This window comes from Phodopus roborovskii, unplaced genomic scaffold, assembly GCF_943737965.1.
Source record: "Phodopus roborovskii unplaced genomic scaffold, PHOROB, whole genome shotgun sequence".
In the NCBI taxonomy this organism is placed as follows: Eukaryota; Metazoa; Chordata; class Mammalia; order Rodentia; family Cricetidae; genus Phodopus; species Phodopus roborovskii.
Window position 1 is genome coordinate 9210566 of NW_026126424.1, and position 288358 is coordinate 9498923.

The window sequence follows — 288358 nt, forward strand, 5'->3', positions numbered from 1 at the left end:
TGTCCATTATTTCATCATTATTACCTCACGTATTAGGGATAGTTTTCTTGGTCTGAGAGCAAGCATCATAATCGTCATACTTAAACTGTAGCTTCATACTCTGAAGCAGCTCCAATCCCTATATCCAATTATCTGTCTGTTACAGAACTATGAGGTTCTGTATAATAGCTTATATATTTGGACTACTGGGAAGAATGGTCTATGAGGGAGTTATATGATTTCTTTCCTCTCTCTGCTTCCAAATGTACACCATATAGACTTATACCATAAGAACTAAATTTTGTCTATATTTAGAGATACACACGAGATTATATTTCAAAATAAAGGAGATGTCTTCCTAATTTTTAAAGTGTAGAAACAGTTACAATAGGGCAAAACTTAACTGATAGACACAGATAAAAAAGATATTTAAAATTCACAAACTGAATTCTCATGATGTCAATCAGCTAAAAGAGTCAACTCGTTTTATGAGTGATTTTAGAGACATAATCACTATGGACAGAGAGTAGAAAATTATTCAATATGTTACATATCCTGTCTCATAAGATTAAACAGTAGTCTTTGTGGTGATATCTTGCTTGAACAAATAAGTGGTCTGAAGATCAGAGGATGGAGCTTGCCACTAGCTAACTATAGAGGTCTGGACGTCTGTACACACAGACAAGAAGTAAGATGGCTGGGCAGAAACAGGAAAGAAATGGCTGGGCACAGACAGGAAATGAGATGGATAGGAAGAGAAAGGATGTGAGAAGAAACAGGAACTTGCTCTCTTGTCCGCTGAGATGCCAAGGAGGTAAAAGGTGGCTCAGCTTCTTACATCATGTCTGTAACTATGTGCTGTTCATGTCTCCAGGTCTGCTGCTGACTTCTATTTTTATTTGATAGTAGCTGAGCAAAAATATTGTGTCTGATTTCAGTCTACTTAATGAGACAGCCTTGTGCAGTAATGCATGACGTATCTTACAGAACAGTCTGTGTGGACTTGAGAAGCATGTGCACTCAGCTGTTATGTGCAGACTTCCCCATCATTATGTTGGCTCCTTCCCTGTAGCATGGGTCCAGATCCAGTTTTTTCCCCTCTTGCTTTTCTGACTAAGTTTCTACTCAGTAAAAGTTGAATATCAGAGTTCTAGGAAGTTTCTTCCCTCTTCAGTTCTGTTGTTTAATACTCACTTTCCTTTAGCATTTATTGTGTAAAGTTCTGTTTTTCAGAATTCTGAGAAAGTTACCTAGGATTTTCTGCTTATATTCCAATGTTTTCTGGGGACCTTGCAACGCCATTTCACCATTTTGGAAATGGCACCTAGGGTGACTTTCTGACATTTGGCTAGAGCAGGAGGCATAAACCTGCTCACATATCCTAGGCTAGCCTCTGACTTGTTCTGTAGCCAAGGATGACACTTGAATTTATAATCTTCCTGCCTCCACCTCCTAAGAGCTGGGACTACAAGTCTGTCCCTACACCTGACTTTATGCAATGTTTAAGGACTCTCTTCAATAGCTTCCTGTCTAGATTGTTTCTTTTGGAGGTGGGGGTCATCACAGAAGCCTTCAGTGTGTCTCATTGTCAATTATTAGTCTGCAGTCATCAATGTCACTGAAAAAGAAGCTTCCTTGCCCATAACAGTTAGCAGTAGCAAGGATCATGAACTTCCACATTGTTTCCAGCTACAGCACAGCCCAGGGACATCCTCAATGGCCCCAGAAACAGCATAGGTCACAAACATCAATATGGTTTCCAGCAGCAACAGGGCCCACAGACATTAACACGGTCTCTGGCGGCAGTCCAAACCACAGACACAAACATAGCTCCTGGCTGCAGCATATACCATGGACATGGCCTCTGGAGGCAGCAAGGATCACATGGAGATCCACATGGTCTCCAGCCGGGTGTAACATAGACCATGGAATTCTTTCAAGGAGGCCCATCGAGAGCATGAACATTCTCCATTTCAGACATCCTGCCCTTGCTCAGAGCTAGGGCAATCATGTGGCTGGGCAGCACCCTACATGAGCTCTAGGCTACTGCACCCCACCCTGTCTGCCCTATTTAGCAATGCCATGCGTCCCCACTCGCCACTGGCTCCCATGCCTGTTGCCACTGCCCTTCGCCTCTCCTTTCACCTCTGTCCCGCAAGGGCACATTCTGCCACTTTCTCACCTCACCATTGCACATTTCTGCATCAAAGTGACATTGCCAACTGCTGTATGGCTCACAGTATATACTTTTCTTGCCCAAACAACTCAGCATGCAAATCCGTACTGCAAGGAGTCATTTGTCTCGTTGTTGAGGGGTATTTGATCACACTGTGTGAGGATGTCTCTGTTTTACCTCATCCTACTAAGGACCCTTCTGATTAGTTTAATAAAGAGCCGAATGGCTCATAGCTAGGAAGGGGAGGACAGGTGGGACGTTCAGGCAGAAAGAAGAACTCTGGGGAGAATCTGAGGCACATAGGATTCATCGGTAAGAGAAATGGCTTGTACAATATTGATAGGTAATGAGCCACATGACGAATATAAATGGGTTGATTTAGGCTTTAAGAGCTAGTTGAGAACAAACCTAAGCTAAGTCTGTTTTCATAATTGTTAAAAAGTACCCATGTCAATATTCACGAGCTGGCCATCCAAAGAATGACCCACTACATCTGCTTCAAGGTTTCTGATATCTGAAGCACCACCGTGGGCTATAGCTGAGGATATCCTGTTGCTGCCCAGAGTCACGGGTGATCTTGTGGTGATCTTGTGACCGGGCAGGGTGTCCTGGGGCAGGATGCTTGAGAACTCGGGGCCATTACGTACCTCTCGGCTAACTTGTACGACCATCTTGGGCGTCTCCACTGCGCAAGCCAGGCAAAGAGCACAAGCTGCAGGAGCACCAGCTCCCTGCTGCAGGCCAGGGCAGCTGGGCCAAGCTTCCTGGCAAACCAGAGACTTCCCTGAGCTCAGCAAAGACATGTGCCTTGTCCCTCTGTCTAGACATACTGAGTGCTCTGCAGACTCTTCCTCTGCCCTTCATCGCCATCTGTGTCTCTCAGGCTCCTTAGAGCTGCCCTGTGGTCCCGAGGGTGCTGGCAGCACCCACTGTCTTGAAGGTTTATCAAGATTTACATAGCTTTCAACACCCTTCCCTGTTCAGGAATCCATTCATGCTGATCTTTATGTCCTAATGGAATTCCTTAAAGTCTTTAAAGGTGCAGTTTTCAGATACTGAAATGATTAGAGAGAGGGAGAAAGCATGGGAATCAGGACCTTCTCCTCCCACACCCATGCTGAAATGTAGATCTCCTGACATTGTTAAAACATGAAACCAGGAGGCTGAGGCCATGGATGGACCTCAGGAGGGCATCTACGTGTTTGGAGATCTGATTGAAGAAGCTCAGATGCTGCTGCACTTAACACCTGTGCCAATTCAAAAAAAAAAAAAAAAGCCTCTCTTTTACTGTCTGAAAGAGCTAGTTAGTGGACCAGAAGAGTTTAAGTACTCTTGGCCTGGATTAAGAAGGGGCTAGTAAACCTTGACCTGAGTACACAGAATGGAGTTAAGAGTGTATAGACTGCTATGTTTCCGGGAGGGTTTCATGAGAAGAAAGTATTCATAGGTAACTAAAGCAGCAGGGTCGCTGTGGTTCGAGGCAAGCTAGTGAATTCTAGACTAGTGTAAGTCACAAAGTGAGACCTTGTCTCCACTGCCTTTAACCATCTGAAAGTTTAGAGTCGTCTTAGAAGTCAGAAGAACAACAACGCACTTCCTTCTTATACTGTGTTCATGTAAGGTGGAGCATTGCAGTTGTTTTTAAGGCTCTGTTTTTAGCAGAGTCATAAATTGTTTCAGCAGCCTTTAGCTTTTCTGTGGTTTACCGTTACCATGTAAACGGCAGTTGTCCTAACAACTTTCTTTTCAGAAGTTACTCTTCCCTCCGAATGAAGGGTCCTCCCTAGAAGACTCAGAGTCCTAATTAGGTTCACTTGCTGTGATGAAGACCATGACCAAACAAACACAATTTGGACAGGGAAAATTTTGTCTTTCATATCCTGGGCCATGCAGTCCATCGAGAGAAGCCAAGACAGGAGCCTAGAGGCAGAAAGTAAAGAATCGGTTTACTGGCTGGCACCTACAGTGAGATGGGCCTTCCCACATCAGTCATCCATCAAGAAATGTCTCCATAGACATATACTGGGCTTGTGCATGTTGTCATAACCATGACAGCTGCTCTGTTGTGTCAGGAGAACATAGTTCCCCTGTATTCATTCACTACCCCCGACTCTCCTAGACTCCCCTCCCCTCCTCATCAGTGATCCTTTGGGAAGAGAGGGTGCAGCACAGCGTAGATATTTCATTAGGGCGGAGCATCCCTCGGTGCAGAGAACAGCCCCTTGTTCTCTGCACCGAGGCCAGTTTGTCGGTCTCTATCTACTGTAAATTTTTCTGGAGAGGGTTGCATTAATTTGTGTCTCCTGCCATGTGGGCAGTAGAGCTGCATGTTTTTGAGACACGGTTATAGAGGTGAAATGGGCTGAACCTAGAGGCTGTGCATCCCCAGCAAGAAGCACAGCTTTTCTGTGTCAACACTCCCCCTCTTTCCTCTGGCTGCTGAGGGTCAATGGTGGGTGACAGCACAACACATTCTAGCTTGCAAAATGATGGGAAATAAGATTTCAGAGCAGAGAAGGGCGTGTGGAAGGGAGGGATGATACCCATGCCCCACCAAAGATACCAAAGAGGAACCTAAGTAGATGCTATGTGAACAATAATCTAAAAGAAGTAAGGGAATGAGCTAGTCTCAGTCTGCTCTGTATGACGTCAGTCAGTGAGTTCTGGTAGTAAGAGGAGTCATGGGCTCATGACAATTTTGAAACTATCCTCATGTTACACTGAGTGAGGTTCTAGGTTCTATAAAATGAATATCTCGACTAATACTGTCTATGAAGGGTGACAGATGTGGGTGTATGTAATAGAACGAGTTTATAAAATGAACACATAGCTTCATTTATTTTCTTTTGTGAATTTTGTTTTATGTGATAGGTCAGAACAAATCCCAGCCTGGAGAGGGAAGTGAGTATTGAGTACCATCTGTAGCCAAGGAGCTAAGGGCAATTGACAGATCCTGGAAGGAGGTAAGTCACTTTTCTTTAAGACTGTTACCACTACTATGTCAACCACACTCTAGTGGAAGGCCACATATCCGAGAATGTGTGAACAACACAAATTGGACTCTGTGTGTTCTTTTGTTTTGTTTTTAAGAGGACACGAAGTTGGGTAGGTACGGAAGAGGGGTTGGTTCTGGGAGAAGTTGGGTAGGGGTTAAATATGGTCAAAAGTAATTGTACAAAAATTTCAAAATATTAAATAAATTTTTTTAAAAAAAGAATTTTCAATCCACAAGGGGGAAAATCTAATACAATCAAAGAGGTAAAAAATTCTAGATTCAATGGGGCTGATGCACACATGACTGTGGCATGGCATGCATAAGACCTCATAGGTTCAAGTCAGAGGGTTCCCAACACTGAGAAGACCTGACATTGGATCTTACCCATAACCAAGACCACAATTTATACCCACTGGCAAAGGGAAATCAGCTTTCTCCAATGGAGTCTTAGTGCTTATAACAAACACACACCAAAGCAGACCTCATGTCCAGAAGTAGTTGGTCAACACAAAATAAACTCCATGGACTTTTTTTTTGGGGGGGGGGATATTTTGTTTTCATATTTTTAAGACACATTTTTATTGGTTTTTGTTTGTTTGTTTGCTTGCTTGTTTTGGCTTTTGGTTCTGTGGTTTTGCAGGGATGAGAGGGTGTTTGGTTTTTTTTTGTTTTTTGTTTTTTGTTTTGAAAGAGAAAGTTGGGTGGGTAGGAGGATCTGGGAGTAGTTGAGAGAGTATAAAAACATGATCAAAATATATTGTGTGAAAAATTAACTAAACAGATAAGCAGAACAAAAGAGGTGAAAGCTATGCTCCAGAGCAAACAGGACAAACACTCATCTGGACTGGAGCGTGGGGGCTGTGCTCTCTCATTCCTTCTGCTCAAATCATCTGATAGAGAGGAAAAGTGCTGTGTCACACTTATGCCCTTGGACCTCCTTGGTCAAAACACTCATTACATTATTGAGACGGGAAGCAAAGGAATGAGGTCAGTCATGTGCTCATTTACATAACCAATTGGTTTCCTAATTCCAAGAAGAGGTCTGCTCTTTAACCCTCAGGGAATTAGCATGCAAGAGGTTTCACATGTGGGCAAGCACACCCTTGTTTATGTATGTGTTTGTATGTGTGTCTGTGTGAATGTGTGTGTTTATGTGTGAGTCTGTGTGCCTGTGTATGTGTCTATGCGTATGTGAGTCTGTGTGTGTATATCCAAGTGTGTGACTGTGTGTGTGTTTGTGTCTCTGTGGTGTGTATGTGTGTGTGTGCGTGCGTGCGTGCGTGCGTGCGTGCATGGTAGAATTATTTGGAAAGAAGACTGGGGAATATGTCTTTGAAATGGGGTTTAGACTCAGGAGAACTCAGGCCTCTCCCTGTAACAGAGGGGGTACCAACCAGCTCCCAAATTCTTATTAGTTATGAATGTTTGGCTATATTTCATCTCTTACTTTAAATCTGTTTCTCTTTATGTACATTTTGCCTCGGGGCTTTTTACCTTTCTTTCCTTTGGTCTCCATTTCTGTCTGTCTGTCTGGCTTCTGGCATGTCCCTCTCTTTCTCCTTCATTCTCTTTGTTCTTCTCTCCCTTTCCTCCAGCCAAGATTTCTCCTCCTACTTATTCTCCCTGCCCGCTAGCCCTACGTATTCCTCTCCTGTGTTGATATTGGCCATTCAGCTTTTTATTAGACCAATCAGGTGCCTTAGGCAGGCAAGGTAAAACAAATGCATCATATCTTTACATAATTAAACAAGTGTAACACCACATCCTTACATCATTAAACAAATGTAGCATAAAGATGAATGTAACACACTCTCACATAGTTAAAGTAATGCTCCACGGCATAAACAAATGGCATAAACAAATGTAACACATATTTACATAGTTGAAACAATATTCCAAAACATTTCCCTTCTGATTTCTACTAATCTTCCACCTTCTCACAGTCCTAAACCCGAACTACCAGATTGAAACGTGAAGTTCTGTCTTTGTTCTTGGTAATCTGGGTTATATACTGTGGGTCTTCTGCAACCCTGTGTTCTAATGGAATCCCAAGTGAGGACAGGTGAACTGAGAAACCCTCTGGAATAGTTCCTTACCATGACTACTGATTTGCTGCATGCCACCTGATATTCTCAGCTGCCATTACCATGCTTACTCTTCCCTTCCATTCAGTTCTTCAATAAAACCAATTGTGTAAGTAGCCTGAATGTTGGCTGCGGGGCTGCAGCAAAGTAGAAATAAATTACCCCATGTATTAGCAAACATGGTGTAATTACCCACTTTTCAAGATGGTAGTGGTATTTTAGGTAGCCTGAACAAAATTTTAATGGTGTTTCCATTTAGTAGATAAAAGCAGCTTTAGGAAGAAATAAAAATGAGTCTTTGTATTAGTTTTGTTTGTGTGGAATTTGGAACCACTTAAGCATTCAATTATCATTTTAAACTTTAGAACATGGTATGTCAGAAGTCTTCCCAGCCAATACCAAAACACAAATGGAAAGAGTCCATGTCCTTGCCCAGTAGATGGCACTGTTATACTCTAATGAAAGCAAGTATCTACTTAAGGTAAAGACCCATTACATAATTGGAGTATCCACCCTGCCTCCCATCCCCACAAAACCTCCTCTAGCTTCTATTCTCTATCGTGCAGCTACCTTACCTACACATTTAGGTCTTCAATGCCCCTGAATGTCGTGCTGGCATTGTCTAGTTGTTCATTTGAAGCTCCTAGGGACAGGACAGGCTAAGTAGATTGCAGGGCCTGTATTAACACAAAGGGACTGATGTCTGAGATGCTCATGGGGATAAAGTGCTTGCTGCACAAATGTGGGGACCTGAGTAATGACCCCTAAGACCTACATAGAACCTTGGCATAGTGGTGTACCTCTCTAACCACAATGCAGAGAGGGCAGTAGGTACAGGAGGGTCCCCCATCACTTGTGGATGAGCTCCAGGTTCAGTTAGAGATCCTGTTCCCAAATATGGTAAAGAGCAATAGAGAAAGATATTCACTGTCAACTTCTGGCCTCCATACACACCCAGGCACACATGTATGCAAGCAGTCCCAGACATGAACACATGCATACATAAACATGAACACACACAGTAAAATAAAAAAAGGAAGAAAAAGACAAGGCCTCCATCCTTATTACTGAGAAACTTAAGACAATAAAAATACATCATAGAACAAATTTAGGGTCTTTCTGAGCCAAAAAGGGTTGTGAGCCCATGAAGGCAGCCATGTTTAACAATGTTGGTGATATTTATTTTTCTCTCCCCACTCCATGATCTTTGACACCCCAACACTCTCTATGTGGTGGCATATTCCTTAATGGTTGCTTAAGGAAGGGTAACTGATTGTTGTTCAGAATACATATATGAGTTAAATATCCAGTCCAATCACCTCATTTGAAAGATGCCTGAAGTACATCCCAAAGAGATGAAGTCGCTTTCTCAAGTTCACACTAGTTAGCCTAAGACTGGGCCAGAACTAAGAGTTCCCAATGGCCAGGATGAGGCTGGCTCACAGCCCCAGAGAGAGAGAACTGGAGAGATTCTTCATCTACTAAAAGAAAAGTTTCCCATCTGCATTTTGGTCCATTTTGTGTACAAGGAAAGGACCTATTTTTTGAGGATCAGCTTTGAGGGACAACCAAAAGTGTTTTATATGTGATATATCAATTCAAAAATATTACAATTCAGCACACACACACACACACACACACACACACACACACACACACACACACACACACTATTAAAAAAAACAGCCATTAAGCTGGGCAGTGGTGGTGCATGCCTTTAATCCCAGCACTTGGGAGGCAAGATAGGCAGGTCTCTGTAAGTTTGAGACCAGCCTGGTCTACAAGAATTAGTTCCAGGACAGCCTGCAAAGCTACACAGAAAACCCTTTCTCAATAAATAAATAAATAAATAAATAAATAAATAAATAAATAAAAAATACATGTGCTAAATAGTTTAAAAAAAAGAAAACACTACTTATAAAGCAATGTGAAAACAATATTTAATTTCCTTTTAAATACCAGTTCATGTATATCTTAAGGAACATAAAGTAAATGAAGTCCTAACTAGCTTTTATGTTTTGGGCTTTGACAAGACTGGAATATGCCAGTGTTCTTGAAAGGATGAACCTGCCTGGCATTAGCATGATGGAGAGAGGAGTCTGATAACAGCTTTAGCTCTTCAGGGTTGCTCTGGTCTTCAAGAAGCTTGCTCATTCTTTCTTAAAGATCCTCTTGGCTTCGACCCCTTCATATATGTAGGTCTGAAAGATATTGACAAACATAATAGAAAGTGTCATTAAGGGAAAATCCCAAATTAAGAAAAACAGTAATGTTAGAGGGTGTCCTATATTTTCTTATATTTGATAGAAGAACTTCATGAAAATATAGGATAGAACCATTAAAATTACATTTTTTGGGTTGTAGTTTTGTTTCTTGTTAAAATGAGAATTGATATATTATGGTGGATGACCTTTTTATGCTGTGAATATATGGGGTTTTTGTTTTGTTTTGTTTTTATTGGTTGATGAATAAAGCTGTTTTGGCCAGTGAGCAAACAGGATGTAGCCAGGCAAAGGTATAGGCAGAGCTATCAGACTAAGAGAATTCTGGGAAGAGGAAGGCAGACAGAAGCAGTGCTAGAGAGATGCCAGTAGCTGACAAGGAAGCTAGAGACCCAGTCATCATCAGTAAGCCAACACTATGTGTAGATATACAGATTAATAGAAATGGGTTAATAATTAAGAGAGAGCTAGCCAATAAGAAGCCTGAGCCATCAGCCAGTTTATAATAAATGTAAGCCTCTGTGTGTTTATTGGGGACTAAAGGGCTGTTGGACCAGGTAGGACAGAAACTCCTTCATCAGATGAATATATATATATATATGTAAATATATATATATATATATATGCAAATACTCCTCAATAAATAGATGTCATTCACACATATGAAATAATTAAGTTTACTTATTAAAGCTGTGTCTTAGGATTTAATTGCTGTAGAGAGATACCATGAACATGGCAAATCTTATAAAGGAAAACATTTAATTGGGGTTAGTTTCCAGTTTCAGAGTTTCCATTATCATCATGGTGGGACATGAAGGCATGCAGGCAGGCATGCTGCTGAAGAGGCAGCTGAGAGTTCTACATCTTGATCAGAGGCAACAGAAGTGAACTCAGTGTTACTTTTGGCATAGCTTGAGCAAAGGAGATCTCAAACCCACCCCCATGCGACACACTTTCTTCCACAAGACCACACCTACTTCAACAAAGCCACACCTCCTAATAGCACCAGTCCTTATGGCAGCCCTTTGCTTTCAAACCACCACAGGGAATAACCCACAGTGACAAAATTCTTGCTCATAATCATTTTTGTCTTTGGAATGTAGTTAGAGATATTTCTTACAACTTACCTGGATTAATTCACTACCAGAAATTTCACAGATATCAATCAGCTCCTTTCCATTGTCTACACGTTTGAATTTTGCAGTAAGTTTATTTCCTTCAAGGCTCCAGGTCCCCTGCATCACAATAATTAGGCAACATTTATTATAGTCTTACATGTCTCTAACAAAATTCCCAGTTCATAGACACACATTGTCACTCAGTGACCCTGTGGACTATGTGGAGTAATACATTGCCTCCATTTTACATGTATGGAGACTGTGCAATGACACAGCAACACCTCAGACATCAGAAAGAGGATTAGACGTGAGCAGTGGGAGTCAAGGCTGTGCTGGGAACACTAAGCACCACTCAGCTGACCACTGCTATATACTAAGTGCAGACGAGAAGTGATTATCATTAGTAATAAAACATGCAGTGGGTATACTGTCATTGCAGGGCTGACAAGATGTCTCAGCTGGTGAGAGATCTTGCAACAGACGCATGAAGAACTGAATGAAATCCCCAGAATCCATGTAAAAAGCCAGGTGTGTTCACGTATGCCTACATACTGTAGAGAGCAGAGATGGCTTTATGGCCACCAGCCTACCTCCAGGTTCAGTGAGATGCATGTGCACCCACCACACACACACACACACACACACACACACACACACACACACGCACGCACGCACGCACGCACGCACGCACGCATACGTACGTCACTGCAAACATACTTAACTAGAAAAAAAACGTTGAGGCAATGCCCCCCCTTTTTTTCCTTTTGGTTTTTCAAAACGGTGTTTCTTTGTGTAGCCCTGTCCATTCTGGAACTCACTATGTAGATCAGGCTGATCTCAAACTCAGAGATCCACCTGCCTCTGCCTCCCAAGTGCTGGGATTAAAGGTGTGTGCCACCAATAACCAGTGAAAGTGACATTCTTTTTTTTTGTTTCACCAAAGATTCCCCTCCCTCCTCTCCTCCCAGTGCACCCCACCCTTTGATGGGAGATGCCATCCTGTAAATATGTTTCTCTTATTAGTTAATGAATAAAGCACTGTTTGTTGGCCAATAGGAAAGCAAGATAGGCAGGACTAGGAGACAAGGAGAGAGGAAGTAGCAGGGAGGAGTCAGCATGTGGAGACTGGAGAGACCAGAACAGCAGCCCTACTCTCCAGTAAGATGAGACCATGTGCAAACACTTAGATGAATAGAAATGGGTTAATAATTAAGACAGAGCTAGCTGATAAGAAACAAGTAAATGGCCAACAGCATAATATCAAATACAGAGTCTCAGTGTATTATTTGGGGCTGGCATGGCAGTGGAGTCAGACCGGCGTGGGGAGGGGGAAACATACCCCTAAAAACCCTTCATCCACTCCTTCCATTGATATTGACCAAAGTTGGCATGTCAAGTTGCAGTAAGACTAGACACCTCTCCTATTATGTCTGGACAAGGCAACCCAGCACAAGAAGAGTTACAAGAGCAGGCAAGAGTCAGAGACAGTCCCTGCTCCCCCTGTTAGGAGTCCCACAAGAAGACTAAACTACACAACTGTCACATATATGCTGAGGGCCTAGAACCGTTCCTTGAAGGCTCCCTGATTGTTAGTTCAGTCTCTATGCGCTCTTATGAGCCTACGTTAATTGATTCTGTGGGTTTTCTTGTGTCCTTGACCCCTCTGGCTCCTACAATCCTTCCCCACATCTTCTTCCACCGAGTTCCCTGAGCTCTAAATAATGTTTGGTGAAAGGGACATTCTTAATGACCTACCATGATTTAGACCTTCACATTTGGCTACTCACCCACTCATTAGTTTTTTAATCATTTTTTTTTTTAATGAAAGCTCATGTAGCCCAAGCTAACTTCAAACTTACTCTAATTTATGATCATCCTGACTCCAGTTCCCAAGTCCTGGCATTACAGGTGTGTGACCATGCCCAGATTTTATACAGTGCTAGAAACACAACCCAGAGTTTTGTGCATACTACAGACTCCTGGTTCAGCTACATTCCTGCTTCTCAGTTTGTTGTCCAACTACATGTATAAACACTTATTGTGTTTGAATAGTATGAACACTAAAAGCTTGTTGTCTCCTAGCATGAAAAGTTGAAAATACTGAACATTACATTTCCTTGTCCTTAATTATCACTGTTCTTAATCCATCTAAGAGGATTATTATAAATCTTATTGTTCAGCATCATTTTCACAGATACATATCACAATAAAATGTTATATTTAGACAATTGCCAATGATGTGTGTAAAATTAAATACAAACAGACTTCATTGGCCTCTTCAATAAATGTAGAGGGGTTACATTAGTTGAACCATTCCATGAGATAAACTACTTTGTATTGGTAAAAATAATCAAGAATGCATTGCTATAAAAAATGTCTTACATTGAGTTCAGTTCCATCTGCTAGAGTATAGTTGAATTCAACACCAAGTTCAAACACAACATCAATGTTTCGAAACCTGCATGATTCTTTAATAGTGAATTTATTTCCTTCTTGTTTGATGGTCAGTTTCAAATTGTCATGAGCTGCAAGCTTCCTTTTCACCACATTAATGCCTGCAAAACAAGAGGTTGGAGGGAACAAGAAATGGAAATGCGACGGAGAGTGTTTCCCTTTCTAAACTCTGTCTTTGTTACTCATGCTTGTTTTGTGGGTGGAGAAGAAAGAGCAAATAGTGTTGTGTGCACAGCCTCACTGGGATGCTTTCAGAGAAAGGGGAAGCTCTGGCAGACCCAGAGAACTGCTTCAAGCAGCTTTTCCAAACTAAGAAAATGTAAATGAAGCAGCAAACTGTAGCACCTCAGCCCTGGACCATTTTAACAAGATTGACAAACTTTGCTTCAGAGTTCAATCACATTCCAGCAATGGCAAGTGGAATATTAAAAGGTATATTCATAGATTAAAGAAACACAAGTTCAATTCTGAATGTTTATTCATTTTCAACACTACTTTGCTTTCAAAATTGCATTTTTAAAATGCTGTTGTTGTTGAAACAGGGTCTTGATCTAAACCCAGGGAGGCTTCAAACTTGCCAGATAGCCTAGGCTAGCCTTTAATTCACAATCGTCTCACTCTCAAAGTGTTAAGATCACAGGCATATAGCACCGTGCTTTGCTTGCTTCATAGTTATATTTATATTTATGGCATTTCTGATTGGTTGCAAGCCAGAAAAATTAGAGATTTTATGATGAAAGTCATTATAACATGAATGTACAGATATCATAAACTTAAATTCAGAAACCCTAAATTATACACCATATTTATGCAGGTTTTATTTTGGGAAATGACACACAATTTGTACCCAGTTTTGTAGTGGGTTGCCAGAATATTAGTAGACATTTATAATACAGTCAAATTATACATCCACAAAGACTACACAGCTTTCTGTGGTTATTCCTGAAGTTACATAAGTCAGAAAAGAGAATTTCATAGAATTTATTCAAGCAGAGTTTTGATAAAACTCTTTTCTTACCGTTTTGAAAGATCCTTGCTTTTTTCCCCCAATAATCTAGTGATATTTTACCCTGGAAATTATCATAACTCACACACACACGTCAGTTTTTAATTACATAAGCACAGTTAATAGGCAAGGGAAGAAAACACAGGGGCTCTAACACTTGCCCTGGAGAGATAAGATGTTCTTCCTAAATCAGAGAGTGTGAATATGGATTTCCTGGCCCTGTACAATCCACACCTGGAGACTTATACATCACCAGATGTTCCCTAAGGAACAGACAGGAGAAAGCAAATAATGAGCCGCCCAGGTAGACAGTCTTACCCATTTTCTCCATGAACTTTTCATAGTTCTCATTCCGGTCTACTTTCCAAGTACCATCAAATGCCATGATCTCAGCTGTGTGTGCCTCTGGGAAAGCAGAGATTCGGTCCTATCCACAAGAGAGAATTTATTCTACTTCTTATCTTTGAACCAATTCATACTGTGATGTGGAGTTTAAAGTTCAAGAGATTACCTTATATGCCATGCCCCTTTAGCTTCTATTTCCATGCTTTCTTTGAATCTACATCTGAGATTCAATCGAATCAAAATGATATGCCTTGCAGCTTTCTTCTCATAGAGTGACTCTTACCTCAGGATGAAAGGTCCTCTCTAGAAGACTCACAGTCCTACTTAGGTTTTTATTGCTGTGATGAAGGCCATGACCAAAAGCGATTTGGACAGTGTCTAGGGTTTCTGTTGCTGTGAAGAGACACCATGATATGGCAGCTCATATAAATATTTGATTGGAGTGGCTCACTGAACAGTTTCATAGGTTCAATCAAGTATCATTATGATGGTGAGCATGGTGTCATGCAGGCAGACGTGGTGCTGGAGCTGAGTGTTCTACATCTTCCAGGTAACAAGAAGTCAACTGAGATGCTGGGTGGTATCCTGAGCATAGGAAACCTCAAAGCCTGCCCCACAATGACACACTTCCTCTAACAAGACCATGCCCACTCCAACAAAACCACACCTCCTATTGCCACTCCATATGAGATTATGGGGGCCAACCACCTCATTCCACTACTGGCTCACATATGCTTATAACAATATCATATTGAAAAATGCATTTAGTCCAACCTAAAAATAGTTTATAACAGTCTCAACATGTTTAAAAGTCCAAAGTTCTGTGGAAGCCCACAGATTTGATTCTGTTTCATCTTGACTTAAGGTCAGAGAGCTCAAAGCTGTTCTTGATCCTCAAGGTTAGATAACAGGATGTTGGATCTAAGTCATGGTTACTAGATGTTTTACTCCTTGAGGCCTAATGGCAGGATGTTTAGCAATGGTATGGTTACTGCATGCTTTGAGGATTAAGGAAGTAATTACAATTGCTTGTTCCTTTTATCATCCCTTGCCCTCCCCTTTTGCTTTGTATGTAAAAGTGCTGTGTAAAATAAATTTGAGGCATCTGCAGTATTTACTGAGAGCCCTCCCAACTCTATCTCCTACCTTTTGTCTCTTTCCTTTCTCAATCCTCACTCCCCCTTTCAGGCATGTTCAAACAGGTTGTCTGGTTTCCAACAAAGTTCTAAGTCTCTTCTGAGATTCATGCAATCTTCTAACTGTAAGGCCCTACAAAATAAAAATAAAAAACAGATCACATGCTTCCAACATAGAATAGTACAAGAAACATAATACCCTAGAAAACATAGGAAATGGCACATACTGAGGAAATATTGAACCAAAGCACGGCCGAAATCCAGGTGAGCAGACTCCAAACTCTGCATCTCCATGTCAGATCTCCAGCTCTGTCCAGATTTGTGGACTGCCACACACTTCTCTTGATCTGGTTCCACTCCCTGTTAGCAGCTCTTCTTAGCAGGCATCCCATGAGTCCAGACCTCTAACATCTTGGGGTCTCCAAGGAAATCCAGGCTTCAACTTCACAGCTTCATGCAATGGTCTCTCTACTAGGCCTTCACTCAGGGACATCTCTGACACATGCTTGGCCTCAATTGTTTACTTTAGTCATGGAGGAAAATTTCATAAACCTGTTTCTTCTATCCTTAGCTCTGAAACCAGAATCATGTGGCCAAGCTGGTGAGTTCTGCTGCTTTCTGGAGCTGGAGCATGGCCTCCTTAATAATTTACATTTTAGCGTGCTTTCTAGCCTTCACTGCCTAAGGCTATCTGACCAGAACTGGGTCAGTAGAGCAGGCTGGCCTCAAACTCAGAGACTGCCAGCCTCTGCCTTCCCAGTGCAGGGATTAAAGGCATGCACCTTTATTCCTGGATCTAAGCTTTTCTTTAATTCTTTGTCACAAATTGGAAATTTAGCTGGGTGGGATGTTGCCCTGAGGCCAGCACTACCTTTATTCTTTGTTGTTTGTTTGTTTGTTTGTTTGAGACAGGGTTTCTCTGTTTCTCTGTGTTGTTTTGGAGCCTGTCTTGGAACTAGCTCTGTAGACCAGGCTGGCCTCGAACTCAGAGATCCACCTGCCTCTGCCTCCTGAGTGCTGGGACTAAAGGCGTGTGCCACCAATGCCAAGCTTATTCCATTTCTTAATGTGTTTATTTATCTACTTGAACACAGGACATAGCTCCATTTTTCCTCACAGTGCTCCTTTTCTCCTCAATTTGTACATTTTGTATTTTTACTTGCTCAGCTTGTTCCCTTTCATTATAAATATTCATTATAGGTAACAATAATAACCACAAGACAGAATCCATACTAGGATAGTTTTCAATTTCCTCTACCAAGGAAATTAATCCAAAACTTCTTCCCTTTAGTTTCAGCCAGACTGTTCACAGAAGGCAAAAAGCAGTCACGTTCTTCAACAAAATATCACAAGAATGATCTCTAGGCAACATGCTAAAATTCTTCTCCTCCAAAACCACTGAGTCAGGCCCCCACAGTTCAAATCACCCTCAGCACCACTGCCCTCCATGTCTCTACTTTGTCCATTAAGCAGCACTTAAAGCCTTCCACTGCTTTCCTAACCCAAACTCCTAAAGTCTAAATCCCTCCAAACAAAAGCATGGGCAGGCCTATTGCATTCCTGGTACCAGCTTTTGCCTTAGGGTTTTATTGCTATGAAAAGACACCACGATCATGGCAATTCTCAGCTCCATTCTGGAAGTCTCACAACTTCTCTCTGCTCTCCTGGGCCTCTCTGTTGCCTCTCAGGTCCCACTTGGAGTTTATAGAAACTCCCTCCAGTGAAATCCATTGAGCAGTCCTTCTTCTCCTCCACAGACTTTGGTTTTATTAACGCCTCATGGTTAAAACAAAAATCAAAAGTGGTGTTTATGAAAGAAAAATATTTGTTTAGTAAGGTATTATTAAACTACACCTCCATGTACTTGTGAAAGAATGTACCTCATACAGGTATTCAAACTTTCTAATATAAGCGTCACCTAGGTGGTATTAGTTTTAAAAAGACATGAAGATTATGAAAAAAGACATGGGGAGAATATGGAGAGATACCATGCTTGGCCTAGACACAGGGTGTGTGTGGAGGGATGGAGAGCTGCCTTGGTCCTGCCTCAACAAGATGAGGAGACAGACTTAGTAGACTTTCTAGGGGAGGCCTTACCCACCCACCCCCCAAGAAGGAGATGGAGGGGAACTGGGATTGGAATGTAAAAAAATAGATTAATAATAATAGTAAGACATGGGGAGAAACTGAGGCCTGGCACTGTGTGGAAGTTCTGAAGCACCTACAGAGAGCCCAGGTGAAGCTATTGGAGAGCTTCAGTAAGTTCCAAGGGTCTAGGAAAACGTATTAATGTCTGAGGATGTGAGGGCTTAAGAAAGTTTTGAAGGTATAGGAAAGTGTTTTAAGGCATGTAAAATAAAAGTTCCAAACGTATAAAAAAGTGATTTAAGGTAATGTAAAACTGTTTCAGATTTATTTCCCATTCTATATTGTTGTTATGTTAAGATATCAAAGGTTATCCCAACAAATCAATAAAGATATTTTGCTGATTGAAAAAGATTTCAAAGGTTTAGGAGACCTATACTCAATGGTCTGGAAACTGTTCACCAGCAGGTTGCCAAAAGGAGAAACTTGTCCCTATAACACCTAAATGGACTTCTTTTTTTTTTTACAAATAACTTTTTATTTGTCACTATTAAAAATATGAATTTTAAACAGATTCTTCTTATTTTACATATCGATCCCAGTTCCCTCTTTCTCCCACTCTCTTTCCCATCCTCTCATGCCCCCCACCAGAACCCTCCCATCCCATTCCACCCCCACTCCACAGGGAGGGTGATGCCTTCCAGGAAGGATCAACAAGATCTGTCAAGTCATTTGGAGTAGGGACTAGGTCCTCCCTCCTGCCTCTAGGTAAGGGAGTATCCCTCCATGGGGAATGTGCTCCCATAGTCTTTTGTATATCAGGGAAACATCTGGGTTCCACTGTCAGAGGTTCTTTAGACTGTCCAGGCCTTCTAACAGAGACCCATTTTCAGGGGATCTGAGTCGGTCCAATGCTGGTTTCCCAGTTATCAGTCTGGAGGTTCATTAGCTCTCCCTTGTTCAGGTCAGCTGTCTCTGTGGGTTTCTTTGGCCTAGTCTATAGCCCCTCTGCATCTGGATTCCAGTTTGGCTCAGTGTTTAGCTGTGGTCAGCTTCTGTTTCCATCAGCTACTAGATGAGGGCTCTATGATGGTGGATAAGTTAGTCATCAATCTCATTATCAGGGAAGGGCATTTAAGGTAGCCTTTCCATTGTTGCTCAAATTGTTAGTTGGGGTCAGTCTTGTAGGTCTCTGGACATTTCTGTAAAGTAAGTTTTCTTTTGAAACCTATAATGGCTCCCTCTTTTACTCTCTCTCTCTCTCTCTCTCTCTCTCTCTCTCTCTCTCTCTCTCTCTCTCTCTCTCTCTCTCTCTTCTGTCCTCTATTCTTCCCCTGACTCAATCTTCCTAGTCCCACATGCTTTCCTCTCCTCCCCTTCTCTTTCTCCTAGCCCCCTCTCCACTCACTGCCCCCCCCCCACTCCCAATATGCTCAGGAGATCTTGTTCCTTTCTCCTGTGAGGGACCTTATATGAATCTCTTAGAATCCTCCTTGTATCCTAGATTCTCTGGCAGTGTGAATTATAGGCTGGTCTCTTTTTCTCAATGTCTAAAATCCATATATGAGTGAGTACATACCATGTTTCTCTTTTTGTGACTGGGTTACCTCATTCAGGATGGTTTCTTCAAGTTCCATCCATTTGCCTGCGAATTTCAAGATTCTATTGGTGTTTGTTTGTTTGTTTTTTTGTTTTTTTCCCCACAGAGTAGTATTCCATTGTGTAAATGTGCCACGTCTTCTTTATCCATTCTTCAGTTGAGGGGCTTCTAGGTTGCTTCCAGGTTCTTGCTATTACAAATAATGCTACTATGAACATAGTTGAATAGATGTCATTGTTGCATGGATGTGGATCATTTGGGTAATGATCCACATTACCCAATGATCCCACTCCTAAGAGTGGGAATTGCCGGGTCCTGTGGTAGACTGATTCCATTTTCCTGAGGAACTGTCATACTGATATTCAAAATGGCTCTACAAGTTTGCATTCCCACCAGCAGTGGAGGAGTGTTCTCCTTTCCCAGTATCCTCTCCAGCATAAGCTGTCATTGGTGTTTGTAATTTTAGCCATTCTGGCAGGAGTAACATGGTATCCCAGAATTGTTTTGATTTGCATTTCCCTGATAGCAAAGGATGTTAAGCACTTTCTTAAATGTCTTTCAGCCTTTTTGATTTCCTCTATTGAGAATTCTCTCTTCAGTTCTGTAACCCACCTTTTAATAGGGTTATTTGGTATTTTGGTGACTAGTTTCTTGAGTTCTTTGTATATTTTGGAGATCAACCCTCTGTTAGATGTAGGGTTGGTGAATATCTTTTCCCAGTCTGTGGGCTGCCATTTGGTCTTATTCTTTGCCTTACATAAGCTTCTAAGTTTGAGGAGGTCCCATTTATTAATTGTCGATCTTAGTGTCTGTGCTACTGGAGTTATGTTCAGGAAGCGGTCTCCTGTACCAATTTGTTCAAGGGTACCTCCCACTTTCTCTTTTAAGAGGTTCAGTGTGGCTGGATTTATGTTGAGGTCTTTGATCCATTTGAACTTGAGTTTTGTGTGTGGCAATAGACATGGGTCTGTGTGCAGTCTTCTACACACTATCATCCAGTTGTGCCAGCACCATTTGTTGAAGATGCTTTCCTCCTCCCATTGTATACTTTTAGATGTTTTGTCAAAAAAAACAAAAAACAAAAAACAAAAAAAACCAGGTGTTTGTAGGTGTGTGGGTTAATATCAGAACTTTTAATTTGATTCTATTGGTCTACCTGCCTGTTTTTAGGACTATAACTCTGTAGTAGAGCTTGAAGTGCTTGATGGTGATGCCTCCTGAAGTTTCTTTATTGTATAGGGTTGTTTTGGCTATCCTGGGCCTTTTGTTTTTCCATATCAAGTTGGCAGTGAAGAATTGTGCTGGGATTTTGATGGGGATAGCATTGAATCTATAGATTGCTTTTTGGCAAGATTGCCATTTTTACTATGTTTATCCTACCTATCCAAGAGCATCTTTCCATTTTCTGGTATCTTCTTTAATTTCTTTCTTTAAAGACACGAAGTCTTTCACCTATTTGGTAAGCATTATCCCAAGATACTTTATGTTGTTTGTGGTATTGTAAAGATTGATGTTTCTCTGATGTCTTTCTCAGTCCCTTTGTCATCTGCATATAGTAGGACTACTGATTTTTTTTTTTTTTTTTTAGTTTATCTTGTATCCTGCTAGTTTGCTGAAGGTATTTATCAGCTATAGGAGTTCCCTAATAGAGTTTTTCAGGTTTCTTCTGTAAACTATCATATCATCTGCAAATAATGACAGTTCGACTTTTGTAGTCCTATTGCTTTAGCTAGAACTTCAAGTACAATATTGAAGAGATATGGAAAGAGAGGGCAGCCTTGTCTTGTTCCTGATTTTAGAGGAATCACCTTAAGCTTCTCTCCATTCAGTTTGATGTTGGCTGTTGGTTTGATGTATATTGCTCTTACTATGTTTAGGTGTGTTCCTGTTATCCCTGGTCTCTCCAAGACCTTTATCATGAATGGGTGTTGAATTTTGTCAAGGCTTTTTCATCATCTAGGAAGATGATCATGTAGTTTTTCTTTTTCATTTTGTTTATATGGTGAATCACATTGATAGATTTTGTATGTTGAACCATCCCTGCAACCAGGGGTAAAGCCTACTTGGTAATGGTGGATGATTTCTCTGATGTGTCCTTGGATTCAATTTGCCAGTATTTTATTGAGTATTTTTGCATCAATGTTCATGAGTGATATTGTTCTGTAGTTTTCTTTCTTAGTTGTGTCTTTGTGTGGCTTGGGTACCAAGGTGATTGTGGCCTTGTAAAAAGAGTTTGGTAATGAACCTCCTGCTTCTATTGTGGAACAATTTGAGGAGTATTGGTATTAGCTCTTTTGGAATTTCTGATAGAATTTTGCACTGAAGCCATCTGGCCCTCTGGTTTTTTTTTTGGGGGGGGGGTTCAGTGAGGCTTTTGAATACTGCTTCTATTTCATCAGGGGTTATAAGTCTATTTAAATTGCTTATCTGTTCTTGATTTAAGTTTGGTAAGTGATAGTTATTCAGAAATTTGTTCATTTCCTTTGAATTTTCAATTTTGGTGGAATACAGATTTTCAAAGTATGTCCTGAAAATTGTCTGGATTTCCTCTGTGTCCGTTGTTATGTTCCCCTTTTCGTTTCTGATTTTGTTAATTTGCATGTTCTCTCCCTGCTTTTTTGTTAGTTTGGATAAAGGTTTGTCTATCTTGTTGATTTTCTCAAAAAACCAACTCTTTGTTGCACTGATTTTTTGTATTGTTTTCCTGGTTTCTATTTTGTTGATTTCTGCCCTCAAGTTGATTATTTCCTGGCGTCTACTCCTCCAGGGTGAGTTTGATTCTCTCTGTTCTAAGGCTTTCAGTTGTGCTGTTAATTCTCTAATGTGACTATCCTCTGTTTTCTTCATATGGGCACTTGGTGCAATGAACTTTCTTCGTAGCACTGCTTTCAAAGTGTCCAATAAGTTTGGGTATGTTGTGTCTTCATTCTTGTTGAATTCTAGGCAGTCTTTAATTTCTTTCTTTATTTCTTCTTTGACCAGGTATGGTGCAATTGCACATTGTTCAGTTCCCAAGAGTTTGTAGGGTTTCTGCAATTTGTGTTGTTGTTGAATTCCAACTTTAAAGCGTGGTGGTCTGATAAGATACAGGGAACTATTCCAATTCTCTTGTGTCTGTATGTGGTCGATTTTAGAGAAGGTTCCATGTAGCACTGAGAAGAAGGTATATTCTTTTGTGTTTGGATAGAATGTTCTATAGATGTCTGTTAAACCCAATTGAGACATAACTTCTGTTAGTTCTCTTGTTTCTTTGTTAAGTTTCTGGTGGTCCTATCTAGTGGTGAGAGTGGAGTGTTGAAGTCTCCCACTATGAGTGTGTGGGGTTTTGTGTGAGCTTTGAGTTTTAGTAGTGTTTCTTTTACGAATGTGGGTGCCTTTGTATTTGGGGCATAGGTGTTCAGAATTGAGATTTTGTGCTGATGGATTTCTCCTATAATGAATACATAATGACCTCCTTCATATCTTTTGATTGATTTTGGTTTGAAGTCTAACTTGTTAGATATTAGGGTAACTACACCTGCTTGCTTCTTGGGTCCATTTGATTGGAAGATATTTTCCCAGCCCTTTACCCTGAGGTAATGTCTGTCTTTGAAACTTAGATGTGTTTCTTATATGCAGCAGAAGAATGGATTCTGTCTTCATATCCATTCTGTTAGCCTGTGTCTTTTTATAGGCGAGTTAAGACCATTAATGTTGAGGGAAAGTAAGGACCATTGATTGTTAATTCCTGTTTGTTTTAGATTTGTTGTTGGTGGTATTGTGAATATATTTACCCTGCTTTATCGTTTGGATTCTGGTGTAGTGCCTATGTCTTTGTGAGCTTAGTTAACTTCTTTGGGTTGGAATTTTCCTTCCAGAACCTTCTGTAGGGCTGGATTTGTAGATACATATTGTGAAAATCTGGCTTTGTCATTAAATATCTTGTTTTCTTCTTCTATAATGATTGAGAATTTTGCTGGGTATAGTAGCCTGGGCTGGCATCTGTGGACTCTTAGTACTTGTAGAACATCTATCAAGACTTAATGGCCTTACAAGTTTCCATGAAGAAGTCTGGTGTAACTTTGGTAGGTTTGCCTTTATATGTTACCTGTCCATTTTCCTTCACTGCTCTTAATATTCTTTCTTTATTCTGTATGTTAGGTGTTTTGATTATTATGTATTGAGGGCTTTCCTTACTTTCTTTAAGAGATTTGTTCATTTCTTCCAATTTTTTTTTCTTCCATTTCTTTAAGGGATTTTCTCATATCGTCTTTGAGGGCCTCTATCATTTTTATGAAGCTATTTTTTAAATTCATTCTCTTCTTCTTCATCTGCTTTGGTGTGTTCAGGTCTAGTTGGTGTAGAGTCCCTAGATTCTGGTGGTGTCTTGCTTGTCTTTCTATTGTTAGGTGTTTTCTTGTGTTGACATCTTCCCATTGTTTCTTCCAGTGAGTGCAGGTGGAGTCTCTCTCTCTCTCTCTCTCTCTCTCTCTCTCTCTCTCTCTCTCTCTCTCTCTCTTTCTCTCTACTCTCATGGTGGGTGTAGGTGGGTCAGGAGTTCAATGTCTGTAACTCTGGATGGTTCAAGCTCTCTAGGAGGTCTCTCCTCTTTCAGGGACCTGGCGCCTGGCGATGGGGGTCAAATATCAGGCAAGTGGGGATTCAGGGTAGTCCCACATGAATAGGCAGGTCTAGTGTGCTCAGTGCAGATCCAGGAAATTCTTTGGAGGTGGAGGAATTGTAACCTCTGCATATCAGCTATTGGAAAACTCTTTGCACAGCCACTTTGAAGAATGCTGCTTGTGGGTCAAGCTCACAATTACCATTTATTGTATCACTTAGTGTCTTATTAGGCTCTCTCACTTTGCCACTCTTCAATTGCTGTAAGCCAAATATCAGTACAGTCTTTCATCTCATGCACATTTCTCTCTTCGGGATCACAGACTGCTTTATCTCCTTAGGATTACACGTTGTGAGCACACTGGATTCCTCAGTTGCAATAATACCTTATCCTACCCAGACCCTGTGCCCAAACATTTCACAATGCCTCAGTTCTCTGCCAAGTTTATTACTGCATACCTGCCAGGTGGTCTTGAACTTGTGCTCTCATGTTCTTTTTTCCAAACTAGGGGGTGGTACCTGGTGAAGGGCCCTGGACAATTCCCATCACAGGGTTTACAGCATGACAAATGAGCTGTTCAGGTCATACCCTCTCTAGCAGTCCTGGGTATGACCACTGACACCACCCACTGGAGCAGTGAGGCTGACTACTTCCCTAGCTGTTGGCTATCAGTTTTATTAAAGTTTATCCAGGATCTCCAAGGGGTGGCTCAGACCATCCTTAACATCTAGGACAAAATAGACTCACTGTCTGCTTTAGTGTTACAGCATCAGCAAGGATTAGATTTACTAATAACAAAGAGAGGTGGTCATTGTCTCTTCCTTCTTTGCTTCTAGGTCAATCTGTCAGGTATAGTAAAAGACAAGATCCAACAACTCCAGGTGGATCTCCAGAAATGCAAGAATCAGCTCAATGCATCTGGTCAGTGGATCATTCACGGTCCAATGTGGAATTGCATACCACTCTTCTTAACATCACCCTTCCTCCTCCGTTTCTTAATCCTACTAGTCACACTCTGCCTCATAAGCTTGTTGTCTAGAAATCAAAATATTTCTAACCAGACATTAATCAATTGCTATTACAGTATTTCTGGCCCCTAGCGACTTTACCCTGAAAATCCCTCTCCCCCAACACACAAGAAACTAAATAAACTCTGCCTTCTGATCAGTTCTCTGTTGTTTCTCACTCAAGCAGAGGCAGCCACCCTCCTGGGTTTTTTCTCTCCTACACAAATCTCTTGTATGAGGTTTGTTGTACAGTGTAACTTTGTGGCTCATAACTGCCAGGATACCTTTCCATCTGAGCAGTAATGCTTACACCTTAAAGATACAAATGACAAATGGACTGAGAAAGAAATCAGGAAGACAACACCCTTCACAGTAGCCACAAATAATATTAAATATCTTGGGTTAACTCTAACCAAGCAAGTGAAAGACCTGTGTGGTGTAAACTTCAAGTCTTTGAAAGAAATTAGGAAGATATCAGAAGATGGCAAGATCTCCTATGTTCACAGACAGATAGGATTAACATAGTAAAAATTGCTATCTTACCAAAAGCAATCTACATATTCAATGCAATTCCCATCAAAATTCCAACACAATTCTTTAAAAGATCTTCAAAGAGTAATACTCAATTTCATAGGGGGAAAAAACCCAAGATATCTAAAACAATTATACACAAAAAAAGAACTTCTGAATGTATCAGCATTCCTGATGTCAAGCTGTTCTACAGAGCTGTAGTAACAAAAACTGCATGGTATTGGCATAAAAACAGACACATTGCAAACACCTATGGATAACTGACTTTTGAAAAAGGAGCTAGAAATATATAAAGGAAAAAAAGGAGCATCTTCAACTAATAGTGCTGGTTAAACTGAATGTTGGTATGTAGAAAAATAGATTCCTATCTATCACCCTGCACAAAAGTCAAGTCCAAGTAGATCAAAGACCTCAGCATAAACCAGATACACTAAACCTGATAGAAAAGAAAGTAGGGAATAGCCTTAAACACATTGACACAGGAGACATACTTCCTGAACAGGATACCAGTAGCATTTTCACTAAGTGTTCCAGGCGACCCTGCTGGGACACCCCTTGGGGGAGGGGGTGAGAAGATGCAGCACCAGCAATTCAAGCACTGGGACTCAGTGAGTAGCAGAGCATGCTGCAGACTCATTTATTAAGGAAGCTGGGCCCGCCTTTATCCCCTCCCAAGGTCCCATTGGCTCAGTTGGCTGACTCTGGTGTGCTGCCCTTTCCTCAATGGTGTCTCTGGTCAGGTGTCACTTCATCAGCAGTTTCTGGGCATAGTGGCAGGCTTGGCTCCGGGAGGAAGTACCTACTGTGCAGGAGAAGATCATGCACGCTGGCCGGGGCAAGGCAAATGCAGCTTGGGTAGGCTAAGCAGTGGTTTCTCCTACAGCTAAGGTCAACAGGTAATAAATAGGACCTCATGAAATTAAAAAGCTTCTTAAGGCGAAGGATAGATATCATCAATTGGACAGACTGACAGCCTATATAATGGGAAAGTTGTTTTTTTTTTTTTTTTTTTTTTTTTTTTTTGGTTTTTTTTTTGTTTTGTTTTGTTTTGTTTTTTAACCAACTCCACATCTACCAGGGGACTAATATCCAAAATATATTTCAACATCCTTAGCCATCAGGGAAATGCAACTCAAAAGACTCTGAGATTTCATCTTAACAATTGTCAGAATGATGAAGATAAACACAAGTGACAGCTCATGCCTGGTGAGGATGAGGATGTGGAGCAAGGGGAACATTCCTCCACTGATGGTAGAGTGCAAACATATACAGTTACTATGGAAATCAATGTCCTTTTCTCAGAAAATTTGGACTTGATCTACCTCAAGACCTGGCTATTTACTCATAATAGCCAGAAACTAGAAACAACCTAGATGTCCCTCAACTGAAGAATGATAAAGAAAATGTGGTGTATTTAACAATGGAGTAATACTCAGCTATTAATGAGAATTGCATTATGAAATTTGCTGACAGGTGGATGGAACTTTAAAAAAAAACATCCTGAATGAAGTGGCCCACACACAGAAAGACAATCATGGTACATGCACCCACTTATAAGTGGATAGTAGTTGTAAATAAAAGATAATCATGCTCGGGACCACAAACTCAGAGAGGTTAGGTAACAAGAAGGCTTATGGGAGATGCAGGGATCTCCCTGGGAAGGAGAAATGAACAGATTTTTCAAGTGAACAGGAGGTGGGTGTATATTAGAATAGGAGGGATCAAGTGGGCAGAGAGGGAGGGAGAAAATATTGTGAGAAACGTCTGGAATTGGGAGGCATTTCAGGTGTTAGATGAAAACCTAGTCCAATGGAAATTTTGTGTAATGTAAGAGAGTAGTGCTAGCAAAGAGCCCCAGTAATGGAGGACGCAGAGCCTGAACCAACCATCTTCTGTAAACAAACAGGCAACCCAGCCACAAAGCCTTTGACCTGCCTGCACAGTGTTATGGGACCAGAGCCTAGCAGAATCTTCATCAAAGTGATCAGAGACTTCATCCAGCAATTGATGGGAGCAGATGTAGAGTCCCACAGCCAGACATTAGGCAGAGCTGGAGGAGTTCTGGGGAAGTCAGGGAGGAAGGGCTCAAGGAACCAGAGGGTTCAGAGACACCATGAGAACATGGTCTACAGAATCAACTGACCGGGCTCATGGGGGCTCCAGAGATCAAGGGGTCTATGGTTCTGACCTAGGTCCTCTGCATATGTGTTATGGCTGAGCGGCTTGCTGTTCATTTAGGTAACAGTGGGAGTGGGGGCTGTCTCTGACTCTTTTTTAATAAATCAATCCAATTTTTATTTATATTAAAAACAATCTTATTTTACATACTGATCTCAGTCCCCTCTCTCTCCATTCTCCTACTCCTCATCACCATCTCCCCTTCCTACCCCTCATCTACTCCTCAGAGAGGGTGAGGCCTCCCACGGGGGATCATCAATGTCTGCCACATCATTTGGGGCGTGACCAAGGCCATCCCCCCCATATCTAGGCTGAGAGAGTATCCCTCCATAGGGAATGGGCTCCAAAAAGCCAGTTCATGCACTAGGGATAAATACTGGTTCCACTGCCAGCAGCCCCATAGACTGCCCAAGCCTCCCAACTGACACCCACACTGAGGGATCCTATTTCTTTCTTACTCAGGTTTCCCAAGTTGTCAGTCTAGAGGCTTTAAGCTCCCACTTGCTCAGGTCAGCTGTTTCTATGGGTTTCCCCAACATTGTCTTGACCCCTTTGCTCATCACTCCTACCTCTCTACAACTGGATTCCAGGAGATTGGCTCAGTGTTTAGCTGTGAATATCTGATTCTGCTTCCATCAGCTACTGGACAAAGGCATTTAAGGTAGTTATCAATCTTATTATAGGGGGAAGACATTTAAGGTGGCCTCTCCACTATTGCTTAGATTCTTAGTTGGGGTCATCCTTATGGATTCCTGGGAATTTCCCTAGTGACAGATTTCTTGTCAACCCCATACTGGCTCCCTCTATCAGTGTATCACTTTTCTTGCTCTCCTTCTCTGTTCTTCCCCCAACTAGACTTTCCTGATCCCCCATGTTCTCCTCCCCCTCCCCTTCTCCTCTCCCCTTTCTCCTAGCTCTCTTCCTCCTCCCCACCCCCACTCCCAATTAACTCAGGAGATCTTTCCCTTTGCCCTTCTGTGGGGGACCATGTATGTCTCTCTTAGGGTCCTTCTTGTTTCCTAGCTTCTCTGGGGTTGTGGATTGTAGGCTGGTTATCCTTTGTTCTGTGTCTAATAACCACTTATTTCATTGCAAATTTCAAGATTTCATTGTTTTGTTTTCCCACTGAGTAGTACTCCACTGTATAAATGTACCACATTTTTTTTTTTTTTTTTTTTTTTTGCCATTCTTCAGTTGAGGGGCATCTAGGTTGCTTCCAGGTTCTGGCTATTAAAATAATACTGCTTTGAACATAGTGGAACAGATGTTCTTGTTGTATGAATGGGCATCCTTTGGGTATATGCCCAAGAGTGGAATTTCTGGGTCTTGAGGTAGATCAATACCCATTTTTCTGAGAAACAGCCATACTGACTTCCAAAGTAGCTGTACAAGTTTTCACTCCCACCAGCAATGGAGGAGTGTGCCCCTTACTCTACATCCTGTCCAGCATAAGCTTTCATTAGTGTTTTTGATTTTAGTCATTCCGACAGGTATAGGAGGAGGGTATCTCAGAGTTGTTTCGATTTGCATTTCCCTGATGACTAAGAATGTTGAGCATTTTCTCAAGTGTCTGTCAGCCATTTGAGATTCCTCTGTTGAGAATTCTCTACCCCTTTTTAAACTGGATTATTTGGTGTTTGGGTGTCTAGTTTCTTGAGTTCTTTGTATATTTTGAAGATCAGCCCCTCTGTCAGATGTAGGGTTGGTGAAGATCTTTTCCCATTCTGTAAGCTGTCATTTTGTCTTGTTGACTGTGTCCTTTACCTTAAAGAAGCGTCTCAGTTTCAGGAGGTCCCATTTCTTAATTGCCAATCTCAGTGTCTATGCTACTGGTGTTATGTTCAGGAAGCGGTCTCCTGTGCCACTATGTTCAAGGGTACTTCCCACTTTCTCTTTTAAGAGGTTCAGTGTGGCTAGATTTATGTGGAGATCTGTGATCCATTTGGACTTAAGTTTTGTGCATAGTGATAGATATGGATCTATCTGCAATCATCTACTTGTTAGCATCCAGTTATGCCAGCACCATTTGTTGAAGATGCTTTATTTTTTTTCCATTGTTTATTTTTTAGCTTCTTTGTCAAAAATGAGGTGTTCATAGGTGTGTGGATTAATATTAGGTTCTTCAATTTGATTCCTTTGGTCTGCCTGTCTGTCAATAACAAGCTGTTGTTGTTACTACAGCTCTATAGAAGAGATTGAAGTCAGAGGTGGCTCTGCCTTCAGATGTTCCTTTATTGTACAGGGTTGTTTTAGCTATCCTGGGTTTTTTGTTTGTTTGTTTGTTTTTGTTTTTGTTTTTCCATATGGAGTTGAGTATTGTTCTTTCCAGGTCTGTGAAGAATTGTGCTGGGATTTTGATGGGCATTGCATTGAATCTGTAGATTGCTTTTGGTAATATTGCCAGTTTTACTCTGTTGATCCTACCTATCCAAAAGCATGGGAGATCTTTCCATTTTCTGATATTTTCTTTAATTTCTTTCTTCCAAGACTTGAAGTTCTTGTCTCTTGTCATACAGGTCTTTCACTTGTTTGGTTAGAGTTACCCCAAGATATCTTATGTTGTTTATGTCTATTGTAAAGGATGATGTTTCTCTGATTTCTTTCTCAGCCAGTTTATCATCTATATATAGGAAGGCTATTGATTTTTTAAAATTAATATTGTAACCTGCCACTTTAATGAAGGTGTTTATCAACTGTAGGAGTTCCCTGATAGAAATTTTTGGGTCACTTATGTAAACTATCATATCAACTGCAAATAGTGAAAGTTTGATTTCTTCCTTTACAACGTGTATCCCCTGGATCTCATTTGGTTGTCTTATTGCTCTAGCTAGATATGGAAAGAGTGGGCAGCCTTTGTCTTGTTCCTGATTTTAGAGGAATCACATTGAGTTTCTCTCCATTTAGTATCATGTTGGCTATTGGCTTGCTGTATATTGCCTTTATTATATTTAGATTTTTTTCCTTTTATTCCTGATCTCTCCAAGACCTTTATCATGAAGGGGTGTTGTATTTTGTCTAAGCCTTTTCCAGCATATAATGACATGATCATGTTTTTGTTTGTTTATTTGTTTGTTTGTTTGGGGGGAGGTTTATTTTGTTTATTACATTGACAGATTTTCATATGTGGAACCTTCTCTGCATCTCTGGGAAGAAGTCTACTTGATCATGATGGATGATTTTTCTGATGTGTTTTTGGATTGGTTTGCCAATATATTGTTGAGTATTTTTTGCATCAATGTTCATGAGGGACATTGATCTATAATTCTCTTTCTTAGTTGTGTCTTTGTGTGGTTGGGTACCAAGGTAATTGTATTCTCATAAAAAGAGTTTGTCAATGACCCTTATGTTTCTATTGTGTGGAAAACTTTGAGGAGTATTGGTATTAGCTGGTCTTTGAATTTATGGGAGATTTCTGTACTGAAACCATCTGGCCTTGGTTTTCTCTTGGTTGGGAGACTTTTGATGACTGCCTCTATTTTATTAGTGGTTATAGGGCTATTTAAATTGTATAACTGTTCTTTATTTAATTTTGGTATGTGATATTTATCCTGAAAATTATCTATTTTCTTTAAAATTTCCAATTTTGTGGAGTACAATTTTTCAAAGTATGACCTGAGGATTTTCTGGATTTCCTCAATGTTCAGTGTCCTTTGTTATGACCCCCTTTTCATTTCTGATTTTGTTAATTTGGATATTCTCTCTGTGCCTTTTGGTTAGTTTGGATAAAGGTTTTCTATCTTCTTGATTTTCTTGGAGAACCAATTCTTTGTCTCATTAATTCCATGTATTGTTTTCTTTGTTTCCATTTTATTGATTTCAGCCCTCAATTTGATTATTTGCTGGTGTTTACTCATCCCGGGTGAGTTTGCTTCTTTTTGTTCTAGAGCTTTCAGGTGTGCTGCTAACTCACTATTGTGGGAATTCTCCAGTTTCTTTATGTAGGCACTTAGTACTATAAATTTACTCTTAGCACTTTTTTCAAACTGTCCCATAAGTTTGGGTATGTTGTGCATTCATTTTCATTCTTTAATTTTCTTTTTTTTTTATTTTTTCCATGACTCAGGGGTGATGCAATTGAGCATTGTTCAATTTCCATGAGTTTGTAGGTTCTATGCTGTTTGTGTAGTTATTGAATTCTAACTTTAAGCCATGGTGATCTGACAAGACATAGAGCATCACTCCAAATTTTTTCTTTTTATATCTGTTAAGGTTTGCTTTGTTGCCAAATCTGTGGTCAGTTTTAGAGAAGATTCCATGAGGTGCTGAGAAGAAGACATATTCTTTTGTGTTTTGATGGAATGTTCTATAGATATCTGTTACTTCTGATAATTCCTTTACTTCTCTGTTAAGTTTCTGACTGGTGGTCCTGTCCAATGGTAAGAATAGGGTGTTGAAATCTCCCACTCTTAGTGTGTGCAGTTTTATGAGTGATTTACATTTTAATGATGTTTCTTTTACAAATGTGGGTGCCTTTGTATTTGAGGCATAGATGTTCAGAAATGAGACTTCATTGATGGATTGTTTTCTGTGATGAATATGAAATGACCTTCTTCATCTCTTCTGATTAATTTTAGTTTTAAGTCTAATTTGTTAGTACTAGCATAGCTATACCAGCTTGTATCTTAGGTCCATTTTATTGGAAAATCTTTTCCCAGTTCTTTACTCTGAGGTAATATCTGTCTTTGAAATTGAGGTGTTTCTTGTATGAAATGGTTAACAGAATGGATATGAAGATAAGATCCATCCTTCTATTTCATACAAGAAATACTAAAAAGATATTAATGATCATTGATTGTTGATTCCTGTTATTTTTGGATTTGGTGGTGGTGGTGTTATTATGTGTGTTTTCCTATTTTGGGTTTTTGGTAATGTGGGATTATGTATTGCCTATGTTTTTGTGAGTATAGCTAACTTCCTTGGGTTGGAGTTTTCCTTCCAGTACTTCCTGCAGGGCTGGATTTGTGGATATGTATTGCTTAAATCTGGTTTTGTCATGTAATATCTTGCTTTCTCCATCTATTGTGACTGAAAGCTATGTAGTCTGGGCTGGCATCAGTGGTCTCTTAGTGTCTGTAGAACATCTATTCAAGACCTCTGGCTTTTAGAATTTCCATCAAGAAGTCAAATAATTCTGATAGGTCTGCCTTTAAATGTTATTTGGCCTTTTTTCTTTGCAACCTTAATATTCTTTCTTTATTCTGTATGTTTGGTGTTTTGGTTGTTATGTGGTGAGGGGACTATTTTTTTTTTTTTTTTTTTGGTCTAGTATACTTGATGTTCTGTAAGCTCATTCTGTTTTCATAGGCATGTCCTTCTGTAGGCTGGGAAAGTTTTCTTCTATGATTTTATTGAATATATTTTCTGTGCCTTTGAGCTGGACTTCTCCTTCTTTTATACCTGTTATTTCTAGGTTTGATCTTTTCATGGTATCCCAGATTTGCTGGATATTTTGTATTAAGAATTTATTGGATTTAACATTTTCTTTGGTTGATGAATCTATTTCCTCTCATATATCTTCAACACCTGAATTTTTCTCTTCTGTCTTTTGGTTATGCTAGCATCTGTAGTTCCTGGTTCTTTGCCCAGATTTTTCGTTTCCAGAATTGCTTCAATTTGTGTTTTCTTTACTGCCTCTATTTTCATTTCCAAGTCTTGAACTGTTTGAATTATTTCCTTCACCTGTTTGATTGTTTTCTTGGCTTTCCTTGCTTTCTTTAAGGGATTTGTTGATTTCTTGCATGGGGGGGGGTTCTTTTCCTCCATTTTAAAGGGAGTTTCTCATTTACTCTTTAAGAGCCTCTATCATCTTCAAAAAGTTATTTTTAAAGTCATTTTCTTCTGCTTCATCTGCATTGTGATGTTCAAATATTGCTGGTGTACAACCCCTAGGTGGGTGGTGTCACATTACTCTTTATGTTGTTGAGTGTGATTTTATAAGTCACCTGCCCATCTCTTCCTCCATTGGTTGAAATGGGACCTGTGGCTTAGGTGGTTGCTCTTCCTCTCCTGGTGGGGGCAGAGCCAAGGCTCCAATGGTGACAAATGAAGTGCTGGATGTTTTGGGGTGTGAAGAAGCTGCCACCAGTTCTCTGGGGCTTCTGAGGGCAGGAGTAGGGAGTGCAATATGCCCTGGGTAATTAGGGCCTAGGGCTTAGGGGTTTCCAGTGATGTTTGGGGGGTATTCACCTCTCCCAGTGGGGCAGGGCCAAGGCCTGCCTCTGACTCTTTTCTCTGCTTGTAGCACAGTTTTGCTGCTACTGGGTTGCCACATCCAGCCTTTTTATGATGGTCTATGCCTGGTCTTATTGTAGCATGTTGTGCCATATTTGACTGATGTCCCTGGTTGGATGATGGATGGGCCATGGGTCTTCAATAGAGAGGAGATGGTGAAGGGAGAGACTGGAGGAGGAGGGAGGAGGAACTGTGGTTGATATGTAGTATATGAGAGAAAAATAAATGAATAAATAAATAATTTTAGCTTATGTGGTAAGTCAGAACAAATCCCAGTATGGAGGGGAAGGTGAGCATGAAGATCCATTCATACCCAAGGAGCTATGAGCAATTGACAGCTCCTAGAAGGAGGTAAGTCAGGTTTTTTGTTTTTGTTTTTTGTTTGTTTCTTTTTAAAGACTGCTACTACTACTATGCCAAGCACACTCTGGTGGAAGGCCATACACCGAGAATACATGGAAAGTGAATATGTTCTTTTTGTTTTTGCTTTTAAGAGGACACAAAGTAGGGTAGATAGGGAAGAGGGATTGGATCTGGGAGAAGTTGGGTAGCGGTTGAATATGGTACAAAATTGTACAAAAATTTCAAAGAAGTAATAAAAGTAAAATAATTTTCAGGGCATACGTCAGCAAATAAAACTGAAGAAGTGAAAAAATTCTAGATGAAATGGACTGATGCACATATGAACATACAGAGTGGCATGCATAAGACCTCATAGGTTCAAGTCACAGGGTCCCAGTACCGAAAGGACCTGACATGGTTTCTATCCACAACAAAGAGGATAATTTATACCCACTGGCAAAGAGAAACCAGTTTTCTCCAAATGGGATCTTACTGCTTATATCAAGTGCACACCAAGAAGTATTTGGTCAACACAAAATGAAGTCTGTGTGTGTGTGAGAGAGAGAGAGAGAGAGAGAGAGAGAGAGAGAGAGAGAGAGAGAGAGAGAGAGAGAATTTTAGAATATTTGGAAGTAGACTTGAGGATGTGGCTTTGAAGCTGGGCTGAGACTCAGGAGAACTTGGGCCCCTCTCTTCTGCCAGAGTGAAATTTTACATTCTCCATTTGATTCTTGGTGATCTGGATTGTATACCAGGAGGGCTTCTGTAACCCTATTTAACTCTGTATTCTAATGGAACCCTCGGTGAGGACAGGTAAACTGAGACACCCTCGGGAATGTTTCTTTACCACGACTACTGATTTGCTCCATGCCCCCGTACTTAAGACCAGTCAGCTCCTAGGGACAGGACTAGATAAGTATCTTACTGTGTCTGTATAAATGCAAAGAGAGTTGAGACCTGAGATGTGGTGATATATTATTTATGATTTATTAAAGCTTGCCTGAAGATTCAGAAAGCAAAGTCAGCCACAAGCTATAGAGGTCAGTGGGTGGTGCATACACCTTTAATCCCAGGACTCATTCGAGGTATATAAAACAGGAGCAAGGCCTCAGAGAGGGAGCTCATTCTCAAGTCACATTGAAGTCAGTAGCAGGCATTCATTCTCCAGCCACACTGAGGATAGGAAGACATTCAGTCTCAGGATTCTCCAGCCACACCGAGGACAGGCAGCAGGAAGCAGGTGAGCCCATTCTGCCTGAGGTAGTGTGGTAAGAGCTAGTATCCTGCTACTTCACTCTTCTGTTGTTCAGCTTGACATTTGAACCCCAGTGTCAGATTTTGGGTCATTTATTTTTCATTTAACACTGAGATGGCTCGAGGTAAAGTGCTTGCTGCACAAATTTTGGGTCCTGAGTTATGTCCCCTAGCACCCACATAAAATCTTGAAATAGTGATGCCCCTCTGTAACCCCAAAGCTGAGAGGGCAGTAGATACAGGAGGGTCCCCCATCACTGATGGATGAGCTCCAGTTAGAGATCCTGTTCCCAAGATATGGTAAAGAGCAATAGAGAAAGATATTAACTGACAACTTCTGGCCTCCAGACACATGTGTTTAAGCAGCCCCAGACAGGAACACATGCATACATAAGCATGTACACACACTAAAAGAAAGAAAGGAATAAAAAGAAAATACAAGGCCTCCTTATTATTAAAAAATTTAAGACAATAATAATAAATCATTAAAACAAACTTAGGGTCTTTCTGAGTCAAAAAGGGTTGTGAGCCCATGAAGGCAGCCATGTTTAACAATGTTGGTGATATTTATTTTTCTCTCCCCACTCCATGATCTTTGACACCCCAGCATTCTCTCTGTGGTGGCAGATTCCCAAGTGGCTGCTTAAGGAAGGGAGAGTTCCTGATCGTTGTTCAGAATACATATATGAGTTAAATATCCAGTCCAATCACCTCATTTGAAAGATGCCTGAAGTACATCCCAAAGAGATGAAGTAGCTTTCTCAAGTTCACACTAGTTAGCCTAAGACTGGGCCAGAACTAAGAGTTCCCACTGGCCAGGATGAGGCTGGCTCACACACAGCCCCAGGGAGAAAGAACTCTTAGTTCTGGCCCAGTCTTAGGCTAACTAGTGTAGAATAAAAGTCCACACGATTTTGAGTCCAGGCTACATATGAAGAACCACTCATGTTTTATATGTAATTAATCAATTCAAAATATGGAGAAAAGCCAGGCAGTGGTGGCACATGCCTTTAATACCAGCACTCAGGAGGCAGAGGCAGGCAGATCTCTGTAAGTTCCAGGCCAGCCTGTTCTACAGAGTGAGTTCCAGGACAGTCAGAGCTACACAGAGAAAAATAAAAAGATATAGAGAAAAATTACAGTTCTGTACCCACACACAAATAAAATATTCTGAAAAGCAGTCATCAGTGCATAAGCCACATCACTTTATTTTAAATTTAAGGAAACCCTGCTTACAAAGCAATATGAGAACAATATTTATTTTCCTTTTAAATACCAGTTCATGTGTTCTTAAGGAACATAAAGCAAATGAAATCCTAACTAGCTTTTATGTTTTGGTCTTTGACAATACTGGAATATGCCAGTGTTCATGAAAGGATGGACCTGCCTGGCATTAGCATGATGGAGAGAGGAGTCTGATAACAGCTTTAGCTCTTCAGGGTTGCTCTGGGCTTCAAGAAGCTTGCTCATTCCTTCTTAAAGATACGCTTGGCTTCGACACCTTCATATTTGTAGGTCTGAAAGATGTTGACAAACATAAAGGTGTCATTAAGAGAAAATCCCAAATTAAGAAAAATAGTAATGTTAAAGGCTGTCCTATATTTTCTTATATTTTATAGAAGCACTTCATGAAGATATAGGATAGAACCATTAAAATTACATTTTTGTTTGTAGGTTTTATGTTTCTTGTTAAAATAGGAATTGGCATGTGTATATATGTAAACTTTCCTCAATAAATAGATGCCATATATATTTACAAGAAAGAAGTAACAGTTTACTTATTAAAGGTGCACACCAACAATGATAAAGTTCTTGTTCATAATAATTTTTGTCTTTAGAATATAGTTAGAAATATTTCTTACAACTTACCTGGATTAATTCACTACCAGAAATTTCTCGGATAGCAATCAGCTCCTTTCCATTGTCTACACGTTTGAATTGTCCAATAAGTTGATTTCCATCAAGGCTCCAGGTCCCCTGCATCACAATAATTAGGCAACATTTATTGTGGTCTTACATGTCTCTAACAAAATTCCCAGTTCACAGACACACATTGTCACTCAGTGACCCTGTGGACTATGTGGAGTAATATATTACCTCCATTTTACATGTATGGAGACCGTGCAATGACACAGCAACACCTCAGACATCAGAAAGAGGATTAGACATGAGCAGTGGGAGTCAAGGCTGTGCTGGGAACACTAAGCACCACTCAGCTGACCACTGCTATATACTGAGTGCAGACGAGAAGTGATTATCATTAGTGATAAAACATGCAGTGGGTATACTGTCATTGCAGGGCTGACAAGATGTCTCAGCTGGTGAGAGATCTTGCAACAGACGCATGAAGAACTGAATGAAATCCCCAGAATCTATGTAAAAAGCCAAGTGTGTTCACGTATGCCTACATGCTGTAGAGAGCAGAGATGGAGGATCCTGGGGCTTTATGGCCACCAGCCTACCTCCAGGTTCAGTGAGATGCTTTGTTTCAGGGGAATGAGACATGCAGCAGCGGACCAAGACACTTGATTTCCTCCTTTGAGCTCTCCATGTGCACCCACCACACACACACACACACACACACACACACACACTACAAATATACTTGACTAGAAAATCAATGAAACTAAAAATACTTTTTGAAAAATTATTTGAAAAGAGTGAGTTCCTAAAATTTTTTAATGCCCATTGAAAGAGACATTCTTAATGGCCTATAATGTATAGACCTTAACATTTGGCTACTCACCCACACATTAACTGTTTAATAAAGTTGTTATTTTTGAGATTAGATCTCACGTAGCCCAGGCTAACTTCAAACTTACCCTATGATCCTCCTGACTCCAGTTTCCAAGTCTGGGATTACAGGTATGTGTGACTATGCCCAGATTTTTTAGAGCGCTGGAAACACAAACCACGGTTTTCTACTTGCTACAGTCTACTGGTGCAGCAACATTTGTGGCTTCTCAGTTCACTGTCTAAGTACATTTATGAACACTTATTGTGTCTGAACATTATGAACATTAAGAGCTTACAGTCTCCCAGCAGGAAGAGTGGAAAACACAGAACTTTACATTTCCTTGTGTGGTGTTTTGAAAGAAAAAAGTCCCCATAGAGAGTGGCACCATTAGAAGGTGTGACTTTGTTGGAGTGGGTGTGGCCTTGTTGGAAGAAGTGTGTCAGGGTTAGGCTGGGCTTTGAGGTCTCCAGGCTCATACTATGCCCAGTAACACAGTTCATGTCCTGTCGCCTGCAGATCAAGATGCATTAATTCTCAGCTCCTTCTCCAGAGCCATGTCTGCCTGCATGCCACCATGTCTCACATGATGGTAATGGACTAAATGTCTGAATTGTAAACAACACAATTTTTACTTTATAAAAATTGCTGTGATCGTACTGTCTCTTCAGAGCAATAGAAACCATAACTAAGACACCTTGTGACTATTCCTATACTCAGTCCATCTAAGGGGATTATTTTAAATCTTATTGTTCAGTATAGTGTTTTTACAGATATCTATCACAATAAAATACTATATTTAAACATTTAATCAATGTGCATAATATAAAATATGGACACATTTTTTTTGGCCTCTTTAGTAAATGAATGACTTTAAATTAGCTGAACCATTCCATGAGATAAACCACTTTGTATTGGGGGGGAAAAATCAAGAATGTATTTTTTAAAAAATGTCTTACGTTGAGTTCTGTTCCATCTGCTAGACTATAGGTAAAGTTGACACCAAGTTCAAACACAATGTCAATGTTACGGAAGTTGCTTGATTCTTTGACTGTGAATTTATTTCCTTCTTGTTTGATGGTCAGTTTCAAATTGTCATGAGCTGCAAGCTTCCTTTTCACCACATTAATGCCTGCAAAACAAGAAATGGAAATGCAACGGAGAGCGTTTCCCTTTCTAAACTCTGTCTTAGTTACTCATGCTTGTTTTGTGGGTGGAGAAGAAAGAGCAAATAGTGTTGTGTGCACAGCCTCACTGGGATGCTTTCAGAGAAAGGGGAAGCTCTGGCAGACCCAGAGAACTGCTTCAAGCAGCTTTTCCAAACTAAGAAGATGTAAATGAAGCAGCAAACTGTAGCACCTCAGCCCTGGACCATTTTAACAAGATTGACAAACTTTGCTTCAGAGTTCAGTCACATTCCAGCAATGGCAAGTGGAATATTAAAAGGTATATTCATAGATTAAAGAAACACAAGTTCAATTCTGAATGTTTATTCATTTTCAACACTACTTTGCTTTCAAAATTGCATTTTTTAAATTCTGTTGTTGTTGTTGAAACAGGATCTTCATCTATAACCCAGGGAGGCTTCAAACTTGCCAGATAGCCTAGGCTAGCCTTTAATTCACAATCGTCCCATTTCACTCTCAAAGTGTTAAGATCACAGGCATATAGCACCGTGCTTTGCTTGCTTCATAGTTATATTTATATTTATGGCATTTCTGATTGGTTGCAAGCCAGAAAAATTAGAGATTTTATGATGAAAGTCATTATAACATGAATGTACAGATATTATAAACTTAAATTCAGAAACCCTAAATTATACGCCATATTTATGCAGGTTTTATTTTGGGAAATGACACACAATTTGTACCCAGTTTTGTAGTGGGTTGCCAGAATATTAGTAGACATTTATAATACAGTCAAATTATACATCCACAAAGACTACACAGCTTTCTGTGGTTATTCCTGAAGTTACATAAGTCAGAAAAGAGAATTTCATAGAATTTATTCAAGCAGAGTTTTGATAAAATTCTTTTCTTACCGTATTGAAAGATCCTTGCTTTTTTCCCCCAATAATCTAGTGATATTTTACCCTGGAAATTATCATAACTCACGCACACACAGGTCAGTTTTCAATTACATAAGCACAGTTAATAGGCAAGGGAAGAAAACACAGGGGCTCTAACACTTGCCCTGGAGAGATAAGATGTTCTTCCTAAATCAGAGAGTGTGAATATGGATTTCCTGGCCCTGTACAATCCACACCTGGAGACTTATACATCACCAGATGTTCCCTAAGGAACAGACAGGAGAAAGCAAACAATGAGTCTTACCCATTTTGTCCATGAACTTTTCATAGTTCTCATTCCGGTCTACTTTCCAAGTACCATCAAATGCCATGATCTCAGTTGTGTGTGCCTCTGGGAAAGCAGAGATTCGGTCCTATCCACAAGAGAGAATTTATTCTACTTCTTATCTTCAAACCAATTCATACTGTGATGTGGAAGTTTAAAGTTCAAGAGATTACCTAACTACTTTACATGCCATGCCCCTTTAGCTTCTCTTTCCATGCTTTCTTTGAATCTACATCTGTGATTCCTTTTGAAAAGTCAATTGCTCAGTTCTCCATCATGAATTTTATAAATGACACCATGTATTATTGTTGTAATGTCAAATTATAGCCTATGTGCTAAGGCCTACAAAGCAGCTTCCCAGGCAAAAAACTTACAGAGATTCATGAATTTAGAAGCCTATGGATGGTGGTGGCTGCTGAGGGAGAGTCACTGTCCTTTAAGGATGTGGCTAGTGGGTATCAATGCTCCAATAGATAGACCTACCTTCACGGGTATATGGGCAACCATTATTATAACAACTAAGGGAGGGTAATGGGATGGGGGCCATTAAGGGAGTGGGAGGGAGATGATGGTGGAATGTTATGATTGTATAAAAGTATGAAATTTACAAAGAATACATTTAAATGTTTTTAAAGAAGCCACAGGTTGGAGAGATTGCTCCATTGGTTATGAACACACGCTGTAGCTGGGTGGTAATGGTAACAACACCCCTTTAATCTCAGCACTCAGGAAGCAGAGGCAGATGGATCTGAATAATTTGAGGGCAATCTGATCTACAGTGAGTTCCCAGACAGCCAGGGCTGTGTAATGAGACTGTTGTCTCAAACAAACAAAGAAGCAATAGCAAAAAACCAACCAAACAAACAAACCAAAGACCACATACTACTCTTATTGAGGATGCATTTTGATTCCTAGCACCCACATAGGTTGACTCTCAACTGTGTGTCCAGTTCTAGGGCATCTTATGCCTTCTTCTGGATTCTGTGAGCCCCTTACTCATGCATACACAAACCCTCACACAGACACATAGACACACATAATTAAAAACACAATAAATATTTTTAAATAAATATCCTATCTTTATTACAAAAGTAAGGCCAATCTCTGGCCAGTGGACCAGAACTGTGTTATATCAAAAGAGAAGCCTGTGTTTTAGGAATGAACCAGCAAGTTTTAGTATTACAATCATAACACCCACTACCCTGTATGGTCTCAGATTATCCAACCTGCCTGAGGCTCAGTTTCCTCACATATGAAGACATAGTACCTCTCTATAGGGCATTTTTTTAAGCATTGTGCATAAGCACCCACTGGAACAACTGGTAGACATTAGGTACTTAATAAACCTAAGTTTCTGTCCTCATTGTCTGAGAAAGAAAGTTTCACACCAGTACCACTGTAGTAGGTGCACCTCAGGCCTTGATCCACTTTCTCATATTTTGGACGATGAGAAAGGTGGCTTTGTCTGTGGCCACCTTAAACTACTAAGAGGAGAAAAGGCTCAGTGGTAAAAGAGTACTGCTTGGATTCATTCACACACACTGTTCATAGAGGGCCATATTAAACTTGGTCTTCCATTTATCTACTTGAAAATCCCATTTTCACTGTATTGTAGCATCACTAAATGCCCACTCAATTTTACAACATTGTAGTTCTCTAGTTTTCCCTCCAGAAAGCTACTCAACTCTTATTATTTACTAGAGTCAATCTAGAAAATGAAAATTACACAAGACTGTGGGCAGCACAACCTTTACCTTAAAGATGTTTCCTCTTGGTAATAACTGAGTCGGCTAACTTAGTGTGGTCCTAGCCCGCTTAGCATCTTAGGATTTTGGGAAATGTGGAAATGCACCTGCAGATGCTGTGGGTACTATGGAATTCGGCTGTCCTTGCCTTGGCTCTGCAGTCCCCATCCCTCTGAGTGAGTGGTCTGGAAGAAGTGTCAGTTAGCAAAAGCTCCCGCTGATTCATACCCATGTGCCCAAAGGAAAGCAGAAAGCACATTTCCTCAGCACTGTTTATATCAACTGCTTATACAGCCCGTCTCCATTCCTCACTGCGTACTTCTCTACTGAGCCTACTCTGAACTGCCAAAGGTGAGTTTGATATCCCTCCTTGGTCGGGGGTGTAAAAGTCATAGTATAGTCCAAAAGACAAAGATTACATTTATGATAAAGGCCGAATATTATTATCGTGACATCCAGAGATGTCAGTAACAAGGGAAAGAGGACTGACCTTCAGCAGCTCACAGAAACCCCCTTCTCCCCATCAAATGATGGCAAAGAACATTTCTAGGTTATCCTTTTGAATATATCATAAAAGAGAAAGAGGGCATTGTAAGGCGTGGTATTTACCTCAGAATTTATGAATTCTGCTTTTTATCCTAAGCTGTTCAGCTTCTACATATCAAAGACTAACCAGATGTGAAAAAGGATTGGATTGGCATAAGAGTTTTAAGATTTCTATGTATCCCTAACAAGGAATGGGAACATCCTAAAGTTTGCCAGAAAACTACCAAATCCTGTGTTCATGAACTGTTAAGACTTGCCTGATTATGTTTCAGAGTTTGACATGATTGGTTGGCTTCCTTTTAGAGAGTATAGTTTTGACAGCATGCAGAGAGTGTGTAAATATAATGGAAAGTAAGCTTTCCTGGTTCTTAATAACAAAAGAGTGATGTGGAAGAGCTCATCATACTTGTTATTCACAAATTGTCAGCCCCCCCTTTTTTTCCTATTCTGTTTTTCTGAAACAGGGTTTTGCTTTGCAGCTCAAGCAGACCTTGTACTCCTTGAGATCCTCTTGCCTCCATCTCCCAAGGCATGGAATTCCAGGCATGTCCACCAAGTTGAATGATTATGCCTGAGGAAGCATGATTCCTCCATGGTGTGTGTGTGTGTGTGTGTGTGTGTGTGTGTGTGTGTGTGTGTGTGTGTGTGTGTAAACCTCTAATATCTTCCAGCCTGTCTCAGCATTGTTATCTACCATCTTGTCTCATCCATCCTGGCTATCTACCATCTAGCACTATCCAGAGTCATCAGCTATCTACCCCTATCTACTTTTATCTGCCTCCTATTACTGAAAACCCTGGTGTGCCATCGTCTTGAGTGACCTCAAAGTCCATATGGATAAGCCACATCTCTGTGGCCTTACCCTCCCTAAACTCCTGGCAATCACGATCCATCTTTACTTCATTGGTTTAAGTCCCAATGCTGTGTCCTGTGGTGTGTCATCACCCTGGCACACTTTTCAGACCACTACACCACAGCCACAGCTTCCGGTCCTCTCAGTTCCTTTGCTTTTCCCACAGTATCAGCTCTTGGTCTTTCAAGAGAAATTCTGTTTTGTTTTCTATTAAAGGTATTTTCATTTTCTCTATCAAAGGTAATTATATATATTTTTTCTAACAAAGGTAATGAGTCCAGACAGGACTCATATTTCCCGAGCCTTCCTCTTCCCCTGTGTAACCTACTGAGATGCATTGTGAAGTCAAGCTCTCTCCAGTGGGATGAAATGGAGTCATCGTCCAGATCAGGGATAAAATATGGCAATCATCTTAGCCCTTTGTGCTTGCCAGCCAGGTTTGGGCTCTGGCACACCATTTTTACAAACATAATTGCCCTGGCAAGTCACTTTCGCTTTGATTAATTTGTTCATGCGTTCCTTCCCGTGAAGGAGAAGTCAGTCAGCTGTTGTCCTTCAAGCTAGAGCCCCTTCTTGGTTTATCTTTATCTCTATCCTAAGCAGTATCCTCTTGCCAATAAAAACAAAGCAAAACAAAAACTCTCATGCTTTTTCTGATGGTGGGATGCTATTACACATTTATATTTCCCAGTCCCACCCACATCGTGTGCCTGCTTGGCAGACTTCTGTGTAGATTTCTGCATTTATAACAGGGTCTGTGCCGTTAGTCATTTTATAGCCTTACCCTTGTCCTCAGCAGATGGCCACAGGAGGAATAAACCACCTTGCAATTCCCCCTTAACTTTATGCCTTCTCAGTTTTAAAGCTACTCATTATTTGTCTTTCAATTCTTTCACCCATTTGTGTTCAAAACTGTATCCATTTCCATTCAGAGGGCAGAATTCCCATGTTTGATCATATAATGTGTTACCTCATCATGAACTATTATACACTGCCATCTTCTATATGACAAGGTCCTGTTTCCCCCACATAATATTCTGACTTCTCACCTGCCTTGCAGCTTAACTGAGGAGTTCCTATCTGCAGGATCACCCAAGAAATTTAATTGACGATAGATGACTCAGAAACTGTCTATATGACAGGATGCTACAAGGGCCTTTGGCTCCTTGTGAAGTGAGGTAGGGCTACATACTGAGTTCAGGCCAACAAGGACATAGTGAGACCTTATCTCAAAATAAAACAAGCAAAAAAATCACTATAACAACATTTTCTTGTCTTTAGAAATTCCTTTATTTGTGTGTGTATGGGTGTGTGTGGTGTGTGATTTGTTGCATATGTGTGATATATGTACATATTAGTGTTTATGTGCTTACAGAGGTTGTCGATGAATGACTTTGTTCAGTAAGTTTTTTCATCCTTTAATTTTTGGTCCAAGAACTCTCAATGAACTTAAAGCTCACTGGTTTGGCTAGATTGGATGCCAAGCAGTTTCTTGCTTAGCTTTTTATATAAGTTCTGGTGATCTGAACTAGGTTCCTATGCTTACATGGCTAGCAACTTACAGACTGAGCATCTACAGAACCTCCACTTTATTTATATTTTTAAATAATAAAATTACAGGCTAATGAGCAACCAATGCAGGTAATTTAGAAAATATAAAAATATTTGGGGAGCTCGCTGGGGTGTAAGCCAGTCAAACATTATTATAACCTTACTGGAAAATGAAGACTAAACATCGATGATAGAAATGAGACTGAATAAAGCTAAGCACAAGGGGCAGTGCCCTAGCTTGTTGTCCTGGGTACCAGTGGATGCTGCTTATGCCTGGAAACTATGGATCTCCTACAGCATCTGGGGTAAACTACTCCCTTGGTTTAACTTCTTATGCTCATGGCAGGTCAACCTTTGGATTAGTCGGTCAGAGATAGAAATTTGCTCCCACTATCTCTACCCTTTCTGTCAGTATTTGCCTCTTTAATCCTTTTTCTGCTAGGAGAGCAGATTTAAATGGACCTTATTTAAATGGAAAAAAAAAACTTTCCTTACTAATTTAAATTGTCCTTTCACTGTTTATTAACCCATCCCATAACTATAAGGTGGACAAACAAAATTTATAACAAAATTTATGAAGTTTAATTGGAATGCTAATCAATGTTTTCTTTACTCTTTCTTGTATTGTGTGTACACATATGTGTATTTCATGTGTACATGGGTGTGTGCACATTTGTGTATGTGTGAATGTAAACACAGGTGTGCCATAATACCTGTTTTGAAGTCAAAGGAAAACCTTAGGTAAGATCCTCACCTTTCAACTTGTTTAAGAGAGTCTCTTGCTCTGCAGCTGTATATCAGGCTAGATGACCATGAGCATCCCCGCGTTCCCCTGTCACCATCTTCCATTCTACCATAGGAGTGGTGGGATTCCACACGTATGCTACTGTGCTTGACTTTGTTTGGTTCTGGGGACTTGAACTCATCTCCTCATATTTACAAGGCAAGCTCTTTCTTTACACACTGAGCTATCTCCCCAGTGTCTAATTTTCTTCTTCGTCTTTCACTAAGAAGTTTTTGTTTTCAGTTAAAATGTTCAATCTAAATCAATCTTGTCCATACATTTTGTGTATGAAGGAGAAAAAAGACAATCAATCTTTAAATGATAGTGACTGATCTGTTTCATAGTTAAATAAGGATTAATAGTGAGCTAGAACTGAAACACTCAGGTAGGAAGCACTGAACACAAGCCCGTATGTAAGCTAAAGAGAGTGATGGTTTGTCAGAACACGGTCCAAGAAAGGAGCTGTGTGGGGAGAATTCTGAGAGCCTGTGAGAAAACTCCAAGTAAACAAGACAAAAGTCTTGTGACTTCTATTTCCCCATTACATGGGGTGTTCTTGGAATGTGCTTCCGTGCCCTTCCCAGGTGTAGTAAACAGGAATGGGTTTATTTAAGATTACCAGTCATCTACTATTATTACTTGGATGATGTTTTCAAGCATGGGTTGCCCTCATGACTCTATACATCATAAACTCATGCAACCTTGTCCTTCAGACTGCATACAGCCAAAACTCAACAAATACAATATACAAAAACCCATACCAATGTAAAATATTTGAGACTAGTACTTGCTTTTTTAGTTTAAAAGTAAATTCAATAATCTACCCTTTTATTTGATCAGTTCTGTATCCCCCCCATTTTTAGAACAAGATCCTAGAATCTTATCTCCTTTGTTCAATTTCCTCCCTGACCAAGAACAACTTGTAACCAATCTCCCTAAATGCCAATAAACATACATAACCCACCAAACGACCAGTAACCACTCACCCCAACTTTTAAAAAATTGGATGTCGTGTTCTTTTTTAAAAACTTATTTTATGTACATTGATATAAAAGTGTCAGATCCCTTAGATCTGGAGTTACAGACAGTTGTGAGTTCTGGGAATTGAACCAGGGTCCTCTGGAAGAGCAGTCAGCAATCTTAACCACTGAGCCATTGCTCCAGCCCTAGACATCATATTCTTAAAATTACTTCCTGTTGTCTGGAGTGTAGGCATTTTTAGGGGACCTGAGGAAATTGAGACAATGATCAAGTCCTGGGAGACCTAGCTGTTGTCCAATTTCAGTGTGGTAGAAATGTGCAGGGCTCATCTGAGGTCCTGGCTGGAATAGTCTATGAGGCTGGACCATCTTAGCTGACTACTGTGAAATTGTCCTGAGCAGTTTGTAGTTCAAAGCTGACCTTTGGGTGGTGTTTGTCATTTTAGGGTCAGTGACTTCAAAGATCACTGTTAGGAATAGTCACCATTCAGAGCAGAAAACTTAAACATTTTAAAGATCATATATAACAAATCTCAGAGAAGTTAAAGGACCACAATCTATTAAATAGGTCCGGGTACACAAGCTTAATTCCTAGTTACCTGCTTCCGACTCAAGCCCCAAATCACATACAGGGAGCTAAACGAAGCCTACTTCTAGAATTAGTTAGTACCCTATATATATACTATCAGTACTCCATTTGTCTATTAGTATTATGACAGAAAGTTTAAATATATATATAATAATCTTATAAAATAAGACATTTATACCTTAAGAAGAGTTTTAAAGAGTCAAAGTAAAACCAAAGGATTATGAGATTAGTGGCAATAGAAAAGTCCCTTAATTTTGCTTTTTCTTTTGTCCCATATCAGGTGGCTCTTCTAACATGAGACAGAGATTTCAGATTCTCCTTTAATAAGTATGTTTATTTAGGTTTAGGGAAGGAGAGAGCCATGCTCCAACTCCAAAGGTAGCTTTAATTTTTAACTGAATTGAGACTACAAAAAGACCAGCAGAAACAAACATTTGGGAAGATTTATGAAATTTTATCCTGTTGGAACAGTGCTATAACATTAAGCCAACTTACTCTTTTTCTTGAGGCATTTTCTCTGCACAATTTGTCCTCCTCTTCCATCTCCTTTTCCTCCTCTTCCCTCCTTCTTACCCTTCCTCCCTCCCTCCTCCTCCTGTCTCATGTATCCAGTGGTCTTAAAATTACTTAGTTGGATGCTTTTATCCTTCTGGAAAAACAAAACTCTTCCCCAAACCTAACTTTTGGAGTTTCCCTTTTTGGCAGGTGCTGTCTGATCAGATGAAAGGCATTTGCTAGTCTTATAAGTTAGTTTGGATTAAATGGCCATGCTGTTTGATGAACTATCACCTCTCCTAATCAAGAGATCTCTCCTGTTTGAATCTAATCTTTATCAATTTTGATATTATCCATAGCTTTTCTTCTTCCATGGAAACAAAAGCAAAAACTCTTCCCTAACATAGCACGTATCCTGGTTTCCATTGTGAAGTCAACACATCCTTAAAGTATACAGGCTGATTTAACTCAGCAGTTTTTTTCTACTACTCAATGTCTCTCCCCAGCTTCTGTCCCTTTCTCATTAGCATTTAAAAACCCAAAGTTAATAAAACATGTGTAATCTACTCTGGGGGTCTTTATTACCCCTTTCTGTTTATTAAGCGTATCTTTTAAAATTATATTAGATCTTTCTGTAATAACTGCTTGTCCTGCAGGATTGTGTGGTATACCTGTAATATGCTTTATGTTATAATATGCAAAGAAGATGTTTCATTTTATCAGAGACATATGCTGGAGCATTGTCAGTCTTAATTTGTTCAGGTACTCCCTTAATGGGTATACCTTCTAATAAATGTATAATTACAGAATCAGCCTTTAAGGAGCTGGAAGCAGTTGCCCACTGAAACACTGAATATGTATCTCTGGTATGGTGCACATTCTTTAATTTTCCAAACTTCAAAAGAAAACACATCAATTTATCAAATTTCATTCCTTTGAGTACCTTTTGGGATACTTCCTGCAGGGAAAGGAGTTTGGTTACACAAAGAACCAGTAGGACGGCTTCTTTTTTTTTTAATTTATTTTATATAAACAAGTCCATTTAAATGAAAACAAACATTTATAGACAATATTTGGGAATTTGGGCGTTGTTCTTTCCAAACTACTTCCTGCTGGTAAGAAGCGCTGTCATGGGGATTCTAAGAAGATGCAGAAATCCTGGCTGCAGTCTGTAAGGCTGCTTTGTCCAGCTGTTTTGAATGTAGGATCACCTGGTACTCTGTTTCAGGCTTCTTGCCAAGTGATAGAAAATTCTTTCTTCAACCTTTGTTATTAACATGGTGGGGGTTCTTTTATGAATTTCTGAGGCTTTCAGCACATTTCCTACCAATAGCAAATCAATATCATCATTACCTTGTGCTAGAGAGCCTGTTAGACCCATATGGGATCTGATATGTGTTATATACAAGGGATGGTTTTTACTTCTGATTATTTCTTGTAATTGAATAAATAAAGTTAATTCTGAATCATCTGGAATAAGTTCAGCAGTTTCAATATGTAAAACAACTCTTTCTGTATATTGAGAATCAGTAACTATATTAAGAGGTTTGGGAAGATCTAATAATACCATGAGAATAGTATATAATTTTGAATTTTAAATAAACTCATAAGAGCTTTGAGCCAGGTAAATTTTGTAACTTATAACCTGTCTTTCCTGATTTACTTACATCAGTATAGAATATAGGGCCTCCAGAAATTGATGTTCCCAATGAAATGTGAGGAAAAGTGCAATTAGTCCCTTTTATAAACGGAACTTTCTTATTTGGGGGACATTTGTTGCTAATCTCTCCCAAAAGATTACTACAAGCTCTTTGTCGATGTTCATTTTCTGCCCATAATGAGGCAATTATGGCAGTAGTAAAAGGTACAATTTCTGCTGGGTCTATTCCTGCTAATTGACAAAGTCTTAATTTTCTTTCAGAATCAATTTAGAAGCCTTTTCTACATATGTCTTTAACTTTGTATGGTTTGTATGACAAAAAAAATATCCATTCTAAAATATTATCTCCTCTCTGCATAAAAAAAAATTCTGTCGGAGAATGCATAGAAGGTAAAATAACCAATCAAACTCTGGATCCAAGTGGTCCACAAGTGCATTCTATAATTTCTTTTCTACCAAAATCACACACAAAAGTCTATGGTGTTCATTTTGTGTTAGCCCAACCACTCCTAGGCATGAGGTCTGCCTTGGTGTGTGTTTGAAATAAGCAGTAAGACTCCATTGGAGATTTCCCTTTGCCAGTGGGTATACATTGTCCTCTTGACTATGGGTAGGACCTCATGTCAGGTCCCCTCAGTGCTGGGAACCCTCTGACTTGAACCCTCACAGTCTGTAAGTTCATATGTTGCATCAGTCCCATTGAATCTAGATTTTTTTTAAACCTCTTTGATTAATTAGATGGGAATACACTAGGAGTCATCACTTTCATATACTTAAGATCCCTAAATGTTGTTCTCAGACTTTAGAGAGGGGAACCACAACTGTTTGCCTGTCTTACCTCTAGGATTATCTTGTTTATTGACCATCTGTCATGACCCCACGTAGGCTTCCCATCTGCTACTTCACATTGATGTTCATTCTAATGGCTAAGCACTGCTAATGGGCTTCTACTTGCTTCAGCACCATCTTATCCCCATTTCCACCAGGAAGATGGACTCTCTCCAGCATCTTCTGGGCCCTCATATTCAAGTGATCATCACCAGAGGACGTCTCAACCACACAAGTGTTCCTTTCACCCATTCTTTCTTATCACGTCGGTCTACACCCAGTAATACCATATCCTGATAATTTTCAGGATTTGGCTATGAATAGATCAGATAGCTCCAACCCAAGACCTAGGCCCTGTGATGCCTCTACCCCAACCATGGCTCTGACAATAACATAATAAACTTATCAAGACTGGGGATTTGTTGTCTCTGGGGCCCTTATGTCTTTATAAAGTGTTGGTCCCAACTCCTTAGGTTTTGTTTCCTCCTTGGCTCTTGTTTTGTCTTAGGGTTTTCCAGGAGGCCCTCTGTTGTTCACACTTCACCATATGTTGATGATTGCTCTCCTTCAGCATTTCACTGTCTTCCTTCAATATAGGAATAATGTGCAACAGTGGATTTGGGGATTTCTTGTTCTAGTTAACCTGACCTCATAAGCACTGAGATACTATCCCCACAACTTGACTTCCTTCTCTTTCTATTCCATCCATACCCACCACAAGAGTGTTACCAATTACAGTTCTCTCTAATGAAGCACATTTCATTGCCTTCTGGATGCCAAATCCCATTTTAGAGTCCGTGTTCTCAGACTTCTCAAATTATTTACAACTGGATTCTCTGTGACTCAGAACTGTATGACACTCTTTACTCGGGAGTTAGTGTAGCTTGAATATGTTTCTTCTTTCTAATTTCTGTTGCAATTTAATGCCCAATGTTGTGGTGTTGGATGGTATGGCCTTTAACAGACCATTAGGTTATATGCTGGCTAGTTTTTGTCAACTTGACACAGATTAGTTATCCTGGAAGTTGAGGAGACTTCTACTCAGGAACTGCTTCCATCCGACTAGCTTGTCTGCATGTCTTTAGGAAGGCAGTTCTCGACATTCCGGTCATGACCCCTTTGGGAGTCACATATTCCATACTTATGTTATGATTCATAACAGTAGAAAATTATAGTTATGAAGTAGCAATGAAATAATTTTATGGTTGGGAGTCACCACAACATGAGGAACTGTATTACAGGGTCACAGCATTAGGAAAGACTATGAGAGGCCTGCACATGTATACCAAGCTCCAGGTATTTCTTGAATCCTTTATCTTCACCAGAACCTCCTAGATCATTTGAGAGAACTTGTGAATTCAGATTTGAGTTTTTGCAAATTAAGGCTATTTATTTGCAATTGCTGAGGGATTGCTTTCCTGAGGTCAGCAGAGGCCATTGAGGAAAAACCACAAGGGCTTTTCACATGTAACAAGGCCTGTCTTTGCCAACAACATTGGTTGGGTCTATGCTCATACTGACCCAGCCATGGTGATTGTCCAGACTGAAAAATCATCCCTCATTTCTTTAAGTTTAATCTATTCCTACAATTGTAAAATATTTATATGTCCTTGACAAAGCTATGTTAAGACATTCTTTGAAGAGTATTTTTCCTTTGCCATATTCGTATAATTATTGTATTAATTTAGTTTTCCCTGTGAATTTTATTCCTCCTGTACTTTGAAGTAAGCCTATCACCCTTAAACCTTGTTTCTAAATTTAAAAAGATTTTCTCCTTATTTATATTTGTTAGGTTAATGAAATTCTGCCATATTTTATAATGCAATGGTTAAGAGACAAGATCTGGAAAAAAATCATAGTAAATTTTTTTCTAGTTAGTTTTATGACCCAGGGGCTCCAGTTTTAATATATTTAAGATGCACAGTATTGCACTGTCTTGTAGGATTCTTATGAAAATTCAAAGCTGTGTGAAATGCTAATTCATTAATATAGGTCTAGTAGTCTTGTTAGAATATAGAGCTTCATGGTATGGAATCAAATAAGAATTCTACTTCTCTCAGAAAATACCACTTTGAGAGGCTTGATGAGGCCCAGATAAACAGAAAAGTCCAGTTCTGAAATTCTTTTTGACAGAGAATCCTATAGATTCAGTCACCTGTTATAGAAGATCATGCTGCCAACCACAGTTGGCTAAAATAAACATTTCTTAATCTGTTTTGAGATAATCAACCTTCAGGAGACCATGAACAAGTAAATCAGCAGCATCAGTGACCAAAGTGTACAAGGAGAAAGGGCATCCTGTGCTGCAATCAATGAGTCATTCACACCCTCTCTTTAGAGGGCTCACAGAAGATGCCCACCATTAGGGCAGCACAGGCGCAATGAAGAGGGAAGTGAGATTACCGTGCACTTTACAAGCATGCTGCTCCCTGCCTCTCAGCCAGGTGAGCTGTGTGGATGTGCCCCACCCCTGAATGCACATGGAATCATTTCCAGAATATTTTTGTCCTGTCTCTCACCTCTCTTGATCACACAAACTCAGAAAAGCCAGAACACATAGAAAAGTAAAAGCAGCTAACCCAAATATCAAACTGTTTTTCTCTGTTGTGGGAGCCGTTTTAGCAACACCTTGTAGTACAATCACATCCTTTCTAAAAGAAAAAAGGCTTTAAAATCTATTTGTACTATGCTGCAATCTATACTTCCGTCTGTCAGTACGATTCCTTGGGGCCAGGTCGGGAGCTCAGTGGGTAAAGTGCTTGCAGAATGCTCTGACCACATGAGCTCAGCTCCCAAAGAGTCATATAAAGACTGGGAACAGCTTGTCCTCTGGCATCCACAGGCTCCACAGCACTTGAACACCCTCACACACAAACATGTGTATATAACTTTAATGTCTGCATGGTACTGCTTTGTAGAAATATCCTATAATGTAATTATTTCAGAGGGTGTATATGTGCTGTTTGAAACTTCCTTCTTCTTCTCCTCCTCCTCCTTTTTCTCTTTTCTTTCTTCCCTTTCTTTGTGTATGTGTGTGTGTGTGTGTGTCTGTGTCTGTGTTTTGGTTTTTTGAGACAGGGTTTCTCTGTGTAGCTTTGGAGGCTGTAGACCAGGCTGGCCTCTAACTCACAGAGATCCACCTGCCTCTGCCTCCCACCACTGCCCGGCTGAAACTTCCTTTCTTACAGTGTATGTTTTTGTTTCTGAGAATCCCTGAAGCAGACTTGGTGGAGAGCTAGCCCAGTCAAGTCAGCTCTCGTGTGCTCCTAAGGCTAGATCGGGCCAAAGCATAGCTGGTGGCCTGAAAGTGCTTCTTTCAGTTGTTGTCTCTGCCTTGGAAAACCATTTACTAAGGAACTCTGCTGTATAAGGCTGAGTTCTATCATGGAGCCTTCCTAAAGAAGCTCTTCAAAAGTGCAGTTGTAGCTGGCAAGCACTAAGTAAGATATTCTTTGATAGCTAAGTATATTGCTAGTGAGCAATGACACATATACTATCAGTGTATATATAGAGACATGTCAATCTATTTCTAAAAGGTGTTTGTTTCTACAAAGGGTTTGTTTGGCCACTTGAGAATAACAAACACAAACTCCAAAGAAACCTTCGGACAAATGAATGATTAACCTGGCTCAAATATGATTGATAATTATAAGCAGCCTATATCTCAAGCGTGCTCAGGGATATTAAGAACACAGAGACTTATGCTGAGACTAGCAGGCTCTAGCAAGCACCCTGATTATCTGAACAATAAAATGCTCACCTTAGCCCTTTCTTCCCTTGTAAGCAATAAGAGAAGTCCTTATGGTGGACTTCTGTTTAGCTGGGATGTGTGAGAATAACTTGGAATAAGGAGTTATGGATGCAGAAAGAGGAATGGATGCATAAAAACCAACCATGAGCAAACTCCCAGTTGGATGTCTGTGATGTCCAACTGTTTTTTAAAAAATTTAAATTTTATTTTTTTATTACGGGGTGTGTGTGTGTGTGTGTGTGTGTGTGTGTGTGTGTGTGTGTGTGTGTGTGTGTAGGTCAGAGGACAAATTTTGGGAGTTAGTTCTCTCCTCCCACCATGGGAACTACAGATTGAATATGGGTTGTTAGGCCCGTGTGGTAAACTCTGAGTTTACCCACAGAGTCATCTCACTGGCCCTCCAACTATTTTTTTTATAAGTGGCAGAAGATACATAACAATTCTCTTACATTTGTAAAATTAAGGCACACGTCTAAAGTCAAGAAAGACGGCATAGGGGTTGCCTGTACTGCAATTGCTATTTGTGGCTGCCAACTCATCAAGGACCTGCTTGATGCTCTCTTGGTCCGAGAGGCAAGGTGCTCAGCCCATTCTGCTGTGCTAGGACAGCGATGAGACGAGTGTGGACTTTGAGTCCCATTCACATCCTCCTCCTGCCTCTTTGAAGCTGTGTTGATTGTAATTAGTCACCTGATCTTGCCTATACTGCTTCTCTGTCTAAGAATGGAATCAAAAATCAATCAACCTAATGTGATTGTAGGGGACAGAAAGATTGGCACACATTGCTGCTCACCAATAATGCCTTCCTCCTCCTTCACCCTGTTCTCTATCTCTGCAAGGCAGAGAGCTGTCATGGTCTGGAAGGACCATGAGCCATATGTTGCCTGATGGTTGTGTTGAATACACAGGTTGAATGTAGTTCTTGGTGGCTAAGGTGCAGGTTCAGGGGGATAGGATACTTAGCTGCACTGGTGACATCATTGGTCACTAGGACTCTTGCTGGCCTGGGGAGCAGGGTTATCTTCCACAGACACTTGACAGCCTTGTTCTCATCTGGATTGACCCCAGACTTTACAGAGTCTGCAACTCAGGCAGCAAGGGAGGCCTATGGCTAAGTCAGGCACCAGCTCTGCCTTGCATTTTTTACTCTAATGAAAACACCACTGAATTTCCTTCCGTTTTAGGACCTGTTGGAAGTCACTACTCACTGGTAAGGAGCAAACTGCTTCCCCTGGGGAGGTTCTCTGTCCCCACACCTAACTTCCCCAGGACTTCTTTCCAATAACTATTGCTGTAAGTCTGACAGTGAACATCGAGCTTTAGACCCTCTGTAATAGTGGCTGCTGAGCATTCTAGAACACCCAAATTGCTCGTATATATGAACCTAGTGTATTTGTATAACCAGAGGTTTAGGGCAAAATGCCTGGGCTCCAGAAACCCCAACAGGCTATGTTCAATCACTTGTCCCAGTACACCAAGTAAAGAGGCAAGAAGTAATGAAAAGCAGAGAGAGATGATTTAATCAACCTACATTGGGAGGGATAGGTGTTCATCAACTTCATCTTCAAAGTACTGATAGGAGCTTCAGGTTTAAATTAAGAAAGTGCTGGGTTGAGAAGAACCCTGCACAATTAATCAGATCTGTTCTCAACACTCGTTCTGCAGGTGGGTCTTCTGTCAGCTTTAGGGGAAGGATCTGATCTCTGTAAGATGGTGACTTCTGTCCCAGAGCATAGCCTCCCCATCCCAGAGAGCTGCTCTCATCTTGGTTGTTATCTATCTTGCCTGCAAGATACTGGTACTCCTGGAATCCAAGGTAATGGCAGGTTTAGTAGGATGACTCTTTGTACCTCCAGCCTTGAAGGGAGATCGGTCTTGAAGGGGGATGAGCTCAGTTAGGTGTCACTGGGCTTTAGACAGATTGTTGGTCAAGGTTTTAGTGATTATCTTGCCTAATGTTGAGCCAAGGAGGAGAGTGACCCAAAGTGAAGGGAACAGGCCGAGGTGCTAGGTTTTCACCTAATTGATGTTAGCTGTGCGGGCTGAAATGACTTTGGGCAAGCAGCATCTGTGTGATGTTACATCAGGGCGTATCTAGGTGTAAGTCAGAAGAGCACTTTGCCCTCCACTCTCGGACAGTGGCAACAATTAGGTAGATCATCAGTAAGCAATCTCACATCAGATAAATGCCAGCTTCCCCTTTGCCCTTCCTGGCCCACACCACTTGGGACTTGTCCTTCTTCGTGACAGGCTTGCTCTCTTCACTCTGGTCTTTACAGTTAAGTGTTTTCCAAGACGTGAGTCAGGAGGAAGAGAACTGATAGCAGAGCTAATCTCTCAAGGTTCCACTTAAGCAATTGCAGATAATGCCCAAGGAGAGCCTCCAGAAGCAACAGCTGTAATGCAGTCTTCCCTACTTAAGTGGACCGCTTTTGCTGAGAATAAAAATCCAGAGAGAGGTCGAACCAAGTGTTCAATGACTTTGCAATTTAAATTTCTAGAAGCCTCTTTAATAAGAGATACCTTTAACCATTGGATCATACACAGCTACTGAATGGAAGTGTCCCTGTCTCTCTCACACACGCATTTTCTTCTCCTGCTCTTACTCTCTTCTGTGGATTATAACTAATTGGATAAAAAGGTCATATCTTACATCAGTGGTTTGAATGGTTAAGTGATTTAACATTGCCTCAGAGTGACCTTAGGTCTTGTTGCTGTGAACTGCTCTGTCTCCTCCTTGGTGGGTGAACACAAAAAGCAAACAATTTTCCACTGGTGGGACAGGAGAGATGGCTCAGTGGTTAAGAGCACTGGGTTCCCAGGACCCACCCACATGGTAGCTCACAGTCATCTGTAACTCCAGCTCCAGGTGATCTGACCCCTCCTTCTGCAGGCACTGTGCACACCTGGTACCCAGACAGGCATGCAGGCAAAGCGTCCATGCGCTCTGGCAGAAGTGAATGCAACCCCTTCATAAAGTCTACTTACGAGGACTGCACAGTATTTAAATTTTTCTTGCAGTCTTAGGCCAGGGGAGCCATAGGGCATGAAAGGATCCTGCCTATTCACACATCAGCTGTAATAATGGGGATAGGAAAATAAATTAGTAACAGAACAGTTTCATAGCCTGCATATTGGTACAAAAAAAGGTATTATATCAAATATCCTGTTGATGAAAACCACAGAGCTCTCACCTCAAAGGGAATAAGAGCCTATTCTGGAACCAAATTGAGTGGCCATAGCCAGGAAATGCCAGGTTACCCTATGTTCCAATGTGGAAACAGTTTCATGGAGTTTTTATAGTAACAGAACAAAGAAGGCTATAAATCTAGGCATTAAAAAATGTTCTGGTCTTTTTAGTACTGTAGCAGCACCCGGGAATACACCCGAGCTGCCCAGAGGCCATGCCTCTAGTGTCCTCCACTGTGGCAAAATGATGGCCTGGCTGCTAGTTGAATCCCACTAGATCAATGACATGGCCAACACCAACTCCTGTCAGCAGATCTGGAAGCTGCTTAAAGATGGGCTGCATCTGGAAGCCTGTGGCCATTCTTGGGCTAGATGCTGAGAAACACCTCAGCTCAATGGAAGGGCAGGCATATGGGCATACGGGAGCAGAAGGGTCCTGCCAGTGTTCCGATGCTGAGAAGGTGACTCTGTTGAGAAAATGCAGAGTCTGAGCTGGCTTCTCAGAAGACAACCAGGAATCTAGGGAGGCTGACTGCCACGTGTATCACACCTTCACAGGAGGTGAAGGGGATGTGATAGGACTTTGTTGTAACTTGCCTACTCAATTTACTTGTGAGATACATTTTTTTTCCATATCAAAGGTAGGTAGTCAGCAAAAGACCAATATTCCATAAATCTCCCTCATTTTGTAAAACTTTTATGTACATCTTTTAATCTCCCCTATCTTATATAATTTTTATGCAAAATTTAAACCTCTTCTATTTGGCAAAATTTTTGTTTAAGCAAAGCCTCCCTCTTATTCCCTGATCCATGACGACCTGGATGGGCTGAATTCCCTCCTTCCCTCTCCCTTCATTGCTTTTGCACAGATTCTCTTAAAACTAGCCAATCATGTAGAGTTGGGCCTCACACAATGGAGAAAAGACACAGTCACCACCTGCCTTAGAATAAAAAGGAGGTGAATTTCATGCCTCTACCTGCTTGCTTCTTAGCGGTTTGGGCTGAGCATCCTTTGAGGGGGGGATGCCTCGCTGCATGACTTGCCCTTTTTCTTTGTTTGGCACTGATAATATCTGTTCCCGATACACCTACCACTGCATCTGGAAAGTGTACTGATTTATAAGCTCCTTATTCTATGAAGGTAAAAGCTTCATAAATCAATACCATTTTAGAGTATGATAATTAGGAGTTTATGGATTATGGGAACCCATATTTGGCTTCAGAATAAACTATCTCTCATCCCCTTTGAGGTGAAAGCTATGCTTTTTCCATTGTCAGTTATGGTGCCTGACACCCACCCCACCCCTGACCCAGGACAGTCTACTTTTCACCAGAAGAGGCAGGTTGGATCTGGAAGCAACATGGACCCCTTGTGCTCAACCATCTGGCATCACTTGTGTGGGTGGATGTTGATGAGTTGGTTCTGAGGCTCAGACCTCTTTTGATTTGGTTGATGTTCAGTCAATTTATTCTGAACTTGTTATTTAGGATTGCTATTGGAGTTACCAAGAGTCAGAGCCTGGACCATGGCATTCCAAATTGATCCAGTTGGGCCATCCAGCTTTAATAAGCTATTGAAGCAAACAAACAAAAAACAAATAAGACAAGTTTATTCAATGTGCCCACATTTGAAAGAGGTACAAAGTAATTTATCAACACTTTAGTAAGTCAAAATCCATCTTTGGGGTCCAACACAGGCAAGGTTCAACTAAAAGGTGAGAGAGAAACATAATTAAGAAGGCAAGGTGTGGCCCTGCCCATTATTGCTTGGGCTTCACTCTCATCCTGCAATGTGGTCTTACAATTGCTAGAACTGTGTGAATCTCTTTTTAGGAAAAAAAAAAAAACAAAAACAAAAACAAAAAAAGAAAACTTTGGCCCCTGGTTTCTTCCACCATGACATTCCTGGGAGAAATTCTAATTCCTGTGTGGCCTTGTTTCAGCAGTCTGAGAATTAAATGGAAGGACTTCAGATGCCTCTTTAAAATACACTCCTTCCTACCAGGCTAGTCACACTTCCCCAGGCTTTGCTGAAACACGTCAGTGTTGAGCTGAAATGTGCCTGCCTTGGTTAGTTTTTTTATTGCCATAAGATACCACGACCAGTACAACCTATGGAAGACAGCTTGGTGGGAGTGGTCTGGGTTCAGAGGGTTAGTCTATGACCAGCATGGTGGGAAGCATGGTGGCAGGCACGGTGCTGGAGCAGTAATGGAGTTTTCTTTCTTGACCCCACAAGCCTGAGGCAGAGAGTTAACTGTCCCCATACCTCCTCCAACAAGGGGACACCTCCTAATCCTTCCTAAACAATTCTACAACTGGGACCAAGAACTCAAATACAAGAGTGTGGGGGCCGTTATCACTCAAACCACCACAACGACTATTTCTGAAGCACGTATAACAAACTGAATTCAGTCAGGTATGAATCAAAGTTAGATGACATTTGGCTAGTGTCAGGTAACTGTGCATAAGAACCATTTCTCCATAATTGCTTGGTTTTCAGTCACTCTTGGAAGGGCTCCCATAAGCAAACCCATCGTGTTGATTTGAGACAGGGTCCTACCATAAAGCCTATGCTAGAGTCTAACTTACAGTTCTCCTGCTTCAGCTTCCCAAGTGCTGGGATTACAAGTAAGTGGTACCATGCCCAATGTGACTTCATTTCAAATAATAATTCGCCCTTGTTTCTGAACAGTGTTCTCTAAAAATGTTGGTAATTAACCATCTGGCAGTCTGTTCTCTATTGTCCCTTGTCCCCAGGATAAAACTTGTCTGTGGTATTATTTGATCTCACATGGGTGTGGAGCTAATGTTAATAAAGTCTTTATGGCCAGTTTAAAGCAACTAAGATATAGGAGGAGTAACCTGTATGTTGTAGGTACTTTCTTACCATCTAGCTATTTGTTCAGGTTCCTTTGTCAGTGAGTATACACCTGTGAAATGTTAACAATGATTAATTGTAAGGCTTTATAAAAACAGAACTATGAAAAGCAGACACTTTTGCAGAATGTTAACTGACGGTAGTTACTAAGTTTTGTAAAATAAACCAACAAGGGTGAAATTAATTTGAAAACGAACTATTTCTAGGCTTATTGGTGTCTAAAACTACTTACTTATTAGGAGGCACTGATTTGGGCACACAGTTTTAGAGCCTGTCTAATTCTCTTTGCTAAAGAGAATAATCATAGTACAATTTGGAATACACAAACTTAAAACTTAGAGAACATTAGCATGATTATCAATTCTATTTTAGAGGACACCATCTTGGTAAAGTGTCTTCCTAAGCTTTACATTTTAAAGGCTTCAGTATAGAAAAGAACTAGCAATAATTAGCACTATTACATAGAAGAACCACACAAAAGTCTTACAAAATGAAAGTTTTACAAAATCAGGTAACTAATTGCCTTGTAATTTCTATTGTAATTGCCTTATAATTTCTATAATTTCAAAATTATACTCATATTGAGACGAGAACTCAAGATACACAACACTTCTAAACAACTCATCAGGGCAAAATAGTCAAAATGCTATGCTCGAAGTAGATAACATCAAGTTGGTTTTCATAAGAAACTTTTGTTTTTCTTTTAGCAAAACGTCTCATACATTTACAAACCATCATTTCTAGTTGCCAGAAGATATTTCTTCATATAAGACTGGGACAAAAAGGAAAAAATAGTGCACTATTCCTTTTTCAAAGGACAACTGATTTTTTTTACATCAAAATAAAAAATGGAGATAGTGAAGATAAAACTTATTTTTGATAGTCTTTAAAATATTGACTCATTGTTGTTGCCATTGGCTAGCTCCCAGAGGTTAAAGGTAAATCACTATTACCATGCACTTTGGACACAAGATATGGTGTACCTAAGTTTGATCTAACTTGAATCCTTCCTGCCTGAAGGCTAGCTTTCATAGTACCTTAAGTTTATACTCTTGTAGCCAAGGGAGGGAAATGACTAAGCCTTACTTAGCCATAACAGCTATGAATCACAGTGGCAACCCACACGGCACAGCAACCCTAAGGGGGCAATAGTAGCATTCATACACTGGTGGTGACCAACAGCTGTCTAGTTACATATGAGGCCCTCTCAACAGGAGGGGAGTCATGCTTGGTACTGGAAACCTAGAGTTAGTAGAGCATGGATCTTAGAGGAGAACTTTACTAAACCAACATAATTTCCAATTGCATCCTAAATACCCTTATAGCAACAGATAAGTATAGGTCTCTCCCCTCACCAAAGAAAGTTGTCTTTGCAATTCTTGGAGAACATTACAGAAAACCACTACTGGCCAAAATGTAGAGAATAAGTGACCATGGAGTGCCCAGCCAATACATCTACAATACAACTCCTGCATCTAAAACTCAGGGAACACCATGGAAGAGGGAAAAAATTGTAAGAGAATCAGGAAATATCCTGGGAGATTGTCTGCTAAAAATGATAGGGATGTTTTACCCATGATATCTCAATAACATGGCTGCCTAAATAAAACCCCAAAAGGTACACCACCAATCGATATGTTACCAGGGGAGGAGAAGTCACATGGGTCCTCACCCATTCACAGAGAACTACAGGCAACTGAGGACTGATGAATGGCAGTCTTCCCCAGGATGAGCCCTCCAATTGCTTATTCAATACCAAGTGGTCAGCTCTGAAACCATATACATATAAGTAATAGTAACAGACTGAGAAGGGTGTGTGTGTGTGTGTGTGTGTGTGTGTGTGTGTGTATGTATAATTGGCATGTATACATATATATCAGTTAAATAAGAAGAGGTTCAAGATTTTGAGAGTAAACATGGAAGAGACTGGAGGGAGGAAAGGGAATGGGAAAATGACCTAATTATATTTCAATTAAAATTAAAATATTATCATTTACCCTAGTTTATCTGTTGCTTTGATTCCATCCCCAACAGAAACAACTTGAAGGAGAGTGAGTCATCTTGGCTCCCAGTACAAAGATTCAGTCTATCATGATGGGGAAATCAAAGAGCTTGAAGAAGCTGTCTACACTGTATCCAAAGTCAGAAAGAAAAGAGAAGCCAATACTAGTGTTTGCCTAGATTTTGCCTATATTTAAAGTAAATTTACCACATCAAGTTTCCTCTTCTTCCTCCTCCTTCCTCGTCATCTGTCTCCCTACCCTCAATCAAGGTTATTTGTACTGTCCACATATTCTTGAACACATAACCTTCCACTAGAGTGTAGTCATCTTGCTAGGCTACATCCTTAAAATAAATTGATCTGATTTATTTTATTTCCCAGCACCAATGATTCCTAATAACTAACTCCTTGGTTGGGGTTGGAACTTTGTTCCCAACTCCCCGATTCGGGTGGGATTTGGTCTGCCTTGGGCCTGCACAGGTCTCGTACATGCTGTCACAACTTCTGTGATTTCTCATGTGCAACTGCTGTGCTGTGTGCAGAGGGCAGTTTCCTTGTGGTCTTCCTGCATCTCTGACTCTCACATTCTCCCTCCCTCCCTAATGGTCCCTAAGCCTTTGGAGGAGGGTCTTCAGTACACATGTTCCCTTCAGGGCTGAACATCCTCAGTTCCTTGTTCTTTGCACTGTGGCCAGTTGTGGGTTTCTTTGTTGCACATTATCTTCTGCAAGCAGATGCCTCTCAGCCCACGGTTGAGAGGTGCCTTAATGTATGGGTGTAACAATAAGCCATAGGCTTTGGTTTATTAGTATATCAATTTAGCAGAATAATGGAATGGATTTCCTTCCAGAGCCCATGACCGACCTGTTCTTGGTCCAATGAAGGTGCCAGGGATGGATTTCTTCTTGTGAAGTGGGCCTTAAATCCAATTTAAAAAATGGTTGATTATTCTCTTGATATTTGGGCAACTGTTGCACCAGTAGATAAGTCTTGCCAGGGCAGTCATTGTTGTAGCTTAGAGGCTTCACAGCTGGGTGTAACGACTACTTTTCTCTTTTTGTTGTAAGCTTAGAATTGACTCCCACTATGCAATCTAGCTAGTAGGGATGACATTTCCAGAGGAGGACCATGTTCTAGGACTCAAGTATGTGTGTCTTCAGCAATACTTAGGGAGTCTCATTATCAAGCTCTGGAGTGTTTTTGAAGTCTTTTAAGCCTCACTGGCTAACAACTCCAAAATATGTCCTGGAGGTAGGCATTTTATTTGTTAGTGTGTGTTCTCTAGGAAGGGCATTGTTGCTCCATTATTGAGCAACTACATTTTGACTTTATAAAGACAATTTTGATTTATTCTTCTCTCATACAAAACATTCCAACCACAGCTTCCCCTCCCTCCACTTATCTCAGGTCTCCCCCCACCCCCATTTCCCCTCTTCTGGTTGTGGTGTTGTATATTGGTAGGGGCAGGACTTGCTAAAGGAAGGAGGAAGGAGGATCATGAGTTCAAGGTCAACCTGGGCTATATACTTTAACTCTTTTTATGTATGTGTATAGATGTATTTTAGGAAGGCTCCTCAATAGTAGGTTTCCATATGACTTTTTTTTTTGAAAAGTAATGAGTAATTTTAGGTCAATATGTTCGATGAAGAGAAATACAAAGATTCTCAATAAAATGCTTGCAAAACAAATTTAAGAACACGTAAAAAATATCCACCATTATCAAGCCAGCTTCATCCTAGAACACAAAGATGGTTCAACCTCCATAAACAAACGTGTCATTCTGAGAATGGTGAACTCGCTCAAGGTTGATTTCACCCCCGCTTCCTGGACATGGCTACCAGCCAGAAGGGGAATAGTAAAATATTCATATTTCTTGAGATTTTTATTTAAACAAATGGCTTGTTAGTTTTTCTAACCTCCCCCAAACTTTAGCTGAATGTAGCATAAAACCAGAGAATAGTCTCTACAAGTGTTGTGTTCTTTGAAAAGAGAAAGCCATAGCATGACATTTCTATGTGTTAAACTAGAATTCCTGTTAGCGAGAAGACAAACAGCTAATCACAGAACTGCATTTCAAGAAGTTTCTAAATGTTTATTAGTACAGAAAGGGTTGGTGTCCCAGGAGTGGAATACCGGAATACCGTTTAAAAGAGAACACAAATGATCTTACTATGAAAATCTTGACAGCATGATCACTGGATTAAGGGCAATAAACAAAATTTTATATTTTCATAAAAATTAATAGAAAATGAATTTTTCATTACTTTTAGAAAGTCTCGCTTGGATTTTTTTTTTCATATTTAGTCACCAAAAATATTTGAAGAAGCAGTTTTTCATTATCCTTTGTGGCCAATTGGTACTTCTTTAAAGACAAGTGAAATTCTGGCGCCCTCTTATGGTCAGAATTTTTAACTTTCCTTTTACGTGTACTTACAGCACTATTCCTTCAGGTGAGATGGTTTTTTCTGACCAGTGAAGAGGACTTGCCTAGAGGCCCCAAACTAAACAAACAAACAAGAAAACACCAGTGGGTGTCAGGAATCCCTTGAGGCAACTACAGTAACCTTTATCAGGAGAACTAAATCAAGGAACAACATCCATAAAGCCAAAAACAAAGCAAGACATGTTGTTTATAATGCTTCTAGGTAGTATTTTGATCCAGTCAGCCTGGACTTAGGACTTTTAAAATTTTTTACATCACAAAAAATCCTTTCATGTCACAAAGGAGCAGGCCCTTTGTAGCATTAGAAGTGGCTGCAGAGCTACAGATACGGGCCTGACTTTGCATAAGAAGGAAACACTTAAGTTTTAGCTCCCAGTGTACACCAGGTTGGTAATAATGCCATCACCCTCCACAGTGCTGTTATGGTGGGAAAGGCCGCCCTCAAGTTGGTAACCTAAGACATTACCAATAAAATGACTATTATTGAAGAGTCTATTTAAGGACTAAATATTTATTAAACTTCAGTGTAAAACTCTCTCAAACTACTTGGACCTGCTCTCCCAGGGTGAAACCCAATTTTCCTATCATTTCCTTATTCTTAAACCTCAATACCCCCTAATGATTACACCACATCCAGTTCTTGTCCATTCATTTTATTTTTACAGCACTGCAAAATGATACAATTGACGTGTGACGACTTTGCACAATGGAAAACCACCTCGATCATGTCTACCTCTACAGGGACCGGGGTGGGTGGGCAAGCATTTCCGCTTCTGCACAGTGACCCACCCCTCACAGAAGGATGGTCGGAAATGGTTTTTGGCGTGGTGAGAGGAAAGAAAAGAAACCAGCATTTCAATCATTTTAAATGGCTTCACAACAAAACATAATTTACACAGTAACTCCTGTATGCTAGTATAAAAATAGTGCCAGAAACTATATATTTGTTCAGATATATTGAAAAGGCATTAAGAATACAAATAGATCTCAATAGTGGTGAGTGATTGTTCATTAGAATTCTTAAACTGTAATAGAAATTTACATTTTCAGCTATTTACATCACTTTCAACAACATTCAAGACAGGTCCACACAGGCTTTTTGATAAGAATGAAGCGGGGTGAGGTAAGCTCTAACACTTGCTTCTTTGCTCTTTGTGAGAGGGCAGAGGGGATTCACGAGAACTCTGACCCCTCACAGCCTGACTGGAATATGGAAACATGATCACGGAAGATGTGACTGCTCACACAGGTGTTCTTCAGGCTATCAGCAGGTTAAAAGATCCATGGTGACAGGAAGACAGGGTGTTCACAGACGGATAAGAAACTCTGGGGAAAGGTGCACAGTATGCATGGTGCAGATGAACAGGAAAGTGATGGAACAGCCTCTACTCCTGCTCGTGAAGTTGGTGAGGTGAGAAACAATGTTCTTAGTTATTTCCTTGATAGCCTGTGAGCTCCTTGGAGTTACTGCTCTGACTCAGCCCCGAGCACTGTACCTAACATACAGACAAGATTTAATAACATATGGAGAGCATTTAATAAAAGGTGGCCTGATGCATGGCTTATACCAAGTAAATACATTCTGCCACCTTATTTGAAACAGCTGTTTACAGGAGAGCAAGGGAACACTTTGTCTTCTGTCATCTTAAATCAGGCTAAAGTAAAGCATTGCTGCTTACCTGCTACGGTTTAGGAGTGCAATCTAGTGGAAACCCCAGGATATTTGGAAATGCAATAATAGGTGCCAAGCCTCACACTTCTGCGACACTCTGAGAGTAAAGGCACTTTACTGGTAGGCAAAAATTGTCTGGGATTCAAGTTCCTTCAAGAAACCAATATTTCTAGTACATTTCCATATCCATCCTTATCTCCATGCTGCTACTAACAGAAACTCTTCTTTGTAATTAATCAGCCAGTGACAAAGCAGCATCCTGGCTCTATGCTCCGAGCCAGGTCCATGTGGAGTGGATTAAATGTACTTGCTTTCCATCTGAAGAACTCAACATGAGAAATGACCTATGGGATGAGATCACTTCTCTACTCCAATACCCCATTTCCGACAGTGGTCTCAAAGGCCCGTAAGAAAGGCTTAGGAGCTAGCTGCCTCCTGTGACATTTTCTTTGATCACAGGCTTTGTCCAAACCTAACTACATTAGGAATACAGCTTCCTTAGGTGCAGAGGTTAATTGACTTACACACATTCACACAGCATCATGACCAGCAAAGGCAGATCTTCTAAACATATAAGATCAGAAAACCTTATAGACAAGTTACCAAAACACAGGGATTTTTCTGGCTAAAAATTAAAATTAAATGTTATATTATTTTTCTATAGCCAGTCAAGCAAGTAACCAAACAAACGGTCTAGGACAAGAACAATATCTTGTTCATTATGGGCAATATCAATACATGGCAGCATAAGGGAGAGATTATAATAATATAATAAATATATCCCAACTTGAGAGGCTACTAGAAAGGAAATATTCACATTCAGAACAAAAACTGTGATTTGTGTTCTTGTACCACAGACAGAAATCCACGTATGGAATGGTTTTCCTATAAAATAAAAATTATTTGAATAAAATAGTACTAAAATACCCAGCAATAACATAACATAGGCATGGCACTGCTCCTCCTATTTTAATGCTTATATTAGTAGGTAAAATAAACCATTACTAAAGCAAACCAAATAATTTCCACTCTGACTTCTTGCTTGTTAACATGGCAGACAAATCCTCCACATAGAATGTCATCCTTAAAAATGTTCTCAGTGACTTAAGCTACAAATACAACTGCATTTCAGCATAACTGCTCAGTCACAGCTTGTGGGGTTCGGTGCTGGGCTAAGAGAGTGTTCTCTAAGCACATATCTACACTCAGGAATTATGTATGCGTGCATGGATGTATACAGTATGCCGATATGACTATTGTTAGTGACAGCCTGTGTAATTTACACACCAGTGCATTAGAGGCAACCTTACAGATTTCATTTATACAATTGAAACACAAATAAAATAATATTCTGAAAATACAAGTATTACAACAATAATACAATCAGCATTGGTGACACCCCCCACCACCAATACAAAGCAGTAATGTATAACCTGCTTTGCCTTTCCTCATCTCAGTAAGAACAAAGCCACATTAAAATGTACATACACAGGATCTAAAGTGGACATGTTGAATTTAAGCAAAGAGAAAAGGAAAAAGAAACCATTTTGATCCAAGTTAACATTAGAAACCCAGGTCAGATACTTCGCCCACTTTGGGAGGAGGTGGGGAAGGGCGGGCGTTAATGAGTCAAATCCCTCTAATCCTCCTCAAATGCAAACATTTCTTCCCCTTTGGAACAGACACTCTTCCCTACCCCAGCTCCTGGATGTGGCTCACTATCTGCTCCCAATACCGAAGGCTGTTTTTATTCAGGCAGAAGATTTCACACTCTGTTCCTTTGAACTCATTGTCTGAGCTCCCTTTCAGAGACAAACCTCTGCTACTCATCTAATTATCTTCTTTTCCTGTAAATTTGAGAGAGGAATAAAGGCGAATTTTTGCACTTTCATACTGTAGACATGTCTGACTTCAGGCAAGTGCTCCCTGGACTTTTCCGTTGGAACTTGATTGTTGTGTTTAGGCGATGAAAAGTTAAAAAGAAATCGTTTTTTAAAGTTTTCAGTATTTAAAATGCAGATTGTCAGAAAGATCTTCGGGTGGAACATTCCTCTTGGCTGAGAGCTATTCCCAGCCCTCCTGTGTCTGGCACATACTCTCTCAAGGGAAGTTAGTGGGGGGGGGGGATCATCTGGCCCTGGGCTTTAGGTGGGGTTCTGAGACTACGTGCTGAATGAAGGGTTGCTACATAGATTGGCTGTAGAACTGTTTGCTCGGCCACATAGATGGGCTGTACTGCAAGTTTTCCCCATCCCAGAAAGAGCAGAGCAATTGGGTACCACATCTTGTTTCTCAACGCCTTACCTACGCTAAGACTTCAAGTTTCCCCTCATTTCTCCCTACAATCCACCCAGTCAACATTCATCTCATGATGTCCCAGAGCATAATCAATTTGCCTCCAACCTACTTTTGAGAAAGACTCCTAACGTGTTTGAAAGACCAGTGACTCAGAAACACAAAGGCAGTTATTTATAACCCCCACCCCGAGCAAAACCAAGCTGAGTGTGGGAAAGCCACTGACACCATTCTTATCAATGTGTTCAAAGTGAATGACTCCTCATTTCACTTTAGTGGATAGGCAGTAATCCCTAAAACAATTCATGCTATGCCCTCAAAAGCTGTGCAAAAACAAAATACAGCAGTGGCAGAGTGCACACAAATACGCATAGTGCATGGAGAAACCAGGCAGTTTGCGCAGGGGGATGCGCTGTCAGTCTCACTTGGTCTGGCTGCTTTCCCCATTAATAAGCGCCTTTTCCTGCTGCTCTGCGAGGGCCTGCCATCTCTGTCTGTTCTTCCTGCAGCCATCCAGCAAGGGCAAACAGTCCTCTGAAACATGGGTCAGGGCCTAAAAAGAGAAAGGAAACAATTAGAAAGAGGCCTCTGCCACAGGCTTGCCACCAAGCGCCACATTCACTGGAACACACACAGTGTTTTGCCAAAGATTCCCCTTGGGGACGAAGAGAGCACAAGCGCTTCCATGTCCCACTGAGGGGGCTTGATGGAGAGGCTGAGGGGAGTGACAGTGTAGCATGTGTTTTCTTGTTTAGGACCTGAGCTTGGTTCCCAGAATTCCTGTCAGGTGGCTCATAACTGTCTAGCGCTCCAGAGAGATCCATTGCCTCTGGCCTCTCGGAACACCTGTACTTGTGTGCACATACTCTCACACAAAGGCATACACATAATTAAAAATAACAATGAATCTTAAAGAATGTAAATGCTGAGCTGTGGGGGCTCATTTATGGGGCTGGAATCTTTGTCCGTATGAAAGCTGGCAGTCCCTGGGGGGCTGTGGGAACCCATGACTTTGCTTTCCCACAGAATGGTTTTATGCAATGCATTTTCAATGCAAGATTTTCATAAAGGTTATTATTACTACCAAATGCCATGCATTTAGCTACAAGAACATTTGCTGCAGCTTTGTTTGTCACATAGTGAGAAATGACAAATACCCAACAACAAGGCTTAGCGATATTTTGTAAGGATTTTATGGTCAGTATAAATGTCTCAGGCACACATCTGACAATGGAACTATGTATGCTATATCCTAGATTTCAAACATCAATTTTTATTAAAGGACATGGAAATACCTTACAGGGCACATACACACAGACACCAGTAGTTATCCCTAAATAGCCAGACTCTGAGAGATTTTCCTCTTCCTGCTTGTTTCCTGGGACAGTCTATTTGCTCTGAAGTTAGAATGTACTAGTTTTTTATAATAAAAGCAAAAACACCTTTTACGATGATGTTGAATTCCTAACAGCACAGAGAGTGCTAGCACCAACTATACAGCAAAGGGAAATCTAGAATGGCTCTTTTGATTACACCGGTCTTCCTGATTACAGCAATGGGAAAATCAAGTGCCATGGGTACCATCAACTGAGAAGCTCTTTATTCAACCAACAGGGGCAGTGTCTGGCATACAGAGGAGGGCGGAGGGTGCCTAAAACTCAGCCCCAAGCAGCTTCTGGGGAGGGACTTCTTCACAATGAAGGAAACCAGCCAAATGGACCCTGAGGAGGTGGGGAGACAGAGGTGACAGAGTAGCCTTTCCTATGATTCCTTCTGTGTCCCCTTTGTCTCACCAGCAGGGCTGTTTATTAACCCTTTTGATGCATGTGGTGATTTGAGTAAGAATTGTCCTCATAAGCTCCTAAATTTGAATGCTTAGTCACTAGGGGTGACACAATTTGAGAAGGCTTAGGAGGCGCGGTCTTGTTGGAAGAAGGTGTGTCACTGGGGATGGGCTTTGGGGTTTCAAAAGCTCAGGATCAGAACCAGGACAACCCCCACCCCTACCTCTCACCCACTGTGCATGTGGATCAGGATCTCAAGTACTTCTCCAGTACCAAGCTTGTCTGCGTCTGGCCAGGATGACTGCAGTGACATCTTGTTTAGACTCTAACAAATACAGCTTGCCTAAAGATCAGAGGACAGAGCTAGCCACTAGCTAACCATAGAGGTCTGGAGGTCTGTACAGACAGGAAGTGAGGTGGCTGGGCAGAGAGAGGAACATAGGTGGGAGGAGACAGGAGCTCAGTCTCTTCAGTCTGAATATTTCATAGAGGTAAGAGCTCTAGTGGCTGGCTACTAGGCTTAACTGATCTTTCAGCTTTCATCCTTCAATATGGATCTCTGGGCTTTTATTATTAAGACCTATTATAAGTCATGTTATAGATAGTAATGAGCTAAACCCCTGAAACTGTAAGCAAGCCCCCAATTAAATGCTTTCTTTAATAAGAATTGCCTTGGTCATGGTATCTCTTTACATCAATAGAATGAAGACAATTCTAGAACCCTGAGCTAAGAATGAAAACTGGAAGCTGGGTGTGGTGGTGCACGCCTTTAATCCCCGCATTTGGGAGGCAGAGATAGGCAGATCTCTGTGAGTTTGAGGCCAGCATGGTCTACAAAGTGAGTTCCAGGATAGCCAGGGATATACAAAGAAACCCTGTCTTGAAAAACAAAACAAAACAAAAACTAAGGCTATGGTTTGGTGGTCCCTAGCATATACAAGAACCTGAGTTTGAGCCCCAGCACTGATAAACAAACAAATAAATAAATAGAACTGGATTCTCAATTGTGCTTTCCACCAACTACATATTTGGGGCAAATACTCTTTTTCTGTGGAAGATGAACTTTGCAAATCCTATTACTGAACCGGAAAAGTCTGGATTGGAAACATTGTAGTTTTTGACTGATCTTAACCTTTCATGACAACTCCAGGACAAATTTCTCAAACAAATGAAACTTAAATCCATTTGAACTTTTAGAAACAAAGACAGCATCTCTTTTCTTTACTGGGTAATAAACATGTAAACTAGTGAACTGAATATTAGGTACGTCTTTTACCGGAACAACAAAAGCTAGCAAAAGCATACTAGTGAAACCAGTAGAAGGAAAATTAGAACCAGAATTCCTGCAACCTCCTCCTTTAAGCATTAAGAAAAAATTTCTTAACAACATCCAAGCTACAACATGACAGTGAAAAAAAGTTGGGTGATTATTTTTTGTACTTAGGCTAAAATTAAATTTTTAAAAAAATCATGCTAACACAGAGTATGCAGCAAACATCTGCCGGAGGGCAGCACCAGCTCCTGCCTCTTAGTGTCCCCTAAATTAATGTGTTGGTGTCCAGCACACCCTAGACACTCAGGAGATATTTATATGCCAAGTGAGTCAATGCCTTTGTGAAATAGGAAGTGTGAAATGTATCCCTTCTTCCGTACAGACATCACCTTCGTCAGCAGAAAGCAACAATACCAATGATAATTACATTTTTTGCCTTAGAAGCAAAAATATGTGTCTAGTGTTAATCTCTTCAATGCACTTCAGATTCAATTCATAACATAATCTAAGTTTAGCAATCCAGTATTTTCCCTGTAAATACCTCATACAGCTGCATGCAGATGGCATCTATGAACCCAACTTGCATACTTGGGATCTTATTTTTCTTCTCCCTGTTCATTAGATCCTGGAAATACACACAGACAGATCTACAGTTATTCCAAGCAAACATAGGAAAGGTCACTGTAAAAAGGTGGATCAGTGGTTTAAGGAGGTAAGATATTACAGACATGTATCCATCACCATACAAAGAAAGGGAAAAAAACTAAAACAAATGGATCTCACATTTGAGATCTGTACCTTTATATTAAATGGTCCCCTTCTGGGGACCCTCAAACACTACAGAGGAAGGGACAGCAATGCAGCTGTTTATCACTGTGCTGTTTGTGACAGTGAACTTGGCAAACATTACAGCAAAGGAAGTGAATTGAGTTGTGGTTGCACTCATTTTGTGCAATTACGATCCACATACACCAAAGATCATATTAGAATAAAAGTGGCTTATTACATTCAAGTGGAGAAAAAAAAAAAAAAAAACTACAAGAAAACTGTGCATGACTTGTAAGCAGTTGTTGTCTTCTTAGCTTGCTTTCGCTTTTGTAATCAACATGTTTAATTCTTCTAAAAAGAAAGTGTTAAAAAGTACAACGAGAAACCACATTCCCATGCAAAGGAATCACAGAAGTGTTAAGAGGCAGTATACACTTTAGCCAAGCTTGGTCACATGCTTGTTACTCCAGCACCAAGAGGCGGAGGAGGCAAACGGGATGTACCATTGAGACTAGCCTGACGTACTCAGGAAGAGCCTGTCTTTACCGTAAGTATATAACTTAAAAATGTGGTTGACTACTTCTTACCAACAAAGCCTCGTACTTACAGCAGGCTCGATGTTGAGTTCTTTTCTCTCTCTGTCTCCTTGATCGAAGAATTCAGCTGCCACGAGTTCTGCTATCTGAAACAGACAGCAGACTGAGTGTTGGGGGAAAGCCCGCCATTCTGCAAAACTGGGACTTTGAATAAAGATAATTAAATGCAGCAAATCGGTTGTTTCCACCACATCAGGAGCATTAGGACAAAACAGCAACAAGAAACAGAGATAACACTGCATTTGCTTTAACCATACAACTAACCACAATCATGTGATCTTCTATAACTGAGCAGAAGTGACATGTTCCATTCAGTTTGCCAATCAGTACCAAGACAGTGCCCATGTGTATGAAGCTATTTATTAAGCACCTGTTTCTTTAACTTTCTTGCTTTGTTTTGTTTTCAAGACAGGGTTTCTCTGTAACTTTGGAGCCTGTCCTAGAACTAGCTCTGTAGACCAGACTGGCCTCAAACTCACAGAGATCTGCCTGTCTCTGCTCCCCTCCCCCAGTGCTGAGATTAAAGGTGTGTGGCTTCTTTCTTTTTTTTTTTTAAAAACACAAATTTCTTGAGAATTTCATACAATGTGTTTTGATTATATTTACCCTCCATTCTCAACTCCTCCCTCCCTTCCTTGCTTTAAAATCCTAGTCTTTTTTCATTAATTGTTATTAACATGCATGTGTATAGATATAATTTCTAAACACATTAACTACCACCTGCTTGCTCAGTGTAATGTTACTTGTGTGCATGTTTTCAGGGATGACCATTTGGTATCGGATGTGCTCTCCCTGGCTGGGGAGACGGTCTCTCCTTCCTCTACCATTCTTTAGCTGTCTGTAGTTCTTTGTGAAGGGTTGAGGTCTTGTGAGCTTTCCCCCAACCATGTTATCCCATCTATTGGTGTCATCTGTGTTCAGCTCATGTTTGGGCAGTCATGTTGTTGAGACTTTATGGATGTGACCTCTGACATTCCTAGGAGACATGATGTCACAGCAGACTCCATGTTCTTAAGCACCTGTCTATAAAAGATGGGTAAAAAAGCAAACCAACAAACAAACAACACCCCTGCTTTACTGCAGCAGCTTGACTGGCTTTTAAGTTTGTTGTAATCCCTCTTGCAATCTTTTCTTGCCATTTCTATCGTTGATGCATACTCTGGTTTGCTTATCTTAGAGTTTCTCGGAGTCTGGATTCTGAAGGCCACATTCTCATAACGCCTCTTACTGTTTCTTAAAACTCGGCCAGATGGACATCTCATTTTCTCACCAGTCGGCTCCTTAGGCATGGTGCAGTAGTCACTAATTATATGGAGCCGGCCCCTTTTTGTGACCCTGGCAGTAATTACTGATGTTTTCTGGAGTCCGTTTATTAGGGTTTTCACAAGGGTGACAGTCAAAGCCAACATTTCTTAGGTTTGTCTTACCAGCTTTAAGTAGCAAGAAAGTTTCCCACATCAATTATTTGGATATGCTTCAGTGTAACTCACATTTAAGCAAACAGGCTTCTTGCCAGTGTACCTATTACAAACCCACTTGGTTCTCCAGCATCTACCAAAAGTGACAATAGAAGACTCCATTTGTTTCCAATACGTGTATTATTTGAACTCCTGGGTTTAAACATGTTATGTATCTCAGTCCCTTTGGGTACTCAACTTCCTCCATTTTGGCCACTGCAGGCTTCTTGGACTAGGTGTCTGTTCTCTGGACACACTCTATTGCTTTCCAGTAACTTCCTTGCTTTCAGTGTAGCAAGGCTTTCTACGTTCATCTTCTTGCTCTGTGGTTCAACTAGTCATGTCTTGATAGAGCCATGGATCCTCCAAACTGAGTCAACCAGAGGTCCCAGTCCAGAAGAAACACAATACCAGTGGCTGGTCGTTATGCAGAAACTCTTTGAGGGGGTGGAACTAGAACATAGCATAATTTCACAGAATATTTCCAATTCAAGTTCAGGACAATAGGACTTCTGTATAATGCCACCTGTCTTAGAGTTTCACCTTTCCATTCACAAAGAAAATCCTAGTTGTCAACACTGATAAAGCTTCTTTGTTTTTATCCCACACTGCCTACAATACTAATTGAATCTCAGTATAAAATTATCCACAATAACGATTATTTTAGACTTTATGTAGATTTATTTATTATCTGTGCGTGTGAGTATTTTTCTTGCATGTATAACTGTGGACCACATCCATGCCTGGTATCTGCAGAAGCCAAAGAGGGCATCAGAATCAGATGTCCTGAGACTGGAGTTACAGACAGATAGTTGTGAACCACTGCGTGGGTGCTGGGTATGGAATCCAGGTCCTCTGTAAGAGCAACAAGGGCTCTTTTTTTGTTTGTTTGTTGTTGGTATTGTTTTCCAAGACAGGGTTTCTCTGTGTAGTTTTTGCTGACCTGGAATTTGGTCCCTAGACCAGGCTGGCCTCTGCCTCCCGAGGACTGGGATTAAAGGTGTATGCCACCACTGCCCGGCTGTAACAAGTGCTCTTAACTACTGAGCCAACTTTCCAGTTAAATAATAATGGTTATTAAAGGTTATTTTAGTTTTATATTCTTTCATGACTCATTCGCTCATTACCTGAATTTCCTCATCACCTAGTACTTATTCTTTCTTGTTCTCCTTTCTATATTATAGTGTATCTACATGTACATTTGTTCACACCTATACATGTATATCTATATTTGTGTCTATATATTACAGGCTAGGATCCACATATGAGAGAGAACATACAGTTTTAGATTTTTCTTTCTTACACTGTGTGACCTTGCCTAACATTATACATTCTAAGTCCACCCATTTTTATGAAAACTTTATAATTTCCTTTTTCTTAGAGCTGATAGCATTCCAGTTTATATTTGTACCCTATTTCACTATTTGTTCATCTGTTGATAGACTAAGTCGACTCCAGTTATTGCTGCTGAATAAGGCAGCAATAAACATGAGTATGCAAACATCTCTGTGACTGAGTATGGAGTTCTATGAATATATGCCCAAGAGGTAAAGATGGGTCACGCAGGAGCTGTTTTTAAGGTTTGGAGGAACCTCCAAAGAACTTCCATATGTACCCCACCAGTGATAAACAATGGTTCCCTATCCTCCATATTGTCTCCAACATTTGTTGTCAAATTTGTTGATGAGAGCCATTCTGACTGGGATAATATGGTATCTCGAAATAGTTTTAATTTGCATCTCCCTGATGGCTAGGGATATTGAACACATTTTATAAAAGTCATTGGCCATCTGTGTTTCTTTTCTTGGGAATTGTCTATACCTTCATTAACCCATTTGTTGGCTGGCAGTTTTATTCCCCTGGCAAATTAATTTCTTAAAGCCTAGTTGGTACAGATTTTCTCTCACTCTGCGGGTTGTCTATCTGCTCTGTTGATGGGTTCCCTTTGCTCTGCAGAGAGCTTTTCATTCCTCATTGGCCCAGATAGTTGCTGCTGACACTTAGGGCCCGTCTCTCTCCTATAGCAGGTCTCTTCAGAAGTTCTGTCAACCACTGCCTTGAAGGACATCCCCTGTTCTCATCTAGCAGTCTTAGCGTTTCAGGTTTTAAATTAAAGTCTTTGATCTATTCTGAATGGACTTTTGACAAGTGTTAAAAGATAGGGCTCTTACTCCATTCTCTTGAAGGTAGACAGCGAGTTCTGTCAGCACCATCTGTTGACTAGGCTCCCCTCCCTCCCCCAATGTGTTTCTTACTCCTGTATGAAAAATCAAACAGGCATAGCTTTGTTGTTTTATTCCTGGGTCCTCTCATCTATTCCAATGGAATACCTGTCTATTTAAAATTTTTAAATTTATTTTATGTATATAGGTGTTTTACCTGCATGTATGTATGCATACCACACGCAGACCTAGTGCCTGCAGAGGTGTGAAGAGGGCATCGGATCCCTAGGGATTGGCGTTAGACCATTGTAAGCTGCCATGTGGGCACTCGAAACTGAACCTGGGTCCTCTGAAGTGGAGCAAGTGCTGACCACCTCTTCAGCCCTGTCCACTTTCATGACAGTGCCACATTGCCTTTATCACTATAGTTCTATAGTATAGTTTGAGGATAGATGTCGCGATACTTCTCAAAGTATTCTTACTCCTTAGAATTGCTTTGGCTTGGGCTGGAGAGATGGCTCAGCCATTAAAGGCTAGGCTCACAATCAAAAATAGAATTGTTTTGGCTGTTGCTGTTTTAGTTTTATCAAATCTGTCATTATTGATTTTTCATTTTGCCTTTTTTTGGGATAGAGGATAAATTCATAAATATAATTGATAGTGAAAGTATAAAATCTAGTGTGGAGCCCCACATTTTCAGAATAGCTCTCCTAATTGTGTAGATGTTCACTGCGATGCACAGTATATTAGTCAGGTTTATCTGTGACTCGCCTATTCACCTACCAAAGGCTGCAGCAATACCCCCATCTGCCACTGACACCTCAAGTACCTTAGGGTCTGCTGGATCACATGATCCAAGTGGTAGAGCAGCCTGCACAGCGGCCTGACCTGTTGCAGAGCCTTCTCCTATTCCATCCAAGTGAGGAACATGCTATCTCTAGAATCCAGATAGGCCCAGTAACGGCTGTACTTCTTTCTTGGTGGTGGGAGGGACCAGATGCCTTCACTTTAGAAGGAATATCTGCATGGAACACACCATCAGACTCCTAAGAATTCCACTGAGGTAGAGGCCCTTGAACTTTGTTTGGATTTATTCCCCATCCTCCAAAGTGGTTGCTGCCTCTGCTCACTTGGCCCAATCAACATAATGTCATCAATATAGTAGACCAGTCTGGTATTTTGTATAAGAGACAAAAATGATCAACATTTTTTTTAAATCACAAACAACTGTGTAAGCCTCCATATTAAATCTAAAATCTCCACTCAGTAGACTCATATCAATAAACTCAGCCTGATCTAGTTTTTTTCTTCCACCATCATCCCAAACCCTTAAAATCCACTCCCACATAGATCCATTCCCTGGACTTCTGCTTGAGTGAATTAGCAAACTCTCTATGGTATACTGCACCTCCTTGCACACTCCATTTTCTATCTCCACTCTAGGAGCCTGTTTAACCTTGGGGTCTGGTCACAGGTCTAGAGGAAACTATTGGTGGGTCCTGAGGGACATCAATATTGTCTTGCCTGGCATCTCCTTCAGGGGAAGTCACTGATGATTCAGTAACAAAGCAGGATTAATTCCCACAGGCTAAGGAAGCAGGGGTGGTATTGCCGGAAGTCAGGTAGGGATGCACCCTCTGCCAGGGTGGAAAGACTGCTTTTTCTGCTGAAATGAACTCTCCAGAACCTGAGGGTTCAAGTCAGCCTCAGGAGGGTTCCCCTACACATCTCCACCCCAAGTTACAGATTCCAATTCCTTGCCAATCAGTGCCCTTCCTTTAGCCGATGACACCTTCTGAGGCCAGGACTTGAGTTTTCATTGTAATTCAGCCAGTCTTATAGTGAGGGTTCCGTTTGATTTTGCACAACTTGAGCTCAGTGTCTGCTGGAGAGAAGACTGTCTTCCAGGGCACACTTAGACACCTTGAGACTGTTTATGCATGCCTGGAACATTGTACCAGAGTCCACTGTTTTTCTTTGTCACTGTATACTGAGATGCTAGACGTTGGTCAGTTTTATCAGGCAGCTCACTTTTTCCTTTTGTTAATATATGCAGAGGTGCTAGAAGCAACCAGTTGGCACTGTTATTTTCTCACAACTGTCAAAAGTTTTAAGCATAGAGTCACTAAATTCCATGCTCTTCCCAATAAGTCAATCGGGATAAGCAAATGTATTTATCTCAATGCATTCCTCAAATAGTTCACACCAGAGATTTTTAATGCTCTCCATGATTCCAGGAGGTCCTAGTAACTATGGGTGCCAGAAAGTCAGAAAGCCTGTTCTAGATCCTTATAATTCTTTGTTTGTAGAAGCACTCCTTGTACCACAGTATGTACTAGGTTTCCTTGGAGGAACAAAACTGATGAAAGAAATTAGAGTGGCCTACAGGCTGTGGGACAAGTAGTCTAACAATGGCTGTCTCCCAAGAATCCCATAGTTGTTCAGTCCACAAGGCTGGGTGCCTCAGCTGATCTTTGGTCTGTGTTGGAATCCCAAAGAAGTAGATTCTAATGCCAGCAAAGGAATGTCTCAGCAGCAGGAGGGATGAACTTGCCAGGCACAGTGAGGGCAAGCAGGCGAAAATCAAAAGCTTCCTTCTATGTCCTTTTATCTGGTGGCTGAGGTTTAGGGTATACCTTCTGATATCAAATGATTCAGATTTAGGGAAAGTCTTCCAATGATCAGATCAAGGAAAGCTTTTAAAGGTATGCCCAGCTGCTTAGGTTTTAGTTGACTGGATATTCACTCAAGTTGACAACCAAGATTAGGCATCACATATAGATATTTTGGGTCTGGCTAATCTCACTGTGTCATGTTTTTTTTTTTTTTATTTGAAAATCTTTTATAATAAAGTTTTAATTATAAATCTTTTTATATGATTTTGTTTTTAAATCCTCTATAGACATAGGGTAAATTACTGCTTCAAGGACTTGGGGAACAGTGTTTGCCTAACATATGCATGGCTCTGGCTTTCATTCCCAGAACCAAAAATTAATTATGGAGAAAAGGTAACATGGCACCATGTAGATTAATATAAACAGGTTAATTTAAGTTATAAGAGCTAGTTGGGAATAAGTGTAAGCTAAGGTCAAGCATCATAATTAATAATATGTCTCCTTGTCATTATTTGGGGGCTAGGGGTCCATAGAAAGTTCAGCGAGGAAAACCTGTTACATGTGGGTGCCTATGGAGGGTTTTGGAGCCTCTGGAACTGTAGATGTAACAATTGAGACTTGGCTGATGTAGATGCTGGAAGAGAAACCCAGCCTCTGAAAGAACTGCCAAGCTATCTCCTCACTCTAGAAATTACAGTTTTAAAGTTACCTAGAATGAATTAGTCTTTCTTAGGGTGTTCTTTTTTGTTTTTATAAATCTAAATCAGGTTTATCTATTTTTCTTCCATAGTCAATTTATTTTAAACTTTCCTCTTTTTACATTTATTTGTTTATTTACTCATGTGTGCTTGTATGTATGCACATGTGTATGACAAGTCATGTGTCTGGAGGTCAGAATACAACATCACAGATAAACCCTAGCTAGCACTGCAACAATGGGTGATTTTAATAATCTCACCGAGAGGCAGGTCATCCAGACAGAAGCTAAATAGAGAAACTTTTGAGCTTGATGACATCATAAATCAAATTGGACATTTACAGAACATTATTCCCAAACACAAAAGTGTACACTTTCTTCACAGTAGCCCACAGAACTGTCTCCAAAACTGACCACATATTAGGACACTAAGTGAGTCTCAATAAACATAGGGAAAGTTAAATGACAACCTTTATCCTGTCTGATCACAAAATAATAAAGCTAGATATCAACAACAGAAATGACAAAAAGTACAGATACTCATGGAAACTGTCATGGACTGACAATTGGGTCAAGAAGTCAAAGGAAATGCAAATTTCCTACATTAGAATGAAAATGAAAACATAACATACTGCAATCTATGGGAATCCAGGAATGCAGAACCAAGAAAGTTTACAACACCAAGTGCTTCCATAACAAGAATTAAAGAAATTTTATATTAATAACTTAGTTATACACCTGAAAGCTCCAGAAAAAAAATAACAGTCCAAAAGAGTAGGTGATAAGAAATAATCAAACCCAGAGGTGAAATTAATGAAATAAAAATTTAAAAAATAGATTACAAAGAATCAATGAAATGAAGAGCTGGTTCTTTGGGGAAACAAACAACACATTCAAACTCAATAAACCTTTAGTCAAATTAACCAAAGACAGAGAGATAGTTCCAAGAGATCTGGCACTTTCTTCTGACTCCATGGCACAAGCATGCATACGTATAGACAAAACACTCATATACATATACATAAAATAAACCAAATTTTAAAATAGAAAAAAGAGAGAGAGGGAGATGAAAAAGGAGGCATTACAACAGACACTGAGGAAATTCAGAGAATCATAAGCCCAGACCTTAAAATCTGTATTCTACCAAACAGGAAAACTTAAAAGAAATGGATGAATCTCTGGACACATATGACCTAACAATGTTAAGATGAAACAAATAATTTAAATAGGCTCATAACATCCAATAAGATAGAAATAGTAATTAAAAAAAAACCTCCCAACTAAAAAAAATCCCAGAGCCATATGGACTGAGAAAAGAATTCTACCATATATTCAAAGAATAGCCCTCAAATCATTCTATAAAATAAAAATGGAAGGATTGTTTTCACTTTTTAAAAAATAAAGGCAATATTACCTTGACACCAATACCAGACAAAGGCTTGACCACAGCAACAGATTATAGGCAAATACATATGATGAATATATATGTAAAAATTATCAATAAAATACTTACAAACCCAATTCAGGAGTAGTAGCCCTGTACATTTTTGTATTTGTCATAATGTACTTTGAACATCTATGTATTATGTATAATGCATTGTTGTTTAATCATTAAAATGGTGTTATGAAGTATGTGCCACCATCTTATGCAAAAAGAAATTAAGGTCTATGGCTGAAGTGACATGTATGGGCTAATGATATTAAGAAGCAACATGGTCCTTGGACACCATACTCCACATCCAGCAAAGTTTCTCCAGTTACTACATTATACCCTTCTCTGAGCATCATGGTCCATGTCCGGCACATTCTTTAATTATTGATTCTACCCATCCCTACGTCTATAAATCACTTCCTCGGGGCCTTTTCTTTTTAATTTTATTGTTTTCAATATTGAAAAGAGTTTAATTCAGAAGAAAGCAGCAAGGCAGCCTCCCTTTTATCTCCCCCCTTTATTCAGAAATGGGCACATGATTATATTTAAAATAGATCAGGAAGCTGCAAAGGCTGCCTTTCCAGACAGTGTTGTGGAAGTAACCCTGGGTCTTGTACATGGTAGTCAGGGTTTCTATACTGAACCATACCTTCAGTCCACAGGTGAGTTTGTTTCCTCCATATCTGTGTTTAGTAAGAAAAACCCACATTTGTTGTATTCATGATATATAGCCTAGAGTTTCATGTAAAAGCAGGCCAACAGTCTTTGTTTGTGTATTAGGATTTTGAATGCAATCCCTCCAAACAAAAATACAGTATGCATAACAATGCATACCCAGTCATTTTTGGTGTCTTTACTCCCTCTGTAAAAACAGTTGTGGCAGTCACTTCTGTTTCTGGCCTCTTGATCAGGTCCTTGTCAACATCTATTAATACTCTCTACATCTACTTGTTAATGTCTCCTTACAACAGAGGGACAGTCTAACAGGCTAAATCATAAGAAAATCTTGCTTCTAATTTTCAAGACTACCAAAGAGGGATGCTCCAAAATATTCCAAAGTGACCAAGAAGTAATTAACAGCAGAATTAAACCAGCAGCTAGTTTTATACCATCTTTTTCAATGTATCAAACAATGTATACCATCTTTTTCAATGTATCAAACAAATATTAAGTGTAAATGAATCTTTAAAAAAGAAATATTTTCATGTTCGATTGTCTGCTTTTAATATTGCTTACAATTAGGGAGAAATTTCCATAAATCTTTATTTCCAAAGCTAGCTTTAAGTGAAGAGACTTTTCTTGTTTTGACTTTTTAGTGCTGCTTTGGTCACCACTGAGCAACATGAGCAACATACCCGTTGTTGAATAGGCCAGGGCTTTGTAATTGCAGAGAGATCACAGGCAGTCATCAGCATTGCTCTGTTAGAGAAGAGAGAGACCCCACATCTTTTGAGTATTTAGCCCCAGTAAGAAGTTACCAATAAAAAGTTAAATCTGCTTAACAATGGAAGACCCACACTTTGAAGACCAAAGAACCAACAGATTGTATTTATTTGGGAACCCAGCTGTTGTTACTGTGCGGAAGCCTCACTGTTTGGTTTTCTGTCCTGTGTGATACTGGAGTTCATCCTTGGGATAAAAGCTTGCCTGATCATTGGTTTTTCCACATTGATAATGAGAAGAAATCATATTAATTAATCACAAGGATAACATCACACATCCTAATGAGAACAGTCCTGGTTTAGTGGACCACCATAACTCACTCAGCACCTGTGGGCCTTTCTATGTAGTAACTTTGCATGGTTGAATGGTACAGGAGTCTTTTCCTCTAGCAGAGAAAAGCAAGAGGGAGCTTAAGTAGTTAGCCCTTCTCTGGTTAGAGCAGTGGGAACCACCCTGTCCCCAGGCTATGTGCCTTGGAACAGAATGACACAGCTGTGAGAATTTTACTCTTTGGGGGACAGGCAGGATCTCATGTATTCCAAAATACCTTCAATTTTCTACTTAGCCAAGAAATGACCTTCAATTTCTGATCACTACCACAGTTATGGGATTACAGATGTGGGCTACCATATCTGTTTTATGCTAGGGATCAAACTGAAGCTTTGTGAACGTTATAAAAGAATTCTACCAGAGGAGCCACGTCCCTAAACCCAGCGTCTGACTTTAGCACTGTCTTTCCCTCAGTCACATTCAAATGTCTGACTGTAAGGATTCAGGCATTACGCTGGCTTACCCTTGTCACCTGGCAGAATGCACTCAGGCAGTACCCTGGTCAGCCCAGGGTTCACACTACTAATCTGCATGCAGGTGCAAAGGACCCCTTTAAAAGACAGACCCCCCCCCCGCCCACTTATGCTTCCCCCCCACCCTTTCCTGCTGGCAAATAGGCCTTTTCCTGTCTCTCTCCTCTCTCTCTCTCTCTCTCTCTCTCTCTCTCTCTCTCTCTCTCTCTCTCTGTTTACCTCTTTTCTCTCTCCTTCCCCCTCCTCTCCCCTTTCTAATAACACTTCTTACTTAAGCTCTGTCTGCCTGGCATGTTTGTCCCTCCATCTTGGTCACCCTAGCTTGCCATGGAATCTGCCAAGGTAACCCTCACTCTTATCCTAATACTGCCAACTTTACTTTGTTTAAGGAAATAGGCAAAAAGGCTATTCCTGAAAAACAAACAAAACAAACAAGCAAAGTGTCATTTGTCCCTCCAGAGATACTCAACTTAAGGCAAAGGCTCCCTAACCACCTGAGGCTAATGTTGCCATGTTCTCTCCTACACTGACTCTCCCACAGGAATGAGTGCATTGGAGATACTTTTAATCGCAGTTGGAACCCACTGTCCAACCATACTTGCCAGCACAACTGTGCCTGCCAAAGTTGACTAACCCTAAGTGCTTGTACAAACCTCTCTTTGTCATTACAGAGCACACAATAATCACAGGGGTAGCCCTGCCCATTTCTTAAGGCACTGTTCTGAAAGATAAGTTGACATTAAGAAGAGCGAGACTATACAGAACGGTCAGCTAGGTGTTTGTATATTGTTTCCTTTTAATGTGTGCATTTGTTTTGCAAGCTAAGCAGTCTCAATCTATTTAAAGAAACGTTGACATCAACATTGTATTAACACTATCTGTAATTCTGTAGTACCTTTAGTTATTATTGACTTTTGGTGCCCTTGTTTTGGTTTATTGTTTGATACAGGGCCTCAACATTTATAGTCCTGGGTGGCCTTGAACTTGTGGTAATTGTTTTCCTTCATCCTCCCACCTTCAGGGACTCTGGTGGCTTCCTGGTTCTGTTTTGCTGATACAAGTTATTGCGGTGGCAAAGACAGTGGCAAGTAGCAGCAGAGAGATTATCCACAGCTAGAAGAAGGGATTGGTGGACTGAGGATGAGAAGCAGTCATCTTGAAGTGTCCACTGGAGAGCACTGCTGTACTGTGGCCCAGGAGAAGTGGACACTTTGCAGCCAACCATTCAGTTCTCAGAAGCTATAGGATGTTAACTCTCGCTTTCCCATCCCAAAGGAAGAGAGAATGAAACAAAACGGTAACCTTATGGCCATAAATGGCCATCAGTCAGTCAGTCTACAACAAAGCAACAATCTATTCACTTCAGCTTGCCACCGTCCTTTGTACTACACTCTGGAGCAGTGAGCAGCCTCAAAAATCATTACACATAACAAATAATCCCAATTAACAACTGACCTGAGAAAATTAATTGGGTGGCCATGCTTGCATGGACAGTAAAGTCAACTTACAGAAATAATTCCTTTTGAAGAGGATCTTCAAAACTGAATTGATTTTTTCTTATAAGTTCAAAAAACTCTCCTCGTCTCCTTGAAAAATAAGAAACACGTGGTGATTATGGTGAGTCCTCAGGGTCTTCTCCCTTGGTCCACAAGACTCGTGGAGTATATACTTGAGGAAGATCTCTATTTTCCTCATCTCAGAACCAAAAACTGAGCTTCATCAGCTCTCGGTTCCCCCAACACCACTCAGTACCCCTCCACTCAGTACCCCCTCCACTCAGTACCCCTCCACTCAGCACCCCCTCCACTCAGCACCCCCTCCACTCAGCACCCCTCTACTCAGTACCCCTCCACTCAGCACTCCACCACTCAGTACCCCTCCACTCAGTACCCCTCCACTCAGCACCCCCTCCACTCAGCACCCCTCTACTCAGTACCCCACCACTCAGTACCCCTCCACTCAGTACCCCTCCACTCAGCACCCCTCCACTCAGCACCCCTCCACTCAGTACCCCATCACTCAGTAAGTACCCCATCACTCAGTACCCCTCTACTCAGTACCCCATCACTCAGGACCCCACCTTCACTTTCCCGGTCTACTTTCAATGACAAATAATGACAATTTTAACTCAGGAACATTTTTCATTAAAAAATAGAATAGTGTGAATTAAAATGTGATGGTAGGAATGATTTAAGATCTTCTATGTGCATGGGGTAAGGGGGTCTAAGGTCTCTAACTCATCCTCATTTTTGCTGCAGATTTTTTTTTTTTTTTTTAAAGCAATGAAGATGTCAAATGATTGGGAAGCAAAGAGCAAGTTTTAGATAGCATTTCTTGTCATACATAAACATAAAGTCATCTGTGTCTAGCAAATACCTCCTCTGTGCCCAACATCAACAAATGACTTGAGAAATGAGACCAAACAAACGATAAACTGACAAGGTAAAATGGAACATGTATTAATATATATATATATATATATAAGATATATATATATATATATATTTTAAATGCACATGGCATAAAACATGGGAAGCCTGTGCAGACCAAGCTATTTTTCAAGTTCTTTGTGACTTGATGATCAGTATTCTGAAATTACTTTTGAACAATCTGAAGTCTGATGCATTTTCTTCTGTTCTGATTAACCTTAAAAACCTTAAACTGACCCAAATTTCAATGAAAACAGATACACTCAAGTTTGTGGACACCACACAGAGGATGTGCAGTGTAACTTATGTGTGCCTGATGTAGTTGTTTAACTCCTCATGGGAAAGACTGATGCCATTGCTGTGAATCCTTGTGTCACGGGGGAGAGCCCGTGAGAGGAAGCCCAGAGTGGGTGATGCCACACAGACATTAGAGACCTCAATCTATAGCTTGGAAACTGTGACTATCCAAATGCCCACAAGCATTTTCTAGGTTTTAGGAGAAGCACAATAATCTTGCCAAGGGCAATCAGAAATAGCACTCAAATATCACTCACTGTCTTATGCCAGAACAACTTCACAGTTCTACATTTAACAATCTTCTGCCAAAGTCAAATGAGAAGAAAAAAAATGATTATTTTCGGTGTTCTTTGCCTGCCAACCTAGGCTTGGTTGGCAATAAAAAAAAAAAGAAAAAAAAAAAAAAAAAAAGAATCACCAGAGATTGGCAAGCGAGGAAAAGGAGGACAACAAGAAGCCTCTGGAATGGTTAGAATGGTTCTGCCATGACACCTCAAGGCAATTTCAGAGACACGGCGACAGAAGAGAACCATGAATAACCCTGAGCTACGATGTAGAGCAATAACTGTCCAAAAAATGTCCAATGGAGTAGATGTGTTTGAGAGCCTTTAAAAATGACCAGTTTGCTTCCTTTTAGAAGGGTTCCCCAGCGTGAATGTGAAAACACTTTAACACCTATTTTGGAGGGCATCTCCCCTGAAAACTTACTTAATGTACAGTGCTAGGTCTGTAGCTAAAATTGCTTGCTTGATTATTTTCAGAGTGGTCTTATATTCTTCAATGGAGAGGCCACTGAGAATCTGGTTGCCCTTTATATAAAAAGAAAAACATTGTTAGTATTCTTCCTGAAGGAGCTGCTGAAGATACAGTCACATGACTTAAACACAAGCCTAGTTCTGAGCCTGCTTTTTTGTTTTTTAAAAAAGTATATGCTATGAAGTAGTATTTTTTCCTTTTCATTCTCACCATGTACCACTTTGTTGTGTAAGATAAAAACAGCCACATGACACTATCCCTGCCTCTGTACATCTGTGTTTCCAGTTCATAATCTCCTTGAGACTGAGTTGAAATCTAAAAACTAGGTAAGTATGTCTTTTTCCTTTGGGCATATTAATTGCCATAATATAACAGGAAAAATTGAAACTGAAAATCACATTAACAAATATGAAGAATGGAGCTGTGAAATTTTTAGATAACTTATTATTAAAGAGACACTCCTCTGTGACTTCTGTAACAAACTTGGTAATATTGCTGGTTCATATTTATAGATCTTAGCCAATAGTAGGATTATATTTCATGTGTTCTTTAACATGACAATTTAGATAGTGAGCTGGTCTGAGCCTAAGGTGCTTACCAGTTGGTGACCTAAGAAAGCAATCCCTCAAAAGTCTGTTAAGGAACTTTATAAAAATAGAGAAATCCATATGCAAAAAAACTCTTCCCTGGGAAGAACACACCAATAGGTCATTCAATACCAAATGATCAGCCCAGAAAACCTACATACAAGGAACATCATACAGACTAAGCAGATTATACTTAAATATCTAGGAACACACACACACCAATAATTAATGAAAAATGTGGCCATAGATTGTACTTAAATATCTAGGAACACACACACACACACACACACACACACACACACACACACACACACACCAATAATTAATGAAAAATGTGGTCATGAATTTGAAAGAGAGCCAGGAGGGGTAGATGGGAAGGCTCGAAGGAAGGAAAAGAAAGAGGTAATGATGTAATTATATTACCCCCCCCCAAACGAATAATCAAAACACCATTCTAATTTTTTCCATGAACTATTTATGCAGGAATTTTTGTAGGACATATTTCCCATATTAGTAAAATAGTCTTATGAAAAAGCCCTGGGGGGGGGGATGGGGACTGGGGGATGTAATCCATGTATAACAACACTGAATGTTTTTGTTATAACATCTATTTTTCTGTCTGTAATTTAAAGCAGAGTGGCTCTTTTTGATCTTGAACTAAACAAAGCACAGAGTTCAGCCACTCCAAACATACTCGGAACATGTGTAAACCGAATCATATGGCTTTTCTAAGTCTCAGAGCCTTAGAAATGAGATCTGCAGTCGAAGAATGAAGTCAGGAAATGGCTGGTCTGCTCAGCTGGGGGAAAAAGACAGTGATTAGAGAGTAATGAGATTCATGAATTAAATTAATGACAGAATCTGTGATTACGGCCACAATCATTATTTTAAAATATTACATCATTTTAGATTTGGGCCAAATGAAACTATTCAGAAAACTTCTGATGCTTTTACTTATTTTTAAGATAAAACAATTGCCAGGAGAAATTGAAATATCTTTTGATACTGCAGCCTCAGTTTTCTCCAAAGAACACAATCTGTATTTTTTTTATTTAATTGTGCTTATAAAGATAAGTTATGTAGACAGCTCTTATGACTGAAGCTAGCTAAATGTACAGCCAGATTTATTGTATGTCATTCTAAGCAACAACACACTATATAACAATGATTTATATATCTAACAAAATAAGTATGATAGGGAATATTTAACACACCTTTTAAAAGGTTAGTAATTTCTTTGCTTTGGAACTGAACTTGAAATAAGACACCAACAGGACATTTTTGAGCAGGGTGTGGTAGTGGTAGTGCACTCTTGTAATCTCTGAACTTGGGAGGTAGAGGCAAGAGGATTAGGGGCTAAGACCAGCTTTGGGCTATTCAGTGAGAAAGAGACAGGTTGAGCTATATGAACCCATGTTTCTTCTTCTTCTGTTCTTTTTTTTTTTTTTTTTTTTTTTTTGCTTGTTTTATGTTAATCAACTCCCTGCCCCACCAAGAAATAAATGAAAAGCTTTAGCTACAGAGCAATTTCCCAAATAAAGTACAGATGTTTCTCTTTAACATGCCTATGTTTCTCCAGTCTCAATTTTGGAAAATTATACACTAAAAATAACATACTTTTTGGGAAAAGTAGTGTTGGGACAGGTCACTCAAAACCTATGCCACTCTGAAACCAGAGCACAAAGCCAAGCCAGGGAGGTTCTCTCTGGAGGTGAGTTGGTCCAGCAGACCTAGATGCTCCCTCTGAATTCGATGAGAGCACACAAGAGCAACAGAAGGAAGTGCTGGACCGTGGGGTGGGCGCGAGGCAGGGTGCATGGGATTTGATGGGGAAGCAAGACCAGTGTGGAGAGCCTCCCACAGCCTGGGGTGGAGGGCACAAGGCTCTGCTTCTCACTAAGTTCTTACTAAACGACAGAATCTAACAACTCCCATAATTCTTGCACAGGTCAACCCAGACACTACATGAGAAAATGATACCAATCATATAAAATCAACTAATTCACATTACATGTTACACCCCATTCATCCTCATATAAACTTCCTGAGGAAGCAGCCAAAACAGGTTGTATGTATGGACGTGCGTATGTATGTATGTATTTATGTATGTTTGTATGTCAGTGATGGGTGTCTAACCTAGTGCTGTTCACATGCAAAACACATTCTACCTCTGAGATGCATCCCAAGTTGCACACTCCCTAACTTCTTAGTTACACTAAGGTATTACAGAAGAGGTGAGAATTACATTTGCCTCAAGTGGGAGAGAGACCCTGTGTTTGTCTCCTATGTTCAGTGGGGGCTGTGGGACTAGAATGGGCCAAGAAATCTAAAACGCAAGAACAGATTGGCTGACCATTTTGTAGCTGTTGTGCTTTGCAGGGATGATAAAATTACCAATCCCTACCAGGTACAAACAGTGGCTGTTAGTAGTCAGGTATCTGGACTGGCCTGCCCTTGGGGTTCTGACAGGACACACCCTCAGCTGCAGCCACTAAGAGCACCACCTGTGCACATTCACTACTTTCCCTTTTTAAAGCCCCCCCCCACCTCCCATCTCTCCCTCTTTTTCTCTCTAGCCTCTCCTCTCCTCTTCTGCAGCTGGTCCTCAGAAGCTAGTCTCCCCTCTCCCTCCCCCCTTTTCCCATTCACTTTCCCCCCAATAACCCACTTTTTAAAATCACAACAGAGACACTCAACAACGTCAGTCTATTAGGAAAAGCCAGCCCCCTTTTATTGCCTACTCTACTTTCCAGATCTCTGGCTGAAGAAGCAGGAAACCACACAGAAGCTTGGGAGTAAGTAAGGAATTAGAAGAAATATATAGTAAGAAACAGAGAAGTTTGTGAGGGCAGTAAAGGAATAAATTGGCCTCACAATGTGAACTATTATCCTAGTGTGGCCATTTTGGTTTGTGGCATGAGAATGGTGTAGTATATGGTTAGACCTAATAATAGTGACCAGAATATAGCCCCCTAGTTCTCCTCTGACATTCAGGGGAAAAAAAAAAAAAACCAACTAGACCCAACCCCAGCAAACATGAAGACATTGTGATACAATTGTGTGGGGTTATATAGCATGTATTGTGACTATTTAAATGTAATAGTAAAAACTTCCTTTTTTTCCTTATAAAGTTAACACAAGTAGACAACAAATAATGTGAATAATGAATAATCCAATAAGAAAAAGAAAACCTGCCAACGGTTTTATTAGACAAACTCAGTTCAGCTAATGTTCATTCTGTTGATGTTGTACTCCTTAACATGTGTGCTCACTCAGCAAACTGTAGCACATGTTTTCTTACATTTACTAACGTTCACGTTCACGCACCCATGTGATCCAGGAGCTTTCTCATTCCTAGAAAGGACAGCTTGTGAGCAGGCAGAAACTCCCATAAGACAGAGGCTGGGAATACAGATTGAGGGGAACAGTTCCCATTTTGCAGGTACAGGGTCCTAGGTTTGACCATAGCACAGTCAAAAGGAAAAGAAGAAACAGATAGTGATCCCTATGCACCACTTCCCCTGTTTCAAAGGTCAAGCAGGAGCCATAAAGCGTCAGGTTTGTTTCTAGTTTGTAGCAATCAAAGACCAGTAATCAAATTCCCTTCGCGGGTAACACTGCATGGTTCTTACCGTTCAGGAGTGAGGCTGTGGACATGTCAAATGCTTGGGCTATTCCTTCCTTACCCAAAAAGGAATAGAGATTGCTCGAGAATTTATGATGCTGGGAACAAGTCCAAGGCCTAAAAATAAAACTGCATGTCCAAAGCTCTCTTTTAAGATTCACAACAATAAACGATGTACTTACTGGGCTATTTAGAATCATCAAGCACTGATCAAAGTGATGGTGCTCCATGATGGAGTGGCAGTAGAGCTGAGCCAGCGGGTGTTCGCTTCTGAGTGGCCGTGTGGAGGGAAGGCAGAGAGAGACAAGAAGTTCCAGACCATGTTACTTCACCAGTTCCTTAGTACTATTAACTGAAATTATCTCAAAACTAAGCACACTAATAACTTTCTCCCCTGCTGTCCTCAGAATCTCTCAGAAGTAAATACTGAGGCAAACCGTTTCCACTGGTTTGACTGTGGAAAACAACAGATGTGAGGAATGAGGGCAGGAGACGGCTAACCCACACAGCCATGTACCACTCCACAATACCTAAGTGTTTATCGTACTGGTGTTCAGTTTCAGCAGGCAATTGGCTTAAAATCTAGAACAAATCCATGTTGCCATTTCCTCTGACCAGTGCTCGGGCTGAAGGTTAGTTTGTCCCTGTGTGCCAACACATAAGGAAAGAAGCCATTGAGACGGGATTAACTGAGTGTGAGTGATGGAAAGCAAGACAAAGGGAGACAGTAAGTACACAGCCTTGGGAAGGAGGGGGGGGGGGGAGTCAAGGAAAGCTGGGAGGATGAGGAGGCTGAGTCACTAGGGTTGTTTGAGTGCAGGGCAGCTGGTAGGAAGACTTCCTGCTGGGCAAGTTGAGGGGGGAGGGTACTGCACTGTTTACTGTACGTGTGGGACAGTAGTCACAGAACAGCTTCTACAGCACGACAGGAAGAGTCTCCCAACTCATTTCTCATGACCCTTCACATGTGAAAAACCACACTTGTCACTAGTCCTTCTTAAAGAGAAAGCATTCTGTAATTCCTTGCGCTTCATACTTATAGGCATGGCAACCCCCCACAACAGTGCTAGAAAACCAAATGGTTTGCTGTGCGCTAGTATATCACTTTCCATTGTATTTGTCCGTTATTAAAAAAAAAAAAAAATCTACCCAGAGCTAATAATATGCAATGGAAAAAAAAAAAAAAAAAAAAAAAGGTTACAGTGAGAATCAGAAATAGATGCTGTGGGAAACACGACCTGCAGATAAAGGCAGGAGAATGTGTAAACCTTGCCTATTCCTATTGTTGAAACTGTCTCCTATCTTGCTGATTTGATGCCACTACTGGCATAACCTTTCCCAATCCTTAGCTACTTTTCTCCTTCAGGCCACCTCTATAAGATGGCCTGCCCTGTGGAACGGGAGCTGAGCTCCCCGGGAAAACGGACAGTAAACCGAGATGCCTGAAAGGATTGGTTGAAAGGAGTTTTGCTGTGATGTATGGACTACCCAGGGTCAGTTAGGGCACCCTGGGACACTCAGAGTGGCTCAAGAAAGGGTGCCTCAGTTAAAGTGGTGGCAGCCGGAAGGAAGTGGAGGGAGAGCTGTTCTGTAGGTGGATCACGTGGCAGCTGGCAGGGACATGGCCTGGGATGACACAGGTTATGATGAAGAGGGTCCATGACCTCTCCTTTGACTCTTTCCACAGACCGCCTTCTTCTCTACAGACCCCCCCTTCTCCTCCACAGACCCCCATTCTTTCTGTTCTTTCATATTAAAGTCAACTTTATTAGCATAACGATCACTTCCCTCATTAACTTCAGGTTTAATGAAAGACAAGGCTTTCAGCTGTCAGTTATTCTCACTCATAAAAGAATTAAGAGCATGAAGGCAGGGTGGTACACTAGGGAAACTGAGGCTGAGGATAGAAGATGGGTACCTGTCCTGGAACCCATCAGCCAATCAGCTAACCAGCCCATGTAAATGTAAAGCACAAAACTTAGAAGTTAGAGGACACATGGTTAGCTTCAGATCACATTCATTCAGCAGGTGCTGTCGTCTTTACATCTTTCACCCATCAGACAATTTGTCAAAAGCCTGTAACGTGGTGGGCACTGTACCACATGTTTATTATTACTGTATTTCGCTGTATAAGTAAGCACTGACTCAGAATCCTCACACCCACCTCCTATTTCAGCCACAGCTACTGTGTTTCATTCATCCTTTAACAGACTCCACACAGGTGCCAATCAGAAAGCTCTGTCTTGGCCCACCCTAGGTACCGCTCATCTGACCCACAGCTGGTGCCCACAGGAGTGAATTGCACACACGTTGAAGGGTGTAAACACACCCTTCAGTCGGTTGAGGCCTGGGGGGGGGCACTGCTGACTGGTGGGGTGAGGGGCCTTCTGCCTTAAAGCTGACTGGCTCTGGGTCTCCTCCCATAAGGTTCCTCCAAATCACCTTGGCAGGACTGAGTACCAGTTGCTCACATGTGAGTATACCCGGATAATATCCCTCCTTCCCTGGGATATTTGTATTCCCTGGGGTCCTATGCACTAGTAAGCTATGCATACACCAACTTTTATCTCCAATAAGGGCTTCAAAGAAACATAGGCCGAGTGCGATAAAACGGGCATTTCTGCATTTGTTCTATAGAGAACCAAATGTTCACATGGATAATCTCACTTGCTCAATGATGCCCTAAATGACAGACCTGGGGGCTCTCGTTGCCTCTCACTGTCTTGGTGCCACAGGGCCCTACACAGTGGCTACTCACTGACCTAGTTGGGAGCTGGTGCAGGAAATGCAGTGCAATGCAACTACATGGATATAATACTGACCAGTGAGAACTTCCAATCTACTTTACATTTCTAGGTGAGGCAGAAAGAACTGCTTCAGATTAGACGGGACTTTTGGCTTGTGAGACAGACAAATGCCAAAATGTGTTTGTCTTTACTTATATTCTAAAAATACAAATTCTTGAATCAAGCAATGGGTGCAAAATGAGGATTTCCTGTTTACAAAAAAAAAAAAAAAAAAAAAAAAAAAAAAAAAGAAGAAGAAGAAGAAAAAGAAAATAAAAGCATGGAAACCAATGTATTCATGCTGCCTCTATTCGAGGCCCACCAGAAGGACCTATTTAAACCATTACTGCTGTGGAATTGTATTCCCACGCTGATGTCAGCCTGCTTTAATGGACTGGCATACTTTCTCTGCTTTTACCTGACCTACTGTTATTGGTCTATCTTGGAAGGTAGTATTAGGAAATCTACTAGAAACAGAAAGCATTAGAAATGGTTTCAAAATAAATGTCCTGTAAGAAAACCAGTGCCCTCTCCCAGGCTTCTTCTTCACCACTACAAACAGGTTCTTGATTCTGCCTGTTAGCCACAAGGACCCTCCCTGGGTTGGAAACTCTGCCACTTTGTACCCATATCCCCACTCCTTCTCGCTCTTCACAACACCACTGTTCTAGTTCTAGAAGCCGTGGGCTTTTTCTCCTTCCTTCATGCACACATCCAGCATCCCTACATGAAGCTCACACTGTCACACTGTCCCTCTTCCCCCTTGACTCAGTGTGCTCGTCAGTTTACATCTGGCTTCTTGTTGCAGTTTTTCTAGTTGAGCTCTGTGGTTCTAATTTCAATCCATTTACCATGCCACGACTTTCTTCCTAAACAATGTTTTCATTGCCTACGGCAACAATTCCTTTTACAAATTCTATCAATTTTAGTATATACTGCTTAGTGTTGTTGCATCCCTCCCTTGAGGAGGTCTTGAGGCCCCTGCATGTCTATTTTGTTGCTGGTCTACCACTACTGTTCCATGGAATGCTCACTTCACAGCATCCCGGAATATCTTTGTCCTTTATCTGAAAATCCACCTACTTTCCAGCATCTAGCTTAAGTCTCATTTTCTCTATGAATAGTGGATGTGGACTACACTATACTTGGCCAATCTCCTCCTCTGGTAGACACTTGAAGTCCATTTCATTAGATGACTCGGGACTCACAGAATAATTTCTTTCACTGACTGTCATTTCAAGGGTTAGGAACTATAGGCAAGAACCACACTGTATATGTAATTAGCTTTCTTTCTGCCTAGCAAAGAACCAAAATTCTAGCAATTGTTCATTATGCACAAGCCTAACATATAGCATAACTTGGCCGAATCATTTTATAACTACTCGACTTGAAACTAAGCAGATAAGCACACATGCAAGTCCTATGCAGAAGCTTTCTCTATAATGCAAGTTTTATAACTAATTTTAAGTGAATGTTTGTACTTCAGCTACTGTGTCCTAACAACCTCTCATTTTGTTTTATTGTTTTGAGGTAGAGACTCGTGTAGCTTAGGCTAGCCTCGAACTTGCTATGTAGCTGAGGTTAATCTTGTGCTTCTGATCCCCCTGACTCTGCCACCTGAGGGCATCACCAAGTCTGGTTTACATGGTGCTGAGGGGCAACCCCAGGGCTTGATGCATACTTGGGCAAGCACTCCACCAACTGAGCTACAGGCAGTCTGTACCAGTGCCCGTGTTTGCAGTTCATCTGAGAGCATTCTCTCTCTGCTATACGAGAAGAGAAAGTGTGAGCAGGGTACTTAAGTATATCACAGGAAACCAGTGGGACCCCGGTGATGGCAGTCTTCTTGATGGTGGGAAGAGAAGGAGGGAAGAAAGGAGGGAGGGCCAACAGTGAGCCAAGGGATAGCCTGCTACTCAAGGAAAGCCTTATCTCAATGTAGTTTTCTCAAAGTCACTTAAGAGAAAGGAGGATTTCAGTTTCTGACTCTATTACCCTGAACACACCCTTCTGTTACCCATGAACACCTCCTTCCATTACTCATGGACACCTCCTTCCATTACCCACAAACACCTTCTTCCATTACCCATGAACACCTTCCACTACGCATGGACACCTCCTTTCATTACCCATGAACCTCTCCCATTACCCATGAACACCTTCTTCCATTGCCCATGAACACCTTCCATTACCCATGAACACCTCCTTCCATTACCCACAGACACCTCCTTCTTGCTGACTAATTGCTCTTATTTCTCTACCTTCTTTTTATTTGTTTTCCTGCTTTTTATTATGTGTCAGTCTGGACATGGCACAGGTCCTGAGTACTGTTTGCCCCTCTAGAAGACAGAATTTTATACAGAGAACTTACACCACTTTACTACCTCAAGTGCTCACTTGTGAAAAAAATCCTGCTTTAAGTACCAGCCATTACCAGTCAGAAAAGAAAAAGGCCTGTTTTCCTTTACTCACAGCACAGGAATGTGGGAAGAAGTAAAAGTCTCTGAACTGCTTTAGCTTTTTCAAGAGTTATGGCTTGGTTTACATCTACTTTGTGTGTGAGAAAGTAGATTCTACAATCCATTTGTTGTGTTTTGTTCCCTACCATCACCACCACCAACAACCCTATCCCCAGGATTTTTTCTTTTACCTAAAGAGAAGATGCCATCTCTCTAGAAGCTCTTCTGGGTCATAAAAATTTTGTTTGTTTATTTATTTGTTTTGTTTTTGTTTAATAGTATTTTTAAATAAAAGAAAAAGTTGCAATTTTTCTTCCTCATTTACATAGAGCAACATGATAGCAATTTCAACAATAATTAACAGTGTATATACTAACAACAGGATGCTTCTTTCTGAGCTAGGCAGAGAGCAGAGCCATGCTATATGGACTGATCACGCTGTGGAGCCTTTTCTGTTGCTGTTCCCTTTCGTTAATAATATTTTTGTGACACTGGGGATCACAAAACAAAGAACAGGGACAAGGACATGTCATCAAGTTACTTCTCCAAATCTCTAGGTTTTCAGGTGGAAAGAGCCAGTCTGTGACAGGGCAAGAATGTTCTCTCTTGTTTTGTGAAGGGCAGTGCAGACATGGCTATATACTTTTAGAATTCTTCCAGGAAGTCTTCTGTCTAGCACATAAAGGAACGGCGACTAGAGAGCTTTCTCATACACCCTGGAGACACCTGGAATCCCCACGAGACTGGCTCACTTACAGACAGGCTCAGTAGTGAGAGATTCTGCCATTACAGCATAGACGTTTCAACCAATTGCTATGTGAAGATGGGCCAGCAACAGGAGCTCGATAATTTGATGAAAAAGTATTATTAGTTTAAAATGCCACTTAAGTGTCGGTCCTCGAAGGTACCAAAAATTCTTGTCCCAGTGGTTAGAATCTCACCCTTAAGATCAGCCTGCAAGTGTGTCACACTTGACAGAACTCAAGTAACTATGGCTAGGATTTAACACAATATACGACAAACCTTCCACTTGGTGGTGATGTGTGTGGTCTCTGGAAACATACACCAACCTTGTGATATGGGAATGCCATTATCTCCGTTTTAAAGGAAATTGGGTATAGAGGAATCAGCTTCCTCATTCAAGGCTACACAGGAACTCTGGCAGAGCTACAGTCTGACAACAGAGCTCAGGTTCTCCAACACTGTGTGATGTACCCTCGACTAAAACTGAAAAGCTTAGTCTCTTGAACACCATAAGTAAGTAGGGCCAACCTAAGCACTTTTCCAAATCCTCTCTTTTCTACTCCAGGGTAAAAATTCTACCCCTTCTGGACTTTTCTTCATAGTCTTCTAAAGAAGCTCTTAAGCTGGGTGTAAGAAAACTAAAGCAAATCTCACAGTAGTAAGGTAATAAGATTCTCAACATAAACACTGTTTGAACTTCAGGCCTGAAATGTGATCAATATAGTATTATTGCACTTGCATTCACTTCCTATTCCCTTAAACATAGCTAGACTATGTAGTGAAACTTAACCAACTAGTATTTTGTATCTTTTTTTTTTTTTCTGTAGCTCTAACTTAAAATACAGTTCAGTGATTTAAAGGACACATCTTGTTTCATTGGGGAAACCATCTTACCGCTGTATGTATGAGTTGTTCACACCACGATGATCCAAATCATGACTTAAAGCGGCGATCAGCAACGCAAGTGTCTCCAGGTCCGTCAACTTGTTCTGTGTGAAAAGGTATTGAAGTAAAGAAAAGGAAGAGAAAACATGGGCAGGGCATTCTCCTGTGACTTTTCAGCATCCATTCCTGCCCGTCTGTGTGGTCACCGAGACTGCAGGTCTGTAGGCGACCATTTATACTGCCATCCACAGTGAGCTACTGAAAATGTCACTGGACAACATAAAAATTGAAATGCTTCAGAAATGAATAATCTAGGAGCAGCAAGCCGGCTCAGAGGCTGACAGTGTTTGCTATGCAAGGCCAGCCACATGAGTTCCGTTCTGGTAATGGACAGCAGCACGAGAGAACTGTGGCTCCCAAAAGTTGTCCTCTGACCTCCACACATGTACCATGCCCTATGTGCATACAAATACACACACATTACATAATGTTTTTTCAAGTGAAAAAAAAAAAAAAGAATAATCTTCCCACAACAGGTAATCATGAATCTTATTTTTATACATGTGGAATGATTGTAGCAAACTTTAACTACCTCTTTTGCTCTCTGTGATCAGCTGCTATATCCTTGAGGAACCCACACAATATGATTATTAAACAAAATAGTAGAAATGGGATACCTGGGGGGAAATTGGCTTTCAAAAGTTGTATACGTTTCCAAGCTACATATGAGTTATTTTTGGGTACTTGCCATTTATATTATTTACAGTACTATTCCCATCGTCATAAGGTAATGCAAGCTAAACTGCCATGCCACTGCATCCCACTGCAACTCCCAGCAGGTGTGAAAAACATCATCTCCTTCTTCATCATGAAAGCAAGGGTAGCTTTCGGTGGTGATAATCTTAGGACTCTTGCACGACCCAAAATAAGTTTATTCTGGTCTTACAAATGTTTCTATGGGAGTGAAATAGCACTGTGTTATTTTGTATGGCTTCATGGACAATGGGTCTTCTTTTATTTATTTTCTATATGCAGAGATGAAGTCCAGGATCACTTAAAATGTGTAACCCCTGAAAGTCAGATATTTGACAGAGAATAATATTTTTTTTTTAAATTTACTTTTTCAAGTTGGGAGACTCTAAATTTAAATTCTGCCATAGATGTCTGTAATCACTCAGAATAACTAGTCAGTTCCCACCGAAGATGCAATCTAAGGACAGAGATATACAAACTACCCTACGGTGCTAACCTTCAACCTACCACAAGTCACTATGTGGTGAATTCATCAATGACCAGAGCCATACACTCTAAAGGATTTGACGAGACATGCTGTAAACTGAGTACCTGAATCTTGCCTGCTTTTAGAGCAGCGAACATGCACTGTGCCGTGTTAAAGGCGTGCCTCCAATTGTGATAGGCAACGTTCTTCCGGTAATTCTTCTTAACACTTAAAATCCATCTGCAGAGAACCTTTAGGGAAATGAAGGACTATGAATGACAAGAACGGCCAAGTTAGTCATCGTTTTCTAAGTTCACCATGCTCAAGTGAGTATATGGGCACTACAAATTGGACTGCCCCCCCTTCTTTTCTTTGGAGAAGGTCACAAGGGGTGGAGGGGGGTGGGGGTGGGAGTGGGGTGGTAGGGACCTGGGAAGTCAGGCAAGCGAATGTGATCAGGAGCATTATGTGAAACTCCCAAACAAGCAACAAAAACAATGTCAGAAGAAAAAAATGAGTGAGTATTTTTACAAGAAAGAGAAAAAGAAAGACAAAAACTACACCCAAACAGGCAACCCTGTCAGTACTGGTTGTTCATAAGGGGTGGAGCCAGAATTCAAGTATTACCAGTTCAATCCAGACCCTACCTGGCTAACTTAGTTAAATCAGATGAAAAATGGATAATACCTCCAAGAAAGGTATTTTGTCATGGGTAGGACACCAACTACATTTATAAAAACACCCCCCCCCATGTCATCCTCCAGAGTCATATGCGTGACTGTTGGGGAATGGACTTCCATGCTCTCCTGTTGTACACTTGTGGGCCAGGATCTAAGGTGGGCTGGGGTCCTGGAATCTAGCTCAAGTCTCAGGACAAACTAGAACCGCAGGTCTTCATGCCCTCTCCATTAGATCTTTATTCCTTCAGTTCTGCCTAAGTGTTAGGCACATTTAATGCCTGCCTACCAAGACATCAACATTTGGAGATAATGTATACAATGGGAAACTCTTGGGACCCGTATGGAAATGATTATTTTAAAAGATGGGAAGGTGAATTGTTCAAGCAAGTCTCCCAAGTTGGGTTGAATTTAATTTCTAAGTGGAGAGAGAATTAAATAAGATCCTCAGGGACCCAGGGTCTAAGCATGGTGAGTCTGTCTGTGTTACCAGTCTGCCTCTCTTAAAATCTCAATGGGTTACTCTATGTTTAAAAAAAAAAAAAAAAAAAAAAAAAAAAAAAATATCGTTTTCTAAGTGCTGTCCTCAAGTGTGTCACTGGGAATGTTGCAAACACAAAGAGCATGGCCTCGGGACTGGAAACAAGTGTCCAGCCTTGTGATTGGCTCTGGGGGCTGAGCCGAGTCTCTTCACTGTTGGTAGAAACTGCTCAGTCGGAGGGCTTGGAATAACCATTCTTCTTTTTAGGACTTTCCCTCTAGTTCTGTTCCTAAGGAATTCTCCAACAAAGAACCTTGGGAATCTCTGAGCATGGGGCCCTGCGAGTTGCCCTTGTATAAGCAGGTTTGTGTGCCCACAGGGGATGTGCGCTCACTAAGAACAGATTTCCTAATTCTGAATATTTTTGAACACTCTGGTGGAAAGATGGCAGATCAGCTACTGTAGGGGTATTTCAAATGAAAGCCACAGTTTTCCTTTGGGACGTTTTGAGAGTATGCATTGGCATCGTGTAGAAAACCTCCTGTGATTAATTAAAGCAGCAAGAAAAATAGTAAGAAAAACTGGAAATTCAGTGTCAGAATAAATCCTTCACTGGTTCAAAACCTAAAGCTATCATTAAATGTGTATACATACTCTGTAATTGAACCATGGCTAAAGTAACTCTTGCTGGGAATCCAGTGAAACATATCAGCTTGGGGCCCTTTGAGGATGAACCGCTCTATCCAACAGACATTGGGCTCCACCTCCCAAGTCTCCCTGGGAGGGAAGAGCATTAGAATCTGAAAGAGGCTTCAGGTTAATTATCAATATAGAGGCTTGGCCAGTGGTTGAAACAACTTTGCGGAAGTCCAAAGACTGTCTGTGATAGGGAAAGGACAGTCTTAGGACTCCAAGAGGACAGCCAGGAGATGGGAAGAAAGATGAGGTCCCTAAGAGCCTGTTAAGAAGAGAGATTTGCACTCACACACCACAGAAGCCATTGCCACAGCTGCAGAACATCCACTCACTGCTAGGCCTGCAACGTTTCCTTTCTTCCTATCTCCTTCCAGACCAAATTGATCCCAACCCTAAACCTGCTTGCACTGACACACTAGGCATATTCCCCCCTCTGAAACCCCTCCATTCCTGAGCACTGCTCACAGACTTCCATTGCCAAGTAGGCTTCTTAACCTACTCATAAAGTTGCCTTCCCTCTTCCTTAGCTCCTGGCAGCTGCTGAGACCTACAACTTACCTTCCCTGCTATTTCTCTCAAACTCTGATAAAACGATCCCAAGTTTTCAGAGTCTGTTTTAAGATTCTTTTCCTACACTAAGAATCTACAACAAGGACCTACGTTCCCCAGTGACCCTGGCATAAAGTGAAGCATATACAGTTCAGGGGAGTATGGACGGAATGGAAAGACGTGGAAACACAATCAACACATGTTGTCCTAATAAAGCGGACTGTTTCAGAGACCAGTAAAATGCAATGGCTGCCACCAGCATAAATTAATGCCGACTGAAGGTTTATTATTCATTGTGAACCCTCTCCACCTAAAATTATACTGACAATAATCCCTGAGATAAAAAAAGAAGACTAGATAACTTGGGCAGAAAATCAAGCCACGATAATCCTAACAGCCAGATTGATGGTGCTTGGAATAAATGTAAAAAATGTTCGTTTTCTGCCTTTTTGTTTTTTTTCTTAATTAAAGTTAGTTCACAGAGTGCCAATATTCCATAAAATTTTCCTACCTTATAAAAGTTTTATGTAAAAGAATTAAAATCTTTAATCTCCTCACCTTGTAGAAGTTTTATGCAAATATTTTAATCTCTCCCACCTGGCTAAACTTTTGCTTATGCAAAGGGTTCCTTGTACTCCAGGAACTCTACTGTCTACACATCACCTTCCATTATTTTCTTTGCACTGAGTCTTTCAAAACTGGCCAATCTCAATGACTGTGAGGCCAGAACCCAGCCAATGGGAAAAATGCAATCACCATCTGTATTAGAATAAAAATGACATGAATTTCCTGCCCCGGTGTGCTGGCTAGCCCAGTCTGGGTCACGGTGTCCCATTTGTTGCAAAAAGAAACAGCTTTGACAAGCTACTTTTACTATGTTCATGTGTTTCTTTGTCTGGCACTGAAATTACCTATTGTTTGTTTTCTGACATTAAGATAGCAGTTATGTAAAAAGAAAAGTAGGTGATCTAGAGAAGAAAGTTCTTCCTATGAGTAGGAATCCGAGGAGACAGTACTAGGGAAACTGAGTGAAAATCTATCTGTATTTCCCAATCTTCAAATGCTACCTATAAGCCAAACAAAAAGTAAACCAGCAACAGGGGTTTTACAGAAAGAATCACATTCTTGCATTCTAGCCAAGCCCTTGGAAGAGACTCATTGTTAGTTACAGATGTGGACACTCCAGGAACACATGGATCTGATCACGGTATTAAGAAGGAAAACCATGACCCATACTTAGGACTTCTAACTCTAGATGTGAACTTAGCGCATTCACGGGGCTGACTTTTAAAGTGAGTCCTCGCTGCTACAGTGGAAAAATCTGATGGTGATTTAGCAGTCAAATCTGGTCTAAAGAGGGAATAATTGGCATGCTCTCTATATCTGTGGACTACACAGAATATTATAAGCACACACATATACAGGCATGTAATATACAGATGAACATGTAATTCATACAGATTCCCACAGAGCAGTCACATCATTTACTCCAAGAGGTGAGGAAACTTGAGGTGGGAAATAACCTGCTTAAGTGACTGTGATCACGGACAAATCTACGAGTGAAGTCCATGACATTTCTACTCCATGATGGCTTGGTTTCCTCATCTCTGAATGAGACGGATTCTTAAGAGCTTGTCGGAATAGTCAAATAATACTGCATTCCTTAACTAACACTCAGACAAGAGAGACCCATTATTAGCCTATTTGTATTGTTTGGTTTTCATTGAAGAAAAAATAATGAACTTTGGTTAAATTTGAGAAAGAATCAGATTGGGGTCTCCAGGATCATAAATGATAGGACCATAAATGGCACTCTATTAATAACCTTAATTACATTCACCCCCAGTTTTCTTTCAGTACTGAGGCCTTTGAGAGCAGGGTCAATGCATCATTGGAATCACAAAGAGCATGTGAGTAACTTTTCATTGTATGAATTAATGGAGGGCTAAGCACACTTATAAAAGCCTTGAAGACAGGAAGTTTTACATAGGAAATCTGTATTTGGAGACTGGGGCTCAAAGGGTCTCATTTCCACTCTACAGAGATGACCTCATTTGAGTAGTCTGGTCTCACAAGCATCCATGGCCCTGCTGCTGGTCCATCCTAAATTGTTATCCCAACCTTGGCAAAGATGTCAAGGTACTTCCAGTCTTCCAACTCCTCGTGAGCGGCCACTGTTGTCCGGAGAGCCAGTTCCCTTTGCCGGCTGCTCACCAGGCTGGCTGTTCTGCTCACCCTTCCAGCTGCTCCTCTGGCCACTTTCCCCTCCCCTGTGTTCTACCCAGTACCTCCTGTCACCTGCTTTTACACTTCTCTTATCACTTTAAGAAAAATCCTCCTGTATTCTTCAACCTGGTGCTTGACATATGCTGGGAGTCCAATACATGCGCTTTGGGGATGGGATTGGGAAATTTTGAGACTGGGTTTTTCTATGTGGCTCTGGCTGTCCTGGAACCTGCTCTGTAAGCAAGGCTGGCCTCAAACTCATAGAGATCTGCCTGCCTCTGTCTCGAAAAATACTAGAATTAAAGGTGTGCACCACTACCACCGAGCTTAAGGAATGCATTTTTAATGACTTCTGGTTTTTCTTAGGCAAGGGTATGTTAATCATTAAAACTGAAAACCCCTATTACATGCCATTAGTCAGATCCAATGTTCTATCTTACACACATGCACGTGAGCACACACACACACACACACACACACACACACACACACACACACACACACACGCACGCGCCCAAAGGCCATCACTGCCTTCCTACCTCGTGTTTCATCTGGAAGTTCTGCACAAGGTTGAGGTCAGTGAACATCCGAATTGTACACAGTGCTGTTTCCACATCAGACAGCTCAAAGTCACTGAAGCTGAAGTCAGTAATTTTAAGGGTCTGGGCAGATGGCACCACAGCAGCCTAATGAAGAGAAGAAAATGAAATAAAGCTGTGAACTAAGACAGCAGTCAGTCATATGGCTTTCTTACTTCTTGGTAGTAAACAGAACATGTTTATTTTATTTTTCCTTTCAGTATTGCTGTAGTTTGGGTCTGGAATGATCCCGCAAATGCCCTTATGTTGAAGGCTTGTTCTCCAGCCTAGTGCTGTTGGGATGTCTTAGTTAGGGTTTCTATCGCTGTGGTAAAACACCATGACCAAAAGCAACTTGTGGTGGAAGATGTTTATTCTTCATACAACTTGTAGTCCATCATCCAGGGAAGTCAGGGAAGGAACACAAAAGTAGGATCCTAGAGGCACGAACTGGTGCAGAGGCCGTGGGGGGTGGAGGGTGCTGCTTACTTGTTAGATCTTTATGGCTTGATTTGCCCACTTCCTTAGAGCAGCCAGGACCACCAGTCCAGGGGAGGCACTGCCCACAGTGAGCCGTGCCCAGCCACATCAAACATCAATTGAGAAAATGCACCAATGGCTTGCTCACATGCCAGTCTAGTGGGGGCATTTTCTCAATTGAGGTTCCTGCTTCCAAAATGGCCTGTGTCGAGCTTATTTGAGATTAGCCAGCACATGGGAGGTAGTAGGATATTTCGGAGGAGGAGTCCAGAGGGTGAAAACTACATTACTGGGAGTGTGCCCTAGAATGGGAGACTTCTTTACCTCTTACTGAAAGAACTTACTGGGTGCCATAGAATGAATAGCTTTCTCTACCAGGCTTCTCCCATAATGCACTGTGTCAATCCCAGACCCCAGAGCAGTAGAGGAAATTTGATCACATACTACAAACTCTGAAACCACAAGCCTTTTTCTTCCCCCCAGTGGGTTATCTCAGGTATGTTGTCAAGCAATGGCAAACTGCAACAGAGTAGAAATCTTTATCACAGGATCCCCCTAGACTTTTTAAACCTAGTCACATGGCGTTAACTCATATGATTCCAGAGAGGCTTGCCACCATGAGGCAGCACTTCAAACAGAAAGCAGTACAGAGGACCCCAATAATCTGGCTCTTTTATGCTTCTTACTCATTTGACAGATGCAACTATCTGGAACTAAAGCAGTAAGCAAGGTAAAGATAATGGCCCAAGCAATTTATATTTTATTCATACAAAACCATTACAGATGCTTTGCACCCATTTCTTTAGCTGCACAAAGTTAAGCACAAAGAGGTCAGGGAAGGAATGGAGCCGGTTTCCAAGGCAGCACGTTGCCTCGCTCAGACCTGACCTCACTGCTACTCTGTAGAGTCTACAGTGTAGACTAACGTGGGTTCTCATCCAGGCTTGAGCTGGTCAATCGTTGACCATGCTAACAAAGGCACTTGCTGGGAATGTGAATTTAGTTCATCACAGGTGGCCAAGGGAAGCTGATTTTGTTTGTCTTTTGGAAGGGATGACTCTGGTTTTTGAACTGAGATCCTTGGCTTTGATTTTTATGGTCACTTAACTGTAGCAAGCACCTGGAGTGTCTTCAGAGATGCCTTGCTCTTCTCGTCCATCTCTCCTCCTTTGTACTGTCTACTTCTGTGAGAGCCCGCTATAAATCCCTCTAGGACACAGCTATAACCTAAGTAGGATTAAGTGCCCCCTGGTGCTAGCCCCTCTCTGGGAACACCAGCTAAATGGCATTGATGACTATAACTTACTTTCATGTTTGCTACCCTTTCCGGTTTATTAGCATCAATACTTAAGAATAACTGGGAGGGAATTAAGTTCTTATCCTCTGTTTAATTTAAGATAACAACTTTCATTTTATTTAAAGAAGGGCCTCCTATGGAGATCGGGCTAGCCTGGGACCCATATTCTTCCTACCTTAACTTTCCCAACATTGGTAGGATAGGCATGCACCAAGTTTCTTAATGTCTCAGAGCTTCCTTGGAGGATGAGGCCCATCTGCCTGTGTTGGCAAAGCTGCAAGTGCGTCCTAATCTTGCTGTCAAAAACACCTCATTTGTCATGCTGTTTACACATTAGGAAAATCAAACGGCAATGTCATTTTTGGACTTTTTCAAAGCATCAATGGAAGAGTAACTGGCTAAGGCCAAGGGGCCCTGGCCACCTCACTGCTCTCTCCTGAGTTCTTGCTAGAGCCTGTGGCTACTAGAACTTGTACGATTCCTACTCCTCCACCCATAGACCATCTACTCTATGGGCATGCAACTGAGCACTGTGAAGTGCGGTAGCCTCATCAGGCTGAGAGTAACCTGATTTTAAATCAAACAAACAAACAACAACAAAAAACCTTTTGTTTATTGAGGAAAGAAATATTAAGAGTGGAAACAGCTGCCTAACTCCTTAGGTTTCTTAGCATTCAGACGGCACAATTCCATCTTCCCTTCAACTATCCTGAACTAAGCCCATCAAAACACTAAAATCCATCACAGCTACTGAGAGCTGTCTAGCCCCTATAATACTTTTAAAGCTATTTCTCCTACTCATGGTGGCTGTAGTGTTTCACCCCCCAATACACCACACTGTTCCATTCTGTAAGACTCTTCCCCTAAGACAAAAATTCCCAAGAAAATATGCACTCTATAAAGCCAGTCCCATGGACTTACGTGTGGGCTGAAACAGGGCAGACAATTGAAAATGTTTAGAAAAAGCTCTCACTGTTTACAGTGGCCTCCAGCATCAGAGATGGAGCGAGTCCAGAGGGAGGAAACAGACAACAGCTGCTATCCTTAAGCTGGTCCACTCAACACAGGAACAGATGTTCTGTTCTTCGGCATCATTTTTCTTACAGCAGGACGTTTTCTTCCTTTCCTTCAACATATTCCACAGCTGCAGGAGAGGTGGCCCACACAGCCCAGGCCTCTCCCTTGTGCGTGGATACGCGGTCTCTCAGACTGAGAGGCAAGCCGATTCCTTTCCTCCTTCACTCACTACCATATCACAGCACAAACAAACTCCTTGAACTGACCCAGAAGACATGCAAACATTTCCCATGAGAGCCTTGTCGTCAGATATGGGGTTCGGAACTTGGATCAGTCTCACTAACGAGGTTTGAGAAAGTCAGGCGACCTTTAAAACACTTCTTCAGCTACCACATAAAATGTCAACTGGCTATTTGCTTTCCTTACTATTTCAAAGGATAAAATATGTACCCTTTCCTAATAGCAGAGACTAAAGTGTGTGGTATTTGGGCGTGGGGCAGTCAGGGGCAATTCTAGATTCTCAGAGCTTCTTTTAGTTACAGTTGTACGCATTACAATTTAGAAGTGAGACACCAACCAGGGAAATAGGTAACTAACTAGATCTTCACTTCTCTCTTCCTCTGAATGTGATGCCCCAGCCTCATCCCAAACTCTGTAGGAGACCACCTGCTACAGCCTCCCCTCCCTTCCTGCCCTCCATCTCCAGGAGATCATACTGCCCTCCTCCAACTTTTTTCCCCGCCACTCATGTTGTTATGCTAGCCCCCAACTCCAGCAGGCATTCCCTGGAACCCACCCACCAGCCAACCCTGCCAGAGAAGCATGTAGGCCAGCCCAGCAGGTAGGCTAGCTTCAGCTCTTCACTCTCCCTCAACTTCTCCAAATCCAACTCCCCAGTCTCATCCCCAGCTATGTGGCAGACTCCCTCCAGTGGCCCCTTCAGCCTCCCCTTCTTAGTCCATTCCCATTCCTAAGTGTCAAGTCCCAATACTGAGAAACACAGTTTGCCCTGAACCTCCAGTGGCCAAACCTATCAAGATCTCAGAAGAATTCCTTACCAGGCAACACATGGCCATCACAGCCTCCTAACGCCCAGGGAGGACAACAGAAACTAAGGAAAAGAACATCCACAAAGACAAGACCAGATATCAGCACCTAGTCTTACAATCAAACCCAGATTCCTGCACAACAGTGTAAAAACACATCAACACCAGCCAGGATAAAGTCTCCAGTAGAGCCAGCCATCCTACCACAGCAGGCCCTGAGAACCGCAACAGCTGAAGCAAAGACTAAAGCCTTTGTGGATATGATGGGGGTCCCTAAAGAGCAAATGAAAAAAAATCTATTAAAGAAATCTATGAAAACACAAACAAGAACTGGAATGAAATAAATAAAACAGTTTAAGACCTGAAAGTAGAAATAGAATCAATAAACAAAACCCAAACTGAGAAAAATCTGGAAATGAAAAATTTAGGAAGGCAAACAAGGACTCCACAGACAAGACTCACTAACAGAGAAAACAAGAACTGGAAGACAGAATCTCAAGAATAATAAACCTGGGTCAAAGGCTCAAAGGCACAGAAGATATTCTCAACAGCTAATAGAAGATAACTTCCCTAACCTAAAGAAAGAGATGCCTATCAAGGTACAAAAAGCATGCAGAACATCAAATAGACTGGACCAGAAAGGAAATTCCCTTCACCACACAATAAGCAAAACATTAAATGTATAAAAAAGAAAGAAAAGAAAAAAAAAAGAAAGAATATTAAAAGCTGCATGGGAAAAAGACCAAGTAACATATAAAAGGGAACCTATTAGAATAACACCTGACTTCTCAGTGGAGGCTCTAAAAGCCAGAAGGGAAGGGACTGGTCAGATGTTCTATAGACTCTGAGGGAATATAGATGCCAGAAATGACTACTATACTCAATACTTTTAATCACAATAGATGGAGAAAATAAGACATTCCATGATAAAACCAAAATTAAGAAACATCTATCTATAAATCCTTAAGAGTTTAACCATGTTCAGACCATCAAATCAAAAGAGGGGAAACACATACATACATACATACATACATACATACATACATACACACACACACACCAAAAGCAAAATAACAGGAATCAACAAACAGTGCCCACTGAGATCTTTCAACACCAATAGTCCTAATTTCCCAATTAAAGCAAACAAACAAGCAAAAAGTCTACCAAAAAAAAAAAAAAAAAAAAAAAAAAAAAAAAAAGCCCAGGGCTAGATGGTTTTAGTGCAGAATTCTACCAGACCTTAAAAGAAGAGTTCATGACAATACTCAAATTATTCCACATAAAAAGAAACAGAAGGCGCACTGTTAAATGTCTTTAACCATCAGAGAAATGCAAGTCAAAACTATTTTGAGATTTCATGTTACACCCACCATAATGGCCAAGATCAATAAAACAAATAACACCTCATGCTGATAAGGATGTGGAGTAGGGGGAACACTCATTCATTGCTGCTGGGTGAGCAAATTTGTACAACCCCTATGAAAATGAGTGTGGCGGTTCCTTAGAAAGATAGGAATTAATCTACCTCAAAACCTACCTATACTATTCTTGGGCATATACCTGAATGATGCTTCATACTACCAGAGGCACACATGTTCAACTAAGTTCATTACTGCAATATTCATAATAGCTAGAAACTGGAAACAACTAGATGTCCTTCAACATATGACTGGATTTAAAACAAAATGTGGTACATATTTACACAATGAACTATTACTCAGCCAGCCATTAAAACAATAAAACCATGAAATTCCATAGGTAAATGGTTGAAACTAGAAAAAAAAAAATCATCCTCAGTGAGGTATCCCAGACCAAGAAAGACAAATACAGCATGTGCTTGCCTATATGTAGATGTTAGCTGTTAAGTCAATGATTACAAAGCTACAACACATAAAACTTGAATTTCAAACTAAAATCGTGCCACCTGAGACACTATTGAGGGAGAACTGTGGTGGGAAGTGTAACTCTACAGAACATAGAGTCTCTTTTCTACTCCCAAATATCTAGCACAGTTGAGTGGGTGGTAGCAGATAGCCCAGTGGCTTTCTTATTCTAGTCTATGTGGCTTGATGATGTGTGCAGATAAGAGGCACATATAATCCAGATACGTTTATTCCAGGAACTCATTCATTGGCTTCTTCAAATGATTTGAAAGAAAATGTTTGTCTTTCTGTCTAAAACAGTCAAGGCAGTTTGTATTTTCTCAGTTGAACCCTGATGATCTATTTGGCAACAAAAGTGATTATAGGCAACAGACTCTCAAATTGGATAATTGGTACAGTTGAGTATAGAAACAGAAGGAACCATAATTCAATTACAGTAGCATATCCAAATTGATAAAAAAAATTACAACATTTAGGGTCTAATGCATAACTACTAAACTAGAAAAGACATCAGTGTGTTGAAATGAACCTTCTCAATGATTCTGATGGATGCAAACATGTAAGAACTGCTGCATTAGGAGAGGCCATTCACAGTCAATGGCACAGCCATTTACATGGTCACTGTGGCTGTCTTCAATGAAATGCCTTTTTGTGGATCCAGTGGTAACCGCCACGCCACAGTTTAATGGGCAGAAACCACAAGCAAAGCTGGCTCCTTCTTACAACTGCTTCCATAGGATGGAATACAGGAGATGCTCTAGACTCTTTTGGCTCAAGCCATGATTAGAAAACAAGAGAATTTGTGGATTTCCTAAGAGAATTTGATAGAGACAAAGTCCATATGCATCTTCAGCAGGTTGTTGAATTACAAACCCTATTGAAATCAGACATGCCGCAGACATGTTCACATCTCCTGTGTCTATGTTAGAGCAGTGATTGAGAGGGGGAGGGGCACCACAAAGTGGAATTGAGGCACTTGGGTACAGCTGCACAGGTACAAGTCTCTCAGATAAGTGCCTTTATAATGTCATAGCGCCTGATATCATAGTCATAGTTACTATATTTTATGGTTATAATCGCATCATATATAATACACATACTCGGTATATTTAGAAAATTACTACAACACCTATGTAGACTAGGAGGTAAATATTGAATGAATTACTAGGTTTCTAAACTCATCAACCACATGAAAACCTTCCCATGACATGTGGATGTGTTTCCTGTGAATTTCACTTACAAACCAGTACAATGCAAATGTCAGTAGGGACAACGCATCCCACTGGGGCAGGGACAACCACCCTTTGTGGCATTCGTATTGTTCTCTTGCAGCTGTACTACTCTTACTTCCTTAGAAAAATGAAAACTACAGTCAGAGTTTCAGTTTCTTTCCTTTGCATTATGTACACGGGGTAACTCTAAACATCAGATTCAGTTTGTCCATGTGTCGGCAAGTTTGATGCTTCTATGCTCAAGGACACTAGGAATCCACGAAGAGAAATCGCTCCCCTGAGTAGTTCTCACTTTGTGAGCAGTCATGGTAGCAGGTCGCTTGGGGTAGTCCATCCTAGATTTATGTTCAACAAGTAGGACTATGGTTTATAAACAAAAGGCTTTACCTCTAATCTTAAAACACAAGGTCCATTTTCCCCTTGGAAGTTTCCTTCCTACCTGTGCATATAATGTCTAGCGTGCTGATTATGCTATTAGGACTTGTGAAAGAAAACTTGCCACATGACAGAGTCATAAAGACCTCCATATTGTTACAACTACTTACTAATAACTAAAACTCAATGGAGGCACATACACTAAGAAGGCTCGCCACTGTGGCTCTGTAGGGTAAGCTCCTTATTATCTGCTTTTATAGATGAAGAGGGCTGGGCATAGAGGAGTTACATTTGCTTCAGACCATATTAACCCTGAAGTCTGGATCAATCAACAGTTAAAAGCTGTTTCACATGTTTTAAAATAATATTGTATTCTTAAATGTATGGTGTGTATCATAAAGGGATCCTCTCTCGGCCTAGACATATGGGGGAGGGCCTGGGCCCTGCTCCAAATGATATGACTGTAAGGAATATGGTTTTTCCGCCCGCCGCCTGGTCTTGTCCCGCCGCCATGCCAGCCCCAAACAATACACTGAGACTCTGTATTTGATACAATGCTGTTGGCCCGGTTACTTGTTTCTTATCCGCTAGCTCTGTCTTAATTATTAGCCCATTTCTATGTATTTCCACGTGGTCTTACCAGGGAGAGACGGCTGGCGGTTCTTCCTCCTCCAGACTCTCCATCTTGACTCCTCCTTACTACTTCTCTTTCCTCCTTGTCTCCTAGTCCCTCCTATCTTCCTTTCCTATTGGCCAACAGTGCTTTATTCATTAACCAGTATGAGAAACATATTTACATAATGACATCTCCCATCATCTCCTCTTTTCTGTCTAAATAAAAAGAAGGGTTTTAACCTTAACATAGCAAAATATATCACATATCAGTTATCAAATAAGAATCACAGTTAACACTATTTAGTCCATTAACATTTAGCAATATTTGAAGAAAATATTCCATCATCTATCCTATCTTTGTGAGTCTAAAGTATCTTATCTTTAATCCTAACTAAGGAAAACTATAACCATAACTATCTGTCTTCAAGTCCTTCAAAGACCACAGAAGGATAATATATAAACTCTAGAAATGACAGAGACATCTCGCCTTGTCAGTCACCTGAAGTTCTTCTGTAATCTTCCATCTTCAGCCCATAGGTCATAGTGTGTCCGGCAGACTCTTCAGCAAAGCAGGAAACTTTAAACTGTCTTCTTGTATTGGCAGTTTGTCAATCACTTTTCTCTGTGTCCTGCAGACTGTCTGGCAGACTCTTCCATGAAGCAGGAACTCTGTAGCAATGTCCATCTTGAATCAGCAGTCACTTTTCTGTGGGTCCTGCATGTCCAGTTTGTATAGTACAAAGTCAAACAGTCCAGACAAGAGCAGTATCTTGTTCAAATGGCTAGTCTTGACATATTGGAAGTAAACTCCATAACGAGTTTCTTCAATGTCCATCTTCCTTTTTGACGAAGGTGGTGTTGCCAGGAGCATTTATGTCTCATTGTCGAGAAAACCCCTAAACCACTTTAAATGCCATATTCTGTAGGTCTTTGAAAGGTTTGAAGAATTCCTATCTATCTCAAATACATCTTGAAAACATGCTTGTTTCAAATTTAAATGAAAAAATTATATAATAAAAATTTCTTCTTATTAAAAAGAAAGTATGGTGTGGGTGAAAACCATTAAACACATGAGTATGGAAAATAGCACACTTGTGTAAAATAAACATAACAACCATCTACAAATTACTTAATTTCTTGTTTTTGGTGAAGACCTCATTAAAGGGGCTTCTATTCTGCCTGTGGGAAATGTCTCTTGTCACCTCAGCACCTCAGCACCTCAGCAGAAACTAAGGATGTGGGCACAGGGCTACACAATCTGATTGTGTATTCTTTATACAAAAAAAAAAAAAAAAAAAAAAAAAAAAAAAGCCACATTGTTAACCAGACATTCAGTCTGCCTTAGATCTTAAGTATCAGCTCTCAAGCCCCAAATAAAAATCATGGGAACTGAAATATCTCTTTACAGCCAGCTATTAATACAAGGCTCCTTTTGCACAGGAAATATTCAAGTCTGAAAGGGATAGCTGTTGAACTTGATCTTCCATAAAATGTCAAATTTTTCCAATTAGCATCAATGTTTTATAAACTCGTTTTGTTTTATCTTTGATATTTAGTCAATAAAAATGAAGAATTTCAATTAGTTCTCCTTTTAAGGAAATTATTTTCAGGGATCAAATAAGTATATTTGCTAGGTGGTACCACTAGTTTCACAGAAAGGTCGTCTGTCAAGTGCTGGAAAATCTCCTGTAGGTACTGACCAATACTCCCCTCTCAGGGCCCAGATGCAAAGGAGGACAATGCCATTTCAGCCCTGGAAGAAAGCCACTGTGACAATCAGTATCTTACACTCTGAGGAAAGCTGGTGCCCCACACTTCTAAACTCTCATAAAATGTATCTTTAATAGGGGAACTCACACATCTTTTAGTGCTGTTAGAATGTATCTTTTTCCAAGACAGAGGAACATTCAAATACAGATGAGAAGAAATCTACAGGGAGAGGTACATGAGGCACAGTTTGGAACCTGTATCAGTATAATGTTTCCTTCTTCCTCACATTAAATAAGTGGTTCCTTTAAACTTTAGCAGGGAAGATGAATATTAGAAACTTGGATAATGAGCTTACAGATTTTGAAAATCATACAACAAAGGCATAATGATAAAATTTTGAGAAGATATAAATACTTCTAAGTATAAACTTAGTGGAACTTACGTGCATACTTTATTATACACAGATCTGCTATTATGTTGCTTTCTTAGTTCCACATATGAAACGTCTTTTTAAAACTGTGGTGTTTCCAAACTATATACAATCATTGTGTATGAGAAGTTCAGTAACAGTGTCTCCATGTTGGAGATAAGATTGTGGCTGGACATTGGCCACTAGAAAAATCAAAGTGAAATAGGAAGAATCAAACAGATAACCTACTGACATCTTGCCCATGTGAAGAAAAGATGAAGCTTTTTTAATGTTTTAGACTTCTCTAAAAGAGGATGCCTCCATGGACAGGCCAGAGATTGCTCTAGACTCTGACACAATTTAAGGAAGGCAGTTCATTACCAAGGCCACAAGTCACTACAGTTCAGCAGCATTGGACACCATAGGTCACAGGGCCAACTCTTGCTCAAACTGTCTGATAGAAGCTTCAAGTCACACTTTGTCAGTCTGTAAAGGATTTCCCCACAGCAGGGGCTAGTGAGTATCTTGCTGTAAGATAGCTGATCTACACACCAACTTAGGCATCAGATTTGGGTCAGGTCTTGGCTCTGTCCTTTACCACAGCCATCTGCAGTAGTCCAAGATGCCTGACCAAGGCTGGGTCCACGTGATATTTCTTTCTTTGAGAGTTTAAGTCCTAGGAAATCCCACCTCAGTGGCTACCACAGCCCTTTCTATTTTGTTCTCAAATGAAGTCTCAGAGCCCTTTAAGATGTCAAACAATTCAGTTAGCATCTAGTTATGCTGTCCATGATTCTATAAAATGCAGCAAGGCTGTGACTACATGGACCAGAACTGACTCGGTGACAAACTAAGTAGTTTATTTACATCACTCTATTGCTTTTTATACAGGACCAGAAGACAGAAAAAGCAATCAGTCACCCAGTCAATCTAGTACACATTCATTTTCTAATTGTCTGTTTAATCAAACTTACATTCTGGATCTTCCTTTAATAGATTTATTTATTTTCTTATTTATTTTTGTTTTTTTAAGACAATATTTCTTTGTATAACAGGCCTAGCTATCTTGGAACTAGTTTTGTAGACCATGCTGGCCTTGAATTCACAGAGATGCACCTGCCCCTGCTTCCCAAGTGCTGGGATTAAAGGCATGTGTTTTTTGGTTGTTTTTGTTTTGTGTTTTTTGTTTACTCTTTATTCTTTTGGATCTTTGCTCTTTACTCTTTGGAGGATCGGACACCCAGCTCCCAATAAATACACATGGAGACTTATTGTTATCTATGAATGCTCAGGCTTAGCTTAGCTTGTTTCTAACCAGCTTTTCTTAAATTATCTCATCTACCCTTTGCCTCTGGGTTTTATCTTTCTCTATTTCTGTATGCCTTTCTTTACTTCTTACTCAGTGGCTTGCTGTGTGGCTGGGTGGCCGAACCCTGCTGTCCTCCTCCCCCTCTTTCTCCTCTATCTTCCTTCTCTCTTTTTCTCCTTTTCTTTATTCTCTCTGCCTGCCAGCCCCACCTATCCTTTCTGTGCCCAACTACCAGCCATTCAGCCCTTTATTACATCCATCAGGTGTTTCAGACAGGCAAAGTAACACAGCTTCATGGAGTTAATCAGATGCAACATAAAAGAATGCATGGTTAAACAAATGTTCCACAGCATAAAAGATGCAACACATCTTAAAATAATATTCTACTGCAGGCATGCACCACCACCACCCTGCTATTTATTTTTATTTTATGTGTATAAGTATTTGCCTGTGTCTATATACGTGTATCATTTGTGTGTTTGGCACCCGAACAGGCCAGACAAGGGCACTGGATCCCTGTCACTGATGTTACAGATGGTTGGAAGGTACAGTATGGGTGCTGAGAGCCAAACCCAGATCCTTTGCTAGAGTAGCTAATGTTCTCAACTGCCAAATCATCCTCCAGCCCTACATTCTCGTATTTAGTTAACTTTTAAGAAACACGAGCAGGTGACAGGGGATCTTTTGTTGCTTTTTCAGCAACCTGTCACTAAGGAGTCTCAAAATCATGGCAACACGCTCAGTTGAAAGGCCCCATTCCTCTTATGCTTAACCCAAGAAAAGGTCAAACTAAAAATGAGATTAAAAAATGTTCAGTTAAGCTGGGGGAGGGGGTAAGGTATTTGAATTGCCTATCAATTCTTTTTGTTATGACTACAGAATTTTATTCTGGATGAAGCCATACATATTTGGTACATATATTCTTCAATCTCGAGAGTAAAATTTCACAATAAAAGTTAAGAAAACATTTGACAGCTTTTGAAATTCTTTTACAGTTGGAGTTGGCACAAACAAGCAAACGCATGGCAAAGATAGTGATTTGAGGAAATGCCGCGTTTTGCAGACACCTGGGTAGCTGGGGCTGCAGAAGAAGTTTTAGTTGGTTGACATAAAGCTAGGCTCGAAATGAGTTGCTGAATCTCAACCAATTTAAATAAATTACTTGACCTACAAAAGATGTAACCCTACATTTCTCAATGCAGCTGCCAGACATCTATTTTCCGAATGGAACAACAGATGGTTCAGAACAATATGCTTGCAGCAATTTTCAGCTATTCTAGAGTGTTTTTCTCTTGCTAAAATTATAAGTATACTTGAGAGAGCCAAGTTGAGACTTTTGTGAAAGACTCCGCTCTTTCTGGAGTGTAAAAACCGGTTTTCACACTCCAGTGGTGGTTTTAGCGTTGTCTTGAGAAGGTGCTGTGTTTGCTCTTTGGATTTCCATATGACACATGGCAAGGTGTGCCTTTTCCCTTTACTTTGCCACTGACTAATGACTTGTGGGGCTTGAAAACACAAAAGCATTTCCTACTCACAGTGTACATGCAAGTGGAGCTAGACCTCGTTGGTGAACTAGGCAAATAAATGTGTCAGTTAACTTGCGTGGGGCACCTCACACCTATACTCCTAGGTCAGGGGAGCCCATATCAGCAATGTCAGGAGTTCAAGTGAGTCCCAGGCCAGGCTGGGCTACTGTGTGAGAGCCTGTCTCCTGTCTCAAAAAAAAAAAAAAAAAAAAGTGTCAATTAAGCCCAAGGCAAATGATACTTTTAAACCCAATACCTCTTTAAACTCTGTGTGACCTTTCAGATACAATTACCTAATGATTCTTTTGCTGTCCTTGCTAGATGAGTCATGTTCCTACACACAATTTAACTTAGAATGTCTCCAAGGTCTCTCTCAATCTCCTGGCCTTTTAACTCAGTGCTCTGCCCTGCTTCTATCTGAATATGGTTCAGGGCTCTGCACTGAGTATGGACTTCTGTCTCACTCCCTGTCCTGCGTGGCCGTGTGAACTTGAAGTTCTTTGGCCTTTCTAGGCCCCAGTGTGGTCTTCACAACACAGCTGTAGTTTCCATGAGAACATGCTGATAAAGCATAAAAAAGTTATCTTCTGGCAAGCTATGGTGTCGATAACAATGAGAGAGAATTTCTATGATCCGTTCAAACTTTCCATTCCTTACATGCACAATTCTTTCTCTCAGATAGACCTAGCTGTGTCACGGCAACAGATTTAAAATGCAAGCATTGCTAGTATATTACGTGTACAGCTCAGGGTAACTTCTTCAAACTTACATGGACTGCTACCAAAGCATTCCCAACCAAGACCCAGAGCATCTGGCATGTGTACTCAGGTTCCCCTGCCTTCATCTCACTGAATACTGAATAATGACATGACTCCAGGAACTAACCTTATCTGATCCTGATTTCAAACAGCCTGCCATAAACCATATGGTCAGAAATCGGATCGCTCTCAGTTACCGACAGTGCAGAGCTAGTTACTGGTGAGAACCAACCATCTGTAGTCACCCATCTCAGTCTCCCCAGTAAATGAGAACTAAATTAATTTCAGTGAAAGAAAGAGGGGAACTTTTTAACAACCACTGGGGATTAAAAAAAAAAATCAGGATAACAGAATAGTATTACAAAGTCAACATCAGTCCCTGGCGTTTTGTACTATGGATGACTTTGTACTCTAGCTAGAAAGCACAGTTAATCAACACACATAACTTCCGCATCCATCTAAATATTGAGCACTAGTGAAAGCACTTGTATATTAATTGGATGGCTGAAGTGAGTGAGTTTTCAACAGAAATGGTTACCGCTAAAGCCTGGAGCTCTCTTGTTTCCTCCTCTGCTGCCGACGCGTGGTAAGACAGGACCTGTGGATAAGACAGGAGTCCAGGTTAACTAATGCACACGGAACATCAGCTTGAAATGTTGCCCCGACTTCCTGGAGAGGCAACTAGGCTTTCTGGCTGCCAACTCCTACTAATGGCTTTCATCAGCACAGTAAAACAGCCTGAATTTATGCTCCTTAATTTTAGAGAAAATCCTGAAACTGTCACTCTGATGCTGTGATCATAACAAACGCATTATCTATAAACCACTCTAGAAATAATCACTGGCTCAGCCATAGCAGCAAGTGTTTATTTTGAACTGTTGTTGTTGTTGTTTCTCTTTCAGAAATGTACTTGTATACAGAACAGGGGGAAAAACTCTTGCCTGAATTGACATATTTAAGTTGCTATTTGTAACATATACATATGTATGTATATATGTGTACACACACACACACACACACACACACACACACACACACACACCACGTACGGTTCTCAGGTGAGGCCTGTAATAACTGTCGAATTCATCCAGAAAACTGCATGCTGGAACGTATGGTCATGCAGATGTAAAGATGTTCTCAGAGTCTACAAGTCACTGGCAGAGTAGACTCCGCTGTCATAGCAGCTGAGGGCACTGGGCTATTAAGCTCACAATGGATCCAGGAGTCAGTGTTGCCTTAAGGTCAGACTTACTTTAAATCCTCTAACTTAAGCTTAGAATTGCAATTCTCATTTTCAGAATTCATAACTTCCAAGTAATGAGGAGCTATTTTAGATAGTCCTTTTAAACAAACAAACAAAAAATGTGGCTGTACTGAGTGGTTTATTTTATACTTTAAAAGTTGCACAATTACAGCCACCCCAGGAAACCAAATGGATCCAGAGCTTCAGAATCAAAGTCAATGGACAGCGGGGGACATGGCTTCTGCCTTTTACTGGTTTCCTTCCTTACTTTCAATTCTTAAGACTGATGAGATTCTTTAAAAAAAAAAAAAAAAAAAAAAAGCTTTCTTTACCGGTGTCCTTATGGAAAGACACAGGGGGAGGGGGAGGAATGAGGAATGGGATAAACAGGGAAGGGACCTCTCGGGGACAGTGGGTATCTGTGGGAATGGCGTACAGAAAGCAAACACTACTTTATACAGGAAGAGCCGGGGACAGACCAGAGTCTTGGTTTGGTCATCTGAGCCTTGGCAAGAAACCAAATATTAGGAATCTCCTTTCTTTAGCTTCTAAATATGTGTACGGATATCATTGTGAGAATCCCATGTTTTCTGTGTAGATACAAAGCCAGAGCACACCATATACACAGTGCCTGTCGGGAGGGAAAGCATGTGACTGAGGAGACCAAATCCTGTCAGCTTCATCCTACCTCTAAAGTCACCATTTGCTTGGCCATGGCTCTCTCCACCGCTTCATACATCTGTGTGTTCTGGATCCCCAAGCCACAGAAGATAACAAAAGCTTCCAGGAACTGTTCATCATTTTGGTTGAAAGGTTTAATCTTGCCAGTATTCTCCTCCATCTTATTGACAAGTTGGCAAACTCCTGTAACAATCAGAGAAATTAAGCAGACATGATTGTTAGTCACCACAGCTCCAATCAACCTTAATAGCCACACCCAAAGATTGCCTTGTGGTTTTCTCTTAGAAATGCCTGGAATGTCCAAGTAAGGACGTGGACTTCTCCAAACAAACCTAGGAAAGTAAACCTGATTAATTTGAATGAGCATTACTTTCACACAGCCAAGGATGTATATCATCTATGATTAAAAAAAAGAAAATTCCTAGAGAACTATTTTCCTCCAGATTGGTCATGAATTTTAGATCGAGTCCCCAAAGACAGTTTGTCCTCTGGAAACTAATTGGATTTTTGTCCGTGTGCCAAGAGAACAGTTTTGATGCAGATCGGAGTTTCGGTCACACAGTCTGCCTTCTCTTACTGAGAAATCAGAATTTAAAAATATAATCACATACAGAACAGAATACAGAAAATAGGCAAATAACGACAGCTTCAAACACACCCTCAGGTATCCAAGATAATCACATGTGAGGAAATAAATAAATACAGGTACTCTGACTGTTTTGGAGATAAAAGCAGATTTAGTCCCTAAAGACTATCATAACCTTCCTAGTTCTCCACTCGCTTATAGGCCAGTCACGCAGTTAGGCAAGAATGGAGGATTGCCATACTGTTCTAAGCTGGTGTTGCTGTGGGATTCTGTGTCTACAGAATGACTTCGCTGCACAAAGTATTGGAATATACCATTGAGAAAAATGTGTGGTTGACATTTTTATCACTTTGTCTCTAAGTAAAAGGCTTCCATTATGTGCATGTCCACTGTAGGACAGGCACTATGCCAAGCAGACACAAACTCTCTGGTTCTTGTGATTTTCCTTGTGACACTGGTGGAAGCTTATAGGAGGAATGAGGAAAGAGATGTAGCTTTTACACACACACACACACACACACACACACACACCAGTCTGAAAGCAACCTCTGCCTTGGCCTACTCCTAACCATTCACTGCGCATGCTCACTCACACGCCGCACCTCGATCGCCCATTGGCTTTTCCCTTTACCTGGGCTAGCATCGCTGCCCAGTGCTCCCCTGGGCAATCTTCCAGGTGAAGCCTGCATGTCCTTCACAATGAGGCTCTCAGCTTCCCACCTCACACCCAGGGCAGGCGCTTCTCTTCCCAACGTTAACAGTAACAGTTGGTGAACAATGGCAGACTTCACTTCTGTTTCTTTCTTAGCTGTAAGTATGTTGGACTTAGTGCCCCCCCCCACATACACACACTCCATTTTCACAGCTAACAAAATCCTTGGCAGACAGTAAAAACTTAAGAAAACAAATTAATGAAAAGACGCAGTGCCCCAGTTCTGACCCGAGGTACTTTCCCATGGAGATGATATCGACTATTAGTCCTTATTTTTCCTGGAGCACTAAAGATTTTCATGGTCTGCGATGACATCTGATTACACATTAATCCCCTCTGTCACCATGGTTGCACACTGTCTTCGTTCTGGCACTGCAAATGATCCGGACTCTGCTTTTCATTCCTGTTTGTACACACGTGTGTGCTTTCCTGTCAGCATCTGTGCAGGGAGCCACCTTTCCAACACTATCCCATCAGGAACCCAAACTTCAAACAAGACACAAGGAATGTGGACAATGCAAGCAAAAAGGCACCCATAAAACACCAGTCAGCATTCATTATCATAGCAACACACAGCCCATAATTGGTAAAAACGCAAGGGCTATGCCCTCTCATCTTCCCAGCCCCGCACGTTGTCACTATGGGACTGTTCATGTAGGCTCTGGCTGTTTCCCAATCGGCATTCTCGTGAGAGCCGTGTGTTTCGTGCTCTTACACTCAGAACACAGTGGAAGGTTTTATAGAAGTCAACTTCGACGCTCAGAAATAAGATTTGCCGATTACTTCATAACAATTCCTGCAGGCGGGCAAAGGAAAGTGTGACAAAGGACTAGGATGCGCTTGCACATCAGGCAGTTGGCTAAGCCGTGCCCTAATGAAGTCTTTTACATAGTAATTCAAATCTGTCCTACCTAAAATTCACTGAGCAAACACATTAAGAGGTATTAATGGATCTGGAGAAGTAGTGAGGTGGTAGACTGCTGGCCTAATATATACAAAAAAAAAAAAAAAAAAAAAAAAAAAAAAAAAAGTGGGGGGGATTAAATTCTACCTCTGGAGTTGCTCAAAAATTACTAAAATGGAAAGCCAAGAGAATATTAAGTCAACAGTAACAACCACAGCCCAGTGCAGAACAGATAAAATGTGCCTGTGCTACAAGCCACCTCCACAGGTGCAGAAATGCAGAATTAAGCTCCAGGGCAAGAAAAGGGTACTGAAGACAAACGGCCATTTAAGCTCATAATTAAATTCTCTCTTGAAAATGGGCTAGGCAGCATTCATGCTCAGCTCACTGATCTCATTAAATCCTTCAGAAAATTTAATTATAGCAAGCAAAAGTACATGGGAAGGTTTTTAAGAAACAAATGGAGTTCCTCTTAGAGAAAAGAAAAATTTAAAGCTTGGGCAAATCTATAGATTAAATTTTCGCCATTCTCCACTAGTGATCCATGAGAAGAGCTAAGCAATGCAAGGATGAACTGTGGGCTGTTTTTGTCTTTAAAAGTTGATATGTAGACTCAAAGACATAAGAAAACTATTTCATGAAAAACAACTAATAAATATAATCACAAAGTAAAATAATACCCAAAACCATATTAGGAGGAAAATGAAGCAATAATAAAGCCAAACAGCAAATTACCAGTGTCCCCTAATGTTACTAAGGAGGGGGAGGGTGTGTTGCTTATGTAGACATCACTTTGTATGGTCACCATACTTCAGATGCATGTGAAACCCTGCCACTGTCTCCTTTTCTGTAACTCTGGGGCTCAGTCTGCATCCAACCCCCTAGCTTTTTGGCACAACAGGGTTAATACGCATATATTTTGCTAGAACCACAGGGTCTCTCTGCCATAAATGTGAGCTTCTAAGTTAGCATCTAGCCTTAAAAAAAAAAAAAAAAAAAAAAAAAAACCTACCTTAACACTAATCTTAAATTTCTTAATTTAATTTTTTGAGACAGGGTTTTTCTGTGTAGCCACAGGCAGTGGATGACTATAAGGAGACTGTCTTCTGCATGCAGCAGGGCAATTGAACATATGAACTCACAGCAGTGGTGACAGACTGTACAAGACATCATCTCAGCATAGAGAGGGGAGGTAGATATGAAGTCCCAACCCTAGTTAAAAACCTATTGGTAACTGATAGCTAATGGGAGAGGGAAAGACAGTTTCAAGGGTGTGACCCCTGGTAGGTGTATGATGCTCCAGCAGAAGGACACACACACACACACACAAACACACACACACGCATGCATGCACGCAGGTACACACGTGAGCACACACACACAGATACACATGCTCCTGAGCACAAAGGAGCTACATTAGGTGAGTAGGGATGAGGGGGTGGATCTGAAAGAAGTTGTTTTTCCTAGAACTTATAGAAATTCTTATTATTACTTTTAACTATGTCAATTATAAGATCATAATTTTCCTGCTAAATTGCCAGTGCATCTTATAACACCTAGTTACCCATTATCTAATTGCTTGAATTGTTACCTTATCACACACTCAATTTATATTTAAAACAATACGTGTTTTGAAAACTCCTTCAAATTGACAAGAGTCTTGTATATGCCCGCAGGCACTCTTACCACTGAACTACATCCCTGGCCCCATTAACATATTAATATCTCTTAATATTTGCTAAGTGAATGTGGCTAAGGCAGACTTAAACTATTTATTTTGCTACTTAAGAAGTAGGAATTTTTTAATTCTTCTTTCTTTGTTTTCTTTTTCTTTTTCGAGACAGGGTTTCTCTGTGTAACTTTGGAGTCTGTCCTGGAACTAACTCTTGTAGACCAGGCTGGCCTCTCGAGGCACCTGCCTCTGCCTCCTGAGGGCTGGGATTAAAAGTCACCACCACCCTGCTTATATTCTTATTTCTAACAAATATGACTCAGCATACATTAAAGGTAAATATTTTTATTTATTTGTTTATTTAGAGGTGAATTACCATGCTGTAACATGGGCTGGGCTTGTGAGTGGTGGTTTGAATGAAAATGGCCCATAGGGAGAGTCCCTATTGGGAGGTGTGTGTCACTGTGGATGGGCTTTGAGGTCTCAGAAGCTCAAGCCAGGCCTAGTAGCTCACTGTCTCTTCCGCCTGCCTGCAAATCCAGATGCAGAGCTCAGCTACCTCTCCAGTGCCATGTCGGCCTGTGTGTTCACCCCTATACTTCCCACCATGATGATAGTGGACTAACCCAGCCCCAATTAAATATCTTCTTTTATAAGAGTTGCCTTGGTCATGGTATCTCTTCACAGCAACAGAAACCCTAAGACAGGGTGTGTGCCATTAAACCTGGCTGCTCCGTTTAATGACTTCCGGTTGATTCCCACAGGGTTTCCCTTTTAATTGACACCTCACTTTCTGTGTTGTTTGTCTTCTCCTTTTCCATGCCTCAGTTTATTTCATCTCTTCTTTTCTAATTACTTTCATTAGAAGTTCCTTTGGGCATATGTATGCATTAAAAAAAAAAAAAAGAACTTCAAATACAACTTAATGAATTAGCTCTATGAGAGCTTTTTAAAATCCCCCAGGAAGTAATCACTATGTATTCCCTCCACCCCACATGCCACCGCCAGACTTTTAGTGCTGGGGATTGAGTCAGAATTTCCCACAGTCTGGCTGGGCAGGAATGCTACCTCTAGGCTATGCCCCGTTGTTCTCACTATCAGTTTTTAAAACTGTGAGGTAGGATCTCCCCGAGTTGCTCAGACTGCATCTTGGACAAGCAGCTCTTCTCTCTTAGCATCCCAGAGAACTAGTGGTGTAAGTGTGCACCATCAACCACCATGCCTGGCTAGTGGCGTATCACATTATAATTCTATTTAAAAACAATGTCTTCTCTGTCTGTAGTTGCATTCCCAGTCCCCTTCTTGTTTGTTGCTTCTCTCCAATCCCTGTTTATCTTTCATTTGGTTTATTTTTTCTAATTTCAACCTCCTGCTTCCTTCCTTCCTATTTGTTTTGGAGGCAGCATGAAGAGAAGGAGGCGAGCAGATGCTTCTTAGACATCTCCTCGGTTGAACACTATGTTGAAATAATTTCATTATTTCTTGGTTAATAATTCATAAATTCCTTTGTTTTTCATAAATTCCGTAGTATTTCCTGCCAAAGGTAGGTATCTTTCTTTCCTTTCCAGTGTTTTCTTATTCTGCAGTCACATCTCAAAGCAGACCTTCACTTCTGTAGTTTCACGTTAGAATTCTAAGCTCTTAGTTTCCATTATATTTTTTAGAGCTAGTATACAAAACAGGTTTCATTAAAACTTTTCTCTATCATTAAAATTTGACCACCCCACCCTCCCCATTTCGCTTTGTGCTGGTTTCCCCAATAATGCCCTTTATTTTTTTCATAAACATATTGTGTATATGTGGTTAAATCTAGATTCTGCATAGGAACCATGAATACTGTGTCTTTCTTTCCCAGTTATGCTCACTGGCTCTTCCTCCCCTTTGGTTTAGATCTCTGTCTAACTTCCTCATTATCATCCTTATACTCATTTATACAGATATATGAGTACATATATATATGTGTGTGTGTGAGTGTGTATACATGTATACACACACAACACACACACACACATATAGAGAGAGAGGGACATATGGGTACAAGGAAGACAATGTACATATATATATTTTGCATATGACAGTAAACGTGGAATTTGTCTTGTGCTTGGCTTATTTCACTTAATGTAATTATCTCCAGTTCCATCCATTTTGCCTGCAAATGGCACAATTACATTTTTCTTTACTATTTAATACAATTCCACTATGTGCATATAGCGCATTTTCTTTATTCCTTCATCTTTGTTAATGGACATTTAGAATGGCCCCAATCTTGGTTATTATGAATACTGCAGAAATAAACATGGATGTTCAAGCATCTCCTGGCCTGCTTAGTTTCACTCAGTGAAACAGCTGGATCACAAGGCAGCTCTACTTTTTCTGTGTGTTTGTTTGAGACAAGGACTACTATGTAGTTCATGTTGACTTTGAACTTCCAATGTGCTCCAGGATGGCCTTGAACTTATTTGGCCATACCCTGCATACTAATGTGTCAGTAATCCTCCAGCAGCCGCTTTTAGAGCACTAACAGATATGATTTCTTAATTTTATTACCTTCCAATTATTACTGCTCCACTACTGCTTTATTTCCTGGTACAAATTATATCAGAACAAAATTTTCATTTCTCTCCCTGGGAGCAGGACAGGGATCAGTACTTTGAAGTAATATCTGATGATGTGGACTATGAACAATGGAGGGCTTCATTTTACTTGCACTATGAAAATCTTAGCAAATATTTGAAAAACAAGAAAAAAAAGTTATGGTGTCAGTGATAAAACTTTATACAAAAAAAAAAAAAAAGTAGAAGTCACGTTTAAAATTTTCACCTCAGAATACTTATTTATCAGTTGAAATGAGGCTACAGCACAGGAGGGTGGGTCACAATCTGCAAATACCTTTTAAAGGCCCGCATGTAAGTAGTGTATTAAATGAAGCCCAAACAATTAACAAAAGAAAATAAGACAATAAGGAATACCAAGCAAATAATTGATGATCCAAAGGTTTCTCTGTGTAGCCCTAACTGTCCTGGAACTTATGTAGATGAGGCTGACCTCGAACTCACAGAGATCCACCTCCCGAGTTCTGGGATTAAAGGCGTGGGCCGCCACCACCACCAGGCTTGATGATCCAGGATTTTAATGAAGGGTACTCGGAAATGTCTGTAGACACAGAGGTTGTACACTCTACTGATACTAGAGAACTAGAGTCAAGGTGGGGTTTTCTGTTGTTGTTATCGTCCTTTGTTTTTAGCATCACAGTGATGGAGGTGCTTGGTGAACGCAAATGAACCGAGAATAAGAATGAACAGCTACCTATGTCACTTAATGGCAGGGTTGCATCCCATGAGGTACAGCACAGGTGGTTTGAACAAGTGTGAACATCACAGAGAAACTTAAACAGTGTGAGATGATTCTACTTCATAATACAATGCATGTGACACCATATGCTGTCCAGTGTGGTGGTATGCAGGGTATGGCCATATGAGACTTGAAAACCTACTACAGCATGGATGAGACTGCACAGCAATGGATATCTTTCCTCTATTACTTTAAACAATGTGCGATACGATAGTGTGGTTTTTATCTTTATTATATTTTCTTACTAATAACATGGTGATACAACCCATCTAAAATAGGGGCATTGGGAAGTTTCTGTGTTTCCTTTGCATGGCAATTCCCTCAAAGAGTGCTCTAAACAGAGGGGCCCCTGGGGGAAACTGGAGGGAGGACAGAGAAGCAGCAAATGAAGAAACTACATCAGGTTCGCTTTGAAATCACAGAGATTTGTTTGTCTCTGCCTCCCGAGTGTTGGAATTAAAGGATGGTGCCAGCACACCCAGCTACTCTTTTTAATTTTTTTAAGCCATTTTATCCTGTTTTTGTTTTGTTTTTTCGTCTCTCTCCCAAGTCTAAATATATTTTAAAACACACTGTAAATCTTTAGAGGTTTTTCTTAATCTGAATCTGTCTTTATTGTAAATCTTTTTTTTCCCCATGAGTCTTTTAACTGTTGAACAACAACATTGTTAAAATGAAAGTCACAATTGTTTTAGCTGTGATCTATCCAAGATGGTGGGGGTACCTTTACGGCCAGCACTGAGAGCTGTGCTCACCGCCTTGGTCTATCTACGCTGCCATCCAGCAGCATGTTGTCAGCTTGGAGATGTTGCCACTGCCACTGGCAGCTCTTGTACACATCATTCAGTTGTAAGCAGGGTTTGCCACTTATGCCAAGTCAGGAAACCTCCCTTAAAGGAGCCACACAAGTCTCTGCTTGTCTCTAGGGAAACGGCCCAACTGAGAAAAATGCCTTCTTAAGCTTTTTGTCAAGTTTTAAGTGAAGTTCTTATTACCCACATTGCAGGCATCATTTTGTTATGAGCAGTTTTCCTGCCAGCCTGGTCCCACAGCAGCGTCAGCCCCAAATAATGTACAGAGACACTGTATTAGATATAAAACTGTTGGCCAGTTACTATCATTTCTTATTGCCTAGTTCTGTCTTAAATATTAACCCATTTCTATTCATCTAAGTGTTTCCACATGGTCTTACCTTACCAGAGAGAGGGTCCAGACCTCTTCTCTCTAGTCTCTACATCTTGAATCCTCTTTCCTACCTCTCCCAGAAGTCTCCTTGTCTCCTAGTACCACTTATCTTGCTTTCCTATTGGCCAACAGGGCTTTATTCATTAACCAATAAGAGAAGCATATTTACAGAATGACATCTCCCATCAGAACAGAGGAGCAGTAATGAAGAAACTATACTATCATCTCAAAATATTAAACACCCACAACCCAAAATATACTCTGAAATTGGTAGGCAGAATAGACATCAAAATTTCTCAAAAATATGATAGGGAAGAAAGGGCATATTTAGCTTTATCAACAGGGCAAACAACCGGTTAACAGGAATAAACACTGAATGGGAAAACATTTTTTCTGGACAGTTCTGGAAACATTCTGTATCAGGCAAAGCACACAAAAATATTTGTTGATAGGAAATACTTTGGGGAATAAAGTTGATGATACAACAGGCTCTGAACAGGGCCAATGTTTATAATTTCATCTAAATGTCAGTAATGACAACAAATGAAGAGAGAGGGAGGAAGATTCCAGAAAAACACATGGGGTGGCCTGTTTTTCTGTGGGGATTCTCTGCTAAAATTGCATACTGGAATGTGGTCTGTGACATGCAAGGAGAATTATCCACAACCATGATCTTTTCCACCCTGCACCTGTGGATACATAAGTATGCGCAGAATTGGACCTCCCAGCTTTGTAGCGCAGATAAAACAGCCAGCAGGGTACATGGGTAAATTTCCATCTCACAGTTAACTTGGGTGCTTGTCTTTTTCCCAAACTCACACAGACACCACGTATTTCATTTTAAACAAGGTTGTCTCTTTTCAAAGATATTTGCTGGCTTTTGGTTGTGCTACTTAGTAGGATAAAGTACATGCCAAAACAAGCCTGGTTATTCCTATTCTTTCTTTTAGTTTGTGTGCAGCCCTAGCTGTCCTGGCACGTACTATATGGACCTCGGACTTACAGACATCCACCTGGTGTATACCACTGTGCTCAGCTTGATTCTTCCCGTTTACTTCAAAATTTTTGTCTCACTTTTCTGAAACACAGACAAGATCAAGAAGTGACAAGACCTGCTGGAGAGTGGCACAAAGGGCGTAGGAATCCCTTCCCGGGGCCTGTGCTCCCTCACTAGCTAAGCTTAGAGAGCAGGAAGTGCCAGGCCTCTCCCACCCTCAGCCCACCCGATTCCCACCTCTTATTTCAAAAAGACATCTTTGAGATAAAGCTGGAACTGTCTGCAGGTTTTCCTTCCTTCTTATGACAACTTACTAGTAAATGACGCATCGCCACAACAACTCAATTTCACATTCTCAAAGGCCGCTTAAAAAGGAAAATGGGAATTAGTTTGCCACAGGACCCGGCAATCCCCCTCTTAGGCATATACCCAAAGGATTCACATCCATGCAACAAAGACATCTGTTCAACTATGTTCATAGCAGCACTATTTGTAATAGCAAGAACCTGGAAGCAACCTAGATGCCCTTCAATTGAAGAATGGTTAATGAAGATGTGGCACATCTACACAATGGAATACTACTCTGCAGAAAAAAATAATGGTATCTTGAAATTCGCAGGCAAGTGGATGGCACTTGAAGAAACCATCCTGAATGAGATAACCCAGTCACAAAAAGAGGAACACAGTATGTACTCACTCATATATGGATTTTAGACCTAGATCAAATGATCACCAGCCTATAATTCACACCACCAGAGGAACTAGGATACAAGGTGTATTCTAAGAGATTCATATAAAGTCCCTCACAGAACTAGGCAGGGACAAGTCCCCCAGAGCTCAGGTGAAGTGGGGGGGCAGAGAAAGGAGAGAGAAGTAGGAGAAAATGAGGGGGAGGAAAGGAAAACATGTGCGACCAGGAAGATTGAGCCTGGTTAAGGATAAAAGATAGGAAAGAGAGAGAGAGAGAGAGAGAGAGACAGACAGACACAGAGTGACAGAGAGAACATTAAAGAAGGAGCCAATATTGGTTTGAAGATAAAATTGAACACAAAGAAAGGACTAGAGAACTACAAGACTGCTCCCAACTAACAATCTCAGCTTCCATGGAAAGGCTATCATAAATGCCCTTCCCGGAGAGTGAGATCAACAACTAACTTCTCCATGGAGCCCTCAACTAATGCCTGTTGAAAACAGGATCAAACACCCATACATAAACACTGAGTCGAACTAGAACCCAGATGCAGATGGAGAGGACAAGACCATGCCGCAGAAACACATAGAGACAGCTTACCTGAACAAGGAGGAGCTAACGGGCCCCCAGACTGATAGCTGGGAATCCAGCATGGGACTGACTCAGGCCCCCCTGAATATGGGTCTCAGCCAGAAGGACTGAGCAGTCTAAGGGACCTCAGACAGTGGAGCCAGGATGTATCCCTGGTGCACAAAAGGACTTTGCGAACATACCCCCCATGGAGGGATAACTGCCTTAACCTAGAGACAGGAGAGAAGCCCTAGTCCCTACTTCACATGATCTGTCAGATCTACATGACCCCAACTGGATGGCACTCCCCTACATATGGAACTGGGGTGGGGGGATGGGAGGGAAGTGTGGTTAGAGTGCATGTGAGAGGGCAGAGAGGGTAAAAGGGAGGAAAGGAGGGAGGGAGGGATGGGGGGAGGGAGGGAGGGAGGGAGAGAGAGGGAACTGGGATCGACATGTAAAATAATAAATTAAATTAAAAAAATGCTTTGACTCCAAAATTTAAGTTGAAGGACAAGTTACTGGGGAAAAGGATTTCTATTTTTGTTTCCACGGAAAATGAAAAGATGTGGATTCCTTCCAGACTAATGTGGTTTGATCACGCCAGACCGCCTGAAACATAGTACAAGGTGATCCTACATTCAAAACAGCTGGACAAAACAGCCTTACAGACTACAGCCAGGATATCTGAATCTTCTTCTAATCCCCCATGACAGCACCCCTTACCAGCAGGAAGTAGTTTGGAAAGAACGACGCCAAAATTCCCAAATATTGTGTATAAATGTTTGTCTTCATTTAATTGGACTTTGTTATATAAAATTAAATAAAGTAATAAAAAAAAGAAAAAAAAAATAAAGTGCTAAGAGGAAAAAAAAAACAGTTTCTTACATGGAAGGTACTCTTTTTAAAGTATAACATAATGTAGTTTCTTCTTTGGTCCCCTAGGAAGTAAAATTTTATAACATAATATCTGTTGCTTATTTTAGAGGTCGGTTGGTGATGTTTACAGATGTGTTTACATGTTCATTGGCCTATGAACTTTTTTTCTGAGTCCGGAAGAGTGCTGTTGAAGACACAGAATGGAGTGACCTACGAGCTTCCTGGGCTTTATAATAGGATCTGACCCTGAGCCTCGTAGGTGCAGGACACATAATGGTGTGCTGGGGACAGGGCATGACAAGACCAACGAATAAGGGCAGAATGAACAAGAAACCAATGTATCTTTAGAACCCAAGCATGTGAACCTGCAAAGCAACCAGTTCTCTTCCTATGAACTATGTTAGAAGGAAAATCAAATAAGAGAAATCACATTAGTGGTCCTGGAATCAGACCAAGAGAAAGAGACTCACGGAAAGTTTAATGGCCTCCCAGTAAAGGAATCACAGTGTGTCCAACTTGGATAGGCACTTTCAACATTTGTAACATACTGACACATGCACTCCTGTGCGCTCTCGTGTGTGTGTGTGTGTGTGTGTGTGTGTGTGTGTGTGTGTACACGCATGCACACACACACACACACACACACACACACCTGCTGCCATGCTAAAGAATAATACTTCTTTTTCTTGCAATCTGAAAGCTGTTCAGATTCTTAAAGGTAAATTTATACACAAGTGTTGTTCCATTAGGGTTTTAGTTTTACATTGTAATCTTCAGAATCCAGTTTCTTTCCTTTATTTCTACAATCTTGGGAGCATGCTATTAGTTCAGACTGCTTTCTCTGTGGTGTCCATGGACAACTAGGATACAAAATAACATACTTTCCGATAAACACAGAGTTGCTAAACACAGGGTTTCACTATGTAGTCCTGGCTTGCCTCAAATTCAGAAATGTACCTGCCTCTTCCTCTTGAGTGCTGAGACTAAAGAGATACGCTACCTGTGCCAGCAGTGTTTGCCCTGCTCTTAATGAAGCCTATAACATCAAGAAGTGAACACGCCAGTAACAGGGAACGTCATTCCATTGTCTTGGGAAAGAACTTTTGTACCATTCTGTTGTAGAGGTGGCCCTTTAAACTTTAACATTTGTATACAAATGTAAGACCCTAGGGCAAGGATTTCTGCTTTGCTCCCTAATGTATGTCAAGTGCCTACACTATAGGAGTGCTCAATAAATACTGATTGAATGAATAAACAAATCGATACAACCTATAATCTCAACAGTGAATTTTGGAAGTCAAATATCAGGAAATCAGACTAAATACGCATTGTCAGTTGATGCCTCCCAGTGAATGAACTTTCAACATGCTTTTATTTGTGTGTGTGTGCACATCTGTGTGGGTGTACAAGTGTGTCAGTGTGGATGTGGAGGTCAGAAGACAATGTTCTGCAGTTGGTTTTTTCCCTCTGCCATGTGAGTCCTGGGAATAGATATTGGGCTTGGTGGCAAGCACCTTACCCACCCCCCCCCCCAGCCATTCTGTCAGTCCACTCTATTGACTTCAGCACATCATTCTTAAACAAAAACCTCAGATAATGGATTCTAAGGCAGGAGATGGTGGTGCACACCTTTAATCCCAGTACTCAATTGGCAGGGGCAGGTGGGTCTCTGTGAGTTCAAGGGCAGCCTAATCTACAGAGTAAGTAAGCTACACAGAGAAACCCTGTCTCAAACAAATAAGCCAAACCAAACCAACCAAACAAACAGAAACTGGATTCCAATGACTGAAAAAAAAAATGCTGTATAGCTAATAAAATGTCTGACATGTATGGTGGAATTTATCAACACAAAAATTTTAACTTATAATTCTCAATTTTCTCTTTCCTCCATCATTTTATTCTTTAATTTACAATTCACGCTTGAAAGTCGTAGGGAATTCTTTTTTCTTAAACAGACATGGAGTGTTAAGCCAGCAGGACGATCTTACCTATGACTTTGTTCTTCTTCCCATTTTTTATAGGTGTGCAAAGCAAACTTCCAATGCGATGTGTGCTCGTACGCCCTGTGTTTTCATTCTAACAAAGAAAAACAAGATTGCTGGATCAACAGAAATCATTTGCCCCACAAACACCATATTAACTGTACAGCACAGGCGAAATAACACATATACTCATCTTGGATTAGCTATGGGAAACAAATTATAATGAGGTTTGCATAAGGACAATATAGTCAGCCTTTATGAGAATAATAATAGCAAATGTCCTTTATCTGGTTTAAACTTTCCAAAGAGTTATAGTAAGTCAAATATTATTTGGCGCCTGCTATTTGGTGAGGGAGAGGCCCCAATTTAACAAGGAAGCAGAATCCAAAAGCCTGGAAACAACACACTACAATATTGACCTTCTTAATAATACCACCGCAACTGAAGCCTACACTTCTGAAGTTTGAAAAAAAAATTCTAAGTACGCAGGCAACAGAAACAAGGCAGCTGCGTCACAGACTAATATTTTTGAAAGATTAAAGACAAAACTGGAATTCAAAGCGTGGAGTGTCTGAAGAACACATCTTTGTGATTTCACTGTCGAGGCAAATGCATAGCTAAGGAGCAGCTCATTAAGAAGATTGCCAGCCATGTGCATCCAAACCATAGGGACCTTAATGTTCACAGATAAATTCAGAAAAATCCATCTGAGGAAAGCCGCCGACACCACGGTGGTAAATTACCTCAATGTGTACATGCCGGTTTGTTGCTATACAGAGAACAGAAAAAAACACCAAGCACACCTTCCCCAGCGAGTTTGAGCTATTTTACCATCCCTCCCTTGAGCAGGAAAAACAGAGATCACCCTTAAACAGCCAGTTTCCAGCCCAGTCCTTCAGACAAGGAACAGCTGTAGGTATAGGTCTGACGGGAAAACAGCTTGTGTGCATCAGGTCTAAAATTAGGTTACTTACTGTCCAGGGAAATCGTTTGTCCTTAGCGACATCAGGGATATTAAGTGGCTCCATTGTGTTCTTGACATACTGAGCATACATGTAATTGATTTTGTTTGCATCATGCTCCCTGCAGAAACAATAGATGGTAAGTTCCTTCTATGCAGTGGGGAAATGTGCACACACAGGACTAAACAAAAGGGGCGGGGGAGGAGCCAGCAGCCGTGAAGTACAGGCGAAATCCACGTCTTAATTTGAAAATGTGTTAGATAATTACAGCTCATTACTCCAATCTAGATAGTCTGATTCAACAAACACCCACACAGTGCAGGCTGTCTAGAAGAGCAGTTCTCAACCTGTGGCGATCCTATGTCAGATATCATGCACATCAGATATTTCCATTATAATTCACAACGATATCAAAATTACAGCTATGAAGTAGCAATGAAATAATAGTGTGGTTAGGGATCACACAACATGAAGAATGGAATTAGAAAAGTTGAGAACCACTGGCCTAGAACAAGTTCTAAGAATGTTCTTAGTCATCCAATCACAGGTCAAACATCTGGAGCTTAAAAATGTTTAATGCAAGCATATGAAAAACTCCCAAATCCAAAATGTTGTCAACACTGATAGGAGGCCCCTAGTATAGAATTCCACACCTGACTTCTTGTGACTAGCTACAGTTGATAGGTAGGCACATTGAAAATATTGTATAAATTACTTCCAGGCTATGTGCATGGAAAAATTAACTTCTCATTTAAACTTACATACCATATCTCATTATGTGCATACAAATATTCCAGTATCTAAAAATTTCCTGAATCAGAAAGATGTTTGCCCAAGCATTTCAGATCAGAGATTCTCAATGTGCAAGAGTGTAAATAATGATCGTGTCCACTTTTTGTGTCATTTAATGTAAAATTTGTATTGATTCTCTCACTCCATGTCTTATTTTATCTGACCACAGAATGCCTAAGGTGTGGTACTTGTGCTTCCTTAACCATTATTTTGAGAATACCTATCTCAATAAGACACTCTTTTACAAAAATTAAAATAAAGGGAAATATCAAGAAGACCTAAAAGAATTGTAAGGGTTCTCTCTAGTTGTCTCTCCCTCCTGGTGTGTCTGTCTATCTGTCTGATATGCCTATTTTAATTGTAGTTAACTAACTGAAAAGTAGGAGGTGGTATTTGAAAATGAATATATACCTTAAGCATAAGATACCTCCCTAAGCTATTGGTTAGTGAAGCCCCTCCTAGCGAAGTAGATGTAATGGTTCCAGAAGGTACCATGCAAGCTTCAAGGTAAGGAAGCAGCCAGCAATACTACTCAAGTATGATATCTATGAACCACAACAAAGAGCAGTGCGGCAGGATAACCCCAAGGGTTCAGTAGCAGCATGAACATCTCAATGGTACTCAACAGCTCTCTAATTGGACATAAGACTCAACAAGAGGGAACACATGCCTGGTACTGGAAACCAAGCCAACAACACAGGACTAGTGACATCGTGAATCCTGGAGAACCTACAGCCACTGCCTTACAAAACCAGCATAATTTTTAACTACATTCTAAATATCTGTCCTTATACCCATAGATAAATGTTGTTCTCACCCCTCATAAAACTATTTGCAATAGACAGAGACCACTACAGAAAACCACAATCAATCCAATTGCAGAGTTGTGAAGCCCAGATTCCACTGATCCACCTATAACACAGCTTCTGTACCTAAGGCTTGGGGATCACTGTGGAAGAGGACGAAAGATTCTAAGAGGCCGTGGATCAGGGAATTTGCTGGAAATTGTGTCTCCTAGGAAGGTTACACCCATAAAGTCTCACTAACATGACTGCCTCAACATGAGCTGAACAAGGTTGACACACCAATAGACATGCTGAAGTGGACGGGAGACATCTCACAATGCCTTAATCCTACAAAAAAAAAAAAAAAAAAAAAAAAAAATCTATAGGCAACTAAGGACTGTTGAGAGGGGAAGAACCGTCTTCCCCAGGGAAGAGCACACAAATTAGTTATCCAATACCAAATGGTCAGCCTGAAAAACATTTAAGTACAAGTAACATTTTACAGACTAAGGATGTTGTTGTACTTCTGTATTTAGTAACACACACATATACACACACACACACACACACACACACACAGGAAAAATAGAAGCCATGACTTTAAAAGAGATGAGGGGGGTGACGTGAGAAGGTTTGGAGGGAAGGAAGGGAAGCAGAACATGATGTAATTATATTAAAATCTCAAAAAAATAAAATAAATAATAAATAATTAAAATTTTTTTAAATCTTAAAAAAAAAAAAAAAAAAAGAGTTATTAGCCAGGGAGTCCCCAGAGGTCTCCAACACAAGCCATCACAGCTACATAGTAAAACCTCTCTGCTGAAGACACTGTATACTTTGACTGCAAGACATAGAGGAATCAGCCTGAGACGAAGCAGGGCTCGTCCTCCCAGATGGCTAGCTTTGTCAGGCTTCTGGGGAATAGAAGACGTCTGGGTCTACCGAGTGCTGGACTCCGTGTGCTGCAACACTGACCTTCATGCAACAGATACCCACTGTGCAAACAGACAGACGATTATTATGGGATAACTACTTAATTTCTGGTTGAATCTGAGGCCTGCTCCACAGGAGGGGTTTTCTTGTAATCCCAGTCAAAGGCCCACAGTGGGGAAGGCCATGGGCCCTAGGAAGAAACTACTCCTGTAGCTTTCTTTTTTCTTCCTTTCATTTTAATTTATTTTTATTTTATGTGCACTGGTGTTTTGCCTGCCTGTGTATCTGTGTGAGAGCATCAGATTCCCTGGAACTGTAGTTACAGACAGTTGTGAACTGGCACATGGATGCTGGGAACTGAACCTGAGTCCTTTGGAAGAGCAGTCAGTGCCCTTAACCTCTGAGCCATCTCTCTGAGTTCCTACTGTTGTTTTCTTAAATGTTCAAGTTGTCAAATGGCTCCCTGAATATTTATGTTTCTGCCCACAGACCCTAGCTGTTCTCAGTCTCCATCAGAGAAAGTTGTTTTTTATGCAGTGGGCAGCTGAGGTGTTTGAATGAGAATGGCCCAAATAGGCTCCTGTATTTGAATGCGTGGTCCCGAGTGGTCGAACTGTTTGGGAAGGATTAGGACAATGGTTCTTAACCTGTGAGTTGTGAGCCTTTTGGGGGTCAAATGGCCCTTTCACGGTGTCACATACCAGATAATTTACATTAGGATTTATAACTGTAACAAAATTATGGTTATGAAGTAGCAGCAAAAATAATTTTAATTTGAGGGTCACATCAATACACAACATGAAGAAGTGTATTAAAGGGTCACCGCATCAGGAAGGTTGAGAACCTCTGGATTAGGAGGTGTGGCTTCGTTGGCAGAAACATTGTCACTGGGGGTGGGCTTTGAAGTTCCAAAAGACTTGTGCCTTTCAATTGGTTATGGTGTGTTCTCGAAGCATAATAATAATAAAGCCTAATTATGACAGCAGCAATGCAATCAATGCACAATTGGTTTAAGTGCCAAGAGTAAGAGGATGAGTTCTCAGTCCCCAAGGGACATCGGTATCACTGACCGCTCCCCACCAAGGCTCACTCAGTGTCCTGGAAGAGGTGGAAAAAGGTTAAAAGCTGGAAGGTGGGGAGGTTCAGGGAAATGCTGCTTGGACATCGCATAGCTATTATAATCAACTTCTCACAGCAGCTGCTCAAGAACTGCACAAAATCCAGTCAGCCAAGAGCCAGGCCTAGAAGGGAGAGGTGCTCTCCAGGCCCACTCCCTACTGAGAGCCATTGGCAGTTATTGGGAGAGAACCATTCTTCTTGAGTGGTGTTCCCGCAAGCAGGTTTCCCTGTGTGCCCATACACACATGGGCAACACAAACTGGACTTAGTTACTAAAAACAGCATGAAATTGGGAAGAGGACATTTTGGGATGTTATGGAAGAATCAGAGGAAGAAAATGGGGATATGATCATATTTAACTGTATATATGTGTAAAATTCTAAAGAATAAAGAACAATTGTAATCTAAAAAAAGAAATACATGTCTTAGGGAAGGAACTTTTCCTGGATCTAAGTTTTCAAAGTTCCAATAAGGTGCCCGTCTACTGTCCTATTTACCCAAGTTATATCTTGGGACAGTGATGTCATATGACATTCCACAACGACTCAGATATTTCGGTATTCTCTTTCTGTCTTCTGTAGTCTAACTTAATTGTAATAAGGTCAATTAGAGCTCCATGCTCTCAAAAATATTATGTATAAATGAAAAAGAATGAAGGAAATTACAAATGTAGCAAAGGAAAAGATGAACGAGATGAACTTCCAGCTTGACCTTGAAAGCATGCAGACTGCCTTGCATAACAGACCTCCTGGGTCTAATTTCACATATTATCCGTATGACATTCAAGCAAAGGTCAAAACTGTAGGTTTGAGGCCAATAAGCAATACTTAAAACTATGAGTATTTTTTTTAACAAACAATAGCCCAGGGAAATGAGAAGAAGCCATAGCAGAGAAAGGAATAATAAAGAGATTGCTATGGGGGGAGAACAGCGGACAAGATGCCTTCATATAAGACTCCCGCAGACTAATAATAAAAATAGCAATATAATCCATACTATTCTTACCATTATCATCACAATTACGTTGACAACAGGAGTCAGGAGCAATCCAAACTGCCCAAGACACCCTGCTAGACCTATAACTCAGAAATAGGAGCTGGTGTAGAAGCATGAGCTCTCCAACAGTTACATAACATTGTGGCTATTTCCTACTTCATAAAGATGTTGATAAATTGCTTCCCATGCTCAATAAATACAGCTTGAACACCTGTTCCCTGAGAGGCGTTCTTCATACTATGTAAAAGAAAAACAAACTCACACGGGTCAGTCATCATAGTGAGGAACTCAGACTCTAGCAGGAAGCTGCAATGGAGCGATAGTTTTAGTTGCATATCCTGTTTGGGCAGCATCCAGTATAGATAATGCCAGCTGCCCCCAAATAACTCCTCTGAACACAGAGCTACCCAGAATAAAGAATGCATTATGCTGCAACCTAGAGAGTTAGTGTTATAATAGGAGTAAGTCCCAATCAACAGCATGACATGCTTATGTGGGACAACTTCTAGAATACTGATGAATGTATTTTGCCCCTTTGTCCCCTATTTAAGACACGATGTGATGGACAGGGTTCCATGCTGCTAAATGGACAGAACACACCTATGGGGTGTAAGGTTGAAGGCATCTGAGATCTTGGGGCATGTGGACAATGCCCCAAGTACAATGTCTGCTTTGACCTGCCTACCTCTGAGCATATCCAGGAGACAGTAATAAGACTGCATTCTTCTTAAATTTATACTTTTTCATTTTTTTGAGAATTTCCTACATGGGTACAGTAGTCACACCATTTCTAACCCCCTTCATCCTGTTCAACTCCTGTGCCTCCCCTACTCCCAAACCCATGGCTACTTCTTTCATTATTGTTGCTACATATATACATATGTGTATATAAATACAACCTGCTAAGTCCATTTAGTGTTTCTCCTATGTGTATGTGTTTAGGGCTGACGACGTAGGATTGCATAACCTATCAGGAACTCATCCCTAGAGAAGAGGGTTTCCGCCTGTCTTACCAACCATTAATTTCCTGTAGTTCTTCACCTAAGATTTTTTTCCCCGCCCATGCTGGCCTATCAATGGGTGTTATCATTCTACAGGTCTTATTTAGGTGACCATACTGTTATGATCATGGGTAATAGCTTTCCCATCATATATAGAGGACACCATTTTGCATTCTTGTTTAAACTTTTTGTTTTTATTTTAGATGTTCATGATTCACAACTAAAAGTAACCCTCCTAACAGTGCAAACACAACATGTAGAGAAGATGGACAGATAGCATCCAAATGGATCAGCTTAGGAAAGAGATGGCATTACAGAAATGCTTACAAAGCTAGTCAAGCATTAAGAAGGGAAAAGAAATAAAGAAAGAAAAGTGGGGTGGAAAAATAGGTAGAAAAATAAAAGAGTGACAATATAAAACACATTGATGACATGAATAAGTTCTCCAAACATTTGAGAGATATGAAATAGTTGCAGATTAACTCGGGCGGCTGAACTCTAGTGTGGAAACAGCCATATTAGTGGCAACTGCAGCTAAGTATTTAGTTAGCGCCATGTCTCCCGCCATTTTGCTGGTATAGCCTACTGTGAGTCTGTGAATGAGTGCATGGAAGGTGTTTGTAAAACGTATAAAGAACATCTAAAGAGAATGAATCCCAACAGCCCCTCCATTCTGTATGATGTCCGTCAGTTGCTTGATTTGGTTGACAACCTGGCAGATTGACAATCTCAGCTGTCTTGTTTGACCCCTTTGTTCCTTTCTTTCTTTTTCACCTAATCAGTTTTATGACAATTCAGACAGAATGTGTTCTTTGGCGGGTAAGGTTGATTCTAGCCCTTGAATCTACTTTGTAGCAGTGAGTGCACTCACCCTTCGTGGGGGAGTGGGGGGCACGACAAGGTCAGTTATGTCCTCTGGGAAAGTCTTAGTGAAATAATAAAGTGGGTGTTTCTGGCCAAAAATGTTTGGCTAGATAGAATAGAGAGTGAGGGCTTTCAAAGTGTAATACAATGAATATGGAAGTCATCCTTTATGTAACAGCAATATCGTGGTGGCCTTTAAAAAATGCCTTAGAGATTAAGCCATGCTTAAGAGATTAAGTGCATGTGGCTGATCTTTAGAGCCCACATTCGAGGCCATGCCTCCCAGGGCTGTCCAAGACTGAGCCCACCAGGACATAAAATCAAGACTGTTCTTCCAAGACCCGTGATTCTATAGCAAAGAAACCCAGTAAATCCAGTAAGATAAGGCCACGTGGAAATACATAGATTAATAGTTATGAGTTAATAGCTCAGAGAGCTAGCCAGTAAGAAGCCTAAGCCACTGGCCACACAGTTCATAATTAATATAACCCTCAGTGTGTTTATTTGGAATTAAATGGCAGTGGGACCAGGCAGAATAGAAACTTCTGTCTATAGAGCTGCATGAGAGGAAATTCCTAAGAAAGCGGGGGAGGGGGTTTGGGGAAGGCAAGCATTTCTGAATTCCACAAGTCCACTATAGACTGATGTAAACCAAAACCACGCCCAGGACAGCAGTTACAGAGGCTACTAGAAAGGTTTTTGAAGAAATTTTACAGGTATTAGGCTCAGTCAAACCTTACTACAATTTGATCATTACAGAGGAAGGTGCTGAGTCTTCAGGGGTTAAATAATTTGTACAACAGTTAGTACGAATCAAAACCTAAAGTTAATTACACCCTACTATACTCTACATTCCTCCACTGGATGTCCAGTTATTTTAGCATTAATTTTTCTTCAATTGAACTATATGTGTTTTTCCAAATTTAATAATCAATAAGAAGTACATATATGTGTACATAATATATATACACTATATATATGTATACGCTATACACACACATACACACACACATATATATATATATATATATATATATATATATATATATATATATATATTCCAAGGTGAATTTGAAGGAATAGTTCTTGTGTTTCTCATGTCATACTGATAAGGCATATTTATTTTTAAAAAAAAAACATAAAAATCACCTATATAGAATGGCAGAACTAAAATGTCTACTAAAAAATAAAAAATTAACATGAACTCCATATCACAGCACAGAAAGGAATCCACTACACTAACCATTTGGAAATGTACCCCACTTCTGGAATCTTGAGTGATAAGCCAGTTTCCAAGAACTGACTAACTTCATCCTACTAATGCGACAATTCTAATGAAGATAAACAGGCTTCATCAGAACAGTTGTTCACAATTTGTTATCTAACATTTCAAAGCTGTCAATATATTACTTTAACATAAGAAATAAAATAATGATCTACAGCAGTCATGAATTTTTATCTTTTATTGTTTTAGACAGGTCTATAGTCCATGTTGGCTTTGAATATTCTACAGAGCTAAGGATGACTGTATGATCCTACCCCCTAACCACCTCTGTCTCTGGAGTGCTAGGATTACATGTGTGTAACCACACCTAATTTACGCGATGCTATTGACCAAACCCAGGGCTTTGCGCATGCTTGGCAAGCACTTTATCAATTGTGTTGCATCCCTAGTCTCAAGACCCACAATTTTGAATCAATAGATAAGAGCTTAAAAATGAAAATGATTTATTTAACTGTTCACATAAATAGTATGGCACTTCATCTCATGGGTGAGTTCTGAACTACTGAAGTGTTTAATACTGATAAGTAGAGAGTGTCAAATCACTGTACCAAAAGTAATCCATTCTAGGAATAAAATAATTGGCTAATAAACAGGAAGGTCAATATTAACTTGACACCTTCTCAAAATGTTAAAGTTACCAAACATTTTTTATAGTTCAGTTTTCCTAAAATTAAGCCTAACATCTAATTTTAATTTAAAAACCATTTTAAATAATTTTATCCAACGAATAAGTGGTCTTTCACTGCATCATCAGAATAAAGGCAAACTATGAAATAACAGGCTGACAAAAGGCATTGATAGTGAATGGTTTTCATTGTGTAATATTAATTTAAAAATCAGTTAGGATTTATCTCTTTTAAAAAAATCGCACTAGCATATTTTATCACTCATAAAATATTTTATAAATGACTTGAATGGAACATAATTATAAATGGTAAAATATCTCCCATTTGGCCTACAGAGAGAACTCATCAAAAAGAAATCAAGCATAAATCTTGGCTTTTGCTATTTGAAAAATGTGTATTTACCAGTAGAGGTCACTATCACACAAGACACGTGGTTTGTCCAGCCATCACTAGATATTAGATGACTTTGACTGAATTTATAATAAAAATTAAAATGCAAGTATAAAAATTTAGTTATACAGATACATACTGCAGTATAAATATTAAAAGGTAAATTTAGATGACTTGTTTTATATTTTTAACAAGCATCAAATGATTCATTTTGTTTTATGGAGGCAAAGGCAGTTATATATAATAATGAATGCATACTTACTCATATTTATATGTAGTAATAAAAGCAACAAAGTCACTACAGAATTACAAGATCAAATTACACACACACACACATATACACACAGACATACACATATATGTATATATAACCTAAGAAATAAAAACTATGATAAATGGTACCTCACCTTGGTAAATATTTATCCTTTAGAATATCCTATCCTTTAAGAGAACAATACAATTTTTAGGTATGGGTGAAAAAAAATACTAGTACAAATATTTAGTAGTTTGTCCTAAATCCACTTCAAAACTTCCAAAAAGCACTTGCCAGATGAAGACAACCACACCTGTCGACTCCATCATGCAAACACAGCACACACTTTTCACGGTAAGAGCAATTAACAGACAAATGAGCACATATTTAGAAACTACGGGAAAGAAGTAGATGAATAGATCTGATTTGACCTAGCCAGAGGGGGAACGTAGATTTCTAAGGTTAGCATTACCAGCCTCCTTCTGTTAGTAGTTAAATTCTCATGGCTGATTACAACTCAATATAGATTTACAGAAAGGGCTGCCAGGGAATCTGTGGTATTTCCATATATGCAAGCAAATATGTAATTGAAGAACAGTACTTGTGGGTCTTAACTGAATGAGTTCATAATAACAATAGAGTGAGGCCTGTGCTAATTAATGTGTTATTTCCTGTAAGAAATGATTCTCAGGTCAATGTAGTAGAAAACTCTTGCATAGTAATATAAAAAAATGTATTCTGAGAAATAAAAGTTATCTTTGCAGGGGAGACAGCTTGTCGCTTAAACACCTTAAATCACACTAGCAACAAGGCAATCATTTAGCAGCACCATATACTGTGACAAAGACAAATGGAGAAGTTATTTTACCTTGTTAAAGTATCGGATGATTTTCCTAATTCCTCACACTCCATGTGGAACACACTAGAGAAAGAGTCCTGAAAACAGAATAACAACATGGGTCGAGACATTCGACATGTAATGAAAGCTCCCCATACACAGACATACCTGCTGTTCAACACTGAGATACCAATGTGTGAACATATTTTCCATATTCTTAAACTAAGTAGATCCAAGCACAAAATTCACAATATCCTCAAATATGCTTTCTATAAAGACTCAAACCACTTCTCATTTTACTTCTAAAGAGCTTTTTGAGTACACACTTGAGCTGCTAGTAAATCCTGTACATTTTAATTATTGATATGTTCATGTGCGTTCGTGTGTGTGTTTTCATGTGCATGTGTGTCATGAGTGTGTATGTGCAACTGTGTTGATTATGTGTGTGCATGTGTGTTCATGAATGTGAGTGTGCATGTGTTTAATTGTGTGATCATGAGTGAATGTATGTGTGTGTTCATATGCATGAGTACTTGTATATGTGTTTGTGTGTGTGTGTGTGTGTGTGTAAGAGAGAGAGAGAGAGAGACAGAGAACGAATGTGTATGCCAGAGGACATCCTCTGATGTCACCCTCAGAATGTTGTCAATTTCCTTTAACTTGGCGCTCACCAGCCTAACTGACTGACTGATGAGCTCTAAGGATCCCGTCTCTGCCTCCCAAGCACTGCTATTACAAGCTTGCACTAACATGTTGGCATTGTTCTGATATCAAATTCAGGCCGTTACGCTTTCAAGGCCAGAGCTTTGCTGGTTCAACTATTTCCCCAGCACAAAGAATTCTTTCCTAAAGAGCTATACTGCTTGGAAATATTTTGCAAGAGCAATAAAATAATTATGAAGACTTATAGATATCAGGAAATAGTTTTGCATTATATCACAAAACATAATTCATATTGCTCCATGTTGCACTTACAACTGAATGAAGAGAAATTGGAAGGAAACACAAACATAAGACAAAAAAAGTTTATCTGGGAGTGGAAGAAATGAGTACATTTTGTGGGGTCTTACATTTTTAATTTCACTCATGTTGAAGTAGTTTTAAACCACAAAAACTATAATATCACCTCAACTAATTTCTTTTCTAAACCTAATAATGTGTGTCTTCCAAAGAGAGCAGAGTATGTTCTTAGCCATACTGTTGAGCTGAGACCCACACTGATATAAATCAGATTGTTACCTTGATAAATATTAGCTGTTAAAAATCCCATTGAGTATTAATAAAGTGAAATTTCAATTTCTTTTTAAAGGAATGCTTCTGTAGAAAACTTTAAAAATGTAAATGATAAAGAGAAGGCCACAGAAGAAAAATGATAAGTTGGCATATCAAATGAATGAAATCTGACCCGAACTTTAAAAAGTTAGCAACTATTTTGTAATCATTTTATATTAAATTATAACTGAATAAAAATATGAAATTGTAGCTCTCCATGAAAATACTGATTATTGCTTTGTTACAGTGAACTGTTATTTGATAAACTATTAATAAGAATTTTATACTAATCGATGTACCCATTCTATACACACAATAATGAATTATCTTAATATCTAAGCCAATTAAAATATTTAAATGACTGGATGTCTTTTATTATTCTACTTCTGCCAGAAATAACAACTCTGACTTATAACTGACATATCCAAGTGACAATACTACTCTTTATCTCCTAATAACCTTAGACTATAGGAAGAAACCTTTACCACCATAAGGAATATTCCACTGGGTCATACAGTGAAGAGGGGTAAAATCTGCATAAAGAAACTGGCAGGCCAGCACTCTGACTCTCAAGCAAACACAAGGCAGAAACTCCACGAAACATTCAAGTATAAGTAACCAGCCCTGTAAAAAGCTCCAGCTCTCACCAGGAAAAGCTGTCTAACAATATGCATCAATGGACTTAAATCTATGAATAAGAGCAGTCATTTCCTGTTGTTGGTAAATGACATAGGACTTACAAATACTTTTAGTTCTACCCACCACCCACCTAGACCTCCTGGCTTCTAAATAATTTCTGGTAGGAAAGAAACTTTTATAGTCAACCCATGTGTTTTAGGTACCAGAGCACCACAGTTCTTGACCAAGGTGTTTCCCTGATAAGGCAGAGCAGCCATTGTCAGGGGCAGCACATTGACATCCATGGTCAGTGGCAGGACATCGAAGGCTCTTGCTGCCCTCAGTTCCACTCCATTTCAAAAACATTTCGTCCTTGTTTTGTTTTTTTGCCTAAATACTCATATACAGTTGGAGTTGTGGTGGGTTCTAAGGTAAAAATTGGGCCTAAAAGTAGGAGGCGCTTTTAAGAATACATTTCCATCTTGCAAAAAACAGCCACACTCTGTACTCACAGAGCAGTCTTCGTCCACGATGAATATGGTGCACTTCTGCACCTGCATGAAGGAGATAATAGTGGCAGCTATTTTCTTCAGAATTACTTCTAATGACTGCTGCTCTTCGAATATTAAGCTAGCAAGGTCAAGCAATACCTAGATGAGAAAAGGTGACAGCTTATGATGTAGTTGTGTGTAGAATAAAGATACAATGGGTTAAAGGTTGTGTATGTGCAAGTTCCCATTCATGGCTGTGGAGCTAAATACACCTCTGCACAGATCGTTGGTATAGTCAGAATAGTAGAAAAATTATATGTACTTAAGATGATGTAATCAGTTTCTAATTTTTCAGAATATCACACAAAAATCTCACCAACAGAGTAAAAGACATGGAAGACAGATTAGCAGGTCTTGAAGACGAGGTAGAAGAAATGAATAGCTCAGTAAAAGAAAAAATTAACTCAAAAACAAAGGGGAAAAAATGTGCAAAACATGCATGAATCATGAGTTCTGGGATACTATGAAAAGAATAAGTCTACAAATAATAGGTATAAAGGGAAGAGTAGAAACCCAAGTCAAAGGCACAGTAAATATTTTTTAACAAAATCAAAGAAAAAAAAACCTCCCTAAATCTTAACAAAGAGATGACTGTCAATACAAAAGAAGCATAAAGAACACCAATTAGAACCAGAAAAGAAACTCCCTGTGACACACAATAATCAAAACACTAAATGTACAGAAACAAAGAAATACTAAAACCTGCAAAGGAAAAGACCAACTCACCTATAAAGTCAGGCCCATTTGAATAACACCTGACTTGTTAATAGAGACTTTGAAAGGCAATATGGCCTTGACAGACCTTTACAAACTCCCGAAGACCACAAACACTAGCCTACACTACTATACAGCAAAACTATCAATCACAATTGATGATGAAAAGCATGTCAAGATTAATACAATTTCTGTCCACCAACCCAGGTCTATAAAAGGTACTAGAAGGAAAGCCTCAGTCTGAAGAGGAAGCTAACTGTGCCAAAAAGGACACATGGAACAACAAAACAACAGGAATTAATAACTTAATGTTAATAACTCTTAATATTAAAGTATTAGTTTTCCAATAAAAAATACAGATTAACAGATTGAATTAGAATACAAAATTCATCTTTCTGTTGCATCCAAGAAACACACCTCACCACCAAGATCAAACATCAACTCAGGGTGAAAGGATGGAAAATGGTTTTCCAAGCAAATAGAACCATGAAGCAAACAGGTGTAGGTATTTTAATATCTGACAGAATAGACTTCAAACCAATACTAATCAGAAGAGCTAGGGAAGGACATTAAATACTCATTAAAGGAAAAATATACAAGAAAAATTGTATTTATAAACTTTAATGTACCAACACAAAGGCATTCAAGTTCATAAAAGAAACATAACTACAACCAAAATCATGTGTGGACATTAACACAGTGATAGTTGGTGACTTCAGTTCACCACTTGTACCAATAAACAGATCATCACAACAAAACTAAACAGAAAAACTCTGGACTTAAATAACAGCATAGATCAAATATACCTAACACATCTATAGAACACCCAAACCAAAAGATGAAGAATATACTTCTTTCTCAGGAAGGAGCCAATGGAACTTTCTTCAAAATTGGTGACATATTAAAAAACAAGGCAAGTCTCAACAGATACCAAATAAATTGAAATAACACTGCATTTCTCTGAATGAGAATGGCCCCAAAAGCTCATGTATTTGGATGTCTTGTTGGTCAACTGTTTAGGGAAAGATTAGGAGCTATGGCCCTATTGAGGAAGTGTGACCTTGTTTGAGGAAGTATGTCACTAGGATGGGCTTAGATGTTTCAAAAGCCCATGGCTCAGTCTCTTTCTCACTCCCTCCCTGTTGACAGCAGACAGGACAAGATGTACTCTTCTACTCTCAGCTACTTTCCTGAAGCATGCCTGTCTGTCTGCCGCCATGCTCCCTGTCATAATGATAATAGACTAACTCTCAGAAACTGTAAGCAAGCTCCCAATTAAATGTTTTCTTTCATAAGATTTTCTTAAGGTCATGATGTCTCTTCACAGCAACAGAACAGTAACTAAGACAAATGTCCTGCATCCTATTTCACCACTGATGAGAGATGTCATTCTGTAAATATGTTTCCCTTATTGGTTAATGAATAAAGCACTATTGGCAAATAGGAAAGCAAGAGAGGCGGGACTGGGAGACAAGGAGGATTCTGGAAGATGTAGTAGAAAAGATTCAAGATGTAGAAACTTGAGAGAGGAAGAGGTCCGGACCCTCTCTCCAGTAAAAGACTACGTGGAAATTGATTGATAGAAATGGGTTAATATTTAAGACAGAGCTAGCCAATAAGAAACACTAGTAACAGGCCATCAGCTTTATATCTAATACAGTGTCTCTGTGTATTAATTGGGGCTGATGCGGCTGTGGGACAAGGCTGGCAGGAAGAATACTCATAACACACCACCATAGATTAAAGCTGGATATCAACAACAAGGCAAATGGTGAAATTATAAAAACTCATGGAAGCTAAACAACTCACAACAGAATGAAAACTGATCAAGACAGATATCAAGAAGGAAATTAAAACTTTTAAAGAATTAAATAAAAATGAAAACACAACACACCCAAACCTAGGAGGCAAGTACATAGCACTGACTGCTTATATTTTTTAAGACAGGAGAAATCTCATAATAATAACTTAATAACATACTTAAAAACTCTAGGGAAACAAGATAAAATAACCCCCAAAGAGAGTATATTGGAAGAAAGAGACTCATGGCAAAAAACCAATGAGGTAGAAACACTACAAAGATTTATAAAACAAAGAGTTGATTCTTTGCGAAAATGTATAAGAGTCATAACTCTATATCAAATTAACCCAAGGACAGAGATATATCCAAATTAATAAAATTATGGATAAAAAGGGGATATTACAGATGACTTGGCAGAAATCCAGAGACTCATAGGACTATAGAAACTATATGTACTATAGAAGCCTGTATTCCAAACTGAAAAAAAAAAAAAAACTAAAAGAAATGGGATGAGTTCCTTGATATAAATGGCCTACCAGTGTTAAATCAAGATGAAATAAATAATTTAAAGAGATCCATAATCCCAAGTAAAATAGAAGCAACAATTTAAAATCTCCTGATTGAAAAAGCTCAGGGCCAGATGAGTTCAGAACAGAGTATTACATGGTTTCTCTTACATATGGATGATAGCTTTTAAGCATTGTATATGTATATTTCTAGCCAAATAACCAGAGGGTAGGTGGTTAGTAAGAGATAAAAATGGAGTAGGAGATATTCCAAGGAAGAAGAAATAGAACATAGTGTTGTAAAGAGATAAAGGAGAAGCTTGAATAGGAAGGTGAAATGGTGAGGGGGGGGAATAGGAGGGCAAGGTAAAGGAGGGAATATGGGAAAAGAAGGACAACTAACATTACAAGCCTTCTGAACCACCATATGGAAATCTACTTCTGTGGAAGTTTCCTAAAATCAATATATATGAAAAGCAACTAAATGAACTCACTATATAATGGGGAGAGAATGTCCCAACTAGACATTTTATGCCACCAAATAAAACCTCCAATGCTAGAAATGGGTTGCATCCTGTTGAGTCATTGCCAAAAGGGTACCATAGATTAAATGCTAATTAGAGGCTATTGGTTACTTTAGAAAGGTCCTATTGCTGATGATACAACTTTCATCCTAGAACATGGAAACTGAAATTGAGCTGGTGCCCAAATGGAAGCTTCACTCTTACTGACTAGCATTCACGGTTCTAGCAGGCACTTTGCATTCTACCAGAGGAGGAAAGTAAGCATCAGTACAACCCAACTACAAACCTGAGGCCTACAATGGTGACCTGCCTGCAAGACAAAGTCTAACAGTGGCACAAATGCTATGGAAGTAACCAACCACCTTTTTTTTTTTTTTTAAAAAAAAAAATTGGATTTAAGGGCCACTTTATAAGTTGTAACTCATACCAAATACTGCTTAAGTGGCCAAGAATATGAAACTAAATGGGTCATAGGCCCTAGAGGGAACCTACTACTATTTTTTCCTAAATGCAGATAGCAAGAAAATGATTCTTAATGACATATTACCATACCAATAAATCAGTACATCACTCAACCCTTGTCAAATAAGCTTCTTCTTCTTGTAGTAGGTAATAATTAACACAGAGACCCACAAACAGACGATGTACAGAGAGAATGAGACTAGCGAACACCCAGCTTTAAATGAGATGTCTTTATAACCTCGCCCTCGCTTGAAGCTCAGGGATCTATTCACAAAAAGAGGCAAACGATGGTAAGAGGTATTGGACAATTCTAAGAAAACAGAGCCTTCCAGACACAAAAGAACTGAAATACATAGAAGAAACTCACAGACAACACACACATTCACAAGACCTTCACTAGTTCAAGTCAGACAAAACCCAAGCACAGAGAAAGAGAAGTAGACCCAGAGTCCTAACCAAGAAGGTATTTGCAATTGACAACTATGGAGGAAGGGAAAATCAGTTTTCTCCTGTGAGGTGTCCATGGGTATATAAATGTAGGCCCAATGCCCAGAGAGATCTGACCAACACAAACCAATGTGTGTGCTTTTTGATTTTGAAAGGAGGAGGGAGGGAGGGAGGGAAAGGTGGGAGAGAAGGAGGGAGGGAGGGAGAGAAGGGAAGGGTAGAAAGGAGGAAGGAGGGCAGGAAGGGAGGGAGACAGGCAAAGAACATGAAATTGGCTGCTAGGGAGATGAGAAGGGTCTGGGAGGAGCAGAGGGAAGGAAAACTATCATGTAGCACAACTTCTAATTGGGTTAATAATAAAAACTTGGAGTCATCTATCAGGGAGTGGAAGCCGAAGGATCAGAGAAGCAGAGCTTCCAGGACTACAGAGTTCTTACCTCTACCAATGCTCAGACCAAAGGGGCCATCCTGTCCTCAGACTGCCTGCCCTGCCTCACACTCCTCTCTGCCCAGCCCTTCCTATCTCCTCACTATCCCTTCCTACCTCTGCCTCCTTAGTGCTGGGATTGAAGGGGTCTGACTTCCAAGTACTGGGGATTAAAAGTGTGGGCCACCACCACTTGGCTCTGTTTCTCTTTTAGATTGTATCAATTTTCTGTAGCCCAGGGTGGCCTTGAACTAACAGAGATCTGTTTGCCTCTGCCTCCCAGTGCTGGAATTAGGTGTGTGCCACCACTGCCTGGCCTGTATGGCTGACTAGGGTAGCTAGCTCTGCACTCTAATTTTCAGGCAAGCTTTATTTGTTAGACCATAAATAAAATATGACCACATTATGATCCAAAGATGTTTTCTGAGAAAAAATTTAAGTTTTCTTTGATCCTTTGCTTCTGGATGGCATAGAAGTCTTTCCAGAATCCTACAGAGATTTTCTATAAGGCACAGAAAGACTTTTTCTCCAGAAGACTTACTGCATGAGGCACCATTCTAAATGAGGAAGAACGGGATTCATTGAGGTAGACTGCGGGAGGGAAACAGCAGAGAAGAGGTGAAATGAATTATGGGAACATACAGCACAAAAAGATAAGAAGGCTTCACGAGCAGAGGCAGGCTCGCAAAGCCTCATGCTTCTAAACAGGCTGGACTGTGATATAGTACACAGAGGATGTGATTTTACTGCAGCTGGATTTGTAAGATTAAGGACTGAAATGAAAGGTGGTGAGATAAGAGGAGGAGATATAGAGAATTCTACAGTTTAAGACAACTGAATAATATTTTATTAGCACTGGGCTTTTCTTTCCTTTTTTTCGGGGGTGCGGGTTGGGGATCTGTGCTAGGAACTGAACTTACGGCTTCACCCATGGTAGTCAAGTGGTCAGCCACTGAAATATAGTCCCAGACATAGCATTAATTCTAAAAAGAAAAAAATAGAGTGTGGAGAACGTCTTTATCTAAAAAGTAATGAAAAATAAACAGGACTGGAGGTGTTAAAAGAAATGCTGCTAGAATAATTCAACGTGTGTGTGTGTGTGTGTGTGTGTGTGTGTGTGTGTGTGTGTGTGTGTATCTTTAAAATGCTGTAACTCCAAAATTTAAGTCTAAGGGAGGTTACTGAAGAAAAGGATTTGTTTCCACAGAAAATGAAAAGCTGTGAATTCCTTCTAGACTAACATGGTCTGATCAAGCAAGACCCCCTGAAACAGTGTTCTAGGTGATCCAACATTCAAAATAGCTGGGATAAAGCAGCCTTGCAGACTACAGATAGGATTTCTGTGTCTTCTTAGGATCCCTATGGCAGTGCCCCCTACCAGCAGGAAGTAGTTAGGAAAGAAAGACGCCCAAATTCCCAAATATTTTTTATAAATGTTTGTTTTCATTTAAATGGGGTTGGTTATAAATGGTTAATGACCACAACCAATATCTTTAAAGGTAAAAAGGGAATTAAAGGTAAAAAGATATGAATATTTGTTTTGGAATGGATTTTCATTTATTGATACAAATTTAAGGTCAATTTTGTTATAAGTATAGATCTTCTCTTGTTTAGGTATTGTGTTTATATAGCTCATTTTAAAATGTAATGTATAATTTAGTACAGATTTTAGATAGTTACCTATAATAGTCAAAACTTATAGCTAGGTGAGTTAGGTTTTCTAGATATATATTTGAGATGAATAGGCATTCTTCAAACCTTTCAAAGACCTACAGAATATGGCAATTAAAATTGTTTAGGGTTTTTCTTAATAGTGAGACATAACTGCTCCTGGCAATACCACCTGCATTGGAAAGGAAAATGGACATAGAAGAAACGCTTTATGAAGTCTGCCTCCAATATGGCAAAACTAGCCATTTGGGCAAGATACTACTCTTGTCTGGAATGTTTGACTTTATGCTATATAAACTGGACATGCAGGACCCACAGGAAAGTGAATGCTAATAAAAGATGAACATTGATTGCTACAGGATTCCTGCTTCATGAAAGAGTCTGCCAGACTTTCTGCAGGACTCAGAGAAAAATGACTGAAAAACTGCCAGTACAGATGGACAGTTTAAAGTTTCCTGCTTTACTGAGGAGTCTGCCAGACACACTATGGCCTATAGGCTGAAGATGGAACTTTAAAGAAGAAGTTCAGGTGACTGACCAGGCAAGTTGTCTCTGTCACTTTCAGAGTTTATATATTATCCTTTTGTGGTCTTTGAAGGAGTTGAAGGTTATAGTTTTCCTTAATTAGAATTAAAGATAAGTTACATATAGGGCTTTAGACTCACAAGACAGGATACATGATGGTATATTTCTTTAACTCTTACTAAATGTTAATGGACTACATATTGTTAACTGTTATTCTTATTTGATAACTGATGTGTGATATATTTTGCTATGTTAAGGTTCAAGCCCTTCTTTTTATTTCAGACAGAAAAGAAGAGATGATGGGAGATGCCATTCTGTAAATATGTTTCTTTTATTGGTTAATGAATAAAGCACTGTTGGCCAATAGGAAAGCAAGATAGGAGGAACTAGGAGACAAGGAGGAGAGAGGAAGGAGTAGGGAGGAGAGTCAATGTGCAGGAGGGAGAGAGAAGAACACCAGCCCCTCTCTCCGGTAAGGTGAGACCACGTGGAAGTACTTACATTAATAGAAATGGGTTAATATTTAAGACAGAGCTAGCCAATAAGAAATGATAGTAACAGGCCAACAGCTTTATATCTAATACAGCGTCTCTGTGTGTTACTTGGGGCTGGCGTGGCGGTGGGACCAGACTGGCAGAAAAACAACTCATAACAATAGAGTGAGGAGAACATCTTGATCTAAAAAGTAATGAAAAAGGATTATAGAAAACTGGTGGTTTTTCTTTTTCTACAGGCATGGTAAGAAAAAGAGACCTTGTGAAACCAACTTATGAAAACAATGACATTACCAAAATCTTAGAAATACAAAATAATCCATAAACATAATATAAAACATGACACACAAAACTATAACATGTAAAATACCTTATAGATTGTGTGTTTACATGTAATAGATAATACATACAAAGTATGTGTGAAGAGCCAAGCAGCAGAACGTGAATGCTAGTTTAGAAGACAAAGCAGAACCCTTTAAATCAGAGAAACTCAGCTTTCCAGTTCATACCAACCAGAATAATGCAGCAGGAAAATGGGTATCTTATACATGCAAGGATTCACAAGGCTTACCTCATCAATACTGTCCCTTAAACATTCAGCTGATAACATGCTGGAACCAAACAGAATTTAAGCGAACAAGACATTGAGAGATCCAGAAAACAGAATTTTTCTAAGAAAGGTTTGAAGGAAAGTTCCATGCATAGAGGCGGTAGTCTAGGGTAACAGGAAACATGGAAATCCTTAGTTGAGACATCTTAGAAAATATATGAAAGCTACAAGCATGGGTGAGGGGCAGGAACAAGAGATTACATTAGAGCAAACAGTCCAAGAAACGAAGGAAGGAATTAAGAAATGTGGGGGGAAACTTAAGTTATATAGCAAAGGTAATGCAGGTATGTATCTAGAGTAAGTACAAATTAGAAAACTTAAGGAAAGTTCTTAGTGGCTACAGAACAGTATGTACACCTTCAGCAGCAGATAGGAAAACAAATCCAGAAAGTAGGTCGGAGAAGCGGGTCTGGGAAAGACACAAGAAAGACCAAAGATACTAAGATGTCCCTGTGGTAAACAATGGAGTGATGGCTACAGCTGAAAAGCAACAGCTCAAAAGCTTTATTCAGTGACACAAATTCAAGCCATCTAAGTCTCTCAAAGACCAGTGTCTAACAGTGATGGAGCTTTTGAACGTGGAAAATGGAAAAGGAAATGACTACCAGAAAGAAACAGCTAAAATGTTTACAAAACCAAGTCATGTGAATTGAATTTCAATTGTGAGCATTCATGATTCGGGTAAAGACTTAACTGTTTTTAAAAATGAGCTTCCTGCTCTCTTTAGAAATCACACGTACCTGATTTCTTTTATTCTCCAGCAGTGACGTCTCATACAGCTGAGCATTGTGAAGAACAATACCGCAAAATGCCAAATAGGCAGCGAAGTCCTAGAAGAAAGATGACAACAGCCGGATTGGACCTGCCTGCAAAACTGTCTAGGAACATTGCAGTTGAAATAAATGTTAAACACCAAAATGTAGGTGTTTGTTGTGCATAAAATTAGGAACTCATGCAAATTGTCGGCTAAATGGAACTACTAGCAGATGACTAAGTGTTCAGTTTCTTATGTTGTATGGAGAAGAGAAAAGGAATTGATGACTTAATATGAAATTGCAATCTTCTCTATACAAGATTTGGTACAGATTGTATATGGCACTAAGACTCAAGCCGATGAGGGAGCAAATAAATAGCTCATACCTTATTATTGAAGCAAGTGAAGACTCATATTTAAGAGAAGAGTGGCCATAACAAGTCTCATGTAAGGTTGTAAATGAGTTCAAATACATGCCTTTTTAAAAAAGATTTATTTATTTTAAGTATATGGTACTCTATTTGCATGTATGACTTTAAGCCAAAAGGGGGTATCATATCCCACTATAGATGGCTATGAGTCACCATGTGGTTGCTGGGAATTGAACTCAGGACCTCTGGAAGAACATCCAGTGTTCTTAAACCCTGAACCATCTCTTCAGCCCCCAAATGCATTTTTTAAAAATATGATTCTAGAATCCTTTTAATACTACAAGAGGGTGATGTGCTCACATTTAAATTAATGATTAAAGCAATCATTAGATGGAATGATTTATCTACACCAATGGATATATTTTGTCAAGACACAGTCTAAATATTTCTTAAGGGCAGGTTTATTTTAATGAACTAAAAACAGTGGACACGAAGTTTATCTAATAGCCATGCTTTCTAATCAGGTATCCCTGCATAATTAATAGCACAGGTAAAGTGCTCTGACTTTAAAGTCACCTCTTATACTCTAGAGCAATTAAAACATGGGGGCTAACATGTGCGTCAATACTGCTATGTCACAGAAACAAAATTAACTGTCTTGTTTGAATGTCTTCCCAATCTGAAAGCGCCTACTGGTTTTCAGAGGAGCAGTGGTAGCAACATGGCTCAGAGTGGTGGAGAGGCAGTGGGCTATGGTCTAGGATAGATGTAACCCTCATATGCAAGAGAAGAAATCGTACAGCTTTGGAGGACAGAAGTGTAAGCAGACCTAAGGGAGAGCTGGAAAGGAATCTTGTCAATGTGGCATGTGGAATGTGTTCCTTAGGAGCTGAACGGGAATAGTAAAATAACACTGACTGCTGTCCTCTTGGAAGCTAGCTCACACATTGGTGCCCCTCTGCAAAGCTCATACAACGAGGAAATTTGCTTCACCAGGAGGAAAATGCCAGTGTTCAGACAATGCATGGCACAGGGCTCAGAGAACCCTGTGTTTTATTTTGTTTTTTGTTGTTATTGTTGTTGTTGCTTTCCCTCAAGCATGAACTTTTGTACAGTACTTATGGAAAGTACAATGGGATCACTTAGATACAGAGGGACCCTTTGTGTGCACCCAGCTCAGGGGAGGGCTTGTTAGTAGCTCTGTGAGGAGAGAACTCGGGGTTCCTGCTGATTGATACTCAAGCACTCTCAAGTCAAATCAGCACTAGCGTTAGTCGAAGAAATTCTTCTAAAATTCACATCATTTTTTTTTTTCTCTTTTACTCTTAAGAAACGTTTGGTTGAGAATTTCATAGATGAGTTCTGTCTTTACATCCTCTCCATTCCGCCCTATCATCTCTCCAACTTTTCCCATGCCCCTCTCTTAAATTCACAGCTCCTCTTCCTTAATTATTACTGGTACACACTCACCACACACACACGCGCACACACAAATTCACATAATTTTTAACCGTAACACTTTCTTAAGCAACCATGTCAGCACTGCCTAACCCCAGAGGTCATGCACTTTGAAGAGAATGTGTCATTGGAAGCTGGCATTGTGCCAGACTCGGGTTTGGGTACCTTTTCATCCTTCTCAGTGAATGTCCCACCGTTTCCTGATTTCTTGTTGATGGCCTGGGCTACACCAACAACCTAGGATAAGAAGATAAAAGTGACATACTTGTTTTCATTAGCTAGAATTCCTCAGAGTGAATGTGTTTGCAGAGGGCATGGGCTGTTTCAAAGCACAAAGCTGAAAGGCTAAAACAAAACCCGAGTCCAGTCTTTTATTCTTAATAAGGGTAGTAATAGTCCAGATTTCCTGGATCCCAGTTAAATCACATGGGACTCAGGGACTTCAACTTGCATCCAGATTAAGCTAGGTGGTAATTACATTTTAAGTATAGATTCTGCATAGTTTTCAAGTACAAAAACAAAAACAAAGGGAAAAAATGTCTTATATGTCCAATAAAATATACCACTACACAAACATTTTACATTGATCTCGACTATTCCTAAAAGGCTAAGTCCTCATTCCCTGAAGATGAAGCAGGGCCCAGTGTCCAGTTACAGAGGAACGCAGAACCGTCATCCATGCACAAGAACTTCTCATGCAGGAATGTAGCCCAGCTTCTTTTGAAACTTCTGGTTTGAAAATTATTTGACCTTCAAGAGAATTATTTTTGGTAGAAGAAGTTATTAAAAAACCAAAACAGGAATTAACAGGCGAAGCCTACTTTCACATAGGTCAGAAGGAATTTGAAAGATAAACTAAACTTAAGTTGGCCACGCTAAACTTGGCTCGTGTGCCTTGAGTTCCACAAGAGGTTAAGAAAGACTTGAAGAAACCCTCTCATCTGTCAGCCTGAAGGGTCATTAGATGTGTCCAGTTCTAGCTGCAGGTTGAGAAAATACCTGGCATTTATCACAACTTACAACTTACTTTCAGCTTCCTCTTAATGTGAATTCTACCGTTTCCTTCTTCTCCCAATTTAGTATCATCAAGATAAACTATTTTCCCCTAAGTGCTCACACTTTAGGGAATGCAGCCATAATTCTGTGTGGGAGTTTCACCCTGCTTTGTCCAGCTCACTCTAAGTTCCCTACCTCCAAGAAAATGATACAGAACTCTCCCTTAGGAGAACAGAGCAGAAAGGGGAAATACAGTCTCAAGGGAGGCAGTTGTTTCCTGGTACTCCCAAAATTGTTCTCTCTCTCTGTCTCTCTCTCTCTCTGTGTCTGTCTGTCTCCCGCTCCCTCTCCTTCTTTATTATATCATAAAGGTCAATATGCTTTTTAAAAGAATTATTCACTTATCCTAACCGCCTCTGTTTCCCTGGGTTCGACCAACCCTGACTTTGACCACCAGCCCCTTATATACTCTTCTAGATGCTCTTGACAAATGCCTTGGGAAGTTTTTGTCCGGGTCAAGCATGTCTGGCTTATAGCTAGGCATTTTCACTTAAAATAGAACCGATGAAAACAACCTGAAGGTCATGGGGCCTGATATGTAGCAGTAGAAGGATAACCCGAACTTAAGTGATCACTCATTCATTTATTCAACAAGGGCTAAACTGCTACAAAAAAAAAAAAAAAAAAAAAAAAAAAAAGACTAACAGAAGAAAGGGCTACTGGGAATTAGTTAAGAGTTCAGTGGGCAGAGCCAATAGTTTCAGGGTGCAGTCGGCCATATTGAGAGCACAGTGGGGAGCACTCGTCAGAAAGGATAGCATGTTTGCTCAAAAAACACAGCCATTTAAAAACTGAACCCAAATCAAATTATGGTAACCTTTTAGACCCTCAGTATATTACCATAAACTGACAGTGAGGTAAGTCAACAATGAAGTCTTAAAAGAAATAAAATCTGCTGTGTAACTCGGAAGTAACCACATTGTGATTTGATTAGTCGCTGGAGTTCCCTGAAAATAAAGCCAAAGTCAGGGAGGACCCTTCGGTCCTCTGCGTTCCCGGACTAATGGCTACAGGAACTCCAACCTGGACAGTGGGCTATATGGTGGGTGTCAGGGCAATGCCAGGGAGACCCACAAAAGAAGACAGGTTGGTCAGGGGACATCAATTCCCACTAGGAAAGCAGAGTCAAATACTGTTGGTTCCCAGTGTCTTCCATTTTAGTATCAGAGCACTCAGAACAAGGCTTCTTCAGACACAGAATGTTCCCTGGGGCTCTGGCTTTATTAAAACCTGTGTCCCAATTTTTCTCTCTCCTTCCCCCTCCTCTTTCCTCACCCCCCTCTCTTACTCTCACTCTGGTTTCTTGATTGAGATGGGGTCTCTCTCAGCCTATAACCCGGGCGATCCTCCTGCCTCTACCTCTCAAGTCCTGAACCTGGTGTCATGAACCTCTACATCTTCTCCTTCAACTTAAGTTTTAGTTTATGTTTTTACACTAGGGGTATTTATTTATAAATAAGCATTATTTATTACTATGAGATTAAAAAGTCTTTTTCTGGTTAAAACGAAAGCATCTTTGAGGCCACGCAATATATATGAAACCCTTTTACTCATTTCTTCTTTTCTTTCTTCCTTCCTTTCTTTCTTCCTTCCTTTCTTTTTTTCTTCTTTGGCTACTGGTGTCTGCTGCTCATGTCTGAAGATCCTAACTGGAACTGTAAATTCACCCTCTGCAGAGCGGCTGCCTACTGTTGGTTCAGTAATTTGCTAGTAGTGGGATGAGAATCTGACCTTGCTGCCTGTGTATGGCACAGGGCCTAAGCTGAGGACAAGCTCCGCCCCCGATTGCAGTGACTACTGATGGACAAGAGCTCAGCTCATGGGTAAAATCCCACAGATGGGCCTTTCCAGAGAGTTCAGTTTAGACTCACCTCCTGCCTGCAGTGTGGACACCTCTGTCTACAGACACCACTCTCTCACACTCCACAAGGGATCTCCGACACTGGCGGCCCATTTGGCTTTTGGAAGCTCGCTGTCCCTACCTTGGATTCCCCACTTGGCTTTAGGCATCTGTTGGTTTCTTTACTTTTTAAATTCGTTTGTGGTCTTTAAACCTTGCTTTCGGTAACATTTGCCCTTGGACCAGTTTGCAGAATGCTAGGATTTCTACATCAATTATGTCTTCTGAAGTCGGCCTGATGAGCTTCAAAACCTGCTTTGTGTTCCCTAATACCAAACATTTGCAGTTGTCACCCCAGAGGCACAGGGAGTTAATTTTATGTCCTTCACAGTTCAAATGCCAAAATCTAAGAGTGCAGAGCTCCATCATATAAAATGACAAAGAGTTTGCATGTAACGTACATACATCCTCTACCTCCTTTAAGCCACTCCTAGATTACTTATAATGCACAATACGCTGCATGCTATTTTAGCACTTGCTATATTGTACTATTCAAAGAATAACAAAAGAAAAGGCTTGCATATATTTCAAACCAATTTTTCCCAAATATTTTTATCTGAAGTTGGATAACTCCATGGAAGCAGGATCTAAGGTTATAGAAGGCCAACTATATGTAATTTATTCTAATAGTAAAGAAAGATATATACTAAGACAATTTCATACAATGAGGTATTCCAGCAAATTACTCATCCTTTCTGATAACCAATGATTTTCCACTACTAATCTTGCAGGCTTAGATAAAAAGCTTGATTTGTTATTTTGTTTCATTTAGGCTGACTATCTGAGTATGATTAAAAATTAATCAAATGAGAGCTAGAAAGCTTGATCAGCAGCTAAGAGAATTGATGTTCTTTTAGAAGACACAATTTTGATTCCCAGCACAAGCATGGCAGCTTACAACCATTTGTAACTCCAGTCTCAAGTATATTCAGCACCTCTTCTGAACTCTGCAGGCACCAAGCACACACGTGGTACACAGACATACAGGCAAGACACCCATACACATAAAAACAAATATATATATATTTTAATATTGCAAGCAGCTACATGCAATAACACATATCTGTACTCCCAGGACTAGGGAGGCTGAGGCAGGAGGTCTGCTAAGATTTCAAGGCCAACCTGGGTTACATAGGGAGTTCTAGGTCTGCTGGGTATATATAAGACCCTATCTCAAAATTCAATCAATCAATCAATCAATAAAAGCCCCACCTAAACCAAGCCAAACAAGCAAATACCAGAATTTCTCTCAAGGGAATCCTAGACCAGGAAAAGAAAAAATTATGTATGTGTATTTCCTCCACCTTCAGATGGATGACAATCTAAAAATAACCTGGACTAAGGCAATAGATTACTAATAGAGAGTTGGGCCTGTAGTTCAGTGATAGACTATTTGTTTACCATGAACAAGACACTGGTTCAGTCCTCAGTGCTGCAGGGACAACAGGAAAAAAAAATGTATAGTGTTTATCTACAGTTACACAGGTAATCAAAGACAAAAAGACATCAGTAGTCTGACATTCTATTGCCCATAGCAAAACCAGCCTCTCCTGCCCTCCTGGCGTGGCTATAAAGGCATTCCCTCTAGTCAGCTATTGATTACCCTTTGAACAAATTGGTCCATTTTCTTAAGATCAAATAGTTACTTTGTGGTTTACTTCCTTGTTGTTCAGTTTTTGAGAACAACTCTTTTGGCATAGTTTAGGCTAGCCTGGAACTTACTATGTAGCCAAGGCTGGCCTGGAAATGTTGATTATCTAGCCTCGTCATCTAGAGTGCCGGGATTTCAAGAATGAACTATACAGCTTCTATTGCAAGTATACGTTCAGAATTCACATTTGAGAATGAAAGCCACTACAAATGTCAGATTCATACTGGGAAGCCCATTCGCTCACTGCCTACCCAGTGCCCTATTCTATGTTTTCAAGCAGTAAGAAGCCTCTATTTTACTGGCTTTCCCACAGCATAAACAGATACCATGCCCCTTCAGGGTTGAATGGTCTTTAAAATGCCTTGAGTCTCTCTGGGAAGCAATGTGGAATGTGACAGCTGGCTGTGCCAGGGGCAGCCATCACTGTCACAGAGAGCAACCTCTTATTCAATAAGCGGCTAATCCCAGACATCACGAATCAATTTCAATACATCACCCTGTTTCAATTTCCAGAGGATGCTCCACATGGAATCAAAAGACAGGGGAGGAAATGAAGTGCCTGCAAATCCTGACATCTCTCCCTCCCGGCCATATAGGGACTTATGTAGGGTAATCCAACCTGAACCGAAAGCTACATCACACCAAGAAACTGTAACACGGCAACATACAGCAAATGCAACACCAGTAATGCCCAGTAACAGGCAGCATACTGTAAATACAACAATAATACTCAATATTATCAACTTGTGGAGCATTCACCCAAGTGTTCATTTCATCTTTCATTTATTCTATAAATTAATGTGTGTCATTGGAGTTGGGACATTATTCCTAATCCAAAGGAAGACATGTGCATATGATAAATTTTTCCCATTAATAAAAAGAGAATGGTGAGTTTCCTTATAAATTAGTTCATTTTCTTATAAATACCCAGCAGGGAATAACACAAGGGGACAGAGGTTATTGATGAATTGTGATGTGGAAATGTAAGCAAAAATAAACCCTCTCCTCTCCAACTTGCTCTTGGTAATGCTGAAAAACCTAAGATACATCTCTTTCTCTCAAAATTCAGCCCACATAACTAATTTTCTCTTTGCAGTGGAGAGGAAAGTAGAATTTTAGGTAAAGTTTCAACATAAACCTTTATGTGGTATAGACATTAAAATGTAGCTGGATTTTAAAAAGAAACATGAGTCCATGAAAAGTTGACAAAGCACTTTCCCTATCTAACTTTAGTTCTTAGATGAAAATAGATGTTGACACACATATCTGTTGAGAGTTGTAATTTCACTGACAATTACTTAAAGAATTTATAGAAAACATCAAAATATATCAAAGAGTCTAATTATGCAGTACTGGGTCAAATATTATGCAAAGAAATTGTTTATTGTTATCTATAACTGGTCCCAGATCCTTAAAACTCACCACTGAGAACTACATAAGACTCATCAAAATTAGATTTATAAATGATTTGTGAAATTAAAAATGTAATAGTCTCCAATAAGCATCAGGATAGTTACAGAATGTGCCAATGAAGTTAAATCTTCTATTGAATGAAGGACAGCATGAAGCAAATTTTCTAAGCTTTACAAACAAGGTATCATTTGGGTCATAGGAAACACTGCTAAATAATCCTCAAGTCTGAATTGTTTCTACACATGTTTTTCCCTCTGGGTCCAGGGCGTAGATGCAAAGAGTTCACCTACAAGACTATGTTTTTCATCTGCTATTCTTGGGAAATGTCGCTCTCCCCCTTGGGAAAGTGGTTAATGTCTTTAGTGGAAGGGCCCTTGTTTATTATTTAAGTGCTAATGTGGAAACGCGAAGGATCTTCACCATCACAGCGTTCAGTCCAGGACAAATAGAAACTGCTCCAAGCACTTCTATTTTGTTTCTAAAACAAACCTACAAGGAAGAACACTGCAGGGGAATAGCTCAGGGAACAATCTAAAAGGTTTTCAAAGCTCGCCAGTTCTTTAAGACTAAAATAGGCCCAGGCCACCAGACAGTCCACTAATAAACTTGACTGATTCTGGTAATTGTATTTTCCTTGGAATTGAAGAGTTATAGGCATACCACTATAACATTTTATTTGAACCAAATTTCTTTGTCAAATTTGAGAATGTCGCCATTGTTACAAGAGGCATAGAGCACAGGATGGGATCTTCTACTCGTACCTTTAAGGTGGGAGCAGAGGTATGCAGACCAAGGGAGTCAGTGTTTCTCCTGCCCTAAAGCTGTGGGCAAAGGCACAGCCGCAGGATCTCAGTCTTGCTCCGCCAGGTCACAGTGGCTCGGCCCAGCCTGTCACGCGACTGCTGTACCCACTTAACATCTACCTCGCACAGATATTCTGCTTCTGGTACACAAGTCCTCCCACTCCAAATGGAAAAATTAAAAAGCAAGTGTTTGTGGTCGCTTCTATAAAGTTTATTGTTGTTATTGCTGCTATTATCATTTGCTTTTTTGAAGTAAGGTTTCTCTAGGCAATCCAGGCTCATCTTGAATTGATAATCCTCCTGTCTCCACTTCCAGAATGCTGGGCATAGACATGTGCACCACCACACTCAAGACTCCCATTTATTTCTCATGTCTCTTTTGCTTAGACCAGCATCTACAATGACTCAACCATTGAATGGGGAAAAAAGAAAAAGAAATACAAAGGGAAGGAGAGGGGAGGGGAGGGGAGGGAGGGGAGGACAGGGAAGAAGAGGAAAGATATGATTACTCCTAGGTATAGTGGAGGCGAAAAGTTGATTTATTTTTGTTTTTTATTTTGTTTTTTTTTTATAGATATGTGGGAGAGCACAACCAGAGGCAGGGACCTGGCAGAGTCCAGAGTGAACTTGACCCTGAGCCATGTGAGGAGAAATGAGGGGTGGAGGGGACCAGTTGCACCAGCCAGGAGGCCCAAAAGAGAGTAGAGGGAAAAGATCAGATAACTAAAATGATTGATTATACAGAAAGGGCAGCTGTGGGGAAGGCAGCCCAGCCCCTGGGATGGAGAAATGTAGTGTAGGAGAGGGGTAGGCCAGCCAGGAGGGCGCTGTAACAGGTAAGGTCTAAGTGATGCTGTGAGAACCAGCTTTGACATGCTAAAAGGCACCTCAGCCACCTGCCCCACTTGGAAACCTAACAACCATCACTTGTGGAACTAAGACTCTGTGTTAGGGGAAAAAAGTGAGAATACTTTTGGATAATCAAATGTGGGTCGTAAAGTTGCAGTTCTACAGAGCATTTACTTTTGCATATTATAGTTTGAATTACATGTCTTCATGCCTTATTCTGTGACATGGATGTGCATTAAGTGGCTTTAACTTATCCAAGTATTTATCTCACAGGAATGTCACAAACACTGGCAGATGTTTTTCCTGTTTGGCTGGGTTTTTTTTGTTTTGTTTTGTTTTAGCATTTGCATTATTTGATAATGTCCTGCCTGCTGACTGCTACTAACCCCTGCCCAAATGTTCCGCAGACCAAACAGCAGTAAGCGCCAAGTGATGAGCCTCTCATCCCGACAAATACAAAGGAACACTCGTTTCTAGCATGTCACAAGGAACATGTCTTCAGGGAAGAGCAATGTTTGCGGAACAGGCCATGTGGTCCTGGGGCAGCTGACTTCTCTCTGTACTTCTTTACTAAATATAAGAGAATTCTCTCTGCTTACATAAACAACTAATGCAAGTGACTAAAATAAAAATCGTCTCAAGTGCTTTTGACTGAAAAATCCAGTTACGTCTGAATGAAACTTAATAGCAGGCCTGAAAAGCATTCTTGCATTTCTTTCTTCCAGTTTGCCTTACTGGCGTATCATGCTTGCTCTCTAGGGCACATGGGCCCAGCTTAGCGCAAAACCTTCAAGTAACTCTTTTGTCCCGGGTAAGAACTTGCCCATGGGTTTCTCTTAAGACATTAGAGAATGTGTCTTTGCCCCTTCCTTCCTTGTCTCAAATTTTGAAAAGAATCTTTGGGTTAAGTGACATAAGACCACAGAGCCTTCAGAAGACAACCATGTCTCCTGCTGTCCCCACATTGCCACATCAGACTACCTCCGCCCCTCCCCATGTAAACCAACAGAAACTTAAGTGGGAGCAGCATTCAGCTGTCATCCACAGCAGAGTCTCTGGGGGTCTCTTTTCCATAGCGTGACTGCACAGGCCTAGTGTGCGCTTGTGGGAGTTGATTTGGACGTTTCTAGTTATGTGGCTTCGACCAAGAGCCCTAAATGTTCCAGTCTTAGTTTCATCAGTTAACAGGGATGATGGGTTCCAGGGGTGCTAAAGTGACAGGCCCCTAGGGCAATTAACAGGGGATTTACTCCAGAAATATCACACTGTTCTCTACATATAAGTCAATCGCTTCCCACGTCCTCTTCCACACCACATAACCACGCTCATACACAACCCAGACAGCGCTTTTGATTGATTTTTGATTTTTGTTTTTGTTTTGTTTTTGCCATTCACTTCCTCTGGCTAGTAGCTCTTTGACCCTGCTGAAACCGAACATTCTAGCTTCCTCAAGCTTCACTCAGCTTTGTTTTGTTTTTGCTTTTTTAACCCATTAACCCCTATCTTAAGAGGGAATAAGAAAGAGGAATGCAAAACTTACTCTCTGCTCTGTATGAATAGCTGTGATCCCAACTTAAGAAATAATTGCTCTATCCGTTACATCAATATAATCATTATGCTATGCAATATTATAACATTATTGAAAAGAACTACCAAAATTTTTAATTTGCTGAAATATCTCATAAAAGCAAGAGGCTGGTCCAGCAAGATAGCTCAGAAAGAAGCTTGCCGCTAACTAACCCTAAAGACACGAGTTCAATTCCCACATGGTGAAAGTAGAGAACCAACTCGTAAAACCTTCTATCTCCATGTGTATATGTTTGTACACTCACATGCATGCATGTACACACAGATAAGTAAATAAGTAAGTAAATAAATAAATAAGAGACTACTATTTTAGTGAATCCCAAAAACCTTCCAGAATGGCATGGCCTGTATCAGAGCACAGACTTCAGTATGTAATATATAATATATTAATATGTAATATATAATGTATTCACACAGATGCCAGAACTAGTTCCCTTGAAAAAGTGCTGTCACTAAAAAGTATAAAATATTTTATAAACAAGAAATAAACAGTAATTCAATAACCATAGCTCTTTTAGGTTCTCTGGTAACTGGAGTGGCTTGATAGGAATGATTTAAATAGAAAGAAGGCAAATCTGCTCGGCCTCAATTATGAGAAGAAAAGAATGGAAAGCTATCTTTCTTTTAAAGTTTACAGTTAGTTAGAGGATAGTAAACAGAGTGACGAAGTCCAGAGCTATGGTGCTATCATTTGGGCCTAGGTGGCTGATTACAAGGTGGCTTCTCTCCCCTTCCTTCTCTTAAAAGTTCCATTATTGTCCTTTGAAAAAGCACTAGATGGTATTCCCTGACTGTTTCCACTGAGTCACAGAAGCAAGCCTGGCCCTCTGCTTGCTGAATGCAGCTTTGGAGGCAGGCCTTTTATTGCCCCCACTTAGCAGCAAGGAAAGTGAAGCTCACAGGGATTAACCCCATGAGTCATCCAGGAAGCAATAAAACTGAGCTTCAAGCTCAGAGCAAACAGTCTTTACAATTATTCCCGGAAGCCTCACTGGGCCTGTACTTTTCATTTAAAAAAATTTTAGAGACTTTCAGTTAAGTGAGTAGTGGAGAGGCTACCTCTGCCTGACATGATAAAGGAGGAAAGAAATAATAAGGCATGTTTTTACACTATTCAATGAAGGAGAGTTTTGGAAAACTCACAGAGATGATGCCAGAAAACCTATGGAGGAAAAGATTGACAACTGCACCAAAAAGAAGCAAACCCTGCCAGACAGCTCCAGCCAGGCTTCCTGGTAGGGGAGGGAGCAGGTGCCTCATCCCAGAGGTGAATAGAGACCAAGACCAGCAGTCCTGGCCTCGGGACAAGCCACAGCTTCGCAAACCCCAAACCAGTTGTGGGTTTGGTCAAACAGTGATTCCCTCCTGCAGCAGGGTCAGTAGTGGAGAGGACTAGAGAGGGCCAGAGAGAGCCATTCTGCCACTCCATATGACTCAGTGGCCAGGCACACCCTGAAAAGGAACCTATCATTTAAAACTTAGCTACCTTAAGGGCCTGACAACAAGGAATACCCACAAGTCTGGGAGCTTTAATTTAACCTGCAATAGCCCAAAATGAGAAACCCTCTAGGAAGCACAGATGGAGGGAGAGGGGACAGAAGCTGGCAAGGGAACAAGTGTAGTTAGCAGGAGGCTTGCCTCAGGCGGTGAAGTGTGCGGGCAAAGGCAGGCAGTCCCCACATAGCTTTGGGGAAAGGGGGGTGTCTGATTAATTAGTCAGTCTACACCCACCTATGCTCCCTCCTGTGCTGCGGAGTCTGAGAACTGCAAAACCCCAGGACTCTCCTTGACATTCACAGTGACATTCCTCCAGTAGGATGACAAATAGTCCGGTCTCAAAAGCACAGACCTCAGAACTGTGGTTGCTCCTCACATTCATTCTGGAGACACACCCTAACTAAGGGTGTATGATCCCAGCAGCCCTAGGAGGACAGGAGAACTGGCCCCGCCCACATAGTGAAAAGCTATGTGTGGCTACAAGAGGAAAAAAAAGGAACGCTATCAAAATGAAGACAGGTCTGGTTGACATCAGACCCTTGGTGGATACAAGGTCAATACAGGGATAAACCATGGGCATAAGTTTACACTCCGCTGGCCACTGCCCATGCAGACAGTTCTCTGCTATGCAGTTGACAGACTGACGAATACCAGCACACAGTTTACTAGAACCCACAGTGGGCTTTGAAAAGACATCAGCACCCAGAATCTCCTTGTGGTGGTTTGGATCAGACACGTCTCCCATAGGCTCACTCGGTCCACAGTTGGTAGTGTTATAATTTATGCAGGATCTGGGGAAACTAAGTACATCAGTGGAGGCAGTCGCTACAGATACAGTTCATAACCTTTCCCTATGTCCAGTTCACTTTCTCTGTTCTGTGCTTGAGTTTGAAGACCTGGTCTCTCAGCTTCCTACTCTGGCGGCCAGCTGCTGTGCCTCTCGGCCTTGTAGATGCCCCCCATGGTAACACAAACCAAAATAAAACTTCTTCCTTACGTCGTCCTTGGTCAAGATGATTTATCATAGAAACAGAAAACAGTTAATCCAGACATTCTGGCTTATCTGGTGTTAAAAGTTAATTTTAGTTTTCAACCTTTTAGTAAGCCCAGACAACAGGTATAACCATTCTGAGTCTATCTGTGAGGATGCCTCAGGAAGGAATAGACCTGAATCAACAGACCCACAAAGAACATTCTTCATCTATCAATGCATGTGGACACAGGCCAATCCACTCAGGGTCTGGGTAGACCAGACAGGCAGAGGCAGAGGCAAACTGCCCTCTCTCCTCAAGCTGACTGGCCATCTCTTACCTCCAGGCATCAGAACTCTAGGTACTAAGGCTTTTGGATTTGGTCCTACCTAGCAGCCCCCAAGGTTTTCAGGGTTTAGGTTTCACAGTGAATTGTACCACCCACTGTAATAGTTCTCTGGGTTAATGAAGAAAGACTATTAGTTTCTTGGTCTCCAACTACGTTGGCTAATTTCTGCAATAAATCTCAGCCTTATCTACAAGCATCCTATTGACTGCCTTGAAATATTATGACTCATTCAACTGCAGTTTTTCAAAAATCCCCTAGTTGCCTGTAATGTGGCTTCAAATTTGAGAATATATAATTCGAACATTCAGTTTAATTAACAGTTCATTATTGTTTTTCACATAAGTACAAAACGAAGAAGGACCTGAGTGCTAATAGAATCTAAATCTTTTAGCTAGATGAAATGCAAACTATTTTCACATACCTGTTATAATTGCACATCTAGATATACGTCATTGAAATTAGCTATGATTTCAAGGTATTCAAATTTACAATGTAAACACAAAGAAATCAACTGACAACTATAGCAATTGGGTGACGATTTATGGAACGAGCTTTAGAGAATAACATACAACGTGAAATAAATCCATTAGAATGCCTATCCATTAGATAGGAAGTAAAATGTATACAATTTGTTTCCCAATGAAAGGTCAGGGGCAAGTCTCTGCTTAGCATTCAGCTTTGTAACTACAGTTTAATTAAAAAAAAAAAAAAACTCAAGCAGAATGCTTAAATATTTGTATTTTAATTTCAATGATAATTTGTCACTATAGCATTATTTCATATATGTGTAGAGTAAAGAATATTTTTCAAAATGAAAAATATTTCCAAGTGACCTTTTACAAGCAATGAAAAATTGGCTTACCTCTTCTCTGTGGTTTTTAATTGGCATACAAAGGATACTCTGTGTCCTGTAACCTGTAATTTGGTCAACTTCAGCATTGAACCGAGGATCCTAGGAAGGAAAGAGAAATCCAATTTATTGGGCTACATGTACAAAGATTGATTTGATTTTTCTCATGCATTAGATTAGAGGAACCTAACCTTTGACTTTCCTGGTTACTATTGAGTAATGGTTTTACCATTGTGAAAGATATCAGATCGTGATTAAGTGTAAGGGCTATTCCGGGTTTCAGTATTTACACAAACTAAGCGCCCCATCCCAAACCAAGATTATAACAATTGTTTCAAACTAAATGGCATACAAATATTTAGAGAGTTTTGTGGCTGAGGGAAAAATAGCATCTTTGACCTCTGACAGAAGTTGTCTGTCCCCATCTGTCTACCGTCTGCCGTTACTGTGTCACTCACAGAAAAGCAGTTCTAAAACCTTTCCAACAAATGATGTCATTTCCAGTCTAAGGATAGTTCTCTATACATCCATATAGTATTATATCAGGATAGTAAAAACATGGAAATTATGGAGAAATGGAAAAGAAAACGGGGCCCCTCCTCAAGACTGGCTAAAGCCTCTCGCTAGCTGAACAGAAGCCTCCAATTCCAGCACAAACAACACTTTCCATAAAAAGCTGTTGGCATAGAATTGATATTCATTTCATAAACAGCTATCTTATGTTAAAGTAGCAATGGCCTAGGCCTGAATGTATGTGATTGTTGGCCAAGAAATCTGTTAACTTTGTTTTCAGTTTTCACTAAAGATGTCTTCATGCATCCCTGTAGATTAGACTCCTACCTTATGGGCTGTAGTCCCCTAGGTACCCAGGAGGAGTCACTCGGTGGCCTCATTGAGGTTTCTTAACAACTCTTTAAAGACAGTAACTTCAAACCTCACCACAGCCTGTATGTGACTGTTTAACAAGCAGTGAGCCTCTCTGAGTACTCCATACCCACACTCCTGGGCATGTCTTACTTTCTTCCGTGTGTCCCTCTTTCTCTTAACCTTTATGCTTAAGCTCATATACCAATAACCTTCTTAAACCTCGACTCTGCTTCATAAACTGGCCAAGTTCTAAAATTCCTGTCTGCATCAAAGCCACGAATCCTTGTTTGGTTTTAAAGTGTGTGTGTGTGTGGGGGGGGTGTCTTCAGGCTGCTAGGAAGGTATGTCTCCACCCTCCACCCTCCAACCTCCAACCTGCTGGTGCTTCTATAGTGGGTGTAAATAAGGATTTTTGTTAGCTCTTGAATCTCTTTGCTCTTTAAAAAAAAATTTTTTTTTTTTTTTTAGTTGTGTGTGCAAGTGTGTGTGCTCACGAAAGCAGGTGCCCAAGGAGGCTCAGAAGGCATCAGATGCCCTGAAGCTGCAGTTAGGGAAGTTGTGTACGCCCTGATATGGATGACAAACTGCACAAACGGTACCTCTCTTCATTTGCAGCTGCCATCTCTGCAGGAGAGATTAAGGGCATCCAGGAGAGCCTGAATAAAAGGATATCAGGTATCTATTGAGGACACTCATGAATAACAGTAAGGTAAAGAGCCACCTAGGTCTCCTGCCCTGGGGTCACTGGAAACTGTGATCAGATTTCCAACTATCACACAAGAGAGATGGAGACTGCTCCCCTCTTATTTTTAAAGCAAACAAGAAGCTCCATCTCTAATATCAGGCCAGATAGCCCGAGGTCATGGCCGGGGCCAATACCCACTACACATCTCTCTAGCCCCTCTAGTTTATTTTTTCATATAATCTTTTAAATTCAAATTAGAAACATGCTTGTTTTACATGTCAATCCCAGTTCCAGACCCTTCCTGTCCTCCTCCCATCAACCCCTATCCCATCCCCTTTCTGCTCCCCAAGGAGGGTGAGGCCTCCATGGGGAGTCTTTCATACCATTTGGGGCAGGGCCTAGGCCCTCCCACATGTGTCTAGGCTGAGAGAGTATCCCTCTATGTGGAATGGACTCCCAAAGTCCATTCATATACTAGGGATAAATATTGATCCACTACCCGAGGCCCCATAGACTGCCCAGTCCTCCCAACTAAGACCACATTCAGGGGGTCTGGGTCAGTCCTATGCTGGTTTCAGATGGGGGTCCATGAGTTCCCTTTGTTCAGGTCAGCAGTTTCTATGGGTTTCTTCAGTCTGATCTTGACCCCTGTGCTCCCCTCTAGTTTGTTTATTTTTTTAAATACAGAGATACATAGCTAAGAACTACCAAGGATATAAAAAGTATAAACATTCTAAAAGTGGGTTAAATAAGGTTAAAAGACAGTTTTCCATTGTTTAGATGAGCAAGATTATATTCTCTAATTCTGTGAGGTTTTTTTTTAATCTCTTTTTTTCCTTTCTTACTGTATTCTTAATACTTGGTAGTCATTAATAATTGGGAGCATTATAAATAAGTGATACCATCGTTATCAGATGTGGTCACTTGTACCTTTTTAATCCTCAAACTAAGTTTGACCCTTAGAACTGAAATTTTAGAAAATGAAGTCAGATGTAAGTATAGAGGGAAAGTGAGCGAGCACGCCAGGGCATGCAGACCCCAGCGAGTTCTGTGCGCCGTCTAATAATAGCATTCTTGCTCCAAAAGCTGCATTTGGAATTCCCCTCAGGAATATGGAATATTTGCTCAGGAAAGCCCTCCTCTTTCAAAGGTCGTTTCTTTTTTCTATTTTTTTTTTTTTTTTTTCTTTAAATTGGTCTGAAGTCGTGCAAGGCTGAAGCTGTGAGGAAGTAGGTAATTACACCAGATTCTATCAAATGGGGTCAGAAATGAGGCCAGTTTTCTCAAGAGGGGAGAAGTGAAGTTGGCTTTAAAGATACCTTCAAAGGAAAAGACACATCATTATAAATATTTTACATTATGAGCATCACTGCATTCTTGTGAATTTCCCCCCACCCGCAATGCACAAGGTTTTAACCAGACACACAGGTGGTGTTAGCTAAATATTCCTAGTAAAGTAATCCTTATTTTATCTTTGCTTATCTAGACACTTTTATCTTTAGACTTCATTGTATCCAAGGAAAGTAGAAAGAATATTGACAGTGATGGGTTGAAGAAGTCAAAGTTAACTATTAGTGAATTATTGTACATAATACTAAATCAAATGTTAAGAAAGAAAACATACCTTTTGTAATAATTTTTAAAGAATGTTGTAATTACAAATTCAGTTCATAAAGAAGAATATTCAACTCACCTACTTAATCAAAGTAGAAGTTGTATCTACACACCAAAATTGCAACACACACATAGGACATAAGATTAGTGGAACTTCTAGGATGACCTCATATCCTTGAGCTATGGTAACCAAGCACAGAGAGGGGCCCAGAGCTTTCTCTCTCCCCCACTTCTCATCCTGTGTTGTTGAAAGGGTTCTAATAGGTCTTAATATAAAACTCAGAGTCAGGGATTGGGCTAAAAGCTTAAGATCTGAGAAGCAAAGCAGCTAGCCACTAGCGAGTTCTCACCTCTACCAGTGCTCAGAATGAAGGGGTGGGCCTGTCCTCAGACTGCATCTGTCTCCAATAAACCTCAGACTACACTGAGCTCCTGTCCCCTCCCACCTTATATTCCTCTGTAGTGCTGGGATTAAAGGCATGGGATCCCAAGTGCTGAGATCACTTTTGTGTGAGCTCTGTTTCTCTTTTAGACTAGATCAATTTCGTGTAACTCAAGACAGTCTTGAACTAACAGAAATCCGTGTGCCTCTGTCTCCTGATTGCTGGGATTAATGGTGTGTACCACCACTGCCTGGTCTCTATGGCTAACTAGTATGGCTAGCTTTGCACTCTGATCTTCAGGCAAACTTTACTTGTTAGATCATAAAGTATCACCACACTGTGTTCCCTTCAGTTTAACAGTTACAGAGTTTTAACAGAAGGTATAATGTTTTACTGAGTGCTGTGGATCATCTCATCAAATGACTGGCCATGAGGAAGTTACAGGAAGTGTGGGTTGCACGGGTCTCCTCTGAGGATGGTGTTGGGAGACAGGCATCCTCACAAGACTGTCGCCTTAACATATAGGCTTTGTACCTGCAGGGTAGTATTAGAATTAAACAGGATTGTAAATACCCACTTCACACAGAATTTAGCTGTTGTGTGGAAAACCAAAGAAGGTCTCAAAAAAATTGGACATCTGTGGGTGCTCTTGCCAAAAGAGCCTAGCTTCATTCACATGAGGGAACCAACTCTCAAAAGTTGTAAGTTGTTCTCTGACTTCTACACATGTGATATCACAAACACACACATACACACCAATAAAAAAATTAAAATCACAATAAAATTTTTAGTAAAAGTATGTCTTCGACTTACCTAATTATAAAAAAAATGAAAATACTAAACATGTATGACTTACAGGAGAGGTGGGGGAAGGAAAGAAGGACATGGTGATATAAATCTATGAATTGAAAATGAACATACCAGAAAACAAAAACACAAAAGAATTGCCAAGTAAGGCTCATTTCCTCCAAGAATGGCATTTTAAAGATAATGCCTAAAATTAGAGCATGAATATGAACAAGCAAACACAGCAGTTCCCAGACTGTGTTCCCTGGGGGCACAGAACACCGCAAGAGTTCATGATTTATCTAAACTGCAGCATCTGCTGTTGCTCTTCCCTTTTCTAATACTTATTTTGGAAATAATTGCACTCATTAGGAATTCGCCAGTGAGATTCCGTACTCCTTTAAGAAGGGATTGGTCCCAGTCCTTCAGTGGAAAGTGAGGATGGCAGAGAGAGATGAATTGATGTGTTCCTCTGCAAAAGGATGAAAGGGAAGAATAGAGGAAAGGAAGGCGGGCGGGAGGAATAGCACTACGTGAGCACAGCAATGTAAGTGACGTGTGAATCCTCGCATCATCTGTGCTCTCCAGAGGTCAGCGACCACTCGGAGCTGCCGTCTGCATTTGAGTCACTTCAGGAGAGAGGCAGGAGTTTCAATAATACAAAGCCACACAACGCAACAGCAATCCCAGGAAGGGGTTAGAAAACTTCCTTTAGAAAGGGTACCAGTCTTGGGTGGTCTTGTGTAGGAGTTGGATATGTTGTTATTACAATAACGTATCTTATTAAGTCAATGTCTTACACATACTAACATTTCCTTACCTTCTTACTGGTAAACGTTTTGATTTTTGTCTCACTATGAATACATACAATGCCACATGAGGGAAGTTTTCCCAACTAGGAAGTCTTAAGACTCAACATCAGTCAGTGTTTAAACAGCTCCTGCTAGCTAATCCTCTCCTCGGCATTCGTGGTCTAACAGAACCACTGGGCTAAGCTGAGCATATCAATTTATATGTGAAATATGGCAATGTGTTAGTTTATCAGTTTTAACTGTATTTTCAAATTTGTGTTGTTTTATATAATCTTCTGTGATACATGTTTAAATAGTGAATCCAATGTTGATAACTTCTCGCAACTAAAGTATCCATGAAAGTTTAAAACTTGTTCTCAGCCTCAATATAAGCACTATTATATTCCATGGCCCCCTCTTGGATTTCTGTGGCATTATAACCTTGAAAGCATTACCTGGCCCAAATAAGCTTAAGGAACAACCACACTGTCTGTGTCATTTTTTACTAGCTCATAGCTAAAGAAGTCAGACTTGGGAAGCATCCGAACACATAGTCATGTTCTGACTACTTTCACCAAAGACTCCGGGACAGTATTTTTACTATTCAAATTATGCTTGAAGCTGAGAGAAGACTTTTCCATTAGATAAATGGCTTCCAGGGTTAAAACCGATGCAAATTAGAACACAGACAAACTCCACAGTCATGGTGGCATGAACAGACACGAAAGTCCACAAGGCCACTATAAATAATGATGTAGGGTGCCAAGGATGAAGGGGAGAAATCCAAGCTAAAAGGCTACACCTTCAGTATTAGTGCAAATGAGAAGAACTGGTTGTCCCAGACCATAGCCTAAGGATTAAACCAATATCAACTACAAAGCAAAAACTATCATCACGCTTTAAACATGGTAAGTAGATTACCGAAAACGAAGGTCGGTGAAGACTTGACATGCTGGAGACACACAGGACAAATGACAAATGACAACCTTCTTAACAAAGCCAAAGAGTGTGTGTGCTCCTAGTATTCTTGCGACACTAGTGCCACTGAAAAGTATGAATCCCACTGTCACCTACAACAGGAAGAGAAAGGACATGGAAATCTGGCGGGAACAGAAGGTAAGGTTCTTGGTTCTTGGAGTCAGCTACAGTGTGATGTTACTAGAGAACTCAGAGATGTTGAGGGATGCTCCATGAAGACCACTAAATTTTTCAAAGAGCATCAAAAATGGAAAGAATGTATATGCAACAGGTTCTGGGGAGAAAAATATCTTAGGAGTTAAACTATCTAAACTGTCTATCATGACACATTGCTGCCCTGATATTCTGCAGTGTCACTGTTCATCCACCCTTCCCAAAACTCCAGTCATTTCTGATTCCTTTTGTCTATCGCTACTATCTCCCATCATCTGCCAAGCGCTGGGAACTCCACTCCTCTCTCCCTGTCTTTCCGTTGGTTCAGGGCCACACTTCCTCACTTAAAGACTGCTAAAATAATCTATCCTCGCAGCCTCTAGATTTTCTGTCTAATATGTTTTACTACTGGAGCCGGTGAAACTTTATCCTCCTAAAACACAATTTAAGGCATACCCGTCACCCATCAAAACTTGTTCAGTTCATCTTCTTGGGTCTGACTCAGTAACATATCCCTCATCCGGAGTTCGACAGTTTCCTGGCTGAGCATGCACAACTCCCTTATGTCTACTCACACTTGGACACTTGCAGTCCAGCATCCGATTCCCCTGACTCTCCTTCACAGCTCTCTACTGTTGGGTCTCATCAGGCTCACACCCAGGTCACTCAAATCCCACACGTTTTCCAGGGCCCACCAAGCATTTCCTTCTCAGAGAAGCCTCTCCCCATCTTCCTTGCTTGATATCAAACCTGATCCTGATGACATTTGCCTTGACAGATATGACCAGCTTGAAATCTGATATTCATGTTAGAAATTCTCATTATCTATTGTATCTTATATAACTTTAACCCATCCAGAAAATCTTATTAAGTCCTCTCTGCCAGGTTCTAAAACAGGCACCCAGAACAAGTGAGTTGGACCACACCATTCTTGAGCTTTTGTGGTGTGGTAGAAAGTAGATTTGTCTCAACAACTGTTAGCTACTTAATCTACCTCATCACTAAGCAAAGTAGCATTTTCTCAATTAAGATGTTTGTTTGAGAATTACAATTCATTTCAAGGGGTTGGAGAGATGGCTCCCTGGTTAAAAACACTGCCCGCTCTTCTAGAAGATCCAGGTTAGATCCCCAGAATCCATATGGAGGCTAACAAATGTCTATAATTTCTGTTCCAATGGCCCCCTGCGTGTACAATACACACATAGTACACAGATATATATGTATGTATGTATATATATATAAGCCAAGTACCATATATATATATATATATATGATAAACAATAAATGCATCTTTAATAAATATAAGACATTTTAGATGGGAAATTTGAAAACAAATTAAAGACCTGTGAATAACTGTAATAAATGCAGAGCTATCAAAACTTTTCATTAAAATACATCAAAATTCACACTTAAAAAGAACATATGTAGAAGTTTACTTGTTTAAAAAGACAAGAAAAAGATGTCTGGCTCCAGTGGGACCTGGGACATCTAGCCCCAGAGACCTCCAGGGCCAATGCAAGGCCAGAGCTTCAGCTACAGTGTGCTCAGGACCCCCTGAGAGACAGAGGCTTAGCCCCGGTGGTGTTAAGGTCAGTGTGGGTGTGGGATTTTGACTTTGGGATTCCAGTAGTCCCTCAAGGACTAAGAGACTATACTGCTGTGGGTTACTCTGGGCCTATGGCTCTAACAACAGCCTCCACACACTAGAAAGACTTCAGTAGGTATCATGTCTCTTATCTCCAAAAGATTCACAAAATCAAAGGAATGACCAAAGTTTTTACTGCATCTGGTTGCTTTGGATTTCAGTGTACAGCCTACCCTTGGTTGCTTTGGATTTCAGTGTACAGCCTACCCTTGGTCCTATTGGCACACAGGTAAACACTATATCACCTCAGCGACTCCATCTGACAATCATCACCAAGTCTCACCAATCCCCACAGCTGTACTTCATACAAATGTCCCACACAGAACAAACCATTCACACAGACTCTTAACAAAGGGAAGTAAACACTGGAAGACAAACTCACTCCAACAAACAATATAGCTACCACCATGAAACATCCCAACTGATCAGCTCCCCTTTTAGAGAATCCAAAAGCCCAAAGATGGCTGGGTGACTGGGAAAGAATTCTGAGTCTTGCTTTTAAAAAGAATATTAATCATTTGCAAACAAACAGATGAATGAATTAACAAAATCTAAGACTTCAACAAGACAACCTCCAAGGTCAGTAAAACAGTAAACTGAAAGGGGAAGTCCAAAATATGGGGAAAAAAATCAGCAAGGAGATTGAAACATTGAAAAAGAAAGAAATGGAAACACTTGAAGTGAATGATAAGATCAATTTAAAAATAACAGTAAGCACCATCATTAACAGACAAGACCATGAAGTACAAAAATAGAAGACAAAATCAAAACAATAATACAAATAGATATATATAAAGAAAAAATATTAAGAACCAGGAATGTGTTTCCAAGAATCCCGTGATACATCCGGGAGTCTAAACCTGAATATTCATAATGTGGAATAAGGAATAAAGGTAAAATAAAAAAATAATAACAGCAAACTTAAAGAAACAGACATCCAAACATAAGAGGTATACAGAACTCCAAACAGAATGAATGAGAAAACTCTCCAGGAAACAGCAGAGTTAGGACATCGAAAATAAAAACAAAACAAAACAAAAATCTTAAAAGCAGCATGAGGAAGACAAAAGACTATCAAAATTTTCCTCAGAATTTTCAGAAACCATAAAAGTCAGAATAGCATGGAATTAAATATTTCAAGTTCTAGAAGTAAATAAGTGTGAACCAAGAATGAGATACCCAGCAAAGTTATCTTTTCAAATTGATGGAGAAGAAAGGGTATTTCAAGACAAACATAAATTAAGGCAATACATGACAACCAAACCAGCACTGAAGGAAATTCTTCATGGAATACTTTACGGGAGGAAGAAGAAAGAAGCTCCTTCAGAAGAATGCATGAAAGTGTATACTCCATGAAAGGAACAGAAAGACAAAATAAAGCAAACACATCTCGCACAGCAAATCAGAAAACCCTCAAAACTAATGGAAGAGGAAAAGTAATGCTAATGACCCAGCAAGACAACAGCAACAAAAAAAAAAAACCTAACATTCATAGAAAATAGCAAATCCTTTTCTACAATAACTTTAAATACAAATGGCCTCAACTTACGAATCAAAGATGCAGACTAATGAAATGGATTTTAAAAACAAGAACCAACTATATATTGTCTCCAAGAAACACAATAAGCCAGGAAAGATATCCAAAGTCTCGTATTAAAATATGGAAAACAAACTACTAAATAAATGGAAGCCATAAACAAGCAGGCTTAGCTTTCCTTGTGTTAAATAAAGTAAACTTCAAACCAAAACCAAAGGAAGCTATATATTAATACAGTGAATAATTCATCAAGAGATAGCAATTCTAGACATGTATAATACAGCAAATATTAGAGGCTCTACTTTCATAAAAGAAACACTATAAGGCATAAAGTCTTGGCATAATAATAGCAGGGAACTTTTGATATTCTACTCTCAGATTTACAGATGTCTTCCGTACTAAAAGCAAGCAATGAATGCTCTTCAAGATAGTGGACACAGAAGAGCTTACTGAAATGAACTACACTGACATAAGGACTAGCCTCGCAAGAGCCCATCAACAGATGGGACTGTGTAAAATTCAAGTGTCTGCACAGCTGAGGAAACTCCCATCAGAGCACACTGACAGCCACAGAATGGCAGAGATCTTTATCATTCGGGCAGGGGCTAATAACCAGGATGTATGAAGAACTGCAGAAATTTAATTCCAATTAAGAACTGGGCTAATGAGCAGAATAAACAGTTTCAGAAGGAAGGAAGGAAGGAAGGAAGGAAAGAAGGAAGGAAGGAAGGAGGGAAGGAGGGAAGGAAGGAAGGAAGGAAAAAACATAGGAAACAGACAATTTAAGCACAAAAAGTAAAAACACAGAAACTAATATTGGGTTCTAGCTTCAAGCTGAAGATCAGAGAAGCAAAACAGCAAAGCCAGTAGCTCTTACCTCTACCAAGCCGAAATGCCTATCCTGTCTCCACAGATCCTCGGAGACAATGCTATGGCCACAAATGCTCAGAGGCAAAAGCTCCAAGTTCTTGTCTCCTCCTGCCTTTTATTCTTTTCTCTGCCCAGCCATATCACTCCTGCCTCTACCTCCCTAGTGCTGGGATTAAAGAGCTCTGTTACTCTTCACTTCTGTGTAGGCCAGGGTGGCCTTGAACTCAGAGAGATCCGCTTGCCTGTCTCCTAAGATCTGGAATTAAAGGTGTGTGCCACCACTGCCTGATTCTATGGCTTTCTAGTATGGCTGCTGGGATTAAAGGTGTATATCACCATTCCCTGACCATTATGGCTTGTGGCTAGCTTTGCTTTCTGAACCCTCAGGCAAGCTTTAATAAATATATATATAAAATACTATATCGCTACAGATAATAATATATATAATATGAATAGTATATCACCACAGACAATGACTGTTCTAAAATGTTCAACATCCCTACTCATTAGATAAATAGAAATTTAAAATATTTTGAGATACCATCTCACTCTTCAGAATGGCTGTAATTAAGAAATCTGACGAGAGGGGCTGGAGAGATGGCTCAGTAGTAAAGAGTACTTCCTGCTCTTCTCCAGGACCCCGGTTTGATTCCCAGCATCTACATAGTCAGTATCTCTAATTCTAGGGGATCCAGTACCCTTTTTTTGGCCTCACCAGAAATGTACACAGTGCACATACTTCCATGCAGATAAAACACTCATCCACATAAAATAAACTTTCTTATAAATCTTAAAAATAGAAAAAAGAAATCTGACAATAAAATGTTAGAGGACTTAGAGGAAAGGAACCTTACTCATTGCTGGTAGGGAACACATTACTACAGTCATTATGAAAATCAACTTGTAGGTTCCCCCAAATTAAAAACAGATAGACCTATCTATGACCCAGCCATTTCACTCCTAGCCACAGACCCAGAGACCTCCTTACCCTCTCCGTGTTTATCACTGCTCTGTTTATTATAGCAAGACGCTAGAACCAAGATGCCCATCATAGATAGACAATGAAAATCTGGGAAATATATAAAATATTTTTCAGTTCTATTGAAAAGTGAAAGAAAAATTACAGGAAGGTGGTTAGACAAAATGCATAATATTTGCAAGGTCACACAAGCTCAGAAAAACAAATGTTCTCCTTCATATGTGGACCCTAGCCTATAAAGTATATGTTATATACATAAACAAATATAGTGTGGGAACATCTAGAGAAGAGAAGAAACATTAATATTAATGATGAAGAACAAGACTGAGGTAAAGGACACAAAGCAAACTTTTATAGATAAAAGCACAGAAATAATGGCTAGTAAAAGTATAAAACATAAGCTCCATGGCTTCAGAATGGCTATTTTAATAGAATAGTATTTATTCATTAGATATATAGCATTTGGGACTTAACCAAGTGTTAGTCTGAATGACTATGTTAATCTAGATGCATGGTATTTTAATTGGTAAATTCATTATAATAAAGCGTTTTTTTTTTTTTTACGAATTTAAAGAAAACAGAAAAATGAAATTTGATATTGACAATATTTCTGAAGTCAGGGACATAGAAACATAAAGTTTTCTTGTATCTTTGCAAATAAAAGTCTAATACTAAAAACTGAGCAATATCCAGGTCTCCCGGCATTTAGTCATCAGCTAACTGCGACTGAGTTGGAGCCCTCAAGAGAACGATCTGAAAAATAGACACAGGACAAAGAAAGATGGAAGGAAAGAAAACCAATCTTTGGTGTCAGTGGGGCTTTCAAAAGATGGCAGTTTTTTTCTGGAAGGAGAAGAAGGTGCCAGGCTTGTTTGTTTGTTTATTTTGACAGGTTTTGAACTTATCATTTTAGAATCCCAGCTTAAAATCCCTAAATTCGCATAGAAATAATCATCAGATTACAAATATGAGATGGATTTGCTCACATTATTTTTAATGGAAAACACTTCCTGCCTAGTACTAAGGAAGGAAGGCTGGCACTGGCAAGCTAGCAACCTACCATACACTTGGTTGCTTTTGTTTTTGAATCTCCCCACTCCTCTGAGTGGTGGAGATTCAGTGCAATAGTGCATAATAAATACTCTACTACTGAGTTGCAGCCCTGTCTACATCCAGTTTTAAAGAGCTCTGCAAATTATTCCATCTCAACCTCCCACCTTCCCAGCATTCCTCGCAATCACTGTTTGATGTTCTGTGGACCCCTACTTACCTCATAGGCATCTTTGATATTCAAGGGCTCACCAAAAGCTGCCACATGTCCCACAATGCCTTTGTTCCACTCCAAGCGGATACAGTTATTGGAAGCCTCCTCCAGTGTGGAACCTTCAGCGACATCAAAGAGGCGGCTGACAAGAAATTTGTCTTTGGAGCTGTCCTCACAAACAAGGAACAGGGAATAGCGATCGGCAGAAATGAGTCCATGGATATGCAAGAAAATTTTGTGACATAAGGCCGTGACATCTAAATGACTGGAAATATCTTTTACTAATTCCAAGAGTCTGGAGCACTGGTCCCCTTCGTCACTATCGAATCTTGGGGGGGTTAGTGGCATCTGTTCCTTTTTTCCTGAGTCAGAAAGAAAGCTCACAGTTCCCTCGGAATCCTTGACTACAATGGGTCTAAGAGGCCGGTCAAATTCAGAGGCAGAGATTTTTCTGGCTGGTGCTCCAGCGGTGGTATTGTCTGCCTGAGAACTCTGCTGCAAAGAACAGGCGCAGGACTCCGTGTGGGCTCGGATGCCTTCCTTGCATACAGGGATGTTGTGAACTCTCTCTGAGAACCATGCGTTGACCATTTCTCTGCAGAGCAAAACCATGTAGACAGCTTAGATATTTGAGGAAAAAAGGGTATTACCCTCTAAAGCTTACAAAAATCCTGTCAATGTAGTTATAGTCACTCTCAACTCTTTCCAGATACATTAAAAAATATATATGAACATCTCTGTGGATGATAATTTCTCTAAGAAAGCTCCTTTAGAGGGTGACAAAAGAAACTCAAGGGTATTTGACTGCAATACCATACGCTGTAGCAAAGACCAGCAGCATTCCCGTTGCAACATGGCCAGCTATATACAGCCCGGCCACAAAGGGCTCTAGGCAGACATTAACAATAGTCTGTGCACTAATATAAATGATCATCACGTGAGCTGGGACTGAGGCTCGGTGCTAGAGTGTGTGACCACACTAGACCTTGGGTTCTTCTCAGCTTAATTTTTGTGTCCTTTTAAAAACAGAAAATTCCTTGGAAGCTTAGCTAAGGGTCCCCCTCCCTCTGTTCCATTTTGAATCAGTTCTTTCTTTACTTTTCTCATCTCTTTCAACACAAGCCTTGACATTAAATTTTCTGGTATTATTTTTCTCTTCCAACTGTACATTTTGCATTTCTCTCTCTCTCTCTCTCTCTCTCTCTCTCTCTCTCTCTCTCTCTCTCTGATTTCTCTTTTTCACTATAGATGGACATAGGGTGATTACTAATAACCATGAGACAGAGTCAATATTAAGTGGTCTTAAAATCTCCTGCACCAAGGAAATGAATACTTTTCAATTTTTCCTCAGGCAGATTTGTAGAACGAAGGCAGAATGTAGCCACGTTCTTTGCCAAAACAGCACAAGAATGCTTCCTAGCCCAGTTGCTAAGAGTGTTCCCCTCTGAAACCTCTTGAGTTGGGCTTTCACATCGCTCTCAACACTGCTGTCTTCCAAATCCTACTAAGATGGTCCATGAAGCCTTGCTTACAGCGACCAGATGCTTTCCTAGGCCAGAGTCCCAGAGTCTTCCACAGTCCTCCAAAAACACACTATGGTCAGGCCTGTCAAAGCAGTAGACCGCTCCCTGGTACCAATTACTCTCTTAGCTACTTTTCTATTGCTGTAATAAAACGCTATGACCAAGCCAACTTATAAAAGAAGGCATTTAATGTGCAGCTTATGGATTCAGAGGGTTAGAGTCCACAATGGGTAGAGAGCAAAGGAGTGGCGGCAGAACAGCCCAGAGCTTATCCTTGATCTGCAAGTTGGGGGCAGAAAGGCATCTGAGAATGGTGCCAGTCGCTTGAACCCTCAAAGCCTGACCTCATTAGCAAGCCTCTTTCAGCAGTCCTCCAAATCCTTCCCAAACAGTTCCACCAACCAGGACCACATAATCAAACACACAACCCCATGAGGCCACTCTCTTTCAAACCATCACAGGATCATCCATGAGATTTTATTTTTTCACATCCCCTCATGTGGATATGTCTAAAGTACTGCAATGAAAACTTAAAGTTAAAAAACAATATGGTATGCAGGATTCAAGAAAATTACACAGAATATCCACTATTTTGATTTTTCAAACAGGGTCTCACTATGTACACAAGGCTGGCCTTGAACTCTTAATTCTCTTGTCTCAGCTTCACAGTGCTGAGGTGTTAGGTTGTGGGTCACTGAAGCCAGGCCTGGAGGGTAGTGACAGCAAGGCAAGTCACTTCTACAATCTAGGTTATACCTATTTCCCTATCTCTTCCTCAATGATAATGGATTTTGAGAAATAGTCAATTACTTATTTAAAATAAGTATCAGCCAGGCACAGTGGTGAATGTTTTTAGTCCCAGCACCTAAGAGACAGAAGCAGGAGAATCTCTGTGAGATCAAGGCCAGTCTAGTCTACAGAGTGAGTTTCAGGACAGCCAGGGTTTCACAGAGAAACTCTGAAAAAAAAAAAAAAAAACCAAAAGTATCATTTTCTTTAAACCTGGTGAAGAATACATTAACAATCTTACTTTCTACACTATGAAAGTAATTTAAATGTCTGAACTGAATCTATTCTACAATCTGGTGGCATAACCAGGCCTCCTATTCCTGGTGCTATGATATAGGAAACCAGAGACTTCCTTGGGGTATCCGTCACTGCCAGTCGTGAAGACGGCATCTCATTAATTTAAACAAATGTGAAAGTCAAAACCAAATTTAAACAAAGAAGGCACAGAAAGAATATGATCACTCATGACAACATTTTCTCTTATTCTCTACATTGGATCATAGCAAATGTCATGCTACAAATATGCTATTAAAAAAAATAGGAACTCAAGAGAACCCAAAGAAAAAGAGATTCTTGAGGACAGTATCCTTAAAAATTTCTAATGAAATCCCAGCATGCCCCTATTTCTGTGGAAACAGGCCATATTTTATAAATAAAAAAAAAAATTGCACTGAAAAAACGTACAATGAGTATACATGAAAGAATAGTCATTGTAAGGGTTTAGAGTGTAACAGAAAAAGAAGTCACCCAGGTAATAGTGTGTTTGAAGAAAATAAGGAATAACTATTTTATTGTAAATGGTATCTTAAATTTAAATTTAACCAGTGCCCTGTATTTCAGCTGGCCACTCCAGTCAGTGTGTGTGTGTGTTTGTGTATATATATATATATATATGTATATATGTATATGTATGTGTGTATGTATACACACACACACACACACACACACACACACACACATATATATATATATATATATTTCCTGAAATTGCTGGTGAACAGATAGGTAAATTTTATTTGGCATTCCAATGAGTTGTCAGGCTGCCAGGTTACTAATGTTATCACTTAAAGGTATACAAAAGGCAACCACACTGATTCTGTTTCTGTTAACTGGACTCTGAAAATCCTGGTAAAACTAGAGCACATAATTTATTCTTTAACCAAGCTTTCTTGTTTTCCATCAAAACTACGTCCATGGGGGTGGGAGGGGAGACAACCACTTCCAAACTGAGATATTCTTCTAAGAGAGGAAATTTTAATTGTTAAAAATATGGGGGATTATAAATTTTTGGTCTCCAGCTCTGAGTTCTAATCTTAGCAGTTTTTAACTAATGGGATATGCGAGCAATGATAAGAAACTTCTTTTGAGTTTCAATTGCATCATCCATAAAACACAAACCAACTATTCCAACCTCTCTTTTTCAATTTATTTTATTTGTGTGGGTGTTCTGTCTGCATGTATATCTGTGCACCATGTGCACCCCGGCACCAGAAGAGGGTGTCAGATGGTCTGGAACTGGAATTATAGTTAGTTGTGAGCCAATATGTGGGTACTAGGGATTGAACCTGGATCCTTTGAAAGCACAGCCAGTGCTCTTAACTTCTGAGCTATCTCTCAAACCCACCCCAGCCCATCTTCTTTGAAAACAAGTAGAAGATGCATGACTATATCCCATGGAGTAAAAGGTCAAAAATACCAAAGGACTGTGAAGGGAATAATCCAGGTCCAGCCTCAACACTGCAGATGAGATGCAGAGCTGACATGGGAGTCAAAGTACAAACACCACAGCTTCGCTAGTGGTCAAGTTAGTGCTTTGTGAATGGTTTTTATCAGCACATATGAATTATATACAAGGGGCGTTTCAGTATGACACATTCACACATCATATAATGTATTCTGATCACATTTAAACCTTCATTACCCTTTCTTGTCTTCTCACTTCTGCTAATCCCCTTCTCTTCCCAAGCAGTCCCTCTTCCCTTAATGGGTGCACACACACACACACACACACACACACACACACACACACACACACACACACACACTCACATTCTCTCTCTGTCTCTCTCTTCGTGGCCCACTGAGTTTAATTAGCATTGCTAATAGAAGCCTGAGTGAGGGGTTATTATGGGCCATGGATACCACACCAGCAGTTATACCACGGAGGAAAACATCTCTCCTTCTTCAGACAAGCACAAACTGTACCAGCAGCCTCGGGAAGGGATGGGGCCTCATGTAATCCCTCCCTCCTCGCTAACAGTCCTGTGCAGCACAGAGCCGGAGTGCAACAGCCATGCCCCATTCAAAAAGAAGCATTCCACAACACCTTTCCCTTCCTCCAGCGCTCAAAGCTTCTGCCCTCTCGCTGAAGAAGCCTTGGAGGGGATGCTCTGGATGTCCCATTTAGAGCTCAGCTTTCATGGTCAGTTACTTCCAGAGCTCTGGAGGTCGAGGTATTTAGTGGTAACAATGGCTGCTGTATTGACAAGATAAGACCCCACAACGGTGTATGTTATTCAGTAGCCAGGAGATGGTCTTGGGTCAACAATCAAACTTCTCGCTGCTCCTCAACCTCTTCATTTTTAAACAGGTAGAAATTCTCCTGAGTCCTTCACCCTTGATACCCTGGGCAAGTCAAATTAGAGCACGTATGTGCAAGCAGTGCATAACCTCTTCTCTTAAATTTAAAATTAAATTTGAGCAGAGAAAGTACATGGGATGTAAGATCACTGAATGTAAGATTGTATTACCTCCCAGGTCCTTTAAAATACCATGCTAATGGAGATGACGAACCAAGAAACGAGCTTTATAAAGTCCAGCCAATTACAAAAGGGCAGAACAAGCCCCTAGGAAGAGGGAGGAGTATGGCGGGGTATATGCCAGCTACATCCATTATGGACACTTGGGGCCATAATTGAAGCAAGCATTCCAAATGCTACCCTTTGCAAAACACTTCTTTGGGGGTTTTTGTTTTTTGAAGTAGGGTTTAAACCAATGTAATAAACATGTGGACAAATGAAAATTCCCACAGATGTTTTTACTCTTTGCTGTAAGCACTAATAATTAATAACATGAAAGCCTATCTTTACTAACTGCCCTTTGAGCCTGACAGCAATCAGGAAGCACACGGTTTGATGTCTTTTAGTTGATTTTAGCTTTTACAAGGCTGTTAATAAAAAGACAAATACCTAAAAGAAAGCTAGCCAAGAAAAATGCAATGAAAATTGATGTCCAAGATGCTCGTGTTAACATCCCATCCAAATTGCTCCCTCTCCTCACTAAATTATCATCCAGTCACTCATTTTATTACACACACACAAAAAAAAAACTCTTACCTCGTAAGTGAGCTGCACTGTATATTCATTTCAAGAGGGAGAATTTGGTTTTGTTTTCCAGCTTTTACAGTGTGTCTTAAAATAACCGAAGAAAACCTGGAAGGCCTCAAAATCACTGCTGGCAGTGACTACTCCCCGGTAACGCTAATAGTAAATGCTACGTGGGTTTTCCAACTTGTCTATCACAGATGGTATTCGGGTCCAGTCAGCACACACCAAACACAGGAAACACCAAAAGATCTATACTAGTTAGGTGAGGAGAAATGGAATTAAATGGAAGTTGTCACCAGCAAGCCATGAGTTCCTGTCTTAAAGGTGGCTTCAGTCATGATGCCTCTAATTAGAAATGTATTATTCTAAGGCTCTACTCTAGGAAAGATGTTCGGCCCCTGTAAATGTCCGTGCAGTGAATGAATCTAACAATCAGCGCCTTTGAGACATTTTGACTTATGAGACTTCACTGGGGTACATTTCATGATGTTGTCACTGTGTGAACGGAGAAACACACCCCTGAGTTCACAGCTAGCCAAGCTCCCGCAGCTGCGGTGAACTCCAGTGTCTGAGGCTTGCATCTTACAGTACACAGAAGGATGAACCAACTGGCCAGTGATTACAGAAGGTTCAAAGGTATACAGGGAGAGGATTAGGAGGTGAGCTGTCATGAGTTTTTCTAGTGATGTTGACAGCTAAAATTACACACAAACAAAAATAAAATGCTATACGTTTTGTTTTATAGCTCCCATAAGCTTCTATTTAAAATCATACATGATAGATTCGATTAACAATTGAACAAACAGTGCCAAGCTAGTAATAATTTCTGATGAAGTTAAGTTTGAGGCTGAAAATGTGACTCAGTTGGTAGACTGCTTGCCAGCTGTCTTAGTTAGGGTTACTATTGCTGCAATAAAACGCCATGACCAAAAGTAACTGGGGTGCGTGGGAAGGGTCTATCACTGAGAGAAGTCAAGACAGGAACTCAAGCACGGCAGGAATCTGGAGGCAGGAACCGAGCAGAAGCCTTAGAAGAGTGCTGCTTACAGGCTTGCTGCCCAACATTTGCTGGGCCTGCTCTCTTAAAGTACCCAGAACCATCAGCCAAAGGATGGCCCGCCCATCGTGATCCAAGCCCTCCCACATCATCAATCAAGAAAATGTTCCATGTGCTTGTTCACAGGCCAACCTGATAGGGAAATGTTTCCTAAAATAATTCTAGATTATGCCAAATTAACATAAAATTAACCAGCAGGCCTGGCATTCACGAATCACCAGAACTGCATAAAACCAAGTCCGGGGTCCATGTCTGTAATTCCAACCCCCCCCCCCAGCAGGAGAGACAAGAGGATCAGAAGTTCAAGGTCATCGTTGGCTACACTATGAGGTCAAGGCCATGATGAGAATAATGAGACCTTGGCTCAGATAAATAAACCAGTTTTTAGTTTTACATGTCGAGTATGCCTTGACTCATAATCCTCTTATGTTTTTATAGATTAGTAATACTTTACAAACTGAAAAAGGATATATTACACATTATGTTACAACTAAAATCTTTTCATTTTCATTCCAGATTATTTTAAATTTAGAATTTGTAGCTTGTGTTTTTTTTCATTGAACTAGACAGGTTGTAGCTCCTCGCTATTCATGAGTATTTTTCAATTTTTATTATTTAATGTGCTTGTACACCAAGAGAGGGTAAGACAAACACTAACCTCTTCATGAGTTAGATTCCACATGACTAAGTGTAGTATTCAATTTAAATCAGTTTAATTTTTTTAAACAATGAGAATTTACAATTTTACTTAAATAGAATAACTATTGTTTTTCCCTCTGTTTGATTTTAGAAATCATCAAGCCTGGACTTGAACATAAGAACCGCTTAGGCTTAGCTTCCCATGGAATTACAGATGTGAGCCATAATGTCCGCATTACTTCCTTTTATGCACTTCATTTAAAAACATCATGTGGGCTAACAATCTGAGCAACAGTGGGGAGGCTGCCTTAAATGCCCTTCCCTAATAATGAGATTGATGACTACCTTATATGCCATCCTAGAGCCCTCATCTAGTAGCTGAAGCAGAAGCAGACACCCACAGCTAAACTCCTGGAATCCAGATACAGAGAGGGAGGACAAGACCAGACTACAGAAACACACAGAGACAGCTGACTTGAACAAGGAGGAGCTAATGGGTCCCCAGACTGATAACTGCGAAACCAGCATTGGACCGATTCAGACCCCCTGAACATGGGTCTCAGTTAGAAGGCCTGGGCAGTCTAAGGGACCTCTGACAGTGGAACCAGGATGTACCCCTGGTGCACAAAAGGACTTTGGGAGCACATTCCCCATGGAGGGACACTCCCTTAATCTAGAGGCAGGCGAGGGCCTAGACCCGACTTTTGATGATCCCTCCTGGAAGACATCACCCACCCTGTGGAGTGGGAGGGGATGGGACAAGAGATGGGGCAGGGGCATGGGAGAGAGGGAGAGGGAACTGGGATTGAGATATATATCATCATCATTTGGGGCAAGAAAATGGCTCCTCAGGCAAAGGTTTCCTACTCCCAGTATGAGCACCTGATTTGATCCCCGGAACCCATGTAACAGAAAGAAACAACTCACACAATTTCACCTCTCGCCTCCAAAACTCACAGTGGTACACTTGTACACACACACACACACACACACACACACACACACACACACAAGCTCAAACTTTACAGAAACTTCTAATATGAAGAAAAAGAAAACTTTCAACATATTTTTAAATTAAAATTTAAATTAAAATTTTAAATTAAAATTTAAAAATAGATTCCCCACATTAGCAGTGACATGAAATAATTTCTGAACCATACATAAAGATTATAAGCAAAATATTTAATTGTGAAAGACAATTACAAGGATGAACTTGTTTTCCTATTACTACTAAAGGGATAAGAGTTATCTAGCTGTTTATGTTAGGAAATATACAATAATTAAATCATAGCAATATCCTATAATAATTCACATTTTTAAAACTTGATAAAAAAATATTAAAGGCCATTAGAGTATAAAAGTTGATCATTTTACTTCTTTTTTTCCATTTTACTTCTTATCCAACTGAAGAGAATTACTAAAAGTAGGTTGTTGTCATCCCAGGACCTCAAGGATACCCAGGAAGCAGTCCCTTGAGCCATAACTTTTGAGAGAGCTTTTTTAGGGCACCTCAAGCAAAACAAAGGAAAAATTTGCAGGTGTGGCTAATCCACAACACTCAAGTACATGTTCATGTTTATAATTATATGATTAAAATGTCATATCATTTGTTCTTCCCAATGTTCTTATCCACCGGTCGTATCAATTAATCATTAGTACCTGAATTAAAAGAGCCTACTAAATCCTCTGACTGGAAAGAATGTATAAAAATCTCCTAAAATTATTTATAGGAAAAAAACACAAAAATAACTCCCATAAAAATAATGTCGGCTATTTTTCCTGTGCCTAGATCCTTACTTTATACAGTTTTAGTTACAATGTTTGCATAATTTGACCTGGATCCACAAGGCAAGTTTGGAAAAATACAAGAATGAAACTGTTTAACTTGAGAGGTTGATGCTGTGTCCTCCTGAGAAGCAAGACTGTAAAGGCTGGAGGAGCCTGTTATAACTCATGTGAGAACCTGTGGCCTGCCCCTCACCTCTAGCAGCTCCTGTCTTCATTAACAGGCAAGCTGGGAGCAAAACCTTAGGGCCTAATTCCTATTCCAATTACCTTGCTGGAAGAGGCTTACACAATGCCAAATAAGGCTGGTTCAAACCATTAATAAAAAGCCATCTAAACATGAAGGCCACTTGAGGCTTTTTAAAGCCTCTGTTGTGTTGTTCTGATTCCTATTTGCCAGAAAGGGGGAATATTATCAATGTTTACGATCAAGTTTTAGGTGTTTCTCATTCTCAATGTGAAAATTATAAACTACTAAGGAAGAAAACACTACTAAGAAAAACCACAGACAACATACATTATCTTCTTTAACTGTCTTGAGAGCTCTTAAGTCCATCTGCTCTAACTTACAGAGTCAGTAAATAGCACATCTAAAGTCATTCTCTCCGAAAGATGGATTGGGAACTGACACCTAAGCTTGTCACAGGTAAGGCTCCTGGTTTCCATGAACAGAAATGCATTTCAAAGGTTTTAGAAACAGTGGCTCCAAACTGAGTAGTGGTGCCAGTCCTTGAGGGAAATCTGGAAATGTGTGGGAACAGATTTGATTTCACAATCTTGGGGGTTGTTCTTGGCATTAAGTGCCTGAGGCCTAAGAATGTAATCCATCCTGCACTTTGATGGACAGGGTCTCAGAGTAAAACACCTCACAGTCAAATCCCAACCAATACCTTGTTTTGTTTTGTTTTCTTGTTTGTTTGGTTTTGTTTCTCAAAATAGGGTTTCTCTGCGTAGCCCTGGCTGTACTGGAACTTGCTCTGTAGACCGAGCTGGACTGGAGCCTCTGCCTCCCAAGTGCTGGGATTAAAGGTGTGAACCACCACTGCCCAGCTCCAACTAATACTTTTGAGAAACACTTTAACTTTATTAAAAATTAGCTTGCTCTAAGGACAGTAAACAAAACAGGAGATCTGAGGTCCCTCACACCCTCCATAACCTCTACCCGGATAATACATACTTCACTTGGCTTTGACACAACAAAGAAACACCCTGCCTAAAGTTTTTCAGTTCCCAAGTGTTCTCTGGGAGAAACTTACCAAGACAAGATGCAAAGATAATGCAGAAACCCTTCCTGCAGTCTCACACTCATGATGCCAAGTTGGGAGGGTCACTCTGTTTTGTATTTTTCCTTGCATTTCTGTTTGCATGTAGGAACAATATCACTTAAATAGAAACCTGCTGCAATCTGATAGAAAGCTAGGAACTGAAACATGCGAACTAATTAAGTATATTGATTGGCTTGCAGTTTAGAAATCGGAGAAACACTGCTAAGAGGGTGTTCATCAACCCGAAGTCTTAAGAGCTCAATACAGGTATATTTTGAAGATCTGTACATTTCTATGCAAGTGCTTTAGTTTGGTATTTTCAAAAGATCATAATTAAAACACAAAAAGGATGAAAGAATGTTATAAATGATTGACATCACCAACTTATAACCAAGTACCGCCCTTTACTTTTAGAGGGGAAATAAATTTTACAAGCAAGCAGACTTCCATCCCACATGGAAAATGAAATTCAAAAGTAAGTGTGTTGTACTATAAGACTAAAAGGTTCACGAGTGTTCCAAGGGCCAGTGGGAGAAGCGAGATGTTGCGGGGCAACATGAAAAAGGCCTTATGGCCATGTACTATTGCTCATGGCCACAGCTAGGGCCATAATGACTCTGCAGGGGGGCATTTAATGAACGCTGCCAATTTGCATTTGATTGTAGTTTCATCATTCCGTTCATAATTAACTTAAAATGCAATTTAGGATTACAGTTGCATAAATGTTGTAACTGAGATTAAATTATCTGTCTATGTATTGATTTTACTTTTTAAGAGTTCCACATTTGGCTACTCATTAAAATGAAAAGAACTCAAAGATGGGCAAGATGGTGACTCACACCTATCCTTCCTGTGCTCAGAAAGCTGAAACAGGAAGAGTTACGAAGAATCTGAAGCTACATGGAGAGTTCTAGAACAGCCTGCAACACAGAGTAAGGCTCTGTCTAAAATGGGGGGGGGGGGGGTAGGTAGGGGGAGTCAACACCAGATATGACACCACATACTGGGTCTGTGTACTTTACTTTGACAATCCCTCCCTTATCTCCCCTCCCCTCCCCCCTTCAACCCTGCCCATAAACAAACACTGAGACCTTGTGGCCACCTAACCTACTACATCAGATAGGTTTCTCTACTCTCTTGGAGTAGTCCAGAGAGGACAGATAACCCAAGTAAGGATGAAGTAGTGTAGTAAGCACCTGCCAGGACAGAAGACATGACCCTTTCATAGCAGAAGGAAGGGCAAGACTCATCTAAGAGACATTAAGCTGCAGTTCAAGGCCCACAACAGATAAATGGGCCAGGGAAAGACAGACAGGCAAATGAACAAACAGAATCCTAACAAGATTATCTGGTCAGATGAACTCAACTGATCAAATCCCAACCCCCCCCACCACCACCACCATCTCCACTGTTCCAATTAACAGTCAATTCCATGTGGGTTTAGGTAGGGTTGTTGTCATTTGTGAACAAAAGCATTGTAACTACCATACCAGACATCAGAAAGAAAGCCTTTATCTAACAAGGGTAGGGTTTTAGTTTTTGTTTGATTTATGCTGGGGATGGAACCCAAGGCCTCCTGTGTGAGCAGTATATTACTTAAAGTTAAAACACTGGATTACACAATTATAAAATTCATTCTCCCTCCTCCCCTATCCCTCTCTGTGTGTACTGGTTTAATTATTTTATTAGTTCAAAGGATTAAGATATTTTCTTACATTCTAACATAGGAATGCAACAGAGAATACAGATGGTGACACTATCTAGACATATCATTATCACTAAAATATCAAATGACAGTCATTTTCCTAGAACATTTGAGCATACCCCCCACCCACACATCCCAAAACACACATTTCTCTATTCAGAGAAGTCATTTATAAAAAGAAAAGTCTTCCCTCTTCCAAATAAAGAAGACAATAAGAATGCCCCATAATAATTCAAACAAGAAAAGAAGGAGGAGAAAGGAAAAAAGCTGAGCAGTAGCAGTGCATACTTTTAGTTGTAGCAGGGAGACAGAGGCGGACAGATCTCTGAGCTCTGAGTTCGAGGCCAGCCTGCTACAGAGCAAGTTCTAGGACAGCCAGGGCTACACAGAGAAACTCTGTCTCAGAAAAAGAGGAGAAAAAAAAAAGACTTCCAAAAGTATGTTCATTACAAACTCAAATCCAGAGAAATGAATATACATTTTTTTAAGGCTTTGAAATATTTTTAGGGTATTTATCTATTGGTCAACATGATTCTTAGAAGTTTAACACTCAATTTGTTTTGCCTACCTTAAGTATTTGATGGGAAATAATTGCAAATTCCTACCATTCATTGAAAATGAATAAAGTCCTTACATTGTAAAAAAAAAAAAAAATGATAATAATGATACAATGTAAAACAAAATGAGAATTACAAGTCAGCAAGTAAGATTACAGTGCTAAGTCTCAAGTGAATAGGAATAGGTGATGTGGAGAGACACTCTTCGGTTTTATCCCTGAGAAGCTGACATCAGAGTTGTTCCTCATCACACTGAGGGCTGTAGCACCAGTCACCTGCATCCATATCTGGGCCTCCACACTACGGTTACAGGAAATGGAGGGCGCAGCTCATCTGCACACTAAATTCAGAAATTAGGCATTTCCAACTCTGAATCAACTCTGAATGACCAATCAACTCACTGATTTATTTAATTGTCTCACAGCTTAGTAAAGAATTTTTCATCCTAGTAAAAGGTTTTTAATCCTTCATTCAGCTTGAAACAACAACAAAAACAAATGTAACTTGAAAACCACAATTGAAGGTTTAATAAATTCTGCTTGGGCTAGAAACAAATAAATACTATCCAGTTCTGTTTACAAAGGAAATCATTCTGGGGCATTGTTAAAACATCCAAGGCCGTGTGAGCAAGGCTGTAATTCGTGTTTAAGGCTGTAATTCGTGTTTCCAAATACAATGGAAGGGGTGCACCTTAGTAAATCTCACTGCCTGCCATTGATAAAGGGTGAGTGCACAACTGTATGCAGTTTGTTGTTGTTTTATTTTTATTTTTTTAAGTTGGCCTTAAAAGAAACGATGTAAGAAAACAGGGATCATCTATGTAGTTCACGGATAGGACACTAACTAGTCTGTGGTGCTGGAGGTTGCAGATACAACCCCCAACACCATGAAAAAAAATATACCTTGTTGCCTAGAATAAGCAAAACATCAATGTTCCCTAATCTTGAAATACTATGGACATGATCTCATGAAAATATTGACAGTTTCTATAGTTTTTTTTTCAGATCACAAACTGGAAAAACAAAACTATAAATTTTACAAGCTTATTTGAGATTACATTGTAACACAGAAATCACTTTATTTAAAGATAGCCATCTATGACTAATATTGCATAAAATTTACACATTTTTACAAATTCTTGATCATGTAACTTAGGATCTAAAAAGGGTCTAGAACTCTGAAACGAAAACATTACAGAGAAGGAGGCAATAGGAAATAGTTGTTGTTTCAAGGACTGTGGGGTATTCTAGGCAGGAAGAACTGAACCCTCTCAGAATGCATCCAGGAAGCTAGAAGGCAGTACCTACATATTGGGCACAAGACACACAAGAAAACTGGCAGTATGAGAATTACTGCTATAAATAAACACACAAACAGTCATACTCTGGCTGGGCAAATGCTCTGAAGAATTTATTATTTTCAATACCACTGCCTAAGAAATATGCTTAGCAAATATTTGTTTAACACCGCAGAACAGTGTCTATTCCTATGTAATTACAGAAATAGCATGTTTCAAGAATGGATAGCAATATTTATTTTACATTTCCCCATCTAAGTTTAATGTATAGTTCCTTACAAATAAAAATGTCACATCTTTTAGAAATGAAAAGGAAACCAGGCTTCATGGCCCATAACAACTGCTATTTAAGTATTTGAGAAGCTGAGGAAGATTCAGCCTGGGCTACAGACTGAGTTCAAAACCACTGGACAACTTAATGAGACCTTATCTCAAAATAACAATTTTGAGTGCTGGTTAGGATTCAGCTCAATTGGCAGAGCACTTGCCTTGCATATGGAAGGCCATAATTAATTCCTACTACTGCAACAAAAAGGGTAAATGCAAGAAGTCAAGAATCCCAAATGCAGGACAGCCCAGCTTTGTGGTGTCAAGTACGTCACAAGAGGCAGCAAGGACCTGTGAAATGAAAACTTCTGTTTCTGGACTTTGATCCGACCTGCCATAAAACTTGTCTTCGCTTAAATCTCCTGTTTCCATTGTATGCCAAATATCCTCCGGCTTTTGCCTGGCAAACAAAGCAATAACATTCAACCATCTCACCCCTTCAGTACTAAATGACTTAAAACATCACCCACAGTGGTGGACCTGACTAGTAACTACTGAAAGGTAACACTATTCAAACACCATATCAAGAATAACAGTAACTGCTGAGTAGAGTTAGCACCACAAGGCTTTCTTTGTAAATGTCTGCACATTAAACCTCCAATTAACTCAGTCCTGGAAGACTACCAATTGTTTAGGTCAGTGAGGGTGGGAGGTGTCCACCAGCAGTTTACTAGAAAAACAAAGTGAATCTTCATGCCAACAGTGTTACAAGTTGTTCAACTTTCACACTCAAATTCATAGAAATTGGTTGTGACCACTTAAAAGCACCCATTCTTTCCTTTGCTGGAGAATGTAGACATTAATTCATCATGTAGATGTGTTTTTGAAGATAATTTTAAGGGGGAAAAAATTGACAGCCTAACTGCTATCAAGGTCAAGCCAGATTAACAGGTGCTTGAAAAGTCAGGATGCCAGAAGTTCCATGATGTTCCAGGACTAAGTGCAGATGCAGACAATTGGGCCTGGGAATAGGACAGCATATAATACATTTGTGTCAAATGACAACAATTAATAAATGCAGAAACATTTCTGTAGATAAGCTTGATTTCTGCTCTAGGATGGGCATTTTAAATGAATCTAAATTCATTTGAAGCTTTTAAATGTTCCACATGTCTCTCTGTAAAACTATTGCTTCCTGAATTACCTGAATCACACACATTTTTTTACAGATACACATATATTTTATACTTCCAAAGCACATCAAAATGATGCAGGCTTCTTGTTTAAGAACTGTGCTGTAAAGTTAAAATGAATGCAATACATTTTTATTTTGACAATGTGAACCACACTAATCTGGCATTTTAAAAGAAGACACAGTAATCTTGTTTTGAACTTCCTATCTTATATTAAAATCCTTCAGCTAATATCACCAGCAAAAAAGTCAAACAAAAATTCCTAGAGTATTATTCTTCATGCTAATAATGAAGGCCTGAGTTACTTTAATATATTTTACACTTTCATTTTCCTAGTTTTACTCTTAAGAACACATACACACAGTACACACACCAAATAATGCCCTAACTGGAAAAAGTCTTTTGGAGTCTTGGGAAATCTAAACTTTACAGTTAGCATTGTAGTTGAGATTTTAATTACATTCAAATTGAGTGAAAAAGGTAATAGTAAATGTACTGCTGAATGAGTCTTTATACTTTCAAACACAATGTTGCTACACTTTCAAGGTTTTTGGAAGGTTTTGACAGTGTTCTCAGCTAGGACTAGTCAAAAACCTCCAGCAACACGTCCAAAGTTTGTCTCCAAAGCGGAGAGGGGAAAAACAGAATGGAACATTTTTGCTGTATTTTTAGACAAGCTGCTTTATTCTTTCAACTATTAACAACCTATCTAAAGGACACCTCCAAAGCATTCTTTAAAACTCAGCCCAGTTCTCCAGCCCCTCCCATTTCCTGTGCTCTAATTCAAAGGGAGCAGAGGGTGAGAGTGTGCAGAGAAGGGACACCAGGGACAGATGGTCTCAGAGTAGCCAGTGCCCCTTGGAAAGTGTTGGTTCACAGCAATCGATAATTCTAGCTCGAGATGGTCTGTCTTGGTGTCTCTGCTCAAAATTCCCAGTTCCGTTTCAAAAAGAAACCGCTCTCCCTTCAGAGTTATCTGACCGCTCTAAGCTCAGAGTTTGGAGGAAGAGGGCACAATGGGAGAGGGGAAATGAAAGGAGAGCTGGGTACTCAAAGCTTTTCTGGGCTCTCAGGGAAAGATGGCTCAGGCATTAAAGGCTAGACTCCCAAGGAAAACATTCAAACTGTCCAGAGATGACTGGGTGGGAAAACAGAAAACTGACCCCCAAACATTATCACGGAGAGAAAGAAAGCAAGGAGAGACACAAAATCACACTGCCCATCTACCAAGCGACTTAATCTCCCGCAGGTGCGCTGGGTGCCACCGCCAACCCCGGAGACTCCCGCACCCCTCCCCGGGCAAAGTGGCCAGCGGGATCCTGAAGGAAGTACCTCGTTTTGTCTCCAAAGGGCAACATAGCAAACGTGGGTCGCTCGTTTCCAAACTCCTCGGAAGGTGGACTCGGAAGACTCTGAGGGCCGGAGGAGTTCGGGGGATGCTCGGCCGGCTCCCCTACGGCCCCCGCCGCCTCTTCGAGGCGGGTCGCCGGCTGAGGACCCCGCGTGGCGTCGCCCCCTGGCGGGCAGCGCCGGGCCGAGTGGCGGCCACGCACAGGCGAGTCCCCGCCAGCTCGTCCAGCATCCCCGCCCGGCGAGAGTCTCCCTCCCGGCTCGGGCGGCCAGCACCAGCTGCTCGACGGCCGTTGCCCCAAGGCGCCGGTGGCGGGGCTCCAGCCCCTTCTCCAAAGCCGAACTTGTTAGTTCAGCCCAGGTCGGCGCGCGGGAGGCCAGCGCGCGCGCGGGCTTCGAGGAGACCCCTCGAGCGAGCTTCGGGGGACCCGCCCGCCACGCACTCCGTTCCACCCTCTCGCCCCTCGGATCCACTCTCAAGTCTGCGCGCGCCCCGACTGGCCCTGCTGCAGTCCGCTCCTGGAAGACAGGCTCCCTCCTCCCCGCCCTCCGCGGCGGCCTCCGGGCGCTTGGCTCGCGACCAGGAAGAGCTGGCCTCTGGGGTGCCCGGGGCCCCGGGCCCCGGGCCCGCCCCCTCCCTCCCGCGCCCTTTGTGTGCGCGCAGCAAAGCTCCTCCAAGAACCTCCTTGCAGCGCCGCAGCCTGCGGTGGGATGATCAGCGGGCCGGAGGCGACAGTCCTCCCTGGGGCGACCCGGGCATGCTGTTGCTCCCCGGCTTCCCGGCGGCCTGGTCCCGACCCCCGGCTTCCCCGCCCCGCCAGGGTCAGAGCAAGCTGGGCAGGGGAGGAGCGCGGCCGCAGGGACGCGTCCACAGCGGAGCTTCCGGAGCTGCTGGGAAGGGGGCTCTGGCTTGTTTTGGTTTTGCTAAACCGGTTTAGGGGGGCTTCGGGAGGGTAGAGGGGGTTGGGGGTGGGGGGAAAGGCCCGTGAGCGCGCGTGAAAGTAATCTTGCTCCCGGACCGGGTATACGTTTTTTGTTTTTAACTTCGTGGACAAATCGTATCTAATCCGACGCCTCGGTTTTCAAGGGTGCTCGCTTTAAGTGGAGGACTCCTGTCCGTTCTGGGACGGAGAAGCTACTTCAGACGCGAAGGGCCTGGGAACGGGGATTGTTTAATGTTGAACCAAGGGGACAATTCAATGGGGAAGAAAGATCAGCCCTAGGTTACACTCCATGTCCCTGGCCGCGTCCTTTGCGGCTCCTCTTCTTACCTGGTGGCTTTTCTAACAAAGTAAGAGAAGGTAAAGTCCCGGTGATCATCCAGCCACGCTTCCACCCGGTCCTGGTCCTGCTGCTGCTTCGGCCGCACGGAGCTGGGGCCGGCTCGTTCCATGGTGCGTGCCGCGCGTCTCAGTGGCTCCCGGGTGCAGGATTTCCACCCGGCCGGGTCCCTGTTTCGGAGGAGCGGGACTGTGCTCGAGACCCTCCCCTTTTGCCTTGCTTCAGGCCCGCAGTCCTCCTGCGAAGCAGCAGAGACACGGGCCAGCCTCCCAGCCCGCTCTGCCCCGCCCCTCTAGGTCCCAGAGGTTCCCAGGTGGCGGGTGCCCTCCTTGGGGTCCCGCGGAGAAGGGCTTTCTGCATCTGCCCCGGCTCTGACTGGCGAGCTCTCCGGAAGCCAAGTGGCCCCGGCTAGGAGGAATCCAGACCGCCCGCTGGGGTGCGCTGTGGGCCGAGCCAGCGTCCCTCTGAGCGCAAAGGTGACAGTGGGTGGATTTTACAATGCCCAACTCTAGGAAGGGGAAGATCACATTGAGGATCCATCCCAAGTCCAGAAGGCAAGAGGCAGACGAGCGTCACTAGAAAGTGAGAGAGAATGTTAATTTAGGCTTTCCCCCCTCTTTCTTAGTAGTCCAATGACAGCCCTACCTTACTTTTCTCCATAAAGCAGCTCCTGGTGGAGAAGACCCAGCACCCATCTCACTCGCAGGAGCGCTCCCAGTGACTCCAAGCGCTCCTACCACGGACCCCACAGGCTAGGGTGAGAACTGAGGCATAACCCACTAGGAGAAACCTGCAGCTGTAGGATGGTATAACTTCCAACAAGACCACACCCTTCCTTAATGCTAACATCAGTTGTCAAGTGCAGTGACTCATTATACCAAAGACCTTCCTTTTGAAAGCGCAAGAGTGAGGATGGGCACAGGACATAAAAATGACAACCACCTGTCCTTGCCTGTGAATTCTGAAAATAAGAATACCTCTACACGATTATGCAGACTTAAGAACACTAACCATGTACAACTGAGAGCACCCAATTAGCCTAATTTAAAATTTATTCATTTGTATTTAACTGGTATCAATACCTCGGAAATAGTATTGTCTTAGGTTACTACAGCTGTGACAAAATGTCATGATCGAAGCAACACACTCTAACTCATATTTGATTTTTAAAAGACAGTTCTCTCCTGATACATTACTGTAATACTAATTACCCTCAGAGTCTAGGGACATTCCCCTCAATGGTGAGTGTTCCTTGTATACCTCCCCTCATAGCTACACATTCCTCCTACCAGGAAGTCACTTAATTTAAAACTAAACTCTTTGGGATAAGAGCTAGAAATTGGACCTTGACTGTTTGTGTCTGGTCCACAGTTGATACTGAAGCTGGAGAGCTCACTCGGGAGATTAATAAGAGTCCTTCCTTCTCTTCTACAGATTCAGGTTCAGTTCTCAGCCTTCCTTTGCTGGCTAACCTTCCCTTTCCCTATCTTCCTTCTGTCCTCTGCTATCCCCACACTTCTAGCCTTACCTCCAGGCCTTTGACTGACAGACATCTTTGCCTAATAAATTATTCCTCCTATCTCCCATCCATATCCACACCCACTAGACTAGCTGCAGAACAAGGTTCTAATACCAGCTTTACCTGGCCCAGCTCACATCACTCAACTGTAGGCATGGGCCCAATCTAGGACCCAGTCCAAGGCAGAACGAATTCTTACTTCAAATACACAACCAAAAAAAGAGGTTCACAGTCACCAGTCACACTGCAAACATAATAGCAATGGCTAAGACAGTATTGTCCCAGCAATCCACTAGTTTTATAGAAATGTTTTCTAATGACAATCACCAAGATGAACCTCAGGACACAAAATTTAAATGGATAACCATTAACTTTATCAAAGAATTCAAGTTAAAGACACCCCATTGAACTTTAAGGGGGCAACAATAAATGCCCGAATGATGTCCAAGAAAATACAATATCCCTGAAGGAAATTACAAAGAAAATTTAGGATTTAAAATCCAAATTCAATAAGGAAATATCAATATTAAAGAGAACTTGAGCTAAAATGAAAATGGAACTGAAAACCTCAAGAACCCAACTAAAGAATTCAAGAGAGATATCCTTGCAAGCAGAATGGATCAAATAGAAGATAGCATATCAGGACTTGAGGATAAAATAAGGGAACTAGACCAAAAAGGCAAAGACAAAAAAAAAAAAAAAAAAAAAAAAAAAAAAAGCTTTAAAGCACAGAAAAGGAATATACAGAAACTATGTAACACCATGGAAAAACCCAAATCCTTTAATTTTTAGGGACAGATTGTGAAGAAAAACCTCAGATCAGTAGCATAGAGCAGATATTCAACAAGATCGTAGAAGAAAACTTTCACATACAGAAAGAAACATACAGATGCAAGAAGTACACTGAACACCTAGTAGACAGGGCTACAAAAGAAATGCCCCACATCGCATCATAATTACAATAGTAAATATACAGAACAAAGAAAGATTATTGAAACTACAAGAGAGGAAAGAAAACACACGAGTCACATGTACAGAGAAACCCATCAGGAAAATACAAAATAAACAAACAAACAAAAAACAGCTTATTTCTTAATGTAAACTTTGAAATCCAGAAGATCCTAGATCAATGAACTCCAAATTCTAAAAGACCTTCACTGCCAACATGAACTACTATACCCTGCAAAATTATCTGCCATAGTAAAAAGCTTTTTAAAAAATTCACATCCCTCAAAACAACCCTACAGAGAATACTAGAAGCAATCCTTCAGTCTAAAGAGAGGAATTAGTTGAGCCAAGATACTGTACAAAGAGAACAAAAGGAGCTCTACTTAATGAAATACAAAGCAGGATTAAAACCACAAACACACACAACAACAATAAAATCATTACAATCCACACATACCTTTCACTGGAGGGGGGATTGTTTTGTTTTTGTTGGGGTGGGGGCTTAGTATTTTGTTTTGTTTGAGACAGGGTCTAACTGTATAGCCTTGGCTGGCCAGGACTGAGAATGTAGACTCAGCTGGACTCTAATTCAAAGAGATAACTTGCTTCTGCCTCCAGAGTGCTGGGATTAAAGGTATGTGCCTCCACACCCAGCTACATATCTTTCAGTAATAATTAAGTATCATTAATGGCCTCAACTCTTCAATCAAAAGCCATGGATAGCTGAATGGATTAATAAACAAAGTCTGTCTTTCTGTTGTCTATAAGAAACTCAATTTTACTGGTGTTTCTAATTTTAGTGATGACTTATGTTGGAGAGGATGTGGAGAAAGGGGAACACTCCTCCACTGCTGGTGGGAGTGCAAACTCATACAGCCATTTTGGAGATCAATATGGCGGTTCCTCAGGAAAATAGGAATTAGTTTACCACAGGACCTGGCAATCCCCCTCTTAGGCATATACCCAAAGGATTCACAACCATGCAACAAAGACATCTGTTCAACTATGTTCATAGCAGCACTATTTGTAATAGCAAGAACCTGGAAGCAACCTAGATGCCCCTCAATTGAAGAATGGTTAATGAAGATGTGGCACATCTACACAATGGAATACTACTCTGCAGAAAAAAATAATGGTATCTTGAAATTCGCAGGCAAGTGGATAGCACTTGAATAAACCATCCTGAATGAGGTAACCCAGTCACTAAAAGAGGAACATGGTATGTACTCACTCAATATATGGATTTTAGACCTAGAGCAAAGGATCACCAGCTATAATTCACATCACCAGACGAACTAGGATACAAGGTGTATTCTAAGAGATTCATATAAAGTCCCTCACAGAACTTGGAAGGGACAAGTCCCCCAGAGCTCAGGTGAAGTGGGCGGGGACAGCGAATGGAGAGAGAAGTAGGAGAAAATGAGGGGGAGGAAAGGAAAACATGTGCGTCCAGGAAGATTGAGCCTGGTTAGGAATAGAAGATAGGAAAGAGAGAGAGAGACAGAGAGAGAGAACATAAAAGAGGGAGCCAATATTGGTTTGAAGATAAAATTGAACACAAAGAAAGGTCTAGAGAACTACAAGACTGCTCCCAACTAACAATTTGAGCTTCCGTGGAAAGGCTATCATAAATACCCTTCCTGGAGAGTGAGATCAACAACTAACTTCTCCATGGAGCCCTCAACTAATGCCTGTTGAAAACAGGATCAAACACCCATACATAAACACTGAGTCGAACTAGAACCCAGATGCAGATGGAGAGGACAAGACCATGCAGCAGAAACACATAGAGACAGCTTACCTGAACAAGGAGGAGCTAATGGCCACTAGACTGATAGCTGGGAAGCCAGCATGGGACTGACTCAGGCCCCCCTGAATATGGGTCTCAGCCAGAAGGACTGAGCAGTCTATGAGACCTCAGACAGTGGAGCCAGAATGTATCCCTGGTGCACAAAAGGACTTTGCGAACACATCTCCCATGGAGGGATAATTGCCTTAACCTAGAGACAGGAGAGAAGCCCTAGTCCCTGCTTCACATGACCTGTCAGATCTACATGACCCCAACTGGATGGCATTCCCCTACATATGGAATTGGGGTGGGGGGATAGGAGGGGAGGGTGGTTAGAGTGCATGTGAGAGGGCAGAGAGGATAAAAGGGAGAGAAAGAGGGAGGGAGGGAGAGGGAACTGGGATCGACATGTAAAATAATAAATTAAATTAAAAACAAATGCTTTGACTCCAAAATTTAAGTTGAAGGACAAGTTACTGGGGAAAAGGATTTCTATTTTTGTTTCCACAGAAAATGAAAAGCTGTGGACTCCTTCCAGACTAATGTGGTTTGATCACGCCAGGCCGCCTGAAATAGAGTACCAGGTGATCCTACATTCAAAACAGCTGGACAAAGCAGCCTTATAGACTACAGCCAGGATTTCTGAATCTTCTTTGAATCCCCCATGACAGCACCCCTTACCAGCAGGAAGTAGTTTGGAAAGAACGACGCCTAAATTCCCAAATATTGTGTATAAATGTTTGTTTTCATTTAATTGGACTTTGTTATATAAAATAAAATAAAATAAAATAAAAACTATGGCAAAAAAAGAAGAAACTCAACTATAAAGATAGATATCATTTTCAAATGAAAGATGGAAAAAAGTATTCCAAGCAAATGGGACCAGGAAGCAAGCATATGTTGCCATCCTGACATCTCAAAAACTAGATTTCAAATAAAACTAATCCAATCAAGGGAACATTTAATAGAGAAACATTATAATACTAAACACATATGCACCAAACTATGGTGCATCCATAAAAATTCATAAAATGTCTACTACTAGGAAATGAAGACACAGATTAAGACCAGTACAGTAATAGTAGATGATTTCAACACCCTACCTTCCAATAGAAAGGTTGTCTGAACAAAAAGTAAGCAGAACAAGTTTTAGAAATTTTAGGATTAATTGACATCTTACATCAAATAGGCTTAATGCACCAAAGAATATACATTCTATTCAGTAGCCCATGGAAGCTTCACTAAAACAACCGCATCCCAGGAGACAAAACAAAACAAAAAAACCTTAGGAAATTCAGAAAAGAGGAATTAATTCTGTGGATCCTATACAGCCATTATGCAATAAAACTTTAAATCAACAGCAAGCAATCACTGATAAGTGCAAAAACATGTGATGTTTAAACAAGTCATTACTGAATGGTGAATGGGTCAAAAAAAAGTAAGAAAAAATATAACCAGACATCTGGGACTAAATTAAATTAAACCAACAACCAACAAATACAACAAAACTTCTGGGATTGATAAAAGTGGTTCTAAAATGGAAATTTCAAGCTCTTAAGTGCCTATGTTGTTTTTTTTTAATCAGAGCATAAATAAATGACTTAATAATGCAATTCAAAAATTTGGGGGGAAAGAAGAAACTAAACCTAAATTCAGTAAATGGCAAGAAATAATAAAAATTAAAGGAGAAATCAATGGAATAGAAATAACAGTACAAAGAAGCAATGACTCTAAGAGCTGGTTCTTTGAGACAAAAAAAAAAAAAAAAAAAAAAAAAAAAACCCAGCAGATCATTAGCCCAACTAACCAAAAGAAAGAATGACGACCCCAAAACAAACAGGAAAACATTATAATAGATACAAAAAAATCAGAATATTGTAAGGGACTATTTAAAAACCTGTACTTCATTAAGTTGAACAATCTAAAGAAAAAGGATGGATACCTGGATACCAAAGTTAAGCCAAGGAAAGGAAAACCTAACAAATAAAGAGGTTGAAACAGTAATACAAAGTGCTGTGATTAAAAATAACCCCAGTCCCAGTTGGATTCACAGAAGAATTCTACCAGACCCTCAACGAAGATATAAAACCAATACTTTAACTATTCAAAAGGAAAGACAGACAGACAGACAGGAAAGCAGAAGGGAGGGAGGGAAGGACAACCAGAAGGAGTATGCCTCAACTTTTTCAACAAGAGACTATTACTCTAATATCGAAATATATGAGATTGGATTTAAAATTTTAGGCTTGTATTAGTACACCCACGAAACAAGGTAAATGTGTGTTCCTGCACTATCAACAGAAAATGTCATGGTAAGCCATGGAAACCCTCACAAAGTATTTGCTAGAAAGATATTTGTTGGACTAATTTAAAATAAAATATGGCACTTCTCTTAGAGCACCATGAACATTCTTCAGTGTGTTGAATATTAAAAGGTCAGCAATTAAACTTACAATTAAGTTTAATTAATTAATTAAGCAATTAAGCCTTTTTTGTTTGTCTGTTTTAGTGATCTTTGAGGTTTTCACTTACTAAGACAACCTTCCCATGTAGCCATACTAGATGCCAACAAAGGCACATTTTTCTGTTGATCATGCTGGAGAACATATTTCAAGTTATTATACAAACATCCTAGTAGCCAAAATTTGAACTACACCCTCATAATGTAGATGTGTGAATTTAGGTCAGATCATGCCTGGTCCTTAATTTAAAGGACAAAAGCAGCTTAACTATAACACTGGGTCGCAGTGATCCAGTGAGTGGACAGAATACCTCTTTCCAAATCAAATATGGAATTTTCCCACAGAAGTCTCTTGGAGAAGTCAGGAACTTAATTTGATGTGTAAAGCAGATTTATGTGGAAGACTTACACAGACACCCATAAGCAGCTGTTCTTCATATCAACAACAGTCATATGTAGAGGAAGTAAAATTACATTAATGCAGGGTGATTTAGGACAGATACTAGACACATTTTCCTGACAAACAGATGCAACATGGATGGGCTTATGATGAAAAGCAACTGTGGAATTTTTCCCTGGGGATCTTAATGGACAGTGTAGGCAAACATCTGCTGGTAATGTCTGAAGTCTTGTCTAAGACACAGATCAACCAAAGAACCTGATGTATGAAGAAGCTTCCCTTTCACCTGTACACAGATATTTTATTAAACAGAGGAATTATGTTTTTATTAATAAATAATACTAGCTACTCCAAAAGGTTAATTAACATGAAACATTTGTAGACAAAAAAAATCAATTCTTCCCATCCATTTTTCTATTAAAGAGATTCTAATCACTAAAGAAAATGTCCTACACTAACCAGAACAATTAAACATAAAATGACTAATTTAGAATGAGACAGCAAAGAATGAGTCAACTCTATGTCAGCTCTATCAAGGGGTGACACATTTGACTAAAAACCCACTTAAAAGTAGGTCATTTAAAATAGACTCTAAGCGCCCCCCCAATATTTTGACATTGGGGCTTGAAGCAACCAATGAATCTGAAAAGGTTCCAGTAAAGCTTTAAAACTGAAATATATCAGTGCAAATGATTTTTCTCACTACAGGGATTACTCCACAGGTTAAGCATATTCATCTGTTCTGTTTGTGTTGCTAGAAACATTTCAGCCCCCATTAACAGCAGGTGAATTCAGTACCCCACTTTCTCCAATTAACAAGTAATATATGTACAAAAAAATGAACAGAGAAACATCAGAATTAAATGGCATCATACATGAAGTGGACTTAACTGATCCCTACAGAATATTCTACCCAAACACAAATGAATATACATTCTACTCAGCAGGGCACAGAATCCCCTTGAGCACAGAACACAGACTAGGACACACACACACACACAAAACATTTACACATTCAAAAAGGTTAAAATGACTCCATGGATCCTATCTGACCATAGTGCAATAAAACTTAAAATTGACTGGAAACAAATCTCTAGTAAAAGCACAAACTCATTACTGAATGATGATTGGGTCAAAGAAGAAACTGAGAAAGAAATTTCCCAAAACTAAATGAAAACAAAAACACAACACAAGGAAATCTCTGAAACTAATTGAAGACAGTCCAGGAGAAATTTATAGCTATGAGAGCCTATATCAAGAAGCTACACCCATACTGGGCTGCTGCACACCTTTAATCACAGTGCTTGGGAGGCAAAGGCGAGTGGATCTCTACAAGCTGGAGGCCAGCCTGGTCTACAGAGTGAGTTCCAGGACAACCAGGGCCACACAGAGAAACACCCACCCCCTCTCCAAAAGAAAAACAAAAAACTGCAGAACAAACAAAGAATCTACACCCATAAAGTCTCACCAATATGACTGCCCAAATGTGAGCTGAGCAAGGTTAACACCAATGAACATGCCAAACGAACAGAGGAAAGACAGCAAGGCTTCAACCCTACATGAAGAGCCATAGGCAACTGAGGACACCTGGCTATAGGAAAAGTGTCATTCCCAGTAGAGAGCACACCAATTGGTATGTGCCAAGTGGTTTTACCCCTGAAATGATACATACAGGTAGCATTATATGGACTGATCAAATTATATTTAGGAATATATATATTTATGCAACTAATTTTTTAAAAAATGAGACTATACATTTGACAAAGCAGGGATAAGTATATGGGAGGGTTTGGAGGGAGGAAGGGGAAGGAGTAAATGTAATTAGATTATAATCTCAAAAATAATGATTTAATGATTCAGCTCAAAAAAATTAGAAAAACCAGAGCAAACCAAAACCAAACCCAGTTGAAAGCAAGAAAATTTTTAGAAACAAGAGTGGAAACTAATGAAATATTAGCAAAGAAAAGAATAGAAACAGTTGGAAATCTCAGAAGTGATTCTTTGGGAAGATAAACAAGACTGATAGACCAAAAGGAGGAAAGAAAGGACCCAAATAAGCAGAATCAGAATTGAAAGGGGAAACATTATAACTGGATGCCCACATGTGAAGGAATACACTAGAGCCTTGTCTAACACTTTACACAATAGCTGACTCCAATGGACCAAAGACCTAAATGTGAAGCCTAAAACATCGAAAATGTTAATGCAAAACAGGTTTTGGAGGTAGGAAAAGAAGGAGAGAAATTATGAAATTATAAGATAATCTCCAAAATAAAGGCAATGATTTCTGAAAAATATTTTAGCCAACATCTTTAGAATGCATTCAGAATCTACTTGCATCCTGTATCTCCTCAGCAGTGATAAGAATTTGTTTTGTTCATTTTAGCGTGCAAGTATTTGTTATTTTCTGTATTTTAAATACTAAAACATGTAGTGGGAAATGAGGGAAAGCTACATTCTGGAGAAACATTTCAAAATTACATATTAGAAAGCCACAGGAAATGTTACTCTAGGAAAAGAATATAAAATGTGTATAACAAGTAATTATATCTAACAAATAAAATGTAATTCTGAATATCATCCTAATGAAATGGTTTTAAAGATATTCATAATGCTCAGGAGGCAGAGACCAGCCTGGTCTAAACAGTGAGTTCCAGGACAGCCAGGGCTACACAGAGAACCCCTGTTTCATAAACAAATAAATAAATAAATAAATAACAAATTAACAAAAGACTCTAGTGAAGTGTTTCTCAGATTCAATGAGTCTAGCCAATTGTTTTGCCTTGATTGTGAGAAGAATGTTTACTCTCTGGTACATTGCATGCATCCTACAATATTTTATTCAGTGCTATGTCACTTTGCTCCCTATATTTCAGGCACTCTACTAAATCATGTACAAATAACAATATTTAATCTTTCGAATAACCCTGTTTGACATGAACTATTGCCCATTTTATAGGTAATAAAAGGGGCATATAGAGGCCACATAGTAAACCCAGCTCAGAGCTTTTATGATAAGCTTATGCTGAGGTGTCTGTAGTTTTCACCACCTTTCATGCCATGGTGTCTCAGGAGCACTTCAAAGAGCAGGAGTGTTGATTCACCTTGGGCTTTGTGAGGTTAGGTTTCAGCCAGCGCTGCTATAGGTATTGCTAGAATCAATCTTACTGCAGTAGCTTCCTGTTCAACACCAGGCTAAGTCTACTACAGTCGAAGTCTTCCACTTGTGGTAAACCTACCCTCACATGAATTCCAATAAAAATGTTATCATGTGAATGAGATTGGCCCCAATGGGCTCATATATTTGAATGCTTAGTTACCAGAGAGTGGAACTGTTTGGGAAAGATTAGGAGGTGTGACCTTTTATGGAGTAGGTGTGGCTTTGTTGTAGATGTGTTATGGAGGGTAGTCTTTAAAAGCCCACACCAGCAGAAACACATAGAGACAGCTGACCTGAACAAGGAGGAGGTAACAGGCCCCCGGACTGATAGCTGGGAATCCAGCATGGGACTGACTCAGACCCCCTGAATATGGGTCTCAGCTAGAAGGCCTGGGCAGTCTAAGGGACCTCAGACAGTGGAACTAGGATGTATTCCTGGTGCATGAAAGGACCTTGCAGGCACATCCCCCATGGAGGGAATCTCCCTTAACCTAGAGACAGGAGAGAAGTCCTAGTCCCTACTTCAAATGACTTGACAGATTTACATGACCTCTGCATGGCATCGCCCTACATGTGGAGTAGGGGGGAGGGGAAGGGAGGGTGGTCGGGGTGCATGTGGGGGGGGAGGGAAAGAGGGAGGGAGGGACAAAGGGAAGGAGAGGGAACTGGGATCAATATGTAATAAATAAATAAATAAATAAATAAACAAACAAACAAACAAACAAACACCCACACCAGGCCCACCAAATATGTCTCTGTCTCTCTGTCTCTATGCCTCTATCTATCTATCTCTGTCTCTGTCATCTCTATGTCTTCAGTTATTTCTCTAGCACCACACCTGGCCATCTGCTGCCACAGTCTCTAGCATGATGATAATGGACTGTTCCTCTAAGCTGTAAGCAAGCCCCCAATTACATTAAATGTTTCCTTTTATAAGAGTTGCCTTAGTCATGATGTCTCTTCACAGCAATAGAACCGTAACTAAGATGTGCCTCCTCTCTTACTTACTAAACAAACAAACATACAAAACAAAACAATGACAACAAACAGAAAAAGGGCCCTGGTCTGATTCCACCTTGCATCCCAGCTCTGCCTATTTCTCTTCCTATCTCCTTGGCAAAGCTCCAAGCCTATTTTGCTTTCTTCACCTTCTCTCTCCTGTCTTATTCCTGTCCTTACTCTGCCTGGCTCTTCTACTTGGATGCCCTGGCTGTTTTAGACTTCTTTCCAGAACTACTCACATCTGCCCTCACTGCTGTTAAGCTTTCTTCTCTTCCCACTCCACAGAAAAGCATCTGATCAGCCCACAAATGGCCTCTGTTCTGCATGTCCCGCATATCAGTCTCGGTCCTCCTTTAACTTGGTGCAGCGGCTGCCTTCACACAGCTCTCCATTTACTTCCCTTTTCTTCCCCTGTGCTTTTCAAGAGACCACACTGACAGGCTTGGAGCCCCATGTCAGGGCTGCCTGCTCATATTGCCTTCCTTTTTGTTGGTTCTATCTCCTCTTCCTGGCCAGGATTTAATCTTCAGTTCCCTTTATTCTCAATCATCTCTTTTGCAATCTTGTCTCTGAGCAGAAAAATGCCCCAAATTGTGTGTCTAGATGATGTTATCAAGACTAAATTGGGGTTGTTATTTCGATACAAAAAAACATTAGAAAAGTCTGGAAACCCCCCCCCCTCTCTCTCCCTCTCTTTCTCTGGACCATGATGCCTTTCATCCTTTGACTTTTTGTTTCCTGTTTTGTTGGGCAAACATATTCACTCTCCCAGTTCAAATATGTTCTAATGACCCCTCAAGGTTTTCACCATGCTGAAGGTTGAAAAATCTATCTTACAGGGTCTATACTTGGGACAGGTATTTCAAAAGAACATTGCTCTTTAAATGCCATTTAATTAGAAATACTAAAGATACAAACAGACCTTGAAACTGGTCCAACCTAATCAGAGATGAATCATTCTTAGTTGTTCCTCTAAATTACAATGTGTTTCTAAATAACCTTGTTGCTTTAAGATGTATAGAGTTATGCTTTATATGATATTATATACAAAAGTATATTTCAAAGTATAGCGTTCAGTAGTTTTCAATAGAAAAGTTGAGAAATTAAGGTCAATAATTCTGTAATACTTCCGTGGTCCTCAGAATAAACACTGATTCCATTAGTAAACACTGTCTCCCTTTATTCAGGCCAATGAAGCAAATTTCTGTCTTTATAAGTTCACCTATTTGTAAATATTTCATTAAAATGGAATTTTATAATATGTAGCCTTTTGTGTCTGTTTTCTTTTTAATGTGCTTGTGTCTGTGTGTATGTGCATGCCATGTGAAGGCCTGAGGACAACATTGGGTGTCATCTTCAGGAACATCTACCTCCTTTGAAATAGGGTCTCTCCCTGAACCTGAGATTTGTTGATTGTGTTAGCTGGCTACCCCGAGATCCCCAGGAATTGCCCTGCCTTTGCCTTCCAAGTACCATGATATCAAGCACATAGAGTGATACATGAAACTTTTACATGAATTATAGAAGTTGAGCTCATCTCTTCATGGTTGTGAAGCAGGCTTCCCGTGTCTGTTTTCTTTTACATAGTTACAATTTTTTCAAGATTCAACCATGTAGTAGCATGTATAATCTCTTTTATGGCTAAAAAGTATTCAGTCATAAAGTATATCGTGTTTTGTTTGCCCATTCTTCAGCTGGTGAGCACACATTAGGATTTTTCCACATTTTAGCCATTATTAACAATGCTCCTATGAACATGTACAGATTTTGTGAGGACATATATCTTTAATTTCCTTAGACAAATATTTAGAAGTAGAACTACTAGGTCATATGATAACTGTTTGTTTAACTTTTGAAGAACTGCCAAATTATTCTCCATAACAATTTCATGGTTTCACATTCCCTTGAGTGATGTGTGAGGGTTCCAATTTCCGGACATTCCTTCAGAACGTACTGCCATCTTAGTGATCATGAAGTAATATCATGTTTATGACAGACTTGATATCATCTTCCCATAAAAATGTTCCACACAAGAAGTTTCATTTTACCTAAAATCAGCAAAAATTTATCAACTTATATTAAGATGAAATTAAAGAAAGTTATGCATTTCAGAAGAAACAGCTTTCTTTTTCTCCTATATTTCACTTTTTTTTTGAAACATAAGGCTCCAAATGAAAGCATATCCCTATGTGTTCTCTTTTCGAGAGCTATGTGGTGTTGTGGGGCCAAGGATGGGATTACACAGTTAATCTTTATGACTCTGAAGTATGATGCTTTCTTAGGTTTTAAATCCTGGTGGCTTGCTCTTATTTGTCTATACTTAGTTCCTCTGACAGCAAATATATATGTATATAGATAGATAGATATAGATATAGATATAGATGATAGATGATAGAGATAGATAGAGAGAGAGGTAGAGAGAGATAGAGATAGAGATAGAGATAGAGATAGAGATAGAGATAGAGATAGAGATAGAGATAGAGATAGAGATAGAGATAGAGATAGAGATAGAGATAGATATGAAGGCCCTTCTCCTGCCCGAGTTGATATTGAGCATTTGCAGTAAGTTTTGGAAACTGCATAAATTTCTCTAAATACCTAGCTAGAGTGACATTTATTGAAGCAGATATTTGTACCCTTGCATACAGTTTATATTTTAAAAGTTGTATGATTTGCTCGAGTGCATTCCCAAGCTCATAAGATATGGGCAGAAAAACACAAGCCATTGATTGTTTCCTACAGTGTTAGGACACATGAGAAAATTCTGTTGACCTATTCATATATATTCTAATGAAGCAGTTGTTTTCCCTATACTTTTGTAAATTTTGTAAACATTCTTAAAAAAATTTCTCTTTTGGTGTGCATATGTATTGAGCTTAAGCTATGTAACTTACTCTCATTACTCATTAATTTTCACAGTTGTACACATTTGTGCCATAGAATTAAAGAAACAAAAGGCATTTGTATTTCTGTTTTCAATATGTAGTAATTAAAAACCGAGTAAGAGTACATATGTGGCAGAGAAATTCATAAAACATGGCAAATGCTGGGGAGCTATTAGTTCAAACATGTCTGATGTGTGATGGGTTGCCAGGTTTCATTCTGACCTGATGACATTTATTAATTCATTTTGATTGTCTAACACTTGATTTTGTGGTTTTTGATCTCTGTGGTACATAGACTTTTCCTAAGAGAGAGAATGGCATTCTTAGTTGCTCTATGGATTGCTATTAACCAGCAACTGATTTCCCTAGTTCGAATTTCTTTTGTATGCCTGTGACACATCTTGTTTTGCCATTTGTCTTTCTTACATAATTACAGATATTTGCCCAGCAGGATTCCAGATAGTAGACCCTATATAATAGACTTTCCTTCTACCCCCTTGTCCCACCAAGAATGTTATGCCAGTCTAGCTAGTCACATCAAGATGATTAACATCTCTCAAATATGTGAATGGGAGGAATGAACCCAGCTACATTTGAGAGGCCAGAATTTAAAGAAGTAACACCCTGAAAATGCATCACATGGTTTATTTCACTAAGGAGTTTGTCTTAATTGGCTTGCAGATCTATAAAGTATAGGCCTCCTGGGTACATCTACGAGTGGAAAGTGATCCCCAGAGTTCCGTTGGGGATGCATCATTTGTTTCAACTTGCATGCATAATCTATCACATACTCTAGTCCAGAAACTTGAGCAGTGTGGCAGGGAGCTTAGATGGGATGGGTTTATGGCTATAGGGGCTCTCCAATCTTGCCAAGTTGCTTTGTTCTAAATGATATATTGGATATCCTACTTTTAGGAACTTTTTTCTTCTAGTGCAGTTGAGTTTAATTTTTCTGCTGAGAAAAATATATATATATTCTGGCCCCAAATTAAAAAGTCCATTGAGTTCAACTGTCCTTTAAATACCATATACTGTCATGTTACTCTTAAACACTTTAAAAATCAGGGATTTAAAATGTTTCCCCTGTTCTTGTTGACTTCAGTGTTTTTAAGTTGACTGTCCTTTTGATGTTATAACAATAATTCTTATTGTTGAGAAGACTTGAGAATGCTCATTTGGAAGCAATATGTTCTAGGATCTCTCAGACTGTGCTGTGATCTGGTGAACTGTGAGTGAGGTCACACATAGCCTGCTTTCTTGGGCATAAAATGAAGAATATTGAAGCAGAAAAGGCTATTTACCTGATCAAGTTTGATATCAGAAAAAACATCATCTTAGAATAAATACACTGCTAAAATAGCAGGAAATTTTCATAGCATATTATACAAAAAAATTGAAAATTCATTCTTAAATATTCAAGTTCAACTTTATAAAAATAAGTTAATCCTAAGGTATAGTTACATTTTTTCCCTAAAAGTTACTTATTTCCTATCATAAATAATAAATCTGGCATTAATTGGGCATAATTTTCTTGAAACAGATAATAGAGTAGAATGACAACTTTCTCTTGAGCCATTGTTTTAGGAGCAAAATCTAAGCCTTTGATATTTAAGCCACTCTTTTTTTAATAACTTATCTTGTCAACAGTTTGCCAATTTTCCCTTTCTTACCTTATTAACTGGCATTATCTCTGTCAGGTCTTAGAAGGCAACTAACAACAAGGGCATTTGAAAAAACCATGTAGAAACACGCTGTTTTATTAGGTTCGCTTTCATACACACATATACACAAGCACGAAGTTTAACTGGAGTTACCTTACATAAAAGAATATGCTCATCCAGAAGTATAGGTTGACAAATAAAAAGGTCAGTGCCAGGTGTGGGATATATCCCCTCAAGTTGTTGGTTGGAGGAATCCCATAGACCCCAAAATAAGGCAAGCTATTGCCATTGTCCTTGATGCTCCACCAGAACTTGACAGTAAGATCCCATTACTAAAGGCACCACACAGTTTGAACACATGCAGAAGACAAGCTTGTATGTTTCAGGAAGCTTCCTCCCTCTTGGCCATATTTAATAGTACTATAAGGTGCCGTATAGCCTTCTGGGCAACAAAAGTCCTCAATGGTCTTACCCCACTGTGAGCCCTACTAATTAGAATAATGACCGGCCTGGTAAGATGTGCCAGTAGATACAAAAGTGGCACAAATGCTATAAGAGGATAACTAACCACATATGGATTGGATTTAAGAAACATATTCCCATTACTATCAACCAAAAATCCATGGCTGCCTGCAGAAAGACTGACACAACATCAACCCAACCATCACTTCAGCATCAATATGGTGGGGGAGTGGCTCCCATCCTGAACGATAAACACAAAGCAGAAACGGTAAACTGGCAATGGCTTGAGGATTTTAAACTCCAAGTCCACCATCTGCAACATACTTCCAGCAAGCCTGCATCATCCAAACCTCCCCAAACAGTGCCACTAACAGGGGGGTCCAAGTGTTCAAAGGCCGGAAGGAACAGGGACAGTTCTCATTCAGACTGCTACAATGCATCAACACAAGAAACACAAGGCTCATAATCAGAATATCAAAAGGAAAGAATAAAAAGGAAAAACCTATGAATAATTCAAATTTTAAAAAAGAAAAGATGTTGGAAGTTTTGATAAACACTTCACAAAAAAGCATATCCACATTGCTAATAATTGTATAAAATTTTCTTTTATTTTAAACAAGGACTCATATAGCTCAGTCTGGACTTGAACTCTATGTAACTGAGGCTGGCTTTTGCCTATTGATCCTCTTGCCCCTTCATCCTAAGTGCTGGGACTGCAGGTGTGGACCACCATGCCCAAGTTATCTATCTTATCTTTCACAACAGAAGCACAAATTGAAACCACAATAAAATACCATAATACACTCTCAAGAATAGCTAAAATTAAACAGATTGACAATCCCCGGCCTGAGAAAGGTGTGGAGCATCTGGAAAGTGGTTCTAGTAAATGATTGAAGCAATTTAATAAATTTCCAAAATAAATATTAAAGCTGTGCAAATATACAGCCAGTTCTTCAGCAATCCCATTCCTAGGTATGACTGTCATGGATATACGGGAACAGCAAAAGTCATGTACATAAGTATGTATCACTCTTAAACCTTAATAAATGTCCACGTGACAACAGTCTAATCCATGAATACAGACGGAATGAATTAGCTATATTTTACTCAGAGACATATTGTTCTTCAAACACTAACAACTTCTACCTGTAACAACATGGATGAACCTCATGTGATTATGTTCAGCAGAAGTCAGACACCAGGAGCTCATACTGCGCGATTCTGCTCTGCACCAAGGGCAAAAGCAGGCAAAGCTGATCAAGTATTAGAAACCAAGGAGTCATGGCTGGAAGACTCGGGGGCTATCACAAATTGCTATTTCTTGGATAGTGGTTACCTATGTGTGTTCACTTTGGAAAGAGTCATGGAAGACTGTGTGTTGTGTGTGTGTTGTATGATGTATGTGTGGTGTGTGTGATACATACGTGATGTGGTGTGTGTGTCTGTGTGTGTGTGTGTGTGTGTGTGTGTGTGTATGTATGTATGTTGGGCACTCCTGTGGTGTGTTGTGTATATATACCCTACTATATGTACATTATTTTTCAAAAGATATCAAACACAGGAATTTAAATTACATAAACATAATTTTAAATGTCACTTTACTGGGTTTCCCTCCTTTTATAGCAAAGAAGGCTTTGTTGACCTTTTTTGTTTTGTTTTGCAGAATTGAGATGCATTTTGAAACACATTTCTACAGCACTGGTAAAGCACTATAGTGCAATGGTGGGAGATGTCATTCTGTAAATATGTTTCTCATACTGGTTAATGAATAAAGCACTGTTGGCCAATAGGAAAGGAAGGTAGGAGGAACTAGGAGATAAGGAGGAAAGAGGAAGTAGTAAGGAGAAGTCAAGATGGAAGACAGAGCAGAACGCCGGCAGCCTCTCTCTCTGGTAAGATGAGACCACGTGGAAGTACTTAGATTAACAGAAATGGGTTAATACTTAAGACAGAGCTAGCTGATAAACTAGTACCTGGCCAACCGCTTTATATCAAATACAGAGTCTCAGAGTGTTATTTGGGGCTGGCATGGCAGCGGGACCAGACCAGCGGCGGGAGGAAAACCTTACTCCTTACAGTGCATCACTATTGCTGTGTTCTTGTCCCCAGGCTGTGCCCTTTCTGTATTCACTTTAGAGTTGGGACCTGATACTGCTGTCACTTTTCCATTTAACCTTAGGACAAATACATTTTTTAACATTAAACAAAGATCAGTTTCCCTAGGGCTGAAGTAAGACCTCAGCCCATCTAATATCTAAGGAAACAGGGTTACAATCAGTGAAATATATATCATATTTTTTTAAAAGGCCCTTATGATGAGAACATAAAAGCCTATTATGTCAGAAGTCAAAGCCATCCTATTTCCTCTGTGTGCAGTGACTATTCTTCCCGTCAAATATAATTCATGACAATGTGGATTCAAAAACAAACAAACAAACAACAACAAAAAAACCCCACCAGACTTAGCTGGATTTTAGGGTCTTTGGCTAGTCAAACCCTAATTTACTAACAGTATATTCTTGACAAGGGACTCACGCTCTTTGAACTTCAAGTGACTCTTTTATAAAAATAGCTATGTCACAAAACCATCATTGGGATTTAAGTGATATACGATGTAAATGTCCCTACCATAACATTTAACACATCTGGATGTTAAACGTGAACCCTCTTCTCTTCTCATTCTTTTCCTTCTTAGGCAAAGCCGTGCCATCGTGAAAGTTTGCAGCCCTGACATGTGTCATAGCACTGTGGCTTTGGAGCTAGTAGGTCATGGGATGTTGATTTATTTGGGAATACATGTCAGAGGCAAGGAGCTTTTCATACCTTTTGTTCCCTCCTCATTTTCCACATGAAACTTGCATTCCAGGTTGGATAAAAACATGAAAGCATTTGGAAATTTCCTTGGTTAATAAATACAGTATTTATTAACCCATATTAGTATGTGTGAGAATGCATTTTGTGTCTATTTTTTGTTGTTCTCTTTATCTTGTGTGTGTGTGTGTGTGTGTGTTGCCTGCATGCATGTCTGAGCACCATGTATGTACTATATCTGCAGAGGCTAGAAGAGAGAGCCAGACACCCAGATGGTTGTGGCTGCCATGTGGGCTCTGGGAATCCAACACAGGTCCTCTGGAAGAGCAGTCAGGGTTCCTAACTGCCGAACCAACTCTCCAGTCTCTTGCATCTATTATCATTTGTGAAATAGCATACCTTTGAACAAACTTCTCTTGATGACGTTATGACATAATGACTGTTTTTTTTAATTAACATTTGGCTACCTGTCATGGTTAAGAGCCCTGGTTGCTCTTCCAGAGGCCCTAGGTTCAATTCCCATCATCCACATGGCGGCTCACAGTCTATAACTCCAGCCTTACACAGACACACATGCAGGCGAGACACCAATGCACATAAAATAAAAATAGATCATAGAATAAACAAATACACAGAAATTAAAAATTAATATCTGGCTACTTTCCATTATAATCTGTAGAAACTAGTTTTAAAAACAGTACATTCCCTTGAAAATGAAGCATACTAGTGAGTAGCGTCTTCATTTTATAAGAAAAATAATTAAGAAATGGAGCAACTGCCTAAGGTCAATGTTGAAAGTTAAGAATCAATGAGTCATTTTCTGTTCTGAATGTAGACACAAATACAAAAACAAAACAAACAGCAAAGCAAACAGCGAACCAGCATATCAAATGCCTGGCCTCAGAGCTGTAGTGTCCACATCGGCTGACTGAATCTCAAAGCCAGGCCATGGAGGCTTCTGTAGGGAGCCTGGCTCTGCAAGCTGTCTCCATGTCCATCCGCCCTGCTGGCCCAACAGAGCAGACCAGGCCTGCCTGGCAAGCTAAGGCCTGCCTGGAAGAGTACAGTTGATAAAGATGCTCACACATTCCTTCACGCCGCCCCATTCAGGCCACATGAGAAGCCAGCCAGTGTTGGCAGATGCTTTTGAAGGCTTGAAAGGTTCAGTTAAAATACTATTCACTCAGTACCATTTGCTCAATAATCGTACTAGAGCATTTCATTGGCCTGTTTCTATTTGTTTCCTGTGGGGGAAACTGTTGACCTAGTCTCTGCCTGTCTTAGTTACTCTTCTACTGCTCTGAATAGAGACCATGAGCAATGCAACCTATATTGGATGGCGTTTAATTGGGCGCTTGCTTATAGTTTCAGAGGGTTAGTCCACAAACATCATGGCTGGAAGCACAGGAGCAGGCCAGTGTGAAAGGTGGTGGAGCAGTAGCTAAGAGCTCACATCTGACAGAAAACGCGCAGGCAGAGAGAGAGACAGAGACAGAGACAGAGACAGAGAGGAGAGAGAATGGGCCTGCTGTGGGCTTTTGAAACCTCGAAGTCCAACCCCAGCGACACACCTCCTGCAATATGGGCACATCTACTTCAACAAGGCCACACTCCTCATCCTTCCCAAATAGTTCCAGAAACTGGGGACCAAGGATTCAAGCATACGAGCCTATAGGGGCCATTCTCATTCAAGCTATTATACTGCCTAAGTTATTATATTCCAGGATTTTTTTGTATAATTTTCTTACTATTTGGTAGATTTCAAATGAAATAATAGTTCACAAATGAAAGTCCTTGGAAGATTCCTCAGAATATTGACACTCCTACTGAATTTGTATGGTTCCTAGGACGTCGGTCAGTCCCCATTGCGCAGCTTTGGTGTTTGTTAGCAGGAAATGGTAGTGAGGGACCTATATAAGGTTTGGTTTCTTTGGATCGTTGTTTATTTTGACACCATGACACTGACTTCATTTTACTCACTTTTATGTTTCAAGGACTTATAAGAGGCTGAAAAAAAAATGTAATCCTTGAAGTGTGCATTAGCTCATGAATGGAAACCAAAGACTGGCCTATTTCAAAGGTGCTTGCCCAGAGTGCAAGAAAGAAATTCATGTATGGGCCTTTCAGAAAATCTAGTTCATGATTCTTAATGAAGTTCCAAATGATACTTTTAACCTCCCTTTTCTAGGGAATGCTAAAGAGCGGTTAGGGTTGGAACTCAGAGAGCTCTGTATACAACTGTCTTGTTCAGGGTGATGTTGTATAGTAACATAAGATGCCCATCCCCAGCCAGTTGGCTTCAAATCCTGGCTGCTATTTCTCACCAGTGAGAGTCTGGGCAATAAACCACTCTCTCGTGGGTTTTCTCTTTTGTAAATCTAGCTTGGTGATTGTGACAGAGCATAAGTTAGCGGACAACTGATAGGAAGGGCCAGACTGACATTGCTGAAACCATACCTCACACATAGTATAGCATATACAAAGACATTACCAAACACTCGCTAGTCACTGCTACCATATACTAGAAGGAAAATTTCTCCCAAAAGTTAAGGGCAACCTCCTTTTTATGATTTTTGTATCTATAATTGGTAGGTATATTGGTGCTCCTAAACAATGGACCAAGATTGTCACCTGTTTCCTGTGCGTTAGCCCCATGATGACATACTACAAAGTCCAGAACAACCAACAACTCATTATACTACTTCACTGAAGTGTGATTATTTATAGCTTCGTTTTATTACAACAGAATTAGGAGCAGAAAGCTTATAAAATATATGATACAAAAAATTAAAAGCCAATAAAATCAGATTAAAATAGAAACAAAAGTAAGAAGACAGATTAGTTTTCCAAATTTGGCTTCCAAACTTCCCAGTAGGCATTGGAATCTTGGCCCAGAAAAACATCATTTAGTCCTAAAGACATACACAGCGTGTGCAATAATGTTCTAATCAACAGAAGAGAAAGAGGGGTGAATTTTTGCATTGCTGTTTTTTAAGCAGAGAAATTTAGGTTTTAGAAACATAAGCACATCTCTGCAATGCCTTTAATATGCTATTGACCCATGAAATACCAATTTTCAAATGTTATGTGTTTTACCTAAAAATGACATAATTTATAGTGAATCATTGAATAAAATATAAATTCTTTACAAATACTTACTAGTCATTGCGACTCCCACAGAAGGCAACTGTTTGGAGTCAGTGTCCAAAGAAATGAGCCTAAAATGTGTGCCAGATATAGTGCTTATTTCCATCCTATGATTCACTTTTATCAAAGCTTGAACCCGCATGTGGTTAGCTCTTCAGGCTTTAAAAGGAGACAAATGAGAACTTGAGAAGCTTGGCCTAGGATGACCCCACAATCTTCTCTGGACACCCTTCCCTTGTCTTGTCAAACAACTGCCATGGGTCTAATCCTACAGCTGGATATACAAGATTCCCACCCTGGCCAGCTTCCTGGCAGGCAGATAGCATAGTTTTTTGTTCTCTGAGCAGCCAGAGACTGCAGTATTCTTGAGGGGAAATCCACTACCTACAACAAAAGAAAGGCAGAATAGCTGTCAAGTAATGAGGGTTTTAGAAAGCCATTTTGTGCTCCCACACTGATAGCTTCAGGCTGGACTGTAGAAGCATTTTACTCATTGGTCCAGATGAGACAGGTTTGCAATGTTGCACATAAGTGATGAATGAAGGCAACTCTATTGGAATGTCTTTTTAGTAGATTTATTTTGAGACTAAATGTTTCCAAGGACCTTCAAAGTTGTGATGCCCTCCAGAGCATTCTGAGTCGATTTCTATGCATAAGTATATATGAGTAGATTTCTATGCATAAGTATATATGCAAAAGTCTCCTTCCTACATAGCTAACACTTCTTTTCATCTTGTGGAAAGGGATATGTTGGTAAGAAAGGTGAGACTGTAAGGTATCTTAACCCATTTTCTCCTGATGCAGCAGAATGCCATAGATTGGGTAATTTACAAAGATAGAAACTAATGGTTTCATGGTTCTGGAAGCTGGGAAGAGTGACAGCCTGGCACCATGTCTCAGGAAGTCTTTGTTCTGTGACCTAACACGGTGAAAAATAACTGAGCATGTGCAAGATACAGAGAACTTGACCAGGGCCTGAGAGGTGGTTCCTGGACTCAGAATCTCACTATGTACTCACAAAGCCCAGAGTTTGGATCCTAGTTCCCATGTAACAAGTTGGGCATCCCATGAATGCCTGCAACTCCATCTTTGAGGGATCTGATGCTCTCTTCTGACCTCCATGCACACAGAAGTACATGCATCAACACATACACATTTACACACAACATACATACAGAATAAAAATATAAGAAATTAGGCCAAACTCATTGTTTTTATCTTTAACCCAATCCTGTTATACTATCATTAATTAATCATGAGACCAGAGCCACAAAAACAAACAAACAAACAAACAAAACCCCAATAACTTAAGGTCTTAGTCCTTACCAGTACTACAATGGTAATTACATTTCAGCATACATTCTGGAGGAAATATTCAACCTCCTGGCAGGTGTAATTTCCATCTGAGTCTTAAGTTTGAGAGTCTGGAGACATTCTCTTACTTCCTCGGGACCTTCACTGAACTGCTGTTCTCTTGAAAAACTCCCACGGGCCTCTGGGGCAAAGGATCCAACATTATTAACAGACGCGTCAGTTGAAAGGCCCTCTTCCCCTGAAAACAGAGGCTCACCAGCCAAAGCGGCTCTTTGGTGGAATCTGGACACCCAGGACTGTTTGTTTCTTTCTCCTCAGGCCCCATTGGGTGCCCAGCCGCAGTGCGGATTTCTTCCACTGCTGGGTGGCTTTAGTCACTGACAGCAGATGCTCCTTTTTTCCTTCCACCCTCTTTTGGCTGTTCTTTCTGGGGCTGAACTCTATTCTTTCCACTCATCTGAGGATTTCTCTGTGGAACCAAATGGGTGGATCTTCCTCTTCCCGAAACTGTTCCAGCACCCTCCCTTTAACTGTTGGCTCCAGTTCTTATCAGAGGAGGGGAGCCATCACGGTTTCTTTCTTTCCACAGGAAGGGTGCCATCATGGTTTCTTTCCACAGGAAGGGCGCCATCATGTTTTCTTTCTTTCCACAGGAAGGGCGCCATCATGGTTTCTTTCTTTCCACAGCAGGGGCGCCATCACAAACAGGACAGGCTTTTAAAAGTTGCCTCTTGAGTCCCTTAGGAACATCATGAATCCCTTTGCCCTGGAGTGACACCCTTTTAGGAACTGGAGTCACTGATCCCCTGGGACAACATGGGACATGTCCCTTCTGTCTGTTCACATTCACCACTGCTATGTAATTTAAGAAACTGAAGCACATTTGATTCTTGGACCCTGAGAAGAAAATACCTTGTGTTCATTAAAATGTTACCAAATCTCTCCACGCAAATTAAATGGGCCCTAATTCCAGTGTCTATCTCATCATTTTCTTCCTAACACTAATCACCTTACTTCTTTAATATAAGTCTACATAACAAACTTAACCTTTGATGTTTTTGCCTTCACCGCCCCTCTCAATATTTAGGCTAAACTCTAACTATAAAATTCTCTATATTGTTTTTACTAATGGTATACTCCATTATCCTTGGAATTTCTTTGTTAGAGTACTCATAATCTTGACGTAATTGTTTACATGTATCCTGTCTGCTGGCCTATTGATAGCCTGTGTCTATAATCTGATGTTCCTTCTGCATACTACTTTTAGATATATGTTAAGGATAAAATCCACCCTAACACAGTTTCATTCAAATTGGTTTATAAGTAACAAATTATATGTACTTAGTCCAAATTAATTTAAATGCATACAAATAAAGAAATATATCAAATTAGTTATTTTATATCTGTTGATAAAATAATGATAAAATGTCTATAGGACTGTTAATACATTTTTTCTTATTTAATAATGTCTATGTTTCAGATACAACCTGGGTACTTTGGTAACATTTACAAAAACTGGCTTAAAAATGTATAACTTGTGAGCCAGCAAGATGGATCATTTATAAGTTCTTTGATGTACAAACCTGGCAATCTGCACTCAAGGACAGAAAGGAAAGGAATGTCTCCACAAAAAAAAAAAAATGCTCTCTGTGTATATTACACACACACACACACACACACACACACACACACAAGGCAAATAAATAATGTTTTAAAAGATAACTACTTCTGCTTTCTGCTAAATTTGTCAGGGTTTCAACTACATAGCATAACCAAGACAAGCATGGTCTAAAATTTTATTTATTTTGTTATGCTCTATCTAAATGTTGAACAGGTAAATTTTAAACTACTATTCCTCCTTTAAGATTGGTATAATAAACCTTATTGATATCTAACAGCCTTATTTGGAAGCTAAACTCAATGAAGACAAAGGGCCTATGAGGACAGGTAATATTTTGGCTTATATTCCCAGGTCAAGTGGGGAACCAGAGAGCCAAAGAACCAGATGGGCACCTTTGAAAGGGTCCTATGGCTCCAGTTAAGTCATTTGTCTTCTTGATCAGAGAGGTCACTGAGACCCCAGAGGATGGGTTCTAACTAGTGTACACTCTGCAGAGAGGAAAGCCATTACAGAGGACAATGCCCATCATGCTTCCAAGTATAGCTACAGGGTCAGTGGGATGACTAGTTTATGTCAACTTGACACAAGCTAGAATCATTTGGGAAGAGAGAACCTCAAGTAAGAAAATTCCTCTACTAGACTGGCTCATGAGCAAGTCTGTAGAGCATTTTCTTGATTAGTAATTGATGTAGAAGAGCCCCACCCGCTGTGGACAGTGCCGTCCCTGGGCAGAGAGTCCAGGATGGAATAAGAGAGCAGGTTAAGCACACCATAAGGAGCAAGCCAGTCTTCATGGCCTCTTCTTCAGCTCTTGCCTCCAGGTTCCTGCTTGGTTTCCTGCCTTGAATTCCCTCAGTGATGGTTTGGTTGTTGTTGTTTGGTTTTTGTTTTTTACCTGAGAGCTGTAAGCTGAACAAAACTCCTCTTCATGCTGAGTTTGGTCATGGGAGTTTAGAACTGCAATAGACATCCCTAAGAGAGTCAATGAGAATCTGATCTACTGCAACACATTGCACAACAGGTAAAGGAAAACCACAGAACACACAGGGCTCTTCCTAAAACCCCAAAAGTCACCCTTGGGGAATACAGAAGAAAAGAAAGGTTTGACTGGTAGGATTTTGAAATAAAACTCAGGCATAGTTGTCCTGGTTGCTTCCCTTTCTGGGACCACTCATAGCCAATGTCTTACATTCAATCCCTACATTATAAACCTTCTAACCAGGTTTGTTTCTTCTAAGGTTCAGCAGTTCTGTCTTCAGATAATGCTTCAGTCAGACTTTAAGATGCACTACTTAAACCTGTTGTAACACATAACCCAGATTTTTGAGCAAAATGTTCACTTTTCCCCATGGAATCTCTTCAAGAGAAATGATAGGTAGAGCCAACATGTGAGCCTTACTCAGTTTGAAGAAGCTACTGGAGACCTCTAATGTCACAAGATTTGGATTATTGCTCCATTATTGTAGACTGTAGTGGAAAGGCTGTGATTGAAAGACCAGAAAAAGAACAGGCCTGCAGTGTGAGCCAGGTTCAAATTAGATCCCCCAAAAGAAAACGAGTGACCTCATCATCCCAGTGATACTGGAATAGCAGAATGATGTATCCTAACAAAATTAGCCACAACCCTATACCACAGGCCACTGTCATTTTCATTTCAAGTGTTATATGCCTCAAACTACATACAAATGTGACTCATCCTGACAGAATGAGTACCCCTCCATAATGGAGACCCCCTACAACCCATTGCTGTACACAAGAGATTCTTCTGTTACTGCCATGTCTTGTCCTCTTTGCAGTGTGCTAAGTAAAAACCCTTATTTCTACTTTGGCTTACAGGGCAGATTCTTTCACCAACCTACCCCAAATCCTCCACCATAATATTACATATTATCCATGTCTGTTTCTACATATACATTTATCTGTATCTGTCTAGAGCAGTGGCTCTCAACTTGTGGGTAACAAGGCTTTAGCAAACCTTTATCTCAAAAAACATTTACAATATGATTCATAACAGTAGCAAAATTATGGTTATGAAGTAGCAATGAAAACAAATTTATGGTTGGAAGTCACCACCACATGAGGAACTGTATTAAAGGGTTGTAGCTTTAGGAAGATTGAGAACCACTGGTTTGGAGATTGAGATGTCTTCACTGATGCAGTGTTGTAATAGGTTTTGAACTCAGTGAATTATGTCTTTGTTTTCTTTTAAGAATGTTTGCTATTTTAAAACTTTTGAATCTCCATACAAATTTCTGTAAAAGGATAAATCAGTATATATTTTGATAGTCACTGTATTGAAACTGTAGAACTCTTTAGAAGAACTATCATCTTTATAACTTGAAGTCTTTCAAAGCATGGACAAAGGCTGTCTTTCCATTACTTAAATGTTCATTTACCTGATGAACATATATATTGCCAATATACTCCTGTTATATCTCTGTTGCTTGATTAATCCTAGTATTTTTTTCCTTTGGATACTGTTAACAATTATGCTATTTTCTTAAGTTTGTTTCTCTTTTAGTTAGTGTTAATAAGACAATAATGCAACTGATTTCAGTATATGGGTCTTGAATTCTGTGATCATTATGTAAGAATATGGCTATTTCCTCCAGACATAATATGACCATTGCTATCATGAAGCTGAGCAGTAGTCACGACAACAATATAAGCAAAACAATACAGTTGTTTTATTAAGCTTTAAAGTAAGGGCCATGGAGATGGAGACATTCCACAGTAGCAGGAGACAGGGAAAGTCACCAGCCCCTCTTCAGAGGTTGCAGCCACCACTCCATGACACCCTTCCTCCTAGATACATATTATCATGGGAGGTACTAGAAGAAAAACCAAGGGGCATGAAGTTGACTGAGGGTGAGACCCTAGTGATACCCTTTTGGGGTCACTTTTGTTGTGAAGGGACTTTTCAGTAATGCAGTTGCTCTTCAGTCACTTCATATTCTTGTGAAGAAATGCTCACCCTTGCTCTTGTAAATAACTTCAATATACTCGTTGTTTCACCATGCTGGACTTGAATGGAATAATTTCTTTAGTCTGTCAGCATCCTATCTGGGGTGAATAGCTATTTGTTTACTGTTCCCTAGGTGTCTTACTCACTGTTTTATTTATGTGAAGAAACATAATGACCAAGACAAGTTTTATGAAGGAAAGCATTTAATTAGGGGCTTGCTTACTGTTTCAGAGGGTCAGTCCATTGTCATCATGGCCAGGAGCATGACAGCACATAGGATGCTAGAGCAGTAGCTACACCCTGATCCGTGGACCAAGAGAAAGTGTGTGAGAAAGAGGGAGAGGGGGAGAGAGGGAGGAAGGAAGAGAGAGACAGAGACAGAGACTTGGTTTAGAATGAGCTTTTGAAACCTCAATGCCCACTTTCACTGATATACTTCCTCCAACAAGGCCACGCCTCCTAATCCCTGTGATTCTTTTAGATAATGCCATTCCCTGGTGATTAAACATTCAAAAACTGAACCTGTGGGAGCCACTTATTCAAACCACCACACCAGGAAAAGGCACAGAGCACATGCTAAGCTCATGTATTATTTGTAATGGATAAAGATGTATGCTTTCATGCATGTATATGGGTTTCCTAAGTTTTTCTTTAGTATGACACACACACACACACACACACACACACACACACACACACACACACAAAAGAACAATTAACACTGCAAAAAGAGGATAATTTTGCTTTTCCATTTAAAACTTCTTTTAAATTGAACTAATTACCTGGCTAGAACCTCCACTCTATTGTTGTATAAGGGAAGAGTAAATATTCCTTTTTTTTTTTTAATCACTGAGTGTAGAAAACAGTCATTCAGACTCTTACTACCAAGCATAGCTTTATTGTACATATAATGAATATATATTTGTTTGTTCAGTGCTTTTATAACACAAGGCTTCTGGATTTTGTGAAATGCTTTGTCAACATTTGTCAAGGTCAACTTGTGGCTCTCAATCTTTGCTCAATGAGCATGGCTCATTCCAATTATTGCTTCCAAGTGCTGGGATATAGGAGTGTACCACTACACCCCATGATATCTGTTCTCCATCCATTTTTAAAGAGTCTAATTTATTTATTCATTTTTTTCTTGATACAAGACCCTGCTGTGTAGCCCAAGGGGACCTTCACCTTGTGACCCTCCTCCACAGCCTTTCTGGTTCTGGGATGACAGGTCTGTGCCATCACACCTGTCCTGGCAGCTTTTTAGAATGTTCTTTTTAATGCATTAAAGCTACTTTTGATCCTGTCCTTCAGAAAATAACAACACAAAAAAAGCTAAAGCTCCATTTGTCTTCTGAAGAGAGGAGCCATACTTCAGGCCTTGGCATTTAAAATGTGTACTCAAGGCCGACATCTAATGTGACTCAACGGAGAAGATGATTTTCTGCTAGCACGGGAGGTGAGAGAGGCATCTGGGTGGTTACCCAGTCACTGAGTGAGAAGAGAGGGCTACGCACATCTGTAGAACATCAAAAAAGATGTGGTGCCTTGTTTCTCTACTGGTCTGATCTCGTGTGACTCTTGCAGAAAGGTGTGAGTTTATGACTGATACTCTGCTAGAGGGATGCAAATGGAGAGGACATGTCCAGGTCTGGTTAATGACCCCTCCACTCCAAGTCCCTCCTTTCAAGTAAAACAAGGGCTCCACTACGTTTACTTTACCTCGCACTATATGTAATAATAGTAATAGCAATAATAAATAATAATAAAAATTTCATTGACTATTAAGCATGTGTCAAGGACTCCATAAAGCACTATTGTAAGGTGTATGGGTTTTTCCGCCCGCCGCCTGGTCTTGTCCTGCCGCTGTGCAGCCCCAAATAATACACAGAGACTCTGTATTTGATATTATGCTGTTGGCCAGGTGCTAGTTTCTAATCGGCTAGCTCTGTCTTAATTATTAACCCATTTCTATGTATTTCCACGTGGTTTTACCAAGAGCGGAGGAATGGCAGTTCTGTTCTCTCCAGGCTCTCCATCTTGACTCCTCCTTACTACTTCCTCTTTCCTCCTTGTCTCCTAGTCCCTCCTATCTTCCTTTCCTATTGGTCAACAGTGCTTTATTTATTAACCAGTATGAGAAACATATACAGAATGACATCTCCCATCATCTCCTCTTTTCTGTCTAAATAAAAAGAAGGGTTTTAACCTTAACCTAGCAAAATATATCACATGACAGTTATCAAATAAGAATCACAGTTAACACTATTTAGTCCATTAACATTTATCAAGATTTAAGAAACTATTCCATCATCTATTCCATCTTTGTGAGTCTAAAGTCCTATATGTAACTTATCTTTCATCCTGACTAAGGAAAACTATAAACATAACTATCTGTCTTCAACTCCATCAAAGACCACAGAAGGATAATATATAAACTCTAGAAATGACAGAGACATCTTGCCTTGGTCTGCGCTGCCATCTAGCAAGCATGCTGCCAGCTTGGAGATGTGATCAATGTCATTGCCAGCTCTCCTACACAATAAATTGTTAGCAGAGCTTCTTAAAAGCCATGGGCTTTTTGCCACTTATGCTGAGTCAGGAACCTTCCCTTAAAGGAGCCGCGCAAATATCTGCTTGTCTCTCGCAAAGCAGAGTCCAACTGAGAAAAATGCTGCTACCAAGAAACCTTGCTTGTCTTGTTCTTTTGTTTCTAAAACCCTTTTTTAAGCTTTTGTTAAATTTTAAGTAGAAGTTCTTACTAGCCACGTGGGCACCATTTTATACAGCATAAAGTCAAACAGTACAGACAAGAGCAGTATCTTGTCCAAATGGCTAGTCTTGCCACCTTGGAGGCAAACTCCATAACGAGTTTCTTTAATGTCCATCTTCCTTTCTGGTGCAGGTGGTGTTGCCAGGAGCAATTATGTCTCATTGTCAAGAAAACCCTAAACTATTTTAAATGCCATATTCTGTAGGTCTTTGAAAGGTTTGAAGAATTCCTATCTATCTCAAATACATCTCTGTGTATCTTGAAAAACTAACTTAACTCTAAGCTTTGACTATCATAGGTAATTATCTGTAATCTGTATTAAATTTTACATTACATTCCTAAATGAGCTATATAAACATAATACCTAAACAAAAGGAGAAAATACATATCACAAAATTGACCTTAAATTGTATCAATAAATGAAAATCCATTTTCCAAAACAAAGTATTCATATCTATACCACAATCCCCTTTTTACCTTTAAAAAGAGATTGGTTGTGATCATTAACCATTTATAAACAAGTCCATTTAAATGAAAACAAACATTTATAAACAATATTTGGGAATTTGGGCGTCGTTCTTTCCAAACTACTTCCTGCTGGTAAAGGGCGCTGTCATGGAGGAATCCTAAGAAGACACAGAAATCTTGGCTGTAGTCTGCAAGACTGCCTTGTTCAAGCTGTTTTGAATGTTGGATCACCAGCGACTCTGTTTCAGGGTGTCTGGCTTGATCAAACCACATTAGTCTGCAAGGAATCCACAGCTTTTCATTTTCTGTGGAAACAAAAATAGAAATCCTTTTCCCCAGTAACTTGTCCTTGGAGTTAAATTTTGGAGTCAAAGCATTTTTAAAATATATAAATTGAATTAATCCAGCAGTATTTCTTTTATCAGTTGTTTCCTCAGCAGTCAAACGATATAAAGACAATATAATGCCATATAGTAACCAGATTCTCTCTGAGCTTTTCATCTTTATGTGGCTTTATTATTACTCCGTTTCTTTTACTTTTTATTTTTTATTTTTTGAGACAGGGTTTCTCTGTGTAACTCTTATCTGTCCTGGAATTCACTCTGCATACCAGGTTTACTTTGAAATCACAGAAATCTGCTTGCCTCTGTCTCCCGAATGCTGGGATTAAAGGCGTGTGCCACCACACCCGGCTCCTCTCTGTCTTTTTAAAACCATTTTTTTTCCAAGCCTACGTATTTTTTTTAAAACACACTGTAAACCTTTAGAGGTTTTTCTTCATGTGAATCTGTCTTTACTGTAAATCTTTATCTTTTTCTGGCCATGAGTCTTTATCTGTTAAACAACAACATTGTTAAAATGAAAGTCATAGTTGTTCCTGCCTGGTTTACCAAAGATGGCGGCGGCTATTTTACCACCAGTAATGAGAGCTTTGGTCACTGCCTTGGTTTACGGGCAGCAAGCACCGCTCTGAGTCTCTCCTTTCAAGTAAAACAAAGGCTTTACTTTACCTCGCACTATATGTAATAAAAGTAATAGCAATAATAAATAATAATAAAAATTTCATTGACTACTAAGCATGTGTCAAGGACTCCATAAAGCACTATGATAAATATAAGGAATCAGCCATTTTCTACTTTCTTAATGAAGACATTGCAAGGATGTATCTGGTGTGGGAGAGCGGGAAATGGACAACCTGGCAGCTGGTCTCCTTAGCCCATTCTCTGTATTCATGAAAGTATGAAGCCACGCTCATTAAATGTAAACCTACTCATCATTTTAACTAATGATAGTACATGTTTTATGAAATTAATGCTAATTCAGGAAACCACAGGAAGAAACTATTTGGACTTATCCTTATATGTGTGTATGTAGCACAATTATTCTTACAGTATTCTAGGTCTGCAACACTTATAACTAGGTTTGTGTAATTGCATTAGAACATTAGTGCTGTATACTATGCACAAGGCTAAATCAGCATTCAAATACTAGGAAAATTTAAAACTGATTAATTTTATACTGTCAATATGCATGCTCACAGTGGTCTATATGCATTTTACAGTTTCTTAAACATCTATATTAATGCATAGATAATTCTAATAAGTCTAGCTAATTATTATACCTGATTTATGCCACTATGAGAGTTGCATTTACAATTTATAAATGTTCTGTATTATTAATGTGATTGTCAAATATTTTTTCATAGTACAAGAATCAATAGGATAGTCCAGTCTATGCCAGATGATGGTATTTTGAAATAAATGGACTTTCTGCTAATATTGAACCAACATGACAACAAGAAAAATAAAGATTTTTTTTTTTTTTTTGAGAAGAGCACTGGGTCTCACAGCCCAGATTGGCCTCAAACCCTTGTACAGCTGAGAATGACCTTGAACTTCTGATCCTTCTGTCTCTACTTTCCCAGTAGTGGGATTACTGGTGTGTGTTACCTCACCATGATGTGCTCTCTGCTAACTACAGAGAGCCATTGAAGTTGATTACAATGAAATAGCATTGAAAATTGAGTAGGCTGCGTGATGGTTACCACATTGAAAAGCCATCATAGAGCATGTCACAGAAAGTCCCAAGGAAAGTGCTGGTCTAAAACAGAGGGTTGATGATCAGAATCAATTATGTTTAAAGAAAAAATGCTCAGGCCTCGTTTACTGGTGAATTTTTCCTTTCTTTATACTTTTCAAAGGGTTCTAGTAATAAACAACATGACTAGTAAGCAGTAAGTTGCGTCGCTTTTTGGCCTCCCTCTGGAGAAGACACTAACCATGGCTCAAGCAAGCTAGAAGCCTAGAGGAAGCAAGGAGGAAAGCACAAATGATGCTCAGATCATACTTCCAGCTTGTGGGTCATTAAAGGACCAGTTACTCAATGCACAAGAGGAACTGAACCTTTACCACTTCCTTAAGTGAGGGATGATGGTACTTTGAAGTAGTGTGTGACTTAGTTGAGCCATTAGCCCAAGACCAAAATCTACACAATTGAAAATTTAGCTAAAGACATAAATAAATGAGCAAAGGCTCTGTCAGCCCTTGCAAGTATTTTACTTTGTCTTAAGAGTAATGGGCTTCATAAAAGTGTTTTTGGTCAAAAGTAATATGACTAAAATTTACTTCCAAAAGTTCATTTGGGCTGTTCCTTGGCAAATGGGTTACAAGGGGAGCAAGAATGGATTTGGAAAAGCCATCACAAAGTTCAGACCAAGAGACATTATTGACTTTATGTGGCTCCTGGAGATGCTGAATATCCTTTCATGGCTCTGCAAAACTTATTTCTGTAGCAATACTCTGCCTTTCAAATCGCTTTGCTATTTGCACTGGTGACATAAAAGCCATAGTTCTAGAGATTAGTTCAAACTGATGTGGAGGTAATAAACTGGACTTTAATTTTTTTAATTCTTTGAGAAATCCACATACATATACAATAGAACATTGTATATATGAAGAAAAAGTATACAAAAAATGACCCCATTTTCTCCTTCAACTCCTCCTGACATCCCCTCTGGCGTGTCCTTCCCAACCTCATGTCATTGTCATCTTCCTCCTTCTTTATCTTCTTCATCATCTTCTTCTTCCTTCTTCTTCTCCTTCTCCTCCTCTTCTTATTTATCTTTCTGAAACCCAGTAGGTCCAATTAGTGTGACATATATGTATGTGAGTTCAGAGCCACCCACTGGATTATCTTAACATTCTCAATGAACAATTGCAAGTTATCATTAAGGATATTCTTGATTAACCAAGAACACTGATTAGTTTTAATGAATCCAATCCCCGAGTCTACATCTATACCTTTTTATTAAAAATACATTTTTTTCAACTAATGTATTTTGATCGTGGTTTCCCCTCCCTCATCTCCTCCCAGGCCCTCTCTACTCATCCAACCCCACACCTTTTTCTCTCTCTCTTTAGAAAACAAGACAAAAGAAACAAAACAAAGGAAAAAACTTCCAAAAATTCCGTTGAATTAATTTTGTGTTGGCTATCTACTGCTGATCATGGGGCCTGCCGTGAAGTGTGACACGCCACTGAAGACAGCTTCTTTGTTAGGGATGGGGTGGGCATATATATTCTAAAATTGTGAAACACTTAGTTGAAGTCATTGCTAGCCCCCCAAAGCATAACCAGAGGTTATACTTAATATAACAGGGGTATAGTGAGAGAGGGGAAGAAAGGACAAAGAGAGGGAGAAGGAAGGAGGGAGGAACAAAGGAGAGAGCAATCCAGAGAGAGAATGAATATTAATGTGAGAGAATATGAAAATTATTATTAAGGTGCTCTAAATTTCAAAGATGAAAGGAGACACAATAAAGGGCAGTGTGGATGGAAGTTTCTGCCCCTCCGCGTTCTGCTGCCATTTAGTCCCAAATAAACACACAGAGGCTTATATTAATTATAAGCTGTTTGGCCAATGGTTCAGTCTTATTATTGGCTACTCTCTCTTAATCATTAACCCATTTCTATTCATCTGTGCATCTCCCTGTGGTCTTGGCTTACTACCAGTGATGCCTGGACTTATTGCTTCCTCAACAGCTGCAATGTCCTCTCTCTGACTCTGTCCACTACCTTTTTCTATCCCTGTTTGGCTTTCCCATTGGCTGAAACAGCTTTATTCATCAACCAATAAGACAAACATATTCACAGCATACAAAAGGACATCCCCCATCATCTCCTCTTTTCTGTCTAAATAAGAAGTAAGTTTTTAAGTTTAGCATAGTAAGATTATATATAACAAGACAGTTATCACGTAAGAACTATAATTAACAATATTTAGTTCATTAATATTTAGAAAAATTTAAAGAAAATATTCTATCATCTATCCTATGTTGGTGATCTAAAGTTTTATATGTAACTTACCTTTTATCACAGCTAAGGAAAACCATAACCATAACTATCTGTCTTCAACTTCATCAAAGACCTCAGAAGGATAATATATAACCTCTAGAATTGGCAGACATTTCACTGCCTGAACAGACACCCAAAGTTCCTCTGTAATGGCGGGGTATCCCTCTTCAGTCTATAGACCCAGAGTGTCTGGCAGACTTTTTGATGAAGCAGGAACCCTGAAGGACCATCCTGTCCCTTGACAAGTTCAGCAGTCACTTTTCTTTGTAACCTGCTTGTCCAGTTTGAACAGCGTGCTGTCAAGCAGCCCAGGCAAGAGCAGTTTCATGTCCAAATGGCTATCCCTGCCATATTGAAGGGAAACTCTATAATGAGTTTCTTTGATGCCCATCTTACTCTCTGACATAATTGGTGTTGCCAAGAGCAGTTGTATCTCATTGTCATGAAAAACCTAATAAACCATTTTAAATGCCATATTCTGTAGGCCTTTGGAAGTTTTTAAAGAATACCTAGCCATTTAAAATATATCTCTGTATATCTAGAAAACCTAACTAACATAAATTTCGACTATTACAGGTCACTATAATCTCTATTTAATTATATATTATACTTTTAAATGAGCTGTATAAACATAATACCTAAACAAGAGTAGAAATATACAAAAATTTGTATTGATAAACCAAAATCCATACCAATGCAAAGTGTTCATTTCCGTATCATATTCCCTTTCTTTCTTTAGAAAGAGGTTGACTGTGATCATTAACCATTTATAACCAACTTTGTTTAAATGAAAACAAACGTTTATAAACAATATTTGGGGATGTGGGCGTTGTTCTCTTCAAACTGCTTCCTGCTGTTTGTGGGCACTGTCAGTTCCACGGGAACCCTGAGAAAACCCAGAATCCTGGCCAAATCCTGGCTGGAGTGGCCTGTGAGGCTGCTTAGTCTCGGCTGTTCTGGATGTTGGATCACCTTGGCCACTGCTTTGGGGGTCTGGCTTGATCAAAACATATCAGTCTGGAAGGAATCCACAGCTCTTCACCTTCTGTAGAAACAAAAGCAGAACCTCTTTTCCAAAATAACCTGTCCTCAGACTTAAGCTTTGAAGTCAAGGCATTTTCAAAGTATAAAGGTTGGATTAATCCAGCAGTGTTTATAATCATTAAATGTCTATTAGCAGCTGTTGCTCCTTCCTCAGCAATCAAACAATTCAATGACAACACAATAGCATACAGACTCTGGGTATTTTCCATCTTCACGTGGCCTTTTTATATTTCCTTATTTTTTTATTTTGGGTTTTTTTTTTTTTTTTTTTTGAAACAGGGTTTCTCTGTGTATCTCTTACTGTCCTGGAACTCATTCTGTAGAACAGGCTGGCCCTCTGCCTCTGCCTCTACCCCCTGCCCTCTGCCCTCTGCCCTCTGGCCTCTGGCTCTGCCGTGCTGGGATTAAAGGCATGTGCCACCACATCCAGCTACTGTATTTCCTCTTTAAGGCTTTTTTCTTTCCTTTTTCTTTACTCTCCCAAGCTTGTGTATATTTTAAACACACTGTATGCAAACTGTTTAGAGGTTTCGCTCCCCCACCCCATCATGTGAATCTGTCTTTATTGTATATCTCTATCTTTTTCTGACCACATGAGTCTTTAATCTGCTAAACAGCATGGCTACGATTAAAGTGGCTGCTGGTTCCTCTCCATTTCTTGGCTTCGGGAGAGTCTAGCTTCATAGTGGAGATACTGGCAAGAGCCATGTTTACTGCCACAACTCTGAGGAGTTTCTAGGCCCATGTCACCACCAAGAAGCATGCCACTGGCTGCTGATAAACAACAGACCCTCTTAAAAAGAGCCCTGTGATTTTTGCCACTAATGCTGAGACAGGAAGCCTCTCTTAAAGGAGCCATGCCTCTGCAAACAGAGACCACACAAGAAAATGCTGCTACCAAGAAGCCTTGCTTGACTGTGTTCTTTTGCAATTCAGAAACCTTTCATAAGCTTTTGTCAGGTTTTACATGGAAATTCTTGTCAAACATTTGGTTGCCATGGGACACAATGAGTCAATCTCCTGACCCACACAGACTCCCAGTTTTTCTGACTCTGTGGTTATAAGTGGTCCCTAGGGTATCTGGGAAGCTGTTGGATAGTGGTCACTAACAGTAATTTGCTAGCATGGCCTCAGAGGGAATCAGAACGTGCCACGTTTCAACTTCACAGCAGAAATGTGAAACTGGTAGAACTGAGAGATTTAAATCTGTTTCAATACTCATATTGACACCACGATAACTGACCATCTAAATTTCTGATAAAAAATAATCATGGACATCCCGCTGTTTAACATTTACCATCAGAATGCTTTGCCAAGTTTTTTTTTTTTTTTTTAACTTTCTTCCTCTCATATCACCAAGGCAAATAATTGGCTCTCACCAACAATCCTCATTTATTCAATAATATTTTTGGGGGGAATGGAATGTAAGATAATAGTTTCCATACTTAAAATATAAAATTCTGACATATAATATATAATCAATAAGTGTTGAATATTAATTAAATACAATTTTGGTCAAAGGAAAGCTAAGACTATATATTTTAATTCTCATTGAAATACCGTATCTTCTAACATGTATTTTCAATTATAGTACATCATATTCAAGTTTTCATGTTTAAATGCTAAAACCCAGTCATTTAGACAAATAATAAAATTGCTGAGTTCCTTTATCTCCTACTCTCATAAAAATATATTTAGAGGAGAAACTGAAAATATCTTACTATTACACACACACACACCAGTACATTACTTAAAATATTTGCAATACAGTGTATGCACTTAGGGCAAAAGAGATGGGCAGAGGGTGTTGTTGAGTGAGCCTCCGTTCAGTTGGATCTTACAATGCTTTTTTTTTTTTTTGCTTTCTTTTAGCTAATAATTAGAACTGAAAGGATGCACCCACTAATGATCAATTTTCAGGCATTTAGGGATTAATGGTAGACTCTGGACTGTCAACACCTCGTCTTTGCTTTTGTGTGTTCTCATCCTGGCCTCTAGTTATGGAATCTGGTAATTAATTAGAACCCAAACTGTGACCTGACCAAGAACAAAAGCTTTTTTCTTCCTATTTTTTTAGCAGTTGTCAAAAAAAAAAAAAAAAAAAAAAAAAAAGGTACTGTATCAGGAGGTCAAAAGAATTTGTTTTTATCGATTTCAATAATCCATTTACCATAAGGCTAGATCTGCTGAACTTTATATATTACAGAATGATTAGAAACACTACGACAAAGATAAGTGTGTTTAAAATCTCTAAGACTCTTATATTTCGGCCACCTCTAGGAAGGATTAAAACACCCTCAAAATTAGACACAATCCCTCTTCTATCAAAAAGCCCTCACAATATTAAAGCATATTTCCATAGCAGGCACTTTGTAATGGTGAATGAATCTGAGTGTGTTCCTTGGAAGATAAACAGTGGAAGATAAACAAAATGTTGGGCTTTAGTTACAGTCAAGCCTTCCAAAAGAAATAAAATGAAGTCGTTAATCCTCATAGTACCGGAATCTGCTCAATGTTAGCCAAAAGACTATTTAGGAGACTGCCTATGTGTCTATGCAATCAGGCCCTCAAAATCTTGACTGTGCTGAAACAAAACTAAATCAAGACCACTGACTGCAGGCTAGAAGGTACTAAGGATGGTCAAGACACAATTTCTACTCGTGTGTGTGTGTGTGTGTGTGTGAGAGAGAGAGAGAGAGAGAGAGAGAGAGAGAGAGAGAGAGGAGAGAGAGAGAGAGAGAGAGAGAGAGAGAGAGAGAGAGAGAGAGAGAGAGAGAGAGAGAGAGAGAGAGAGAACGTGGGCACAATGCAAAGAGGCAGACCATATCACTGTCAGGGTCACTTTTCTCTTTGTCAATTAAATGGAGCTGAACAAAGTCCCTGAAAGACTAATCCTGTCATGAGGTTTCTATGATGGAAGCTTTTGAATCCCTGTGTCCTACATGAGTTTTAGCAGTTTGAGAAATCAGCTAATCATTACTCCAACTCAATTGGTCTTTGTGCCTTTTAATTAAATGTGAATTAGTACATGTATACATATTTCTAGCAATTTCTCCAGAAACAAACACACAAAAATGCCATACACACACAAACATGTAACATCTCATTTCCACTAACTTCATAGACCAGTGGGGGAGTACAAAAATACTGATTTGGGCAGAGAATCCACTCTTGATTATCAGATATTAGTTGGAATGTCCCCAGATTTCCAGAGCAGCCACATTTCTGGGCTCTCCTGAAACTCAGTTGACTGGTTTGCAGTGCAGAGAGAGAGAGAGAGAGAGAGAGAGAGAGAGAGAGAGAGAGAGAGAGAGAGAGAGAGAGAGAGGAAACAGAAAATAGGAGCTGAGTGGAGAACATGATAGGAGCTATAACCACCGATGATACCCAAAACCAGCTTTCCCTCTAACTAGGTCAGTATTAGAGGTGATTTCATGTCCCAACTTCCCTGGAATTTCCATGAGCTCCAACTCCGTGTTCTTAACTTGTTCAGCTATTGATTTGCCTCTTATTGCCAGCGTGTTGGGCATACTTTTTAAGTCCAATGGAGTCAAATCCTCCATTATATCTTGTGTTTTACTCTTTTTTTTTTTTTTTTTTTTTTGTTCAACTCTTTACCTGGTTTTATATTTCAGGCTCTCATTTCCAACCTCTGTGAAAATTCTCTGGTTTATACCATTCAGGCTATAATACAGTTATATATTTAAAAAGGTGAAATTGATTGAGATAAATAATATTTACAGTGTATTAGTTTTATTCTTAAATGAAAAAAATTTTCCTTTTATGAATATTTTAAAACCTATTATTTGCATCTTCTGGTAAAATGCCCTATTTTTGGATCAGCAAAATGCCAACAAAGAAAACAAAATGTTAAAGAATGACAACAGGTTTCTCCCTACAGTAGTTTAAAGAACTCAATTCAATGAAGTAACTTCATGCTTAAAATAACATATATGAAAAAATTTTAAATAGTATAGTTATTTTACATATGTTTTGGTTATATTATTTTACAGAAAAGCTGGGCATCCCGAGATAAGCCTATATGTCTTAATTTCTCACTGAGTCTGTAGCTAAGATTTCTTTTTTTTTTTTTTTTTTTATTTTATATGTCTATCCCAGTTCCCTCTCCCTCCCTCTTTCTCTCTCCTCCCCCTCACATGCACCCGGACCACCCTCCCTTCCCACCCACCCCCCCACTCCACATATAGGGTGATGCCATCCAGGTGGGGTCATGTAGATCTGACAGGTCATGTGAAGTGGGGACTAGGACTTCTTTTCTGTCTCTAGGTTAAGGCAGTATCCCTCCATGGGGGATGTGTCCACAAGGTCCTTTTGTGCACCAGGGATACATCCTGCCTCCACTGTCTGAGGCCGCTCAGTCCTTCTGGCTGAAACTCATATTCAGGGAGGCCTGAGTTAGTCCCATGCTGGATTCACAGCTATCAGTCTGGGGGGCCGTTAGCTCCTCCTTGTTCAGGTCAGCTTTCTCTATGTGTTCTGCAACCTGGTCTTGTCCTCTCCCTCTGCATCTGGATTCTAGTTCGACTCAGTGTTTAGGTATGGATGTTTGCTTCTGTTTCCAACAGGTACTAGATGAGGGCTCCATGATGGTGGATAAGTTAGTTGTTGATCTCACTATCCTGGAAGAGCTTTTCCACTGTTGCTCAAATTGTTTGTTGGCGGCAGTCTTGTAGGTCTCTAGACCTTTAGGTTCAGTTTTCTCTTCAAACCAATAATGGCTCCCTCTTTTATGTTCTCTCCCTCTCCCTCTCTCTCTCCCTCTCCCTCTCCCTCTCTCTCTCCCTCTCTCTCTCTCTCTCTCCCTCTCCCTCTCTCTCTTATATCTTCTATTCCTACCCTGACTCCATCTAGATTTCTGAAGGAAGCAGTTTTTTCACTCCCTGAAATTTTATACATTGGTATCTCAATTAGGAGATAATTTTATGAATTCACTACTAAAATTCTGTCAAAACAACTCCCATGAGTGGATGTGGCCTTCAGATATGCTCACTTTGTTCTTATGTGTTGCTCCTTCTCTGAAAATACCTGCCAAAATTCTGAAAACTTAGAGGGGACATTTTAACCATTTGGGATTCTCTTCATGCTTTATTACAACCAGTTTTCTTTCAGCTAGTATCATCTCTTAGTGAGAACACAGTTAGATAAGTCTCTAAAACCATCACAGAGCAATCATCTTGAAGACTCATGTACACTCTCCATCTCAGACAGAGCTTTCATCTCCTGCTGTGGAAAGACAGGCCAGCTGGGCAATGCCACCTGGGGAATTTGGGTGTGATTCATGTTAATCCACACAACAAGCTTGAATATTCAAAACATGGGCCTGTTGAGTTCATGTGAAGAACTCAGGAAATCACACAATCTTCTGAAATATCTAAGGTGTAGGGATCATGTCTTCAAGATTATAATCTGTGTAGTATTTTAGTCAATAGATGCGTGACATTTTATTTTTCTTCTTTTGAGTCTTTGTTTGGGTGGGGTTTTTAATTAATTAATTTATTTATTTAGGCTTGTTTGTTTTCAAGACAGAGTTCTCTGTGTAGCACTGAGCATCCCAGAACTCTCTCTGCAAACAGGCTGGCCTTGAACTCACAGAGATCTGCCTACCTTTGCCTCCTGAGTGCTGGGATATAAGGCGCGGGCCTCCTTGCCCAGATGAAATTCTAGTTTTCAATGATATACTTTTAAAATGAAAGATCTACCGCTGGAAAACATGATTCAGAACTATGTGTTTTTCTAAACACAAGTGGACAAACACCCTGAAATCATAGTCGCATCAGAAGAGGTGACCCAGAGCAGTGTGCTGGAGGGAGTTTGTGTGTACTCAGGACTGGAGAAAGTCTAGCTCTGGCTGGAGGCTCTACAAATAAATCTTGTGCGGCATAGTGGGCTAGGATTAGAAACTATTCAGTATAAATAAGCAAACAGCGCTCGTATTTGACATACTACATTACTAAAGACTTTCCTCCAAGGTTTTCAAGAATTGGAATTCATAATAAAGCCAAATATATCTTTGGACATCTAATGGGTAGATAAACAATGATCACTAATTATATGACATTTAAACAAGCGTATTAGGACCTTGCATTGCTTTGTGAAATAACCTCATGATCCCTTTCCCTGAAGATATGCTTTCATTTTGATTTCCAAGTTTGTCACATTATTGAAATTTGTTAAGGGAAAAAGATAACTACTATGTACCCAGCATAGTGTAATGATTATAATTTGTGTATTTCTGGGTTTTTTTTATGGCATCCAATGAATTCGGCATTATATCCTCAATTTACAGATAAAATCTTTGAGATTCAAACTGCAGGAGGTAATGTGGAGAATTATCAAATATCACTGATTCTTTCATTTGTTTATTTTTGTCCTTGAAATGCCAGTAAATTTATGCTTCATTTATTAAGATGTTTATTCATTTATTAAGATGTTTGTCTATTGCAGATCAGAGACTGTTCCCATGTCTGAGGAAACTCCAGGGGTAAATGTTGGGTGGGCTATTTAACCAATGGTTGCCTTTCAATGGGACGAGGTAGAAGTAATTTAGAGAAAAGGGACAAGGAAAGAATAGAACACAGACATTTGTGTTTGGAAGAAGATGATGATGATGATGTGTGTGCGTGCGTGCGTGTGTGTTTGTGTGTGTGTGTGTGTGTGTGTGTGTGTGTGAGAGAGAGAGAGAGAGAGAGAGAGAGAGAGAGAGAGACTGTATATGGCAATCTTCATTGTAAATTCTCCAGTTTCTGGCCATTATAAGTAGAATGGCAATGAATTTGGACGAGCAATTGTCCCTGCATTAAGATGTAGATTCCTTCGAGAATATGTTTACGTGGTGTAGCTGGGTCTTACAATAGGTATATTTTCAGTTTAAAAAAAATCTGATTTCTACCCTCACTATCAATGAGTAAATGTTTTCCTTTCTGTGCATCCTCTCCATAGTCTGCTGCCATTTGTTTTATTAATCTTGGCCATTGTAAATGGGACAAGATGAAATCTCAAAGTAGTTTTAATTAGCACTTCTGTAATGGCTAAAAATGTTGAATACTTTTTTAAAAAATGTCATTTAGTTATTTGCATAGTTATTTCCAAGTCATTTAGTTATTTACTAACACTCCATCAGATATGTAATAGGTAACAACTTTCCCCATCTGTAGGCTGCCTCTTCACTTGATACATGATGTCCTTTGCTATACATTTCAGTTCCATGAAGTTTAATATTTGATTATCTTAATGCCTATGCTATTGGGGTTCTGTTCAGAGAGTCATTTCCTGGGTCAATAAATTCACGACTATTTCTTATTTTCTGTTAGCTTTTAGCTGTCAGGGTTTATGTTGAAGTCTTTGATCCAATTGAAATTGACGTAGGTGTAGAATGATAGATATGCATCTATTTTAATCCTTCTACATGAAGTCATCCAGTTTGACTAGATTCATTTATTAAAGATCTCCTTTTTTCAGTTTGTATTTTTGGCTTCTGTGACAAAAATCAGGTGTCTACAAGTATTAGACCTACACCTGGGTCTTCTGTTCTATTCCCGTCATGAGCTTGTCTGTTTTAATGTGGTTTATTATTATTATTATTATTATTATTATTATTATTATTATTATGTATTGCTTTAGCTCTGTGATGTAACATAAGAATCAGGAATAGTGTTACCTCTGGCAGTTCTTTTATTGTTCAGGATTGTTTTATCTATTTTGGGTGCTTTGTGCTTCCATACCAAATGTAAGATTATTTTTTAAATTTCTGTGAAGAATTCTGTTTGAATTTGATAACTATTGCCTTAGCCCTGTAGGTTGCTTTTGGTAAGATTGTCCAGTCCATAAGCAAGGGAGATCTTTCACCTGCTGGTATCTTCTTCAATTTCTTTTATCAAAGTCTTAAAGGTTTTTGTTATACAAATCTTTCACTTTCTTAGGCTATTGTGAAAGGTACTTTTCCCTGATTTTTTTTTCAGTGTGCTTGCCATTTCTATAAAAGAAAGACTACTGAATTTTGTGTGTTAATTTTGTGTCCTACTACTTTGATGAATGTATCTATCAGCTGTAGGAGTATATTGGTGGAGGCCTTAAAGGCATTTATGTATATAATCAAATCATTTGCAAATTAGGTTACTGTTACTTCTTCCTTTCCTATTTGTATTCCCTTGATCTCCTTCAGTTGGTTTTATTGCTTTGGCTAAGATTTCAAGTACTATACTGAACAAGTATAGACAGAGTAGGAATTCATGTCTTGCTCCTGATTTTAGGGGAAGTACTTTGAGTTTCTCTTCTTTTAGAGCTGTGGTTCTCAACCTTGCTAATGCTATGACCCTGTAATATAGTTCCTCATGTTGTGGAAACCCACAACCATAAAATTATCTTTGTTTCTACTTCATAATGGTAATTTTGCTACTGATATGAATCGTAATATAAATATGTTTGGAGGTAGATGTTTGTCAAAGGGGTCACAACCCACATGATGAGAACCAGTGTTTTGGAATGATGTTGGATGCGGGGCTTCCTGTAAATTGCGTTTATTATGTTGTGATATACCCCTCATATCCCTAGTGTCTCCAGGACTTCTATCATGAAGAGCTGTTGGATTTTGCCAAAGGCCTTTTCTGCATTGAATGAGATGATCGTGTGGCTTCTGTCTTTTAGTCTGTTTATGTGGTGGGTTGTGTTTATTGATTTTTGTATGTTGAACCATCCTGGCATCTCTGAAATGAAATTAACTTAGTCATGGTAGATAATCTTTTTGATGAGCTCTTAAATTCAATTTTGCAAGTATTTTTGTATCTATGTTCATAAGGGATATTGATCTATAATATTCTTTTGTGTGATTTTGGCATCAGGGTAATAGTGACTTCATTAAAAAGACAGGAAATGTTTCTTCAGTTTCTATTTTACAGATTAGTAATAGAAGGATTGCATAAGTTCCTCTTTAAAATTTTGGTAGAATTCTGTGTTGCATCCATCAGATTCCAGGCTTTTTTCAGTTGGGAGATTTTAATTAGTGCTTCTATTTCACTCAGGGTTAAGGATTTGTTTAAATTGTTGTTTTTGTCTTTATTTAACTTTGTTCAAGAAATTCATCCATTTCTTTGAGGTTTTCCAGTTTGGTGAGATACAGACTTTTGTTATGTCCTTATGCATTTCTCAATTCCCTCAGTGTCTGCTGGGATCTCTCTTTTCATCTTCAATTTTGCTAATTTGAATTTTCTCTGCCTTTCTTTGTGCTGGCTCAGCTAAAGATTTGTCAATCTTGTTGATTTTTTCCAAAGAACTAACTTCATTTAATTGATCTTCTCTATTGTTTTTCTTTGTTGTTTCTGTCTCAATTTCAGTTCTGAATTTGATTAACGTTGCTTCTCTTTTTCGGTATCATTCTTCAAACCTTTCGAGTGTATCTTTTTTTGTTAAGATTTATGTATTATGTATACCCCTTTCTTTCTACATGTATGCTTGCACACAAGAGGAGGGCACCAGACAGATCTCATCACAGATGGTTGTGAGCCACCATGTGGTTGCTGGGAATTGAACTCAGGACCTCTGGAAGACCAGCCAGTGCTCTTAACCACTGAGCCATCTCTCCAGCCCCTGAGTGTATCATTGTTAATAATATGAGCACATGACAGATTTTGTTTAATTTTGCTTTTGTATGGGCACTTTGTGCTATAAACTCATAGAACTGCCTTCACTGTGTCTTAACATTTTGATAATATGTTGCTTTTCATTTCCATGCAATGTTTTTAAGTTTTAAATGTTCTTACTGATTTGTGCATTGACCCTATTTTCATTTAGTAGTAAGCTTTCATGGTTTTGTGTGCTTTCTGATATCTCTATTTCTGTTGGTATCCTTTAAAAGAAAGTGGGGATTGGATTAAAGCCTTTTAGTTGGTTTCTTCTTCTTCTTCTTCTTCTTCTTCTTCTTCTTCTTCTTCTTCTTCTTCTTCTTCTTCTTCTTCTTCTTCTTCTTCCTCTGCTACTGCTGCTGCTGCTGCTGCTGCTATTATTTGGTCTTTTCATAGTGTCCTACAATTTCCTGGATGTTTTTAGATTTAATATTTTCTCTGACTGATTGATCTATTTCTTCTACCTTGTCTTCAATACTTGAAATTCTTTCTTCCATGTTTTTTGATCTGTTGGTGAAGCTTACCTCCGGGCTTTTTGTCTGACTCCCTGGACTTTTCATTCTGAGTTTTATTTCTTTTTGGCTGTTCTTTAGCAATTCTACCTCTTTGTCAAATTCTATTGTTATACCTTGAATTGTTTTCATTATTTCATCCAGCTGTTTGTGTTTTCACAATCTTAGGGCATTTATCCCTATCCTCTTTAAAGTCCTTGAACATATTCATAATGGCTGTTTTGAAGTTTCTGTCTTCTACTTCAGCTAATTTGCTTTTTGTGGAGAATATTACTGTAAGAGTGCTGGCTTCTTGAGGAGGCATACTATTTTAGTTGCTGTTGTTTGTGTTTTGTGATGGGATCTAGTCATCTGGAGTTAAAATGTTTGAAATGTTTCCCAGTGTAGGTATCTAGCATTGCTTCTATTAGGCAGATATCTGAGCCCTTGTTTGATATTACCCCAATTTGTCAAGTTGTAAATTAGTTGAATAATGCTTGGTTTTCAGTTTCGGTACCACTCTGGGTTTCAGGGCCCAGACACAAACTAGCCAAATATCAGCACTCAATAGCTAGAGTACCTAAAAGTATTGTTGGAGCTCTAGGTTCAGGCTCCAAGCAGTCCCAGACAAGTGCAATGGAAGGGGTGGGTGGTATGTGAGCAGGTAGGGGAAGAGGTCTCTTAAGTGGAATTTGAGGTCTGGCTCCCCCTGATACCTGTCTCAGGGCCCAGTGGTTGGGGGGATGGGTGGAGGTGATAAACGGAGCAGTGAATCTGAGTCTGGAAAACCATACCTGAACTTCCACTTCAATTCAGACTCCAAGCAGTCCCAGACCAGTACAGTAAGGGCGTGAGAAGAAGGTGAGCACGTTAGTGCACGGTATAGAAAAGCATTTACACTATGTACAAGTGTTAGCATCCAGATACACCAGGCCCCGCCCTTTGGGGACCTGGCAGAGTGTGTCACCCCTGCTGGCATGGCAGGCAGTACCCTGGCTTTGTAAGCAGACACAAAAGACCCCTTTAAGAGACAAGCTCCGCCTACTCCAGCTCTCTCTTTCCTCTGAAGAGGCAGGCAGATCATTGCCCCCCCTCCCCCTGTCTCTCTTTATCCAGTTCTCTCTCTCCTCTCTCCCCTTTCTCCCCTCTCTCTCTTTCCTTCCCCTACTTCCTTCCCTTCCTCAAATAAACCTTCCCAGATAAGCTCTGTCTGCAAGTTGTGTTTGTCCCTCACCCACTGAGGTTTGGACCCACCCGACAAAGTTCATCTTGCCCCGTATAATAACAAGAAGTACATATTTAAAAGTCAGCTGTGCCTTCTTATGTTCTCAGGAAGACATGATGCCAGCCTGCACTGCAGTCAATGAAGACAAAGAGAAGCTGTGAAAATAAGTGGAGATTTAGAGTGTAGAACTAATCGTGCTTGTTGGTAGATTTGTTGTAGGAGATTAAGAAACGGGAAAGAAGAGTTAAATTTGATATACAATGTTGGACTGGCTGGTAGAGCCACTTGTGGAAATGAAAAATCCTGGCAAGTGTGCAGCAATGGAGTAAGAGGGGGGAGCTCAGGAGGGTGCCAGGAATCTGCTGATTCAACACCGGGAGCTCTTCAAATAGGTCTTTGATTGGAGGTCTGAGAATAAATGCATATTCTACTGAATGCCCTTTCAACTTCTTTTCTTTCTCTTATCCATATGGACAATTAGAACGGAACTTAGGCCTCTGGGATGGAAATACAAACATTAACATATTTTTCTTGATAGATGCTGGGGTTGACATTTACCATCGACTTTAATCTAAGACCTTGTGATCTCCTTGGCCTAGTTAGATTCTAGGAAAAGTGTATCAGTCTTAGAAGAATTCTATAAGGATCTTTTTCCCAGTTTAAACTAAGATTCAGAATTTTGGTGTGTATTTGACAAAAAGGTGCCGTTAAAAGCTCAAAGAGGCCATGTTGGTAATGCAAGTATTAGCAGGAAAGTATCTGGGGTTAGCGGTTCTCCACCTGGTGGTCAAACAACCTTTCACAGGGGTTTCCTAAGACCATCAGAAAACATGGATATTTAAATAATGATTTGTAACAGTAGCAAATTACAGTTATGAAGTAACGATGAAAATAATTTTATGGTTTGGGGGCCACCACAACATGAGGAACTGTATTAAAGGGTCACAGGGTTCGAAAGATTGATAACCACTGGCCTCCAATCAAAGGGAGCCAGGAAAACAAACACAGTCAAACATTGGTAAAGAAGGGTGCAACAAGAAGAACCTGGAGCATAGGTCTATCTGTTAAATGGTGCAGGGGTACAAGAAGGGAGGAGTATTCTTTCCAACATACGTAGGTCCACACAGCTTGTTTCTGAAATGATAAAGAGAGTTTGAGATTGATGTTTGCAATTTTGGAACACCAGGACGGGATTTACCACTTTAGAGTTAAGTATTACTCTAGGAGTCTTTGCTAACTAGGAGTCAACTACACACACTTGGTAGAAAGATCTAGGAAAAGAGCTTGCCGACTTTGTTTGACCTATCTAGAGTCCACAGAAATAAAATGAAATTACACAAGGTTGGTCACAAATTTGAGCTTAGTGTTGTACAAGTTATGTTTGGGCAGTGAGTGTTTTGGAAGTAGGTATTGCAATTCAAACAAGCTCTTATGCCAATGTGTGCTTCTGAATAACTGGTGGAAATCCTTATTTTAAGACCCATGCCCATGTCCCACTTGTAGAGATTCTTGTCTAGAAAGCCTAGTTGTGGCATACGGCCCTGGGTGATGGAATGGCTCCATGGATGCCTCTGGTGCTATTCCTGCTTAAGAGTCATTGCCTCCATGCATCAGCCTTGATTCAGAGCTGGAAACACAGGAGTCGTTTGCACTCATTCTCCTTTTGGATGTCATTGCTTTACATTCTCTTTTTCTCCCCAGCTTCGAACATTCTCACTAGACTTCCTTTCACTCCCAGTGCATTTTTGTTTTGTTTTTAAATTCTACATTGGAAGCGTCTCTGAAGGAGATACAGATAGCCTTTAACTCTTAGAGTCTTCAGACTTGGATTGAGATGAGAAGAAAACTTAAGAATATAAACATCCTTTGCAAGGAAGTGTCTTACAACTGTGTTTGATCAGGCTAATAATTCTGCAAATATATTTTGAAACATTTTCTCTTCCGCTACAATTTTCACAGCTTGTTCTATTGTGGCTTTTTGCTTGTTTGTATGTTGGGGGAACTTATTTTGGTTTTGCTTAAAAGTTATCCGTGGAATTTAGGCACACATTAAAGTAATTTAGTTATATTTTCCTAGACCCTGTTTTACCACACACACACTATAGTACTGAGAATAATCTGTGCTAAATGACCAACTAGTTCAGTGACTCTCATTCCTCCATATGATTTGCCAATCTTTAGTTCTATGGAATTTTGTCTTCTGGGAATAAAGCTAAAATGTATTTTTTCTTGACAGTGTATGAATTTCAGCTGTTTGTTCTATCAAGAAAGTGTGGATCAAAGTTACAGAATGAAGTAGATCAAGCAATAGACTGGAGCAGCTCTAGTTTGCAAGTGGTGGCAAGCAGTCTTTCTACATCACATTTGTCAGAAGAGGAGCCATGAGTTCCTGGAGGGAAATGGAATTCTTAGTACTGAGACAGAAGGGAGAGTTTGGCGGTGAGAATGTGTGATGGGCTGACCGTCCCTCGGAAGACTGGCTGGGCAGCAGCTGGGAAGAGTGACAGTCGCTGTGCTGGAGACAGATGAACATCCTGATCAGTTCAGTCCAAACACTCAGGAGCTTTGATTTCATGAGAAAGGAAGTGCTGTCCCTTTCATCCAAGAACTGTAGAATGTTGCACCCATCATAAAAAAGAAAAACCAAGAGGAGGGAATAAATCTCTATTTACTAATCTTGTGAGAAAATTTTTAATTTAATGATTGATTTTTTTCAAAAACAGAGGTAAAAAATAATATGTGGATATTTGACAGTGATAGAAGTCATTTTTAAAAATCTTTGCAGATAAATATATTTAAAATGTATTGCACCCACATACCCTCACAGAGACACACACTATACATGTGATTCAAATTAAATCTTTTCTTAAAATTTTGATGTTCAGGACATGATATATGAGAAAGAAATTTAATTCTTTTTATTCATCTCCCTTCTTCTCTTTCCTTGTTTGTTGTGAATTATTTTAACTAGGCAAAGATGTGTTACATTTGTTTATGCATGCTGCAGAACATTACTTTAACCATGTAAAGGTGAGTTCTGTTTATGCTGCATTAGTTTAATTATGAAAAGATGTGTTGCTTTTGTTTCACCTTGCCTGCCTAAGGCACCTGATTGGTCTAATAAGAGCGGAACAGCCAATAGCTAGGCAGAGAAAAGATAGGCAGGGCTAACAGGCAGGGAGAATAAACAGGAGGAGAAACCTAGGCTCAGAAGAAGAGGAGGAGGAGAGTATGAGGGACAAGCCTGGGGCAAGAAGCCAGACAGCCGCCAGCCAGACATAGAGAAGCAGTGAAAGTCAGATAGACGCACAGAAGCCCTGAGGCAAAGATGGATAAAGAGAAACAGGTTAATTTAAAAGAGCTAGCCAGAAATGTGCCTAAGCTAGGCCAAGCATTCAAAACTAATCATGTCTCTGTGTTACAATTTGGGAGCTGGTTGGTGGCTCCAAAGGAAAAGAAAAAGCCTGATACATTTTGACATGCCAACATGGGGCTGCATTTCCATGTAGGGCCTGAAAAAGCTGAGAAAAGGAAAAAGGATATGGCCCTTTTAAGAGACTCTGCCATACAGCAAGCCATTAAGCAGCCAGTACATTAAGTAGAAACAAAAATCTAAGTAAAATGCCTGCCACAGTGCAGGGCATCAGCTTCCTAGAGCTGGGGCTCTTAGACTCGGTTCCCATTGAAGGCAGCTCTTGCCAGGGTCAAGCATAAAGCTGAGCTTTTAAGGACCAAGGAGGAGGGGATAGAGCCAGACAAATCCAGCAGTAACTTAGCAGCCCTCTGTCAGATGTGGGGTTGGTGAAGATCTTTTCCTACTCTGTGGGCTGCCATTTTGTCTTGTCAACTGTGTCCTTTGCCTTACAGAAGCTTCTCAGTTTCAGGAGGTCCCATTTATTAATTGTCGATCTCAGTGCCTGTGCTACTGTTGTTATGGTCAGGAAGAGGTCTCCTGTACCAATTCGTTCAAGGGTACCTCCCATTTTCTCTTCTAAGAGGTTCAATATGGCTGGATTGATGTTGAGGACTTTGATCCATTTGAACTTGTTTTGTGCAGGGCGACAGACATGGGTCTATCTGCAGTCTTCTACACACCATCATCCAGTTGTGCCAGCACCATTTGTTGAAGATGCTTTCTTTTTTCCATTTTATAATTTTTAGCTTCTTTGTCAAAAATCAGGTATTTGTAGGTGTGTGGGTTAATATCAGGGTTTTCAATTTTATTCCATTGGTCTACCTGTCTATTTTTGTGCCAATACAAAGCTGATTTCAGGACTATAGCTCTATAATGGAGCTTGAAAGCTTGAAATCAGGGATGGTGATGCCTCCGGAAGTTCCTTTATTGTACAGCATTGTTTTGGCTATCCTGTTTTTTTTTGTTTGTTTGTTTGCTTGTTTGTTTTGTTTTTTGTTTTTTTTTTGTTTTGTTTTGTTTTTCCACATAAAGTTGAGTATTATTCTTTCAAGGTCTGTGAAGAATTGTGCTGGGATTTTGATGGGGATTTCATTGAATCTGTAGATTGCTTTTGGCAAGATTGCCATTTTTACCATGTTGATCCTACCTATCCAAGAACATGGGAGATCTTTCCATTTTCTGGTGTCTTCTTTAATTTCTTTCTTTAAAGACTCAAAATTCTTGCTATACAAGTCTTTCACTTGTTTGGTTAACATTACAATACCCAAGTCTATTGTAAAGGGTGATATTTCTCTGATTTCTTAGCCCATTTATCACCTGTATATAGTAGGGCTACTGATGTTTTTGAGTTAATCTTGTATCCTGCCACTTTGCTGAAGGTGTTTATCAGCTGCAGGAGTTCCATGGAAGAGTGTTTTGGGTCACTTATGTAAACTATCATATCATCTGCAAATAGTGAGAGTTTAACTTCTTCCTTTCCAATTTGTATCCCCTTGATCTCCTTTTGTTTTCTTGTTGCTCTAGCTAGAACTTCAAGTACAATATTGAAGAGATATGAAGAGAGAGGGCAGCCTTGTCTTGTTCCTGATTTTAGAGGGATCAAGTTGAGTTTCTCTCCATTTAGTTTGATATTGGATGTTGTTTACGCTATATTGTTTTTATTATGTTTAGGTATGTTCCTGTTATTCCTGATCTCTCTAATACCTTTATCATGAAGGGGTGTTGAATTTTGTCAAAGGCTTTTTCAGCATCTAGTGAGATGATCATGTGGTTTTTCTTTTTCAGTTTGTTTATATGGTGGATTACATTGATGGATTTTTGTATGTTGAACCATCCCTGTATCCCTGGGATGAAGCTGAAGCATACTTGATCATGGTGGATGATTTTTCTGATGTGTTCTTATATTCAATTTGGCAGTATTATTTTTGCATCAATGTTCATGAGGGATTTTGGTGTGTAGTTCTCTTTCTTAGTTGTGTCTTTGTGTGGCTTCAGTATAAAGGTAATTATAGCCTCATAAAAAAGAGTTTGGCAATGAACCTTCTGCTTCTATTGTGTAGAAAACTTTGAGGAGTATTGGTATTAGCTCTTCTTTGAATTTCTGATAGAATTCTGCACTGAAGCCATCTAGCCCTGGGCTTTTTTTTTTTTTTTTGGTTGGGAGATGAAACTCCTCTCATTCTTTAACTTTAACAATTAGTTTGGGTTTCTTATTATAAAGTGAAAAAAGTTATTTCTCTAACTTTTGTTCTTTACTAGAGGGCTTTAGCTTTAAATAACTGATTTACTCTCACCAAACCTCAATGTATTAATTTGGAATTCAAAAAATACTGTAAATGGACGATGGATTTTGACATTTAAGAAAAAATATCCAAGACTAGGAACTGGAGAGATGGCTCAGCAATGAAGAACACTGGCTGCTCTTCCAAAGAAATAGAGTTCGGTTCCCAATACCCACATAAGGAGGCTCACAACACTCTGGAACTCCAGCTCCAGGGGATCTGATATCTCTGAGGGTGCCTGTACACAAGTGCACATATCTACATGTGGCCACACACACACACACCTACACATAACTTAAGCTGATAACAATACATTTTTTAGAAATCTAAGAACTTTCTCAAACATTCATTATAAAAACAAAGATTAAATCTTATCAAATCAATATTTTCCTTTCAATAACTTCATTGGATGACAATTACAATATGCAATTTGAAAAGTTTTATGAATCAATGCTACAGCTCAGTGTATATTTCCTATCCTGAAATCTAGTTATCTTTTCAAATGCAGTGGGATAACTGAATATGGACATCAGTAAAAATAGAAAGAAGAAAGCAATTAAAAAGGACCTCCTATATTCCAGCACTTATTAACCGAAGAATCCAAATTTATTCACATGTATCAATGGAGAGATTGTGTCATCCGACACAAAGTACTAATAATTTTTGATAACAGCTGTGTAGTTGTTCTCTCTCTCTCTCTCTCTCTCTCTCTCTCTCTCTCTCTCTCTCTCTCTCTCTCTCTCACACACACACACACACACACTTTTGGCTCTTTGGGAGCCCATCACCCATCTCCCAGATAAACACACAGAGGAGATTTATTCTTACTTTAAAATGCCTGGCCTTAGCTTGGCTTGTTTCTAGACAGCTTTCCTTAATTTAAATCATACCATCTTCCTTTTGCCTCTAGGCTTTTATGTTTCTCTGTTTCTGTATTTCTGGGGCTTGCGTGTAGCTGGGTGGCTGGCTCCTAGAGTCTTCCTCTCCTGTTCTTTCTTGCTCCTTGTTCTTCTCTTCCCAGATTTCTCTGCCTATTTATCCTTCCTGCCTTCCTGTAACGAGTACGGGTTTTTCCTCCCGCCGCCACGCCGCCAGCCCCAAATAATACGCAGAGACTCTGTATTTGATACAATACTGTTGGCCTGGTTACTTGTTTCTTATCGGCTAGCTCTGCCTTAATTATTAACCCATTTCTGCTGATCTATGTATTTCTCTTACCAGGGAGCCGGTGGCATACTGCTTTCTCCAAACTCTCCATCTTGACTCTTCCCTACTACTTCCTATTTCCTCCTTGTCTCCTAGTCCCTCCTATCTTCCTTTCCTATTGGCCAACAGTGCTTTATTATTAACCAGTATGAGAAACATATATACATAATGGCATCTCCCATCACCTTCCACTCCACCTATCCCTTTCTTCTGCCTTGTTATTAGCTGTTCAGCTTCTTTATTAGACCAATCATGTGTTTTAGACAGGCAAAGTAACACAGCTTCTCAGAGTTTAACAAATGCAGCACATCTGTGCATCATTAAACAAATGTTCCACAGCATAAACAAATGTGACACATCTTAAACCAGTATTCCGCAACATAGCAGAAAACACATAAAGCACCTTCTGCATCTGTGATACTCTGTCCATCCTCCCATAGCCTTTGTAAGATGTAATAACAGTATTCCCTCATTAGCATATTCTCAATTGTATAAAAATTATATCTTGAAATGCTTCTGCTCTTGATCTATACTTGTGACCTCGGTCTTTGAACTTCCTCCTACATTCTACAGTCCTACATTCCAGCATGCTGATTCCAGAAGTTACCTAGGTTACTTTTGAGACATGCTTGAAACTCTTTACCCTGGAAAGCAGTGAAAAAGAATAAGGCCACTAGTGTTCTTCTCTGTAAAGAGTTATACAAACTCCTTACTCAAGGAAAGAGACAGAGATCATTTTCTGGTGCATCCAAAGACTCAAATGAAATGCTATGTAATAAACCTTTGGATGTTTGGGGTGAAGTTATACTATTTTTTTTCTTGTGAAATGTATTCTAAGTATGTTTTTATTATTTTTTTTAAATCTTTTACATATCGATCCCAGTTCCCTCGCCCTGACTCCCTCCCTCCCTCCCATCCCACCCTCCCCTACTGCACAGGAAGGGTGAGGCCTTCCAGGAGGGATCAACAAAATCTATCAACAAAATCAAGTCATTTGGAGTAGGGACTAGGCCCTCCCTCCTGCCTCTAGGTTAGGAGAGTATCCCTCCATGGGGAATGTGCTCCCAAAGTATTTTTGTGCACCAGGGATACATCCTGGTTCCACGGTGGTCCACTGAAGCCCTATTATTAAAAGTAAAGGTTTTGTATAATTTTATATGTATGTTTTACAGAAGAGATATGCTGGAAAAATAACTGAGAATTATTGATGTAAACAACGTCTTATTTTTGAAGTGGTTTAGGTATAAGTTTTGGCAGTTTCGAATCACCATGTATGCCTATGTATTTAAGCCCCAACACACATAGAGGCCAGAGTGAAAGAAATGGACACTGGAGAAATACACCTTATAATTTTTAAAATGTGCTTTTATGTTATTTTATAAGAAATTCCAAATGTTTCAACTTCTGGAAACTCAAATGACAGTAAAAATATATCTGATCTTCAGTATGATTTATATGCAAAACAAGGGCATCATTGAGGTAGAAATGACAGTCTGAGGCATTCTTGAGTTACTGTTTTATCAAAAATTCTAAGAAGTCATGGTGTGTAAAAGATTGTGTTTGAGAATGGGTAGAGAAGAATTAGGTATGTTTGGCTTATGTGAAAATTGAAACCTTGTAATTATAGATAACAAGCTGGAGAGAGTAGGCACATCATATTTGGGGGATGAACGAAACAGAAGCTGTGAGGGACATGGCAGAGGAGAACTGAGTACAGAGTGTGGCCATCTCACAGCTCTGACAATTGAAGTATTATCTAGGGGAATTTCTCTCAATGCCCATCCTTGCAGAATCGCAGGGTTACACTATATAGACATATGCACATGCGTGTGAACGTGTGTGCAATCACATGGGGGCAGGGAGACCTGCAAATAAATCCCACCTGAATCTGGAATTAGATAACACCCATTCTATAACAACATCTAGTATTCTTTTTTCAAAACAGACTTGTTTTTAAAAATTATATGTGTATGCACATTTGTGTATAGGCATGAACATGTGAATACAGATGCCTGTTATGCCTGAGGTATTGGGTCCCCCTGGAGCTGGAGTTAGAGATGGTTGTTAACTGCCCAACACAAGTGCTGGGAATGGAACTTACGTCTTCTGCAGGAGCAGGTTGAGCTGTAACCATGGAGCCAGTCCAGGGTGCTCTTACAACATCTACAAGCTCAATTGTTCTTAAAGTTGGAACCATAACTATCCTTTAGGAAAGGAATAAAATCTGATTACTTTCAGGCATCAGTGTGTGTGTGTATGTACAGTAATATTTCAGAAATATCTTTCTGATGTCCTTAGACAAAATCATCACTTCTTGTATCAACCTAAAATGACCATAAAATACTACAATATGAAGAATTAACTGATTTAATTACATAAGATTCTAGCACAGATTCCTGAGCAATGTGCGATAAGCAACAGTTCTATTATTCTCTCTCCCTCCCTCTCCCCTACCCCTCTCTCTGCCTGCATCCCCTCTTTCTTTATGTTTTTCTGTTTTTTAACTGGAATTTACAGTGCCAGATATGGATTGCCCCTTGTGGAGCAGGCCTCCCTCGAGTCTAACCAGAAAGTGGTTGGTTACTTCCATAATAATCATGCTACTATTGCATAATTGGGCACTTCTTGCCTGGCAAGCTGGCATTCTAGTTCATAGAGAGTTAACAGCTGTGTAAGACTATTGGTGCCTTTCCTCCCCAGGAGTTGGCAGAGCACATTTGGCACTATGAAATCTAGCCAGCAGAGAGAAAACTTCCATCTCAGCTCCAGGGTAGTATCTGCATATTCTACAATCAAATCACATGGGGTCTTTAGTACCAGCATCTTATCTAGTTCTGTAAGCAGCCAACAGAAATAACAAGTGTTTCTTTTGATGGGCCCTGACCGACAACTCAAAAGATGGTAAGAACAGCCTTGTTTATATGTCTACATCGTATACACATGCACACACACACACACACACGTCCCTGTACATGCATATACATGTACACATATATTACTGAGTTATATTTGTTGTTCTTTTGCTGCAGCTATTGCCTATGAAACACAAACACGAGACTCAGCGCCCATGTGGAGTTTATTGAGAAAGGGGAGAGAAAGGGGGGTAGCGGGTGGCCAACCAAAAGCAGGGGAGAGAGAGAGGTGTGTGGGGCGCTTGCTTTAAAAGGGGGGCTTGCTCATGCATAATTAAGTTCCCTGCACAGCCAGGTAAAGCTTGAGCAGCCAGGTAAGCCTGCCAGAGCGATGACAAGGCCCGAGAGCATTCTGTCCATCGTCGGGGGCGGAGTCAGCAGACTGCTGGTTCCCAACAATATTATATAAATTGATTTGAATAATAGCAGGTTTCTATATGATTTTTTTATGTATCCCTTGACTTGCTTTACCCTTTCCCCTTCCCATTCCCTCTTTCCTCCCAACCTCCCTGCTTCAACCTTTCCACTCTTAGTGTTCTACTTTCCATTTTCATATTCTTATTTCTCATTTACATTTGAGAAAGAACATGTGTCATTTGGGAAGGGGAGGGTTTTTTGAGACAGGTTTTCTCTGTAGCTTTGGAGCCTGTCCTAGAACTAGCTCTTGTAGACCAGGCTGGTCTCGAACTCACCTAGATTCGCCTGCCTCTGCCTCCTGAGTGCTAGGATTAAAGATGTGGGCCACCAACGCTCAGTGAACATGTGTCATTTTGGTTACTTTGTTCAGTATACATTTTTTTTTTAATTTCATGCATTTACCTGCAAATTTCACAATTTCAGGCAGGGTTATTTTTCCACCAAATAAAAGTCCTTCAAGTGTATGCATCATGTTTTCATAGTCAATTCATCAATGGGTTAGTCGTCAAGAGTGATTCCATTTCCTAGCTGTTGTGAAGAGAGTGGCAACATACATGGATGAGAAAGTGTGTCTACATAATAGCGCAGATTTTTTTTGAGATTATAGCCAGGAATAGTTGGGTAGTATGGTAGTTCTAGTGCTATCTTTTTGAAAAACATATGTTTTGATTTTCCTAATAGCTACATCACTTTACATTCCACCCATGGGAATGAGGGTTCTTCTTTGCCAATATCCTCAACAGAATTTGTTTTGTTTGACTTCTTGAAATCCATTCTTATTGGGGTAAGATAGGATTTCAAAATGTTTTTAATTTGCATTTCCCCAATGGCTAATAATGCTGAACATTTTTAAAGTATTTCTCAGGCATTTGAAATCTTCTTTTGAGAGCTCTGTTCAGATCCATAGCCTGTTTGGGGGTCAGGGAGGTTTGGTTTCTTGATGCTTTGCTTTTGGAGTTCTTTGTATGATCTATATATTAATCCTGTGTCAGATGTAGAGTTGATAACGATAGTCTTTCATTCTGTGAACTGTCTCTTCACTCCATTGACTGTTTAGTTTTCTATACAGAGAATTTTTACTTTTGTGAGATTAACCAATCTCACTGATGAGCTTAATTCCTGAATGAATACTGAATGATCCAGTTCCTCTACTTTGTCTCCCATCCCTGACTCTCTACTTTTTACATAGTCCATCTGTTAATGAGGTTTCCACTTTATTTCCTCTGTTCATCTGGTGTTTATGGCTAAATCCTCCACTCCAGCTCTGCAGTTTCTCTCTGCTATAGTCTGGTATCAGATCAGTGTTTTGATCAAAGAGATTTGAACAATTTTTCCTGGTAGTGAGGACTGGTCCTAGGTCTCAAGCCTGGATATGAGCTACTGGAGTATTCCTGTCAGTGGCAGGCAGGGCTATGGGCCACTGAGTTCCCTGGAATGATTGGAGAGTCCCTAGGTCTATGTGGTATGTATGTTAGTTATCAAGTCTTTGGTACCAGGGGGCTTGGATCACGCAAATCTAATAGGGAAATAGACAGGCCAATAAGTAACAGTCATTGGCAAGTGGCTGTAGGCTTTCAGTGATCCACTTGGAGGGAAGCTGAAATAGGGAGAGGCAAGATCTACGTGGGTTTCCGGACATTGTGTTTTCTGGAGATACTTTGTACACCAAGTTTCTCCCCTATCCCCCACTCTTCCCCTCTTTTCTAAAGAAAAACGATTATTCATTAGACTTCACATTAGTTTACTAATGTGGTTGACTTGAGTAAAGCTGTTTCTTTGTCTGTTTTTAGTGCTCTATATAGCATGAACAGATGTTTAGGTTTCCCCAGGAAGAATATTAAAAAAGAGCTCCCTGTTCATTACAGCACTATCCAAAAAAAGAGTCAGAAAAAGGAAAACAACCTAAGAGGCTATCAACTAATAGTAATATTTTCTTTAAAGATTAGAGAAAAGAGTGTATATACACATTTATACAAAAAAATAGGATATTGTCATAAAAGTAATGAAATCCCATCACTTGTGACAAGAAGTATGAATCGAGAAGCTATCATATCAAGTGAATAAACCAGACACAGAAAGATAAGTCTTACAAGACTTGGCTCCTCTAGGGAATCAAAAAAGGTAGGTCTTAGAGAAGTTGAGAGCAGAATAGTAGTTAGGTCTGTGGAAGGTATGGGGAGGGAGGTTAGGGTGACCACTAAGTAATAAGTTATAGTTAAATAGGAGTAAGACATCATAATATGCACAGTAAGGATACTGTAATAACACAATATTGAAAAGGGCACTTATAAACTATATTGCTAAAAAGCATTGATGGGTCTTTGCACTAAAGGTGACTTAAAATGAAACCCTGGCATCTCAACCTTCATTTGTGCCTGTAGCTTGGCTGGGATCACACCACCAGCCTTTCCTCCTGAGAACTTTTGAATTCCAAGAAAAGCAGGATCTCTCAGGAACAGATCTCCTCCCAGATGAAGATAACTTTTCATAAGGGCGAGGATGACATTCGAATAATAGTCATCTATAGAGAGTAATGGCTTCCTGGGTGATGACAATGGTGAATAGATTTACAACTTTAATTGGTCACCTTTAATGATCACTCTGAAAGATGGAGTTAGAGGCAATGATGGTTAGTCTTGGGCAGGACTAAACTTTGACCATGACTGCTAAATTATGCATACTACCTACCCACTCTTTAAATATAAACCTCATGTCAACACCCTAAAGATAGATTAAGTGTCACTGGACAACTTAATTTGTTCTTCTTTCCGATGTGGCCACATTGAAAAACATCTCTTTTTTTTTCTACTTCTCACCACTGTTTACCCCTTTAATTGTTATATTAGGATGGAAAGCCAAAGAGACTAATTTTCTGGAGTTGCTGGAGTTTGGGCTTTATGCTAGAAACTGATGATATTGTATGTTTAAGGAGGTAAAAATGCTGATGTTATTTTGATTATCAGTGTATATGTAACAAACAACATGACCTCATCCTCTATGAATACATATAACTTAAAGTATGAGTTTAAAAGAAAAGAATAAAATATAAAAAAATCTTTTCAAAAAATTTTTGTTACAGTTCCCTGTAGTTTGAAGTAATACTACTAATTCTTTTCTTTCTATTTAGAAACCAAGGGGCTGGAGAGATGGCTCAGCGGTTAAGAACACTGACTGTTCTTCCAGAGGTCCTGAGTTCAAGTCCCAACCACATGATGGCTCGCATACATTTATTTAGAAACCAGAAGCATCTATGCTACCATTGTAATATGTAGTAAGATAGTCCTTCTGTGGCACTGACCACGCCCATTGGGGAATGGAGCCATAGGCGGATGTGACCTGTGGAAGGAGGTCGGAGAGAGGGGTGGGGGGAAGCTCTCTTGCTGGCAGGACTCGGACAGGAGGATGAGATCTTGTCTCAGAAGATCCCTGGGGATCTAGTCTTCCTAGGTCTTTTGAGGCTGGTTAGGAGTCCTGAGGGCTGGGGGAGGAAACAAACCCGAGGAGATGGAGGCCAAGGCTCTTTTCTCCTCACTGCTGCTGGGGAGGGGTGCTCAGACACAGGTTAGTGATGGCACACTGGGCTGTCCATAACTGCTTAACTTTTGTGGGGTCTTTGACCGCTGCTTGGCCCTCGGACCTTACTTAGTCCAGGCTGTATCCTGGCTGGAAGCTGGCCATACCTGTCTTTGCCTCTTGTTCCTCATGGCCGTTACTCCAGGCACAGATTGACCCAGGTTCACACACAACACACATTCCCCTTGGTATTTATGCTTCTCTATCCAGGGCTGCACAATTCCCATGGCAAACCCCTTTTTTGTGCATTCTAATGTAGTTCAACTTGTTCTCAAAACTCTGGAAGTAGCAGAGGATGACCTTGAACTAATCTTCAAAAGACCTAGGAAAACTAGGTCCCCAGGGATCTTCTGAGACAAGATCGCATCCTCCTGTCCGAGTCCCGCCAGCAAGAGAGCTTTTCCCTGCTCTCTCTCCAACCTCCTTCCACGGGTCACTTCCGCCTATGGCTCCACCCCCAATGGGCGTGGTCAGTGCCACAGAAGGACTATCTCACTACAATAATATATTTATATTATGTTGTATATTTTAACATTAAGTTCATTTGTGTTCTTGTTCATTTACTTGTAGCATATCCAGGTTGTGATTTTCATGTATACGAAGTAAACTGGGACATGCTTAAGTGTCTTGTCCCTTTCTGTTCCAATAACAACTTTTTAAATGATTCTCCCATTTGTAAGCAGATTCTCATGGTTAGGAATGTTTAAATCTGTCCTGAAAACATGAATAAGAAAAAAATAGCACCTCTGTAATTCAGACTATTTGTTGTGAATCTCACAAAGGGCTAGGCTAGTCCCATCCTAAATTACTCACTGGAAAAGAAACCAAACATAACAGAAAGGCAAGATAAATAACTGTCTCTGGAACACATCAGGTCTTGATATGTATTAACAAGTATCATTTTCTAACCTAGGATCTTTTTCTTCTTCTTCTTCTTCTTCTTCTTCTTCTTCTTCTTCTTCTTCTTCTTCTTCTTCTTCCTCTTCTTCCTCCTCCTCCTCCTCTTCTTCTTTTTCTTCTTCTTCTTCTTCTTCCTCTTCTTCTTTTTCTTCTTCTTCTTCTTCTTCTTCTTCTTCTTCTTCTTCTTCTTCTTCTTCTTCTTCTTCTTCTTCTTCTTCTTCTTCTTCTTCTTATTTTACATATCGATCCCAGTTACCTCTCCCCACCTCCCATCCTATTACCCACCCTCTCCACAGGGTGGGTGATGCCTTCCAGGAAGGATCATCAAAATCTTTCAAGTCATTTGGAGTAAGGTCTAGGCCCTCCCTCCTGTCTCTAGGCTAATGGAGTATCCCTCCATGGGGAATGTGCTCCCAAAGTGCTTTTGTGCACCAGGGATAGATACATCCTGGTTCCACTGTCAGAGGTCCTGTAGACTACCCAGGCCTTCTAACTGAGACCCACATTCAGGGGGTCTGAGTTGTTGTAATGCTGGTTTATCTGCTGTCAGTGTGGGGTTCATGAGCTTCCCCTTGTTCAGGTTCTGTGGGTTTCCCCAGCCTGGTCTTGACCCCTTTGCTCAACCCTCCTCCCTCTCTGCAACTGGATTCCAGAAGTTTGGCTCATTGTATAGCTGTGTCTACCCTAGGATCTTAAGCCACACAACGGAAATGTGCTTGGGATGCTTTCTGTTACATTTAGAAATTTTAGAATAGCTTTCCAGACTTATAGGTGGGATAAGTCTTGTTTTATTACTTGGGGGAATAGTTGGGAAAAGGAAATAGGAATTTTCTGATTTTTCCACCACCAGCCAGGTCCCAAGAGCACTATGCTGTCTTTGTCAAATTTTCTATCCTTCCTTGTGGAAGACACTGAAGATAGGCTATAGAGCATGGAAGAGACAAAACAGACAAACTTATCGTGTTAACTTGGTAACCCAATGACTTCTCCATCCCAAAATCATCTCTCTTTCTGCAAATTGATACCACATTATGGGACATGGAAACTATCAATGATAGTTACAAATTGTGGTTCTTATGTCATATCTCGGTCCTTTCAAAAATTTTAACTTTGTTCTAGTTATAGATTCTTTCCCCTAAAGTAAACTATATTAACTTTTTTACCCAAATCGAAGTGTATGTCTCAGAATTTTCATAAAGTGAACACACTTGTCAAATCAACCCCCCAATAGTTTGTACACAACTGTGAGCATCTGAGTCTCCAGATTTCTCTTGAGAAATTGGAAAATCTCACTCAACCCATGTTGCCACAACCATTACCCAGTTTCAAGGAGGATCAGCTGGTCCTATTGGTAGAACAGATGCTGTCCATTTTCCTGCAGCAGCTTCCATCCTTAATTCCTCCAACTGCAAGGACAAGTATTGGTTGCTAGTGACAAGAGTGAAAAGTGAAAATTGCAAAGACCTCAGACCGGTGAACAAGGAAAGACAGCAATGTAGCAAACATATGAAGGAATGGGAAGCCAACGAAACATTTAAAAGACTATGTGACTGGCAATTATACTACTTGGAACTGGTCATTTCATGAGAGAGATGGTTGCAGTCTGGGCGAAAGCTTCAAATTCCATCAGCCTGAATCACAAGATGTACCCCAGCAGGTATAGGGTCTACATTTCCCAACGTCTCCAAGCTTGTCTCCAATCGTGACCTCAACCTCTATGACTGTATTCCTGCTGTCTCATGCCCACAGGCTACAAATATTCAGATTGCCTTATCACAGAATCTCCCAATCAAATTTACTTCCAGAAATTAATTTTATACCTTAACCCTAGGGAGTGATGGGGCCCCTTTTAGCAGTCACTAGCTAAACATTAATCTCTGTAGTAGTACTAAGTTTGCGTTACTGCTGGATAAAAACTGCCACATTTCCCTTCTTCCGACTTTCTAACAGAAGATCAATTTTTGTTTGGATGATTTAACCTCTTTCAGAGGGCCATGTGTTTTCCTAATAAAATCATGGTAATCTCATTCTTCCTGCCAGCAGTATGTGTAATGTATTTCTGATGAAGGAGCCATGGAGGGGAATCTACTGGGACGCTTGGGGGAAAATTCTTCATAATTAGAGACACCGAAAAAGAGACAATATTATACTGTGTATCATTTCAACTGCAATACAGGACAGTTTTCCTGAGGATAAATCCACACCCTGAAGAATGTGTTGTGTGTTGTGGAAAATCACAATGTCAGTCAGCTCCCCATGATGCTGTTAAGGAATTGAACTAAATTGCACACACACACATACACACTCACACACACACACACACACACACACACACACAAACTCACACTCACATGCATGCATATATATATGGCTGTTGTAGTTCTATACAGCAATCCAGGATCACAAATGAAGGAAAACATGCAATATTTATCTTTTAAAGTTTGGCTTATTTCACTTAATGTGGTAATCTCAAACTGCATCCATATTCCAGCAAATAACATAATTCTTCTTATTCTCCTCCTCCATTTTGTTTTGTTTTTGTTTTTCGAGAGAGGGTTTCTCTGAGACTTTGGAACCTGTCCAGGAATGCATTCCTTAGACCAGGCTAGATGAACTCACAGAGCTCCGACTGCCTCTGCCTCCCAAGTGCCACCAATGCCTGGCAATTTAATTCTTATTTATGGCTGAGTAAAACTCCAATGTGTGTATATATATATATATATATTTCATTTTCTTCATTCATATTTTGGTAGACATCTAGGTTTTTTCCATAATTTGGCTATTATGACCAGAACTTCAGTAACCATGTTGTCTTAGGATTCTTTGGATATATATCCAGAAGTGACACAGCTGTATCACATTTACTTCTAATTTTAGCTTTTGAAGAACCTTCCAGAATGATTTCCATAGTGACTAAACAAATTTACAGGTCCACCCTGAGTAATCAAATTTTATTTTCCCCCTGTACTTGCCAGAAATTGTTATTTGTTTTCTTATTAATTAAAATTGTTTTTCATTTTACATACCAACCCCAGTTCCCCCTCCCTCCCCTTCTTCTACCCCCAACTCCCCCCCACTCCAGCATCCCCATCCTCATAGGGGGTGACTCCCTTGGGGAGTCAACAATGTCTGGCATACCAAGTGGAGGCAGGACCAAGCCCCCAACCCCTCTGCATCAAGGCTGAGCAAGATATCCCACCATAGAGAATGGATTCTAAAAAGTCGGATAAGTCCTGGTCCCATTGCTAGGGGCCCCACAAACAGATCAGACCACTCAACTGTCACCCACTTTCAGAGGGCCTTGTTTGGCCCCATACAGGTTCCCCAGCTGTCAGTCCGGGTTCATGAGCTTCCATTAGCTTGGGATCAGCTGTCTCTGTGGTTTTCCCCATCATGATCTTGATTCCCCTTGTTCATATGATCCCTCCTTCCTGTCTTCAACTGAACTCCAGGAGCTCAGCCCAGTGCTTGGCTGTGGATCACTGCATCTGCTTCCATCAGTTACTGGATGTAGGTTCTATGATGACAGTTTGGATAGTCACTAATCTGAGTATAGGGAAGGCAATTCAGGCACCAATTCTTTGGGGTTGTAAATTGTAGCCTTTTATTTGTCTTTTTTTTTTTTTTTTTTTACAATGGTTATTCTAGCTGGAATGAGTTGGAATCCAAATGCAGGTTTAGTCTGCATTTCCCTGATGGCTAAGGATGTTAATATTTTTCATATGTTTATTGGCTATTCATAGTTCATATCCTGAGAAGTGTGTGTTCATTTCATTAACCCACTTATTGATTCAGTTGCTAGGCTTCTTGGTATTTAGTTTTGTGGGCTCTTTATATAGTGAATATTAATCTTTGTCTGACACATAGTTAAGAAAGATTGTCTCTATTTTGCATGCTAACTTTTGACCTAATTGTTTCATTTGCTCCTAGAAGCTCAAGGATGAAAGCAAGCAACAATTCTAACCAGTTTGACACCCATGAACTACAACAATGACCGGAATGGTACAGTAGCCCTGAAGGTGCAATAGTGCCATCCACAGCTATCGAATTGGATGTTAAGGCCCACTGAAGAGATGAGAAACCTAGCAAGCTACCCAGGGCTAGTGAGTTCTTGAGTCTAAGAGAAGAGCCACCACCACTTTACTAATGCAGCATAATTCCTAACTGCATTGGAAATACTTACCCTTATGACTGTAGTAAGCATTTCGTTAACCACCAGCTTCCAAACAAAAACACAGACACTTATTATTAATTATGAAAGCACAGACTCAGTTTAGGCTTCTTTCTAGGTAGCTCTTACAATTTAAATTAACCCATTTTTATTAGGCTACGCAATACCACATGGCTTGTGGCTTTTATCTCTCCTCTATGTCTGGTTAGCAACTCCCCCTTTACTCTACTCAGAGCTCTCACCTACACCTCCCGCCTCGCTAATGGCTGTTTAGCTTTTCATTACACCAATCACAGTGACTCATCTCACATGTGACCACAGGTAAATGTAGACCTCACCCTTTGCCAAAGAAGCTTCTCTTTGCCTCAGGCAGAGACTATCATGGAAAACCACAACTGACCAACAAGCAGAGAACAAATGATCATGTTACGGTCAACACAAAGTGTCATACAACCCTGAGTAGAGGTTCCACAAGGAAAGGTGGCCTTTACAAATGGGAATTTAATACAGCAAGAAATCTTTTTCGCTCTCAACTCTATTATTGGGCAATGATAATGTTGTTCTTTGATGTGGATTTGTCCAAAGTGGTCAGAGAAAGAGATAAGAATAAGAGTTTGTTCTCAGAATGTATCTTTAGTTATGTTACAACCTCTAAAATTAAAAGAAAAAAATCTTACTTTAATATCTCCTTTCAACTCACAGTTTTTAAAAGCTATTTGGTTTTGTAAATTACTAATTTTATCACTTCTTTTTTAGAGGACTTTCTATTCTAATTAAAGCAGGCTAAATTTATTATTGAGGACTTTTTAGTTAAATGCACCAAATAAACCAATTTGGAAATGGTAGTGGTCCCTATTGAGGGAATTGTAAAGTTAACTTTACCTGGATTTTCACTTTTTTTTTTCAACTTGCAGATTGAATTAACATTTAAAAAAACATAAAACCAGGTTGGGGGGTCCATGCTGGCTTCTTGCTTTTGACCAGTTTTTAACTCTGGTGAAAAGTGGGTCGTTCTCAGGGCCGCACATTGGGCTCATTGCTGTTACAAAAGACACAATTCTTACCTCACAGAGGATAAGAAGGAATTTATTCTACAGCCAAATATGAGGGACCATGACCCAAGAACACGGGTTTCATTTTCGCTCAGATTCATGTTCCAACGTTTCATGCAGCTCTTACAGTAACAAAACAAAATATATAAATCAAGACACTTTTCAAATATAATTGCTAGAAACGTTAGGGAGACAGGTTAAAGCAAGATGGGAAACTCTCCACTATTGGCCTCAGATGCTGTGGGATGACATTCTTAGCATGTTGATTGGTGGGAACTAAGTGCTTGCATTCCAAGCAATCTGCCTTGATGGTCACAAAGATGTTAGTTTATACACAGCAGAAGGAAGGGGGCTAAAGATGGCCCAAGACAGTTGGGTCCTGGACTTGTAACTCTTCAGTCATTGGTATTCTAAGAAGTTCGTTAACCAGCCTGTCAGAGATTCCAGAGAAGATGCAGCTGCTTCCCAAGAACTTTCATTCTCAGAAGAGATGAAACTGGAAATCAATCACACCTAACAGGAAGTTTCTTATCAGCACTGACTATGAATTATTAATTGTCATGCAGAACTTGCAAAGGCACTAGTGGATATCAACTATTTCCTAAAATCACAACTAAAAGTGCCTATCTTCCAACCCATAACAGTTCTTTATTATTAATCTCCTCCTGCCCTTTGCCTTTTGGTACCTGCTTTAATAGTAATTTGTGTGCCAGATATAAAAACCGAGACCATTAGACTAAAGCATGTTTAATACACCTAATTCTAAGGTTCATCAGAGATGATCTGACATGGCTTTGATTTTTTTTATGTACTAACATCAAAGTATCTTGCACTCATTTCATCTTCTTGTTAGGTTAGATTAAAGGCTCACATATTTTTCAAGTCATGGTGTTGTAGAAAGGATAGACTAGCAATTACAAAAATAGACGCTGAGGAAAACAGAAACAATAAAAAATTAGTTTGAAAATATAGCTCACTGTTTTTCTGTTTTTGGTTATTTGTGTTTGTTTGTTTGTTTGTTTTTAGAGGAGCCTAAGTGAGTCTCTGAAACCACAGAGGAAGAACGTCCTGGCTCTTACATCTTTCATGCCTCCCAAGCACTGTCATCATTGGCTTCTAGCTGGGGATGGACCTTCCCCATCCATTCCCTCCATCCTTCCCTCCCTCCCCTAATCCCATTGGCCAGTATCTATAGCTTTTGTATGTTGAAGTACTTTATGCTACCTCCTTTCACTAGTTGGAAACTTAATCAGGGTAGGGTCTTTCCCTGAGGGTACATTTCCCACCCTTCCAATACAGAGCAAAAGGCCCCTCCTAATGGTCCCAATCTCTTTAACAGCCTTTCTTTCGGCATATCCTTTGGCTGTAGCCTTAGGCTGTACTTTTTTATTTATTTATTTATTTCTGCCCAGCATGCTCCTTGCAGTTGTAGACCAGAATAAGAGTTATCAAGGATAGACTGTGATATTAGAGGGTAAGCCTAATAAACTCCTACTTAAGTTGATTTTGGTCAAAGTGTTCTAAAACAGCAATAGAAAATAAACGAAGACAGAGATTGGTGTCATGTATGGGGTATTACTGTGACGTATCTCAGCTGCGGTGGAGACCCCAGCACACCGGCAATGCTAGGACCACGTAATAACTACCTAGGACAGTGGTAGGTGTAGAGTGGAACCAGCCGGAGCCTACAAAACCAGCTGTATGTGCTATGAATAGCAGAGAATAGCAGAGCCAGAAAGGGGGGCCCTTTGGATCCCAGAAGATCATATGTGAGTTCCAGATGTTGTACACAGAGCTATGTGCAGTGTTAAATTTTGTTTTTGCTTTGATCTGACTGCAGCTTTTCCTTGGTCCTTCATTTTTGGAGTAAGAAATTGTTTACGTTTCATTTTACCTGAGCTCGCAGTTTAAAGACTTTGAATTTGCAGAGACATTGCACGTTTAAAAGTGTTCGAATTTTTTAAGACTTAAGGACTCTTAAAGTGACACTGTTTTATATTGAGACACTAGCATGAGACCTGGGGAATTAGCACTGGGTGTCCAGTTGTCAAGTGGTCAGTTGCGCTGGTTGTTTTTGTGTATTTGTTATCTACACACAAGTCATGGTCATCTGAAGAGAGGTAGCCCCAGTTAAGGAATTGCCTCTATCAGATTGGCTTATGACCAAGTCAGTGGGATGTTTTCTTCTCTAATGGTTGATACAGGAGGGCCTACCCTACTGTGTACAATGCCATCCCTGAGCAGATGGTCCTGGAATGAATAAAGCAAACGATAAGCAAGCCAGTAAGAAGCACCCGTCTGGTTTCTAACTCAGTGCCTGCCTCCTGGTTCTTGCTTGGGTTCCTGCCCTAACTTCCCTTAAGAATGGAAGGTGATGTGAAAGTGTAAGCCAAACAAACCCTTTCCTCCCCAAGTGAGTTTTGTTAGAGTGTTCTATCACAGCAAGAGACAGCAACCTAAGACATCTTGCTTGCTTCCTTTATGGCCTTTGAGCATTAATCTCAGTACACCTGTTGAGAGTAAACAGCACCAGCAGCTAGGGATGAAGAGTTCAAATACACAAGACTATCTGGGATAATTCTCATTCTAACTACTACAGTATCTCTGGGGTGTGCTCACTTAGTGCTCCTTAGATATGTGCCTACAAGCAGTGCATTTGTTCATATGAGAGTTCTGATTTTAGTTTTTTGAGCAATTATCTCTCTGATTTTCATACGGACTTCACTAGTTCACATTCCCAGTAGCAATGTAAGGATTGCTACTTCCTTACATCCCTTCAGGAACATATTTGTCTTGTTGTCATTTTGATAGCTGTTCTGATTGAGGTGAGTTACCAGAATCACAGAGTAGTTTCCATATGTATAGTTAAGAATGCTGAAAAACAAAAACAAAAAACCTTTTCATGTTTGTTGACACATTCGTTGTTCATCAACTTTTGAGAATTTTCTGTTTATTTCATTAACTGATTTGTTTGATTGTATTGTTTGATTTCTTTGTATTTGTGCTTTTGACCTCTTTATATATTCTATTAATCTTGTGTATGATATACAGCCAACTAATATTTTATCCCATTCTGTAGACTGCCCCTAACTCTCCTAAGTGATAGAGTGGTACCTGGAAGTGTAAACTGAAATAAACCCTTTCCTACCCAACTTGTTCTTGGCTGTCCTAGAATTCACTCTGTAGACCAGCTGTCCTCAAACTCATAGAAACCCATCTGTCTGCCTCTGCCTCCCAAGTGCTTGAGGAGCTGGAAGAGGGAGATGAGTATAATCAATGTATGAAATTCTCAAAGAATTAATAAAATACACAAAAAGGAAGTTATCATTAAAGAGACCAAGATATATTATCAAAGCAATGTTTATTAATTAACTGACATATATAACTTGACTTCTTTGGATTGCTTTTCTATCCTTTTGCAACCTGACAGTTGATTCTTGTATTAATTTACTATATTATAGTGGAAGAAATTGGAGAATATTTGCAATTAGAGTACATGAAGATGTATTATATCTGAGTATCAAGACCCTCCCAAAATCTGTTTCACAATTCCTACTGTCTTGGGAAGCCAGCTGGAGCTATGGAATTTTAGCTGTAGTCCTTTATACACTAGGTTGAGTTTCCAGTGCTTGACATTCAACAAAGAAGAGGGAGAGTTCAAGAGCTGTGAGCACTTGGTTCCTTTCCAATGCCACAGTAAGATGGTTTAAAACAATTCAAGCGGTAAAAACTGTCCAGCCTCAGCCTGCTACTCTCTTAACTTATTTCCCCAAGCTCTAGGGTGAATTTGTTTATCCTGGAATAGCACTACAATTATAGAATTCTTGTTACACAAAAAGATGAGTAGAGCAATTGAAGAAAAAAAAATATGACTAATGAATGTAGTCTCAAGTCTTTCTCCTGTCAACACTAGTACTTTGCTTCCCATATATGACTTGGATAAATCAGAAATATCTTCATTTTTTTGCCAGCCAAAAAAGAAGTCGGCATTGAATGGGCTCAGGAGTTCCACTGACAATTTTAATACCAGTCTATTGGTGGAAGGAGTGTGCTTTCTTCTAGAAGCAGTAATAGTGTCTAATGACTTAAACAACAACAGAAACACTTCACCAGTTTAGAAATAAGAGTAATGCCATTTTAACTATTTCTAGGCCAGTATGTTTTATTGTTTTGTTGCCCATAGAAATAGACAAGGTGGCCACCACAAGTGGTGGTGTGGGTATAGGAGAGCTGGCCCCAGTAGCATGGGAGAGAGAAAGCTGGGAAGCATAACTGTAGGGTCTCCATGATTAGGAGCAACAGCAGAATAGCCAAGAGGAGTCTCAGTGAGGGTCTAGTATTAATGTTGTAGCAGAAACCAGAGGCCTTGAACCAAACAAACGACTCAATGCAAGCAGAGCAGTTTGGGCAAAGGGTATACCATGGTTGACACACTGCAGCTCCAGTGGCACAGGGAATGGCTGTGAGATGGAGATGCAGGAGAGACTGAGGAGGGGAATGGCACACACAGCCAAACTGAAGACAAGACAGCTGTGAGAGAAGCTACAGTTAATGGAAGAGCAGGCCGCTGCCCAGAGGCGTCAGAACGGGTGGGTTTTTTTTTTTTTTTTAATTTCTTACATTATTTTTTCCTTATTTTTCAATTTAAATTGTAATTTTTTATTTCCTTTTGTGGGAAGGTTAAAATGGTGGAAGGCAAACAGAAGGACTGGGAAATAAATGGAATTGGGGAACATGATGTGAAATTCTCAAAGAATCAATAAAATTCTCAAAGATCAATAAAATAAGTTTAAAAAAAGAACTAGACAATGGTCTAAGTTTTCTTTTCAAGTTACATTGTTGGTAAATATATGGATGTCTTTGGAAATTTACTTAGGCTTGTATTGCTGTGATGAGACACCACGACCAAGACAATTCTTATAAAAGAAAACATTTAATTGGGGCTGGCTTATAGTTCAGAGGTTTAGTCCATTGTCGTCATGGCAGCAAGCAGACAGACATGGTACTGAAGAAGGAGCTGAGAGCTCTATATCCAGATCAGAAGGCAGCAGGAAATGAACTGGCTTGAGTTTCTGAGACATGAAAGCCCATGCCTGCCAGGTGGTGGTGTCACATGCCTTTAATCCCAACACTCAGAAGAAAGAAGCAGGTGGATCTCTGTGAGTTCGAGGCCAGCCTGGTCTACAGAGCCACACAGAGAAACCTGTCTAAGGAGAAAGAAAGGAAGGAAGGAAGGAAGGAAGGAAGGAAGGAAGGAAGGAAGGAAGGAAGAAAAGGAAGAAAGAAAGAAAGAAAGAAAGAAAGAAAGAAAGAAAGAAAGAAAGAAAGCACACATACTCCAACAAGGCTGTGCCTCTTAACAGTACCACTCCCCATGGACCGAGCATTCAAACACATGAGTCTAGAGGAGCCATTCCTACTCAAAACACCACACTCCATCCCTGGCCCCCAGAATCCTGTAGCCAAGAAACAGTGCAAAATGCATTTAGTCCAACTTCAGAAAGTCCCCATAGTCTATCACAGTCTCAAACTATAAGTGGGCCACTCCAGTTAGCATCGTGGTGGGACATGGTGGCATGCAGATATGGTGCTGGAGAAGGAGCTGAGAGTTAATACACGTTGATCTTCAGGTGACCAGAAGAGGTCTGAGGGACTGGCCATGGCTTAAGCATATATGAGACCTTAAAGCCCACCCCCACAGTGACACACTTCCTCCAACAAAGCCACACCCCCAAATAGTGCCTCACCCTCTGAACTTATGGGGGCCAATTACATTCAAACTGCTGAATCCCACTCCCATAAGCATATAACAATATAATAATGTAAAATATGTGTTTAGTTCCTGTTGCTTTCACAGTCTCCACAATGTTTAAAACTCCAAAGTTGAAATTCTCTTCTGAGATTCATGCAGTCTCTTAACCATAATCCCCTGTAAAATCAAATGAAAAAGCAGATCAAATGCTTTTAGCATACAGTAGCACAAGCTACACATTACTGTTCCAAAAGGGAGGGAAGGTAGTATACTGAGTAAATACTGGACCAAAGTAAGATCAAAAACCATCTTGGTAAACTTTAAACTCTGCGTCTCCATGTCTGATGTCAAAAAGATCTTCAGATCTCCAACTCCTTTCAGCTTTGCTGACTGTAACACACTTCTTTCTCTTGGGCCGGTTCCACTCACTGTTAGCAGCTCTCCTCTGCAGGTATCCCACAACCCTGGCATCTCCGGCATCTCCGGCATCTTGGGCTCTCCGAGGCAATCCAGGTTGCACCTTCACAGCTTCTCACAGTGGCTTTTCTGAACCTCATGAACACCTGTTGTGGGAAGTATTGATGCTGGCCTGCTAACCAATAGTAAGTAGTAGCTTGGCCCAATGGGCGTGGTCCCCTCTGTAGGGTAGAAGCATGGGGGGCGGGGATACTGAAGAGGGCTTGCTGAGGCCACAGCTTGGTGACCTTAACTGGGCCTCCCGGATGGATCGCCATGGAGAGCTAGAGGAGCAGCAACCTGACGGTGGAACTGTATTGTGAGTGTATTGATTGATTTACACCTGTTAATAAACCTGACTTGATTACAGAATTCAATCCCTCATCAGATACTCCCGACGCACACCTGGCCTCAGCAGCATTCCTTATTTCTTCCATCCTTGACTCTAAAGCCAGAACCACGTTGCCAAAGCTGCCAAGTTCTGCTGCTTGCTAGGGCTGGAACATTGCCCCCTGGGTCAATTACATCTTCAGCAGCTGTTTTCGATGGTTTCCTTGGCTGCCTGTGCCTGGCTGTCCTGGGACTTCATCTGTGGACCAGGCTAGCCTTGAACTCGGAGATCCTCCTGCCTCTGCTTCTGGAGTTCTGGGATCAAAGGTGTGTGCCACCACACTGGACTCTGAGCTTTTCTTCGATTCCTTTTCACGATTGGAAGCTTAGCTGGGTGAGATTTCGCCCTGAGATCACCACTCTCTTTGTTCCATTTAACAACGGGATTTTCTTTAATCTGTTTATCTCCTTGAACACAGCTCTTAACTCCGTTCCACCTCCTGGCGCCCCTTTTCTCCTCAAGCTATACATTTTGTATTTTTTTCTTTTCTTGCTCAGCTTGCTCCTTTTTCTTGTAGATCTGCGTTAAGAGTGAACTCTAACAACCACGTGACAGAGTCAACACTAGGCACACTAACAACCACGTGACAGAATCAACACTAGGCTGTTTGGAGTTTTCCTCTGCCGATGCAATGCATCTAAAACTCTTCAAGTTAGTCTCAGGCATACTTTTTGAACAATGGCAGGAAGCAGCCATATCCTTCACCAAAACATCACAATAGTCTCTACCCTGCATACTAATATTTTTTTCCTCTGAAACCTCTTAAACCAGGCCCACACAGTTCAAATAACCCTCTGTAACACTTCTTCCCTACTCCTACTAGGATGGCCCATTAAGCCCCACTTAAAGTTCAACTGTTTTTCTAATCCCAAGTCCCAAAGTCTACATTTCTCCAAACAAAAGCATGTCTGTTTTCGGGGAAGGGGGGGCAGTTTAAATAGCTGTGGTCTTGAGCATCTCTGGGGAGATGCAGCATGGTTTGGAGAGAGATGGGGGAGAGGGCTTGGGGTGGGACTTCCACCAGAACATCCCAGATTCTTTGGGTATGTGGATGACAGGGGTTGGGGTGGAGCTTCCATCAGAAGAACCATGCAATTCTTATAAAGGAAAACATTTAATTGGGCCTAGCTTATAGTTCTGAGTTCTCATCTGTTATCATCATGGTGGGAAGCATGGTAGCATGCAGGCAGACACGGTGCCGGAGAGGTAGCTGGGAGTACTACATCTGGATCCACAGGCAACAGGAAGAGAATGCCACTAGACCTGGCTTGAGCTTCTGAGACTTCAAAGCCCACACTTAGTGACACACTTCCTCCAACAAAGCCATACCTGCTCCAACATACCTGCTCCTTCTAACAGTGCCACTCTCTATGTACCAAGGATTCAAACCCATGAGTCTATGGGAGCCATTTCTCCTCAAACCACCACCGAAATGGAATGAAGTGAACCTAGGAATATAAGGGTGTCACACTGAAAGATGAAGAGTAAGTAGTGTCTGCACTACCAGACACATAAAACAATTTGAGGATGCAGAGGGGGGTTTTGATTGGCTAAAAGAATCTCACAGAAGCACAATCTATTTATCAGTAGATTTAGTGATAGTTTTCATGTTAAACATTTTTAAAAGATAATAGAAATGAAGATTTAATGGTTTGTGTGTATCAAGATTCCTATTGTACAGGCAAACACAAAGATAGACTCGGGGGCTAGAGAGGTAACTCAGTAGCTGAAAGTGCTATGCAATCACGAAAAACAGAGTTCGAATCCCAACACCCATGTGACTTCACCTCCAAGGAATCCAGAACTCTCTTCTAGCCTCCGTGCATGCACAGGGCCATATCTGCACACACATGGGCTTGTATTGATGCACACACCGAGATAAATAAAATGCATGCATCTGTTTAAAAAAGATAATTTTCAGGAAAAAAACAAACAACACACATACAACGGTGTGTTATCCTTTGTGGAGAAACCCAGAAAGAATTCAGGCAGAAGAGAATTCTGAAGAAATTGAATGCTGTTCTGTACAGGCCCAGTCAGTCTTTCTTAAGTGAGCTCAGCTATACACGAGTTGGAAACACACACTGAGAGTGAGAAGCTCACTGAATTCTTCATAACTAGAATAACTTTCAGGAGATACGGAAATTGAGTATGATCAAAGATAAAGGAGAAATTTGGGACAAATGCTGGAGAGCCAAGAACGCTTGGGAACTGACTATTTCAGTTTCTGCTAAGGTTAAAATTCTGGCACATATCAGCAGAGATAGGACAGAAATGGGCTACAGAAAAAACAAATCACTTGCAGTTACCATCCTAGCTGATGAGAGACAGACAGAGAGAGAGTATTTGACAACAATATTTTTCTTAGTCTCCACCTAGGGCTGAAAGTCTCAACTGCTCCTTATCTTGAGACAATTAAAAGGATCTGAAGAAACATTAACTGTAAGCATTTGAGTATGTACATAGTCATACTCACTAAACATACATCCCTTTATTGTATAGTCAGGTCCCATGTTGTAATTCAGGGCTTTGGAAAGAAAATGAAGACAACCTCTAAGTAGTTTTCATGTTGAAACTTACTGGTGATTTCAGTACCCAAAGTGCTCAATGCCATGGTCAATGCTGAGCCCCTGCAGCCCTTTCCTGAAAACCAAGGCCTTGGGAAAGATTCTTATGTGGACTTATTGTTACTTTCTTCTCCTTTCCTTAAAGTAAATGGAATTTGCTGGTGTTTGGAAGGACGTTCTTACGCTGAGCCTAATACAACATTGCAGTTTTAAACCATCAGTTTCCAATTTCACATGATGCTGAATTACATTTTCATGCCTTGGATAACTTAAATATTTCTGTGTTCTCAGCATATGCTTAGCTATGACTTCATATTTAGTTTTCATGGTTTCTGATATATTTTTGCTAGCTAGAACTTAAAGTTATTATAGTAATAACCTTATTTACATTGTCTTGTGGGCTGGGGAAATGGCTTACTGGGTAAAGGACTTGCTGTGCAAATCTGTAGACCTGAGTTCCACTCCCCAGAACCCACAGAAAAGCCTGATGCTGTAGTCGGTGTTAGCAATCTCAGTGCTCACCAGACACAGGCACAACGGAGCTCACAGGCCAGCTAGCTTGCTGAATGCACTGCTGAAAACCAGTGGGACCCTGATTTCAAACCAAAGTGAAGACCACACCAGAGAATGACCTATGCACTCCACACTTGTGCTGGAGAAAGAACTGGCCTGCACTCATACATGTAAATGTACACAGACACCCATACATGCTCGAGCGCTCGCACACACACGCATGCACACACACCCACACACACACACACACACACACACACACACACATTTTTTTGTAAAAAGCCCTTATGATTTTCAAAGGAAAATAAAGGTGTGCAGAATAAGATACACCATGCTAAAAGTAGGCTTACATAAACTACAAAATCTGTATCAAAGATAAAAACATACGGGACAAAAAGTCACAGTCAGCCCTGTGTTCCTGTTTTGATTTGAAAGAAAGAGAAGAAGAAAAAAAGAAAGGAAGGAAGAAAGAAAAGAAGGAAGGAAGGAAGGAAGGAAAGAAGGAAGGAAGGAAGGAAGGAAGGAAAGAAGGTAGAAATTCCTAATAGGAGCTGATTAACTGATGGCTAGAGAATGAGATGCATTGCCTGCATGGATGGCTAACAAAGCTGGATGTTAAGAGGAAAATGAGGAGTGTTTGAGGCCCATTACGTGACAGTTTAAAACAATAGTGAAGCCTTCAGGGGTACCCACACGTGTGGTATGCACTTATGGGCATCTTTTTTAAAAAATGAGTATTTGGATACATGAATTTAATAAGTAACCTGTAAAATTATATTGAGTGTCTGCTAATCCATTTCATTCTAATATTCCTCAGCAATACTTTATTTTTCAACAAACCTTTCTTAAGGTCTGATTTGCGCTGTCAGTACCAAGTCTGTGATAGGATGAAATTCAAAGATAAATTCTGAGACCGCTGTCCCAAGACAGAAAAAGAAACAGGTTTTAATGAGATGTACTTTATAATTCTGAGCTATACTTCTAAAATAATTTTGATCTCAGCACTCATTTACATTTGAAAGTAATTGAGAATCCCAAAGAATGTTCCTTAATATAGCCTATAGCTATCAGTGCACGTTATATTAGAATCAAAAGAGAAAATGTAAAGACTATCATGCAACAATAATGTATTGTGTGATGAGGTGAGAGCCTTATCCTAATTAACGTAGCTTCCATACACTTTGGAGAAAATGGGAATGGAAAAGACACATTGTCTTTGAAGTATAGAGAAAATAGCCTTGACTTTGTAAAATCTCTGAGGTGCTGTTAGAGACTCTCATGCTTATCAATCAATAAAAGAGCGCATCTGGAAGTCCTTGGGTATATTGAGGAGAGACTCCAATACTAATGTTGTTAGTTGTGCTGTTGTTAATGCTGTTCTCCTACTGAGTCTAATTTATAAAATAAGTACAGGAACTAGTGCTGTCATTTTTGCTGAGTAGTCCATTTCACAAAATGAAACCCTCCTCTGCCACCTGGTGGCAATGTTGTGTAATTAAGGAATGAGCATCGGGGAGATATAAATATGCTATATTTGAACTGTAGATTTCGAGTATTAAACTGTAGATTGCTTTTGGCAGATGAGCATTTTTGTTATATATTAATCCTACTGATCCATCAACATGGGGCATCTTTCCATTGTCTGGTATCTTCTTCAATGTCTTCACTGTCTTAAAATTGTTATCATTGTTATCACACAATTCTGTCTTAGTCAATGCTCTATTGCCGAGACACCACGACACAGCAGCTTTTGTAAAGGAAAACACTTAACTGGGGCTTGCTTACAGTTTCAGAGGTCTAGTCCAATCTCATTATGGCAGAGAGAATGTCTGCACACAGGCAGCCATTACATCAAGGTCAGATGGAACGATGATGATGATGATGATGATGAGAGAGAGAGAGAGAGAGAGAGAGAGAGAGAGAGAGAGACTGGGCCTGGCTTGACCTTTTGAAACCCAAAACACACCCCAGTGACACACCTCCTCTAACAAGGCCACACCTCCTAATCCCTCTCAAGTATTGCTTCTCCCTAATGACCAAGCATTCAGTGTTTGAGTCTAGGAGGTCATTCTTACTCAAACCACAAGGTTGTTCACTTGCTTGGTTAGAGTTACCCCAAGATATTTTAAGGCTATTGTAAAACGTGCTGTTTCCTTGATTTCTTTCTCCCTGTCATTTCTGTATAGAAATGCTACCGATGTTTGTGTTGATTTAGTGCCCTGATACTTTGCTGAAATTGTTCATTAATCGTACAAATTTCCTGGTGGAGTTTTTAGGGTCACTTATGTGTACACTCATCATCTGCAGACAAAGATACTTTGACTTCTTTCCTGTGTACGTCCCCTTGGTGTCTTTCAGTTGTCTTATTGCTCTAGCTAAGACTTCGAGTACTACATTGAATAGGTGTGAAGAGAGTGGACAACATTGTCTTGTTCCTGACTTTAGTGAAATTGACTTTAATTAAATCTCCATTTAGATTGATATTGGCTGTGAGCTGGCTGTAAATCACCTCTGTTATGTTAAGGTATGTCCCTAGCGTCCCTAATCTTGCCAGGACTTTTATCATGAAGGGGTGTGGCTGGATTTTGTAAAAAGCCTTTTCTGCATCTAATGAGATGATCTTGTGGTTTTTGTCTTTCAGTCTGTTTATACAGCGGATATCATTTCTCGATTTCTGTATGTTGAACCATCCCTACATCTCTGGGATAAAGCCTACTTAATCATGGTAGATAATCTTGTTATGTTATTTTTTGCAAGTATTTTACTGAGAATTCTTGCTTCTATGCTCATAAGGGAAATTCGTCTGGAATTCTCTCTTTGTTGTGTCTCTATGAGTAATTTTGGTATCAGGGTAATTGTGGCCTTATAAAAATAATTGTGCAGTGTTGCTTCTGTTTCTGTTTTATGCAATAATTTGAGGACTATTTGGTGTTAATTCTTTTTTTAAATCTCATAATGTTCTGTGCTGAGTCCTTGGCCATCACTTGGTGACCCCAGGACACAGTAGGTCACTGTACAGTCTGTCCAGGCTTGCAACGTGATAGTATTGGAATACAGCAGGCATATGACAGGTGTGTTCACACCGCCACATGATGATGATACGATTGGCAGGCATGTGCCAAGCATGTCCGCGTCACAACTGTGGCATGGAAATGTAGCAGGCGTGCAAACAGGCATGTCCAGATCTCTACATAGCAGTGCTGGGGCTGGCTGGCAGGGCCTGGGAAGAGGCATACCCCTGCTGCCATGTTGCAACCTTGGGACACAGAATGCATGCCAGCAAATGAGCCTACGCTTCTGTGGGGCAGCACTGGAATGTAGCAGGTGTGAAAACAGGCACGCCCAGGCAATCAAATCATGCCAATGGGACTAGGCATGCATGTCAATAGGTGTTGCTAGGCCACCAGGTGGATGGGCTGGAATGTAGTATGCAAAGATATGTACCCAGGCCTCCACATGAGGGGGCCCTAGCACAGAACAAGCACAGGAACAAGTTAGGTCACCTACCCTGTGGCGGAACTACCGTGTGGTAGTGCCAGGACACTGACCACATGTGAACAAGAGAACCTGTACTGCCACATGGCAGTCCTGACATATGAAACACGGACGGAAAGATGAGCTCGTGAGGTGTTTCTGAGGCACACATACATGTAAATAGGCATGCCTTCACCACTGAGTTCTAAAGCACAGCACGTGTAGGAACAAGCAGGCATGTACAGCCACAGGGGGCACAGGAACCCAGCAGGCGTGCAAACATGTATTCCCATGCTGCCACGTGGTGGTGCCGGGACATAACAGGCATGTAAAGTGGGCAGCCACATAGTAGTGCTAGGAGTCGACAGGCTTAAGAACAGGAATGCTCAGGCCCCTTTTTGGCAGCACCGACACGAAGCAGGTGTGTGAACAGTTATTCTGTGGCACTGGGACACAGCTCTTGAGTGAAAGGACAAGCCTGTGCCTCCAGTGGCAACGCTGGGACTTGGCTTTGCAAACAACTGGGTGGATCCAGACCTCCACAGCACAGCACTGGGGCACTGCTAGCGGATGTCATGTGAACAGGAGAGCCAGGACTACATGGCAACCCTGAGACTCCCCTGAGAGCGGGCGGGGCCCAGACACCACACAACAGTGCTTGAGCACGGCACACATTTGGGCTCCGGTGGCTATCCTGCCCTGGTACTGGGACGCGGCAGATGTGCAAACAAGGGATCCTGCGCTCGAGCACAGTGGCGCTGGGAAACGTCATGTGTGACAATAGGCATGCCCAGACCTCCAAGAGGTTGCCCTGAGACGTGCCATGTGTGAGAACAGGCATGCCTACGCCATCATCTGGTGGCCCTAGAACACAGCAGCCAACCAAGTAGGTCACCTAAACCACAGTGTGGTAGTATTGGAGTACAGCAGTCATGCAACATGCTTGCCCTCGCACTGGTGGCATAGTAGCACAGCAGACAGGCAAACATGCTCCCAGGCCATGAAGAGGTAGTGCTGGGACGGGGCAGGCTTGTGAACAGGCGTCCCCAAGTTCTGGCACGAGGATATGGAGGTCTGAGTACAGGTTTAACCCCCCCTCCCCAAACACACACACAGTGCTCCTGGGACTGGGACTCAGCATACACGTCAACAAGTGAGCCTAGGCAGCATAAGCACATAGGATGCATGTGAACAGGTGTGCCCACGAAGCTTAGTGGTAGCACTGGAACATTCCAACATGCACGTCCAGGTCACCACATAGCGGCTTTGAAACATGGCAAGTATGTAAAGACATGTACAGGCCACCAGATGGCAGTGCTGGGACGCGATAGACAGGTGAACAAGCGTGCATCTGTCACCAGGTGGCAGCATTGGGACACATGGAAATACTGGGACACAACTTGCAGGTGAACCCACTCCCCCACTTTGCAACCCTGGAACATGGCTGCCATGTGCACTGCAACACGGTGGAGCTGACATGGGGCTCATATGTGAGTGGACTCACCCAGACTTTTACAGGACAGTGCCACGACTAGAACACATCTGTTGTATGAGCAGAAGAACACGGGCTACCATGCAGTGGTACTGAGAATTGAGGTGCTAAACTCTGATCATGCCTGCTTATCGCAAGAGAAATTTCATCACTAGCCAAGATGCACTGAATTGTCTGGAAAGTCTAAGATTCTTTTTTTTTTTCTTAAAGGAATTCAAAGAGAACAAACAACTAATCTGTTTGACGTGAGGTCGATTATGTTGGTTTAGAATTTATGCTGCAAAACTGCAGAGCTAATTATCATCCTCAAAGATTGATTAATATGCCTTTGTGACTGACCTGGTTCAAGCCTTTGAAGACATTATCATCTAGATTAGGAAATACTAACATATTAACTCATTAGAAAATAGACATAGGAAAGTCAAATGCCTCTACTATCCACTCCTCTTGTGGGAACAGGCAAAAGTCAACAAACAGGGGTCCACCTTCCACACATTTAATAGTAAGAGCTGGGGTTCAAATCTTTTTATTTATCTATTGTGTGTTGTGTATGTTGTATATGTGCATCACGGAAAACCAAAGACAACTGTCAGGCATCAGTTTCCTCCTTCTACCACGGGTTCTGGGGTTGAATTCGGGTTATCAGGTGTGGAAGTAGGCATCTTTAGCTGCTGAGCCATCTCTTGCTGACTCTATGTTTGTAGTGGCAAACATCTAATTGTGGGCCAGTGACATGGCCAGGGGCAGAAGTAAAGGCGCTTGTTGCCAAGCGTAAGGACCTAAGTTCAGTCTCCGGTACCAGCATGGTGGAAGGAGACTGCCTCCCAAAGTTGTCCTTTGACTTCCACAGGTGTGCCGTGGTGTGCAACCCTCAAACCCCCCAAAATAAATAAGCAGTAAAACTTAAAAGCCTAACTGGGTGATTTTAAACAAGAGGTGCCATAGTCTAAAATGATCTCTGTACTTTGTAACGTAATGTAGGCTAGTGTGTTTCCTATTTCTTGAGTCTCGGCTATTTATTTTCTTGGATGTTTTATCTTATGGACTTCCAACCTACCCAAACCTTATCAAAGCACCGGCTGAATACATGAAATGTATCGTTTTGATGCACTATTATATATCTGTGAGGATTAATATTTAGGAAGGTAACAATAAAAGACAAGCGCAAGGCCTGTGATCTCAATGTGTAGGAGGCCGAAGTCTTCCTGGGCTAAATAACTGGACACTCTCTCAAAAATTACATTTTATGTTAACAACTTCAGATCCACCACTGAACGGCTTTCTCTGTATTTTAAGTTTGCAGTTTACAAATCCATTCACTCTTGTTGGTTTATTGCTTGGAATATTGAAGCCACACCTGTTTGAATCTTTCTGAATTCTGTTTATTGATTGCTTTTGTGAAAACATCTCACTAGATAGCCCAGACTGGCCTTGAACTTGCGGCCTAGCCTGAACTGGTCTCCAGCTTGTAATCTTTCTCCATCGTGGCCCGGGAGCTGTCGGCACAGTCGATGTGTTCACTTGAAAAGAATTTCACTAAACCTGGATTTCTGAACAAGTTTTTAAGTGGCAATCAGCTGACACCATTTGCATGTGAACTGTCAAAAAAACTTGGAAAGCATTCGTTCATTTCTGAAATCGATGATTGGAATTGTGCCACATGCCTACAATTCTACCACTTGGGAGGCCCAACCAGCAGGGCCGTGAGTCCAAGGCTAGTCTAGGATCCATGGTGTGTTTGTCTAGGGTAATCCACACAATTTCCTGTGTACTATCCAGATCTAAAATAATTAGCACTTATCTATTTTTCTTATTTGGCAAAAAAAGAGTGAATAGTTAATGATATTTCATAGTGATTCTAAGATTTCTTTTTTAATGTTTTGTTTTTGTTCATGGGTCAATTTGTGTGCCTGTTTGGATGCATGCAAACCACATACTTGCAGTACCTGTGAAGGCCAGAAGAGGGCACTGGATCCCCTGGAACTGGAGTCGCAGGTGGCTATGAGCCATCCCATGAGGTGCTAAGAATGAAAGCCAAGTCTCCTACAAAAGCAGCAAGTGATTTAAATACTGAGCCATCTCTCCAGTCCTTAAGACTCCCTTTTGGTATTCTTTAATCCTGTTTCTTCATGCTTTGAAAGCAAACAAGAATGGGATAATTGGCATATATATAATAAAAGAAATCTGAAAATCAATCTTAGAAGTAGGACTATTTGTAGTCAACCTCAAGGATACATAGAGTATTGAGGATATTGACATTCATTTAGTAAATATTAGTTGAATGCTTGCTGTGCATCAGAAAAGTTCTGTCCTCAAAATATATAGACCTAGTGGCGCACACCCTTAATCCCAGCACTCAGGAGGCAGAGGCAGGTGGATCTCTGTGAGTTCAAGCTCACCCTGATCTACTTTGGGTAGTAGTTCTCAGCCTGTGGGTTATTATTCCTTTATGGTCACATATAAGATATCCTGAATGTCAGATATTTACATCATAATTTATAGCAGTAGCAAAATAACGGTTATGAAGTAGCAACAAAAATAATTTTATGATTGGGGCTCACCACAACATGAGGAACTATATTAAAGGGTCGCAGCATTGGGAAGGTTGAGAACCATTGAAATTTGGATCCAAGCCAGCAATGGCTACACAGTCACACACACACACACACACACACACACACACACACACACACACACACACGACAATGTTTAGATTATATATTTTTACAGAGGACAATACCCAAAGCAATGACATTAGCAAGTACACAGAGCGTGGTGTCAGGGAAGGAAAGGAGTGAAGGAAATTTCACTGAGCACATGTTACTCATCGCTTCAAGGTAAGCCTGTGGGGATCATGAAAGTCCACCAGATGGAAAGCACCCACGTCAAAGGCACAAGTGTACTCCGGCAGTCACAGAATATGTGCAATTCGGTAGGTCAACAGAAGTGTAGGGAGTGGTGTCACAGGTCACAAAGCCCTTAGAGGTCAAATCAAGAGGATAAAATGCCCGTTGCCCAAGCATGAGGCCCTGAGTTTAGATCCCCAGCATCCACAAAAAAAAAAAAAAAAAAAAAAAAAGTGGTAGAACTCTAGCGTTTGCTAGCAAGCACATCTGGACTAATTGGTGAGCTCCAAGCTCAGTGAGACTCCCTGTCTCAAAACCCTTAGGTGGAAGGTGGGGAGTTGAAGAGATGAGATGGCTCAGTGGTTAAGATCCCTGCCATTCTTACAGAATATTCAGATTTAAGTCCCAGCACCAACATGGTGGCTCACAACCATCTGGAACTTTCAGAGGATCTGGCCTCTCTCTTCTAGCCTCTGAGGGCACCAAGGATTCATGTGATGCACAGATGTGCATGCGTGCAAAACACATACACATAAATTAATTAATGAACAAACTAAGGTGGAGAGTAGTAGGAGAAAACATCTGGTGTCAACCTCTGGACTCAACATCAGCACACGCAAGTTCACAGTACACATGTGTACACACAGTTGTGTAATTTATCTTTTTATTGAGAGTATCGCCTTAGGGGACAGCAGTCAGGGCACTTGCTGCTCTTGCAAAGGATTATTGTTTGGCTCCCAGATGACTCAAGGCAGCTCACAACTCACAGCTGGCTATAATTCCAGCTACAGGGGATCTGATGCCCTGTTCTGGCCTTGATGGACAGCAGACACACACATGGTAAACAGGCTACATGTAGGCAAAACACCTATATAATACATATTTGTCTGGTGTGGTAGAGTGAACCATAATCCCAGAATTCATGAGGCTGGGGTAGGAGGATTCTGAGTTCTGAATCAGCCTGTACTATATAGCAAAACTCCATCTAATATACACACCTAAAACATATCCAAGCAAGCCAAACAAACCCTCAAAGCTGCCTTTAGGATTCTCTATAACTAACAGGATCACTAGGGGGACTTAGACCTCTACCTCCCAAAGAATACATGAAATATTTAGAATGACCCTCAGAAATTGTCCAGTTTAGAAACTGAATAACACCAGGATTAGTATCAAAAGAAACAACACATTCCTAGGGCATAGTTTCCTGGCAGTGCCCAGGTTGACTTTGTGAATATCATCAACTACATGGTATTGTATATAATTCCTGCTATTTCTTACTTCTGGAAACTTCAGACAAGAACAGAACACTCAGAAAAGGAATAAACAGACTTTTTATTTTTTTAAAAAGCTACATGCATTAAAATTAGCTATTTATTTTTAACTATATGTGTCTGTGTCTGGATGTGGGTTTCT

The 288358-nt window shown here is 40.3% G+C and overlaps 3 protein-coding genes across 4 annotated transcripts; all 3 read right to left on the reverse strand.

Moving 5' to 3' along the window:
• Positions 1–9241: 9241 nt before the first annotated feature.
• LOC127223019 (fatty acid-binding protein, intestinal) lies at positions 9242–14455 on the reverse strand. The gene is made up of 4 exons (XM_051185486.1): positions 14353–14455; positions 12957–13129; positions 10584–10691; positions 9242–9435 (listed from the first exon to the last, which is right to left on the reverse strand). Exons 1-4 carry the CDS (start codon positions 14417–14419, stop codon positions 9385–9387), a joined length of 399 nt encoding a protein of 132 aa, XP_051041443.1. The 5' UTR covers positions 14420–14455; the 3' UTR covers positions 9242–9384.
• LOC127222997 (fatty acid-binding protein, intestinal) lies at positions 9244–40477 on the reverse strand. The gene is made up of 5 exons (XM_051185474.1): positions 40411–40477; positions 39037–39209; positions 37213–37320; positions 36727–36860; positions 9244–9301 (listed from the first exon to the last, which is right to left on the reverse strand). The coding sequence occupies exons 1-4, from the start codon at positions 40475–40477 to the stop codon at positions 36810–36812; spliced, it is 399 nt and encodes a 132-aa protein (XP_051041431.1). The 3' UTR covers positions 9244–9301; positions 36727–36809.
• A 24827-nt stretch (positions 40478–65304) lies between these two features.
• Pde5a (phosphodiesterase 5A) lies at positions 65305–201644 on the reverse strand. 2 transcript variants are annotated; one of them, XM_051185568.1, is made up of 21 exons: positions 201381–201644; positions 183363–183951; positions 170817–170906; positions 158044–158115; positions 156036–156125; positions 147076–147213; positions 144704–144771; positions 134804–134912; positions 133836–133923; positions 120308–120483; positions 118915–118974; positions 104681–104827; positions 99638–99763; positions 98303–98397; positions 91602–91689; positions 87160–87260; positions 85234–85311; positions 82835–82898; positions 73128–73202; positions 72294–72377; positions 65305–69248 (listed from the first exon to the last, which is right to left on the reverse strand). In XM_051185568.1, the coding sequence occupies exons 1-21, from the start codon at positions 201500–201502 to the stop codon at positions 69117–69119; spliced, it is 2592 nt and encodes an 863-aa protein (XP_051041525.1). In that variant the 5' UTR covers positions 201503–201644; the 3' UTR covers positions 65305–69116. The 2 variants fall into 2 exon arrangements, with proteins under 2 accessions (XP_051041525.1, XP_051041526.1); XM_051185569.1 differs by lacking the exon at positions 201381–201644 and adding an exon at positions 200092–200526.
• Between the last annotated feature and the right edge of the window lie 86714 nt (positions 201645–288358).

Bases quoted from the DNA above. Each gene is read 5' to 3' on its own strand.
- LOC127223019 (XM_051185486.1), bottom strand. From the start codon at position 14,419: ATGGCATTTGATGGTACTTGGAAAGTAGACCGGAATGAGAACTATGAA. The intron at 13,130-14,352 runs GTAAGACTGTCT...CTTGTTTTGCAG, and splicing joins AAAGTTCATGGAGAAAATGG to GCATTAATGTGGTGAAAAGG. The intron at 10,692-12,956 runs GTAAGACATTTT...ATTGTGATGCAG, and splicing joins CAGATGGAACTGAACTCAAT to GGGACCTGGAGCCTTGAAGG.
- LOC127222997 (XM_051185474.1), bottom strand. From the start codon at position 40,477: ATGGCATTTGATGGTACTTGGAAAGTAGACCGGAATGAGAACTATGAA. The intron at 39,210-40,410 runs GTAAGACTCATT...CTTGTTTTGCAG, and splicing joins AAAGTTCATGGACAAAATGG to GCATTAATGTGGTGAAAAGG. The intron at 37,321-39,036 runs GTAAGACATTTT...ATTGTGATGCAG, and splicing joins CAGATGGAACAGAACTCAAC to GGGACCTGGAGCCTTGATGG.
- Pde5a (XM_051185568.1), bottom strand. From the start codon at position 201,502: ATGGAACGAGCCGGCCCCAGCTCCGTGCGGCCGAAGCAGCAGCAGGAC. The intron at 158,116-170,816 runs GTAAGCCAATTT...TTCTTATCCTAG, and splicing joins TTAAAAACCACAGAGAAGAG to GTTGTTGGTGTAGCCCAGGC. The intron at 147,214-156,035 runs GTACGTGTGATT...TTTCTCATCTAG, and splicing joins TGGAGAATAAAAGAAATCAG to GTATTGCTTGACCTTGCTAG.